General features: G+C 33.6%; 2 protein-coding genes and 1 non-coding gene across 3 annotated transcripts; 2 read left to right on the top strand and 1 right to left on the bottom strand.

The window, feature by feature from the left end:
- The first annotated feature begins 58,383 nt into the window (after positions 1 to 58,383).
- On the top strand, positions 58,384 to 59,168 carry LOC139890818 (protein DMP3-like). Its single transcript, XM_071873733.1, has one exon. It carries the CDS (start codon positions 58,492 to 58,494, stop codon positions 59,143 to 59,145), a length of 654 nt encoding a protein of 217 aa, XP_071729834.1. The 5' UTR covers positions 58,384 to 58,491; the 3' UTR covers positions 59,146 to 59,168.
- Positions 59,169 to 60,174: 1,006 nt separating this feature from the next.
- On the bottom strand, positions 60,175 to 204,329 carry LOC139890817 (uncharacterized). Its single transcript, XM_071873732.1, has 3 exons — positions 204,053 to 204,329; positions 181,957 to 182,081; positions 60,175 to 60,361 (listed from the first exon to the last, which is right to left on the bottom strand). The coding sequence occupies exons 1-3, from the start codon at positions 204,327 to 204,329 to the stop codon at positions 60,194 to 60,196; spliced, it is 570 nt and encodes a 189-aa protein (XP_071729833.1). The 3' UTR covers positions 60,175 to 60,193.
- Positions 144,281 to 144,387, top strand: LOC139894784 (small nucleolar RNA R71). Its single transcript, XR_011775268.1, has one exon. It is a non-coding gene; the product is annotated as a small nucleolar RNA R71 (small nucleolar RNA).
- Positions 204,330 to 288,358: the final 84,029 nt, after the last annotated feature.

The following is a 288,358-nucleotide window of genomic DNA, read 5'->3' as shown; positions in this document are numbered from 1 at the left end:
CCCGATACATTTGACTAAGTCTTTGTATTACTTGATAATGAAATTAAACCGACAAGGACAGACACAACTTGTCATGGGGCAAACTTGAACGTTTAGTCTAAATATCACGCACTGGCATAACTTTTTGATCCTGCGGGAGATCAACCTTACAAATTAAATCTTGTGGTCTAAAACAAACGGTCAAACTTATTTGTTAAACCTATGAACTTCACTCAACCTTTTGGTTGACACTTTAGCATGTTTTGTCTCAGGTGCTGTTTGATTCAAGCTCTTATACTTACTGCTTATGTGATGCTACTTGGACATAGGATCAAGAGATATCGCATTTATTACTTCTGCATGTGAACATTTCCATTATTGTTATTCCTATCATTGTAACTACGTTTCATTTTCCGCTGCGTGCTCAATAAAGTTTGTTTTATCATTTAGTATTGTTCTCGTATATTATAATATGTTGGTTGATTTGATATTAAGTCACATTTCACCCAGGCCCTAACTGGGGGTGTGACAATATGTGTACGGTTACTAAGATTTATGAAAATGGTTTTGTACACGAGATAGGTGTACTGTATTTAAATCTTGTGGTCTATCAAAATGATGAATTTTATTGCTTATGATAAACCTATGAACTCACCAACCTTTTGGTTGACACTTGAAAGCATGTTTATTCTCAGGTATGAAAGAAATCTTCCGCTGTGCATTTTCTCATTTTAGAGATATTACTTGGAGTCATTCATGGCATATTTCAAAAGACGTTGCATTAGAGTCATTGAGTTCAACAAGATTATTATTAAGTCATTGATAGTTTGATATATTATGAAATGGTTTGCATGCCTGTCAACTTTCGATGTAATAAAAGTTTGTCTTTTAAAAACGAATGCAATGTTTGTAAAATGTATCATTTAGAGGTCAAATACCTCGCGATGTAATCATATGTTATTGTATTCGTCCTTATGGATTAGGACGGGTCGTCTCAAATTTATTGATGAGAAAGGTCTAGAAATTACAAGAGTACGAGCCGCGAAACGCAAAGTACACGATATTAAATAGTACGCAAGGACGTTCAAAAATCTGGAACCGAGACATGAACCAACTATCAACGCGCGATGCAATGGACCTAAAATTACGAGTCAACTAGGCACAAGAATATAATATAATATATATATAATTATATATACTATATTATATATTAAATAAACTCAGCAGCCCACATTTTAGTTGACAATGTGAGCTGGTACAGCTGGCCATTAGTGTTAAAGTCATGCGATCGCATGAGGGGCTGTAGCTGGCCAAGTCCTATAAATTGCAACGTTTTCGGTCGAATTATGTACACCTAATTCAATCTTCTCCCTAACTCTCTCAATATATATATATATATATATATATATATATATATATATATATATATATATATATATATATATATATTTATAATTTTAATTTTAATTTAAGATTAATAATAATAAGGTTATGATAGCGAATGTTGTAAGTTTGTAAGTCGAAATTCTGTCCGTGTAACACTACGCGATTAATACTCATTGTAAGTTATGTTCAACCTTTTTAAATTAATGTCTCGTAGCTAAGTTATTATTATGCTTATTTAAGCCGAAGTAATCGTGATGTTGGATTAAATATTAAGACGGGGTAATTGGACTTTGTACCATAATTGGGGTTTGGACAAATGACCGACACTTGTGGAAATTAGACTATGGGCTATTAATGGGCTTTATATTTGTTTAATTGAATAATAGTTCGTTAATTTAATATAGAGATTTACAATTTGACATATCTATAAATAACCACATACACTCAATCGGATACGATGGGTGGGATATTTATAAATACTAATAATCGTTCATTTAACCGGACACGAGAATGGATTAATAGTCAATGGACTCATTAAAACAGAGGTGGATTACATACAAGGACACTTGGTGTAATTGTTAATAAAGTATTAAAACCTTGGATTGCACACAGTTGATAACCTGATGTAATCATTAACAATATATTAAAACCTTATTACAGTTTAAGTCCCTAATTAGTTGGAATATTTGACTTCGGGTATAAGGATAATTTGACGAGGACACTCGCACTTTATATTTATGACTGATGGACTGTTATGGACAAAAACCATATGGACATATCGAATAATCAAAGGACAATTAACCCATGGTAATAAACAAAAATCAACACGTCGAACATCATGATTACGGAAGTTTAAATAAACATAATTCCTTTATTTTATATCTCATCGCACTTTTATTTACTGTCATTTTATTTATTGCACTTTTAATTATCGTACTTTCAATTATCGCATTTTTATTTATCGTCATTTACTTTACACTTTAAATTAAGTCATTTGTATATTTAATATTTTACATTAGGTTTTAATTGCGACTTAAGACATAAAATCGACAAACCGGTCATTAAACGGTAAAAACCCCCCATTTATAATAATAATATTACTTATATATATATTGATTCAAATATAGTTTAAAATAAATATAGCTGTAAACTCAGCTAGCTCCCTGCGGAACGAACCGGACTTACTAAAAACTACACTACTCTACGATTAGGTACACTGCCTATAAGTGTTGTAGCAAGGTTTAGGTATATTCATTCTATAAATAAATAAATAACTTGTGTAAAATTGTATCGTATTTAATAGTATTTCGTAGTAAAATTAATAACTATTTCGTATACACCTCGCAAAACATCAAGTATTTTTAGCGCCGCTGCCGGGGACTCACTTAACACCGAAGCGAAACACTATAAAAAAAGATTTTTAATCTATTTTTTGTAAAAAAATACGTTTAAATATTAAAAACATATAAAATATAGTATATATAATTATTTAAGTGTTTAAGTAAAAAGAAAATATATTTTATAAAAAGTATAAAAGTATTTTTTTAAATATAATTATAAATATTACTTATGTATTATTTTTATAAATTAAAAATCATAAAAAAATTATAAAAGTAATCGGGCCGACAATGTAGCAGCCCAAACATTTGAACTGGATCCGTAGGTCATGCGACCGCATGACAATATAACTAACACTCCATGCGATCGCATGGAGTGACTTGACAAACCTGAAACCTTAGTCTGATCGAATTAGGGTTAGTAATTAATATTAATTATAATTAAGTTTAGGGTTAGATTTTATAATAATTATTATTATTAGGGTTTAATTAAATGATAATTAGTGTTTGTTTTTAGTTATAATTTGTAATATTAAGTTTAATTATTATTATTAAATATATAAATTAACACTTTTATAAAATAAATAATATAAAAATAATATTTTCATAAAAATTGTATTTTTATAACTTTAAGTTTTATATTTTCATATCTTTTAATCGTTTAAATTGTATATTTATCGTTAGTAATTAGTTTTAAGACTAGTATTTTGCCGTAGTTTATTTTTATTTCTAGATTTTTAGGTTTTGCCGTAAAATTCCTTAAGTGCTTTTTCTTTACACTAAGATTTAGGTGCTTTAGAATTTTACGACGTCGCTTATCGCTTAAATATTTAATAGATTTTAGTGCATATTTAAGTTATTACCATTTTGGATATAGAATTCCTTTAAGCTTTAATACCTTTAGACGTAATTTTTAGTTTTTAGTCTTTTAATTTTCGACGCCTTACTTTCTTATTATTATTTTCCGACCTTTTATTTTTCGACATTTTTCGACGCGCTCTTTTTCTTTCTTATTTCTCGACGCTCTAGTTCTTTAGGACATAGAATTTTCTTTATTTTCTTTAAAACTTCGACGAAAAATTATTTTAAGTGGTTAAATTTATAGACATCCAAAATTTTCTGATTTGTAGTAATAGTTGGATTTGTTAGTGGCGAGTTGTGAGCTTCCGATTTAAAGGGTCCTGGCTACCTACTGCATCTTTTGGCTATTCAAAACGTGGGAAAAATCAGAAAAGTCTATTAATTTGATAGCTTATATAATTTTTATCTTTTATAACTAATAGGATATTCAGTGAATGCACCGAGCAAAACGTTCACCACCTTTCATACGTTCACCACCTGTAACTCGATCAAGACATCTAGCCAATATTATCGTCGTTGATTTTTCTTTAGAATCGTCATCTAGTCAACCAAGTACTCCAATTCAAATTTCCGATAATCCATTTTTTGAACCCGACCTCACATTTGAGAACCCGGAGGATATTCAGGGACAATTCAGAGATCCTGAACCACTAATCATTTCTCCTGAACCACAAATCACTCATCCAGAGATTGTCGAGGAAGAAACCATTAAGTCAGAATCCTCTAGTGATTCAGATTCAACAAATTCAATCATGAAAAATCTGGAACCTCTAAGTATGGAAGACCGAATGAGGGCTAAACGCACTGGCCAAGGTCACGCAATTACTCAACCAGACATTAACGCACCAGATTCTGAAATCAAAGGACAAATCCTACACATGGTGACTAATCAATGCCAATTTAGTGGTGCGCCGAAGGAAGATCCAAATGAACACCTTCGAACCTTTAATAGGATTTGTACTCTATTCAAAATCAGAGAAGTTGAGGATGAATAGATCTATCTCATGTTATTTCCCTGGACTTTAAAGGGAGAAGCCAAAGATTGGTTAGAATCGTTACCTGAAGGGGCGATTGATACATGGGATGTCTTAGTTGAAAATTTTCTTAAACAATTCTTTCCAGCATCTAAAGCCGTGAGACTTCAAGGAGAAATTGTTACGTTCACACAAAAGCTAAATGAAACTCTATATGAAGCATGGACAAGATTTGGAAAGTTGTTAAGAGGATGTCCGCAACATGGTTTAGACACTTATCAAATAGTACAAATATTCTACTAAGGATGCGACATCACTACAAGAAAAGACATCGACATAGCAGTTGATGGTTCCATTATGAAGAAAACCGCAACTGAAGCTTACAAAATTATTGATAACACTGCTTCCCACTCACATGAGTGGCATCAAGAAAAAGACATCGTTAGATCATCTAAAGCGGCTAGAGCCAATTCTAGCCATGACTTTGATTCCATTTCCTCAAAGATAGATGCTTTAGAGAGACGAATGGAAAAGATGACTAAATATATTCACGCAATACGAATTAGTTGTGAGCAGTGTGGAGGACCACATTTGACAAAAGATTGTCTCAGTATTGAACAAACAATGGAACAAAGAGAGAATATTTCATACATGAACCAAAGGCCTAGAAATAATTATCAAAATAATTATCAACCGCCAAGACCAAACAACAATCAAAATCAGAATTATAACTGAAATGTTCCATACAACAACCAACAAGGTCCTAGCAATCAACAAGTATCCAACAATACTTACAATCTGCAAAGACCTATTTTTCCAATTAAACCACCACAAACAGATAATAAAAAGCCAAATTTAGAAGACATGATGTCGAAGCTAGTTGAATCTCAAACTCAATTTTTCACATCTCAGAAACAAACCAATGAACAAAATGCTTAAGCATTTAGAAATCAACAAGCTTCAATCCAAAATCTGTAACAAGAAGTAAGTAACCTAGCAAGGTTGATAGGTGAAAGAAAACCGGGAAGTCTACCTAGCGATACAAATGCTAACCCCCGGAATGAAACAGCTAAAGCCATTACCACGAGAAGTGGTATTACACTTAAACCACCTGAAATACCTGTAATTTCTGATGACTCTATTCCTACTACACATGCACCACAACCTGAGCAAGATAAGGAAACAGAACCGGTAGTTGAAAAGGTTAACGAAGATAACACAGTTAAGGCTAAACCTTATATTAAACCATACCAACCACCGCTTCCTTACCCAAGTAAAATGAGAAAGGAAAGACTTGAAGCCGAGCAATCTAAATTCCTGGATATGTTTAAACAAATAAATGTAAATCTTCCTTTCATTGATGTAATTTCAGGAATGCCAAGATATGCTAAATTTCTGAAAGATCTAATCACAAATAGAAAGAAAATGGATGAACTCTCGGCTGTTACTATGAATGCTAATTGTTCAGCAGTGCTGTTGAATAAGATACCAGAAAAATTATCAGATCCAGGAAGTTTCACAATTCCATGTTTTCTGGGAAGTCTTAGTTCAATAGAAGCATTGGCAGACTTAGGTTCTAGTATATATTTAATGTCGTATTCACTATACGCTAAACTAGACCTTGGTGAATTGAAACCAACACGAATAAGCATACAACTAGCCGATTGATCAGTAAAATATCCTAGAGGGATAATGGAGAACATGCTAGTTAAAGTTGGTACTTTAGCATTTCCAGTAGATTTTGTTATTTTGGACATGGAAGAAGATTCTCGAGTTCCTCTCATATTAGGAAGACCATTCTTAAACACGGCTAAAGCAATAATAGACGTGTTCGGTAAGAAACTTGTAGTGACCCGAACTTTTCCATGTTTATATATATTAATTAAGATTGATATTTACATGATTAAATGTTTCCAACATGTTAAGCAATCAAACTTGTTAAGACTTGATTAATTGAAATATGTTTCATATAGACAATTGACCACCCAAGTTGACCGGTGATTCACGAACGTTAAAACTTGTAAAAACTATATGATGACATATATATGGATATATATATAGTTAACATGATACTATGATAAGTAAACATATCATTAAGTATATTAACAATGAACTACATATGTAAAAAAAAGACTACTAACTTAATGATTTTTAAACGAGACATATATGTAACGATTATCATTGTAAAGACATTTAATGTATATGTATCATATTAAGAGATATTCATACATGATAATATCATGATAATATAATAATTTAAAATCTCATTTGATATTATAAACATTGGGTTAACAACATTTAACAAGATCGTTAACCTAAAGGTTTCAAAACAACACTTACATGTAACGACTAACGATGACTTAACAACTCAGTTAAAATGTATATACATGTAGTGTTTTAATATGTATTTATACACTTTTGAAAGACTTCAATACACTTATCAAAATACTTCTACTTAACAAAAATGCTTACAATTACATCCTCGTCCAGTTTCATCAACAATTCTACTCGTATGCACCCGTATTCGTACTCGTACAATACACAGCTTTTAGATGTATGTACTATTGGTATATACACTCCAATGATCAGCTCTTAGCAGCCCATGTGAGTCACCTAACACATGTGGGAACCATCATTTGGCAACTAGCATGAAATATCTCATAAAATTACAAAAATATGAGTAATCATTCATGACTTATTTACATGAAAACAAAATTACATATCCTTTATATCTAATCCATACACCAACGACCAAAAACACCTACAAATACTTTCATTCTTCAATTTTCTTCATCTAATTGATCTCTCTCAAGTTCTATCTTCAAGTTCTAAGTGTTCTTCATAAATTCTACAAGTTCTAGGTACATAAAATCAAGAATACTTTCAAGTTTGCTAGCTCACTTCCAATCTTGTAAGGTGATCATCCAACCTCAAGAAATCTTTGTTTCTTACAGTAGGTTATCATTCTAATACAAGGTAATAATCATATTCAAACTTTGGTTCAATTTCTATAACTATAACAATCTTATTTCAAGTGATGATCTTACTTGAACTTGTTTTCGTGTCATGATTCTGCTTCAAGAACTTCGAGCCATCCAAGGATTCGTTGAAGCTAGATCCATTTTTCCCTTTTCCAGTAGGTTTATCCAAGGAACTTAAGGTAGTAATGATGTTCATAACATCATTCGATTCATACATATAAAGCTATCTTATTTGAAGGTTTAAACTTGTAATCACTAGAACATAGTTTAGTTAATTCTAAACTTGTTCGCAAATAAAAGTTAATCCTTCTAACTTGACTTTTAAAATCAACTAAACACATGTTCTATATCTATATGATATGCTAACTTAATGATTTAAAACCTGAAAACACGAAAAACACCGTAAAACTGGATTTACGCCGTCGTAGTAACACCGCGGGCTGTTTTGGGTTAGTTAATTAAAAACTATGATAAATTTTGATTTAAAAGTCGTTATTCTGAGAAAATGATTTTTATTATGAACATGAAACTATATCCAAAAATTATGGTTAAACTCAAAGTGGAAGTATGTTTTCTAAAATGGTCATCTAGACGTCGTTCTTTCGACTGAAATGACTACCTTTACAAAAACGACTTGTAACTTATTTTTCCAACTATAAACCTATACTTTTTCTGTTTAGATTCATAAAATAGAGTTCAATATGAAACCATATCAATTTGATTCACTCAAAACGGATTTAAAATGAAGAAGTTATGGGTAAAACAAGATTGGATAATTTTTCTCATTTTAGCTACGTGAAAATTGGTAACAAATCTATTCCAACCATAATTTAATCAACTTGTATTGTATATTATGTAATCTTGAGATACCATAGACACGTATACAATGTTTTGACCTATCATGTCGACACATCTATATATATTTCGGAACAACCATAGACACTCTATATGTGAATGTTGGAGTTAGCTATACAGGGTTGAGGTTGATTCCAAAATATATATAGTTTGAGTTGTGATTAATACTGAGATACGTATACACTGGGTCGTGGATTGATTCAAGATAATATTTATCGATTTATTTCTGTACATCTAACTGTGGACAACTAGTTGTAGGTTACTAACGAGGACAGCTGACTTAATAAACTTAAAACATCAAAATATATTAAAAGTGTTATAAATATATTTTGAACATACTTTGATATATATGTATATGTTGTTATAGGTTCGTGAATTAACCAGTGGCCAAGTCTTACTTCCCGACGAAGTAAAAATCTGTGAAAGTGAGTTATAGTCCCACTTTTAAAATCTAATATTTTTGGGATGAGAATACATGCAGGTTTTATAAATAATTTACAAAATAGACACAAGTACGTCAAACTACATTCTATGGTTGAATTATCGAAATTGAATATGCCCCTTTTTATTAAGTCTGGTAATCAAAGAATTAGGGAACAGACACCCTAATTGACGCGAATCCTAAAGATAGATCCATTGGGCCTAACAAACCCCTTCCAAAGTACCGGATGCTTTAGTACTTCGAAATTTATATCATATCCGAAGGGTGTCCTGGAATGATGGGGATATTCTTATATATGCATCTTGTTAATGTCATTTATCAGGTGTTCACCATATGAATGATTTTTATCTCTATGTATGAGATGTGTATTGAAATATGAAATCTTGTGGTCTATTGTTACGATTTGATATATATAGGTTAAACCTATAACTCACCAACATTTTTGTTGACGTTTAAAGCATGTTTATTCTCAGGTGAATACTAAGAGCTTCCGCTGTTGCATACTAAAATAAGGACAAGATTTGGAGTCCATGTTTGTATGATATTGTGTAAAAACTGCATTCAAGAAACTGATTTCGATGTAACATATTTGTATTGTAAACCATTATGTAATGGTCGTGTGTAAACAGGATATTTTAGATTATCATTATTTGATAATCTACGTAAAGCTTTTTAAACCTTTATTTATGAAATAAAGGTTATGGTTTGTTTTAAAAATGAATGCAGTCTTTGAAAAACGTCTCATATAGAGGTCAAAACCTCGCAACGAAATCAATTAATATGGAACGTTTTTAATCAATAAGAACGGGACATTTCAGTTGGTATCCGAGCGTTGGTCTTAGAGAACCAGAAAATTTGCATTAGTGTGTCTTATCGAGTTTGTTAAGATGCATTAGTGAGTCTGGACTTCGACCGTGTTTTCTTTAAAAATGATTGCTTAACATTTTTGTTGGAAACTATATATTATTAACATGTATATATTATGTGATATATTAATCTCTTAACATGTTTGATATTGTGTGATAGATGTCTACCTCTAGCACAAATCCCATTGACTCACCTAATAATAACGAAGAGTCGAATATATATTCGACTGATTCACAAGTTCCCGAAGAAGAACCGGAAGAAGAATCAGAACCGGAAGAAGAATCAGAACCGGAAGAGGAGGAACCGGAGGAGGAAATAGAACCGGTGGGGGAAATAATAAAACGGTTAAGTAAAAGAAAATCCTCAACCAACCGACCAAGGTTAATTATGGTCAATGGTGTTTCCGCCAAGGAAGCAAAATATTGGGAGGATTACCAATTCTCCGATTAATCGGATTCCGACGAGAATTCCTACGATGTTATAGAAATTACCCCAACTGAATTTAAAAAGGCAAAAGAAAATAATAAGGGAAAGGGCATAAAAATAGCGAAATCTAATTCCAACCCCGATGAACTTTATATGTATCGTCAACCCCCGAAGCCCTTAAGTTGTAACAATGACCCGGGAACCTCTAAACCACCAGGTTTTTCTAAACCGTTGTGGAAAACGACAGCTCGTATTAGGGGAACATCATATATCCCTAGAATCTTGGCAAAACGAACCAAAATCGAAGAAGAAGAAACGAGCGAGTCAGAATAAGATAGTTGTATTCGTGTGGTGTAATATATGTAATATAGTGTGCTTATGCTTTATGATATATGTAAAAATTGCTTGTATTAATAAGTAATTTTTTTTTATGAATCTAACTCTTGTCTATTTTACAGTATAAAAACACAAAATGGATAGACAACCCAATATTTTAAGAGACCTACCCGGAGACATGATTGATGAAATCTTGTCTAGAGTCGGTCAGAATTCTTGGCACAACTATTTACGGCGAAATCAGTTTGTAAGACATTCGAAGAACGTTCCAAGAATGTCTTGGTTTATAAGAGACTTTCGTTTGAAAGATGGGGGATATCACATTGGGAAACCCATAAGTTACGATGTGTTTACTTTGACGCATATATTGCGGGGAACCCAAATGCTATTTTACGCAACGGGTTAAGAAATTATTTTGACTCAATGTATCCGAATATAGGACTTCATGATTTAGAAAAAGCGGCTAACATGCAACATAAAGAAGCATGCTATGCTTACGGGTTAGTAATGTTCGCTTCTCATCAAAGTGAGAAAAAGAACATCGGGCTACAACTATTAAACAAAACGTTCCCACAAGTGACGGAGTCGGTAATTGGGGTAAGAAATGAGGTTTTTAGGTTTTTACGAGACTGTTGGTCATTACGTAACCCTCGTCCCTTTGACGACGTTACAACATGCTGTCTTATCAACGGCCATAACGGTTATGTTCCACAAGACCAAGGATGGGAAGTAATCCTAGTAAAACCAGAATGCATGACTTGTTTCTGGACGTATGAATTACATGTCTTTATTGCCTTTGCTGAACGACTTGTGTACTAACTAGAATTATCTTCACAACCATCTTGTATCAAATTTATTATGTGCTATATTTCATGCTATATGTAAAATAAGCGGTATTGTAAGTTTGTAAAATATTGTGTAAAAGTTTGAACGCAAAATATTATTATAATCAGTTTTTCATATAGAATTGTAGTAGTTGAATTGTATATTAGCTACTAAGTATGAACTTAACGGGTAGGTACTACCTTTAAACTTATAAAACGCTAATATGAAGAAAAAGCTTTTATAAATGAGTTCATATTATGCTACAAAATACTATTAACTACTCTTAATATTCTGTATGATTAACTTGTTCCATTTGACTATTTTGAAGGAAATGGCACCGACTACTCGACACACCGTGAATATGAATGATGAGGAATTCCGTACTTTTCTAGCTTCAAACATAGCCGCAGTACAGGCTGCGCTACATACCAACAATAACCTTGGATCTAGCAGTACATGAAATCGTGTAGGATGCACCTACAAAGAATTCACTGCCTGCAAACCTTTGGAATTTAATGGAACCGAAGGACCGATCGGATTGAAACGGTGGACCGAGAAGGTCGAATCGGTGTTTACCATAAGTAAGTGTACTGAAGAGGACAAAGTGAAGTACGCTACGCATACCTTCACAGGTTCTGCGTTAACATGGTGGAATACCTATCTAGAGCAAGTGGGACAAGACGATGCGTACGCACTACCGTGGTCAGCATTCAAGCACTTGATGAACGAGAAGTACCGTCCCAGAACCGAGGTCAATAAGCTCAAGACAGAACTTAGAGGGTTACGAACCCAAGGATTTGATATTACCACGTACACAGAATTGTGCCTATTGTGTCCGGGAGCATTCAAAGATGAGGAAGAGAAGATCGACGCATTTGTGAAAGGATTACCGGAAAGAATCCAAGAAGATATAAGTTCACACGAGCCCGCCTCCATACAACAGGCATGTAGAATGGCTCACAAACTAGTGAACCAGATTGAAGAAAGAATTAAAGAACAGATTGCTGAAGAGGCCAATGTGAAGCAAGTCAAAAGAAAGTGGGAGGAAAACGGTGATAAGAATCACCAATACAACAACAACAACAATTACAACAATAATCGCAACAATTATCCCAACAATCGCAACATCAATCGCAACTACAACAAATGGCCCAACAACAACAACAACAACAACAACAACAACAACAGCAACTACAACAATCATCCCAATAACAATAATAACCGCAACAACAACAACAATCAGAAGCAGCTATGCCAAAGGTGTGAAAAGTATCACTCGGGGTTCTGCACCAAATTTTGCAACAAGTGTAAAAGAAATGGTCATAGCGCGGCGAAGTGTGAGGTCTACGGACCAGGGGTTAATAGAACGAAAGGAACAAATGGCGTCGGAACGAGTAATGGTGGAGCAAGTAGTGTCGGAGCAAGTTATGCCAATGTAGTTTGTTATAAATGTGGAAAACTGGGCCACATTATTAGAAATTGCCCAAACCAGGAGAACACGAATGGACAAGGCCGCGGAAGAGTTTTCAATATTAATGCGGCAGAGGCACAGGAAGACCCGGAGCTTGTTACGGGTACGTTTCTTATTGACAATAAATCTGCTTACGTTTTATTTGTTTCGGGTGCGGATAGAAGCTATATGAGTAGAGATTTTTGTGCTAAATTAAGTTGTCCATTGACGCCTTTGGATAGTAAATTTTTACTCGAATTAGCAAATGGTAAATTAATTTCAGCAGATAATATATGTCGGAATCGAGAAATTAAACTGGTTAGCGAAACATTTAAGATTGATTTGATACCAGTAGAGTTAGGGAGTTTTGATGTGATAATCAGTATGGAATGGTTGAAAGAAGTGAAAGCAGAGATCGTTTGTTACAAAAATGCAATTCGCATTATACGAGAAAAAGGAAAACCCTTAATGGTGTACGGAGAAAAGGGCAACACGAAGCTACATCTTATTAGTAATTTGAAGGTACAAAAACTAATAAGAAAAGGTTGCTATGCTGTTCTAGCACACGTCGAGAAAGTACAAACTGAAGAAAAGAGCATCAATGATGTTCCCATTGTAAAAGAATTTCCCGATGTATTTCCGAAAGAATTACCGGGATTACCCCCACATCGATCCATTGAATTTCAAATAGATCTTGTACCAGGAGCTGCACCAATAGCTCGTGCTCCTTACAGACTCGCACCCAGGGAGATGAAAGAACTGCAAAGCCAATTACAAGAACTTTTAGAGCGTGGTTTCATTTGACCAAGCACATCACCGTGGGGAGCTCCTGTTTTGTTTGTCAAGAAGAAAGATGGTACATTCAGGTTGTGTATCGACTACCGAGAGTTGAACAAACTTACCATCAAGAACCGCTACCCACTACCGAGAATCGACGACTTATTTGATCAACTACAAGGCTCGTCTATTTATTCAAAGATTGACTTACGTTCCGGGTATCATCAAATGTGGGTGAAAGAAGATGATATTCCAAAGACTGCTTTCAGAACACGTTACAGTCATTACGAGTTTATGGTCATGCCGTTTGGTTTAACTAATGCACCAGCTGTGTTCATGGACCTTATGAACCGAGTGTGTGGACCATACCTTGACAAGTTTGTCATTGTTTTCATTGATGACATACTTATTTACTCAAAGAATGACCAAGAACACGGTGAACATTTGAGAAAGGTGTTAGAAGTATTGAGGAAGGAAGAATTGTACGCTAAGTTTTCAAAGTGTGCATTTTGGTTGGAAGAAGTTCAATTCCTCGGTCACATAGTGAACAAAGAAGGTATTAAGGTGGATCCGGCAAAGATAGAAACTGTTGAAAAGTGGGAAACCCCGAAAACTCCGAAACACATATGCCAGGTTTTAGGACTAGCTGGTTACTACAGAAGGTTCATCCAAGACTTTTCCAGAATAGCAAAACCCTTGACTGCATTAACGCATACAGGGAAGAAATTTGAATGGAATGATGAGCAAGAGAAAGCGTTTCAGTTATTGAAGAAAAAGCTAACTACGGCACCTATATTGTCATTGCCTGAAGGGAATGATGATTTTGTGATTTATTGTGACGCATCAAAGCAAGGTCTCGGTTGTGTATTAATGCAACGAACGAAGGTGATTGCTTATGTGTATAGACAATTGAAGATTCACGAACAAAATTATACGACGCATGATTTGGAATTAGGCGCGGTTGTTTTTGCATTAAAGACTTGGAGGCACTACTTATATGGGGTCAAAAGTATTATATATACCGATCACAAAAGTCTTCAACACATATTTAATCAGAAACAACTGAATATGAGGCAGCGTAGGTGGATTGAATTGTTGAATGATTACGACTTTGAGATTCGTTACCACCCGGGGAAGGCAAATGTGGTAGCGGATGCCTTGAGCAGGAAGGACAGAGAACCCATTCGAGTAAAATCTATGAATATAATGATTCATAATAACCTTACTACTCAAATAAAGGAGGCGCAACAAGGAGTTTTAAAAGAGGGAAATTTAAAGGATGAAATACCCAAAGGATCAGAGAAGCATCTTAATATTCGGGAAGACGGAACCCGGTATAGGGCTGAAAGGATTTGGGTACCAAAATTTAGAGATATGAGAGAAATGGTACTTAGAGAAGCTCAAAAAACCAGATACTCAATACATCCTGGAACGGGGAAGATGTACAAGGATCTCAAGAAACATTTTTGGTGGCCGGGTATGAAAGCTGATGTTGCTAAATATGTAGGAGAATGTTTGACGTGTTCTAAGGTCAAAGCTGAGCATCAGAAACCATCAGGTCTACTTCAACAACCCGAAATCCCGGAATGGAAATGGGAAAACATTACCATGGATTTCATCACTAAATTGCCAAGGACTGCAAGTGGTTTTGATACTATTTGGGTAATAGTTGATCGTCTCACCAAATCAGCACACTTCCTGCCAATAAGAGAAGATGACAAGATGGAGAAGTTAGCACGACTGTATTTGAAGGAAGTCGTCTCCAGACATGGAATACCAATCTCTATTATCTCTGATAGGGATGGCAGATTTATTTCAAGATTCTGGCAGACATTACAGCAAGCATTAGGAACTCGTCTAGACATGAGTACTGCCTATCATCCACAAACTGATGGGCAGAGCGAAAGGACGATACAAATGCTTGAAGACATGCTACGAGCATGTGTTATTGATTTCGGAAACAGTTGGGATCGACATCTACCGTTAGTAGAATTTTCCTACAACAACAGCTACCATTCAAGCATTGAGATGGCGCCGTTTGAAGCACTTTATGGTAGAAAGTGCAGGTCTCCGATTTGTTGGAGTGAAGTGGGGGATAGACAGATTACGGGTCTGGAGATTATACAAGAAACTACCGAGAAGATCATCCAAATTCAACAACGGTTGAAAACCGCCCAAAGTCGACAAAAGAGCTACGCTGACTTTAAAAGAAAAGATATAGAATTTGAAATTGGAGAGATGGTCATGCTTAAAGTTGTACCTTGGAAAGGCGTTGTTCGATTTGGTAAACGAGGGAAATTAAATCCAAGGTATATTGGACCATTCAAGATTATTGATCGTGTCGGACCAGTAGCTTACCGACTTGAGTTACCTCAACAACTCGTGGCTGTACATAACACTTTCCACATCTCAAATTTGAAGAAATGTTTTGCTAAATAAGATCTCACTATTCCGTTAGATGAAATCCAAATCAACGAAAAACTTCAATTCATCGAAGAACCCGTCGAAATAATGGATCGTAAGGTTAAAAGACTTAAGCAAAACAAGATACCAATTGTTAAGGTTCGATGGAATGCTCGTAGAGGACCCGAGTTCACCTAGGAGCATGAAGATCAGATGAAGAAGAAATACCCGCATCTATTTCCAGAAGATTCGTCAACACCTTCAACAGCTTAAAATTTCAGGACGAAATTTATTTAACGGGTAGGTACTGTAGTGACCCGAACTTTTCCATGTTTATATATATTAATTGAGATTGATATTTACATGATTAAATGTTTCCAACATGTTAAGCAATCAAACTTGTTAAGACTTGATTAATTGATATATGTTTTATATAGACAATTGACCACCCAAGTTGACCGGTGATTCACGAACGTTAAAACTTGTAAAAACTATATGATGACATATATATGGATATATATATAGTTAATATGATACTATGATAAGTAAACATATCATTAAGTATATTAACAATGAACTACATATGTAAAAACAAGACTACTAACTTAATGATTTTTAAACGAGACATATATGTAACGATTATCGTTGTAAAGACATTTAATGTATATATATCATATTAAGAGATATTCATACATGATAATATCATGATAATATAATAATTTAAAATCTCATTTGATATTATAAACATTGGGTTAACAACATTTAACAAGATCGTTAACCTAAAGGTTTCAAAACAACACTTACATGTAACGACTAACGATGACTTAACGACTCAGTTAAAATATATATATATATGTAGTGTTTTAATATGTATTTATACACTTTTGAAAGACTTCAATACACTTATCAAAATACTTCTACTTAACAAAAATGCTTACAATTACATCCTCGTTCAGTTTCATCAACAATTATACTCGTATGCACCTGTATTCGTACTCGTACAATACACAGCTTTTAGATGTATGTACTATTGGTATATACACTCCAATGATCAGCTCTTAGCAGCCCATGTGAGTCACCTAACACATGTAGGAACCATTATTTGGCAACTAGCATGAAATATCTCATAAAATTACAAAAATATGAGTAATCATTCATGACTTATTTACATGAAAACAAAATTACATATCCTTTATATCTAATCCATACACCAACGACCAAAAACACCTACAAACACTTTCATTCTTCAATTTTCTTCATCTAATTGATCTCTCTCAATTTCTATCTTCAAGTTCTAAGTGTTCTTCATAAATTCTACAAGTTCTAGTTACATAAAATCAAGAATACTTTCAAGTTTGCTAGCTCACTTCCAATCTTGTAAGGTGATCATCCAACCTCAAGAAATCTTTGTTTCTTACAGTAGTTTATCATTCTAATACAAGGTAATAATCATATTCAAACTTTGGTTCAATTTCTATAACTATAACAATCTTATTTCAAGTGATGATCTTACTTGAACTTGTTTTCGTGTCATTATTCTGCTTCAAGAACTTCGAGCCATCCAAGGATCCGTTGAAGCTAGATCCATTTTTCTCTTTTCCAGTAGGTTTATCCAAAGACCTTAAGGTAGTAATGATGTTCATAACATCATTCGATTCATACATATAAAGCTATCTTATTCGAAGGTTTAAACTTGTAATCACTAGAACATAGTTTAGTTAATTCTAAACTTGTTCGCAAACAAAAGTTAATCCTTCTAACTTGACTTTTAAAATCAACTAAACACATGTTCTATATCTATATGATATGCTAACTTAATGATTTAAAACCTGGAAACACGAAAAACACCGTAAAACCGGATTTACGCCGTCGTAATAACACCGCGGGCTGTTTTGGGTTAGTTAATTAAAAACTATGATAAACTTTGATTTAAAAGTTGTTATTCTGAGAAAATGATTTTTATTATGAACATGAAACTATATCAAAAAATTATGGTTAAACTCAAAGTAGAAGTATGTTTTCTAAAATGGTCATCTAGACGTCGTTCTTTCGACTGAAATGACTACCTTTATAAAAACGACTTGTAACTTATTTTTCTGACTATAAACCTATACTTTTTCTGTTTATATTCATAAAATAGAGTTCAATATGAAACCATAGCAATTTGATTCATTCAAAACGGATTTAAAATGAAGAAGTTATGGGTATAACAAGATTGGATAATTTTTCTCATTTTAGCTACGTGAAAATTGGTAACAAATCTATTCCAACCATAACTTAATCAACTTGTATTATATATTATGTAATCTTGAGATACTATAGACACGTATACAATGTTTCGACCTATCATGTCGACACATCTATATATATTTCGGAACAACCATAGACACTCTATATGTGAATGTTGGAGTTAGCTATACAGGGTTGAGGTTGATTCCAAAATATATATAGTTTGAGTTGTGATCAATACTGAGATACGTATACGCTGGGTCATGGATTGATTCAAGATAATATTTATCGATTTATTTCTGTACATCTAACTGTGGACAACTAGTTGTAGGTTACTAACGAGGACAGCTGACTTAATAAACTTAAAACATCAAAATATATTAAAAGTGTTATAAATATATTTTGAACATACTTTGATATATATGTATATATTGTTATAGGTTCGTGAATCAACCAGTGGCCAAGTCTTACTTCCCGACGAAGTAAAAATCTGTGAAAGTGAGTTATAGTCCCACTTTTAAAATCTAATATTTTTGGGATGAGAATACATGCAAGTTTTATAAATAATTTACAAAATAGACACAAGTACGTGAAACTACATTCTATGGTTGAATTATCGAAATCGAATATGCCCCTTTTTATTAAGTCTGGTAATCTAGGAATTAGGGAACAGACACCCTAATTGACGCGAATCCTAAAGATAGATCTATTGGGCTTAACAAACCCCATCCAAAGTACCGGATGCTTTAGTACTTCGAAATTTATATCATATCCGAAGGGTGTCCCGAAATGATGGGGATATTCTTATATATGCATCTTGTTAATGTCGGTTACCAGGTGTTCACCATATGAATGATTTTTATCTCTATGTATGGGATGTGTATTGAAATATGAAATCTTGTGGTCTATTGTTACGATTTGATATATATAGGTTTAACATATAACTCACCAACATTTTTGTTGACGTTTAAAGCATGTTTATTCTCAGGTGAATACTAAGAGCTTCCGCTGTTGCATACTAAAATAAGGACAAGATTTGGAGTCCATGTTTGTATGATATTGTGTAAAAACTGCATTCAAGAAACTGATTTTGTTGTAACATATTTGTATTGTAAACCATTATGTAATGGTCGTGTGTAAACAGGATATTTTAGATTATCATTATTTGATAATCTACGTAAAGCTTTTTAAACCTTTATTTATGAAATAAAGGTTATGGTTTGTTTTAAAAATGAATGCAGTCTTTGAAAAACGTCTCATATAGAGGTCAAAACCTCGCAACGAAATCAATTAATATGGAACATTTTTAATCAATAAGAACGGGACATTTCAAAACTGACCCTAAGTATAGAGGACGAGAGTGTTACCTTTTCTGTTGATAGAGCCATGCAACAACCGCAATCTGCAGATGATACATGTTATTATATTCAAACCATAGATTCACATGCAGAATTATTAGAAGAATTTCCAGAATTACAAGGAACAGGAGAATGTTCTTTAGGAGAAGGAACTGAACCAATTGATGAAGCTGAAAGGTTAGCTACACTCATGGCTAATGAATACGAACCAACAATAGAAGAAATTCAAATGCTAAAAGAAGAAGACATATATCGATATAAATCATCGATAGAAGAACCACCGACATTAGAGTTAAAGCCACTTCCAAACCATTTGGAATACGCTTATTTACATGGTGAATCTGAATTACCTGTAATAATATCGTCTTCTCTTACGGAAAATGAAAAATCTCGACTCATTTCTGTGCTAAAAGCTCATAAACCAGCTATTGCATGGAAGATTCATGACATTAAAGGCATAAGTCCTTCGTATTGTACACATAAAATCCTTATGGAAGAAGGCCATAAAACCTATGTGCAACGCCAACGAAGACTAATTCCTAATATGCAAGATGTTGTTAAGAAAGAAATTATTAAACTGCTAGATGCAGGTTTAATTTATCCAATCTCTGATAGTCCATGGGTAAGCCTAGTTTAATGCGTATCTAAGAAGGGTGGCATGACTGTCATCACAAATGAAAAAAATGAGCTTATTCCTACTAGGACTGTAACAGGATGACGTGTTTGTATTGATTATAGAAAATTAAATGACGTCACCAGAAAAGATCACTTTCCCTTACCTTTCATTGATCAAATGTTGGAAAGGTTAGCCGAGAACAGTTACTATTGTTTTCTTGACGGTTTCTCCAGATATTTTCAAATTCCAATAGCACCCGAGGACCAAGAGAAAACCACGTTCACGTGCCCTTATGGTACTTTTGCGTACAAACGCATGCCATTTGGACTTTGCAATGCCCCTGCAACCTTTCAAAGGTGCATGATGGCGATTTTTCACGACATGATAGAAGAATGCATGGAAGTATTCATGGATGACTTCTCAGTCTTCGGTGATACTTTTGAAACATGTCTAGTTAATCTTGAACGAATGCTTATTAGATGCGAGCAATCAAACCTAGTTCTTAATTGGGAGAAATGCCATTTCATGGTTAAAGAAGGCATCGTTCTTGGTCATAAAATTTCAAAGGAAGGAATTGAAGTGGATAGAGCTAAAGTAGATGTAATTGCTAAACTTCCACATCCCACCAATGTTAGAGGAGTTAGGAGTTTTCTTGGCATGCCGATTTTTACCGACGTTTCATAAAAGATTTTTCTAAAATTGCCACTCCTATGAATAAACTCCTAGAAAAGGATGCTCCATTCATCTTTTTGGATGAATGCATCAAATTTTTTAATATATTCTTAAAGAAAAACTCACTAATGCGCCGATCATGATAACTCCAAATTGGAATCTACCATTTGAACTCATGTGCGATGCAAGTGATTTTGCAATGGGAGCCGTTTTAGGACAAAGGATTGAAAAATAATTTCAACCTATCTATTACGCTAGTAAGACGTTACAAGGAGTACAAAAAAATTACACAACTACTGAAAAAGAACTCCTTGCTATTGTCTTTGCTTTTGACAAATTTCGTTCATATCTCGTTCTAGCAAAAACGGTGGTCTATACTAACCATTCTGCTTTTAGATACCTATTTTCAAAACAAGATGCCAAACCACGATTAATCCGTTGGATCTTACTCTTACAAGAGTTCGATATTGAAATCCGAGACAAAAAGGGAGCAGAAAATCTCGCAGCTGATCATCTTTCTCGTCTTGAAAATCCCGAATTAGAAGTTCTAAATGAATCGGCTATACAAGATAACTTTCCTTATGAATATCTTTTGAAGATCGATTATAATAAAATTCCAAGGTTTGCAGACTATGCAAACTACTTAGTATGTGGATTCCTTGAAAAAAGGGTTGTCGTACCAAAAACGAAAGAAATTCTTTAGTGATATAAAACACTATTTTTGGGAAGATCCACATTTGTTTAAAAGTTGTCCCGATGGAATAATACGCCGATGTGTATTCGGAGATGAAGCTAGTCAAATCTTAAACCATTGTCACACAGGACCAACAGGAGGGCATTATGGGCCTCAACTTACAGTAAGAAAAGTTTACGATGCTGGATTCTATTGGCCTACAATTTTCAAAGACGCGCACCTTCTTTGTAAATCTTGTGATGCTTGTCAAAGGGCCGGAAAAATAAGTCAACGTGATGAAATGCCACAAAATGTCATTCAAGTATGTGAAGTATTTGACGTTTGGGGTATTGACTTTATGGGTCCATTTCCAAAATCTCATAATAATCTCTACATTCTTGTTGCCATTGATTATGTATCTAAATGGACGAAAGCACAAGCTCTCCCAACTAATGATGCACGAGTTGTAGTCAATTTTTTAAAACGTCTTTTTGCTAGGTTTGGAACACCGAAAGCTTTAATAAGTGATCGGGGTACTCATTTTTGTAATAATCAACTTGAGAAAGTTCTCAAAAGATATGGAGTAACTCATAAAATCTCAACCGCTTATCATCCACAAACAAGTGGACAAGTTGAAAATACCAACCGAGCTTTAAAACAAATTCTAGAGAAAACCATAGGATCAAATCCGAAGGAATGGTCCATGAAATTGGAAGATGCACTCTGGGCTTTTAGAACAACCTACAAAACTCCAATTAGAACCACACCTTTTAAACTCATTTACGGAAAAGCATGTCACCTTCCAGTAGAAATTGAGCACAAAGCATTTTGGGCTTTGAAGACATGTAATCTTGATTTGCTTGAAGCCGGACGTCTACGGTTAAGTCAACTAAACGAATTAGAAGAATTGAGACATGAAGCATACGAAAATTCGTTAATCTATAAGGAAATAACGAAGAAATGGCATGATAAAAGAATCAGAAGTTCAAAAGAATTTAAAGAAGGAGACAGAGTTCTTCTTTTCAATTCACGATTCAAGCTATTTCCTGGAAAATTGAAATCAAGATGGTCTGGACCATTTATAGTTAAAAGAGTTTTCCTGTACGAAACAGTAGAATTAATAAATTCAAATGGGGTTGAATTTAAAGTTAATGGTCACAGAGTTAAACATTACATAGATAATCCAATGGAAGTTGAAGATGAAGTTAATCACAATTTCGACACCACAGCTAACTAAGTGTGGGAAGATTCGAATCTTTTAAGGGTAATATGTATTTATGTTAGAGTTAGATTTTCTGTTTTCGTGTAGTTCTCGAAAATGGAATCCGAATGGTCTTTCCCTAGCAGACCCTAAAGAACTAGTCTTCTCCCTCCATTCTGAATTTTTATTTTTTTTAGGTTTTACGAGATGAAGAATTCCTTTGATCTGAACCATGGTCTACTACTACACGCTTTGATTACTAAACGTAATAATAATATCTTCCCGAGTGAACTGATATCATTCATAAGAGGCAAAATGGACGAAATGAGGAAAGAACTCAGGAAAGATCATCATAAAACACATTTTGGTAAAGGAAAATCAAAATTCGCAACAAAAAGAAGAGAATGATACCTTGAAAGATGTCATAAATGCGTAAAATGGTCACACGAAGGTAAATGTTCGAACAATCAAACATATTCAAATACCAAATTTGTTACTCTATGCAGAGAAGGACCGTTCATATGTTTAGAAGAAAAGTTATTGAAGAATCGAGGTTACGCTTATGTAGCTATAGAAAATCAAATCACACGACTCTCCTATGAGTCAACTAAAGCAGGTCTCTGAGAATTCTATCTCACAGGTATGTATGTATAGTTTTATTTTTATTTTATTGCTTTTAACCTTTTGATAATAAACGCTGAATCGTTCGCTATAAAGTATTAAATTGATATTCAATAAAATTAGGTATGCGAAACCGAAATTATTGATATCATACAAAAATTTATTACATCACTGCGAAATTTACCGTTTATTCATAAGGTATAAACATCTTTAATCAATCAATTCAAAATATTTCAAAAATTCGTCAGGAGTAAAACTAGGTAAAATAGCCGAAATTACTTTACCCAAAAGAGGGACGTATATTTTTGATAATATTTGATTGATAAAAGTGGGATAAAAGACCAAAAAGATTTTTAATTTTATTTTTACCATGTTTTTAAAATTAATATTGTAAATTTTTAAAATGAATATATTTAAGTTTGTAAATATTTTTAAAAAAACTACTATCTTTAATATAAGTTTGTAAAATTAAAAATATTAATTATATTTATATGAATTTTTAATTTTATGCATTTTAAATTTAAGTTTGGTGTGAATTTAAAAACAAAAATGTACTTTATTTCATTAAGTTAAAAATGTGATTTCTAAAAATTCGTCGTGAGTTGAAGACTAGGTCGTTGAACCGAAATTGCTTAACCCAAGGGAGGGACGAGAAATTTTGTTATCATTATTTTTAATCTTATTGAATTAAAGTATTCCAAAAACATTAAAAAAACCTAAAAATCTTTGCTTTTAAAACAACTCTTACAAATGACAAATTTTAAAATTTTATCGAGAGACGAACTAGGACAACGATCCGAAACGCCCTCATTCTAAAAGAAAACAAATTTTTAAAATTAATTAATTTTTGTTTCATAAGTATAAGGTTTTTATTAAAAAAAAAAAAAGAAAAAAAGAAATACACCTCATGCGATCGCATGGGGTTTGAACTGTGAAACCATGCGATCGCATGGGACAGAAAAACTGGGCAGAAACAAAAAGGCACGAGCTGGTTCTCTGTCTTCACAATACACACACAAAAACACACGAAAACTCTCATAAAACATCACCTAAAATCATCATTTTTCAACCAAATTACTCGAAATTTCTTGCAATAATCCGCTATAATCATGCCTATATTCAGATGGGGAGGCAGGAAGGTAAAAAATTCACCCCTAAACTCATTAATTCCTACTTTTTGTGATAATTTTAATTAATTGCAATAATTTGATTTTGTTAATTTCTAGTGTAATTAGAGTTAAATTGTTAATATATTATGCATGTATAACCTAGATTGATGCAATTTAACATGATTTGAAGCCAAAAACTTCAAAAATTTTAGAAAATCTAGGGTTTGTGTTCTTGAGCAATTTAGGGCTTTTTGATATAAACAGGTTATGGCCGATTTTTGTTATGAATTAGTGCTAAATTAACTAGTGTAACATGTTTAGGTTGTTAATTGATCCAAACTTTGATCCTAAACATGATTTTTGAGAATTAAAGTGGACTTTTTAAGTCTAAAATTCATGAACTTGATTAATTTGATATAAATGTCATTTGAAACTTGTTTAATTGCTAGTAATGATTATTTTGACATGTTATTTGAGATAAAAGCTTATGAACTTTGTAAACACTTTCATATATAATTATTTGAAAATGTGTAGAATTGATAAAAATATGAAAATGAGTATAAGTTTAATATGGATTAAACATGTTATTGTAATTTTTTTAATTTGTTATTTTGCTAACACTAATGCATATTTGGATGCACAAATTTTGTGTTTAATGTGTTTTGCAGAGAAATACAGATACGGACGGTGCATCATCGTCTAGGCAACCTGATTCAGAACCACAGCCAGAGATGCAATATCACGAACCGGAACAACAACCTGAACAACAACAACATTATGATCAACACTTGCCATACTATGAACCAGAACCACAATTTTTTATTGCCTACGTAGTATTTCCCGTTCACCATATAATAGAACACCCAACAATTCATGAAGAATAGTTGCATCCCAATTTAAGATTTGATAGAAGTTGGAGAGATTTCCCGACGTACCAAAGTAACAAATTTAAGCTTTGGACCAAAAATGTAGAAGTACCAAGGGTAATAGATTGGGAGCCTTTGGAAAGGGTCCACCTAGCTAACCCAGTTAGGCAGCATCTAATCCAAATGTATGGCAGCTCTTCTTTTTCTGATTGGGAACGTTTATTTACCACTCGTAGGCCTGTATATAAAGAGTGGTGTGTTGAGCTAATGAGTACTATAGCTTTTAATAAGGATGTAGATAGGTTAGACGATAAGAGTTTTCTTAGATTTTTACTTGGCCGTAGGATGTACAGGATGTAGTGACCCGAACTTTTCCATGTTTATATATATTAATTGAGATTGATATTTACATGATTAAATGTTTCCAACATGTTAAGCAATCAAACTTGTTAAGACTTGATTAATTGAAATATGTTTCATATAGACAATTGACCACCCAAGTTGACCGGTGATTCACGAACGTTAAAACTTGTAAAAACTATATGATGACATATATATATGGATATATATATATAGTTAACATGATACTATGATAAGTAAACATATCATTAAGTATATTAACAATGAACTACATATGTAAAAACAAGACTACTAACTTAATGATTTTTAAACGAGACATATATGTAACGATTATCGTTGTAAAGACATTTAATGTATATATATATATCATATTAAGAGATATTCATATATGATAATATCATGATAATATAATAATTTAAAATCTCATTTTATATTATAAACATTGGGTTAACAACATTTAACAAGATCGTTAACCTAAAGGTTTCAAAACAACACTTACATGTAACGACTAACGATGACTTAACGACTCAGTTAAAATGTATATACATGTAGTGTTTTAATATGTATTTATACACTTTTGAAAGACTTCAATACACTTATCAAAATACTTATATTTAACAAAAATGCTTACAATTACATCCTCGTTCAGTTTCATCAACAATTCTACTCGTATGCACCCGTATTCGTACTCGTACAATACACAGCTTTTAGATGTATGTACTATTGGTATATACACTCCAATGATCAGCTATTAGCAGCCCATGTGAGTCACCTAACACATGTGAGAACCATCATTTGGCAAATAGCATGAAATATCTCATAAAATTACAAAAATATGAGTAATCATTCATGACTTATTTACATGAAAACAAAATTACATATCCTTTATATCTAATCCATACACCAACGACCAAAAACACCTACAAACACTTTCATTCTTCAATTTTCTTCATCTAATTGATCTCTCTCAAGTTCTATCTTCAAGTTCTAAGTGTTCTTCATATATTCTACAAGTTCTAGTTACATAAAATCAAGAATACTTTCAAGTTTGCTAGCTCACTTCCAATCTTGTAAGGTGATCATCCAACCTAAAGAAATCTTTGTTTCTTACAGTAGGTTATCATTCTAATACAAGGTAATAATCATATTCAAACTTTGGTTCAATTTCTATAACTATAACAATCTTATTTCAAGTGATGATCTTACTTGAACTTGTTTTCGTGTCATGATTCTGCTTCAAGAACTTCGAGCCATCCAAGGATCCATTGAAGCTAGATCCATTTTTATCTTTTCCAGTAGGTTTATTCAAGGAATTTAAGGTAGTAATAATGTTCATAACATCATTCGATTCATACATATAAAGCTATCTTATTCGAAGGTTTAAACTTGTAATCACTAGAACATAGTTTAGTTAATTCTAAACTTGTTCGCAAACAAAAGTTAATCCTTCTAACTTGACTTTTAAAATCAACTAAACACATTTTATATATCTATATGATATGCTAACTTAATGATTTAAAACCTGGAAACACGAAAAACACCGTAAAACCGGATTTACGCCGTCGTAGTAACACCGCGGGCTGTTTTGGGCTAGTTAATTAAAAACTATGATAAACTTTGATTTAAAAGTTGTTATTCTGAGAAAATGATTTTTATTATGAACATGAAACTATATCCAAAAATTATGGTTAAACTCAAAGTGGAAGTATGTTTTCTAAAATGGTCATCTAGACGTCGTTCTTTCGACTGAAATGACTACCTTTACAAAAATGACTTGTAACTTATTTTTTTGACTATAAACCTATACTTTTTATGTTTATATTCATAAAATAGAGTTCAATATGAAACCATAGCAATTTGATTCACTCAAAACGGATTTAAAATGAAGAAGATATGGGTAAAACAAGATTGGATAATTTTTCTCATTTTAGCTACGTGAAAATTGGTAACAAATCTATTCCAACCATAACTTAATCAACTTGTATTGTATATTATGTAATCTTGAGATACCATAGACACGTATACAATGTTTCAACCTATCATGTCGACACATCTATATATATTTCGGAACAACCATAGACACTCTATATGTGAATGTTGGAGTTAGCTATACAGGGTTGAGATTGATTCCAAAATATATATAGTTTAAGTTGTGATCAATACTGAGATATGTATACACTGGGTCGTGGATTGATTCAAGATAATATTTATCGATTTATTTCTGTACATCTAACTGTGGACAACTAGTTGTAGGTTACTAACGAGGACAGCTGACTTAATAAACTTAAAACATCAAAATATATTAAAAGTGTTGTAAATATATTTTGAACATACTTTGATATATATGTATATATTGTTATAGGTTCGTGAATCAACCAGTGGCCAAGTCTTACTTCCCGACGAAGTAAAAATCTGTGAAAGTGAGTTATAGTCCCACTTTTAAAATCTAATATTTTTGGGATGAGAATACATGCAGGTTTTATAAATGATTTACAAAATAGACACAAGTACATGAAACTACATTCTATGGTTGAATTATCGAAATCGAATATGCCCCTTTTTATTAAGTTTGGTAATCTAAGAATTAGGGAACATACACCCTAATTGACGCGAATCCTAAAGATAGATCTATTGGGCCTAACAAACCCCATCCAAAGTACCGGATGCTTTAGTACTTCGAAATTTATATCATATCCGAAGGGTGTCCCGGAATGATGGGGATATTCTTATATATGCATCTTGTTAATGTCGGTTACCAGGTGTTCACCATATGAATGATTTTTATCTCTATGTATGGGATGTGTATTGAAATATGAAATCTTGTGGTCTATTATTATGATTTGATATATAGGTTAAACCTATAACTCACCAACATTTTTGTTGACGTTTTAAGCATGTTTATTCTCAGGTGATTATTAAGAGCTTCCGCTATCGCATACTTAAATAAGGACGAGATTTGGAGTCCATGCTTGTATGATATTGTGTAAAAACTGCATTCAAGAAACTTATTTTGTTGTAACATATTTGTATTGTAAACCATTATGTAATGGTCGTGTGTAAACAGGATATTTTAGATTATCATTATTTGATAATCTACGTAAAGCTTTTTAAACCTTTATTGATGAAATAAAGGTTATGGTTTATTTTAAAATGAATGCAGTCTTTGAAAAACGTCTCATATAGAGGTCAAAACCTCGCAACGAAATCAATTAATATGGAACGTTTTTAATCAATAAGAACGGGACATTTCAGTTGGTATCCGAGCGTTGGTCTTAGAGAACCAGAATTTTACATTAGTGTGTCTTATCGAGTTTGTTAGGATGCATTAGTGAGTCTGGACTTCGACCGTGTTTACTTGAAAAATGATTGCTTAACAAATTTTGTTAGAAACTATATATTTTTAATATGTGAATATTATGTGATATATGTGATAGATGTCTACCTCTAGAACAAGTCCCATTGACTCACCTAATAATAATGAAGAGTCAAATGTAAATTGGAATGATTCGTGGACTGATTCACAAGTTCCCGAAGAGGAACCGGAAGAAGAGTCGGAACCGGAAGAAGAGTTGGAACCGGAAGAAAAGTCGGAACCGGAAGAAGAATCGGAACCGATGGGGGAAATAATAAAACGGTTAAGTAAAAGAAAATTCTCAACCAACCGACCAAGGTTAATTATGGTCAATGGTGTTTCCGCCAAGGAAGCAAAATATTGGGAGGATTACCAATTCTTCGATGAATTGGATTCCGACGAGAATTCCGATGATGTTATAGAAATTACCCCAACTGAATTTAAAAAGGCAAAAGAAAATAATAAGGGAAAGGGCATAAAAATAGAGAAATCTAATTCCAACCCCGATGAACTTTATATGTATCGTCAACCCCCGAAGTCCTTAAGTTGTAACAATGACCCGGGAACCTCTAAACCACCAGGTTTTTCTAAACCAATGTGGAAAACGACGGCTCGTATTAGGGGAATATCATATATCCCTAGAAACTTGGCAAAACGAACCAAAACCGAAGAAGAAGAAGAAACAAGCGAGTCGGAATAAGATAGTTGTATTCGTGTGGTGTAATATATGTAATATAGTGTGCTTATGCTTTATGATATATGTAAAAATTGCTTGTATTAATAAGTATTTTTTTTTATGAATCTAACTCTTGTCTATTTTACAGTATAAAAACACAAAATGGATAGACAACCCAATATTTTAAGAGACTTACCCGGAGACATGATTGATGAAATCTTGTCTAGAGTCGGTCAGAATTCTTCGGCACAACTATTTAAGGCGAGATCAGTTTGTAAGACATTCGAAGAACGTTCCAAGAATGCCTTGGTTTATAAAAGTCTTTCGTTCAAAAGATGGGGGATATCACATTGGGAAATCCATAAGTTACGATGTGTTTACTTTGACGCATATATTGCGGGGAACCCAAATGCTATTTTACGCAATGGGTTAAGAAATTATTTTGACTCAATATATCCGAATATTGGACTTCGTGATTTAGAAAAAGCGGCTAACATGCAACATAAAGAAGCATGTTATGCTTACGGATTAGTAATGTTCGCTTCTCACCAAAGTGAGAACAAGAACATCGGGCTACAACTATTAAACAAAACGTTCCCACAAGTGACGGAGTCAGTAATTGGGGTAAGAAATAAGGTTTTTAGATTATTACGGGACTGTTGGACATTACGTAACCCTCGTCCCTTTGACGACGTTACAACACGATGTCTTATCAACGGCCATAACGGTTATGTTCCACAAGACCAAGGATGGGAAGTAATCCTAGTAAAACCAGAATGCATGACTTGTTTCTGGACGTATGAATTACGTGTCTTTATTGCCTTTGCTGAACGACTTGTGTACTAGCTAGAATTATCTTCACAACCATCTTGTATCAAATTTATTGTGTGCTATATTTCATGCTATATGTAAAATAAGCGGTATTGTAAGTTTGTAAAATATTGTGTAAAAGTTTGAACGCGAAATATTATTATAATCAGTTTTTCATATAGAATTGTAGTAGTTGAATTGTATATTAGCTACTAAGTATGAACTTAACGGGTAGGTACTACCCGAATTTAAACTTATAAAACACTAATATGAAGAAAAAGCTTTTATAAATGAGTTCATATTATGCTACGAAATACTATTAACTACTCTTAATATTCTGTATGATTAACTTATTCCATTTGACTATTTTGAAGGAAATGGCACCGACTACTCGACACACCGTGAATATGAATGAAGAGGAATTCCGTACTTTTCTAGCTTCAAACATAGCCGCAGTACAGGTTGCGCTACATACCAACAATAACCTTGGATCTAGCAGTACAGGAAATCGTGTAGGATGCACCTACAAAGAATTCACTGCCTGCAAACCTTTGGAATTTGATGGAACCGAAGGACCGATCGGATTAAAACGGTGGACCGAGAAGGTCGAATCGGTGTTTGCCATAAGTAAGTGTATTGAAGAGGACAAAGTGAAGTACGCTACGCATACCTTCACAGGTTCTGCGTTAACATGGTGGAATACCTATCTAGAGAAAGTGGGACAAGACAATGCGTACGGACTACCGTGGTCGGCATTCAAGCATTTGATGAACGAGAAGTACCGTCCCAGAACTGAGGTCAATAAGCTCAAGACAGAACTTAGAAGGTTACGAACCCAAGGATTTGATATTACCACGTACAAAAGACGATTCACATAATTGTGCCTATTGTTTCCGGGAGCATTCGAAGATGAGGAAGAGAAGATCGACGCGTTTGTAAAAGGATTACCGGAAAGAATCCAAGAAGATATAAGTTCACACGAGCCCGCCTCCATACAACAGGCATGTAGAATGGCTCACAAACTAGTGAACCAGATTGAAGAAAGAATTAAAGAACAGACTGCTGAAGAGGCCAATGTGAAGCAAGTCAAAAGAAAGTGGGAGGAAAACGGTGATAAGAATCACCAATACAACAACAACAGCAATTACAACAATAATCGCAACAATTATCCCAACAATCGCAACATCATTCGCAACTACAACAAACGGCCCAACAACAACAACAACAACAACAACAGCAACTACAACAATCATCCCAACAACAATAATAACCGCAACAACAACAACAACAATCAGAAGCAGCTATGCCAAAGGTGTGAAAAGTATCACTCGGGGTTCTGAACCAAATTTTGCAACAAGTGTAAAAGAAATGGTCATAGCGCGGCGAAGTGTGAGGTCTACGGACCAGGGGTTAATAGAACGAAAGGAACAAATGGTGTCGAAACGAGTAATGGCGGAGCAAGTAGTGTCGGAGCAAGTTATGCCAATGTAGTTTGTTATAAATGTGGAAAACCGGGCCACATTATTAGAAATTGCCCGAACCAGGAGAACACGAATGGACAAGGCTGCGGAAGAGTTTTCAATATTAATACGGCAGAGGCACAGGAAGACCCGGAGCTTGTTACGGGTACGTTTCTTATTGACAATAAATCTGCTTACGTTTTATTTGATTCGGGTGCGGATAGAAGCTATATGAGTAGAGATTTTTGTGCTAAATTAAGTTGTCCATTGACGCCTTTGGATAGTAAATTTTTACTCGAATTAGCAAATGGTAAATTAATTTCAGCAGATAATATATGTCGGAATCGAAAATTAAACTGATTAGCGAAACATTTAAGATTGATTTGATACCAGTAGAGTTAGGGAGTTTTGATGTGATAATCGGTATGGACTGGTTGAAAGAAGTGAAAGCAGAGATCGTTTGTTACAAAAATGCAATTCGCATTATACGAGAAAAAGGAAAACCCTTAATGGTGTACGGAGAAAAGGGCAACACGAAGCTACATCTTATTAGTAATTTGAAGGCACAAAAACTAATAAGAAAAGGTTTCTATGCTGTTCTAGCACACGTCGAGAAAGTACAAACTGAAGAAAAGAGCATCAATGATATTCCCATTGCAAAAGAATTTCCCGATGTATCTCCAAAAGAATTACCGGGATTACCCCCACATCGATCCGTTGAATTTCAAATAGATCTTGTACCAGGAGCTGCACCAATAGCTCGTGCTCCTTACAGACTCGCACCCAGCGAGATGAAAGAACTGCAAAGCCAATTACAAGAACTTTTAGAGCGTGGTTTCATTCGACCAAGCACATCACCGTGGGGAGCTCCTGTTTTGTTTGTCAAGAAGAAAGATGGTACATTCAGGTTGTGTATCGACTACCGAGAGTTGAACAAACTTACCATCAAGAACCGCTACCCACTACCGAGAATCGACGACTTATTTGATCAACTACAAGGCTCGTCTGTTTATTCAAAGATTGACTTACGTTCCGGGTATCATCAAATGCGGGTGAAAGAAGATGATATTCCAAAGACTGCTTTCAGAACACGTTACGGTCATTACGAGTTTATGGTCATACCGTTTGGTTTAACTAATGCACCAGCTGTGTTCATGGACCTTATGAACCGAGTGTGTGGACCATACCTTGACAAGTTTGTCATTGTTTTCATTGATGACATACTTATTTACTCAAAGAATGACCAAGAACACGGTGAACATTTGAGAAAGGTGTTAGAAGTATTGAGGAAGGAAGAATTGTACGCTAAGTTTTCAAAGTGTGCATTTTGGTTGGAAGAAGTTCAATTCCTCGGTCACATAGTGAACAAAGAAGGTATTAAGGTGGATCCGGCAAAGATAGAAACTGTTGAAAAGTGGGAAATCCCGAAAACTCCGAAACACATACGCCAGTTTTTAGGACTAGCTGGTTACTACAGAAGGTTCATCCAAGACTTTTCCAGAATAGCAAAACCCTTGACTGCATTAACGCATAAAGGGAAGAAATTTGAATGGAATGATGAACAAGAGAAAGCGTTTCAGTTATTGAAGAAAAAGCTAACTACGGCACCTATATTGTCATTGCCTGAAGGGAATGATGATTTTGTGATTTATTGTGACGCATCAAAGCAAGGTCTCGGTTGTGTATTAATGCAACGAACGAAGATGATTGCTTATGCGTCTAGACAATTGAAGATTCACGAACAAAATTATACAATGCATGATTTAGAATTAGGCGCGGTTGTTTTTGCATTAAAGACTTGGAGGCACTACTTATATGGGGTCAAAAGTATTATATATACCGACCACAAAAGTCTTCAACACATATTTAATCAGAAACAACTGAATATGAGGCAGCGTAGGTGGATTGAATTATTGAATGATTACGACTTTGAGATTCGTTACCACCCGGGGAAGGAAAATGTGGTAGCCGATGCCTTGAGCAGGAAGGACAGAGAACCCATTCGAGTAAAATCTATGAATATAATGATTCATAATAACCTTACTACTCAAATAAAGGAGGCGCAACAAGGAGTTTTAAAAGAGGGAAATTTAAAGGATGAAATACCCAAAGGATCGGAGAAGCATCTTAATATTCGGGAAGACGGAACCCGGTATAGGGCTGAAAGGATTTGGGTACCAAAATTTGGAGATATGAGAGAAATGGTACTTAGAGAAGCTCATAAAACCAGATACTCAATACATCCTGGAACGGGGACGATGTACAAGGATCTCAAGAAACATTTTTGGTGGCCGGGCATGAAAGCCGATGTTGCTAAATACGTAGGAGAATGTTTGACGTGTTCTAAGGTCAAAGCTGAGCATCAGAAACCATCAGGTCTACTTCAACAACCCGAAATCCCGGAATGGAAATGGGAAAACATTACCATGGATTTCATCACTAAATTGCCAAGGACTGCAAGTGGTTTTGATACTATTTGGGTAATAGTTGATCGTCTCACCAAATCAGCACACTTCCTGCCAATAAGAGAAGATGACAAGATGGAGAAGTTAGCACGACTGTATTTGAAGGAAGTCGTCTCCAGACATGGAATACCAATCTCTATTATCTCTGATAGGGATGGCAGATTTATTTCAAGATTCTGGCAGACATTACAGCAAGCATTAGGAACTCGTCTAGACATGAGTACTGCCTATCATCCACAAACTGATGGGCAGAGCGAAAGGATGATACAAACGCTTGAAGACATGCTACGAGCATGTGTTATTGATTTCGAAAACAGTTGGGATCGATATCTACAGTTAGCAGAATTTTCCTACAACAACAGCTACCATTCAAGCATTGAGATGGCGCCGTTTGAAGCACTTTATGGTAGAAAGTGCAGGTCTCCGATTTGTTGGAGTGAAGTGGGGGATAGATAGATTACGGGTCCGGAGATTATACAAGAAACTACCGAGAAGATCATCCAAATTCAACAACGGTTGAAAACCGCCCAAAGTCGACAAAAGAGCTACACTGACATTAAAAGAAAAGATATAGAATTTGAAATTGGAGAGATGGTGTGACGATCGCTCCAAATCCATATGAACGAACACGTCATTCATTGATTTCATTGCGAGGTATTTGACCTCTATATGATACATTTTGTAAACATTGCATTCTTTTGAAAAGGCACACCATAAATGAATATTTAAATCAAAGGTTTTCGACATCTGATGATTTCTACATATAGACAATCACCATAAATAATAGTTTACAACAGTATTTTCGTTGACAATGCAGTCAAAATAAGATACATGGTGATGATTTGGTGAATGCAACGTCTTCTTGAAAAATATGTCATGTAAGACTCCATGCACATAGCTTGTTTAACATCTAAGCAAACAGCGGAAGACTTCTAGGAAACCTGAGAATAAACATGCTAACAAGTGTCAACACAAAGGTTGGTGAGTTCATAGTTTTAATGTTGCGCATAATCTGTATATAAAGGTGGATCACAAGATTTCAGTTGTTCAATCCAGAAACGTTTATCAAAATATTCTACAAGATTGAGCACCCTGGTAACTAAACTTTAACGTCTATATAATAAGTACCCTTTGTATAATCATCTTAATAATACACGCAAACCAACGTGTACGCTTCTCAAATAGCATACGTCCGTTAAAAGGCTAGTGCTCTAGCTCGGACGGGGATATCAAGCCCTATGGATCCATATACTACTACTCGCGCCCACCAGTTCTTATAACTGGCAGTTAACAGTTACCAAAGCTAAGGGATTTTCGGTTCAAACTCAGTGTAGAATTTAGTATGTACTTGTATCCATTGCGTTTAAAATAAAGTGCATGTATTCTCAGCCTAAAAATATATATTGCAAAAGCAATTAAAAAGGAATCAATGAAACTCACGCATATAATTATTGTAAAACAGTTAATAAATCATTTGCATGTATTCTCAGCCCAAAAATGTAAAGGGTAAAAGGGATCATATGAAACTCACCTTAGCAGCATATAAAGTCGTTCATCAAAATGTGATCGAAACACGGATTACCAAATAACCGTAGATCTCAACATATCAATATTGTGATTCAATATTGTAGAAAAGTACGTAGACGTAACGAAGATGATAACACTAGGTTTGACTTGCAAATAATACCCATGAATATTACCCATAACCTCCTTGGCAATAACCCATAATTTCCTTAGCTTTATCCCGCTCATAAAACTATTTTGAAAGTGACACGCTCATGACCTCGTCGTAGTATTTTATGTATAATACTAATAATAATACAAATACTAATAATAATAATAAGATTAATAATAATATTAATCTTAATAATAATAATAATAATAATAATAATAATAATAATAATAATAATAATATAATTAATAAATATAATACGGAGTAATTTTTTTAAATTAAAACAGAGGCAGATATCTCGAGCTTTATAGGTGTGGCCTGTCCAGGACTGCCATGCGATCGCATGGCCTCCAATACCATTTCCCATGCGATCGCATGGGATGGATTTCCAGCTCATGATCTTTTAACTTCTAGTTTGTCGACATATTTTTTAATTATTAATATAATATCTTTAATTTATATAATTAATTATATATTATATTAAATTCACATGCATAGTTGACTTGTAATTTTCATTCCGATAAGTCGTACGTCGTCACTCGACTTATGTCCCGGTTCCGGTTTTTCAAACGTCCTATCGTATACTGAGAAAACTTGTACTTTACGTTTCGTGAATCGTACCTTTGTCAAAATATAGTCTTAAATCATCCATAATCTATTCCACTGTAGCAATTCACTGTAGCAATTTTTACTGTAGCAATTCACTGTAGCAAGTCAATTTCACTGTAGCAAATAGTGATTTTCAAAAACACTGTAGCATTTTGGGTACTGTAGAAATTTGAAAATGTTACTATCGTTTACTAAATAACTTGAAATTATATATATGTATATATCTTTTTAATATATATAAATCAGTTTTTAAATACACATTAGAAGTTATTTATAAATAAATTTTAATAATAAATATTTCAACTTATCATATATATTCAAATAGATATTTAAACCAATAAGTTTAATGTACGGTATCAAATAATTAATACATTGTTACCTTTTCAAGTTATAGTATATATGTATCTATTTACATATAATTGTTCGCGAATCGTTGAAAACAATCGAAGGGTATTTAAATATATAAAAGTAGTTCAAAAATTTTGAGATTCAGTTTTACAGACTTTGCTTATCGTGTCGGAAATGTTAATCATACAAAGATTAAGTTTAAATTTGGTCAGAAATTTCCGGGTCATCACAGATGGTCATGCTTAAAGTTGCACCTTGGAAAGACGTTGTTCGATTTGGTAAATGAGGGAAATTAAATCCAAGGTATATTGGACCATTCAAGATTATTGATCGTGTCGGACCAGTAGCTTACCACTTGAGTTACCTCAACAACTCGCAGCTGTACATAACACTTTCCACGTCTCGAATTTGAAGAAATGTTTTGCTAAAAAAGATCTCACTATTCCGTTAGATGAAATCCAAATCAACGAAAAACTTCAATTCATCGAAGAACCCGTCGAAATAATGGATCGTGAGGTTAAAAGACTTAAGCAAAACAAGATACCAATTGTTAAGGTTCGATGGAATGCTCATAGAGGACCCGAGTTCACCTGGGAGTGTGAAGATCAGATGAAGAAGAAATACCCACATCTATTTCCAGAAGATTCGTCAACACCTTCAACAGCTTAAAATTTCGGGACGAAATTTATTTAACGGGTAGGTACTGTAGTGACCCGAACTTTTCCATGTTTATATATATTAATTGAGATTGATATTTACATGATTAATGTTTCCAACATGTTAAGCAATCAAACTTGTTAAGACTTGATTAATTGAAATATGTTTCATATAGACAATTGACCACCCAAGTTGACCGGTGATTCACGAACGTTAAAACTTGTAAAAACTATATGATGACATATATATATGGATATATATATATAGTTAACATGATACTATGATAATTAAACATATCATTAAGTATATTAACAATGAACTACATATGTAAAAACAAGACTACTAACTTAATGATTTTTAAACGAGACATATATGTAACGATTATCGTTGTAAAGACATTTAATGTATATATATCATATTAGGAGATATTCATACATGATAATATCATGATAATATAATAATTTAAAATCTCATTTGATATTATAAACATTGGGTTAACAACATTTAACAAGATCGTTAACCTAAAGGTTTCAAAACAACACTTACATGTAACGACTAACGATGACTTAACGACTCAGTTAAAATGTATATACATGTAGTGTTTTAATATGTATTTATACACTTTTGAAAGACTTCAATACACTTATCAAAATACTTCTACTTAACAAAAATGCTTACAATTACATCCTCGTTCAGTTTCATCAACAATTCTACTCGTATGCACCCGTATTCGTACTCGTACAATACACAGCTTTTAGATGTATGTACTATTGGTATATACACTCCAATGATCAGCTCTTAGCAGCCCTTGTGAGTCATCTAACACATGTGGGAACCATCATTTGGCAACTAGCATGAAATATCTCATAAAATTACAAAAATATGAGTAATCATTCATGACTTATTTACATGAAAACAAAATTACATATCCTTTATATCAAATCCATACACCAATGACCAAAAACACCTACAAACACTTTCATTCTTCAATTTTCTTCATCTAATTGATCTCTCTCAAGTTCTATCTTCAAGTTCTAAGTGTTCTTCATATATTCTACAAGTTCTAGTTACATAAAATCAAGAATACTTTCAAGTTTGCTAGCTCACTTCCAATCTTGTAAGGTGATCATCCAACCTCAAGAAATCTTTGTTTCTTACAGTAGGTTATCATTCTAATATAAGGTAATAATCATATTCAAACTTTGGTTCAATTTCTATAACTATAACAATCTTATTTCAAGTGATGATCTTACTTGAACTTGTTTTCGTGTCATGATTCTGCTTCAAGAACTTCGAGCCATCCAAGGATCCGTTGAAGCTAGATCCATTTTTCTCTTTTCCAGTAGGTTTATCCAAGGAACTTAAGGTAGTAATGATGTTCATAACATCATTCGATTCATACATATAAAGCTATCTTATTCGAAGGTTTAAACTTGTAATCACTAGAACATAGTTTAGTTAATTCTAAACTTGTTCGCAAAAAAAAGTTAATCCTTCTAACTTGACTTTTAAAATCAACTAAACATATGTTCTATATCTATATTATATGATAACTTAATGATTTAAAACCTGGAAACACGAAAAACACCGTAAAACCGGATTTACGCCGTCGTAGTAACACCGCGGGCTGTTTTGGGCTATTTAATTAAAAACTATGATAAACTTTGATTTAAAAGTTGTTATTCTGAGAAAATGATTTTTATTATGAACATGAAACTATATCCAAAAATTATGGTTAAACTCAAAGTGGAAGTATGTTTTCTAAAATGGTCATCTAGACGTCGTTCTTTCGACTGAAATGACTACCTTTACAAAAACGACTTGTAACTTATTTTTCCGACTATAAACCTATATTTTTATGTTTAGATTCATAAAATAGAGTTCAATATGAAACCATAGCAATTTGATTCACTCAAAACGGATTTAAAATGAAGAAGTTATAGGTAAAACAAGATTGGATAATTTTTCTCATTTTAGCTACGTGAAAATTGGTAACAAATCTATTCCAACCATAACTTAATCAACTTGTATTGTATATTATGTAATCTTTAGATACCATAGACACGTATACAATGTTTTGACCTATCATGTCGACACATCTATATATATTTCGGAACAACCATAGACACTCTATATGTGAATGTTGGAGTTAGCTATACAGGGTTGAGGTTGATTCCAAAATATATATAGTTTGAGTTGTGATCAATACTGAGATACGTATACACTGGGTCGTGGATTGATTCAAGATAATATTTATCGATTTATTTCTATACATCTAACTGTGGACAACTAGTTGTAGGTTACTAACGAGGACAGCTGACTTAATAAACTTAAAACATCAAAATATATTAAAAGTGTTGTAAATATATTTTGAACATACTTTGATATATATGTATATATTGTTATAGGTTCGTGAATCAACCAGTGGCCAAGTCTTACTTCCCGACGAAGTAAAAATCTGTGAAAGTGAGTTATAGTCCCACTTTTAAAATCTAATATTTTTGGGATGAGAATACATGCAGGTTTTATAAATGATTTACAAAATAGACACAAGTACGTGAAACTACATTCTATGGTTGAATTATCAAAATCGAATATGCCCCTTTTTATTAAGTCTGGTAATCTAAGAATTAGGGAACATAAACCCTAATTGACGCGAATCCTAAAGATAGATCTATTGGGCCTAACAAACCCCATCCAAAGTACCGGATGCTTTAGTACTTCAAAATTTATATCATATCCGAAGGGTGTCCCGGAATGATGGGGATATTCTTATATATGCATCTTGTTAATGTCGGTTACCAGGTGTTCACCATATGAATGATTTTTATCTCTATGTATGGGATGTGTATTGAAATATGAAATCTTGTGGTCTATTATTATGATTTGATATATAGGTTAAACCTATAACTCACCAACATTTTTGTTGACGTTTTAAGCATGTTTATTCTCAGGTGATTATTAAGAGCTTCCGCTGTCGCATACTTAAATAAGGACGAGATTTGGAGTCCATGCTTGTATGATATTGTGTAAAAACTGCATTCAAGAAACTTATTTTGTTGTAACATATTTGTATTGTAAACCATTATGTAATGGTCGTGTGTAAACAGGATATTTTAGATTATCATTATTTGATAATCTACGTAAAGCTTTTTAAACCTTTATTGATGAAATAAAGGTTATGGTTTGTTTTAAAATGAATGCAGTCTTTGAAAAACGTCTCATATAGAGGTCAAAACCTCGCAACGAAATCAATTAATATGGAACGTTTTTAATCAATAAGAACGGGACATTTCACAGGATGTCCATGCTGGACATGGCCAGGGCTTTACAGATTTACACTCCCGCTGAATTACTATCACCTGATTGTACAAATTTGATTTATCATGGTGAGAGGGTAGATAGAAATTTTGACGCTAACGCCATCTGGAGGCGTATGTCAAATTTTAATGTGTTTACGCGGGGAGGAAGACACTCCTATTTAGATATTAATAAAGCCGAGCTTCGTATAATACATAGATTCTTAGAAAACTCGATTACAAAAAGAGGTAACAACAAGGAGAAAATAACCATACACGATTTATTTTACCTTAAGTGCATTCGAGACACTAGAGGCTTTGTTAATATCCCCTAATGTGTTGGTTTTTATCTGTCCAAAATGGTGGAAGGTATACAGAACGGGGGAATAATAGGAGGAGGTATTTTTGTTACTCTCATTGGAGAGTATTTAGGTGTAGATAGGGAACAAGGGGGTCCAATGATGGTGGTTAGAGAACAGGACGAGACTTTAGGTTTGCAAGTCTATCAAGGTGCAAAGGTATTGACTAGGAGACGCAATCAGGCAATACAATATCAAGGCAACCATCCACAGGTGGAAAGGGGTTCGGATAAGGAGATGGAGGAAGCGGATGACATTAGGGATAGTGCTACTGACGTTTTCCAGCGTATAGATGAGGTAGAAATGACTAACGAGGCTAGACATCGTCAGTATGAGCAGTGGCACGCTGAGAATGTGTACGAGAACTCCAGGCAACGCCAGCATGATAGATGGCACTATCATTAGCATCAGATCATGAGCCAGCTATCATATCAGGTACTGCATAACTACGTCCCGACTCGACCTGCTTATTATCCACCACATCAGCCAGATATGCGACCACCCTTTACCTTGTACAACCCTAACCAAGCCTATCAGGACACCTATCACCAACCATGGAACCCGAGAGATGACATGAACTGGAACCCCTATCCAGATTGATATAGTTCCGTTGGTGATTTCTATATTTTTATTGTTTTTACCTACTTATGTTTAAACATATGATATTGTGATACTTTTATGAAAATGTTCACATTTTTATTATTTTATACTAATATTTCATATTTGATTTAAAAGTGGGATATTAAGTCCCATTTTAAATTATCATGCATGTATATATTTGTATGTTTGTATATTGTCAATTGTACAAAACATGGTAGAACAGCGCATTTTCAAAGACTGGCATTAAGTTCAGTAAAATCTATTAATTTTGACGACAAAATGCAAAATATATGTGAAATAACAACAGACGGAATGAACAAATAAAGTGCACCATTTATCATTCAAAGCATACAACAATATGTTTGGAAACTTTGATAAAATTTTAATCATCTTTTTTACGCTAATCACCCTCAATAAATTAAATTGTTACTGATTTCTTGCAAATGAGGGCATTGCAAGATCTTAAGTGTGAGAAGGGGTTAAATTCTTTCGGATTTTTAAAATTTTAATTAAAACACTTGGTTACCATTAAAAATACTAGTAACGCAGTAGTTGTATTAGAATCTAGTGCTCTCTGATAATAAAGAACAGCCCTAGTCTTATATACTGACTACTAAATTCTAGTAAAAAAATTTCAAAAATTAAAAAAAAAAAAAAATGATTTCAAAATCATGTTTATACATATTTATGAACGATAAAACTAGGTGTTAACACCGAAATTATTGTTACCTCGGAAAGGACATAAATTGAGAAACAACCCAAAATGTTAGAATTCATTTAAAATGGAATAGAGGAGAATAAAAAGGCAAAGAAAGAAAAATAAAAGCCAAGTGTGGGAAAAATTTAGCAAGTTATTTAGAACATATATCACATATTTTTGTACAAATAATTGAAGATACTTTTGTTTTGGACGATATTAATCAGTTTTACCCAGTTTATTGTAATATAAATGGAATTTAAAAGGAAGTAAAGTCTTCCGAGAAAAAGACACGCGTTTCTTGATTTAGGTCAGGAAGTTGTCGTCCAGACCAGTTGTAGAGTCTACGAAAAACCTTGAAAAGTTTTCTCGAAAATCAGCTGGAAATCCACGGACCTCAGCATCAAACAGGGTCGCCAAGTGGTCAGACTTATCCTAACCGTGAGAGGATCTGTCTCGTACAATGGGGGACACCGTGCAAATTAGCTTATAAGACTAATGAATCAGATCTCCAGAAAGGATAATCTCCTTAAAGATCAAAAATCAGCTTTTAAGACTGATATTACTCAATCCTTGAGATTGACTTTTAAAGATTGAGAATTACAAACTCATGAAATTCGATGATATCTAAACTCGAGCTTTGAACGAGAAAATATTTTGATCAAATTACAAACCGATTTGTTTTCTGAAAACCCTATTTTCAATGCGTTCATTACCATTGAATGTAAAATCCTAAGAATTCATCGGAATTCATTAGGTCACCTGAACCAAATCGGGTGTCAACCGTAAGAACGGTAGTTGCATAGCATGATCGAAGACAGGACCTTGTGCCAGACCGAAAAACTATAGAGTGATCTTTACTATTGCTCATACAAAGGATAGTAATTGCATCCGACACGATATAGACCATAATCAAAAGCATGTCACGGGACATGGCCTTAACAGTTGCTTGTTCAACGCTTTCCTTTACAACTGGATGGTAGTTTACCGAAAAGTAATATACGGAGCAAGTAAACTAGACGTGTTGCTTTCCTAATACAAGGTTAGCAAGTGGTTGACACAAAATCGCAAGTTTTGAGCTAAAATTTTAAAATCTGAAACCCACAAAACCCACAAAAACAATTTGCAAACACCGGTGAAGAGTTATTCCGGAAAACTTATCTAGGATAAAAGCTAGATTGAATTTTCAAAAGATCAAAAGTTTTCATAAAGATCCAATTTCCTTAAAGGTTCTAAATTTTCATAGTCATGTGGGACTGTAAACCACAACGTTACTATCATTGTTCATACCGCCGTATAGAAATCACTGATGTACAAAGTGTGAAGAATAAAGAAGTGATTCAAGTATATTTATATTCAAGTTCTATATTGCTTGAGGACAAGCAACGCTCAAGTTTTCATAAAGATCCAACCCAACCCGTATTCCATACGATAAATTTTTTTTTTTTATACAACACATTTACGCGCCAATTAAATGTGTAAACCATTTCACACGTTTCGTTAAAACATACATCAAGTTTAGTGTTTACAAAAGGCACGAAGGCCATTAATAAATGTGATACAAGTTTGACCTACTACAAATGATAGTTTATAATCCAAACGACACATGAGCATGGTTTGGGACTAAACTACCCAAAACATTAGGCCAACTTCCAAGCTTCAACAAAACATCATCAAGGGCCACTTAATGCCCGATAACCCCTTTGCCCTTATCCGTACCTGCGACTAAAAAGATAAACAACGAGAGGGGTAAGCTAACGCTTAGTGAATGCAATAATTATACACGTACATATATAATATACTTACTTGCAAACATTTAAACACATACCGCATACATGCTAGCAACACAATTAGCTTATCATCTCAATTATAAACTATAAACTTCCAATATCACAAGCTAGCAATGAAATAGCATATATACAAACCGTACAATATAATATGCTTACACTACAACACAATAACCATGGTTAACCAATCGTACAAGGGATGGTACTCGAATTTCCCATTGGTGTTCATAACATCCATTAGTGTACTTAGCACCTCGTATCACTAACCCCCGGGTGGCATCTTAACACCTCGATACTTCACCCTCGGGTGGCATCTTAACACCTCGACACTTCACCCTTTAACATGGAGTGGCGTCTTAACACCTCGACACTTCACTCCTAGGTGGCATCTTAACACCTCGATGCTTCACCTCGAGTGGCATCTTAACACCTCGATGCTTCACTCGTCACGTGAAACGTGGTGTCTTAACACCTCAACACTTCACATCTCACGCTACCACAAATAAATATATTATATACCTACGCATATAATTATTCCACTCACCTTAACACTTCGGTGGTGATTTAAATGCTTCCGAAGGCTTCAAAGCAAAGTACCTAATTACATAAGTACACATTCGATTACACAACTAGTGGAATTAACCACATTACACTTACTTGAGCATTTAATGACCCAATTCGCATTAAATGACTCAACCATACCAAAACCGCCCTTAAATGGCCAAGACCCGACTTTAATCACTAAAGCTAGTAAATTAAGTCTACTAACATCAACTAACACAAACTTAGGTTAATTCATACCCATTTCACCCAAACTAGGTCAACTAGCCCATTTTGGATCCATTTAACACTTTCACTACCAAACTTGTCAAACATGACCCAAATAACATCTCTTTCAACTTTAACAAGGGTGTTAGTGACTAAAAACGCCATTTAACATTTATAACCCCAAATCATAAGACCAAACCCTAGGTTATGGCCATTTGGGTTTTCTTTCCTCAACACAACCCAAGTTCGCCCATTTTAACCCCAAATGGGTCACATAAGTTCCAAATGAACAAAACCCTAGCATAAACTAATTAAAACTCAAAACTTAGAGTTAGAACTTACCGAGACTATCAACACGTAGCTAGAGACACAAGGAACAACTTTAATTCTTGCTCCAAAGATCAACCCTAAATCCTTCACTCTCAAATCTTGCTTTTAATTCAATTGGGTTTTAAGTTTTGGGAGAGAAATTGGAAAGAAAAGAGAAAAGAAATAAATGAAATGGATGAGTGGTTGGGATTTAATGCTCCCATCTGATTTATATGCGAAATTACCAATTTGCCCCTTGAAGTCATTCAATTTGAGCTAAAATCGGAGTCAGAACTGCAGAGTTGTCGCGGCGCGGCGCTATATGTCGCGGCGCGACATTACGAAGGAAAAACAACCTCTCTTAACCCACTTTCTGAACCTGGTTCGCTTGAAATGCCGCGGCGCGGACCCCTTTGTCACGGCGCGACACATAAGGGGAAAATCGACCCTTCTTAATCCAATTGCTGATCTGGATTTGTTTTATATGCCGCGGCGCGGCCCAATGTGTCGCGGCGCGGCCCAATGTGTCGCGGCGCGGCATTGGCCGTCACCTGGACACTTCGACAACCTTAAACAAAATTTGATTTTATTTAATTCGTACACTTAAATCTCGCTTCCTATATTCGCCTAACCTTCAACAATAGTCTCATAAGACTTAACGCTAACAAAGCCCATGTATAAACTTGTATTCGCACACATTATCAAGTATATATATATATATATATATCTAGACATTTACGCATAGTCTAGCAAGTTACAAACGTACAATGATTAAGTATGTACCTTTCAATATGTACGGGAAAAACGGGATGTTACAACTCTCCCCCACTTGAATCGGAGCGCGTCCTCGCGATCCAAGCCGCATGACAAGAGGGAAGATAAACCAACACAAATTCTTCGGGCTCCCAAGTAAACTCAGAACCTTTACTACGACGCCATTGAACTTTAAAAGTCCTAACCTCTTTATTTCTCAACCTTTTGACCTTCTCATCGAGTATAGCAATCGGCTTCTCAATATACTCTAACCTATTGTTTAGCTCGATCTCGTCTAAAGGCACCCATGAAGAATCATCCGCAAGACACTTACGGAGATGGGAAACATGAAATGTATTATGGATCCCCGCAAGCTCTTCGGGTAATTCCAAACGATAGGCAACTTCGCCAACACGAGCTAAAATCTTAAAAGGACCGATAAACCGAGGAGCTAACTTTCCTCGTTTTCGAAACCGAATAACACCTTTCCATGGCGAAACCTTAAGCATCACCATGTCACCTTCTTGAAATTCGATCATTCGTCTACGTTTGTCAGCATACGACTTTTGTCTATCTTGAGCCTTTTTCAAATGCTCTCGAATCATATCAATCTTGCTATTCGTTTCTAAGACCAAATCGGTACTCCCGATTTCCCTTGACCCACTTCACCCCAACAAATCGGGGTTCGACACCTTCGCCCATAAAGCATCTCATACGGTGGCATCCCGATACTAGTATGATAACTATTATTGTACGAGAATTCCACCAAAGGTAAGTGCTCGTCCCAACTACCACCAAAATCAATAATACACGCACGTAACATATCCTCCAATGTTTGATTTGTACGTTCGGTTTGACCGTCCGTTTGAGGATGGTACGCCGTGCTCAATTTTAATTGTGTACCCATATCTTCATGAAACTTTTCCCAAAACCGAGATGTAAAACGGGTATCTCGATCCGAAATAATAGATATAGGAACCCCATGTCGAGAGACCACTTCCTTGATAAACAACTTAGCCAAGGTCTCCGACGATATCGCTTCTTTAATGGGAAGAAACAAAGCACTTTTTGTCAATCGGTCAACTATAACCCAAATCGAATCGAATTGGGTTCTCGCCGTTTTAGGTAACTTTGTAATGAAATCCATGGTAATGTGCTCCCATTTCCATTTCGGGATTTCTAACGGTTGTAATTTACCATACGGCTTTTGGTGTTCGGCTTTTACTTGCGAACACGTGACGCATTGCTCAACATACTTCACAACATCACGCTTCATGCCCGGCCACCAATAATCTTTCTTCAAGTCAAGATACATTTTCGTCGCGCCCGGATGAATGGAGTATTTTGACTTATGTGCTTCATCAAGTAGCACTCGTCGGTAATCACCTATCTTAGGCACCCACACCCTTCCTTGGAAGGACAACAAACCACGCGAACCCATAGTAATAAACTCCATTTGGCCCACGATTCGCTCCGTATGCTTGTTGTGAACATAAGCCTCTATTTGAATCTCACCAAGCTTTTCAAGAAAATCGTTGGTAATAATCAAACGTAACGACCCCACTTTTATCGCCGGATGTTGACTCTTTCGACTCAACGCATCCGCGACCACATTCGCCTTACCCGGGTGATAAAGTATCTCACAATCGTAGTCTTTCACCACATCCATCCACCTACGTTGGCGATAATTCAAATCTCGTTGATTAAAGAGATGTTTCAAACTCTTATGATCCGAATAAATCGTACACTTGACACCGTACAAGTAATGGCGCCAAATTTTCAACGCATGCACTACCGCCGCCAACTCAAGATCATGAGTCGGATATCTCATTTCGTGTTCTTTTAATTGTCGAGAGGCATAAGCGATGACTTTACCTCTTTGCATTAGAACACACCCGAGTCCATTTAAAGACGCATCACAATAGACCGTCATGTCTTCTACACCTTCCGGCAACACTAACACCGGAGCTTGACACAACTTCTCTTTTAACAATTGAAAAGAAATTTCTTGCTCGTTCTCCCAATTAAATCTCGTGTTCTTTCTCGTCAACTTCGTCAATGGAGAAGCAATCTTAGAAAAGTCTTGGATAAACCGACGATAATACCCGGCCAATCCGAGAAAACTTCGGATTTCCGTAGGCGTAGTCGGTCGTCCCCAACTCTTTACCGTCTCTATCTTCCCCGGATCTACTTGAATACCGTCCATATTCACAATATGGCCAAGGAATTGAACTTCCCTTAGCCAAAATTCACATTTTGAGAATTTTGCATACAACTTCTCCTTCCGCAACGTCTTTAACACACACCGCAAATGATGTTCATGTTCCTTCATACTCTTCGAATAAACGAGTATGTCGTCAATGAACACAATTACCGACTTGTCCAACATAGGTTAGCACACTCGGTTCATAAGATCCATGAATGCCGCTGGTGCATTCGTAAGACCAAAGGGCATAACTACAAACTCGTAATGCCCGTAACGCGTTCGAAAAGCCGTCTTCTCTATGTCTTCCTCACGGACCCGCATTTGGTGATAGCCGGACCGTAGGTCGATCTTAGAGAAATACGTTGCACCTTGAAGTTGATCAAATAAATCGTCAATTCTAGGTAATGGATAACGATTCTTGATCGTCACTTTATTCAACTCACGGTAATCAATGCACATACGCATACTACCATCTTTCTTCTTCACAAATAACACCGGAGCGCCCCATGGCGAAGCACTCGGTCGAATAAAACCCTTCTCGAGCAACTCTTGGGTTTGATTTAACAACTCTTGCATTTCCGTTGGTGCTAAACGATAAGGAGTTTTAGCAATGGGAGTAGCTCCCGGAACCAACTCAATGCGAAACTCAACCTGTCTTTCCGCCGGAACACCCGGTAACTCATCCGGAAAAACGTCTTCAAATTCATTAACCACAGGGATTTCACGAATGGTTGGTGGCTCATCACGAGTATCAACAACATGGGCAAGAAAAGCCATGCCACCACTAACAAGGAAACGACGTGCCCGTGCAAAAGTGCATATCGGTACAAGTCTCCTTCGCTTATCGCCATGAATAATTAATTCTCCCCCACTTGGGGTCTTCACCCGAATGAATTTATCATGGCATGCAATATCGGCTCTATTAAGATCGAGCCAATCCATACCAATAACAATATCAAAATCACCCAAAGTCATCGGAATAAGATCGATCTTAAACGTTTCGGAACCAAATACAACATTACAATTCTTACACACATCAACCACTAGTGCCGTCTTGCCATCCACTATTTCAACTTCTACCGGATGACTTAACTTAACTAGCGGTTTATTTAACTTAGGCACAAATCGAGGCGACACAAAGGACAAATTAGCCCCACTATCAAAAAGTATCCGTGCCGGATTAGAGTTAACTATGAAAGTACCTGAGACGACTTCATTGGATTGCTTGGCCTCATCATTGGTCATCAAATAGTTGCGACCCCTAGCCGTACCCTCCGCCTTCTCTAGATGCTTAACATTATCGTTGCGCAAATCGGGACACTCCGGCTTCTTATGCCCTTCTTTACCGCAATTAAAACAAGTGAGCTTGTTTCCGGAAGATGGTTTTGGACAATCACGAGCCATATGACCCGCTTGCCCACAATTATAGCACGTAAAAGTAAAACCACCGGAAGCGCCCTTCTTCACGCTATTGACACTTTCGGAACTTTTCTTGTTCTTTTTGTTCGAAAAGTTTGAATAGCTCGAACCTTCACTTTTTCTCTTGCCAAAAGTAAAACCACTCTTTCTTAAGATGAGCGACTCGAAACCTTTGGCCATGTCAAACAACTCATCAAAGCTTTTCACTACGTTCACACTAATCTTATCTTGATAGTTGTCATTCAAGGTTCGATAGAAATCTTCCTTCAACATTTTATCATTCCCGACGTACTCCGGGCAAAATTGGGTCTTGGACAAAAACACGGATTTGAGAGTGTTCAAATCCATCGACCCTTGCCTCAAGGAACGTAACTCGTCCTTAAGCCTAGTAAGATCGGCCGAAGTTCGGTATTCCTTGAAAAATTCGGACTTGAATTCATTCCAAGTGAATTCCATGCATTGCTCTTCACCATAAACTTGGAGCTTTGCGTCCCACCACAACTTGGCATCGCCCCTCAACATACTACACCCGTACCTTGTCCTCTTATCGAGAGGACATTCACAAGTACGGAAGGCCCCCTCCATATCGGAGATCCAACGGGCGCTCTTAAGAGGATCTCTTTCACCATCAAAAGAGGGAGGTTGAGAGTCCTTGAAATTCTTATAGAAAAAGTCCCGTCTTCCCACATTATCTTCGCGAAGAACGGCCTTAACTTGCTCCTTTACCACATTGACTAATTGCTCGTCAATCGTATCTAGGAACATCTTCTTAACGTCCTCGAGAAAAGCCTCATGATGCCTTTTCAAAATGGCCTCAACCTTGGCCGTAAACTCGACTTCTTCACTAGTACCTCCGCCGTTGATATCATGCCCGTTTCTCATCTTCATTCTATAAGACGGAATAGATTAAACAACGAGACGAAAAGGATTTAACACATAAGTATATACATATACACCACACTACCCCATCTTTCTCAACAATCGTCGTACATCGCTTGTTTGACACGATTTGAACCCGTAACAATGGTAGCTAATCATTGTTACGCGAGCACGTCGCATTAACTCGCTAGTACAACGTCTATCTTGCTTGACGATTGCTAACACCACACAAAACAATTAGCGCAAGGTTAGTTCACATAAACCTAAGCACTAATCAACTCCCGGTCCGACCCGTCTCCTACAAGTCCCGCATAACGCGCATACACAATAAAGTCTAAGTCTAGGCGCCTATCTCAAGTCGCCTAAATCCCTTAGACCATGCTCTGATACCACTTGAAACAACCCAACCCGTATTCCATACGATAATTTTTTTTTTATACAACACATTTACGCGCCAATTAAATGTGTAAACCATTTCACACGTTTCGTTAAAACATACATCAAGTTTAGTGTTTACAAAAGGCACGAAGGCCATTAATAAATGTGATACAAGTTTGACCTACTACAAATGATAGTTTATAATCCAAACGACACATGAGCATGGTTTGGGACTAAACTACCCAAAACATTAGGCCAACTTCCAAGCTTCAACAAAACATCATCAAGGGCCACTTAATGCCCGATAACCCCTTTGCCCTTATCCGTACCTGCGACTAAAAAGATAAACAACGAGAGGGGTAAGCTAACGCTTAGTGAATGCAATAATTATACACGTACATATATAATATACTTACTTGCAAACACTTAAACACATACCGCATACATGCTAGCAACACAATTAGCTTATCATCTCAATTATAAACTATAAACTTCCAATATCACAAGCTAGCAATGCAATAGCATATATACAAACCGTACAATATAATATGCTTACACTACAACACAATAACCATGGTTAACCAATCGTACAAGGGATGGTACTCGAATTTCCCATTGGTGTTCATAACATCCATTAGTGTACTTAGCACCTCGTATCACTAACCCCCGGGTGGCATCTTAACACCTCGATACTTCACCCTCGGGTGGCATCTTAACACCTCGAAACTTCACCCTTTAACATGGAGTGGCGTCTTAACACCTCGACACTTCACTCCTAGGTGGCATCTTAACACCTCGATGCTTCACCTCGAGTGGCATCTTAACACCTTGATGCTTCACTCGTCACATGAAACGTGGTGTCTTAACACCTCGACACTTCACATCTCACGCTACCACAAATAAATATATTATATACCTACGCATATAATTATTCCACTCACCTTAACACTTCGGTGGTGATTTAAATGCTTCCGAAGGCTTCAAAGCAAAGTACCTAATTACATAAGTACACATTCGATTACACAACTAGTGGAATTAACCACATTACACTTACTTGAGCATTTAATGACCCAATTCGCATTAAATGACTCAACCATACCAAAACCGCCCTTAAATGGCCAAGACCCGACTTTAATCACTAAAGCTAGTAAATTAAGTCTACTAACATCAACTAACACAAACTTAGGTTAATTCATACCCATTTCACCCAAACTAGGTCAACTAGCCCATTTTGGATCCATTTAACACTTTCACTACCAAACTTGTCAAACATGACCCAAATAACATCTCTTTCAACTTTAACAAGTGTGTTAGTGACTAAAAACGCCATTTAACATTTATAACCCCAAATCATAAGACCAAACCCTAGGTTATGGCCATTTGGGTTTTCTTTCCTCAACACAACCCAAGTTCGCCCATTTTAACCCCAAATGGGTCACATAAGTTCCAAATGAACAAAACCCTAGCATAAACTAATTAAAACTCAAAACTTAGAGTTAGAACTTACCGAGACTATCAACGCGTAGCTAGAGACACAAGGAACAACTTTAATTCTTGCTCCAAAGATCAACCCTCAATCCTTCACTCTCAAATCTTGCTTTTAATTCAATTGGGTTTTAAGTTTTGGGAGAGAAATTGGAAAGAAAAGAGAAAAGAAATAAATGAAATGGATGAGTGGTTGGGATTTAATGCTCCCATCTGATTTATACGCGAAATTACCAATTTGCCCCTTGAAGTCATTCAATTTGAGCTAAAATCGGAGTCAGAACTGCAGAGTTGTCGCGGCGCGGCGCTATATGTCGCGGCGCGACATTACGAAGGAAAAACAACCTCTCTTAACCCACTTTCTGAACCTGGTTCGCTTGAAATGCCGCGGCGCGGACCCCTTTGTCGCGGCGCGACACATAAGGGGAAAATCGACCCTTCTTAATCCAATTGCTGATCTGGATTTGCTTTATATGCCGCGGCGCGGCCCAATGTGTCGCGGCGCGGCATTGGCCGTCACCTGGACACTTCGACAACCTTAAACAAAATTTGATTTTATTTAATTCGTACACTTAAATCTCGCTTCCTATATTCGCCTAACCTTCAACAATAGTCTCATAAGACTTAACGCTAACAAAGCCCATGTATAAACTTGTATTCGCACACATTATCAAGTATATATATATATATATATATATATATATATATATATATATATATATATATATATATATATATATATATATATATATATATATATATATATATATCTAGACATTTACGCATAGTCTAGCAAGTTACAAACGTACAATGATTAAGTATGTACCTTTCAATATGTACGGGAAAAACGGGATGTTACATACGATGGGCAGGATATTTATAAATACTAATAATCGTTCATTTAACCGGACACGGGAATGGATTAATAGTCAATGGACTCATTAAAACAGGGGTGGATTACATACAAGGACACTTGGTGTAATTGTTAGTAAAGTATTAAAACCTTGGATTGCACACAGTCGATAACCTGGTGTAATCATTAACAATGTATTAAAACCTTATTACAGTTTAAGTCCCCAATTAGTTAGAATATTTGACTTCGGGTATAAGGATAATTTGACGAGGACACTCGCACTTTATATTTATGACTGATAGACTGTTATGGACAAAAACCATATGGACATATCGAATAATCCAGGACAAAGGACAATTAACCCATGGTAATAAAATAAAATCAACACGTCGAACATCATGATTACGGAAGTTTAAATAAGCATAATTCCTTTATTTTATATCTCATCGCACTTTTATTTACTGTCATTTTATTTATTGCACTTTTAATTATCGCACTTTCAATTATCACATTTTTATTTATCGTCATTTAATTTACGCTTTAAATTAAGTCATTTGTATATTTAATATTTTACATTAGGTTTTAATTGCGACTTAAGACATAAAATCGACAAACCGGTCATTAAACGGTAAAACCCCTCTTTTATAATAATAATAATATTACTTATATATATATTGATACAAATATAGTTTAAAATAAATATAGCGTTAAACTCAGCTAGCTCCCTGCGGAACGAACCGGACTTACTAAAAACTACACTACTCTACGATTAGGTACATTGCCTATAAGTGTTGTAGCAAGGTTTAGGTATATCCATTCTATAAATAAATAAATAACTTGTTTAAAATTGTATCGTATTTAATAGTATTTCGTAGTAAAATTAATAACTATTTCGTATACACCTCGCAAAACATCATGAATCATGAATTTAATACATATGCTATTGAGATAAGGTATATGATATGCATGTCGTTGGAAAGCTGGCGAAAAATTAATAACTTTTCATTTAGAAAGCGTATGATTTCGATGAACGGATTAAAAGATATAGTCAATTGAATTATCTATAATTTTAAGTATTATTGTTAAAATGATTATTATTATTACTATCGTCATTATTATCGTCAGTATTATTATCTAATTATTATTATTATTATTATTATTATTATTATTATTATTATTATTATTATTATTATTATTATTATTATTATTATTACTATTATTATTATTATTATTATTATTATTATTATTATTATTATTATTATTATTATTATTATTATTATTATTATCATTATCGTTATTAATATAAGGATTATTAGTAAAAATTATTATTGTTATTATTATTATTATTGTTATTATAATTAAGGTTATTATTATTATTATTATTATTATTATTATTATTATTATTATTATTATTATTATTATTATTATTATTATTAGTATTAACATTAATATTATTATAATACTTATTAGATCATTATCATTAAAAACTAATATTAGTATCATCTAATTATTATGATTAATATTATTATCATTATTATGAATGCGATATAAAGAGAACTAAAAGCTATTAAACAAATCAATTAGAAAATAATGGGTATGAGTATCGTGATGAAATTAAAATATTGTAAGATATTGATTTAAGAGAAAAATATCGATTTCATTATTTTTATTATTATTATTATTATTATTATTATTATTAAAAATATCATTTATATTAAAACCATCATTTTTATTAAAATTATCATTTTTAATAGAAAAATCATTGTTATTATAAAATATCATTATTATTACCATTTTAGTATTATTAATAAAATGAGTATTATTATTATTATCGATAGTATTAAAAAGTATCTTTATGATTAAGATTATCGTAATTGTTAGAAAATGTATTCATTAAAATTATCATTTTATGAATATTATTAATATTATTAATAACAACAATATTATTATCACTGTTATTATCAATAACATGATTATACTAATATTATTTATTATTAAAAATTATTATTATCATTAATAAACTTAAATAATGTTATTATTATTATTACTATTATTAAAATATTAATATTATTATTATTACAAAATAATACAACTTTTGTTCATTATTATTATTATCAATATTATTTTATCAAATAAATATGTGATACAAAGATATTTTTACCACACGTAATATAATTATATTAATAATACATACCACTATATTTTTATGATATTAAGTGAACTTTATAAATTTTATTACTTAAAATATATAAAAGTATATTTTTTATCATATATAAATTTTAATTTATTAATAAATGACTTGTATTAATTACTCAAATAAAATCTGATAAATATATTTAAATATATAAAACAACTATATTTAAATTATATAATAAACATGTATAAATTTTGAAAGTCATTTTGGGATAAGTTGACTTTTGTTGACTTTTGCATGATAATCTCGAGCATTAGGATTGTGATACACTATGACCTGACCAAGCTTGTTAGACATTTATTTGACCAACATATACTAATATAGGTTCGTGAATCCGAGGCCAACCTTGCACTTGTGCAGTGCCGTCATATGCATAATTGCTACGAAATACAGTATAGTGAGTTTCATTTGCTCCATTTTTAAATGCTTTTGCAATATATAATTTTGGGACTGAGAATACATGCGCTTCTTTTATAAATGTTTGACGAAATAGACACAAGTACTTAAAACTATATTCTATGATTGAATCATTATACCGGATATCACCCTTTTTAGCTTGGTAGCCTAAGAATTTCGTAACAGACCCCCAAATTGACGCGAATCCTGAAGAAAGATCTATAGGCCTAACAAACCCCATCCAAGTTATGGATGCTTTAGTACTTCGATTTTATATACAGATGAGTGTACTTGTATATTTGGGGATATTCTAGATGCATTTTGTTAATGTCGGTTACCAGGTGTTCATCATATGAATAATTTTTATACAGATGAGTGTTCCTGTATGATAATTTTTGCAGATGAGTGTTCATGCAGTTTATATATAAAAATGAAATCTTGTGGTCTATTAAAATGATGGAAATGATTGATTACGATAAACTAATGAACTCACCAACCTTTTGGTTGACACTTTTAAGCATGTTTATTTTCAGGTATTAAAGAAATCTTCCGCTGTGCATTTGCTCATTTTAAAGATATTAGTTGGAGTCATTCATGGCATATTTCAAAAGACGTTGCATTCGAGTCGTTGAGTTCATCAAGATTAGTAATAAGTCATTCATAGTTTGGATATATTATGAGATGGTATGCATGCCTGTCAAGTTTCGTTGAAATGAAAGTTTGTCTTTTAAAAACGAATGCAATGTTTGTAAAATGTATCATATAGAGGTCAAATACCTCGCAATGTAACCATATGTTATTGTATTCGTCCTTATGGATTAGAACGGGTCGCTTCATTCACTTTAAGCGTTTACGATAATTGGTACAAATACTAACGTTTTGGAATACTTATTGACCAAGAAAAAAAAAACATTGTTGTTTGAACCAAGGATATCGGGTGGATAAATAAAAACATTGTTGTTTAACATTATAAAATCATACGATTTTATAGTTTTATCATACCGTTAATTGATATAACATTTTACGTTTCAATTTAGTTTGATTAGGATAGGAATCCCCTTGCAACGCACGGACTCTTAAATCTAGTAAATATTATACTACATATGAATCATGGTTGTAAGTCTACCTTGTATTTTTTATAAGAAATATCTCAATCTCAATCATAAAAAACTTTACTATTATATTAACACACGCAAGAGGACAACATTTCTTTAGTCTTTACAATGATCACAACCGGTAAGAAACATCATGTTACGAACTAACCTTATAATATAGAGAGTAAGTTATTTGATTATATACCACCATGGAGTACGTTCATTGACCAAAACAAACAAATGACCGTAACAATATTAAGCCTTCTCCGATTTTGAGTTGGCATAGTGAAGGATGTATTGTGATTGTGAGGACTTTTTGTGTAAAGGTTATTACAAGTCGTAGTTTGTTTTAAATAGAAATGTTTCAAGAGATCAATTCGAAAGCGTGAATTTGCGGTCAAGAAAGAATTGCGTATCTACCTCGGGTTCTTTTAAACTCGTGGATCATGATGACGATTTATATTAAAGTACACCATTCAACATTTATTTTTAACGGGTAAGGTTTACAAGAAGCGTGGTTTTGCGGATTCGGGAAATGGTGGTTCTCGTGGTTCCTCGGTTTTGACAAAACTTAATATGATCGGCATGGCTTTCGTGGTTTTTGATAATATGATGACGGGTATGGCCGAGAGTGAACCGGATATGGTTAAGTCTACTGATACCCCGCACCCTTCAGTTAAGATTAAGAATCATCAAAAGCGTAAGGAAAAAGTGGTTCAAGGTGCCGAAATGGCCAAATTCGGCGTATTCATTAAGGACATCTGAGGTACATTTATTGGTTTCACTTTTCTTGTTTGGTTGTATTCTTAGATTTTGTAACTCGTTGTTTCGGTTGCTTTTAATCTTGCTTAGTTTCGGTTATGGTTAGGTGCGGCTCGGTATAAATAGTTTGTAGATATTGCTTTATAGGTACGAGCCTCGTCAGGGTCCTCTTTTGTACTAGTTGGATTCGTTTTCTTTTCGAAAACGTTTTATGTTGCTATAAAGTTGTCGTTATTTTCGGGAAAAAAAATAAAAAATAATATAACACATATTGACAATAAACAAAGACACGTCTCCATGTGAAAATGAAAATAAGTACTGTAGTATTGTCTGAATTATTAAACTAATTATTCACAAATCTTGAAGTCTGTTAAGTTAAAAGTACAAACCTTTTGTCCCATTTGCTACGAAAATACCTAACCCCACGTTATACATATCTATCTCTATATATGACTATATAAAAGTCTTCCTTCCTTATTCTCTTATCATAAAAACATCATTTCAATTTTCAAGTACCAATCAAAAACCATATATTTTCAACTGTTTCTTTCATCGCTTTTGTCGACGATACCCTGTTTTCTGATAGTACTACCACACAAAATGTCTCTTAGAGCTAGACCGGTAACAAACAGATCCTCCTACTCCGATGACGAGGAGGATCACAACGATGCACCCGAAACCCCTAAACCGACCCCACCACCACCCACTCTATCACAATGGGCTATATCACAAACACTAGCAAGTACAGCTCAATTAGCCAACCTTTTACCAACCGGCACCCTTTTAGTCCTTCAAACCGTAACACCAATATTCACAAATCACGGTCAATGTGACACCGTCACACGACCACTCACCGCTATCCTTCTCATCTTCATAACCGCGGCTTGTTTTTTAGCATGTTTTACTGACAGTTTCAAGTCATCGGATGGTCAAGTGTTTTATGGTTTTGCAACGTTTAAAGGCATGTGGGTGTTTGATTCTCAAACTGCAGCTGCTTCATCGTCCGGTTTACCGGATTTGAGAAAGTATAAGTTGACTACAGTTGATTGGATTCATGCGTTTGTGTCGGCTTTTGTGTTGTGGACTTTGGCTATGAGAGATAGGAGTGTGGTTAGTTGTTTTTATCCAAAACCAAGTCATGAAGCTCAAGAGGTTTTGGACATTGTTCCTTTAGGACTTGGTCTGGTTTGTAGTTTGGTGTTTGTGATTTTTCCTTCTAAAAGACATGGCATTGGCTACCCTGTAAGCTATTGATCCAGAAATTATGAATTGTGACACATATTAGCATCATAAGTTCTAAATTTATTAGATAAGTCTTATTTGACTATTTAATGTTGTGGTACAATGTTGTATACATGGTTTTAAGAAATAAGTAAATATATTTATATGACCCCTATATCTTGTTTTTTCTTCTGTATCAAGATTTATAACATGATTTTTTTATCTTTAGATTTTTAAGGGATTTAAATTAAATACATTAAAAGTTTAGATCTAAATAAATTAAATTTTTGTAAGTAATGAAAAAATGAATAGAATAAAGATGGTCAATACTATGATCAAGTTTGATAATGGCTTACTGGCTTAGTTATAACTGGCGGCTTCAATTTTCTAATGGAGTAGGTAACAAAGAAACTATAAAACCCCACCTCATTACGTAATGTGTAATTGTGGGTTTGTTAAAAGAAACCTTTTTTTATTACTTCATATTAGAAGAATTATAAAAAAAGTGATGATAATAATGAAGTGTTGGAAGGATAATTGGAAAATTGTACCGACATGTGTTTTGTATGTTAATTTAGTGCGTGTTTAGATTTTGGGCATGAGGATGGGTATGAAAATGATAAAATTGTTTAAGAATAAATAAATATAAATATATAAATATAAATAACTTTTTAAAATGGAATCAAATTTTGAAATTGAAGGTTTCAAACCCGTCCAATAGGGATGGGTTTAAAGTTTTCCATTCCGTTGGTCATTCAAATCGATATCAATAGTGATACCTACAAATTTGACTTGTCTGGTCTTGATACATTATTAGTACCAGTGAAATACTTGATAGCTGTCTTGAAGTTCGAAACTTGATTAACGACAACAAAAGAGAAATCTTGTGAATAATAACCTGTAAGAATAAGATTATGTGCACAAAAACCTAAAAGTGAAGCGACTGAAGTTTAAAATTCAGCGAAAAACTTAAACATGTGTTCACGTTCTATGTTAACGATGCTAAATCTAGAGGCTAACGATCATTTTGATGCGGTTATTGCAACAAACAGAGGTATATGAAAAGTTGTAACATAAAAAATCAAGTCATGGCCGAATTATTTTTGTTTTCCTCGAGCTGCTGCAACTCAGCTAGTCTTTCGGCCCATGCTCTGTCCCTGGCAACTGCAGCCATCTTTCGTTCGATCCTTTGAATTTTCTTCTTGCGGTTGGCTTCTTGTAACTGAGCTTTATGTTTCTTCTTTTCTGCCTGTGGATCATCGATACCAAATTCATATAAATACACGATTGATGCTGATTAGGGGCGAGAAATGGGTGCGTACCAAGAGGTAAAAAATCTTGGTTTGGTAACTTGTCTTCAGGATATAATAAACACTAAAGGTCGCAATTTAGAATTTATCTATTTATGGTTTAAATTGGGTCGCGTTTGTTGAAATGTAATATAGATGAGTATTATTCTGAATGAGTGACCAGTACATGTAAAAGGCTATATATAGCCAAAAAACCCTAACAATAAATAATGGGCTGAGCCCAACAAACATAATACATGGACTAGAATAATATGGATAAATAATATAGTTTAACATCCCCCCGCAGTTGGAGCGGGAGTACGCCGGACGCTCAAACTGGATCGAAACTCATCAAACAAAGCGAATGGGAGACCTTTAGTGAAGATGTCGGCAAACTGATATCCGGACGGAACATGTAGAACCCGTACCTGTCCTTGAGCAACTAGATCACGAACAAAGTGAATGTTCTCAATATGCTTGGTCCGCAGGTGCTGAACCGGATTATTAGATAGGTAAACCGAGATGACATTGTCACAGTATACCAGAGTGGCTGAGGTGAGAGGACAATGAAGCTCTCAAAGAAGGTTGCGAATCAACAAGTCTCGGCAACCGCATTAGCAACCCCACGATATTCTTCTTCGGCACTGGAGCGAGAGGGCGTGAGTTGCCGTTTGGATGACCATGAGAGAAGGTTGTTACCAAGAAAAACACAATAGCCGGAGGTAGGTCGTCTGGTAGTGGGGCAACCTGCCCAATCAGAGTCAGAGTAGGCAACCAAGGTGGTGGGAGAAGATGCATATAACTGTAAACCAAGCTCAGTGGTTCCTGAATATAGCGAATAATCCGTTTGAGGGCGTGCATGTGCTGCTCCCGAGGATCATGCATGAAGAGACAGATCTGATGCACAACATATGAGATGTCTGGTCGAGTAAACGTGAGATATTGCAATGCTCCTGCAAGGCTCCGATAGAGAGTCGGGTTCTGAACAGGAGGGCCATGACTAGTAAGTTTGGCACCCGGTTCGACCGGGGTCCGGCAGGGATGACAAGTAGGCATACCAGCCCGCTCAATAATCTCGGTAGCATACTGTTTCTGAGAGAGGAACATGCCAGATGCAGTACGAGTTGCGTGAATCCCAAGAAAGTAGTTCAAGGGTCTCAAATCCGTCATAGCAAATTCCTTATGTATGGAAGAAATAATCTGCTGAAGTAAAACTGTAGAAGAAGCAGTTAACACAATATCATCAACATACAAGAGCAGGTAGGCTGTATCGGATCCCTGTCGATAAATAAACAGAGAGGTGTCACAACGGCTTTGGTGGAAACCTATCCGCTGAGCATACCCTGCAAAGCGTTGAAACCAAGCGCGAGGAGCCTGCTTAAGGCCATATAAAGATTTCTGCAATAAGCAGACATGATCTGGATATCTGGGGTCTCGAAACCCTGGTGGCTGGTGCATATAAACAGTCTCTGAAAGATGTCCGTGTAAAAATGTGTGACGACCCGGAAATTTCCGACCAAACTTAAACTTTAACTTTATATCATTCCGACACGATAAGTAAATTTTGTAATGTTGAAATCTCAAAAACTTTGAACTATGTTTATATATATTAAATTAAATTGATATTTACATGATTAAATGTTTCCAACATGTTAAGCAATCAAACTTGTTAAGACTTGATTATTTGAAATGTGCTTCATATAGACAATTGACCACCCAAGTTGACCGGCGATTCACGAACGTTAAAAATTTGTAAAAACTACATGATGATATAGATATGGATATATATATATGGTTAACATGAGATTATGATAAGTAAGTATCTCACTAAGTATATTAACAATGAGTGATATACATAAAAATGAGTTTATTGAATTAAGAAACTCGAAACGATATATATAACGATTATCGTTATAACAACGTCTTACTAAATACATATGAATCATATTAAGATATTGATACACTATGTTTAACATGATAAAATGATAATTAAGTATATCATTAAGTGTGTTAACAATGAACTACATATGTAAAACAAGACTACTAACTTAAGAATTTTGAAACGAGGCATATATGTAACGATTATCGTTGTAACGACATTTTAATGTATATATATATATATATATATCATATTAAGATATATTCATACATCATAATATCATGATAATGTAATAATTTAACATCTCATTTAAATATAATAACAATGGATTAATTACATTTAACAAGATCGTTAACTTAAAGGTCTCAAAACAACACTTACATGTAACGACTAACGGTGACTTAACGACTCAGTTAAAATGTATATACATGTAGTGTATTAAGATGTATTAATACACTTTTGAAAGACTTCATGACACATATCAAAGTACTTCTACTTAACAAAAATGCTTACAATTACATTCTCGTTCATTTTCATCAACAATTTTACTCGTATGCACCCGTATTCGTACTCGTACAATACACAGCTTCTAGATGTATATACTATTGGTATATACACTCAATCATCAGCTCCTTAGCAACCCATGTGAGTCATTAAACATGTAGGAACCATCATTTGGCAACTAGCATGAATGATTACACAAAATTACAAAAATATTATAAATCATTCATGAATTATTTACATGAAAACAAAATTTCACATCCTTTATATCTAATCCATATACCAACGACCAAAAACACCTACAAACATTTTCATTCTTCAATTTTCTTCATCTAATTGATCTCTCTCAAGTTCTATCTTCAAGTTCTAAGCGTTCTTCATAAATTCTACAAGTTCTAGTTTCATAAAATCAAGAATACTTTCAAGTTTACTAGCTCACTTCCAATCTTGTAAAGTGATCATCCAACCTCAAGAAATTCTTGTTGTTTACAGTAAGATATCATTCTAAATCAAGGTAATACTCATACACAAACTTTGATTCAATTCCTATAACTACAACTATCTTAATTCGAGTGATAATCTTACTTGAACTTGTTTTCGTGTCATGATTCTACTTCAAGAACTTTCAAGCCATCCAAGATCCTTTGAAGCTAGATCATTTCTTGTCACTTCCAGTAGGTTTAACTACTAAACTTGAGGTAGTAATGATGTTCATAACATCATTCGATTCATACATATAAAATTTCTTATTCGAAGATTTGAACATGTAATCACTAGAACATAGTTTAGTTAATTCTAAACTTGTTCGCAAACAAAGTTAATCTTTCTAACTTGACTTTTAAAATCAACTAAACACATGTTCTATATCTATATGATATGCTAACTTAATGATTTAAAACCTGGAAACACGAATAACACCGTAAAACCGGACATACGCCGTCGTAGTAACACCAGGGGCTGTTTTGGGTTAGTTAATTAAAAACTATGATAAACTTTGATTTAAAAGTTGTTCTTCTGGGAAAATAATTTTTCTTATGAACATGAAACTATATCCAAAAATCATGGTTAAACTCAAAGTGAAAGTATGTTTTTCAAAATGGTCATCAAGATGTCGTTCTTTCGACGAAAATGACTACCTCTTTAGTAGATGACATGTAACCTGTATTTCTGACTATAAACTTATACTTTTTCTGTTTAGATTCATAAACTTAAGTTCAATATGAAACCATAGCAACTTGATTCACTCAAAACGGATTTAAAACGAAGAAGTTATGGGTAAAACAAGATTGAAAATTTTTACTTGTTGTAGCTACGAAAATTTTATAACAAATCTATATTAATCATATCCTAGCTAACTTACTTTGTATCCTACATGTATTTATACATGTCTTGTTCCTGTACTAATGGAAATACAATTTATACTAGTCGTGATTAAGTTCTACGATAATATATTATAGTCTTAATAAAGATCGTAAGGCACCATATATATATATATGACTTGATCACCGTGGATCCGTATACAGCGTTTTGACATATCATTTTGATTTCTTCTATATATATTATTGGAACGAACTATAAGACACCATTGGCAGTAATTTCGAGTTAGCTGTGGGTCGAAGTGGATTCCAAAATAATATATATACTTTGAGTTGTGATCGAGCCTGAGACATTTATACAATGGGTCGCGGATTGCTTCAGACAATATACATATTATGTGTCTTACTATATTAAGATAATATATTATAGTGTTAGTAAATTCTAACACAATATACGCATTTATATTTATATATATATTTATACTGTTGGACTATCGGACTATTGGACTACGAACGTTGGACTACTAACAATGGACAATTAAAATTATCACAAGTCTCATAAGTATGGAATATTAATTATATATATATATATCTTGACACAAGAATATTATTATTAGGTTCGTGAATTTGTCAAAGGCCAAGTCTTATTACCATCTATTCGAAAATCATCACAAGTGAGTTATAGTCCCATTTTTACTATTTAAATTATTTTGGGATGAGAATACATGCAAATTTATAAATGTTTTACAAAATAAGCACAAGTTCATGAAACTACATTCTACGATTGTTTTGTTATACCAGATATCTGTACTTATTATTATTATGCTTGGTAACCTAAGAATTAGTGAAAAACACTAATTGACGCGAATCCTAAAGGTAGATCTACGGGCACCAACACCCCTATTTTAGAATAGTGGAAATGCTTTAGTAATTCGAAGGGTTCTTGTCATATATTTGAATAGTAGAATGTATGATGCCAGATATCTTAAGCGCTTCATGTTAAGGTCGGTTACCAGGCGACTCATCGTATGAATGATTTTTGCAGTTGTAATGATCCTGCGCATTTAATTAAATGAAATCTTGTGGCTTATTAAATATTATGATTTTTATATAGAAATTAAACCTATGACTCACCAACATTTTTGTTGACGTTTTAAGCATGTTTATTCTCAGGTGAATATTAAAAATGCTTCCGCTGTTGTATGTCAACCCAAGGTCAAGGTTTGGAGTCGGCATAATTGTTTATATTGTTTAAACTTGCATTCGGAGTGTTTGTTGTAATATATTTGATCATATTGTAATGAGTTGTGTAAAAACTTATTTATTTGAGGAGATTGTCTTTGATAGACAATCTAAATTATGTCATTAAGACCTTTATTCAATAATAAAGGTTATGGTTGTTTTTAAAAACGAATGCAAGATTTGAAAAACGTCTCATATAGAGGTCAAAACCTCGCAAAGAAACCAATTAATATGAAATGTTTATAATTAATATGAACGGGGCATTTCAGTTGGTATCAGAGCTGTGGTCTTAGCGAACTAGGTATGCATTAGTGTGTCTAACTGATAGTCGTTAGGATACATTAGTGAGTCTGGACTTCGACCGTGTCTGCATATCAAAAGTTTTGCTTATCATTTTTGTCGGAAACTACCTGCTTATCATTCTTGGTTTAGACACATCTTATCGCATTGATTGCATTAATAGTGTATAGACAAAATTCACATCTTTGCGTATCTACTAAATCATATCTTAGCGTATCTGTTACTGTAAACTTTGCCTGACATATTCCGTAAATTCCTCCGTAATCTACGAAATCTTTTGCTCTATCTATATGGATATTCTATGTAATTAGAATACCACCCGATAGCTAAAAAATCATTTTATATTAAAAAATCCTTTATTCAATCGTACGAAATAGAATTCGTCATTAGTTCAAGTCTCTCGAATTCCGAAATGGAATCCCACTCGAGCTCCGAAAGCAGCGTGACCGGAATGGATCAACCAATCAGTCATCATCTATTCTGGATGAATTGGGGATGGGTTCGTAGCCTCCTCAATCATTGGAGACAAGAAGAAGGTGATCCCTTCCATCCACCACATTGTCCTCTTGGCGAAGAACCTGAAGCACTTACCGGCGAACCTGTCTGAAACACCATTTTCTCTCTCATTTCCAGAGTATCTCGTCACGATTATATACTACATCAAATTCTAGATTTTATTTATCCACTCGTCCGAACCGACAATCACCCTGGTGTAATAGAAGAAGTCAACGAGCTTCGTGCTCGGGTAGTGGCCTTGGAGAATATGGTGCAAAGGTTACAAACACCAGCAGCAGCACCAGCAGCATAACCAGTACCACCACCAGCAACAACAACAAACGATGAAGTATTAATTCATAACTTCATTGAAGAGATATATTGTGATGGCCCCGTCAAAACACTTAACAACAGTACCTTCACCACCACCAACAACAACAAACGATGAAGTATTAATTCATAACTTCATTGAGGAGATATATTGTGATGGCTGATAATGCTAAAAACGAACATATATTTCATAGCATTATTCCTCAAGAAAGACAAGCTTTTAGTTGTAACTGTTCTATTTACAAGTGATATTAGTTTAAATAATAAAAGGTGAAGACAAAAGACAGATTCGACGAATTGAAGACGCAAACGACCAAAAAGCTCAAAAGTACAAAATACAATCAATGAGGTTCCAATTATTGATAAGAAACGTCTCAAAATTACAAGAGTACAAGATTCAAAACGCAAAGTACAAGATATTAAATTGTACGCAAGGACGTTCGAAAATCCGGAACCGGGACCAGAGTCAACTCTCAACGCTCGACGCAACGGACTAAAAATTACAAGTTAACTATGCACATAAATAAAATATAATATTTAAATAATTCTCATAATTATTTATATATAAAATTATTATCTATAAACGTCGGCAAGAAAGAAAACAAATATATGTGACTTCTCCTAGCTGGCCATGCGATCGCATGGCCTGGAGGCACAAAAACCATGCGATCGCATGGCTCTGAAATCCAGCCCAGGTCCTATAAATTCAACGCGTTTTGGCCAAAATAAACACATCTTTCTTCTCTTCATCATACGTAAAGTATATATATATATATATATATATATATATATATATATATATATATATATATATATATATACTTTAATTTTAATTTCAATTTCTAATAATAAGGGTATGTTAGCGAATGTTGTAAGGGTGTAAGTCGAAATTCTGTCCGTGTAACGCTACGCTATTTTTAATCATTGTAAGTTATGTTCAACCTTTTTAATTTAATGTCTCGTAGCTAAGTTATTATTATACTTATTTAATCCGAAGTAATCATGATGTTGGGCTAATTACTAAAATTGGGTAATTGGGCTTTGTACCATAATTGGGGTTTGGACAAAAGAACGACACTTGTGGAAATTATACTATGGGCTATTAATGGGCTTTATATTTGTTTAACTAAATGATAGTTTGTTAATGTTAATATAAAGATTTACAATTGAACGTCCCTATAAATAACCATATACACTCAATCGAACACGATGGGCGGGATATTTATATGTACGAATAATCGTTCATTTAACCGGACACGGGAATGGATTAATAGCCACTAGAATTATTAAAACAGGGGTGAAATTATGTACAAGGACACTTGGCATAATTGATAACACAGTATTAAAACCTTGGGTTACACTCAGTCGACATCCTGGTGTAATTATTAAACAAAGTATTAAAATCTTGTTACAGTTTAAGTCCCCAATTAGTTGGAATATTTAAACTTCGGGTATAAGGATAATTTGACGAGGACACTCGCACTTTATATTTATGACTGATGGACTGTTATGGACAAAAACCAGACGGACATATTAAATAATCCAGGACAAAGGACAATTAACCCATGGGCATAAAACTAAAATCAACACGTCAAACATCATGATTACGGAAGTTTAAATAAGCATAATTCTTTTATTTCATATTTAATTTCCTTTATTTTATATTTAATTGCACTTCTAATTATCGCATTTTTATTTATTGTTATTGTATTTAATTGCACTTTTAATTATCGTACTTTTTAATTATCGCAAGTTTATTTTATCGCATTTTTATTATTCGCAATTTCATTATCGTTATTTACTTTACGCTTTAAATTAAGTCTTTTATTTATTTAATATTTAATATTTTGTTTTAACTGCAACTAAAGTTTTTAAAATCGACAAACCGGTCATTAAACGGTAAAAACCCCCCTTTATAATAATAATATTACTTATATATATATTTGTATTTTTATAAAAGTAAACTAATATAGCGTTAAGATTTGTTTAAAGATTTTCCCTGTGGAACGAACCGGACTTACTAAAAACTACACTACTGTACGATTAGGTACACTGCCTATAAGTGTTGTAGCAAGGTTTAAGTATATCCATCCTATAAATAAATAAATATCTTGTGTAAAATTGTATCGTATTTAATAGTATTTCCTGCTAAAATTTAATAGTATTTTATACCCCTTAGCTTTAACATCAAGTATTTTTGGCGCCGCTGCCGGGGAACGCCGAAGCGAAACGCCACACACATAAAAAAAAAGATTTTTATTTTCAGTACGCTTTTGTAGAAATACGTTTTAAATATTCGAAAATATAAAAAGAAAACAAAAATATAAATATATTTAAGATTTTGTTAAATATATAAGTTTTATAAAGTTTTTTTTTATTTTAGTTTGTAAAAATATAAATTTTATTTAAATATTTTGTAATTATATAAATATTTAAAAAAAAATAAATTAATAAAACTACTCGGCCTAGTACTGTTACAGCCCGTAACCTGGCCCAAAAACTCAGCTCATGCGATCGCATGAGCCCGAAGGCAAAATCTCATGCGATCGCATGAGATCGTCTGACACGTCACAGTTTACCCTAGTACTGCATTAATTACGTAATATTATTTATTATTATACTTTAACCCTAATTAGGGTTATATATTATAATAATTAGTTTAGTTATATTATTTATTTTGTATTTTAAAGTTTAATTAGTTTAATTAAATTGTAAAATTAATAGTTTTATAAAATAAATAATTTAAAAATAATATTTTTATAAAAATTGTAATTTTTACAACTTTTTATATATTTTTATATTTTGTCCCTTTTTAATAGTTTTAGCGTAACTTTTGTATTTTTCGCTCGTATTTAGTTTTAATTCATAGTTTTTGCCATAGTTATTTTTATATCTAGAATTTTAGGCTTTGCCGTAAAATTCCTTAAGTGCTTTTTCTTTAGACTAAGATTTAGGTACTTTAGAATTTTGCGACGCCTTTTTAAGTTTTAGTTTCTTTTTAAGTTATTGCCATTTGGAATATAGTTTTACTTGTAAGCTTTAATATTTTTAGACACCTTTTACCTATGTATCAATGATCATTTCAATTAGTAATTTCAATTTGCGATTATAATTTTAAGTTAGTTGTAGTAATAAGGTTAGGTTAGTCAAGTGTTTTTAAGTTTTATAAGTTTCTTTTATTTTTCCGTCACCTTTTATTTTTCAACCATTTTTCTTTTTCGACCTTTTTCGACGCACTCTTTTTCTTTCTTATTTCTCGCTATTCTAGTTTTTAGGACATAGATTTTTATTCTACTTCTTATCTAAATTTCTTTAAATTACGAAAATTTATTTTAAGTGGTTAAATTGATAGACATCAAAATTTTCTGGTTCGTAGTAATAGTTGAATTTGTACGTGGACCGGGTTATTGGAGCCAAACAGTCCTCAATTATATTGAGACCAAACGAATCCTGCCCCTCTGCTGCATCTTTTGGCTATTCGAAACGTGGGCAAAATCAGAAAAGTCTATTGATTGGATAACTTATTATAATTTTTCTTTCCTTTTAAAAACTAATAGGATATTCAGTGAATGCACCGAGCAAGACGTTCATCACCTTTTGTACGTTCACCACCTGTAACTAGATCAAGACATCTAACTAATATTGTCGCCGTTGATAATCCATTTTTTGAACCCGACCTCACAATTGAGAATCCGGAGAATATTCAGGGACGATTCGTAGATCCTGAACCACTAAACTTTTCTCCGGAACCACCAATCATTCAAACAGAGATTGTTGAGGAACGAACCATTAAATCAGAATCCTCTAGTGATTCCGATTCAACAAATTCAATTATGGAAGTAACAGAACCATTAAGTATGGAAGACCGAATGAGAGCTAAACGCACTGGCCAAGGTCACGCAATTACTCATCCAGACATTAATGCGCCAGATTATGAAATCAAAGGACAAATTCTACACATGGTGACTAATCAATGCCAATTTAGTGGTGCACCGAAGGAAGATCCAAATGAACATCTACGTACCTTTAATAGGATCTGCACACTATTTAAAATCCGAGAAGTAGAGGATGAACAGATATATCTCATGTTATTTCCCTGGACTTTAAAGGGAGAAGCCAAAGATTGGTTGGAATCGTTACCTGAAGGGGCGATTGATACATGGGACGTTTTAGTTGAAAATTTTCTTAAACAATTTTTTCCTGCATCTAAAGCCGTAAGACTTCAAGGAGAAATTGTTACGTTTACACAGAAGCCAAATGAAACTCTATATGAGGCGTGGACTAGATTTGGAAAGTTATTAAGAGGATGTCCGCAACATGGTTTAGATACCTGTCAAATAGTACAAATATTCTACCAAGGATGCGACATCACTACAAGGAAAGACATAGATATAGCAGCTGGTGGTTCTATTATGAAGAAAACCGAAATTGATGCTTACAAAATTATTGATAACACTGCTTCCCACTCACATGAGTGGCACCAAGAAAAAGATATCGTTAGATCATCTAAAGCAGCTAGAGCCGATTCTAGCCATGATTTAGATTCCATTTCCGCAAAGATAGATGCTGTCGAGAGACGAATGGAAAAGATGACTAAGGATATTCACTCAATACGAATTAGTTGTGAGCAGTGTGGAGGACCACATTTGACAAAAGATTGTCTCAGTATTGAATTAACAATGGAACAAAGAGAGAATATTTCATACATAAACCAAAGGCCTGGAAATAATTATCAGAATAATTATCAACCGCCAAGACCGATTTACAATCAAAACCAGAACTATAACCGGAATATTCCATACAACAACCAACAAGGTCCTAGCAATCAACAAGTATCTAACAATACTTACAATCAGCAAAGACCTAATTTTCAAAATAAACCACCACAACAAACCGATGATAAAAAGCCGAATTTAGAAGATATGATGACGAAGCTAGTTGAAACTCAAACGCAGTTTTTCACATCTCAAAAACAAACCAATGAACAAAATGCTCAAGCATTTAGAAATCAACAAGCTTCTATTCAAAACTTGGAACAAGAAGTAAGTAACCTAGCAAGGTTAATAGGTGAAAGAAAACCGGGAAGTCTACATAGTGATACAAATGCTAACCCCCGGAATGAAACAGCTAAAGCCATTACCACAAGAAGTGGTACAACACTTAAACTACCTGAAATACCTGTAACTTCTGATGAAACTATTCCTACTCCACAAGAACCACAACCGGAACAAGATAAGGAAACAGAACCGGTAGTTGAAAAGGTTAATGAAGATAACACAGTTAAGGATAAACCTTATGTTAAACCATACCAACCACCACTTCCTTACCCGAGTAAAATGAAGAAAGAGAAACTTGAAGCTGATCAATCCAAATTCTTGGATATGTTTAAACAGATAAATGTAAATCTTCCTTTCATTGATGTGATTTCAGGAATGCCTAGATATGCTAAATTCTTGAAAGATCTAATCACAAATAGAAAGAAAATGGAAGAACTCTCGGCTATTACTATGAATGCTAATTGTTCAGCAGTGCTGTTGAATAAGATACCAGAAAAACTATCTGATCCAGGAAGTTTCACAATTCCATGTTTTCTAGGTAGTCTTAGTTTAATAGAAGCATTGGCAGACTTAGATGCTAGTATAAATTTAATGACGTATTCACTATACGCTAAACTAGACCTTGGAGAATTGAAACCAACAAGAATAAACATACAACTAGCCGATCGATCAATAAAATATCCTAGAGGGATAATGGAGAACATGCTAGTTAAAGTTGGTACTTTAGTATTTCCAGTAGATTTTGTTGTTCTGGACATGGAAGAAGATTCTCAAGTTCCTCTCATATTAGGAAGACCATTCTTAAACACGGCTAAAGCAATGATAGACGTGTTCGGTAAGAAATTGACCCTAAGTATAGAGAACGAGAGTGTTACCTTTTCAGTTGATAGAGCAATGCAACAACCACAATCTGCAGATGATACATGTTATTATATTCAAACTATAGATTCACATGCAGAATTGTTAGAAGAATTTCCAGAATTACAAGGAACAGGAGAATGTTCTTTAGGAGAAGGTAATGAACCAATTAATGAAGCTGAAATATTAGCTACACTAATAGCTAATGGATATGAACCAACAACAGAAGAAATTCAAATGCTAAAAGAAGAAGACATATATCGATATAAATCATCGATAGAAGAACCTCCGAAATTAGAGTTAAAGCCACTTCCAAACCATTTGGAATACGCTTATTTACATGATGAATCTGAATTACCTGTAATAATATCATCTTCTCTTACTGAAAATGAGAAATCACAACTCATTTCTGTGTTGAAAGCTCATAAACCAGCCATTGCATGGAAGATTCATGATATTAAAGGAATAAGTCCTTCGTATTGCACACATAAAATCCTTATGGAAGAAGGTCATAAAACGTATGTGCAACGCCAACAAAGACTAAATCCTAATATGCAAGATGTAGTTAAGAAAGAAATTATTAAACTGCTAGATGTAGGTTTGATATATCCAATTTCTGATAGTCCATGGGTAAGCCCAGTTCAATGCGTACCTAAGAAGGGTGGCATGACTGTCATTACAAATGAAAAAAATGAGCTTATTCTTACTAGGACTGTAACAGGATGGCGTGTATGTATTGATTATAGAAAATTAAATGACACCACCAGAAAAGATCACTTTCCCTTACCTTTCATTGATCAAATGTTGGAAAGATTAGCCGGAAATAGTTACTATTGTTTTCTAGATGGATTTTCCGGATATTTTCAAATTCCAATAGCACCCGAAGATCAAGAGAAAACCACATTCACGTGCCCTTATGGTACTTTTTCTTACAAACGCATGCCATTTGGACTTTGCAACGCCCCTGTAACCTTTCAAAGGTGCATGATGGCGATTTTTCACGACATGATAGAAGAATGCATGGAAGTTTTCATGGATGACTTTTCAGTCTTCGGTGATACATTTGAATCATGTCTAGTTAATCTTGAAAGAATGCTGATTAGATGCGAACAGTCAAATCTAGTACTTAATTAGGAGAAATGCCATTTCATGGTTAAAGAAGGCATTGTTCTTGGACATAAAATTTCAAAGGAAGGAATTGAAGTGGATAGAGCTAAAGTAGATGTAATTGCTAAACTTTCACATCCAACCAATGTTAGAGGAGTTAGGAGTTTTCTAGGGCATGCCGGTTTTTACCGACGTTTCATAAAAGATTTTTCTAAAATTGCCACTCCTATGAATAAACTCCTAGAAAAGGATGCTCCATTCATCTTTTCAGATGAATGTATCAAATCTTTTAATATTCTTAAAGAGAAACTCACTAATGCGCCGATCATGATAACACCAAATTGGAATCTACCATTTGAACTAATGTGCGATGCAAGTGATTTTGCAATGGGAGCCGTTTTAGGACAAAGGATTGAAAAACGATTTCAACCTATATATTATGCTAGTAAGACGTTACAAGGAGCACAAACGAACTATACAACTACTGAAAAAGAACTCCTTGCTATTGTCTTTGCTTTTGACAAATTTCGATCATATCTCGTTCTAGCAAAAACGGTGGTCTATACCGACCATTCTGCTCTTAGATACCTATTTTCGAAACAAGATGCTAAACCACGATTAATCCATTGGATCTTACTCTTACAAGAGTTCGATATTGAAATCCGAGATAAAAAAGGAGCAGAAAATCTCGCCGCTGATCATCTTTCTCGTCTTGAAAATCCTGAGTTAGAAGTTCTAAATGAATCGGCCATACAAGACAACTTTCCTGATGAATATCTATTGAAGATAGATTATAATGAAATACCATGGTTTGCAGACTATGCAAACTACTTAGTATGTGGATTCCTTGAAAAAGGATTATCGTACCAAAAACGAAAGAAATTCTTCAGTGATATAAAACACTATTTCTGGGAAGATCCACATTTGTTTAAAAGTTGTCCAGATGGAATAATACGCCGATGTGTATTCAGAGATGAAGCCAGTAAAATATTAAACCATTGTCACACAGGACCAACAGGAGGGCATTATGGGCCTCAATTAACAGCAAGAAAAGTTTATGAAGCTGGATTCTATTGGCCTACAATTTACAAAGACGCACACCTTCTTTGCAAATCCTGTGATGCTTGTCAAAGGGCCGGAAAAATAAGTCAACGTGATGAAATACCACAAATGTTATCCAAGTATGTGAAGTATTTGACATTTGGGGTATTGACTTTATGGGTCCATTTCCAAAATCTCATAATAATCTCTATATTCTAGTAGCCATTGATTATGTATCTAAATGGGCGGAAGCACAAGCTCTCCCAACTAACGATGCACGAGTTGTAGTCAACTTTTAAAAACGTCTTTTTGCAAGGTTTGGAACACCGAAAGCTTTAATAAGTGATCGGGGAACTCATTTCTGTAATAATCAACTTGAGAAAGTTCTCAAAAGATATGGAGTAACTCATAAAATCTCCACCGCATATCATCCACAAACAAGTGGACAAGTTGAAAATACCAACCGAGTTTTAAAACGTATTCTAGAGAAAACCGTAGGATCAAATCCGAAGGAATGGTCCATTAAATTGGAGGATGCACTCTGGGCTTTTAGAACAGCCTACAAAACTCCAATTGGAACCACACCTTTTAGACTTGTTTATGGAAAAGCATGTCATCTTCCAGTAGAAATTGAACACAAAGCATTTTGGGCTTTGAAGACATGTAATCTTGATATACATGAAGCTGGACATCTACGATTAAGTCAACTAAATGAATTAGAAGAATTAAGACATGAAACATACAAAAATTCGTTAATCTATAAAGAAAGAACGAAGAAATGGCATGATAAAAGAATCAGAAGTTTAAAAGAATTTAAAGAAGGAGACAAAGTTCTTCTTTTCAATTCACGATTCAAGCTATTTCCTGGAAAATTGAAATCAAGATGGTCTGGACCATTCATAGTCAAAAGAGTTTTCCCATACAGAACGACAGAATTAATAAATTCAAATGGGATTGAATTTAAAGTTAATGGTCACAGAGTTAAACACTACATAGATAGTCCGATGGAATTCGACAATGAAGTTAATCACGATTTCGATACCACAGCTAACTAAGTGTGGGGAAAATCAAGTCTTTAAAGGATAATATGTATTTCTGTTAGAGTTAGATTGTCTGTTTTCGTGTAGTTCTCGAAAATGGAACCCGAATGGTCTTTCTCTAGCAGACCCTAAAGAACTAGTCTTCTCCCCCCATTCTGAATTTTTATTTTTTTAGGAAATGAAGACTGCCTGTGAACTAAATCATGGTCTAATGCTACACGCTTTGATCACTAAACGTAATAATGACACACTACCGAGTGAAATAGTATCAGTAATCAGAGAAAGATTGGACGGAGTAAGAAAAGAATCCAGATGCGAAGATAATAAGTTACAATTTGGTAAAGGAAAATCAAAATCCGCAGCGAAAAGAAGAGCACGACACCTAGAAAGATGTCACAAATGCGGAAAATGGTCACATGGAGGTCAATGTTCAAATAATCAAACCTATTCAAATACCGAATTTGTTACTTTATGCAGAGACGGACCGTTCATATGTTTAGAAGAAAAAACACTAAATGCTCGAGGTTACGCCTATGTAGCCATGGAAAACCAATTAAACCGACTATCTTATGAATGGGATAGATCATATAACTAAGAATACTATCTCACAGGTAAGTCTATACAGTTTTTATTTTTTATTTATTTTTATTTTTAACCTTTTGATAATAAACGCTAATTTGTTCGCTATAAAGTATTAAATTGGTATTGAATAAAATTAGGTTTGGAGACCGAAATTATTGATATCATACAAAAATTTATTACATCACTGCGAAATTTAACGTTTATTCTTAAGGTATAAATATTTTTAATCAATCAACCCAAAATATTTCAAAAATTCGTCATGAGTTAAATTAGGTCTTGGAACCGAAATTACTTTACCGAAAAGAGGGGCGCATATCTTTGATAATATTTGATTGATTAAAGTGGGATAAAAAGCCAAAAAGATTTTTAATTTTATTTTTACCATGTTTTTAAAATTAATATATAAATCTTAAATTAATATTGTAAACTTTGTAAAAACAATATATTTAAAATTATAAATATTTGAAAAATATAATATAAGTTTGGTGTGATTTTATAATATGAATTTTTTTAATTAAGTTTGGTGTGAATTTTTAATTTTTAAAATATGAATTTTTAATCTTATGCATTTCAAATTTTAAGTTTGGTGTGAATTTTTAATATTAATTTTGAATTTTATGTATTTTTTTTAAGTTTGGTGTGAATTTTTAATATTAATTTTGAATTTTATGTATTTTTTTAGTTTGGTGTGAATTTAAAAACAAAAATTTACTTTATCTCATTAAGTTAAAAAAATGATTTTTAAAATTCGTCGTAAGTTGAAGACTAGGTCATTGAACCGAAATTGCTTTACCCGAGGGAGGGACGAGAACTTTTATTATCATTATTTTTAATCTTATTAAATTAAAGTATGCCAAAAACATTAAAAAACCCAAAAATCTTTATTTTTAAAAAAACCGCGCTTTGATTTGACAAATTTTAAAATTTTGTCGAGGGACAGACTAGGATAACGATCCGAAACGCCCTCGCTCCTAAAGGAAAACAAAATTTTTAGAATTTAATTAATTATATGTTTTATAAAGTATAAGGTTGTTTTAAAAAAAAAAAAAAAAACCTGAAATCACTGTAGCCGGCACCCCATGCGATCGCATGGGGTTTGCACTTGGAACCCATGCGATCGCATGGGGACCAAATGCAGGCCTGATACATACAGCAGCTTGTTCTGTTCTTCATCCACAAAACACACACACAAACACGAACCAACCCAAAAATCCTCTCTAAAATTCGCCATTTTTCACCGTAATTCGTCATTTTTCTTGCTCTAATCATGCCTAGATTCTCATTCTTCAGCAAAATGGTAAAAATTACACCCCTAAACTCTATAAATTCCTAGTTTTTGTGATAATTACCAATTTTTTACCTAATGCAATTTTGTTAATTTCTAGTGTAATTAGTGTTAAATTGTTAGTATTTTATGCATGTATAACCTAGATTGATGCTATTTAACATGATTTGAAGCCAAAAACTTCAAAATTTTTAGAAATCTAGGGTTTGTGTTCTTGAGCAATTTAGGGCTTTTTGATATAAACAGGTTATGGCCGATTTTTGTCATGAATTATTGCTAAATTGAGTAGTGTAACATGTTTAGATAGTTAAATGATCCAAACATTGATCCTAAACATGATTTTTGGAGATTAAAGTGGACTTTTTAAGTCCAAAATTCATGAACTTGATTAATTTGATATATTTGCCATTTGAGACTTGTTTAATTATTAGTAATGACTATTTTGACATGTTATTTGAGTTAAATGCTTATGAATTTTGTATACATTTTCATATGTGCTTATTTGAAAAGTGTAGAATTGTGAAAAATTGTGAAAATGTGTATAGGTTTAATTTTGATTTAACATGTTATAGTGATTGTTTTAAGTTGTTATTTTGCTAACACTAATGCATATTTGGATGCACAAATTTTGTGTTTAATGTGTTTTGCAGAAAGCCGATACTGGAGGTTCAGGAGCATCATCATCTAGACGACCAGCACTAGCACCAGAACTAGAACCAGAAATGCAACACGAACAAGAACCACAACAAGAACCATAACAACATCCTGATCAGCACATACCTTATTATGATCCGGTACAGTTTGTTGATGAATTCATAGTATTCCTAATGAGGCCGCCAGTAGAATTCCCAACGATTCCTGAGCACACTCTGCATCCTAATATGAGATTTGATAGGAGATGGAGAGATTACGAGACATATCAAAGGAACAAATTCAAATTGGTAACAAAAAATGTAGAGGTGCCAAGGGTAATCGATTGGGCCCCTTTGAAACGGTCCATCTAGCTGACCGTGTTTGACAGCTTTTAGTTCAAAGGTATGGCAGTTCTTCTTTTACAGATTGGGAACGTCTTTTCACCATTCGTAGACCTGTATATAAGGAATGGTGTGTTGAGTTGATGAGTACTGTATCACTTGATACAAATATAGTTAGAATAGATGATAGAAGATTTCTTAGGTTTATCCTTGGCGGTAGGATGTACAGAATGTCCATGCTGGACATGGCCAGGGCCTTACAGATATATACTCCTGGTGAGTTGCTATTACCCGATTGTACAAATTTGATTCATTATGGTAAAAGGGTAGATAGTAACTTTGACGCTGACGCCATTTGGAGGCGTATGTCACATTTTGATGTTTTTACACGAGCAGGAGGACACTCCTATACACATATTGATAGAGCCGAGCTTCGTATTATTCATAGATTTTTGGCTAACTCGATTACACAGAGAGGTCATAATAAAGAAAAAATTACCTTACATGATTTATTCTACCTAAAGTGTATTCGGGATCCTAGAAGCTTTGTCAATATCCCTTACTGTGTTGCTTTTTATTTATCTAAAATGGTAGAGGGAATGCAGGACGGGAGTATAATAGGAGGAGGTATTTTTGTTACTCTCATTGGAGAGTATTTAGGTGTTGATAGGAACCAAGGGGGTCCATTACAGCTTTGTAGAGAACAGGTTGAGCCCTTAGGATTGAAAGTTTATGTGGGTGCTAAGGTATTGAAAAGTAGATGTAACCAGGCAGTACCCTATGAGGGATCTCATCCTCAGGTAGAGAGAGGCTCAGACGAGGAAATGGAGGAGGTGAAAGACATTAGGGATGTCTTTCGAGATGCTATTCTTGACGTCCACGTTCGTATAGATGAGGAAGCAATGACGAACGCGGCCAGACATAGTATGTATGAGCAGTGGAACTCCGAGCGAGTATACGAGGATTATAAGCGACGCCAACACGATAGCTGGTTAGTTCATCAGCACCAAATCATGAGCCATCTATCATATCAGGTACCAAATAACTATGTACCTACTCGACCTGCTCATTTTCCGCCACATAGCCCCGATATCCGACCACCCTTTAACCGGTATGACTATAACCAAGCCTATCAGAACACCTATAACCAACAATGGAACCCACCTGACGAGATGAACTGGAACCCATATCCAGACTGATTTAGTTCCATTTGATTATTTATATGATTTTTATGTTTTTATCTTTTTGTTTATTCATGTTTAAACTTATGTTATTGAATATACTTATGTAATCTTTATCATTTTTATTATTATTGTGTACTAATATTTCACATTTAGGATTTGAAAGTGGGATATTAAGTCCCATTTCAAATTGCCGTGCATGTTTATATTTGTATGTATGTATATTGTAAATTGTACAAAACAGGGTAAAACAGCGCATTTTCAAAGACTGGCATTAAGTTCAGCAAAAGCTACTAATTTTGACGACAAGGTGACAAATAAATGTGATGTAACAACAGACGAAATGAACAAATGATATGCACATTTATCATTCAGCAACCAAACGCCAATATGTTTGGAAACTTTGGTAAAATTTAATCATTTTTACGCTAATCACCCTCAATAATTTAAATTGTTACTGATTTCTTGCAAATGAGGGCATTGCAAGATCTTAAGTGTGGGAAGGGGTTAAATTCTTTTGAATTTTTTAAAATTTTTATCTTAAACACTTGGTTACCATTAAAAATACTAGTAACGTAGTAGTTGTATTAGAATCTAGTGCTCTCTGATGATAAAGAACAGCCCTAGTCTTATATACTGACTACCCAATTCTAGTAAAATCCATTTTCAAAATTTTCAATTAAATGAACTCAAAATCATGTTTATACATATTTATGAACGATAAAACTAGGTGTTAACACCGAAATTATTGTTACCTCAGAAAGGACATAAATTGAGAAACAAACCAAAATGTTAAAATTCATTTAAAATGGAATAGAGGACAATAAAAAGAAAAATAAAAGCCAAGTGTGGGAAAAATTACCAAGTTATCTTAAACATATGTCACATATTTCTGTAACAAATAACTGAAAATACTTTTGCTTTGGACTAAACTAAACTATTTTACCCGATGAAAGAAAAGAAGAAATGGATCTACACGATGAATCAATTCCATCATTAAAAGGAAGTAAAGTCTTCCGAAAAAGAAACGCGTTTCTTGATTTAGGTCATGAAGTTGTCGTCCAGACCAGCTGTAGGTTGGCGAAAAACCTAGAAAAGTCATCACTAAAATCAGCAGGAAATCCACGGACCTCAGCATCAAACAGGGTCACCAAGTGGTCAGACTTATCCTAACCATGAGAGGATCTGGCTTGTAAAATGGGGAGGGCACCGTGCAAATTAGCTGGATAAGACTAATGAATCAGATCCCCATAAAGGATAATCTCCTTAAAGATTAAAAATCAGCTTTTAAGCCTGATATTACTCAATCCTAGAGATTGACCTTAAAGATTGAGAATTCAAACTCATGGAATTCAATGATATCTAAACTCGAGCTTGAACGAGAAAATATTTTGATCAAATTATAAACCGATTTGTTTTCTGAAAACCCATTTTCAATGCGTTCATTACCATTGAACGTAAAATCCTAGGAATTCACCGGGAATTCATTAGGTCATCTGAACTAAATCGGGTGTCAACCGTAAGAACGGTGGTTGCATAGCATGGTCAAAGACAGGACCTTGTGCCAGACCGACAAATTATAAGGGTGAGCTTTACTATTGCTCCTACAAAGGATAGTAATTGCGTCCGACACGTTATAGACCATAATTAAAAGCATGTCAGGGGACATTGCCTTAACAGTTGCTTGTTCAACGCTTTCCTTTACAACCGGACGGTAGTTTACTGAAAGGTAATATACGGGACAAGTAAACTGGACGTGTTGCTTTCCTAATACAAGGTTAGCAAGTGGGTGACACAAAACTGCAAGTTTTGAGCTAAAATTTTCAAATCTGAAACCCACCAAGCCCACAAAAATATTTTGCAAACACCGGTGAAGGGTTATTCCGGAAAACTTATCTAGGGTAAAAACTAGATTTAATTTTTAAAAGATCAAATATTTTCATAAAGATCCAATTTCCTTAATGGATCTAAATTTTATAGTCATGTGGGATTGTAAACCACATCATTACTACCATTGTTTATACCGCTGTAAAGAAATCACTGATGTACAAAGTGTGAAGAATAAAGAAGTGATTCTTGTATTTCAAGACTATATTGCTTGAGGACAAGTAACGCTCAAGTGTGGGAATATTTGATAATGCTAAAAACGAACATATATTTCATAGCATTATTCCTCAAGAAAGACAAGCTTTTAGTTGCAACTGTTCTATTTACAAGTGATATTCGTTTAAATAATAAAAGGTGAAGACAAAAGACAGATTCGACGAATTGAAGACGCAAACGACCAAAAAGCTCAAAAGTACAAAATACAATCAATGAGGTTCCAATTATTGATAAGAAACGTCTCAAAATTACAAGAGTACAAGATTCAAAACGCAAAGTACAAGATATTAAATTGTACGCAAGGACGTTCAAAAATCCGGAACCGGGTCCAGAGTCAACTCTCAACGCTCGATGCAACGGACTAAAAATTACAAGTTAACTATGCACATAAATAAAATATAATATTTAAATAATTCTTATAATTATTTATATATAATATTATTATTTATAAACGTCGGCAAGAAAGAAAACAAAGATATGTGACTTCTCCCAGCTGGCCATGCGATCGCATGGCCTGGAGGCACAAAAACCATGCGATCGCATGGCTCTGAAATCCAGCCCAGGTCCTATAAATTCAACGCGTTTTGGCCAAAATAAACACATCTTTCTTCTCTTCATCATACGTAAAGTATATATATATATATATATATATATATATATATATATATATATATATATATATATATATATATATTTAATTTTAATTTTAATTTTAATTTCTAATAATAAGGGTATGTTAGCGAATGTTGTAAGGGTGTAAGTCGAAATTCTGTCCGTGTAACGCTACGCTATTTTTAATCATTGTAAGTTATGTTCAAACTTTTTAATTTAATGTCTCGTAGCTAAGTTATTATTATGCTTATTTAATCCGAAGTAATCATGATGTTGGGCTAATTACTAAAATTGGGTAATTGGACTTTGTACCATAATTGAGGTTTGGACAAAAGAATGACACTTGTGGAAATTAGACTATGGGCTATTAATGGGCTTTATATTTGTTTAACTAAATGATAGTTTGTTAATGTTAATATAAAGATTTACAATTGGACGTCCCTATAAATAACCATATACACTCAATCGGACACGATGGGCGGGATATTTATATGTACGAATAATCGTTCATTTAACCGGACACGGGAATGGATTAATAGCCACTAGAATTATTAAAACAGGGGTGAAATTATGTATAAGGACACTTGGTATAATTGATAACAAAGTATTAAAACCTTGTGTTACACTCAGTCGACATCCTGGTGTAATTATTAAACAAAGTATTAAAATCTTGTTACAGTTTAAGTCCCCAATTAGTTGGAATATTTAAACTTCGGGTATAAGGATAATTTGACGAGGACACTCGCACTTTATATTTATGACTGATGGACTGTTAGGGACAAAAGCCAAACGGACATATTAAATAATCCAGGACAAAGGACAATTAACTCATGGGCATAAAACTAAAATCAACACGTCAAACATCATGATTACGGAAGTTTAAATAAGCATAATTCTTTTATTTCATATTTAATTTCCTTTATTTTATATTTAATTGCACTTCTAATTATCGCATTTTTATTTATTGTTATTGTATTTAATTGCACTTTTAATTATCGCACTTTTTAATTATCGCAAGTTTATTTTATCGCACTTTTATTATTCGTAATTTCATTATCGTTATTTACTTTACGCTTTAAATTAAGTCTTTTATTTATTTAATATTTTACATTTTGTTTTAACTGCAACTAAAGTTTTTAAAATTGACAAACCGGTCATTAAACGGTAAAAACCCCCCTTTATAATAATAATATTACTTATATATATTTGTATTTTTATAAAAGTAAACTAATATAGCGTTAAGCTTTGTTTAAAGATTTTCCCTGTGGAACGAACCGGACTTACTAAAAACTACACTACTGTACGATTAGGTACACTGCCTATAAGTGTTGTAGCAAGGTTTAAGTATATCCATCCTATAAATAAATAAATATCTTGTTTAAAATTGTATCGTATTTAATAGTATTTCCTGCTAAAATTTAATAGTATTTTATACCCCTTAGCTTTAACATCAATGGCCTCGTCAAAACACTTAACGGCTCCGTCACTTGGTCCCACAGCTTGATCGAACTTAAATGAATTTAACAAACGACATTGCATTCTTTTATTTCAAAAGTTTCCCAAAAAGGAAAGCATACCAAAATATGTAGTTAAAAGTGACCCAACATATTAATAATCCAAAGTTGACACAAAACATTGTCAACAACCCACAAGTATTAATTATTCAAAAACCGAATGCAAGTCAAAGTTTCATAAATTGTTTCATAAAAATCTGACCAAATGCATGCAGACTCTTCTAAACACAGCGGAAGCATCACATAAACTCAAGTACCTGTGAAAACATGCAAGTAAACTGTCAACACAAAGGTTGAGTGAATTATAGGTTTAAATAATCGAATAAACTTTAGACCACAAGATTTAAAAATGTTAGAAAACATTAAACATTATTCCATTATCAATGAGCCACCTGGTAACCACTTAACCCTTTATTTACCCTTGCCAAACACAATAACAATATACACTGGACAATGTATCTACAACAAAATACTAAGTACTAAACATTCCGATTATAAATTGCTAGCGCGACTAGCTCGAAATGGGGTTGTCAAACCCGATAGATCTATCCGTAGGATTCGCATTCACCGGTAGAAAACAATGATTACAGTTACCAGACTAGGGAATATTTTTGTCCAACTCACAATGAATAATTTAAATTTAATTGTCACTCGTGTCTAAACGTGAAATAAAATGCATGTAATCACATCCCAAAAATATACTTTGAAAAGTATGTAAAAATGGGACTATAACTCACCTTAATAGTAATGAAGTAACCAACACAATTAAGCGAAAAGCAAATGTAGTACAGTGATCAGGAATGATCACAAACGCCGACCTATAAATAAAGCAGGTTGATATAAATAACTAACTTAGGTCAAGTCTTAGTATGATAGCTATTGTACATGTTGCAAGTAGTCATAGAACATTACTCAATATGCATCGGTTTGATCGGAACAGCTTACGGACACACACTTTCTATTTTTAGAAAGTTTCTATTTTTAGCAGGTTTCCATTTTTGGAAAATTTCTATTTTTGGAGAGTTTCTATTTTTGGAAAGTTTCTATTTTTGGAAAGTTTCTATTTTTAGAAAGTTTCCAAATTTAGAAAGTTGCTATTTTAGGAAAGTTTATAAGTTAGGAAAGTTTCCTTAATTAGAAAGTCAACAAAAGTCAACTGAAAGTCAAAGTCAACCGAAAGTCAACTCAAAAGTCAACCTTGATCAAACATGGTCAACGTAAATTTTGAAAGTGTAAGTTATAATAATAATATAAGTTATAACGTTTATTAAAGTTAAATATGTCTAATTATGTCATAACATAAGTTTAATTAAATTAAAATGAATTATTAAAGTTAATATACGTTTAAATAATATAATTAATATAACATAAGTATTTAATTAATTAATTAAATATTAGTCATAATATAAATATTATTAATTAATAATAAATTTTAAATCATATCATAAGTATTATTAATTAATAATGAATTATTAATCATATCATAAGTTTCTAATTATAACTATTAAATCATAAGTATTTAATAATTAAATTATAATTAAATAATAACTAAGCCTTATAATAATTAAATAATTAATTAATCCTTATTATAAGACTTATTATAATAATCTCATAATATAAGTTTAATACTTATCATAAGTATTTTTCCATTAATAATGAAGTATTATTAATCATATGTTTAATTAAAATGTTAATTAAATCATAAATATTAATTAAATGATATAATAAATATATATCATAAGTTGTAAATAATAACAATAATTACTTTTTTTTATCATAAGTAATTAAATGATAATGAAATCCATTATTTATATCATAAGTTTCATAATTAGTCAAATGTTTTAAATCAAAAGTTCATCGGGTCGTATCCTGAGCCCCGGGTGTCGGTTTTCGGCGAGCCTTACATATATCTCTGCCTAAGCAAACCACCCGACACTTTGGTACACTCAAGAACACACCATGAACAGCCCACAAGTCGTGATATACAGCCAATACACTACTTGCAACTTCAATTCAATCAAAAACGTGTTTTAGACGTAACAGGTGATTCGTGGCTCGGATTGAGATGACCCGAACATGAAAGTTCGTCCCACCATCAGTCCTAACACACTAACACACCCTAAAGTCACCAAATATGGTCACAAAGTTGGACCAAACCTGGTTCATACCAAAATCACATTTCAATCTTAACAAAATACCATTTTGATCATAATTAGGGTTCCGGGAATCGAAACGACATGAATCCGGAGTCTAAAATTAATGTCTTGATGAGAGGAAATCATTTATATACTTTATTTTATGATCAAAATCAGTTACAATATCAGAAACGCATGAAAAATCTGCTGTCCCAATTTTATCAAACCGAAAAATATGCAATCGAGCAATTCTACGCATACAATCAACATTACAACAACTAATAATCATCATACTAATAATATAAACATAAAATACAGAAAAATAAATAAAAATTAAAAGTTCTAGGGTTAGGGTTTATACCCTAATTAAGAAACAATTAGTATAATCGCGTAGAGAACGGAACGAGGAATCCGATTGTATGAACGATCTCTAGATCCAAGCTTGAAAAATTGATGAAGATGATGATGTTTGGTGGTGTTGGTCGTCGCCCAAAAAGAGAAGGAAGGGAGGAAGGAGAGCAAAAGTGGTAATTAGGTTTTGATTAAAATTGTGTAATGTGTAAATGAGATGGAAAATAAAAAAAAATGGGGAGTATACTCCCTCCCCTTATGGTCGGCCGAATGGGGGGTCATGGGGTGGGCCCCATGGCCCAATCTTGCTAAAAGTGTAATTGCTTGTGGCCCGAAAGCCCGAACGAATCCCGAAACGCGAAAACGCACTTACGCGATTAAAAATCCGGAAAGATAACAAACGCGCGATGAAAAATAAATATAAATACCCTATATAATAATATGATCTTAAAATATCATATTTAAAATAATTAGTATTTAAATATCCCAAAAACGCGACCGTTGGTTTGAAAACCGAAAAGATTCGCCGGACAGAAATCCGCGATACGTAGAAACGTATAATTTAAAATACGAATACAAATATTCACATAACACTTAATAATTAATATATTATTATTAATATAATAATATAGGCCATAGAAATGACATAGCACGAATACCAATTAACGGTCGTTAAATAATTAACCATAAAAGATAACGGAAAAAGTAGGGTCGTGACAGTACCTTCCCGTTACGGAAATTTCGTCCCGAAATTTAAGCAGGTGCAGGGGTTGACTCAGCATCTGGGAAAAAATGCGGATACTTCTGCTTCATCTGATCTTCACGCTCCCAAGTGAACTCGGGACCACGTCTGGCGTTCCATCTAAACCGAACAATAGGAATTCGGCTCTGCTTAAGAGTCTTAACTTCTCGATCCATAATTTCAATAGGTTCCTCAATAAAGTGTAGTTGCTTATCAACATGAAGTTCTTCCAGAGGAATAGTCTTATCGGCCTCGGCCAAACACTTCTTTAGATTCGATACATGAAAAACATCGTGAACAGCACTGAGTTCTTGTGGCAACTTCAAACGATAAGCCGCCGGTCCAACTCTCTCAACAATCTCAAACGGTCCAACAAAACGAGGACTTAGCTTTCCCCTTTTACCAAAACGGATCACACCCTTCCAAGGTGAAACCGTTAACACAACATGATCACCAACTTGAAATTTCACATCTTTCCTTCCCCTATCGGCATAACTCTTTTGCCGACTTCTAGCGGTTCTCAACCTGTCCTTAATCTGTACAATCTTCTCGGTAGTCTCGTGAATAATTTCTGGACCTGTGAGTTGAGCATCCCCAACCTCATTCCAACAGACAGGAGACCTACACTTCCTACAGAGCTTCAAACGGTGCGGCTTGAATACTTGCGTGATAACTGTTGTTATAAGATGATGTCGTAGGGGGTGTATACAAAATAGTATTATTTTTAGTGCGAAATACTATTAAATATGCTACAATTTTACACAAGATATTTATTTATTTATAGAATGGATATACTTAAACCTTGCTACAACACTTATAGGCAGTGTACCTAATCGTACAGTAGTGTAGTTTTTAGTAAGTCCGGTTCGTTCCACAGGAAATCTTTTTTAAACAAAGCTCAACGCTATATTAGTTTACTTTTATAAAATACAAATATATATATAAGTAATATTATTATTATAAAGGGGGGTTTTTACCGTTTAATGACCGGTTTGTCGATTTTAAAACTTTAGTCGTAGTTAAAACCAAATGTAAAATATTAAAAATAAATACAAGACTTAAATTAAAGCATGAAGTAAATAACGATAAATGAAATTGCGAATAATAAAAGTGCGATAAAATAAACTTGCGATAATTAAAAAGTACGATAATTAAAAGTGCGATTAAATACAATAACAATAAAAATGCGATAATTAGAAGTGCAATTAAATATAAAATAAAGGAAATTAAATATGAAATAAAAGAATTATGCTTATTTAAACTTCCGTAATCATGATGTTTGACGTGTTGATTTTAGTTTTATGCCCATGGGTTAATTGTCCTTTGTCCTGGATTATTTAATATGTCCGTCTGGTTTTTGTCCATAACTGTCCATCAGTCATAAATATAAAGTGCGAGTGTCCTCGTCAAATTATCCTTATACCCGAAGTTAAATATTCCAACTAATTGGGGACTTAAACTGTAACAAGATTTTAATACTTTGTTTAATAATTACACCAGGATGTCGACTGAGTGTAACCCAAGGTTTTAATATTTTGTTATCAATTATACCAAGTGTCCTTTGTACATAATTTCACCCTTGTTTTAATTATTCTAGTGGCTATTAATCCATTCCCGTGTCCGGTTAAATGAACGATTATTCGTACATATAAATACCCCGCCCATCGTGTCCGATTGAGTGTATATGGTAATTTATAGGGACGCCCAATTGTAAATCTTTATATTAACATTAACAAACTATCATTTAGTTAAACAAATATAAAGCCCATTAATAGCCCATAGTCTAATTTCCACAAGTGTCGTTCTTTTGTCCAAACCCCAATTATGGTACAAAGCCCAATTACCTAATTTTAGTAATTAGCCCAACATCATGATTACTTCGTTTTAAACAAGCAAAATAATAACTTAGCTACGAGACATTAATATAAAAAGGTTGAACATAACTTACAATGATTAAAAATAGCGTAGCGTTACACGGACAGAATTTCGACTTACACCCTTACAACATTCGCTAACATATCCTTATTATTAGAATTATAATTAAAATTAAAATATAAATTATAAATATATATATATATTTTACGTATGAGGAGAAGAAGAAAAAGATGATGAAAATGATCAGATTTCGGTTTGCTTTATAGGGAGTTTCAAAACTGGGGGCTCCGCGACTCGCGGCCATTTTGGCCTTCAAACTCCGCGAGTCGCGGAGAATGAAATTACAGCTCAGTCCCTTGGAGTCTTTCTCTGCCGACGGTTTTTATTTATAAATATAATATATATATAATTAATATAATTAATTATATATTATATTATATTTATATACATAGTTAACTTGTAATTTTTAGTCCGTTGCGTCGAGCGTTAAGAGTTGACTCTGGTCCCGGTTCCGGATTTTCGAACGTCCTTGCGTACAATTTAATATCTTGTACTTTGCGTTTTGAATCTTGTACTCTTGTAATTTCGAGACGTTTCTTATCAATAATTGGAACCTTTTTGATTGTCTTTTGTACTTTTGAGCTTTTTGGTCGTTTGCGTCTTCAATTCGTCGAATCTGTCTTTTGTCTTCACCTTTTATTATTTAAACGAATATCACTTGTAAATAGAACAATTGCAACTAAATGCTTGTCTTTCTTGAGGAATAATGCTATGAAATATATGTTCGTTTTTAGCATTATCAAATATTCCCACACTTGAGCGTTGCTTGTCCTCAAGCAATATCGTCTTGAAATACTAGAATCACTTCTTTATTCTTCACACTTTGTACATTAGTGATTTCTATACGGTGATATAAACAATGGTAGTAATGATATGGTTTACAGTCCCACATGACTATAAAAATTTAGATTCATTAAGGAAATTGGATCTTTATGAAAACATTTGATCTTTTGAAATTAAATCTAGTTTTTACCCTAGATAAGTTTTCCGGAATAACCCTTTACCGGTGTTTGCAAAATATTTTTGTGGGTTTGGTGGGTTTCAGATTTGAAAATTTTAGCTCAAAACTTATGGTTTTGTGTCACCCACTTGCTAACCTTATATTTGGAAAGCAACACGTCCAGTTTACTTGTCCCGTATATTACCTTTCGGTAAACTACCGTCCGGTTGTAAAGGAAAGCGTTGAACAAGCAACTGTTAAGGCAATGTCCCCTGACATGCTTTTAATTATGGTCTATAACGTGTCGGACGCAATTACTATCCTTGGTAGGAGCAATAGTAAAGCTCACCCTTATAATTTTTCGGCCTGGCACAAGGTCCTATCTTTGACCACTATGCAACCACCGTTCTTACGGTTGACACCCGTTTTAGTTTAGGTGACCTAATGAATTCCAGGTGAATTCCTAGGATTTTTCGTTCAATGGTAATGAACGCATTGAAAATAGGGTTTTCAGAAAACAAATCGGTTTGTAATTTTGATCAAAATATTTTCTCGTTCAAGCTCGAGTTTAGATATCATTGAATTCCATGAGTTTGAATTCTCAATCTTTAAGGTCAATCTCTAGGATTGAGTAATATCAGTCTTAAAAGCTGATTTTTAATCTTTAAGGAGATTATCCTTTCTGGGGATCTAATTCATTAGTCTTATCCAGCTAATTTGCATGGTGCCCCCCATTGTACAAGATAAATCCTTCTCATGGTTAGGATAAATCTGACCACTTGGCGACCCTGTTTAATGCTGAGGTCCGTGGATTTCCTGCTGATTTTAGTGATGACTTTTCTAGATTTTTCGTCAACCTACAGCTGGTCTGGACGACAACTTCATGACCTAAATCAAGAAGCGCGTTTCTTTTTCGGAAGACTTTACTTCCTTTTAATGATGGAATTGATTCATCGTGTAGATCCATCTCTTCTTTTCTTTCATCGGGTAAAACAGTTTAGTTTAGTCCAAAGCAAAAGTATTTTCAGTTATTTGTTACAGATATATGTGACATATGTTTAAGATAACTTGGTAAATTTTCCCACACTTGGCTTTTATTTTCCTTTTTATCGTCCTCTATTCCATTTTAAATGAATTTTAACATTTTGGTTTGTTTCTCAATTTATGTCCTTTCCGAGGTAACAATAATTTCGGTGTTAAAACCTAGTTTTATCGTTCATAAATATGTATAAACATGATTCATTTAATTGAAAATTTTGAAAAATTTTACTAGAATTGGGTAGTCAGTATATAAGACTAGGGCTGTTCTTTATTATCAGAGAGCACTAGATTCTAATACAACTACTACTTTACTAGTATTTTTAATGGTAACCAAGTGTATAAAGTAAAAAATTTTAAAATCCGAAAGAATTTAACCCCTTCCCACACTTAAGATCTTGCAATGCCCTCATTTGCAAGAAATCAGTAATTATTTAAATTATTGAGGGTGATTTGTGTGAAAATGATTAAATTTTTACCAAAGTTTCCAAATATATTGGCGTTTGTTTACTGAATGATAAATGGTGCACATCATTTGTTCATTCCGTCTTGTTGTTATTTCACATATATTTTGCATCTTGTCGTCAAAATTAGTTGCTTTTGCTGAACTTAATGCCAGTCTTTGAAAATGCGTTGTTTTACCCTGTTGTGTACATAAGATAAACTGCAAACATATATACATATTTTTGAAGTTTGGTATATTACCCCACATTCAAAAATTATTAAAATCTAAGAATAAAAGTTAGATAATTATAAAAATGATTACAATATTAACAAAAGTATTAAACGTATCAATAATTACAAATTACAAAATAAATAAAACTAAGTATACTAGGGATGATACTGGTACCAATAGGGGTTCCAGGCATAACCATAGGTGCTATAGAATGCTTCGGCAGGGTCATACGTAGGATACGGTGGCTGCATCTCTATAGACCAGGGAGGGAAGATGGGTTTCGGTGTAGGAATATAGTTTCTACCTATATGTTGGCAATGAGCTATGATTTGGTTCTGATGAACTTGCCAATCTTCAAATGCTCTCTGTCTAGCATTTTCGTATTCCTGAGAAGCTATAAACCTTTGCATTTCTTGCATCTTATTCCCCCCTCCTACATTACCTTGCTGTTGGTTTCTCTCCACCTGTGGATGTCTACCATGGTATCGTACTGCGGCGTTATTTCGCCTCTTCAAAACTTTCGCACCATGGTATACATTTAAACCTATAGTATCGCGGGGTTCTGGTTCTTCTACTAATAATCCCCCCCGACTTATATCCACACCGAGATATTCACCAATCAAAGTAATAAAAATACCACCTCCTATTATGCTATGCGGTCGCATCCCACGAACCATAGCTGATAAATAATAACCCACACAATACGGTATACTTACAGCGCTTTGTGGGTCTCGAATACACATATGGTAAAACAAATCCTGTTCATTTACTTTTTCCTTGTTCTTACCCCTTTGTGTAATCGAATTAGCTAAAAACCTATGTATCACTCTTAATTCGGCTCTATCTATATCCAAATAAGAGTAATTTCCCCCTTTGAAACGGTGATGGCTTGTAATTTGACTCCACACACCGTGTGTATCAAAATTTTCATCTATCTTTCTACCGTTTAGTATCAACCCTCTACAATCGGCAGATGCTAACTCCTCAGGCGTATATATACGTAAAGCCTGAGCCATGTCCAGTAAAGACATGTGGCGCATCGAACCGCCTAACAAAAATCTAATAAAAGAACGATCGGTTAAACTAGCTACCCGATCATTCAACTCTATACTACATAACAATTCTTCACACCATACTTTATATACAGGTCTACGCATGGTGAATAAACGTACCCAGTCATTAAAAGTAGAATTACCATACTTCTGTAAAAGTAATTCCCTAATTGGCCCGGCCAATTCTACATCTTCTAAGGGTCCCCATTCTATGACCCTCGGTACCTCAACAACCTTGGAATGAAGAGTATGCAAACCCCTTTGATATTTTGGATAATCTATCCAAAGTCTGTCAAATCTCAGGTTCGGGTGCAACTCTTCCAAGTGCATATCAGAAAAGGTCATGACTGGATGAGGTATATCCTGCTTGTAGTAGTTATCCACCTCCTGTTGTTCCGCATTCTCAGCAGGAGCATTGCGGGCTTGGGATGAAGATTCACCCCTTTCAGTCTGCAAAACACATTAAACACAATTTTTGTGCATCCAAATATGCATTAGTGTCAGCAAAATCATCAATCAAAATAATTACAATGACATGATCAATTTATATCAAACTTAAGCTTATTTTCATATTTTCATCAAATCTACACTTTTTCAAATAAGCATATACGAAAATGTTCTCCTAGTTCATAATCATTCAATTCAAATAACATGTCAAAATAATCATTACTAGCAATTAAACAAGTCTCAAATGGCATTATCTTTCAAAAATCAAGTTCATGAATTTTAGACTTGAAAAAGTCCACTTTAATTCTCAAAATCATGTTTAGGCTCAAAGTTTGGATCATTTAACTTCCTAGACATGTTACACTACTCAATTTAGCAACAATTCATGACAAAAATCGGCCATAACCTGTTTATATCAAAAAGCCCCAAATTTGCTCAAGAACACAAACCCTAGATTACTCTAAATTTGAAGTTTAAGGCTTCTAATCATGTTAAATAGCATCAATCTAGGTTATACAAGCATAATACATAAACAATTTAAGCATAATTACACTAAAAAGCATCAAAATCAAATTGGGGAAAAAATTGCTCAAGAACACCAAATTTCGGATTAAATGGTGTTTAGGTGTAGAAATTTACCGTTTTTCTTGAGTAATTCCTAGATAGCATCCTTCTAAACATGATTTTAGTAAAAAATTTGGTGATTAACGGTTAAAAATTGTGATTTTGGGGTGTATTTCTCGGGTTTTTTCGTGCAGAATTCGCTGTGTTTTTGAGTTGTGGAGTGCACTGATCTGTTACAGCTCTTTATTTTTTTTCTGGGTTTTGGTCCCTCCGCGACTCGCGGTGAAATACCCTTCAAACTCCGCGAGTCGCGGAGTTTGCTATTTTTTTTATTTTTATAATCATTAACTTATAAAATAATTAAGTACTTAATTTTTAAAATTTTGTTTCCCTTGTTATTTAGGACGAGGTCGTTTCGGATCGATGTCCTAGTCCGTCCTTCGACAAAATTTTAAAATTTGTCTTTTTGTAGCGATTGTTTTAAAAGCTAAGATTTTTTATTTTTTTTGTTTTTTTAATGTTTTTGGCATACTTTAATTCAATAAGATTAAAAATAATGATAATAAAAGTTCTCGTCCCTCCCTCGGGTAAAGCAATTTCGGTTCAAAGACCTAGTCTTCAACTTACGACGAATTTTTAAAAATCATATTTTTAACTTAATGAGATAAAGTAAATTTTTGTTTTTAAATTCACACAACTTAAATATAAAATTCAAAATTTATATTAAAAATTCACACCAAACTTTAAAATTTGAAATGCATAAAATTAAAAATTCATATTTTAAAAATTAAAAATTCACACCAAACTTAATTTAAAAATTCATATTATATATTCATACCAAACTTATATTAATTTTTCAAATATTTACAATTTTAAAAATATTGTTTTTACAAAGTATACAATATTAATTTAAGATTTAAATATTAATTTTAAAAACATGGTAAAAATAAAATTAAAAATCTTTTTGTCTTTTTATCCCACTTTAATCAATCAAATATTATCAAAAATATGCGCCCCTCTTTTCGGTAAAGTAATTTCGGTTCCAAGACCTAATTTAACTCATGACGAATTTTTGAAATATTTTGTGTTGATTGATTAAAGATATTTATACCTTAAGAATAAACGTTAAATTTCGCAGTGATGTAATAAATTTTTGAATGATATCAATAATTTCGGTCGCCAAACCTAATTTTATTCAATACCAATTTAATACTTTTTAGCGAACAAATTAGCGTTTATTATCAAAAGGTTAAAAATAAAAATAAAAATAAAAACTGTACAGACATACCTGTGAAATAGATTTCTTAGTTATATGATCTATCCCATTCATAAGATAGTCGGTTTAATTGGTTTTCCATGGCTACATAGGCGTAACCTCGAGCATTCAGTGTCTTTTCTTCTAAACATATGAACGGTCCGTCTCTGCATAAAGTAACAAATTCGGTATTTGAATAGGTTTGATTATTTGAACATTTACCTCCATGTGACCATTTTCCGCATTTGTGACATCTTTCTAGGTGTCGTGCTCTTCTTTTCGCTGCGGATTTTGATTTTCCTTTACCAAATTGTAACTTATTATCTTCGCATCTGGATTCTTTTCTAACTCCGTCCATTCTTTCTCTGATTACTGATACTAATTCACTCGGTAGTATGTCATTATTACGTTTAGTGATCAAAGCGTGTAGCATTAGACCATGGTTTAGTTCACAGGCAGTCTTCATTTCGTAAAAACCTAAAAAAAATAAAAATTCAGAATGGGGGGAGAAGACTAGTTCTTTAGGGTCTGCTAGGGAAAGACCATTCGGGTTCCATTTTCGAGAACTACATGAAAACAGACAATCTAACTCTAACAGAAATACATATTATCCTTTAAAGACTTGATTCTCCCCACACTTAGTTAGCTGTGGTGTCGAAATTGTGATTAACTTCGTTGTCGACTTCCATCGGACCATGTATGTAATGTTTAACTCTGCGACCATTAACTTTAAATTCAATCCCATTTGAATTTATTAATTCTATCGTTCCGTATGGGAAAACTCTTTTGACTATGAATGGTCCAGACCATCTTGATTTCAATTTTCCAGGAAATAGCTTGAATCGTGAATTGAAAAGAAGAACTCTGTCTCCTTCTTTAAATTCTTTTGAACTTCTGATTCTTTTATCATGCCATTTCTTCGTTTTTTCCTTATAGATTAACGAATTTTCGTATGCTTCATGTCTTAATTCTTCTAATTCGTTTAGTTGACTTAATCGTAGACGTTCGGCTTCATGTAAATCAAGATTACATGTCTTCAAAGCCCAAAATGCTTTGTGTTCAATTTCTACTGGAAGATGACATGCTTTTCCATAAACAAGTCTAAAAGGTGTGGTTCCAATTGGAGTTTTATAGGCTGTTCTAAAAGCCCAGAGTGCATCCTCCAATTTAATGGACCATTCCTTTGGATTTGATCCTACGGTTTTCTCTAGAATACGTTTTAAGGCTCGGTTGGTATTTTCAACTTGTCCACTTGTTTGTGGATGATATGCGGTGGAGATTTTATGAGTTACTCCATATCTTTTAAGAACTTTCTCAAGTTGATTATTACAGAAATGAGTACCCCGATCACTTTTTAAAGCTTTCGGTGTTCCAAACCTTGCAAAAAGACGTTTTAAAAAGTTGACTACAACTCGTGCATCGTTAGTTGGGAGAGCTTGTGCTTCCGCCCATTTAGATACATAATCAATGGCTACGAGTATATATAGATTATTATGAGATTTTGGAAATGGACCCATAAAGTCAATACCCCAAATGTAAAATACTTCACATACTTGGATGACATTTTGTGGCATTTCATCACGTTGACTTATTTTTCCGGCCCTTTGACATGCATCACAGGATTTGCAAAGAAGGTGTGCGTCTTTGTAAATTGTAGGCCAATAGAATCCAGCTTCATAAACTTTTCTTGCTGTTAGTTGAGGCCCATAATGCCCTCCTGTTGGTCCTGTGTGACAATGGTTTAATATTTTACTAGCTTCATCTCCAAATACACATCGGCGTATTATTCCATCGGGACAACTTTTAAACAGATGTGGATCTTCCCAAAAATAGTGTTTTATATCACTGAAGAATTTCTTTCGTCTTTGGTACGATACTCCTTTTTCAAGGAATCCACAAACTAAATAGTTTGCATAGTCTGCAAACCATGGGATTTCTTTATAATCTATCTTCAATAGATATTCATCAGGAAAGTTGTCTTGTATGGCCGATTCATTTAGAACTTCTAATTCAGGATTTTCAAGACGAGAAAGATGATCAGCGGCGAGATTTTCTGCTCCTCTTTTATCTCGGATTTCAATATCAAACTCTTGTAAGAGTAAGATCCAACGGATTAATCTTGGTTTAGCATCTTGTTTTGAAAATAAGTATCTAAGAGCAGAATGGTCGGTATAGACCACCGTTTTTGCTAGAACGAGATATGATCGAAATTTGTCAAAAGCAAAGACAATAGCAAGGAGTTCTTTTTCAGTAGTTGTATAGTTCGTTTGTGCTCCTTGTAACGTCTTACTAGCATAATATATAGGTTGAAATCGTTTTTCAATCCTTTGTCCTAAAACGGCTCCCATTGCAAAATCACTTGCATCGCACATTAGTTCAAATGGTAGATTCCAATTTGGTGTTATCATGATCGGTGCATTAGTGAGTTTCTCTTTAAGAATATTAAAAGATTTGATACACTCATCTGAAAAGATGAATGGAGCATCCTTTTCTAGGAGTTTATTCATAGGAGTGGCAATTTTAGAAAAATCTTTTATGAAACGTCGGTAAAAACCGGCATGCCCTAGAAAACTCCTAACTCCTCTAACATTGGTGGGATGTGGAAGTTTAGCAATTACATCTACTTTAGCTCTATCCACTTCAATTCCTTCTTTTGAAATTTTATGTCCAAGAACGATGCCTTCTTTAACCATGAAATGGCATTTCTCCCAATTAAGTACTAGATTTGATTGTTCGCATCTAATGAGCATTCGTTCAAGATTAACTAAACATGATTCAAATGTATCACCGAAGACTGAAAAGTCATCCATGAAAACTTCCATGCATTCTTCTATCATGTCATGAAAAATCGCCATCATACACCTTTGAAAGGTTGCAGGGGCGTTGCAAAGTCCAAATGGCATGCGTTTGTAAGCAAAAGTACCATAAGGGCACGTGAATGTGGTTTTCTCGTGATCTTCGGGTGCTATTGGAATTTGAAAATATCCGGAAAATCCATCTAGAAAACAATAGTAACTATTTCCGGCTAATCTTTCCAACATTTGATCAATGAAAGGTAAGGAAAAGTGATCTTTTCTGGTGGCGTCATTTAATTTTCTATAATCAATACATACACGCCATCCTGTTACAGTCCTAGTAGGAATAAGCTCATTTTTCTCATTTGTAATGACAGTCATGCAACCCTTCTTTGGCACGCATTGAACTGGGCTTACCCATGGACTATCAAAATTGGATATATCAAACCTGCATCTAGCAGTTTAATAATCTCTTTCTTAACTACATCTTGCATATTAGGATTTAGTCTTCGTTGGCGTTGCACATACGTTTTATGACCTTCTTCCATAAGGATTTTATGTGTGCAATACGAAGGACTTATTCCTTTAATATCATGAATCTTCCATGCAATGGCTGGTTTATGAGCTTTCAACACAGAAATGAGTTGTGATTTCTCATTTTCAGTAAGAGAAGACGATATTATTACAGGTAATTCAGATTCACCATGTAAATAAGCGTATTCCAAATGGTTTGGAAGTGGCTTTAACTCTAATTTCGGAGGTTCTTCTATCGATGATTTATATCGATATCTGTCTTCTTCTTTTAGCATTTGAATTTCTTCTGTTGTTGGTTCATATCCATTAGCTATAAGTGTAGCTAACATTTCAGCTTCATCAATTGGTTCATTACCTTCTCCTAAAGAGCATTCTCCTGTTCCTTGTAATTCTGGAAATTCTTCTAGTAATTCTGCATGTGCATCTATAGTTTGAATATAATAACATGTATCATCTGCACATTGTGGTTGTTGCATTGCTCTATCAACTGAAAAGGTAACACTCTCATCCTCTATACTTAGGGTCAGTTTCTTACCGAACACGTCTATCATTGCTTTAGCCGTGTTTAAGAATGGTCTTCCTAATATGAGAGGAACTTGAGAATCTTCTTCCATGTTCAGAACAACAAAATCTACTGGAAATACTAAAGTACCAACTTTAACTAGCATGTTCTCCATTATCCCTCTAGGATATTTTATTGATCTATCGGCTAGTTGTATGCTTATTCTGGTTGGTTTCAATTCTCCAAGGTCTAGTTTAGTGTATAGTGAATACGGCATTAGATTTATACTAGCACCTAAGTCTGCCAATGCTTCTATTGAACTAAGACTACCCAGAAAACATGGAATTGTGAAACTTCCTGGATCAGATAGTTTTTCTGGTATCTTATTCAACAGCACTGCTGAACAATTAGCATTCATAGTAACAGCCGAGAGTTCTTCCATTTTCTTTCTATTTGAGATTAGATCTTTCAAGAATTTAGCATATCTAGGCATTCCTGAAATCACATCAATGAAAGGAAGATTTACATTTATCTGTTTAAACATATCCAAGAATTTGGATTGCTCGGCTTCAAGTTTCTCTTTCTTCATTTTACTCGGATAAGGAAGTGGTGGTTGGTATGGTTTAACATAAGGTTTATCCTTAACATTGTTATCTTCATTAACCTTCTCAACTACCGGTTCTTTTTCCTTATCTTGATCAGGTTGTGGTTCTTGTGGAGTAGGAATGGCTTCATCAGAAGTTACAGGTATTTCAGGTGGTTTAAGTGTTGTACCACTTCTTGTGGTAATGGCTTTAGCTGTTTCATTCCGGGGGTTAGCATTTGTATCACTAGGTAGACTTCCCGGTTTTCTTTCACCTATTAATCTTGCTAGGTTACTTACTTCTTGTTCCAGATTTTGAATAGAAGCTTGTTGATTTCTAAATGCTTGAGCATTTTGTTCATTAGTTTGTTTTTGAGATGTGAAAAACTGCGTTTGAGTTTCAACTAGCTTTGTCATCATATCTTCTAAATTCGGCTTTTTATCATCGGTTTGTTGTGGTGGTTTGTTTTGAAAATTTGGTCTTTGCTGATTGTAAGTATTATTGGATACTTGTTGATTGCTAGGACCTTGTTGGTTGTTGTATGGAATATTTCAGTTATAATTCTGGTTTTGATTGTAAATTGGTCGTGGCGGTTGATAATTATTCTGATAATTATTTCCAGGCCTTTGGTTTATGTATGAAATATTCTCTCTTTGTTCCATTGTTAATTCAATACTGAGACAATCTTTTGTCAAATGTGGTCCTCCACACTGCTCACAACTAATTCGTATTGAGTGAATATCCTTAGTCATCTTTTCCATTCGTCTCTCCACAGCATCTATCTTTGCGGAAATGGAATCTAAGTCATGGCTAGAATCGGCTCTAGCTGCTTTAGATTGTCTAATGATATCTTTTTCTTGGTGCCACTCATGTGAGTGGGAAGCAGTGTTATCAATAATTTTGTAAGCATCAGTTTCGGTTTTCTTCATAATAGAACCACCAGCTGCTATATCTATGTCTTTTCTTGTAGTGATGTCGCATCCTTGGTAGAATATTTGTACTATTTGACAGGTGTCTAAACCATGTTGCGGACATCCTCTTAACAACTTTCCATATCTTGTCCATGCCTCATATAGAGTTTCATTCGGTTTCTGTGTAAACGTAACAATTTCTGCTTGAAGTCTTACGGCTTTAGATGCAGGAAAGAATTGTTTAAGAAATTTGTCAACTAAAACATCCCATGTATCAATCGCCCCTTCAGGTAACGATTCCAACCAATCTTTGGCTTCTCCCTTTAAAGTCCAGGGAAATAACATGAGATATATCTGTTCATCCTCCACTTCTCGGATTTTAAATAGTGTGCAGATCCTATTAAAGGTACGTAGATGTTCATTTGGATCTTCCTTCGGCGCACCACTAAATTGGCATTGATTAGTCACCATGTGTAGAATTTGTCCTTTGATTTCATAATCTGGCGCATTAATGTCTGGATGAGTAATTGCGTGACCTTGGCCAGTGCGTTTAGCTCTCATTCGGTCTTCCATACTTAAAGGTTCCAGATTCTCCATAATTGAATTTGTTGAATCGGTATCACTAGATGATTCTGATTTAATGGTTCGTTCCTCAACAATCTCTGTTTGAATGATTGGTGGCTCCGGAGGAAAGTTTAGTGGTTCAGGATCTACGGACCGTTCCTGAATATTCTCCGGATTCTCAATTGTGAGGTCGGGTTCAAAAAATGGATTATCGGAAATTTGCACTGAAGTACTTGGTTGACTGGATGACGATTCTAAAGAAAAATCAACGGCGGTTATATTTGCTAAATGTCTTGATCTAGTTACAGGTGGTGAACGTACAAAAGGTGGTGAACATCTTGCTCGGTGCATTCACTGAATATCCTATTAGTTTTAAAAAGGAAAGAAAAATTATAATAAGTTATCCAACCAATAGACTTTTCTGATTTTGCCCACGTTTCGAATAGCCAAAAGATGCAGCAGAGGGGCAGGATTCGTTTGGTCTCAATATAATTGAGGACTGTTTGGCTCCAATAACCCGGTCCACGTACAAATCCAACTATTACTACGAACCAGAAAATTTTGATGTCTATTAATTTAACCACTTAAAATAAATTTTCGTAATTTTAAGAAATTTAGATAAGAAGTAGAATAAAAATCTATGTCCTAAAACTAGAATAGCGAGAAATAAGAAAGAAAAAGAGTTCGTCGGAAAAGTGTCTAAAAAGAAAAATGGTTGAAAAATAAAAGGTGACGGAAAAATAAAAGAAACTTATAAAACTTAAAAATACTTGACTAACCTAACCTTATTACTACAACTAACTTAAAATTATAATCGCAAATTGAAATTACTAATTGGAATGATAATTGATACATAGGTAAAAGGTGTCTAAAAATATTAAAGCTTACAAGAAAAACTAAATCCCAAATGGAAATAACTTAAAAAGAAACTAAAACTTAAAAAGGCGTCGCAAAATTCTAAAGTACCTAAATCTTAGTCTAAAGAAAAAGCACTTAAGGAATTCTACGGCAAAGCCTAAAAATCTAGGAGTAAAAATAATTATGGCAAAAACTAAGTTTAAAACTAAATATGAGCTAAAAATACAAAAGTTACGCTAAAGCGATTAAAAAGGGACAAAATATAAAAATATACAAAAAGTTGTAAAAATTACAATTTTTATAAAAATATTATTTTTATATTATTTATTTAATAAAACTACTAATTTTACAAGTTAATTAAACTAATTTAACTAAAATATAAATTAAATAAAACGTAAATTAAAAATAAACTTAATTATAATAATAATAATAATTAGGGTTAATAATAATAATAATAATTAATAATCCGTAATAAATGCTGAATTGGAGTTTTGTCGCCTGTCAGAAAATCTCCGCGAGTCGCGGTAATAAATGCAGCAAACCCCGCGAGTCGCGGGGTTCAGAAATTCAGATCTGAAACAGTTTAAAATTTACGCTTTTTTTTTTTCTGTTAAAAAAAATATGTGTATAAAAGCTTATATTTTAAAAACTTAAATAAAATAGAACTACTTTATAATTTTAATAAATAAAATGCTTAAAACTAGATTTATATATATTTTTTTTATGTTTTTAAATAAAAACAAAATACTTAAATAAAACTTATGTTTTTATAAAATAAAAATAAAGAAAATTTATAAAACTTAAATATTTAACAAAATCTTAAAAATATACAAATTTTTGTTTATATTAGCGTTGCGCTTCCGGCTTTTAAGAGACTCCCCGGCAGCGGCGCCAAAAATACTTGATGTCGTAGGGGTTGTATACAAAATAGTATTATTTTTAGTGCGAAATACTATTAAATATGCTACAATTTTACACAAGATATTTATTTATTTATAGAATGGATATACTTAAACCTTGCTACAACACTTATAGGCAGTGTACCTAATCGTACAGTAGTGTAGTTTTTAGTAAGTCCGGTTCGTTCCACAGGGAATCTTTTTTAAACAAAGCTCAACGCTATATTAGTTTACTTTTATAAAATACAAATATATATATAAGTAATATTATTATTATAAAGGGGGGTTTTTACCGTTTAATGACCGGTTTGTCGATTTTAAAACTTTAGTCGCAGTTAAAACCAAATGTAAAATATTAAAAATAAATACAAGACTTAAATTAAAGCATGAAGTAAATAACGATAAATGAAATTGCGAATAATAAAAGTGCGATAAAATAAACTTGCGATAATTAAAAAGTACGATAATTAAAAGTGCGATTAAATACAATAACAATAAAAATGCGATAATTAGAAGTGCAATTAAATATAAAATAAAGGAAATTAAATATGAAATAAAAGAATTATGCTTATTTAAACTTCCGTAATCATGATGTTTGACGTGTTGATTTTAGTTTTATGCCCATGGGTTAATTGTCCTTTGTCCTGGATTATTTAATATGTCCGTCTGGTTTTTGTCCATAACAGTCCATCAGTCATAAATATAAAGTGCGAGTGTCCTCGTCAAATTATCCTTATACCCGAAGTTAAATATTCCAACTAATTGGGGACTTAAACTGTAACAAGATTTTAATACTTTGTTTAATAATTACACCAGGATGTCGACTGAGTGTAACCCAAGGTTTTAATATTTTGTTATCAATTATACCAAGTGTCCTTTGTACATAATTTCACCCATGTTTTAATTATTCTAGTGGCTATTAATCCATTCCCGTGTCCGGTTAAATGAACGATTATTCGTACATATAAATACCCCGCCCATCGTGTCCGATTGAGTGTATATGGTAATTTATAGGGACGCCCAATTGTAAATCTTTATATTAACATTAACAAACTATCATTTAGTTAAACAAATATAAAGCCCATTAATAGCCCATAGTCTAATTTCCACAAGTGTCGTTCTTTTGTCCAAACCCCAATTATGGTACAAAGTCCAATTACCCAATTTTAGTAATTAGCCCAACATCATGATTACTTCGTTTTAAACAAGCATAATAATAACTTAGCTACGAGACATTAATATAAAAAGGTTGAACATAACTTACAATGATTAAAAATAGCGTAGCGTTACACGGACAGAATTTCGACTTACACCCTTACAACATTCGCTAACATATCCTTATTATTAGAATTATAATTAAAATTAAAATATAAATTATAAATATATATATATATTTTACGTATGAGGAGAAGAAGAAAAAGATGATGAAAATGATCAGATTTCGGTTTGCTTTATAGGGAGTTTCAAAACTGGGGGCTCCGCGACTCGCGGCCATTTTGGCCTTCAAACTCCGCGAGTCGCGGAGAATGAAATTACAGCTCAGTCCCTTGGAGTCTTTCTCTGCCGACGGTTTTTATTTATAAATATAATATATATATATATATAATTAATATAATTAATTATATATTATATTATATTTATATACATAGTTAACTTGTAATTTTTAGTCCGTTGCGTCGAGCGTTAAGAGTTGACTCTGGTCCCGGTTCCGGATTTTCGAACGTCCTTGCGTACAATTTAATATCTTGTACTTTGCGTTTTGAATCTTGTACTCTTGTAATTTCGAGACGTTTCTTATCAATAATTGGAACCTTTTTGATTGTCTTTTGTACTTTTGAGCTTTTTGGTCGTTTGCGTCTTCAATTCGTCGAATCTGTCTTTTGTCTTCACCTTTTATTATTTAAACGAATATCACTTGTAAATAGAACAATTGCAACTAAAAGCTTGTCTTTCTTGAGGAATAATGCTATGAAATATATGTTCGTTTTTAGCATTATCATAAGAAAATTCAGCTAGCGGCAAATATTTATCCCACCCATTACCAAAATCAATAACACACGCTCGTAACATATCCTCCAACGTCTGAATGGTCCTTTCACTCTGACCATCCGTTTGAAGATGATAAGCGGTGCTCATATCTAATCTAGTTCCCAAGGCTTCTTTCAAAGATCGCCAAAACCTCGATACAAATCGACTGTCTCGGTCCGAAATAATGGATACAGGAACACCATGCCTAGAAACAATCTCTTTCAAGTACAAACGAGTGAGTTTCTCCATTGAATCTGTTTAAATCGGAAAAAAGTGAGCCGACTTAGTGAGTCGATCTACAATCACCCAAATAGTGTCATAGCTACCCGCAACTCTCGGTAACTTAGTAATAAAATCCATTGTAATTCCTTCCCACTTCCACTCGGGAATCTCAGGTTGCACCAACAGTCCAGATGGTTTTTGATGTTCAGCTTTAACCTTAGCACAGGTCAAACACTTATCCACATACGTAGCCACATCACCTTTCAAATTTGGCCACCAATACAGCCCCTTAAGATCATGATACATCTTTCCAGAACCTGGATGAATAGAGTACCTAGACTTATGAGCCTCATCCGAAACAAGTTGTCGCAGTTCACCAAACTTCGAAACCCAAAGACGTCCTGCAAAGTACCTAGTACCATCTGCTCGAATCTCGAATTTCTTAGCCATACCTCTTACGTTCTCTTTCACAAAATTCTCTTCCTTTAAGGCTTCTTGTCGTGCCTCAAGAATCTGCCTTGCGAGGTTTGTTCTAATTGTCATATTCAAGGCCCTATACCTGCGAGGTTCAGCCCCTTCTTTACAACTCAACGCATCCGCCACAACATTGGCCTTACCCGGATGATACAAAAGCTCACAATCGTAATCATTTAACGTCTCAATCCATCTTCGTTGTCTCATGTTCAACTGTTTCTGATCGAGGATATGTTGAAGACTTTTGTGATCTGTGTACACAGTACTCTTGACCCCATACAAATAATGTCTCCAAATCTTAAGTGCAAAAACAACGGCCCCCAACTCTAAATCATGAGTTGTATAGTTCTGCTCGTGAATCTTTAACTGACGTGATGCGTATGCAATAACTTTCTTTCGTTGCATCAAAACACAACCAAAGCCTTGACGCGAAGCATCACAATAAACAACAAAATCATCATTACCCTCAGGTAGTGACAATATCGGAGCGGTAGTCAACTTTGTAGTGACCCGAACTTTTCCATGTTTATATATATATTAAATGAAATTGTTATTTACATGATTAAGTGTTTCCAACATATTAAGCAATCAAACTTGTTAAGACTTGATTAAATGAAATACGTTTCATATAGACAATTGACCACCCAAGTTGACCGGTGATTCACGAACGTTAAAACTTGTAAAAACTATATGATGACATATATATGGTTATATATATAGTTAACATGATATTATGATAAGTAAAAATATCATTAAGTATATTAATAATAAACTACATATGTAAAAACAAGACTACTAACTTAATGATTTTGAAACGAGACATATATGTAACGATTATCGTTGTAACGACATTTAATGTATATATATCATATTAAGAGATATTCGTACATAATAATATCCTGATAATATAATAATTTAAAATCTCATTTGATATTATAAACATTGGGATAACAACATTTAACAAAATCGTTAACCTAAAGGTTTCAAAACAACACTTACATGTAACGACTAACGATGACTTAACGACTCAGTTAAAATGTATATACATGTAGTGTTTTAATATGTATTCATACACTTTTGAAAGACTTCAAGACACTTATCAAAATACTTCTACTTAACAAAAATGCTTACAATTACATCCTCGTTCAGTTTCATCAACAATTCTACTAGTATGCACCCGTATTCGTACACGTACAATACACAGCTTTTAGATGTATGTACTATTGGTATATACACTCCAATGATCAGCTCTTAGCAGCCCATGTGAGTCACCTAACACATGTGGAAACCATCATTTGGCAACTAGCATGAAATATCTCATAAAATTACAAAAATATGAGTAATCATTCATGACTTATTTACATGAAAACAAAATTACATATCCTTTATATCTAATCCATACACCAACGACCAAAAACACCTACAAACACTTTCATTCTTCAATTTTCTTCATCTAATTGATCTCTCTCAAGTTCTATCTTCAAGTTCTAAGTGTTCTTCATAAATTCTACAAGTTCTAGTTTCATAAAATCAAGAATACTTCCAAGTTTGCTAGCTTACTTCCAATCTTGTAGAGTGATCATCCAAACTCAAGAAATCTTTATTATTTACAGTAAGATATCTTTCTAATACAAGGTAATACTCATATTCAAACTTTGATTCAATTTCTATAACTATAACAATCTTATTTCGAGTGAAAATCTTACTTGAACTGTTTTCGTGTCATGATTATGCTTCAAGAACTTTCAAGCCATCCAAGGATCCTTTGAAGCTAGATCCATTTTTCTCATTTTCAGTAGCTTTATTCAGAAAACTTGAGGTAGTAATGATGTTCATAACATCATTCGATTCATACATATAAAGCTATCTTATTCGAAGGTTTAAACTTGTAATCACTAGGACATAGTTTAGTTAATTCTAAACTTGTTCGCAAACAAAAGTTAATCCTTCTAACTTGACTTTTAAAATCAACTAAACACATGTTCTATATCTATATTATATGCTAACTTAATGATTTAAAACCTGGAAACACGAAAAACACCGTAAAACCGGATTTACGCCGTCGTAGTAACACCGCGGGCTGTTTTGGGTTAGTTAATTAAAAACTATGATAAACTTTGATTTAAAAGTTGTTCTTCTGGGAAAATGATTTTTCTTATGAACATGAAACTATATCCAAAAATCATAGTTAAACTCAAAGTGGAAGTATGTTTTTTAAAATGGTCATTTAGACGTCGTTCTTTCGACTGAAATGACTACCTTTACAAAAATGACTTGTAACTTATATTTACGACTATAAATCTATACTTTTTCTGTTTAGATTCATAAAATAGAGTTCAATATGAAACCATAGCAATTTGATTCACTCAAAACGGATTTAAAATGAAGAAGTTATGGGTAAAACAAGATTGGATAATTTTTCTTGTTGTAGCAACGTGAAAATTGGTGACAAATCTATATTAATCATATCCTAGCTAACTTATATTGTATTATACATGTATTCTAATATATTATGTAATCTTGGGATACCATAGACACGTATGCAAATGTTTTGACATATCATATCGACCCATGTGTATATATTATTTGGAACAACCATAGACACTCTATATGCAGTAATGTGGGAGTTAGCTATACAGGGTTGAGGTTGATTCCAAAAATATATATACTTTGAGTTGTGATCTAGCCTGAGACGTGTATACACTGGGTCATGGATTGATTCAAGATAATATATATATCAATTTTTTTCTGTACATCTAACGTTGGACAACTAGTTGTAGGTTACTAACGAGGACAGCTGACTTAATAAACTTAAAACATCAAAATGTATTAAAAGTGTTCTAAATATATTTTGAATATACTTTGATATATATGTACATATTTGTTATAGGTTCGTGAATCGACCAGTGGCCAAGTCTTACTTCCCGACGAAGTAAAAATCTGTGAAAGTGAGTTATAGTCCCACTTTTAAAATCTAATATTTTTGGGATGAGAATAAATGCAGGTTTTATAAATGATTTACAAAATAGACACAAGTACGTGAAACTACATTCTATGGTTGAATTATCGAAATCGAATATGCCCCTTTTTATTAAGTCTGGTAATCTAAGAATTAGGGAACAGACACCCTAATTAACGCGAATTCTAAAGATAGATCTATTGGGCGTAACAAACCCCATCCAAAGTACCGGATGCTTTAGTACTTCAAAATTTATATCATATCCGAAGGGTGTCCCGGAATGATGGGGATATTCTTATATATGCATCTTGTTAATGTCGGTTACCAGGTGTTCACCATATGAATGATTTTTATCTCTATGTATGGGATGTATATTGAAATATGAAATCTTGTGGTCTATTGTTACGATTTGATATATATAGGTTAAACCTATAACTCACCAACATTTTTGTTGACGTTTAAAGCATGTTTATTCTCAGGTGAATATTAAGAGCTTCCGCTGTTGTATACTAAAATAAGGACAAGATTTGGAGTCCATGTTTGTATGATATTATGTAAAAACTGCATTCAAGAAACATATGTCGATGTAATATATTTCTATTGTAAACCATTATGTAATGGTCATGTGTAAACAGTATATTTTAGATTATCATTATTTGATAATCTACGTAATGCTTTTGAAACCTTTATTGATAAAATAAAGGTTATGGTTGTTTTAAAAATGAATGCAGTCTTTGAAAAACGTCTCATATAGAGGTCAAAACCTCGCAACAAAATCAATTAATATGGAACGTTTATAATTAATATGAACAGGACATTTCAAACTTCTTCTTTAAAATCTAAAAAGCAGTCTCTTGTTCATCCTTCCACTCGTACTTCTTCCCTTTATGCATTAAAGCAGTCAGAGGTTTCGCGATACGAGAGATATCTTGTATGAACCTTCGATAGTAACCTGCCAATCCTAGGAACTGACGAATTTGGGTAGGAGTTTTCGGAGTTTCCCACCTTTCAATCGCCTCAATCTTAGCAGGATCAACTTGTATCCCTTGTTTACTAACAATGTGTCCAAGGAATTGAACTTCTCGTAACCAATGCACACTTAGAGAACTTAGCGTATAACTCTTCTTTTCTCAACAGATCAAGCACTAACCTCAAATGTTCCTCGTGCTCTTCATCACTCTTCGAATACATAAGGATGTCGTCGATGAACACAATAACGAACTTGTCCAGATAGGGTCTACACACACGGTTCATGAGGTCCATGAACATAACAGGTGCATTTGTCAATCCGAACGGCATAACAAGAAACTCAAAATGACCGTAACGGGTGCGAAAAGCAGTTTTCGAAACATCAGATTCCTTAACACACAACTGATGATAGCCGGAATGAAGATCGATTTTTGAATAAACAGATGAACCCTGAAGCTGATCGAACAGATCATCAATTCTCGGAAGGGGATAACGGTTTTTAATAGTAAGCTTGTTCAACTCACGATAATCAATGCACAAACGAAATGAACCATCCTTCTTCTTAACAAATAGAACCGGAGCTCCCCATGGGGACGAACTAGGATGAATAAAACCTTTGTCTAACAACTCACGGAGTTGACTTGACAATTCTTGAAGTTCAGAAGGCGCAAGACGATAAGGAGCACGTGCTACAGGAGCAGCACCGGGAACAAGATCAATTTGAAATTCTACCGCGCGTTGCGGCGGAAGGCCAGGTAAATCTTCGGGAAATACCTCAGGAAAATCTCTAACAATATGAACATCTCCAACACTCTTCGTTTCTTTATCGGAATCAACAACATGGGCTAGAATAGCATGACAGCCCTTACGAAGATGTTTAAGAACTTTCAAACAGCTAATAAGATTTAACTGTCGGCATTTCTTATCTCCAAGAACCATCAGCGGCTCTCCAACCACATTAGTAATACAAATAGCTTTATCATAACACACAATCTCAGCACGATTCGCAGATAACCAATCCATCCCAATAACAATATCAAAACTACCAAGTTCAATCGGTACCAAATCTATCTCAAAATCTCTACCAGCTAAACTAATGTTACACTTACGATGCACAGTCTTACCAGTGAGTACCTTACCATTAGCTATTTCAACAACATACGTATTGTCTAAAGGAGTTAACGGTGTTTTGATTTTTGGACTTAATTTACTCGACACAAAACTCAAATCAGCCCCTGAATCAAATAGTACATAAACTGATAAATCGTTGACCGAGAACGTACCAGTAACAAGTTTAGGATCTTCCTCAGCATCCCTGGCGTTAATGTTGAACGCTCTACCACGCGCAGTCTCTGCAGTCTTCTTTTTGGGACAGGCATCACGGAAATGCCCCGGCTTCCCACACTCGTAACAAACCCTCGGATTACCACCATTATTCGACTTTCCATTACCATTACCATTACCATTACCACCTCTATAACCAGAATTATTACCATTATTACCACCTGCAGCAGGAGCATTAGAACCCGACAGAAGCACCGTACAATCCTTAGCAATGTGTCCCTGTTTAGAACACCTCTTGCAAGTCACGGTACAGAAACCATCATGAGCCTTGTAACAACGTGGACACACACGCTGACTGCGGTTATTCGAACCAGAAGTATCCTGCTTTTTCTGCTGATTCTGGTTTTGATTGCGGTTATTATCCCACTTTCTCTTCCCATTATCAGCTTTCTTAACAGCCTCTTCACTGGGTTTGGTTACAGCAGCTTTGCTTCTTCTCAAGATCTTATCATTCAACTTATGAGCCCTCAACATTACGGCCTCAATAGTCTGGGGCTCACTAGATTCAACTCCATGTTCAATTTTCTCGGACAACCCATCAATGTAAGCTTCAATCTTAAGATTCTCATCGGCATAAACATTAGGGCACAACAAAGTCAACTCAAAGAATCTCTGCTCGTAGGCATCTAATTCGGTGTCCTTCATTTTTAAGTTTTTAAGTTCAACCTCTAACTTCTTAAGCTCAGCCCTAGGTCGGTAGCGGGTGATCATTCTTTCCTTGAAATTATTCCAAGTTAAACCATAAGCCACATCATTTCCCAAACTGTTAACCAAGTTATTACACCAGGTCAATGCACTATCCTTCAAAGTTAATGTGCGTAGAGGCGTATATGAAATAGTGTATATTTTACTAGGAAAAACTATTAAATACGATACAATTTTACACAAGATATTTATTTATTTATAGAATGGATATACTTAAACCTTGCTACAACACTTATAGGCAGTGTACCTAATCGTACAGTAGTGTAGTTTTTAGTAAGTCCGGTTCGTTCCACAGGGAAATCTTTTAAACAAAGCTTAACGCTATATTAGTTTTATCTTATAAAAATACAAATATATATAAGTAATATTATTATTATAAAAGGGGGTTTTTACCGTTTAATGACCGGTTTGTCGATTTTTAAAACTTTAGTCGCAGTTAAAACCTAATGTAAAATATTAAATAAATACAACTTAATTTAAAACGTAAAGTAAATAACGACAATGAAATTGCGATAAAATAAAATTGCGATAATTAAAAAGTACAATAATTAGAAGTGCAATTAAATACAATGATAATAAATAAAAGTGCAATAATTAAAAGTGCAATTAAAAATGAAAATAAAAGAATTATGCTTATTTAAACTTCCATAATCATGATGTTTGACATGTTGATTTTAGTTTATTTCCATGGGTTAATTGTTCTTTGTCCTGGATTATTTAATATGTCCATACGGATTTGTCCATAATAGTCCATTAGTCATAAATATAAAGTGCGAAAGTCTTCGTCAAATTATTCTTATTCCCGAAGTCAAATATTCCAACTAATTGGGGATTCAAATTGTAACAAGGTCTTAATACTTTGTTTAATGAATACACCAGGTTATCGAATGCGTGTAAACCAAGGTTTTATTACTTTGTTAACAATTACACCAATTACCCTTGAATGTAATCCACCCCTGTTTCAACAAGTCTATTAACTATTAATCCAATTTCGTGTCCGGTAAAATGAACAATTATTGGTATTTATAGATATCCCGCCCACCGTACCCAGTCAAGCGTATGTGGTTATATATAAATACGTCAAATTATAAGTCTATATATTAAATTAATGAGGTATCGTTTAGTTAATATAAAAACCCATTAATAGCCCATAGTCTAATTTCCACAAGTGTCGTTCTTTTGTCCAAACCCCAATTATGGTACAAAGCCCAATTACCCAATTTTAATATTTTTAGCCCAACATCATGATTACTTCGGAATTAAATAAGCATAATAATAACTTAGCTACGAGACATTAATTTAAAAAGGTTGAACATAACTTACAATGATTAAAAATAGCGTAGCGTTACACGGACAGAATTTCGACTTACACCCTTACAACATTCGCTAACATACCCTTATTATTGGAAATTAAAATTAAAATTAAAATTATAATATAAATATATATATATATATATATATATATATATATATATATATATATATATATATATATATATATATATATATATATATATATATATATACGTTGAGAGAGTTGGATGGATGGATATATATATTTTACACTGAACCAAACACGTGAATTTATAGGGCTGTGGCCAAAAAAAGGGCCTCATGCGATCGCATGAGCTTTGCCCTTCAAGGCCATGCGATCGCTTGGCCAGCTGGGAGAGCACAAAAGTCTTTAAAAATGTGGGCTGCTTATTTATTTATTATATAATATAATATATATAATTAAATATAATTATATATATATTATATTATATTCTTGTACTCCGTTGACTTGTAATTTTTAGTCCGTTGCGTCGAGCGTTGAGAGTTGACTTTGGTCCCGGTTCCGGATTTTTGAACGTCCTTGCGTATAATTTAATATCTTGTATTTTGCGTTTTGCTTCTTGTACTCTTGTAATTTTGAGACGTTTCTTATCAATAATTGGAACCACTTTGATTGTACTTTGTACTTTTGAGCTTTTTGGTCATTCGCGTCTTCAATTCGTCGAATCTGTCTTTTGTCTTCACCTTTTATTATTTAAACGAATATCACTTGTAAATAGGACAATTGCAACTAAAAGCTTGTCTTTCTTGAGGGATAATGCTATGAAATATATGTTCGTTTTTAGCATTATCAAATATTTCCACATTTGAGCGTTGCTTGTCCTCAAGCAATATAGTCTTGAAATACTAGAATCACTTCTTTATTCTTCACACTTTGTACATCAGTGATTTCTATACGGCGGTATAAACAATGGTAGTAACGATGTGGTTTACAGTCCCACATGACTATAAAATTTAGATCCATTAGGGAAATTGGATCTTTATGAAAACATTTGATCTTTTGAAAATTAAATCTAGCTTTTACCCTAGATAAGTTTTCCGGAATAACTCTTCACCGGTGTTTGCAAATTATTTTTGTGGGTTTGGTGGGTTTCAGATTTGAAAATTTTAGTTTATAGTTTAAAACTTGCGGTTTTGTGTCACCCACTTGCTAACCTTGTATTGAGAAAGCAACACGTCCAGTATACTTGCTCCGTATATTACCTTTTGGTAAACTACCGTCCGGTTGTAAGGAAAAGCGTTGAACAAGCAAATGTTAAGGCAATGTCCCCTGACATACTTTTTATTATGGTCTATAACGTATCAGATGCAATTACTATCCTTGGTAGGAGCAATAGTAAAGCTCACCCTTATAATTTTCTGGTCTGGCACAAGGTCCTGTCTTTGACCATGCTATGCAACCCCCGTTCTTACGGTTGACACCCGAATTGGTTCAGGTGACCTAATGAATTCCAGGTGAATTCCTAGGATTTTACGTTCAATGGTAATGAACGCATTAAAAATGGGTTTTCAGAAAACAAATCGGTTTTAATTTTGATCAAAATATTTTCTCGTTCAAGCTCGAGTTTAGATATCATCGAATTCCATGAGTTTGTAATTCTCAATCTTTAAGGTCAACCTCTAGGATTGAGTAATATCAGTCTTAAAAGCTGATTTTTGATCTTTTAAGGAGATTATCCTTTCCGGGGGTCTGATTCATTAGTCTTATCCATCTAATTTGCACGGCGTCCTCCCCATTTTACAAGACAGATCCTCTCATGGTTAGGATAAGTCTGACCACTTGGTGACCCTGTTTGATTCCGAGGTCCGTGAATTTCCTGCTGATTTTAGAGATGACTTTTCTAGATTTTTCGTCAATTCTACAGCTGGTGTGGACGACAACTTCATGACCTAAATCAAGAAGCGCGTTTCTTTTTCGGAAGACTTTACTTCCTTTTAATGATGGAATTGATTCATCATGTAGATCCATCTTTCTTACAGTAAATCGGGTAAAACTGTTTAGTTTAGTCCAAGGCAAAAGTATCTTCAATTATTTGTTACAGAAATATGTGACATATGTTTAAAATAACTTGATAAATTTTTCCACACTTGGCTTTTATTTTCTTTTATTTGCCTTTTTATTGTCCTCTATTTCATTTTAAATGAATTCTAACATTTTAGTTTGTTTCTCAATTTATGTCCTTTCCAAGGTAACAATAATTTCGGTGTTTAACACCTAGTTTTATCGTTCATAAATATGTATAAACATGATTTTGAGTTCATTTAATTGAAAATTTTGAAATTTTTTACTAGAATTGGGTAGTCAGTATATAAGACTAGGGCTGTTCTTTATTATCAGAGAGCACTAGATTCTAATACAACTACTGCGTTACTAGTATTTTTAATGGTAACCAAGTGTTTAAGTTAAAAATTTTAAAATCCGAAAGAATTTAACCCCTTCCCACACTTAAGATCTTGCAATGCCCTCATTTACAAGAAATCAGTAACAATTTAAATTATTGAGGGTGATTAGCGTAGAAAAATGATTAAATTTTACCAAAGGTTCCAAACATATTGGCGTTTGTTTGCTGAATGATAAATGGTGCACATCATTTGTTCATTCCGTCTTGTTGTTACATCACATTTATTTTTCATCTTGTCATCAAAATTACTAGCTTTTGCTGAACTTAATGCCAGTCTTTGAAAATTGCGCTGTTTTACCTAGGGATGAGCAGAAGTACCAATTTCCCGATCCCGTACCGGTACCGTCCCGGTACCGGTACCGTTTTACCGGACCGAATGGTAAACGGGACCGGTTCCGGTTCCAGTTTTTTTGGCTTTTCGGTATCGGTACAAAAGATGCGGTACATGTACGGTACCGGGAAATTCCCGAATTAGTACCGATTTCATTACCCATATTTTAAAAGGCCGCAAGTTTCATGGAATATGAAAAGGTCGGTTGTTTACTTGATACACAGAGTCACACGGTATAATCAAAAAAAAAAAAAAAAAAACCATCGCCACTTTTCAAAAACCCTAATCATCAATCATCATGGACTCTCCTCCTTCATCACTTCCATCATCATCAATCCCTTCCATGAACACACCTTATCAAGTAAGTTATTTAATTTTTTAAAAAAATTGTATCAGATTGTTTCAGATTTTATAACAGATTTTAAAAAAAATTGTATCCGTATCGTATTTGTATGTATAACAGATCATATTTGTATGTATAACAGATCGTATTTGTATGTATAACAGATTGTATTTGTATGTATATCAGTATCGTATATAATATCTTGTATCACTATGTATCAGTATATAATATCTTGTATATCAGTATGTAATTATCTTGTAATTATCTTGTATATCAGTATGTAATTATCTTGTATATCAGCACGTAATTATCTTGTATCACTATGTATCAGTATATATCGCATGTAATTATGTATCACATGTAGCCACTATGTATATCACTATGTATATCAGTATGTATCACTAATTATACTTGTATAACTTGTATCAGTATATCTTATCAGATTGTATAACTTGTATGACTTGTATCAGATTGTATAACTTGTATGACTTGTATATATAATCTCTTACTGATAATGCTTATTTTTTAGGGTGATGAGACGTTTGTGGATGAAACCAATCATGTGGACATTAACGAATATTTGAATGATGACGTTGTGCAAACTCAATCAACAAGCTCAAAAAGAAAACGTGCAAAAGGAGATAATCCAACTGAAGATACTCAACCTACAAAAAAAGGAAGAGAGCGGGCTGAATGTTGGAATTCTTTTTCAATAGAGTACGTTACAGAAAGTGATGGTCGTTTAATAAAGTACGGGAAGTGCAAACATTGTGGTAAAATGATCAAAGCGGATACTACAACGAACGGTACATCCGGACTTAATAAACATTCTTCTAGATGCAAAAAACACCCTCAATTCATTGCTAAACAAAAGCAACAACAATTATCATTTCAACCAAGTGGTAAAGTTGGTGCCTGGAAACACGATGATAATGAGATTAAAAAGGCTTTGCTTGACTATTTTATTTGTGCTGAATTACCATTCAAGCTAGTTGAACATTGGGCATTTCGTAGGTTGATGTATGTTACCAACGAAAATATTAAGCTTCCATCACGCCATAAACTATCTAAGGATATTGTCCAATATTACTTAGATGAAAGACTTAAATTGCATGCTTTCTTGAGTAACCCGAATAATACCGTTCACTTGACAACTGATACTTGGACATCATCTTGTCAACGTGAGAACTACATGGTAGTAACCGGTCATTTTATAGACGAAAATTGGGTAATGCATAAGAGAATTATTAACTTCAAACCCATTGTTAGTCATAAGAGTGATGCCATTGGTAGTGAATTGATTGAGTGTATTCGAGGTTGGGGTATAAAGAATGTAATGACTATGACCCTTGATAATGCATCGAGCAATGACAAGGCCATAGCATATGTTTTGTCTAAGTTGAAGAATAAATATGAAGATGGTAAACATGCTCACATTAGGTGTATGGCACATATTATTAACCTAATAGTGAAAGAGGGCTTAGATGAAGCAAACTTGCATATTCAGTGTTTTCAAAAAGCAGTTAAGTACACCAGGCAATCATCTCAACGGATAAAAAAATTTAAAGAATGCATGAAAGACGAAACAATTGATTCAAAGAAGTTTCTATGTGGAGATTGTCCAACTAGGTGGAATTCCACCTATGAACTTTTGAAAAGGGCCGTGGATTTGAAAGATATATTTACAAAATATGAAGGTGTGGATAAAAGTTTCGAGCGTGATTTAGATAAGGTTCCCGGTGATGTTTGAAATGTCCCGTTCTTATTGATTAAAAACGTTCCATATTAATTGATTTCGTTGCGAGGTTTTGACCTCTATATGAGACGTTTTTCAAAGACTGCATTCATTTTAAAACAAACCATAACCTTTATTTCATCAATAAAGGTTTAAAAAGCTTTACGTAGATTATCAAATAATGATAATCTAAAATATCCTGTTTACACACGACCATTACATAATGGTTTACAATACAAATATGTTACAACAAAATAAGTTTCTTGAATGCAGTTTTTACACAATATCATACAAGCATGGACTCCAAATCTCGTCCTTATTTAAGTATGCGACAGCGGAAGCTCTTAATAATCACCTGAGAATAAACATGCTTAAAACGTCAACAAAAATGTTGGTGAGTTATAGGTTTAACCTATATATATCAAATCATAATAATAGACCACAAGATTTCATATTTCAATACACATCCCATACATAGAGATAAAAATCATTCATATGGTGAACACCTGGTAACCGACATTAACAAGATGCATATATAAGAATATCCCCATCATTCCGGGACACCCTTCGGATATGATATAAATTTCGAAGTACTAAAGCATCCGGTACTTTGGATGGGGTTTGTTAAGCCCAATAGATCTATCTTTAGGATTCGCGTCAATTAGGGTGTCTGTTCCCTAATTCTTAGATTACCAGACTTAATAAAAAGGGGCATATTCGATTTTGATAATTCAACCATAGAATGTAGTTTCACTTACTTGTGTCTATTTTGTAAATCATTTATAAAACCTGCATGTATTCTCATCCCAAAAATATTAGATTTTAAAAGTGGGACTATAACTCACTTTCACAGATTTTTACTTCGTCGGGAAGTAAGACTTGGCCACTGGTTGATTCACGAACCTATAACAACATATACATATATATCAAAGTATGTTCAAAATATATTTACAACACTTTTAATATATTTTGATGTTTTAAGTTTATTAAGTCAGCTGTCCTCGTTAGTAACCTACAACTAGTTGTCCACAGTTAGATGTACAGAAATAAATCGATAAATATTATCTTGAATCAATCCACGACCCAGTGTATACGTATCTCAGTATTGATCACAACTCAAACTATATATATTTTGGAATCAACCTCAACCCTGTATAGCTAACTCCAACATTCACATATAGAGTGTCTATGGTTGTTCCGAAATATATATAGATGTGTCGAAATGATAGGTCGAAACATTGTATACGTGTCTATGGTATCTCAAGATTACATAATATACAATACAAGTTGATTAAGTTATGGTTGGAATAGATTTGTTACCAATTTTCACGTAGCTAAAATGAGAAAAATTATCCAATCTTGTTTTACCCATAACTTCTTCATTTTAAATCCGTTTTGAGTGAATCAAATTGCTATGGTTTTATATTGAACTCTATTTTATGAATCTAAACAGAAAAAGTATAGGTTTATAGTCGGAAAAATAAGTTACAAGTCGTTTTTGTAAAGGTAGTCATTTCAGTCGAAAGAACGACGTCTAGATGACCATTTTAGAAAACATACTTCCACTTTGAGTTTAACCATAATTTTTGGATATAGTTTCATGTTCATAATAAAAATCATTTTCTCAGAATAACAACTTTTAAATCAAAGTTTATCATAGTTTTTAATTAACTAACCCAAAACAGCCCGCGGTGTTACTACGACGGCGTAAATCCGGTTTTACGGTGTTTTTCGTGTTTCCAGGTTTTAAATCATTAAGTTAGCATATCATATAGATATAGAACATGTGTTTAGTTGATTTTAAAAGTCAAGTTAGAAGGATTAACTTTTGTTTGCGAACAAGTTTAGAATTAACTAAACTATGTTCTAGTGATTACAAGTTTAAACCTTCGAATAAGATAGCTTTACATGTATGAATCGAATGATGTTATGAACATCATTACTACCTTAAGTTCCTTGGATAAACCTACTGGAAAAGAGAAAAATGGATCTAGCTTCAATGGATCCTTGGATGGCTCGAAGTTCTTGAAGCAGAATCATGACACGAAAACAAGTTCAAGTAAGATCATCACTTGAAATAAGATTGTTATAGTTATAGAAATTGAACCAAAGTTTGAATATGATTATTACCTTGTATTAGAATGATAACCTACTGTAAGAAACAAAGATTTCTTGAGGTTGGATGATCACCTTACAAGATTGGAAGTGAGCTAGCAAACTTGAAAGTATTCTTGATTTTATGTAACTAGAACTTGTAGAATATATGAAGGACACTTAGAACTTGAAGATAGAACTTGAGAGAGATCAATTAGATGAAGAAAATTGAAGAATGAAAGTGTTTGTAGGTGTTTTTGGTCGTTGGTGTATGGATTAGATATAAAGGATATGTAATTTTGTTTTCATGTAAATAAGTCATGAATGATTACTCATATTTTTGTAATTTTATGAGATATTTCATGCTAGTTGCCAAATGATGGTTCCCACATGTGTTAGGTGACTCACATGGGCTGCTAAGAGCTGATCATTGGAGTGTATATACCAATAGTACATACATCTAAAAGCTGTGTATTGTACGAGTACGAATACGGGTGCATACGAGTAGAATTGTTGATGAAACTGAACGAGGATGTAATTGTAAGCATTTTTGTTAAGTAGAAGTATTTTGATAAGTGTCTTGAAGTCTTTCAAAAGTGTATGAATACATATTAAAACACTACATGTATATACATTTTAACTGAGTCGTTAAGTCATCGTTAGTCGTTACATGTAAATGTTGTTTTGAAACCTTTAGGTTAACGATCTTGTTGAATGTTGTTAACCCATTGTTTATTATAACAAATGAGATGTTAAATTGTTATATTATCATGATATTATGATATATAATATATCTTAGTATGATGTATATACTGTTAAATGTCGTTACAACGATAATCGTTACATATATGTCTCGTTTCGAAATCATTAAGTTAGTAGTCTTATTTTTACATATGTAATTCATTGTTAATACACTTAATAATATATTTACTTATCATTTAACATAATTAACCAAGTGTATCAATATCTTAATATGATTCATATGTACCTAGTAAGACGTTGTTATAACGATAATCGTTATATATATCATTTTCGAGTTTCTTAAATTAATAGTCTCATTTTTATGTATATAACTCATTGTTAAAATACCTAATGAGATACATACTTATAATAAAATCATGTTAACTATATATATAACCATATATATGTCATCGTATAGTTTTTACATGTTTTAACGTTCGTGAATCACCGGTCAACTTGGGTGGTCAATTGTCTATATGAAACATATTTCAATTAATCAAGTCTTAACAAGTTTAATTGCTTAACATGTTGGAAACATTTAATCATGTAAATATCAATCTCAATTAATATATATAAACATGGAAAAGTTCGGGTCACTACAGTACCTACCCGTTAAATAAATTTCGTCCCGAAATTTTAAGCTGTTGAAGGTGTTGACGAATCTTCTGGAAATAGATGCGGGTATTTCTTCTTCATCTGATCTTCACACTCCCAGGTGAACTCGGGTCCTCTACGAGCATTCCATCGAACCTTAACAATTGGTATCTTGTTTTGCTTAAGTCTTTTAACCTCACGATCCATTATTTCGACGGGTTCTTCGATGAATTGAAGTTTTTCGTTGATTTGGATTTCATCTAACGGAATAGTGAGATCTTCTTTAGCAAAACATTTCTTCAAATTCGAGACGTGGAAAGTGTTATGTACAGCCGCGAGTTGTTGAGGTAACTCTAGTCGGTAAGCTACTGGTCCGACACGATCAATAATCTTGAATGGTCCAATATACCTTGGATTTAATTTCCCTCGTTTACCAAATCGAACAACGCCTTTCCAAGGTGCAACTTTAAGCATGACCATCTCTCCAATTTCAAATTCTATATCTTTTCTTTTAATGTCAGCGTAGCTCTTTTGTCGACTTTGGGCGGTTTTCAACCGTTGTTGAATTTGGATGATCTTCTCGGTAGTTTCTTGTATAATCTCCGGACCCGTAATCTGTCTATCCCCCACTTCACTCCAACAAATCGGAGACCTGCACTTTCTACCATAAAGTGCTTCAAACGGCGCCATCTCAATGCTTGAATGGTAGCTGTTGTTGTAGGAAAATTCTGCTAACGGTAGATGTCGATCCCAACTGTTTCCGAAATCAATAACACATGCTCGTAGCATGTCTTCAAGCGTTTGTATCGTCCTTTCGCTCTGCCCATCAGTTTGTGGATGATAGGCAGTACTCATGTCTAGACGAGTTCCTAATGCTTGCTGTAATGTCTGCCAGAATCTTGAAATAAATCTGCCATCCCTATCAGAGATAATAGAGATTGGTATTCCATGTCTGGAGACGACTTCCTTCAAATACAGTCGTGCTAACTTCTCCATCTTGTCATCTTCTCTTATTGGCAGGAAGTGTGCTGATTTGGTGAGACGATCAACTATTACCCAAATAGTATCAAAACCACTTGCAGTCCTTGGCAATTTAGTGATGAAATCCATGGTAATGTTTTCCCATTTCCATTCTGGGATTTCGGGTTGTTGAAGTAGACCTGATGGTTTCTGATGCTCAGCTTTGACCTTAGAACATGTCAAACATTCTCCTACGTATTTAGCAACATCGGCTTTCATACCCGGCCACCAAAAATGTTTCTTGAGATCCTTGTACATCTTTCCCGTTCCAGGATGTATTGAGTATCTGGTTTTATGAGCTTCTCTAAGTACCATTTCTCTCATATCTCCAAATTTTGGTACCCAAATCCTTTCAGCCCTATACCGGGTTCCGTCTTCCCGAATATTAAGATGCTTCTCCGATCCTTTGGGTATTTCATCCTTTAAATTTCCCTCTTTTAAAACTCCTTGTTGCGCCTCCTTTATTTGAGTAGTAAGGTTATTATGAATCATTATATTCATAGATTTTACTCGAATGGGTTCTCTGTCCTTCCTGCTCAAGGCATCGGCTACCACATTTGCCTTCCCCGGGTGGTAACGAATCTCAAAGTCGTAATCATTCAACAATTCAATCCACCTACGCTGCCTCATATTCAGTTGTTTCTGATTAAATATGTGTTGAAGACTTTTGTGGTCGGTATATATAATACTTTTGACCCCATATAAGTAGTGCCTCCAAGTCTTTAATGCAAAAACAACCGCGCCTAATTCCAAATCATGCGTCGTATAATTTTGCTCGTGAATCTTCAATTGTCTAGACGCATAAGCAATCACCTTCGTTCGTTGCATTAATACACAACCGAGACCTTGCTTTGATGCGTCACAATAAATCACAAAATCATCATTCCCTTCAGGCAATGACAATATAGGTGCCGTAGTTAGCTTTTTCTTCAATAACTGAAACGCTTTCTCTTGTTCATCCTTCCATTCAAATTTCTTCCCTTTATGCGTTAATGCAGTCAAGAGTTTTGCTATTCTGGAAAAGTCTTGGATGAACCTTCTGTAGTAACCAGCTAGTCCTAAAAACTGGCGTATGTGTTTCGGAGTTTTCGGGGTTTCCCACTTTTCAACAGTTTCTATCTTTGCCGGATCCACCTTAATACCTTCTTTGTTCACTATGTGACCGAGGAATTGAACTTCTTCCAACCAAAATGCACACTTTGAAAACTTAGCGTACAATTCTTCCTTCCTCAATACTTCTAACACCTTTCTCAAATGTTCACCGTGTTCTTGGTCATTCTTTGAGTAAATAAGTATGTCATCAATGAAAACAATGACAAACTTGTCAAGGTATGGTCCACACACTCAGTTCATAAGGTCCATGAACACAGCTGGTGCATTAGTTAAACCAAATGGCATGACCATAAACTCGTAATGACCGTAACGTGTTCTGAAAGCAGTCTTTGGAATATCATCTTCTTTCACCCGCATTTGATGATACCCGGAACGTAAGTCAATCTTTGAATAAACAGACGAGCCTTGTAGTTGATCAAATAAGTCGTCGATTCTCGGTAGTGGGTAGCGGTTCTTGATGGTAAGTTTGTTCAACTCTCGGTAGTCGATACACAACCTGAATGTACCATCTTTCTTCTTGACAAACAAAACAGGAGCTCCCCACGGTGATGTGCTTGGTCGAATGAAACCACGCTCTAAAAGTTCTTGTAATTGGCTTTGCAGTTCTTTCATCTCGCTGGGTGCGAGTTTGTAAGGAGCACGAGCTATTGGTGCAGCTCCTGGTACAAGATCTATTTAAAATTCAACGGATCGATGTGGGGGTAATCCCGGTAATTCTTTCGGAAATACATCGGGAAATTCTTTTGCGACGGGAACATCATTGATGCTCTTTTCTTCAGTTTGTACTTTCTCGACGTGTGCTAGAACAGCATAGCAACCTTTTCTTATTAGTTTTTGTGCCTTCAAATTACTAATAAGATGTAGCTTCGTGTTGCCCTTTTCTCCGTACACCATTAAGGGTTTTCCTTTTTCTCGTATAATGCGAATTGCATTTTTGTAACAAACGATCTCTGCTTTCACTTCTTTCAACCAGTCCATACCGATTATCACATCAAAACTCCCTAACTCTACTGGTATCAAATCAATCTTAAATGTTTCGCTAACCAGTTTAATTTCTCGATTCCGACATATATTATCTGCTGAAATTAATTTACCATTTGCTAATTCGAGTAAAAATTTACTATCCAAAGGCGTCAATGGACAACTTAATTTAGCACAAAAATCTCTACTCATATAGCTTCTATCCGCACCCGAATCAAATAAAACGTAAGCAGATTTATTGTCAATAAGAAACGTACCCGTAACAAGCTCCGGGTCTTCTTGTGCCTCTGCCGCATTAATATTGAAAACTCTTCCGCGGCCTTGTCCATTCGTGTTCTCCTGGTTCGGGCAATTTCTAATAATGTGGCCCGGTTTTCCACATTTATAACAAACTACATTGGCATAACTTGCTCCGACACTACTTGCTCCGCCATTACTCGTTCCGACACCATTTGTTCCTTTCGTTCTATTAACCCCTGGTCCGTAGACCTCACACTTCGCCGCGCTATGACCATTTCTTTTACACTTGTTGCAAAATTTGGTGCAGAACCCCGAGTGATACTTTTCACACCTTTGGCATAGCTGCTTCTGATTGTTGTTGTTGTTGCAGTTATTATTGTTGTTTGGATGATTGTTGTAGTTGCTATTGTTGTTGTTGTTGTTGTTGGGCCGTTTGTTGTAGTTGCGATTGATGTTGCGATTGTTGGGATAATTGTTGCGATTATTGTTGTTGTTGTATTGGTGATTCTTATCACCGTTTTCCTCCCACTTTCTTTTGACTTGCTTCACATTGGCCTCTTCAGCAGTCTGTTCTTTAATTCTTTCTTCAATCTGGTTCACTAGTTTGTGAGCCATTCTACATGCCTGTTGTATGGAGGCGGGCTCGTGTGAACTTATATCTTCTTGGATTCTTTCCGGTAATCCTTTCACAAACGCGTCGATCTTCTCTTCCTCATCTTCGAATGCTCCCGGACACAATAGGCACAATTCTGTGAATCGTCTTTCGTACGTGGTAATATCAAATCCTTGGGTTCGTAACCCTCTAAGTTCTGTCTTGAGCTTATTGACCTCGGTTCTGGGACGGTACTTCTCGTTCATCAAGTGCTTGAATGCTGACCACGGTAGTGCGTACGCATCGTCTTGTCCCACTTGCTCTAGATAGGTATTCCACCATGTTAATGCAGAACCTGTGAAGGTATGCGTAGCGTACTTCACTTTGTCCTCTTCAGTACACTTACTTATGGCAAACACCGATTCGACCTTCTCGGTCCACCGTTTCAATCCGATCGGTCCTTCGGTTCCATCAAATTCCAAAGGTTTGCAGGCAGTGAATTCTTTGTAGGTGCATCCTACACGATTTCCTGTACTGCTAGATCCAATGTTATTGTTGGTATGTAGCGCAGCCTGTACTGCGGCTATGTTTGAAGCTAGAAAAGTACGGAATTCCTCTTCATTCATATTCACGGTGTGTCGAGTAGTCGGTGCCATTTCCTTCAAAATAGTCAAATGGAACAAGTTAATCATACAGAATATTAAGAGTAGTTAATAGTATTTCGTAGCATAATATGAACTCATTTATAAAAGCTTTTTCTTCATATTAGCATTTTATAAGTTTAAATTCGGGTAGTACCTACCCGTTAAGTTCATACTTAGTAGCTAATATACAATTCAACTACTACAATTCTATATGAAAAACTGATTATAATAATATTTCGCGTTCAAACTTTTATACAATATTTTACAAACTTACAATACCGCTTATTTTACATAAAGCATGAAATATAGCACACAATAACTTTGATACAAGATAGTTGTGAAGATAATTCTAGCTAGTACACAAGTCGTTCAGCAAAGGTAATAAAGACACGTAATTCATACGTCCAGAAACAAGTCAAGCATTCTGGTTTTACTAGGACTACTTCCCATCCTTGGTCTTGTGGAACATAACCGTTATGGCCGTTGATAAGACAGCGTATTGTAACGTCGTTAAAGGGACGAGGGTTACGTAATGTCCAACAGTCCCGTAACAATCTAAAAACCTCATTTCTTACCCCAATTACCGACTCCGTCACTTGTAGGAACATTTTGTTTAATAGTTGTAGGCCGATGTTCTTGTTCTCACTTTGGTGAGAAGCGAACATTACTAATCCGTAAGCATAACATGCTTCTTTATGTTGCATGTTAGCCGCTTTTTCTAAATCACGAAGTCTAATATTCGGATATATTGAGTCAAAATAATTTCTTAACCCATTGCGTAAAATAGCATTTGGGTTCCCCGCAATATATGCGTCAAGGTAAACACATCGTAACTTATGGATTTCCCAATGTGATATCCCCCATCTTTCGAACGAAAGCCTTTTATAAACCAAGGCATTCTTGGAACGTTCTTCGAATGTCTTACAAACTGATCTCGCCTTAAATAGTTGTGCCGAAGAATTCTGACCGACTCTAGACAAGATTTCATCAACCATGTCTCCGGGTAGGTCTCTTAAAATATTGGGTTGTCTATCCATTTTGTGTTTTTATACTGTAAAATAGACAAGAGTTAGATTCATAAAAAAAATACTTATTAATACAAGCAATTTTTACATATATCATAAAGCATAAGCACACTATATTACATATATTACACCACACGAATACAACTATCTTATTCCGACTCGCTTGTTCCTTCTTCTTCGGTTTTGGTTCGTTTTGCCAAGTTTCTAGGGATATATGATGTTCCCCTAATACGAGCCGTCGTGATCCACATTGGTTTAGAAAAACCTGGTGGTTTAGAGGTTCCCGGGTCATTGTTACAACTTAAGGACTTCGGGGGTTGACGATACATATAAAGTTCATCGGGGTTGGAATTATATTTCTCTATTTTTATGCCCTTTCCCTTATTATTTTCTTTTGCCTTTTTAAATTCAGTTGGGGTAATTTCTATAACATCATCGGAATTCTCGTCGGAATCCGATTCATCGGAGAATTGGTAATCCTCCCAATATTTTGCTTCCTTGGCGGAAACACCATTGACCATAATTAACCTTGGTCGGTTGGTTGAGGATTTTCTTTTACTTAACCGTTTTATTATTTCCCCCACCGGTTCTATTTCTTCATCCGGTTCCGATTCTTCTTCCGGTTTCGATTCTTCTTCCGGTTCCGACTCTTCTTCCGGTTCCTCTTCGGGAACTTGTGAATCAGTCCACGAATCATTCCAATTTACATTTGACTCTTCATTATTATTAGGTGAGTCAATGGGACTTGTTCTAGAGGTAGACATCTATCACATAATATCAAACGCGTTAAGAGATTAATATATCACATAATATTCACATGTTAAAAATATATAGTTTCCAACAAAATTTGTTAAGCAATCATTTTTCAAGTAAACACGGTCGAAGTCCAGACTCACTAATGCATCCTAACAAACTCGATAAGACACACTAATGCAAAATTCTGGTTCTCTAAGACCAACGCTCGGATACCAACTGAAATGTCCCGTTCTTATTGATTAAAAACGTTCCATATTAATTGATTTCGTTGCGAGGTTTTGACCTCTATATGAGACGTTTTTCAAAGACTGCATTCATTTTAAAACAAACCATAACCTTTATTTCATCAATAAAGGTTTAAAAAGCTTTACGTAGATTATCAAATAATGATAATCTAAAATATCCTGTTTACACACGACCATTACATAATGGTTTACAATACAAATATGTTACAACAAAATAAGTTTCTTGAATGCAGTTTTTACACAATATCATACAAGCATGGACTCCAAATCTCGTCCTTATTTAAGTATGCGACAGCGGAAGCTCTTAATAATCACCTGAGAATAAACATGCTTAAAACGTCAACAAAAATGTTGGTGAGTTATAGGTTTAACCTATATATATCAAATCATAATAATAGACCACAAGATTTCATATTTCAATACACATCCCATACATAGAGATAAAAATCATTCATATGGTGAACACCTGGTAACCGACATTAACAAGATGCATATATAAGAATATCCCCATCATTCCGGGACGCCCTTCGGATATGATATAAATTTCGAAGTACTAAAGCATCCAGTACTTTGGATGGGGTTTGTTAAGCCCAATAGATCTATCTTTAGGATTCGCATCAATTAGGGTGTCTGTTCCCTAATTCTTAGATTACCAGACTTAATAAAAAGGGGCATATTCGATTTTGATAATTCAACCATAGAATGTAGTTTCACTTACTTGTGTCTATTTTGTAAATCATTTATAAAACCTGCATGTATTCTCATCCCAAAAATATTAGATTTTAAAAGTGGGACTATAACTCACTTTCACAGATTTTTACTTCGTCGGGAAGTAAGACTTGGCCACTGGTTGATTCACGAACCTATAACAACATATACATATATATCAAAGTATGTTCAAAATATATTTACAACACTTTTAATATATTTTGATGTTTTAAGTTTATTAAGTCAGCTGTCCTCGTTAGTAACCTACAACTAGTTGTCCACAGTTAGATGTACATAAATAAATCGATAAATATTATCTTGAATCAATCCACGACCCAGTGTATACGTATCTCAGTATTGATCACAACTCAAACTATATATATTTTGAAATCAACCTCAACCCTGTATAGCTAACTCCAACATTCACATATAGAGTGTCTATGGTTGTTCCGAAATATATATAGATGTGTCGAAATGATAGGTCGAAACATTGTATACGTGTCTATGGTATCTCAAGATTACATAATATACAATACAAGTTGATTAAGTTATGGTTGGAATAGATTTGTTACCAATTTTCACGTAGCTAAAATGAGAAAAATTATCCAATCTTGTTTTACCCATAACTTCTTCATTTTAAATCCGTTTTGAGTGAATCAAATTGCTATGGTTTTATATTGAACTCTATTTTATGAATCTAAACAGAAAAAGTATAGGTTTATAGTCGGAAAAATAAGTTACAAGTCGTTTTTGTAAAGGTAGTCATTTCAGTCGAAAGAACGACGTCTAGATGACCATTTTAGAAAACATACTTCCACTTTGAGTTTAACCATAATTTTTGGATATAGTTTCATGTTCATAATAAAAATCATTTTCTCAGAATAACAACTTTTAAATCAAAGTTTATCATAGTTTTTAATTAACTAACCCAAAACAGCCCGCGGTGTTACTACGACGGCGTAAATCCGGTTTTACGGTGTTTTTCGTGTTTCCAGGTTTTAAATCATTAAGTTAGCATATCATATAGATATAGAACATGTGTTTAGTTGATTTTAAAAGTCAAGTTAGAAGGATTAACTTTTGTTTGCGAACAAGTTTAGAATTAACTAAACTATGTTCTAGTGATTACAAGTTTAAACCTTCGAATAAGATAGCTTTACATGTATGAATCGAATGATGTTATGAACATCATTACTACCTTAAGTTCCTTGGATAAACCTACTGGAAAAGAGAAAAATGGATCTAGCTTCAATGGATCCTTGGATGGCTCGAAGTTCTTGAAGCAGAATCATGACACGAAAACAAGTTCAAGTAAGATCATCACTTGAAATAAGATTGTTATAGTTATAGAAATTGAACCAAAGTTTGAATATGATTATTACCTTGTATTAGAATGATAACCTACTGTAAGAAACAAAGATTTCTTGAGGTTGGATGATCACCTTACAAGATTGGAAGTGAGCTAGCAAACTTGAAAGTATTCTTGATTTTATGAAACTAGAACTTTTGGAATTTATGAAGAACACTTAGAACTTGAAGATAGAACTTGAGAGAGATCAATTAGATGAAGAAAATTGAAGAATGAAAGTGTTTGTAGGTGTTTTTGGTCGTTGGTGTATGGATTAGATATAAAGGATATGTAATTTTGTTTTCATGTAAATAAGTCATGAATGATTACTCATATTTTTGTAATTTTATGAGATATTTCATGCTAGTTGCCAAATGATGGTTCCCACATGTGTTAGGTGACTCACATGGGCTGCTAAGAGCTGATCATTGGAGTGTATATACCAATAGTACATACATCTAAAAGCTGTGTATTGTACGAGTACGAATACGGGTGCATACGAGTAGAATTGTTGATGAAACTGAACGAGGATGTAATTGTAAGCATTTTTGTTAAGTAGAAGTATTTTGATAAGTGTCTTGAAGTCTTTCAAAAGTGTATGAATACATATTAAAACACTACATGTATATACATTTTAACTGAGTCGTTAAGTCATCGTTAGTCGTTACATGTAAATGTTGTTTTGAAACCTTTAGGTTAACGATCTTGTTGAATGTTGTTAACCCATTGTTTATTATAACAAATGAGATGTTAAATTGTTATATTATCATGATATTATGATATATAATATATCTTAGTATGATGTATATACTGTTAAATGTCGTTACAACGATAATCGTTACATATATGTCTCGTTTCGAAATCATTAAGTTAGTAGTCTTATTTTTACATATGTAATTCATTGTTAATACACTTAATAATATATTTACTTATCATTTAACATAATTAACCAAGTGTATCAATATCTTAATATGATTCATATGTACCTAGTAAGACGTTGTTATAACGATAATAGTTATATATATCATTTTCGAGTTTCTTAAATTAATAGTCTCATTTTTATGTATATAACTCATTGTTAAAATACCTAATGAGATACATACTTATAATAAAATCATGTTAACTATATATATAACCATATATATGTCATCGTATAGTTTTTACATGTTTTAACGTTCGTGAATCACCGGTCAACTTGGGTGGTCAATTGTCTATATGAAACATATTTCAATTAATCAAGTCTTAACAAGTTTAATTGCTTAACATGTTGGAAACATTTAATCATGTAAATATCAATCTCAATTAATATATATAAACATGGAAAAGTTCGGGTCACTACAATGTTGACTTTGATGTTGCAAAGAAATTCGTTAAGTTTCTAGAAAAATTCAAGGAATCGACAGTAGCGGTTTCAGCATCTACAAAACCTCTTGCTCATACCTTTTTTAGTGTACTATTAGATATTGATGGTCACTTACGTGAGTGGTCGGCCGATCTTGATTTTTGTTTGATGGTTAATCCGATGAGATTAAAATTTGAAAAGTATTGGGGCAAGTTAGATAAACTAAATGACTTCATGTACTTTGCTGTACTATTGGATCCAACGATGAAAAAAGTATTTATGAAACATTGTTTTAGAATCGTCGTTATGAATAGCATGAACATGGATAATACATTGTCAAAAGTTGAAGTTGAGAAGAAGGTCGGTGAAACGATGGTTGATGTTGAAACAAGGATGGAAGGTTTGTTTAGAACTTATGTACAAAAGTTTGAAAAAAGTAGTCATAATTCGGGAACTCAAGAATCACAAACTCAAGAGAATGTTGTTACGGGTCAAGGGATTAATAGCTTCCTTTCCAAGTGGAGAAGCGTTGAAGAAAATAGTAGTTCATTTGAGGTTGAAACGGAATTATCAAGGTACCTAAATGAGCCAAAGTTGAATTGGTTTCCCACTTTTGACATACTAAAGTGGTGGAAGCAAAACGAGGAGCGTTTTCCAATTGTAGCACGGATGGCTCGAGGTAAATTACTTACTTTTTTTTTATTGTATTTGAATTATAATTTGTTACATTAGTATGACTTTTTTGATCATTTAAAATTGTTAGATATATTGGCGATACAAATATCTAGTGTGGCATCGGAGTCGGCATTTAGTGTGGGTGGTCGTGTACTTGACCCGTATAGAACAAGGTTATCGCCCCAAATAGTTGAAGCTTTGATTTGCACCCAAGATTGGGTAAACAAATCAACTAAGCCTATATTTGAAGATGAAGTAATTGATCTATTAAATGACGATGACATTGCTATTGGTAATCTTATTTGTAAAAAGTTTATGTATACGTTAGTGTCCTACAAAATGAGTAATTAACTAAATTTGTGTATTCAATTATATAGAGATGGAAGAGGCGATCAAAGAACAAAACAAAAAAGGAAAAGAGAAAGTGTCCCCGTAAGGTTAGAAGGATTTGGTGCTATTTTTGCTGTTTTGGTGCTTTTTTGATGCGTAAAAAGCTGTTTTGGTGCTGTTTTTGTGGTCTTGGTGCTGATTTGGTGTTGTTTTTGCTGTCTTGGTGCTGTTTTGGTGCTGTTTAGGTGCTGTTTTTGCTGATTTGGTGCTGTTTGGAAGCTTAAAAGGCTGTTTTTTGCTACTGAATTGCTGTTAAATTGTTGCTGTTTGCTGTTTTTGTTGTTAAAATGTTGCTGAATTTTGTTAAAATGTTGCTGAATTTAGTTAAAATGTTGCTGTTTTTGCTGAATTTTGTTTAAATGTTGCTGTTTTTGCTGTTTTAATGATCCTCTTGATGCTGTTTTTTTTATGAATTATGTTGATTGAAGTCCATATTTTTTGCAGTAAAAATTCGGTACTAACAGGTAAAATACCGAAAATTACCAGTACCGAACCGGTACCGGTATTGGAAAAACGGTACGGTATCGGTATTCGAAATTGGGTAAATTCGGTACCGGTACTTTTCGGTTCTGGTACGGTTCGGTACCGGTTCCGTACCGTGCTCATCCCTAGTTTTACCCTGTTTTGTACAATTGACAATATACATACAATACAAATATAAACATGTATGGCAATTTGAAATGGGACTTAAAATCCCACTTTCAAATCCTAAATGTTAAATATTAGTACACAATATTAATAAAAATGAAAAAAAATTACACAAATATATCCAATAACATAAGGTTAAACATGAATAAGTAAAAAGATAAAAACATAAAAATCATAAAAATAACCAATGGAACTAAATCAGCCTGGATAGGGGTTCCAGTTCATCTCTTCAAGTGGGTTCCATTGTTGGTTATAGGTGTCCTGATAGGCTTGGTTATAGTCATACCGGTTAAAGGGTGGTCGGATGTCGGGGTTGTGTGGCGGAAAATGAGCAGGTCGAGTAGGCACGTAATTATTTGGTACCTGATATGATAGCTGGCTCATGATTTGGTGCTGATGAACTAACCAGCTATCGTGTTGGCGTCGCCTATAATTCTCGTATACTCGCTCGGAGTTCCACTGCTCATACATACTATGTCTGGCCGCGCTCGTCATTGCTTCCTCATCTATACGAACGTGGACGTCAAGAATATCATCTCGAAAGACATCCCTAATGTCTTCCGCTTCCTCCATTTCCTCGTCTAAGCCTCTCTCTACCTGAGGATGATTACCTTCATAGGGCAATGCCTGGTTGCGTCTACTCTTCAATACCTTAGCACCCACATAAATCCGCAATCCTATGGTCTCATCCTGTTCTCTACAAATCTGTAATGGACCCCCTTGGTTCCTATCAACACCTAAATACTCTCCAATGAGAGTAACAAAAATACCTCCTCCTATTATACTCCCGTCCTGCATTCCTTCTACCATTTTAGATAAATAAAAACCAACACAGTAAGGGATATTAGCAAAGCTTCTCGGGTCTCGAATACACTTTAGGTAAAATAAATCATGTAAGGTCATTTTCTCCTTATTGTGACCTCTCTGTGTAATCGAGTTAGCCAAAAATCTATGAATTACACGAAGCTCGGCTTTGTTAATATGTAAGTAGGAGTGTTTTCCTCCCAGTGTAAAAACATTATAGTTTGACATACGCCTCCAAACGGCGTTCGCGTCAAAGTTCCTATCTACCCTTTCACCACGATAAATCAAACTCATACAATCGGGTAGTAGCAATTCACTAGGAGTGTAAACCTGTAATGCCCTGGCCATGTCCATCATGGATATCCTGTACATCCTACCGCCAAGGATAAATCTAAGAAAACTTCTATCTTCTAACATATCTACATCTACATTTAACGCTATAGTACTCATCAGCTCAACACACCATTCCTTATATACAGGTCTACGAATGGTGAAAAGACTTTCCCAATCTGTAAAAGAAGAACTGCCATACCTTTGAATCAAATGCTGTCTAACACGGTCAGCTAGATGGACCGTTTCCAAAGGATTCCAATCAATTACTCTCGGCACCTCTACCTCTTTTGTTACCAATTTAAATTTATTACTTTGATATGCCGGGTAATCTCTCCAACGTCTATCGAATCTCAGATTAGGATGCAATGTGTGTTTCGGAATTGTTGGGTATTTGTGACACAGCTATTTTTTTTTATACGTGGCGGAAGCATAATATTAATTAATTACTATATCAACATTTGTACAAACCGATGTCACGTGTCATTAAAACAATTTACATATTAATAGGAAGAGACGTAAATACATTCTGTTTTCAAAGGTACACGGTTCATATTCTAAAAGACCACATCAGAGTTAACCCTGTCAAACATAACATCATCATGCCCGTCTTCTCCCAAAAGCACTATCTACAAAAGCTAACAACCTGCAGGGAGGAGATGGAGGGGAATTAGCACGAAGCTAAGTGAGTACGACTAACTACAGGCCATAGTATACATAAGTGTTATACTAATCATGTCACTTAGTCTAACACACAAACATCACCCAAGTGCCATCTACAGAGACTCTGGCGGCTCGGCCAAACCATTAACCACCAGCTGATCGGACTGGGGCTTACCAGAAGTTCCTCCACCACCGTATGTATATACATAATCCACACGGGCACGGACGCGTCATTCACATATATATACACCACGGCTGTCTAGGCCACCACATGAGGAACCCAACCCGCAGGTTGATCTCTCCTACCGAGGCCACCACACAATAGGGACGCACTGGGCTCCAGCAGACAAGCATCAACCAACATGCAGTCATCACAATGTACCAACTATCCACAAAAATAAGTATTTCTAACAAGCATGGCAGTCATAATATAACATGCTTCTATATACTATATACTCCAGTTGGTCCCACTCACCGATTACCAGCAAACGAGAAGGTGTTCAGCTATCTAATCACTGAACCTTTTCTTTCTCCTTTTCTCCTAAGAAATACATATACACGAGTTAGTTTATGTCCATAAACACCAAATAACACAATACAAACGGGCAGCATAACGGCTAAAAATCAACACTTGGGTAAAATATTCTGCCCTGGATACTCAGTCGGTCGACTGACACTGACAGTCGGTCGACTGTCTACACAGTCGGTCGACTGACCCTCTCAGTCGGTCGACTGACACTGACAGTCGGTCGACTGTCTACACAGTCGGTCGACTGACCCTCTCAGTCGGTCGTCTCACTTGGTATATCATCAATCGGCCGAAGGTAAATCCCAGTCGATCGGTTGTCATCGTCAATCGGTCGGTTCACCCTCGGTTGGTCGACTGTCGACCGACAGTCGGCCGACTGTGTTCATCTTCTTCAGAAGCTGAACACAAGTTACGAACTTCAAGCTAAAATCGCCAAAACTCGATCTAGAGCTCATTTTCGACACCAAAACTTACCACAACTCAATCACTACATGTTATAGACTATAAACCCACAAAGTTTGGACTATAACAATCATCAAATTCATGGGTTTTGACACAAAATCAAGCTTTTTACAAAACTTACACAAAACTATGAATTTAACCACGAATTGAACACAAAAACACATGTTTCTTACCTTGTTAGAATCAGTAGACAACAAAGAACACGATTCCAAGAACAATTTGAGCTCAAGAACTAGTTTTAGCAATTAGGGTTTCAAAGGGGAAGAATTTAGGTACGGGGTAATATTTGGGAAGGGTCTGGAAAGTGCAAGAAATGCACTGCATAAGGCATCAAAAGTGGGTTAAAATCCCACACTGTGTGGCACACGGGTATTTATCAGTTATCTGATATCTTTCGTACATCATTTGGCAACCCAAACGAAGTCCAAATCAAATAAACAAACCTGTTCTGTGACCCTTGTCACAAACTGGTCCTAACCTCATCATTAAATAATACCAAACATTAAATAAAAATAAAAGCATATAATAACATTACACTAACTTAAGGGCATTCTAGTAATCTTACATCTAGGCCCACTTGAGGATGTTACAGTATTCTACAGGCGGATGCGGGAGAAATACTATGAATTCATTAGGTAACTGTAGCGGATCATAATAAGGTACGTGCTGATCAGGCTGTTGTTGTGGTTCCTGTTGTGGTACTTGTTCAGGTTCTGGCTCGTATTGTATTTCTGGTTCTGGTTCTGGAGCTGGAGCAGGCCGTCTAGATGATGATGATCCCGAACCTCCAGTATCGGCTTTCTGCAAAACACATTAAACACAAAATTTGTGCATCCAAATATGCATTAGTGTTAGCAAAATAACAATTTAAAACAATCACAATAACATGTTAAATCAAAATTAAACTTATACACATTTTCACATTTTTTTACAATTCTATACTTTTTCAAATAAGCACATATGAAAATGTATACAAAGTTCATAAGCATTTAACTCAAATAACATGTCAAAATAGTCATTACTAACAATTAAACAAGTCTCAATTGGCAATTATATCAAATTAATCAAGTTCATGAATTTTCGCCAAAAAAAGTCCATTTTAATCTTTAAAAATCATGTTTAGAGTCAATGTTTGGATCATTTAACTACCTAAACATGTTACACTACTCAATTAAGCAATAATTCATGACAAAAATCGGCCATAACTTGTTTATATCAAAAAGCCCCAAATTGCTCAAGAACACAAACCCTAGATTTCTAAAATTTTTGAAGTTTTTGGCTTCAAATCATGTTAAATAGCATAAATCTAGGTTATACATGCATAAAATACTAACAATTTATCACTAATTACACTAGAAATCAATAAAATTGCATTAGGTAAAATATTGGTAATTATCACAAAAACTAGGAATTTATAGAGTTTAGGGGTATAATTTTTACCTTTCTTGATAAACTCCTGAACAATTTCATGATTAGAGCGAAAAATTTGATGAATTACGGTAAATTTTGGTGAAATTTGGTGAATATTTGGGAGTATTTCCGGGTATGTGTGTGTGTTGTGGTGTAGAAGCAGACTCGCTGGTTCTTTTCTATCTGGCCTGTTTTTCAGCCTCATGCGATCGCATGAGGTTGAAGTGTAAACCCCATGCGATCGCATGAGGTGCCGGCTACAGTGTTTTCAGCTTTTTTTTTTTTTAAATAAAAACCTTATACTTTATAAATCATATAATTAATAAAATTTTAAAAATTTGTTTCTTTTTAGGATGAGGATTTTTCGGAACGATGTCCTAGTCCGTCCCTCGACAAAAATTTTAAAATTTGTCACTTTTAAGCGCGGTTTTAAAAGCAAAGATTTTTGGATTTTTTAAATATTTTTGTCATACTTTAATTCAATAAGATTAAAAATAATGATAATAAAAGTTCTCGTCCCTCCCTCGGGTAAAGCAATTTCGGTTCAAAGACCTAGTCTTCAACTTACGACGAATTTTAAAAATCATATTTTTAACTTACGAAATAAAGTAAATTTTTGTTTTTAAATTCACACCAAACTTAAATTTAAAATACATAAAATTAAAAATTCATATTAAAAATTCACACCAAACTTAAATTATATTTTTGTTTCCATACATACAAACTTATATTAAAAATATTAATTTTTCAAATATTTACAATTTTAAATATATATTAATTTTAACAAGTTTACAATATTATTTTAATATTAATATATTAATTTTAAAAACATGGTAAAAATAAAATTAAAAATATTTTTGGCTTTTATCCCACTTTAATCAATCAAATATTATCAAAAATATACGCCCCTCTTTTCGGTAAAGTAATTTCGGTTTCATAACCTAATTTAACTCATGACGAATTTTTGAAATATTTTGGTTGATTGATTAAAGATATTTATACCTTAAGAATAAACGGTAAATTTCGCAGTGATGTAATAAATTTTTGTATGATATCAATAATTTCGGTCGCAAGACCTAATTTTATCGAATACCAATTTAATACTTTATAGCGAACAAATTAGCGTTTATTATCAAAAGGTTAAAAATAAAAATAAAAATAAAAACTGTACAAACTTACCTGTGAAATATATTTCTTAGTGATATGCTCTAGTCCACTCATAAGATAGTCGGACTAATTGGTTTTCCATAGCTACATAGGCGTAACCTCGAGCATTCAACGTTTTTTCTTCTAAACATATGAACGGTCCATCTCTGCATAAAGTAACGAACTCGGTGTTGGAATATGTCTGATTCGTCGAGCATTTTCCTTCGTGTGACCATTTTCCGCATTTGTGACATCTTTCAAGGTGTCGTGCTCTTCTTTTCGCTGCGGATTTTGATTTTCCTTTACCAAATTGTAACTTATTATTTTTGCATCTGGATTCTTTTCTTACTCCGTCCAATTTACCTCTGATTAATGATACTGTTTCACTTGGAAGGGTGTCATTATTACGTTTAGTGATCAAAGCGTGTAGCATTAGACCATGGTTTAATTCACAGGAAGTCTTCATCTCGCAAAACCTAAAAAAATAAAAATTCAGAGTGGGGGGAGAAGACTAGTTCTTTAGGGTCTGCTAGGGAAAGACCATTCGGGTTTCATTCTCGAGAACTACACGAAAACAGAAAATCTAACTCTAACAGAAATATATAAACCTCCCTACACTTAGTTGACATTGTGATTAACATTATTTTCAATTGGATCATCAACAACTTGTATATCTTTGACTTTTACTTCAATCCATTTGTTGATTTCCTCCGTAGCTTTCACAAATTCAACTAACATCGCCTTTTCTTTTGGCGATAAATTGGATACTAATCGGTTACATAACTTAAAGTTTCCCTTAATCTTAGCGTCGTGAATCCGTTTATAAAGTTTCTTCGTTGAACTGTTAAAAATGGGTTCATTTAATTTTGTATCATCAACGGGATTCTTTGTGATTGGATCATCATTAAGTGTTTCTTCATCTTCCCCACACTTATACGTTTTTATTGGTTTAACAGTTTTGGTTGGTGGAGATCTAAACTTTCGGTTCACAAAGGTGATCTATGTATCACCATCCCTAAGTGTCATTCTACCTTCTCTTACATCAATGAATGCCTCGGTGGTTGCTAAAAATGGGCAACCTAGAATTAGAGGAATATCAAGGTTTTCCTCCATATTAATCACTATGAAGTTTGTAACAAAGGTCAAACTTCCCACGTTAACAAGTAAATTATTTGCTATTCCAACCGGGTGTTTAATGGTTTGGTCAAATGATTGAACACCTATTTTGGTTGGTTTTAATTTACCCATGCCTAATCTTTTGTATAAGGAAAAAGGCATAATATTTGCACTTGCTCCTAAATCTGCGAGTCCATTATATACAGCACCATCATTAAGCAAGCAAGAAATGATAAATTCACCCGGGTCTCCTGCTTTAGTAAGTCGAGTTAGTTTGTAAACCTTTTTCGGGTGTTCTTTTCTTAGTTCTTTCACTTCTATTTGAACTTCTTGTTCACATTTTTCTTCATTTCTTGGAATGGGAGGTTTATATAAGAATTCTTCTTCATCACTCAAATTTGAATCCTCCCTATTTTCCAATTTTGATTTTTCATATGTTGTTGATAACATATTTATGTTTTCATTTTGAAGGTTTTCTTGGATGGTGAAATTATGATTGACTTCATTGTCAACTTCCATCTGACCATGTATGCAATGTTTAACTCTGTGACTATTAACTTTAAATTCAATCCCATTTGAATTTATTAACTCTACTGTTCCGTATGGGAAAACTCTTTTGACTATAAATGGTCCAGACCATCTTGATTTCAATTTTTCAGGAAATAGCTTGAATCGTGAATTGAAAAGAAGAACTCTGTCTCCTTCTTTAAATTCTTTTGAACTTCTGATTCTTTTATCATGCCATTTCTTTGTTCTTTCTTTATAGATTAACGAATTTTCGTATGCTTCATGTCTTAATTCATCTAATTCGTTTAGCTGACTTAATCGTAGACGTCCGGCTTCATGTAAATCAAGATTACATGTCTTCAAAGCCCAAAATGCTTTGTGTTCAATTTCTACTGGAAGATGACATGCTTTGTAGGCTGTTCTAAAAGCCCAGAGTGCATCCTCCAATTTTATGGACCATTCCTTCAAATTTGATCCTACGGTTTTCTCTAGAATACGTTTTAATGATCGGTTGGTATTTTCAACTTGTCCACTTGTTTGTGGATGATATGCGGTGGAGATTTTATGAGTTACTCCATATCTTTTAAGAACTTTCTCAAGTTGATTGTTACAAAAATGAGTACCCCGATCACTTATTAAAGCTTTCGGTGTCCCAAACCTTGCAAAAAGACGTTTTAAAAAGTTGACTACAACTCGTGCATCGTTAGTTGGGAGAGCTTGTGCTTCCGCCCATTTAGATACATAATCAATGGCTACGATAATGTAGAGATTATTATGAGATTTTGGAAATGGACCCATAAAGTCAATACCCCAAATGTCAAATACTTCACATACTTGAATGACATTTTGTGGCATTTCATCACGTTGACTTATTTTTTCAGCCCTTTGACATGCATCACAGGATTTGCAAAGAAGGTGTGCGTCTTTGTAAATTGAAGGCCAATAGAATCCAGCATCATAAACTTTTCTTGCTGTGAGTTGAGGCCCATAATGCCCTCCTGTTGGTCCTGTCTGACAATGGTTTAAGATTTTACTAGCTTCATCTCCGAAAACACATCGGCGTATTATTCCATGGGGACAACTTTTAAACAAATGTGGATCTTTCCAGAAATAGTGTTTTATATCACTAAAGAATTTCTTTCGTTTTTGGTATGACAATCCTTTTTCAAGGAATCCACATACTAAATAGTTTGCATAGTCTGCAAACCATGGAATTTCATTATAATCTATCTTCAATAGATATTCATCAGGAAAGTTGTCTTGTATGGCCGATTCATTTAGAATTTCTAATTCAGGATTTTCAAGACGAGAAAGATGATCAGCGGCGAGATTTTCTGCTCCTCTTTTATCTCGGATTTCAATATCAAACTCTTGTAAGAGTAAGATCCAACGGATTAATCTTGGTTTGGCATCTTGTTTCGAAAATAGGTATCTAAGAGCAGAATGGTCGGTATAGACCACTGTTTTAGCTAGAACGAGATATGAACGAAATTTGTCAAAAGCAAAGACAATAGCAAGGAGTTCTTTTTCAGTAGTTGTGTAATTTGTTTGTGCTCCTTGTAACGTCTTACTAGCATAATATATAGGTTGAAATCATTTTTCAATCCTTTGTCCTAAAACGGCTCCCATTGCAAAATTACTTGCATCGCACATAAGTTCAAACGGTAGATTCTAATTTGGAGTTATCATGATTGGCGCATTAGTGAGTTTTTCTTTAAGTATATTAAAAGATTTGATGCATTCATCTGAAAAGATGAATGGAGCATCCTTTTCTAGGAGTTTATTCATAGGAGTGGCAATTTTAGAAAAATCTTTTATGAAACGTCGGTAAAAACCAGCATGCCCTAGAAAACTCCTAACTCCTCTAACATTGGTGGGATGTGAAAGTTTAGCAATTACATCTACTTTAGCTCTATCCACTTCAATTCCTTCTTTTGAGATTTTATGACCAAGAACGATGCCTTCTTTAACCATGAAATGGCATTTTTCCCAATTAAGAACTAGATTTGATTGTTCGCATCTAATAAGCATTCGTACCAGATTAACTAGACATGTTTCAAAAGTATCACCAAAGACTGAAAAGTCATCCATGAAAACTTCCATGCATTCTTCTATCATGTCGTGAAAAATCGCCATCATACACCTTTGAAAGGTTGCAGGGGCGTTGCAAAGTCCAAATGGCATGCGTTTGTAAGCAAAAGTACCATAAGGGCACGTGAATGTGGTTTTCTCTTGGTCTTCGGGTGCTATTGGAATCTGAAAGTATCCGGAAAAACCATCAAGAAAACAATAGTAACTATTTCCGGCTAATCTTTCCAACATTTGATCAATGAAAGGTAAGGGAAAGTGATCTTTTCTGGTGGCGTCATTTAATTTTCTATAATCAATACAAACACGCCATCCTGTTAGAGTCCTAGTAGGAATAAGCTCATTTTTCTCATTTGTGATGACAGTCATGCCACCCTTCTTAGGTATGCATTGAACTGGGCTTACCCATGGACTATCAGAGATTGGATAAATTAAACCTGCATCAAGCAGTTTAATAATTTCTTTCTTAACAACATCTTGCATACTAGGATTTAGTCTTCGTTGGCGTTGCACATACATTTTACGACCTTCTTCCATAAGGATTTTATGTGTGCAATACGAAGGACTTATGCCTTTAATATCATGAATCTTCTATGCAATGGCTGGTTTATGAGCTTTTAGCACAGAAATGAGGCGAGATTTTTCATTTTCAGTAAGAGAAGACGATATTATTACTGGTAATTCAGATTCACCATGTAAATAAGCGTATTCCAAATGGTTTGGAAGTGGCTTTAACTCTAATGTCGGAGGTTCTTTATCGATGATTTATATCGATATCTGTCTTTTTCTTTTAGAATTTGAATTTCTTCTGTTGTTGGTTCATATCCATTAGCCATAAGTGTAGCTAACATTTCAGTTTCATCAATTGGTTCAGTTCTTTCTCCTAAAGAACATTCTCCTGTTCCTTGTAATTCTGGAAATTCTTCTAACAATTCTGCATGTGAATCTATAGTTTGAATATAATAACATGTATCATCTGCAGATTGCGGTTGTTGCATTGCTCTATCAACTGAAAAGGTAACACTCTCATCCTCTATACTTAGGGTCAGTTTCTTACCAAACATATCTATTATTGCTTTAGCCGCGTTTAAGAATGGTCTTCCTAATATGAGAGGAACTCGAGAATCTTCTTCCATAACCAGAATAACAAAATCTACTGGAAATACTAAAGTACCAACTTTAACTAGCATGTTCTCCATTATCCCTCTAGGATATGTTACTGATCTATCAGCTAGTTGTATACTTATTCGTGTTGGTTTCAATTCTCCAAGGTCTAGTTTAGCGTATAGTGAATACGGCATTAAATTTATACTAGCACCTAAGTCTGCCAATGCTTCTATTGAACTAAGACTACCCAGAAAACATGGAATTGTGAAACTTCCTGGATCAGATAATTTTTCTGGCAACTTATTCAACAGCACTGCAGAACAATTAGCATTCATAGTAACAGCCGAGAGTTCTTCCATTTTCTTTCTATTCGAGATTAGATCTTTCAGAAATTTAGCATATCTAGGCATTCCTGAAATCACATCAATGAAAGGAAGATTTACATTTATCTATTTAAACATATCCAAGAATTTGGATTGCTCGGCTTCAAGTCTCTCTTTTCTCATTTTACTCGGGTAAGGAAGTGGTGGTTGGTATGGTTTAACATAAAGTTTAGCCTTAACTGTGTTATCTTCATTAACCTTTTCCACTACCGGTTCTTTTTCCTTATTTTGTTTAGGTTGTGGTTCTTGTGGAGTAGGAATAGCTTCATCGGAAATTATAGGTATTTCAGGTGGTTTAAGTGTAATACCACTTCTTGTGGTAATGGCTTTAGCTGTTTCATTCCGGGGGTTAGCATTTGTATCACTAGGTAGACTTCCGGGTTTTCTTTCACCTATCAACCTTGCTAGGTTTCTTACTTCTTGTTCCAGATTTTGAATAGAAGCTTGTTGATTTCTAAATGCTTGAGCATTTTGTTCATTGGTTTGCTTCTGAGATGTGAAAAACTGTGTTTGAGATTCAACTAGCTTCGTCATCATATCTTCTAAATTTGGCTATTTATCATCGATTTGTGGTGGTTTGTTTTGAAAATTAGGCCTTTGCTGATTGTAAGTATTATTAGATACTTGTTGATTGCTAGGACCTTGTTGGTTGTTGTATGGAACATTTCGATTATAATTCTGGTTTTGATTGTAAATTGGTCTTGGCGGTTGTTAATTATTCTGATAATTATTTCCAGGCCTTTGGTTTATGTATGAAACATTCTCTCTTTGTTCCATTGTTAATTCAATACTGAGACAATCTTTTGTTAAATGTGGTCCTCCACACTGCTCACAACTAATTCGTATTGAGTGGATATCTTTAGTCATCTTTTCCATTCGTCTCTCGACAGCATCTATCTTTGCGGAAATGGAATCTAAGTCATGGCTAGAATCGGCTCTAGCTGCTTTAGATGATCTAACGATATCTTTTTCTTGGTGCCACTCATGTGAGTGGGAAGCAGTGTTATCAATAATTTTATAAGCATCAGTTTCTGTTTTCTTCATAATGGAACCACCAGCTGCTATGTCTATGTCTTTCCTTGTAGTGATGTCGCATCCTTGGTAGAATATTTGTACTATTTGACAGGTGTCTAAACCATGTTGCGGACATCCTCTTAATAACTTTCCAAATCTTTTCCATGCCTCATATAGAGTTTCATTTGGCTTCTGTGTGAATGTAACAATTTCTCCTTGAAGTCTTACGGCTTTTGATGCCGGAAAGAATTGTTTAAGAAATTTTTCAACTAAAACGTCCCATGTATCAATCGCCCCTTCAGGTAACGAGTCCAACCAATCTTTGGCTTCTTCCTTTAAAGTCCAGGGAAATAACATGAGATATATCTGTTCATCCTCTACTTCTCTTATTTTAAATAGAGTGCAGATCCTATTAAAGGTACGAAGATGTTCATTTGGATCTTCCTTCGACGCACCACTAAATTGGCATTGATTAGTTACCATGTGTAGAATTTGTCCTTTGATTTCATAATCTGGCGCATTAATTTCTGGATGAGTAATTGCGTGACCTTGGCCAGTGTGTTTAGCTCGCATTCGGTCTTCCATACTTAAAGGTTCCAGATTTTCCATGATTGAATTTGTTGAATCTGAATCACTAGAGGATTCTGATTTAATGGTTCGTTCCTCAACAATCTCTGTTTGAATGATAGGTGGTTCCGGAGGAAAGATTAGTGGTTCAGGATCTATGAATTGTCCCTGAATATTCTCCGGATTATCAATTGTGAGGTCGGGTTCAAAAAATGGATTATCAGAAATTTGAATTGGAGTACTTGGTCGACTGGATGACGATTCTAAAAAAAAATCAACGGCGACAATATTTGCTAAATGTCTTGATCGAGTTACAGGTGGTGAACGTACAAAAGGTGGTGAACGTTTTGCTCGGTGCATTCACTGAATATCCTATTAGTTTTTTTTAAAAAGAAAGAAAAATTATATATGTTATCCAATTAATAGACTTTTCTGATTTTGCCCACGTTTCGAATAGCCAAAAGATGCAGCAGAGGGGCAGGATTCGTTTGGTCTCAATATAATTGAGTACTGTTTGGCTCCAATAACCCGGTCCACGTACAAATCCAACTATTACTACGAACCAGAAAATTTTGATGTCTATCAATTTAACCACTTAAAATAATTTTTCGTAATTTAAAGAAATATTAGATAAGAAATAGAGAAAATTCTAAGTCCTAAAAACTAGAATGGCGAGAAATAAGAAAGAAAAAGAGCGCGTCGAAAAAAGTCGAAAAAGAAAAGGATGAAAAATAATAGGCGTCGCAAAATAAAAATAAGAAAGTAGCGTGTCGAAACTTAAAAAGGAACTAAAAACTAAGAATTAAAAGTTGCGTCTTAAAATATTAAAGCTAAAAAGAAATACTATATCCCAAATGACAATAACTTAAAAAGATACTAAAACTTAAAAAGGCGTCGCAAAATTCTAAAGCACCTAGATCTTAGTATAAAGAAAAAGCACTTAAGGAATTTTACGGCAAATCTTAAAAATCTAGAAATAAAAATAACTATGGCAAAAACTATGTCTTAAAACTAAATATAAGCGAAAAATACAAATATTACGCTAAATAATTAAAAAGAGTACAAAATATAAAAATATACTAAAAGTTGTAAAAAGAACAATTTTTATAAAAATATTATTTTTAGATTAATTATTTTATAAAACTATTAAATTTGTAATTTATTTAAACTAATTAAACTTAATAATACAAATACAAATAATAAATAAACTAAACTAAATAATATAAAAATATAACCCTAATTAGGGTTAAAGTAATAATAAAAAAATACCCCGTAATTAATGCTGAATTAGGTTAAAACAGGCGTGTCTGACACTCTCATGCGATCGCATGAGAAATTGCCTTCGGGCTCATGCGATCGCATGAGCTAGGTTTTTGGGCCACGGTCTGGACTGCTACAGTACCAGGCCGAGAGTATTTATAATTTTTTTTTTAAATTTCTGTTATATATTTATACAAAATATTTAAATAAAACTTATATTTTTATAAAACAAAGATAAAGAAATTTTATAGAACTTATATATTTAACAAATTCTTAAAAATATTTATATTTTTGTTTTTTTTCTTTCTATTTTCGAATATTTAAAACGTATTTTTACAAAAACTTATTTTTATAAAAGTAAACTAAATTTTTTTTTTAATAGTGTTGCACTTCCGGCGTTTTAGCTAGTCCCCGGCAGCGGCACCAAAAATACTTGATGTGCGTAGAGGTGTATATGAAATAGTGTACATTTTACTAGGAAAAACTATTAAATATGATACAATTTTACACAAGATATTTATTTATTTATAGAATGGATATACTTAAACCTTGCTACAACACTTATAGGCAGTGTACCTAATCATACAGTAGTGTAGTTTTTAGTAAGTTCGGTTCGTTCCACAGGGAAATCTTTTAAACAAAGCTTAACGCTATGTTAGTTTTATCTTATAAAAATACAAATATATATAAGTAATATTATTATTATAAAAGGGGGTTTTTACCGTTTAATGACCGGTTTGTCGATTTTTAAAACTTTAGTCGCAGTTAAAACCTAATGTAAAATATTAAATAAATACAACTTAATTTAAAACGTAAAGTAAATAATGATAATGAAATTGCGATAAAATAAAATTGCGATAATTAAAAAGTACAATAATTAGAAGTACAATTAAATACAATGACAATAAATAAAAGTGCGATAATTAAAAGTACAATTAAAAATGAAAATAAAAGAATTATGCTTATTTAAACTTCCATAATCATGATGTTTGACATGTTGATTTTTAGTTTATTCCCATGGGTTAATTGTTCTTTGTCCTGGATTATTTAATATGTCCATACGGATTTGTCCATAATAGTCCATCAGTCATAAATATAAAGTGCGAAAGTCTTCGTCAAATTATTCTTATTCCCGAAGTTAAATATTCCAACTAATTGGGGATTCGAATTGTAACAAGGTCTTAATACTTTGTTTAATGAATACACCAGGTTATCGACTGCGTGTAAACCAAGGTTTTATTACTTTGTTAACAATTACAGCAATTACCCTTGAATGTAATCCACCCCTGTTTCAACAAGTCTATTAACTATTAATCCAGTTCCGTGTCCGGTAAAATGAACAATTATTGGTATTTATAGATATCCCGCCCACCGTACCCAGTCAAGCGTATGTGGTTATATATAAATACGTCAAATTATAAGTCTATATATTAAATTAACGAGGTATCGTTTAGTTAATATAAAAACCCATTAATAGCCCATAGTCTAATTTCCACAAGTGTCGTTCTTTTGTCCAAACCCCAATTATGGTACAAAGCCCAATTACCTAATTTTAATATTTTTAGCCCAACATCATGATTACTTCGGTATTAAATAAGCATAATAATAACTTAGCTACGAGACATTAATTTAAAAAGGTTGAACATAACTTACAATGATTAAAAATAGCGTAGCGTTACACGGACAGAATTTCGACTTACACCCTTACAACATTCGCTAACATACCCTTATTATTGGAAATTATAATTATAATTATAATTATAATATATATATATATATATATATATATATATATATATATATATATATATATATATATATATATATATATATATATATATATATATATATATATATATATATACGTTGAGAGAGTTGGATGGATGGATATATATTTTACACTGAACCAAACACGTGAATTTATAGGGCTGTGGCCAGAAAAAGGGCCTCATGCGATCGCATGAGCTTTGCCCTTCAAGGCCATGCGATCGCATGGCCAGCTGGGAGAGCTCAAAAGTCTTTAAAAACGTGGGCTGCTTATTTATTTATTATATAATATAATATATATAATTAAATATAATTATATATATATTATATTATATTCTTGTACTCCGTTGACTTGTAATTTTTAGTCCGTTGCGTCGAGCGTTGAGAGTTGACTTTGGTCCCGGTTCCGGATTTTCGAACGTCCTTGCGTATAATTTAATATCTTGTATTTTGCGTTTTGCTTCTTGTACTCTTGTAATTTTGAGACGTTTCTTATCAATAATTGGAACCACTTTGATTGTACTTTGTACTTTTGAGCTTTTTGGTCGTTTGCGTCTTCAATTCGTCGAATCTGTCTTTTGTCTTCACCTTTTATTATTTAAACGAATATCACTTGTAAATAGGACAATTGCAACTAAAAGTTTGCTTTCTTGAGGGATAATGCTATGAAATATATGTTCGTTTTTAGCATTATCAAAAGTGTAGCTAGCAAAACTAACCTTGTCTTCCTCTCGGACTCGACTAACCCTGAAAATAGACTCGATTTTCTCGAACCAACAGGTAAGTCCTATGGGTCCTTCTGTACCACTGAATTCCTGTGGGCGACTTGCCATAAACGTTTTGTGGGAGCATCTCACCTGATTGTTGTTCGCATTAGCATTTGCATTAGCATTCGCTGCCATAGCAGCAGCTATTCCTTCGGTAACAAGACGTTGGATACGGGCTTCGTTGGGCTCTCTAGGAGGCATGATCTTCAAAACAGAATAACACAATGCGTCCTGAAACCACAAGCAATGCGTTTAGTACTAACGGTTGTGTTATAAAGGAATAGATCGAACATGAAAAGATTAACCATTAAAATAATAGTCAGTAACCACTATGTGTAATAACATGACAGTTATGATTGTTATAGAAATAACCACCACATGCATACATATTTTATGATAACATCATACAACATACATAGCACCTAACATACATGATCTACATTACGCATAATATAACATGCCAAGAGTCACAACATCAGAAATAAAATGTGATAATGATAATAGATGTCATAAAAATAACCATCCATACATAATGAAAAACATCCCATAACAAAACCTTAATAAAATCCTCGGCAAAACGCCGTACATAATCCAAAAATGAATGTATGAAAGGACATTAAGTTTTATGAAATAAGTAATCAATCATGAATCATCATATCACATCTGCTTAGAGCGGGTGTGATAAGCTGGGCCAGCATGAGTCTCAGCAGAAGGCTCATACTTCCGCAACTTTCCTTTCACTTCTTCCAACTCTTCCTTCAAACCACGAACTGTGCTCTCTAGAGCCTCGAACCTAGCATCAACTTCGCGGTTACGCTTACGAGTCTCGAACCCAACATTGTTCTTGAAGCTAACAAACGAATCCATACTAGCTCGAATCTAGTCCATCATCTCGTAGTGTGGCAAAGTACGCATACAATCACTAAGAGCATTAATACGCGTCACTTCATTGTAAGCCCTGTTCATATGAGTATGGGTGGAAAAGTAGTAGTGAACAGGATCATTGATCTCTGGTTGACCAGCATGGCGTCTGGCAGCAGCCGGAGAAGCAGGAGCAGCAACGGAGTTATCGCTCGAAGTCGACATCTGCAAACAGTAAAACCGCAAACCACATACCAAAATATAAAAATGCTAATGATATAACTCATACGAAATGAAATGCATAATAATGCTATAGCAAAAGGGTCGGGCTGTAGACTAGACTCTAATGCACCCTAAGAGCCACGGGTTGACCACATTAAGACCGCCTAGTTCCCTACAACCAGAGCTCTGATACCAACTGTGATGGCCCCGTCAAAACACTTAACGGCTCTGTCACTTGGTCCCACAACTTGATCGAACTTAAATGAATTTAACAAACAACATTGCATTCTTTTATTTTAAAAGTTTCCCAAAAAGGAAAGCATACCAAAATATGTAGTTAAAAGTGACCCAACATATTAATAATCCAAAGTTGACACAAAACATTGTTAACAACCCACAAGTATTAATTATTCAAAAACCGAATGCAAGCTAAAGTTTCATAAATTGTTTCATAAAAATCTGCCCAAATGCATGCAGACTCTTCTAAACACAGCGGAAGCATCACATAAACTCAAGTACCTGTGAAAACATGCAAGTAAACTATCAACACAAAGGTTGAGTGAATTATAGGTTTAAATAATCGAATTAACTTTAGACCACAAGATTTAAAAATGTTAGAAAACATTAAACATTATTCCATTATCAATGAGCCACCTGGTAACCACTTAACCCTTTATTTACCCTTGCCAAACACAATAACAATATACACTGGACGGTGTATCTACAACAAAATACGAAGTACTAAACATTCCGATTATAAATTGCTAGCGCGACTAGCTCGAAATGGGGTTGTCAAACCCGATAGATCTATCCGTAGGATTCGCGTTCACTGGTAGAAACCAATGATTACAGTTACCAGACTAGGAAATATTTTTTTCCAACTCACAATGAATAATTTAAATTTAATTGTCACTTGTGTCTAAACGTGAAATAAAATGCATGTAATCACATCCCAAAAATATACTTTGAAAAGTATGTAAAAACGAGACTATAACTCACCTTAATAGTAATGAAGTAACCAACACAATTAAGCGAACATCAAATGTAGTACAGTGATCAGGAATGATCACAACGCCGACCTATAAATAAAGCAGGTCGATATAAATAACTAAGTTAGGTCAAGTCTTAGTATGATAGCTATTGTACATGTTGCAAGTAGTCATAGAACATTACTCAATATGCATCGGTTTGATCGGAACAGCTTACGGACACACAATTTTTATTTTTAGAAAGTTTCTATTTTTAGCAGGTTCCCATTTTTGGAAAGTTTCTATTTTTGGAAAGTTTCTATTTTTAGAAAGTTTCTATTTTTGGAAAGTTTCTATTTTTGGAAAGTTTCTATTTTTAGAAAGTTTCCAAATTTAGAAAGTTGCTATTTTAGGAAAGTTTATAAGTTAGGAAAGTTTCCTTAATTAGAAAGTCAACAAAAGTCAACTGAAAGTCAAAGTCAACTAAAAGTCAACTCAAAAGTCAACTTTGGTCAAACATGGTCAACGTAAATTTTGAAAGTGTAAGTTATAATAATAATATAAGTTATAACGTTTATTAAAGTTAAATATGTCTAATTATGTCATAACATAAGTTTAATTAAATTAAAATGAATTATTAAAGTTAATATACGTTTAAATAATATAATTAATATAACATAAGTATTTAATTAATTAATTAAATATTAGTCATAATATAAATATTATTAATTAATAATAAATTTTAAATCATATCATAAGTATTATTAATTAATAATGAATTATTAATCATATCATAAGTTTCTAATTATAACTATTAAATCATAAGTATTTAATAATTAAATTATAATTAAATAATAACTAAGCCTTATAATAATTAAATAATTAATTAATCCTTATTATAAGTCTTATTATAATAATCTCATAATATAAGTTTAATACTTATCATAAGTATTTTTCCATTAATAATGAAGTATTATTAATCATATGTTTAATTAAAATGTTAATTAAATCATAAACATTAATTAAATGATATAATAAATATATATCATAAGTTGTAAATAATAATAATAATTACTTTTTTTATCATAAGTAATTAAATGATAATGAAATCCATTATTTATATCATAAGTTTCATAATTAGTCAAAAGTTTTAAATCAAAAGTTCATCGGGTCGTATCCTGAGCCCCGGGTGTCGGTTTTCGGCGAGCCTTACATATATCTCTGCCTAAGCAAACCACCCGACACTTTGGTACACTCAAGAACACACCATGAACAGCCCACAAGTCATGATATACAGCCAATACACTACTTGCAACTTCAATTCAATCAAAAACGTGTTTTAGACGTAACAGGTGATTCGTGGCTCGGATTGAGATGACCCGAACATGAAAGTTCGTCCCACCATCAGTCCTAACACACTAACACACCCTAAAGTCACCAAATATGGTCACAAAGTCGGACCAAACCTGGTTCATACCAAAATCACATTTCAATCTTAACAAAATACCATTTTGATCATAATTAGGGTTCCGGGAATCGAAACGACATGAATCCGGAGTCTAAAATTAATGTCTTGATGAGAGGAAATCATTTATATACTTTATTTTATGATCAACATCAGTTACAATATCAGAAACGCACGAAAAATCTGCTGTCCCAATTTTATCAAACCGAAAAATATGCAATCTAGCAATTCTACGCATACAATCAACATTACAACAACTAATAATCATCATACTAATAATATAAACATAAAATACAGAAAAATAAATAAAAATTAAAAGTTCTAGGGTTAGGGTTTATACCCTAATCAAGAAACAATTAGTATAATCGCGTAGAGAACGGAACGAGGAATCCGATTGTATGAACGATCTCTAGATCCAAGCTTGAAAAATTGATGAAGATGATGATGTTTGGTGGTGTTGGTCGTCGCCCAAAAAGAGAAGGAAGGGAGGAAGGAGAGCAAAAGTGGTAATTAGGTTTTGATTAAAATTGTGTAATGTGTAAATGAGATGGAAAATAAAAAAAAATGGGGAGTATACTCCCTCCCCTTATGGTCGGCCGAATGGGGGGTCATGGATGGGACCCATGGCCCAATCTTGCTAAAAGTGTAATTGCTTGTGGCCCGAAAGCCCGAAAGAAATCCCGAAACGCGAAAACGCACTTACGCGATTAAAAATCCGAAAAGATAACAAACGCGCGACGAAAAATAAATATAAATACCCTATATAATAATATGATCTTAAAATATCATATTTAAAATAATTAGTATTTAAATATCCCAAAAACGCGACCGTTGGTTTGAAAACCGAAAAAATTCGCCGGACAGAAATCCGCGATACGTAGAAACGTATAATTTAAAATACGAATACAAATATTCACATAACACTTAATAATTAATATATTATTATTAATATAATAATATAGGCCATAGAAATGACATAGCACGAATACCAGTTAACGGTCGTTAAATAATTAACGATAAAAGATAACGGAAAAAGTAGGGTCGTGACATATATTTGCGGCAATTATGTAATCTCCAAAATCATAGAGATTATTAATCAGATGAGTGAACGGAGACGGTAGAGTAGAAACCTTGATTGGAAATGGTGCACGATTTACAAGCTAGACTTGTTTTACCAACAGCATCAACAGTACCGTCAGCATCGTCAGAATCAGTAGCACCTCTAACATCGCAAGCTCCGCCAGTTCAATAATCACCGTGGACATCATTACGAATCAATAACGCGTATATTATATCAACGAGTTATGAAGTATTAACTCATTCCCTCTGAAGAAATTATATGTATATTTTATATATATATAAATTTTGAGATCAAAATAAAACTTTCCGTACTAAGCTATTATGTGTGAATCTTAACTACTTGGTTAATTCATATTACTAATATGCAATGAGGTACGTCCTCCGTCCGCAACTTAACCATCGTTAACTACAATTTCCGTTCCAATTCAATAAATTCTAACTCATAATAAACCAAGCGTATTATTCAAATATATGTTTAATTTTACACCTTCATCTTCGATATACTCAAAACTCTCTAAGAAATATCATTCGTACCTTGTGAAGCTCACAAGAATTTCACAAAAACTAACATCATGCTTCAACAAATAACAAAGTATTGATTCATAATTTCAATATCATTAAAGAAATACTTATGTGATTTCTAAAGTTTTAGGGATTACTCAATTCTAGTTTCAACCGTAAATCAAAAGAGTTTAATTTAATATTAACTCATTAAATCTATGTTACGTCTGAAGAAAATATACATACATATTTTCATAAAGACTGTAATAAAATTCTTTTGTACAAAATATTAATTGTGAATTTTTTTTAACGGGTAGGTAATACCCGAGAGATATATAAATTCACAATTAATATGTTACATTCTTCGAATCTGATTAAGCAAATTATCAACTATACTTCCTACTTTTACAACAATATACATTCTTTCATAAAAATCAAAACAACCATAATCATTCAAATTCAATTACATATTCTGATTTTGAAATCGCAAAATTTAATTCAAGATATAACCAGTATCATCACTCTGAGATTCTTACATCTTTCAAAGCTATACTTTGACTTCAAAACTGTGTTATAACATCATACGTATATTAACGATTACAAACTGTGTTCAAACTCTCTGAAGTTTCTGAAGACACTTCAAACAATGAACAATCGAGATGATGATCCAACCACATATTACCCACAGTTATGTACCTGAAAAGCTCTCGAAGCTAAAGTCATAGTTCGGCGCGTATCCGTGTCAGACCCTTTGGCATTTATTAGCTAAAATGACTTTTCAATTCCTTTTCAAAGTAGCCAGTTTTGTCACAGCTCCAGCAAGTCAACTTCGACTTTTCAGTCGGACTAGTCTTATTATAACCTCGATAGATATGTTGCCCTTTCGTCATCGTTACTGGAGAACCTTTCATATTCCACCACATTAGCAGTAAAGTTACCAACAACTTTATTACACAATGGTTTAAGTCTCTCCGAAAAACCATTATATTTGTTCATTAAAACCTGACCTTATACTCACCCGCATCTTGTAACAAAAACTGACGTACCAATTATCGAGAATTAGCAATCAGTATTTTGAATTTCGTAGCGTTTCTACGCCAACAGGTATAAATATATATATAACGTCTACCTCCAAGACTTACATACTTCGAATGTGAAGTTTCTGAAAAACACCCCAATCTACGATTTAGTTCTCTGAAGTCTTGGAAAAGCTGAATGAAGCAGCAGAAACTGTAGACAACCGTAATAGTCAAAAGTTTGATGATAAAGAATAGTGTATTGGCAAAGCTCAGAAAAAGGGAAGTTTTGGAACTGGAAAACGGATTGAGCAAAGTATGAAGGAGGCTGTGGACAAATCACAAGGACAAAATCTACCTTCAAAGAATCGAAATGATTCCGTGTCTACTGAAGTCATTATCGAATATCTTGCTCCTGACTCTAAACCCTTACGGACAATATTCTTCATCATCCTCTGATATTAGAAATTCTAAGATATCATCGTATCTTTCATTATAAATATCCTCCATATTTCTGAAGATATTTCCATAATTATTCTTATCTGAAATCATTTACCTCTTCGCGCTGTCTGTATTACATCATAAAAGAAACTATTTTAATTTCTAAATTCTGAAATTTTCGAATTTAAAATAGGAACATTTTTGAAGTAGTGTTGGGAACTGAAGCATGAATTAGTATAATATAATGACACTTGATCAATGTGATTATATTACAGTAAGTCATGCTGAGTTTCTAAATGGAACATGATGATTCACAGATCATAACGTCATCATGTGCTATGTTACACGACTCTTGTATTCTCTTTAACCTCTAAAATATCAAGAAAATATTTCTTGATGATTCGGCCTTTTCCGAGGTATTCTAGTAATTTGAAAAGTTAAGATCGTGCCATTACAATTTCCTTCTTAGAACATTAACAATGTTCATTCCGAAATTCATATCTGCGAATTATGAACCATTACAAGCGGTGCTTAATTGCAAGAAGAAGAAACGAAAAGATAAAACTCCGAAATAGAAATTGGGGTATAAATCGCAGCAAATAAAAGATAGCATTAACTGGGGATGACAATGATTATAGAAGACGGAAGCAGGGACATCGAAATATAAGGGAAGATATAAACCCCAACAACAACCCAGAAACTATAAACCGTATATATCGATGCATATAGCAATATAAAGACACGGGAGAACTAAAAACACTATAAAACCAAGAGTATAGTAGAAGTAAATAGATTCTTCCGAAGGTAGATGAAAAAGAAGAACGACAGATATGAAAGTGAGGAGTATATCGAGGATAAGCACTGGATGAAGCATATTGACGAATAATTTTAAAGTAAGAATTGAGGGAGAAAGAATAGAAGGTGTGAATTAAAAGGAAATGAAGGAGGTGGATTTATAGTGAAATATCCGACAGAAAAATCGAGATGAATCATCGCATTAAATCGAAGAGGATCATAATTTCCTTAATCACCGAAGAATCAAATCCTATATAGATTACAAAGATTTTCTTTAATCCGGAGATCAACCATGATGACGTCAAAAGATAAGGCAAATCTCTATTTTCTCATTTCACTCTTTTACAATAGCTTCACTCATACGCTTCGAGTAATCGAGGTATTTTATCCATATTACTCAATAATGATACAACTTTATTTATCAACTCATATCTGTCATGAAAACATACTTATTGTCAGCCATGACCATCCCAATCAAATTTCGGGAGGAAATTTCTTTAACGGGTAGGTACTGTGACGACCCGGAAATTTCCGACCAAATTTAAACTTTAACTTTATATCATTCCGACACGATAAGTAAATTTTGTAATGTTGAAATCTCAAAAACTTTGAACTATGTTTATATATATTAAATTAAATTGATATTTACATAATTAAATGTTTCCAACATGTTAAGCAACCAAACTTGTTAAGACTTGATTATTTGAAATGTGCTTCATATAGACAATTGACCACCCAAGTTGACCGGCGATTCACGAACGTTAAAAATTTGTAAAAACTACATGATGATATAGATATGGATATATATATATATGGTTAACATGAGATTATGATAAGTAAGTATCTCACTAAGTATATTAACAATGAGTGATATACATAAAAATGAGTTTATTGAATTAAGAAACTCGAAATGATATATATAACGATTATCGTTATAACAACGTCTTACTAAATACATATGAATCATATTAAGATATTGATACACTATGTTTAACATGATAAAATGATAATTAAGTATATCATTAAGTGTGTTAACAATGAACTACATATGTAAAACAAGACTACTAACTTTAGAATTTTGAAACGAGGCATATATGTAACGATTATCGTTGTAACGACATTTTAATATATATATATATATATATATATATATATATTAAGATATATTCATACATCATAATATTATGATAATGTAATAATTTAACATCTCATTTAAATATAATAACAATGGATTAATTACATTTAACAAGATCGTTAACTTAAAGGTCTCAAAACAACACTTACATGTAACGACTAACGGTGACTTAACGACTCAGTTAAAATGTATATACATGTAGTGTATTAAAATGTATTAATACACTTTTAAAAGACTTCATGACACATATCAAAGTACTTCTACTTAACAAAAATGCTTACAATTACATTCTCGTTCATTTTCATCAACAATTTTACTCGTATGCACCCGTATTCGTACTCGTACAATACACAGCTTCTAGATGTATATACTATTGGTATATACACTCAATCATCAGCTCCTTAGCAGCCCATGTGAGTCATTAAACATGTGGGAACCATCATTTGACAACTAGCATGAATGATTACACAAAATTACAAAAATATTATAAATCATTCATGAATTATTTACATGAAAACAAAATTTCACATCCTTTATATCTAATCCATATACCAACGACCAAAAACACCTACAAACACTTTCATTCTTCAATTTTCTTCATCTAATTGATCTCTCTCAAGTTCTATCTTCAAGTTCTAAGTGTTCTTCATAAATTCTACAAGTTCTAGTTTCATAAAATCAAGAATACTTCCAAGTTTACTAGCTCACTTCCAATCTTGTAAAGTGATCATTCAACCTCAAGAAATCCTTGTTGTTTATAGTAAGATATCATTCTAAATCAAGGTAATACTCATACATAAACTTTGATTCAATTCCTATAACTATAACTATCTTAATTCGAGTGATAATCTTACTTGAACTTGTTTTCGTGTCATGATTCTACTTCAAGAACTTTCAAGCCATCCAAGATCCTTTGAAGCTAGATAATTTCTTGTCACTTCCAGTAGGTTTACCTACTAAACTTGAGGTAGTAATGATGTTCATAACATCATTCGATTCATACATATAAAACTTTCTTATTCGAAGATTTGAACATGTAATCACTAGAACATAGTTTAGTTAATTCTAAACTTGTTCGCAAACAAAGTTAATCCTTCTAACTTGACTTTTAAAATCAACTAAACACATATTCTATATCTATATGATATGCTAACTTAATGATTTAAAACCTGGAAACACGAAGAACACCGTAAAACCAGACATACGCCGTCGTAGTAACACCACGGGCTGTTTTGGGTTAGTTAATTAAAAACTATGATAACTTTGATTTAAAAGTTGTTCTTCTGGGAAAATAATTTTTCTTATGAACATGAAACTATATCCAAAAATCATGGTTAAACTCAAAGTGAAAGTATGTTTTTCAAAATGGTCATCAAGATGTCGTTCTTTCGACGGAAATGACTACCTCTTTAGTAGATGACATGTAACCTGTATTTATGACTATAAACTTATACTTTTTCTGTTTATATTCATAAACTTAAGTTCAATATGAAACCATAGCAACTTGATTCACTCAAAACGGATTTAAAACGAAGAAGTTATAGGTAAAACAAGATTGAAAAATTTTACTTGTTGTAGCTACGAAAATTTTATAACAAATCTATATTAATCATATCCTAGCTAACTTACTTTGTATCCTACATGTATTTATACATGTATTGTTCCTGTACTAATGGAAATACAATTTATACTAGTCGTGATTAAGTTCTACGACAATATATTATAGTCTTAATAAAGATCGTAAGGCACCATATATATATATGACTTGATCACCGTGGATCCGTATACAACGTTTTGACATATCATTTTGATTTCTTCTATATATATTATTGGAAAAAACTATAAGACACAATTGGCAGTAATTTCGAGTTAGCTGTGGGTCGAAGTGGATTCCAAAATAATATATATACTTTGAGTTGTGATCGAGCCTGAGACATTTATACAATGGGTCGCGGATTGCTTCAGACAATATACATATTATGTGTCTTACTATATTAAGACAATATATTATAGTGTTAGTAAATTCTAACACAATATACGCATTTATATTTATATATATATTTATACTGTTGGACTATCGGACTATTGGACTACGAACGTTGGACTACTAACAATGGACAATTAAAATTATCACAAGTCTCATAAGTATGGAATATTAATTATATATATATCTTGACACAAGAATATTATTATTAGGTTCGTGAATTTATCAAATGCCAAGTCTTATTACCATCTATTCGGAAATCATCACAAGTGAGTTATAGTCCTATTTTTACTATTTAAATTATTTTGGGATGAGAATACATACAAATTTATAAATGTTTTACAAAATAAGTACAAGTTCATGAAACTACATTCTACGATTGTTTTGTTATACCGGATATCTGTACTTATTATTATTATGCTTGGTAACCTAAGAATTAGTGAAAAACACTAATTGACGCGAATCCTAAAGGTAGATCTACGGGCACCAACACCCCCATTTTCGAATAGTGAAAATGCTTTAGTAATTCAAAGGGTTCTTGTCATACATTTGAATAGTGGAATGTATGATGCCAGATATCTTAAGCGCTTCATGTTAAGGTCGGTTACCAGGCGACTCATCGTATGAATGATTTTTGCAGTTGTAATGATCCTGCGCATTTAATTAAATGAATTCTTGTGGCTTATTAAATATTATGATTTTTATATAGAAATTAAACCTGTGACTCACCAACATTTTTGTTGACGTTTTAAGCATGTTTATTCTCAGGTGAATATTAAAAACGCTTCCGCTGTTGTATGTCAACCCAAGGTCAAGGTTTGGAGTCCGCATAATTGTTTATATTGTTTAAACTTGCATTCGGAGTGTTTGTTGTAATATATTTGATCATATTGTAATGGGTTGTGTAAAAACTTATTTATTTGAGGAGATTGTCTTTGATAGACAATCTAAATTATGTCATTAAGACCTTTATTCAATAATAAAGGTTATGGTTGTTTTTAAAAACGAACGCAAGATTTGAAAAACGTCTCATATAGAGGTCAAAACCTCGCAAAGAAACCAATTAATATGAAACGTTTATAATAAATATGAACGGGGCATTTCAAAATGCGTTCTTGACGTCTAGCTGGTGGACAGGCCATTGTCTAGAAACCGCTAAACTAAGAACCGTACGTATGGATGCCGGTTTAACAACCGGACTAAAAGTCTCATCACAATCAATGCCAACCTACTGGCTTCGACCGTTAGCAACGAGCTGAGCCTTATACCTGCTCAAATTACCGTCTGCATTATGCTTGTGCTTAAATAGCCACATGGAGCGAACGATGTTCGTGTCCGATGGGCGAGGCACAAGTTTCCAAGTATTGTTGTTAATTAAAGCATTATATTCATCAGTCATAGCTTTTTTCCAGTTAGGGTCGTTAAGAGCTTCAGAGTAAGTACGGGGAATGGGAGATATGGCGGTTGTGTGAAGGTTGAGACGTTGAACCGGCTTGGTGGTACCAAGGCTGGTTCGAGTGATCATGGGGTGAGTGGAGAGAGAGGTAGTGTGACGACCCGAAAATTTTTGACCAAATTTAAACTTAATTTTTATATGATTTCGACACGATAAGCAAAGTCTGTAATGTTGAGTCTCAAAAATTTTGAACTGTTTTCATACATTCATTTAACTTCGACTGTCCCCGACAATTCACGAACAATTATTTGTAAATAAACATATATAAATATATGGATATACATATGTACAATAAGTTGGAATATTAATTGTTAGGAATTAAATATATGAATAACTAGCAATGGTGACTCATATCTTGGCATTTAACTTAAATAATTGTCACTACAAAACCAAGCATGTTGAAAATAAATTTACTACCTTAAATTTTTAAGATAGTTAACTATACATGGTTACATTAAATTAGTACGTAGTGCTAAAAGATTAAATTGGTACTAAATGATTATAAGATAGCTAACTATATATGAATAGATTAAATTAGTACTAAACGATTTATGTTATAACTTATATATAATTAATTAATATATTATATGAATAGATAATAGTGTATCTTATGCAAATAAGTCAGGTCGAGATTGGGATGGTCAAACATTATATTTAAGTTGTTGATATGCTCTAAACTTTACCGCTCACAATTCTAACTTTAGCCTTCAAATTCATCAATCATATTAATAGTCTTATATATTATGCTTTCTCTTTATATATAATTAATATGATATGTGACTCATAAATAATGACAAAGAGTTAAAAAAAAATACAATAGATCACTAAAAGATTGAGGCGATACTTGAAATCCCGTTGGCAAACTTGTCTGTTTGTTTCAAGTGACCAAAAGTAATTATTTTAAGAGTGAATATGTTTATTAGATAGTAACACTTGTTCTTCCTTTCAATTATATTGAACGAATTTAATAACAAACATATATTTTTCAAGGGTTATAGGACGGGTGTTAGTAAATAAAATTATGTAAACTTTAAGTTCATAAAAGAAGTATATTTTTATTTCAAACTAGAAATTTTATATATTACATTTTGGGTGATCAGTTTTTCTTAAAACAAACGTATAAAGTATTTTAAACATGGGTACACTCTTTACGACTCATTTCTTAGATGTCATAACAAAAATAAATATTTTAACATTATTCTAAATTATGGAATTTTTATATTCCTTTTTAGCATTAATTATTAGTACGAGCATAAAATAGCGATCCGTGACATACACAGGATCTAAATAAATACAAAAGTTCATGTTGGCAAGATGAAACCAAAAATATATCACGGGTCCTGGCTCGAGGTCAAATATCACATGAGTTGCAAGTTTTTTTTTCTTTGTTGTTTATTATTTTTTTAACGTGACATGTATGCATATATACTCCAATTTGTTTCACAACTTGCACTCGACTTTTTCCTTCTTTTTGTAAAACACGATTACAATATTACTCCATATCATTTTTATATTATTTTCAAGAAGCTAGGAGTTATATATTATAGGTAGGCAAGTAAGTAGGTAAAGCTAGTTTCACGGGTCTTAAATTTTGGTTTTCATAGCACGTGATTGTGATGACCCGAAAATTCCTGACCAAATTTAAACTTAATCTATGTATGAGTAACATTTTCGACACGATAAACAAAGTCTGTAAAACTGAATCTCAAAATTTTTGAACTATTTTCATATATTCAAATACCTTTCGGTTGTTCTCGACGATTCGCGAACAATTATATGTATATAGATACATATATATATACTATAACTTGAAAACGTAACAATGTATTAATTTTTTTGATACCGTACATTAAACTTATTGGTTTAAATATTTATTTGAATATATATGATAAGTTGGAATATTAATTGTATGAATAACTTACGACGTATATTTAAAACGTGTTTATGAATGTTGAAAATATATATTAACTTGGTCATAAAACGATTTGTTATTATATATATATATATATATATATATATATATATATATATATATATATATATATATATATATATATATATATATTAACAAATAGCGAGACAATGATTTATAGAAGTAAATGACCAAAACACTCGAAAGTTTAAGATACACTTTGAATGATATAGTTTATTGATAATTTAAGACTATATTTTGACAAAAGTACGAGTCACAAAACGTAAATTGCGAGTTTTCTAAGCATACGAAAATGCGTTCGAGAAACCGGAACCGGGACATAAGTTGAGTGACAACGTACGAGTCATCGGAACGAAAATTACAAGTCAACTATGCACATGAATTTAATATAATATATAATTAATTATTTAAATTATATATATTATATATATTATATTTAATTATGTCGACAAACAAGAAAATAAAAAATATATGAGCTGGATCTGACGGTCATGCGATCGCATGAGAAATAGGCATAAAACCCATGCGATCGCATGGGCATCAGAATCAGGAATTATGGCTATAAATACCAGGTTTCTTGCGCATATTTTTTTACACATATTACTCCTAAGTATTTATTATTATTATTATTATTATTATTATTATTATTATTATTATTATTATATTATTAAGATTATTATTATTATTAATCTTAATATTTTTAGTAATATTATACATAAAATATTACGACGAGGTCATGAGCGTGTCACTTTCAAAACAAGCTTCAAACGGGATAGAACTAAGAAAATTATGGGTTATAGCTATGGAGGTTATGGGTAATGTTCATGGGTATTGTTCGCAAGTCAAACCTAGTATTTATCATCTCTGTTGCGTTTACGTACTTTCCTGCAATATTGAATCTCAATATTGATACGTGAGCATTCATATCTTATCTTTTATATATTAATTGTGTATCCATGTCTAGTACTCGAGTATATATATTTATGCATGCTTGTATGCTAAATTTTGCCGTTAAACAGTTTATAATGAATCACGAATTAAATACATATATTACTGGAAAAAGATATATGATATGCATGTTTTTGGAAAGCTAACGAAAAATCAATAACTTTTCATTTAGATATCGAATAGTTTCGATGAACGAATTAAAAAATATGATCAACTGAATTATGATTGACATTAATTGGAATTGCTTTTGAATCTGCAATTAATATTTAAACAACTTGTTTACGAGATTGATAAAATGGATTTTTGAATATTACCAACCGAGTAAATGAATCCTTATATAAGGTACATCACGTTTTGTGAACTATTGTCAAAATTGACTTTTTGAAACGACGTTGGATAACTTTTGTATGTCGATCTCGAGCATTAGGATTATGATACACTACGACCAGACCTAGCTTGATAGACATTTATTGACCAACATATGCTCTCTAGGTTGAGATCTACGGTTATTTGGAATTTCGAGTTTCGATCACATTTCGGTGAACAACTTTATGTGCTGCTAAGGTGAGTTTCATTTGCTCCCTTTTTAATTGCTTTTGCAATCTATATTTTTGGGCTGAGAATACATGCACTTTATTTTATACGCAATGGATACAAGTACATACTAAATTCTACACCGAGTTTGAACCGAAAATCCCTTAGCTTTGGTAACTAGTAACTGTCGGTTATAAGAACTGGTGGGCGCGAGTAATAGTATATGGATCCATAGGGCTTGATATCCCCGTCTGAGCTAGAGCACTAGCCTTTTAACGGACGTATGCTATTTGAGAAGCGTACACGTTGATTTGCGTTTATTATTAAGATGATTATACAAAGGGTATAAATTATATATACGTTAAGTTTAGTTACCAGGGTGCTCAATTTCGTAGAATATTTTGATAAACGTTTTGGATGAAACAACTGAAATCTTGTGATCCACCTTTATATACAGATTATGCGAAACACTAAAACTATGAACTCACCAACCTTTGTATTGACATTTGTTAGCATGTTTATTCTCAGGTTCCCTAGAAGTCTTCCGCTGTTTGCTTATATGTTAGACAAGCTATGTGCATGGAGTCTTACATGGCATATTTATCAAGGAAACGTTGCATTCACCAAATCATCACCATGTATCTTATTTTGATTGCATTGTCAACAGAATTACTATTGTAAACTATTATTTACGGTGATTGTCTATATGTAGAAATCATCAGATGTCGAAAACCTTTGATTTAAATATTCATTTATGGTGTGCCTTTTTAAAAGAATGCAATGTTTACAAAATGTATCATATAGAGGTCAAATACCTCGCAATGAAATCGATGAATGACGTGTTCGTCCATATGGATTTGGAGCGATCATCACAGTTGGTATCAGAGTGTTGGTCCTAGTGAACCAGGTCTTGCATAAGTGTGTCTAACTGATAGTTATTAGGATGCATTAGTAAGTCTGGACTTCGACTGTGTCTGCATGTCAAAAGTTTTGCTTATCATTTCTTGTCAGAAATTACATGTCTATCATCTTAAGTCTAAACGCATCTTATTGCATTGATTGCATAGATAGTGTATAGACAAAATTCATATCTTAGCGTATCTGTTACTGTAAACTTTTCCTGACATCTTCCGAAAATTTCTCCGTGATTTATGGAATTTGGTATTATATATACATATGTAAATTATGTATTGAAGAATACCAAACTAAATTCTATAATCTAATTCATATCAAAAATCATCTCCCTAATTATGCAAGATGGATCCCGTATCTAGTTCAAATTCCTTAAATTCCGACAGCTATTCCGATATGGATATTCACCTGAACTCTGAAGAAAGTGTAACCGGAATGGATCAACCAATCAGTCATCACCTATTCAGGATGAATTGGGGATGGGTTCGTAGCCTACTTAATCATTGGAGACAAGAAGAAGGTGATCCCTTCCATCCACCACATTCACCTCTTGGCGAAGAACCTGAAGCACTTACCGGCGAACCTATTCGTAATACTATTTTCTCTCTCATTTCCAGAGTATCTCATCATAATTATATACTATCCCATATTATAAATCTTATTTATCTTATCGTCCGAACCACCGATCATCCCGGTATAATAGAAGAAGTCAACGAGCTTCGTGCTCGGGTAGTGGCTTTGGAGAATATAGTGCAAGGGTTACGAACACCAGCAGCAGCACCCGCAGCATAACCGGTACCACCATCATCCACACCAACAGGATCATTACCACCACTAACAACCACATCCGCATCACACGCCTCAACATCACAATTTGTACCTCGAATATCAACATCATACACACCATAGGTACCAAGAAGTACCAGCAACAACAAACGATGAAGTATGGATTCATAACTTCATCGGAGAAACATTCTACGACGATTATGTAATTTCTAAAGTTTAGAGATTATCTATTCTAGCCTTAACCCTAAATCAGATAGAGTAGAAACCCTTATCCGAATGGTGTAAGATACAAGCTAGACTTGTTTTACCAACAGCATCAACAGTACCCTTAGCCTCACAGCACAGTCAGTGCTGTCAACATCGTCAGAATCAGCAGCACCTCTAACATCACAAGCTCCGTCAGTTCAAGAAAGCACCGTGGACATCATTACGAGTCAACAACGAGTATATTGTATCAATGAGTTATGAAGTAATAACTCAATTCATCTAAAGAATTTATATGTATATCTTATATATGTAAATTTTAAAACCATCATGAATCTTTTCGTACTAAGTTATTACGTGTGAATTTTAAGGGGTAGATACTACTCGGTTAATTCATATTACTAATATGCTATGATGTACATCCTTCGTTAACAACTTAACCATCGTTAACTACAAATATCTGTTTCAACTCAATGAATTCCATTTCATAATGAACTTAGTGTATTAATCAATTACATGTTTGATTTTACACTTTTATCTTCGATGTACTCGAAACTTTCTAGAAAACATCATTTATATCTTATGAAGTTCATAAGAATTCCACGAGCATCAACATCCTTCACCGAGGAATAAGAATAAATAATGAAGTATTGATTTCATTAGTGAAATACTCCGTGAAGATTATGTAATCCTTAATGTTTTAGAATTATTCATTCAATTCAAAAATCAAATGAGCTTAATATGATATTAACTCATCAAATCTGTATTACATCTGAAGAAAATATACATACATATATTTTCATAAAGACGGTAATAAAAAAATTCTTTTGTACAAAGTATTAATTGTGAAATCTTTAACGGGTAGGTAATACTCGGAAAATATATAAGTTCATAATTAATATGTTATACTGTACATTCTTCAACTTTGATTCAAAAATTATTAACTATGCTCACAGCGATATACAATCGTTTCCATACAAATTCAATTACATATTCTGATTTTGAAAAATCAGAATCCAAGCCAAGATTTAACAGAAAATATCACTCTTAGATTCTTACATCTTTCAAATGCTATACTTTGACTTCAAAACTGTGCTAGAACATCACTTCTATTTATAAACCCAGAAAAAAAAAGAAAAAAAAAATTTGTATCGTTCAAAATTCTAGAACATCATATGTATCTTGACAATTACAAAATGCAAACCCTTCAAACTTTTGAAAACACCTCGGATTGATAACCAACGATTCGGTTATAATAACTTTGAATGCTGATGAAGCAGCATAAACTGTAAACGACCTTAACAGCCAAAAGTTTGATGATAAAGAATAGTGTGTTGGCAAAGCTCAGAAAAAGAGAAGGTTTGGAACTGGAAAACGGATTGAGCAAAGTATGAAGGAGGCTATGGATAAATCACAAAGACTAAACCTGCCTTCAAATAATCCAAATTATTCAGTATCTGCTGAAGCCATTAACGAATACCTTGCTTCCGAATCTAAACCCTTGCGGACAATATTCTTCATCATCCTTCGATATTAGAAATTCTAAGATATTATCATATCTTTCATTATAAATATCTTCGATATTTCTGAAGATATCTTCATAACTATTATCATCCGAAATTATTTATCTCTTCACGCTATCTGTGTTACATCATAAAAGAAACTATTTTAGTTTCTAATTTCTGAAAATTTCGAAAAATGGATGTTTTTGAAGTAGTGTTGGGAATTGAAGCATGAGTTAGTATAATATAATGACACTTGATCAATGTGATTATATTACAGTAAGTCATGATGAGTTTCTAATGGAATGTGATAAAGGTTCACAGATCATACCCTCATCATGAACCATGTTACATAACTCTTTCATTCTATTTAACCACTAAACATATCAAGAAAATATTTTCTTAATGATTCGGTCTTTTTTGAGGTATTCTGGTAATTTGACAAGTCAGATTGTGCTATTACCATTTTTTTTAAAACATTAATTATGTTCATTCCGAAATTCATACCTACGAATTCTGGACCATTATTCGCTTGATTTAAAGTCGGGAAGATAAAACAAAAGCATGAAGCTTCAAAATATCAATGAGAGTATATATAAATCACAGTAAATTGGAGAGAGTATTAACTGTGGATGTCAATGATTATGGAAAGACAGAAGCAGAGACATCGAAATATAAGGGAAGATATAAAACCCAACAACCACCCAGAAATTACAAACCGTGTATATCAATGCGTATAGCAATATAAAGACACGGGAGAATGAAAAATACTATAACCCCAAGGTAATGGTAGAAGAAAATAACTTCCTCTGGTGGTAGATGAAAAAGAAGAATGACAGATATGAAAGTTAGGAGTATATCAAGAATCAGAACTTGATGAAGCATTTTTACAATCTTTTGAAAATAGGAAATGAGGAAGAAGATGTAAGAGTGATGAAAATAATGAAACGGAAGAGGTCAATTTATAGCGAAATATCAAACATAGCAATCGAGGCAAATTACGCATTTAATCAAAAGAAATCGTAATTTCCTTAAATTTCGAAGAATCAAATCTTATTTAGATTATGAAGATTTTATATTCAATTAATTACGGAAGTCAATCGTTAATACGTCAAGAGTTAAGACGAATCTCTATTCTCCATTTCACTCTTTTACGATAACTTCTCTCATACGCTTCGAATAATCGGATTGTTTTATCCATATTATTCAACGGTGATAAAACTCTATTTATCAACACATATACGGCATGAAAACATTTTTATTGTTAGTCATGATGACCTCACTCAAATTTCGAGACGAAATTTCTTTAACGGGTAGGTACTGTGATGACCCGAAAATTCCTGACCAAATTTAAACTTAGTCTTTGTATGAGTAACATTTTTGACACGATAAACAAAGTCTGTAAAACTGAATCTCAAAATTTTTGAACTATTTTCATATATTCAAATACCTTTCGGTTGTTCTCGACGATTCGCGAACAATTATATGTAAATAGATACATATATATATATATATATATATATATATATATATATATATATATATATATATATATATATATATATATATATATATATATATATATATATATATATATATATTATATATATATACTATAACTTGAAAACGTAACAATGTATTAATTTTTTTGATACCGTACATTAAACTTATTGGTTTAAATATTTATTTGAATATATATGATAAGTTGGAATATTAATTGTATGAATAACTTACGACGTATTTTTAAAACGTGTTTATGAATGTTGAAAATATATATTAACCTGGTCATAAAACGATTTGTTATTATATATATATATATATATATATATATATATATATATATATATATATATATATATATATATATATAACAAATAGCGAGACAATGATTTATAGAAGTAAATGACCAAAACACTCTAAAGTTTAAGATACACTTTGAATGATATAGTTTATTGATAATTTAAGACTATATTTTGACAAAAGTACGAGTCACAAAACGTAAATTGCGAGTTTTCTAAGCGTACGAAAATGCGTTCGAGAAACCGGAACCGGGACATAAGTCGAGTGACAACGTACGAGTCATCGGAACGAAAATTACAAGTCAACTATGCACATGAATTTAATATAATATATAATTAATTATTTAAATTATATATATTATATATATTATATTTAATTATATCGACAAACAAGAAAACAAAAAATATATGAGCTGGATCTGACGGTCATGCGATCGCATGAGAAATAGGCATAAAACCCATGCGATCGCATGGGCATCAGAATCAGGAATTATGGCTATAAATACCAGGTTTCTTGCGCATATTTTTTTACACATATTACTCCTAAGTATTTATTATTATTATTATTATTATTATTATTATTATTATTATTATTATTATTATTATTATTATTATTATTATTATTATTATTATTATTATTATTATTATTATTATTATTATTATTATTAAGATTATTAAGATTATTATTATTATTAATCTTAATATTTTTAGTAATATTATACATAAAATATTACGACGAGGTCATGAGCGTGTCACTTTCAAAACAAGCTTCAAACGGGATAGAACTAAGAAAATTATGGGTTATAGCTATGGAGGTTATGGGTAATGTTCATGGGTATTGTTCGCAAGTCAAACCTAGTATTTATCATCTCTGTTGCGTTTACGTACTTTCCTGCAATATTGAATCTCAATATTGATACGTGAGCATTCATATCTTATCTTTTATATATTAATTGTGTATCCATGTCTAGTGCTCGAGTATATATATTTATGCATTCTTGTATGCTAAATTTTGCCGTTAAACAGTTTATAATGAATCACGAATTAAATACATATATTACTGGAAAAAGATATATGATATGCATGTTTTTGGAAAGCTAACGAAAAATCAACAACTTTTCATTTAGATATCGAATAGTTTCGATGAACGGATTAAAAAATATGATCAACTGAATTATGATTGACGTTAATTGGAATTGCTTTTGAATCTGCAATTAATATTTAAACAACTTTTTTACGAGATTGATAAAATGGATTTTTGAATATTACCAACCGAGTAAATGAATCCTTATATAAGGTACATCACGTTTTGTGAACTATTGTCAAAATTGACTTTTTGAAACGACTTTGGATAACTTTTGTATGTCGATCTCGAGCATTAGGATTATGATACACTACGATCAGACCTAGCTTGATAGACATTTATTGACCAACATATGCTCTCTAGGTTGAGATCTACGGTTATTTGGTATTTTGAGTTTCGATCACATTTCGGTGAACAACTTTATGTGCTGCTAAGGTGAGTTTCATTTGCTCCCTTTTTAATTGCTTTTGCAATCTATATTTTTGGGCTGAGAATACATGCACTTTATTTTATACGCAATGGATACAAGTACATACTAAATTCTACACCGAGTTTGAACCGAAAATCCCTTAGCTTTGGTAACTAGTAACTGCCGGTTATAAGAACTGGTGGGCGCGAGTAGTAGTATATGGATCCATAGGGCTTGATATCCCCGTCTGAGCTAGAGCACTAGCCTTTTAACGGACGTATGCTATTTGAGAAGCGTACACGTTGATTTGCGTGTATTATTAAGATGATTATACAAAGGGTATAAATTATATATACATTAAGTTTAGTTACCAGGGTGCTCAATTTCGTAGAATATTTTGATAAACGTTTCGGATGAAACAACTGAAATCTTGTGATCCACCTTTATATACAGATTATGCGAAACACTAAAACTATGAACTCACCAACCTTTATGTTGACACTTGTTAGCATGTTTATTCTCAGGTTCCCTAGAAGTCTTCCGCTGTTTGCTTATATGTTAGACAAGCTATGTGCATGGAGTCTTACATGGCATATTTATCAAGGAAACGTTGCATTCACCAAATCATCACCATGTATCTTATTTTGACTACATTGTCAACGGAATTACTATTGTAAACTATTATTTACGGTGATTGTCTATATGTAGAAATCATCAGATGTCGAAAACCTTTGATTTAAATATTCATTTATGGTGTGCCTTTTCAAAAGAATGTAATGTTTACAAAACGTATCATATAGAGGTCAAATACCTCGCAATGAAATCGATGAATGACGTGTTTGTCCATATGGATTTGGAGCGCTCGTCACAGTGATTTTTTTTGTACGTATTAGTTTGTTGACACTTGATAGAGGGAGATAGAAATTTGTTTCCTCTATAAAACACGCATAAATGTATGCATATATATACCCTGTACTATTTTTTTTTCTTCCACAAATCACTCTCAAATCAAAATATGTTTGATAAATCAGTGTTGGTTTCATTTTGAATAAGAATTTGCTTGTTTTTCATGTCTCCACACATATATTATAATTATAAGCTAGTATTATAAAAATATTTTAATCATGTGAATATTAAAGCTTTGACTATAAACAATACAAAGTTTATGTCTTTCAGTTTTATTTATTTATTTTTATTTTTTTATTTTATACTATATCTTACGGAAGGGCGTTCCATGTAATTTTTGGACAGAAAGATTGATGGGTTAAGATGAGAGTTTTTAAAATGAAACTATGAAAGTCAATTTTGAGAAAGAAATGAGGTTGTGGTTGTTACGTAAATCAAATTTTTTTATTAGTATTATTATTTTATAATACATAAAATACTACATCGAGGTTATGCATGAGTGTTTACAAGTCAGGTTTTAAATGGGTTTTAACTAAGGATATTATGGGTATTGTTCGTGAATCAAAGGCCAACTCTACAATGATCATTTAAGTTACGTCAGCATACTTTTCCTGTAATATTGAACCACAATATTGATATGTGAGTTTATAGATTCCTTTTTTTTAATGCTTTAAATATTTTTGGGCTGAGAATACATGCAATTTTTATTTTAAAAACAATGGACACAAGTACATACTTATTCTATACTGAGTTAAACCGAAAATCCCTTAGCTTTGGTAACTAGTAGCTGCCAGTACATAGGATGTGGACTGGTGGGCGCGAATAATTGTATATGGATCCATAGGGCTTGACATCCCCGTCCGAGCTAGAGCGCTAGCCTTTTAACGGACGTATGTTATTTGAGTTTATGACATGTTGGTTTGCGTGTATTAAAACGAATAGGGTAATTATCATCATAGCATTAAGTTTAGTTACCAGTGTGCTTTGTTACGTAGAATCTATTGATAAACTTTTGATGAAATCTTGTGATCCACCTTTATATACAGATTATGCGCAATATTAAAACTATGAACTCACCAACCTTTGTGTTGACACTTTTAAGCATGTTTATTCTCAGGTTCTTAGAAGTCTTCCACTGTTTGCTTATATGTCATACAAGCTATGTGCATGGAGTCATACATGCTTTATTTGAGAAAACTTTGCATTCACCAAATCATCACCATGTATCTTATTTTGACTGTATTATCAACGGATGTATTGTTAAAAACTATTATTTACGGTGATTGTCTATACGTAGAAATAATCAAGATGTCGAAAACCTTGGATATATATATTCAATTGATGGTGTACCTTTTCAAAAGAATGCAATGTTTACTAAACGTATCATATAGAGGTCAAAACCTCAGTATGAAATTGATGAATGATGCATTCGTCCAAATGGATTTGGACGGGTCATCATATAGCATTTTGAGCCTTAAGTTATCAATTTTTACTGTAGCAATTCACTGTAGCAAAGTCAATTTCACTGTAGCAATTCACCGTAGCAAAGTCAATTTCACTGTAGCAAATAGTGATTTTCGAAAACACTGTAGCATTTTGAGTAATGTGGCAAATTGGAAAACACTGTAGCAAATTAGTGTTTTACTGGTTCATCTTAAACGCTTTATTTAACTTATCTAAATATCAATCGAATCAATAAACGAATGTTACTATCGTTTATTATATATATGTATATATCTTTTTAATATACATAAATCAATTTTTAAATACACATTGGAAGTTATTTATAAATAAATTTTAATAATAAATATCTCAACTTATCATATATATTCAAATAGATATTTAAACCAATAAGTTTAATGTACGGTATCAAACAATTAATACATTGTTACCTTTTCATGTTATAGTATATATGTATCTGTTTACATATAATTGTTCGCGAATCGTCGAAAACAACCGAAGGTATTTCAAAAATTTTGAGATTCAGTTTTACAGACTTTGCTTATCGTGTCAGAAATGTTAATCATACAAAGATTAAGTTTAAATTTAGTCAAAATTTCCGGGTCATCACACATACCGTCATCATGTGCCATGTTACACGACTCTTGTATTCTATTTAATCTCTAAAAATATCAAGAAAATATTTTCTTGATGATTCGGTCTTTTCTGGGATATTCTGGTAATTTGACAAATCAAGATCGTGCCATCACAATTTCTTTCTTAAAACATTAACTATGTTCATTCCGAAATTCATATCTACGAATTCTGGACCATTACATACGGTGCGTAATCGTAAGAAGAAGAAAACAAAAGCACGAAGCTCCAAAATAGAAATGGGAGTATAAATCGCAGCAAATAGGAGAGAGCATTAAATGTGGATGTCGATGATTATAGAAAGACAGAAGCAGAAACATCGAAATATAAGAGAAGATATAAAACCCAACAACAACCCAGAAATTACAAACCGTATATATCGATGCATATAGCAATATAAAGACAGGGGAGAACTAAAAACACTATAAAACCAAGAGTATAGTAGAAGTAAATAGATTCTTCCAGCGGGAGATGAAAAAGAAGAATGACAGATATGAAAGTTAGGAGTATATCAAGAAGCAGAACTGGAAGAAGCATATTGACGAATGCTTTAAAATATGAATTGAGGAAGAAAGAATAGAAGGTATGAGCTGTGGAAATAATGAAACGAAGGGAGTGGATTTATAGTGAAATATCCGACAGAGCAATCAAAACAGATTATTGCATTTAACCAAAGAAGATCCTAATTTCCTTAATTACCGAAGAACCAAATCTTATTACGAAGATTTTCTCTAAATCCCTTGAAATCCGGAAATCCACCGTGACTACGTCAAAAGTTAAATCTCTATCTCAACCTTTTGTGACAGCTTCACTCGTACGCTTCACATAATCGAATCGTTTTATCAATATTAGTCAATAATGATGAAACTCTATTTATCAACTCATATTCATCATGAAAACATTTTTATTGTCAGCCATGACGATCTCTATCAAATTTCGGGACAAAATTTCTTTAACGGGTAGGTACTGTGACGACCCAAAAATTTTCGACCAAATTTAAACTTAATTTTTATATGATTTCGACACGATAAACAAAGTCTGTAATGTTGAGTCTCAAAAATTTTGAACTGTTTTCATACATTCATTTAACTTCGACTGTCCCCGACAATTCACGAACAATTATTTGTAAATAAACGTATATAAATATATGGATATACATATGTACAATAAGTTGGAATATTAATTGTTAGGAATTAAATATATGAATAACTAGCAATGGTGACTCATATCTTGGCATTTAACTTAAATAATTGTCGCTACAAAACCAAGCATGTTGAAAATAAATTTACTACCTTAAATTTTTAAGATAGTTAACTATACATGGATACATTAAATTAGTACGTAGTTCTAAAAGATTAAATTGGTACTAAATGATTATAAGATAGCTAACTATATATGAATAGATTAAATTAGTACTAAACGATTTATGTTATAACTTATATATAATTAATTAATATATTATATGAAAAGATAATAGTGTATCTTATGCAAATAAGTCAGGTCGAGATTGGGATGGTCAAACATTATATTTAAGTTGTAGATATGCTCTAAACTTTACAGCTCACAATTCTAACTTTAGCCTTCAAATTCATCAATCATATTAATAGTCTTATATATTATGCTTTCTCTTTATATATAACTAATATGATATGTGACTCATAAATAATGACAAAGAGTAAAAAAAAAAAAAACAATAGATCACTAAAAGATTGAGGCGATACTTGAAATCCCGTTGGCAAACTTATCTCTTTGTTTCAAGTGACCAAAAGTAATTATTTTAAGAGTGAATATGTTTATTAGATAGTAACACTCGTTCTTCCTTTCAATTATATTGAACGAATTTAATAACAAACATATATTTTTCAAGGGTTATAGGACGGGTGTTAGTAAATAAAATTATGTAAACTTTAAGTTCATAAAAGAAGTATATTTTTATTTCAAACTAGAAATTTTATATATTACATTTTGGGTGATCAGTTTTTCTTAAAACAAACGTATAAAGTATTTTAAACATGGGTACACTCGTTACGACTCATTTCTTAGATGTCATAACAAAAATAAATATTTTAACATTATTCTAAATTATGGAATTTTTATATTCCTTTTTAGCATTAATTATTAGTACGAGCATAAAATAGCGATCCGTGACATACACAGGATCCAAATAAATACAAAAGTTCATGTTGGCAAGATGAAACTAGGGATGAGCACGGGACGGAACCGGTACCGAACCGTACCGGAACCGAAAAGTACCGGTACCGAATTTACCCAATTTCGAATACCGATACCGTACCGTTTTTCCAATACCGGTACCGGTAATTTTTGGTATTTTCCCTGTTAGTACCGAATTTTGACTGCAAAAAATATGGACTTCAAACAACATCATTCATACAAAAAATAGCATCAAGAAGATCACTAAAACAGCAAAAACAGCAACATTTAAACAAAATTCAGCAACATTTTAACAAAATTTTAACTAAATTCAGCAACATTTTAACAAAATTCAGCAATATTTTAACAGCAAAAACAGCAAACAGCAACAATTTAACAGCATTCAGCAGTAAAAACAGCAACATTAACAGCATGCAGCAGCAGTAAAACAGCAATTTAAGCTTCCAAACAGCACCAAAACAGCACAAAATCAGCAAAAACAGCACCAAAACAGCAAAAACAGCACCAAAACAGCAAAAACAGCACCAAAACAGCACCAAATCCTTCTAACCTTACGAGGACACTTTCCTTTTTTGATATATCTGTAGTTTCTGTACGTGTTAAACTATTTTCAACTTTCAAGGGACCAAGGCAAGCGGCCTTTTCATATTCCAGTATTCCAGCTATTTAAAATATGGGGAATGAAATCGGTACTAATACGGGAATTTCCCGGTACCGTACCGGTACCGCATCTTTTGTACCGATACCGAAAAGCCAAAAAAAATGGAACCGGAACCGGTCCCGTTTACCATTCGGTACAGTAAAACGGTACCGGTACCGGGTCGGTACCGGTACGGGATCGGGAAATTGGTACTTCTGCTCATCCCTAGATGAAACCAAAAATATATCACGGGTCCTGTCTCGAGGTCAAATATCACATGAGTTGCAAGTTTTTTTTTTCTTTGTTGTTTATTATTTTTTTAACGTGACATGTATGCATATATACTCCAATTTGTTTCACAACTCGCACTCGACTTTTTCCTTCTTTTTGTAAAACACGATTACAATATCACTCCATATCATTTTTATATTATTTTCAAGAAGCTAGGAGTTATATATTATAAGTAGGCAAGTAAGCAGGTAAAGCTAGTTTCACGGGTCTTAAATTTTGGTTTTCATAGCACGTGATTTTTTTTTGTACGTATTAGATTGTTGACACTTGATAGAGGGAGATAGAAATTTGTTTCCTCTATAAAACACGAATAAATGTATGCATATAGATACCCTGTACTATTTTTTTTCTTCCACAAATCACTCTCAAATCAAAATATGTTTGATCAATCTGTGTTGGTTTCATTTTGAACAAGAATTTGCTTGTTTTTCATGTCTCCACACATATATTATAATTATAAGCTAGTATTATAAAAATATTTTAATCATGTGAATATTAAAGCTTTGACTATAAACAATACAAAGTTTATGTCTTTCAGTTTTATTTATTTTTTTTTATTTTTTTATTTTATACCATATCATACGGAAGGGCGTTCCATGTAATTTTTGGACAGAAAGATTGATGGGTTAAGATGAGAGTTTTTAAAATGAAACTATGAAAGTCAATTTTGAGAAAGAAATGAGGTTGTGGTTGTTACGTAAATCAAATTTTTTTATTAGTATTATTATTTTATAATACATAAAATACTACATCTAGGTTATGCATGAGTGTTTACAAGTCAGGTTTTAAATGGGTTTTAACTAAGGATATTATGGGTATTGTTCGTGAATCAAAGGCCAACTCTACAATGATCATTTAAGTTACGTCAGCATACTTTTCCTGCAATATTGAACCACAATATTGATATGTGAGTTTATGGATTTCTTTTTTTAATGCTTTAAATATTTTTGGGCTGAGAATACTTGCAATTTATTTTAAAAACAATGGACACAAGTACATACTTATTCTATACTGAGTTAAACCAAAAATCCCTTAGCTTTGGTAACTAGTAGCTACCAGTACATAGGATATGGACTGGTGGGCGCGAATAATTGTATATGGATCCATAGGGCTTGACATCTCCGTCCGAGCTAGAGCGCTAGCCTTTTAATGGACGTATGTAATTTGAGTTTATGACACATTGGTTTGCGTGTATTAAAACGAATAGGGTAATTATCATTATAGCATTAAGTTTAGTTACCAGGGTGCTCTGTTACATAGAATCTATTGATAAACTTTTGATGAAATCTTGTGATCCACCTTTATATACAGATTATGCGCAATATTAAAACTATGAACTCACCAACCTTTGTGTTGACACTTTTAAGCATGTTTATTCTCAGGTTCTTAGAAGTCTTCCGCTGTTTGCTTATATGTCATACAAGCTATGTGCATGGAGTCATACATGCTTTATTCGAGAAAACTTTGCATTCACCAAATCATCACCATGTATCTTATTTTGACTGTATTATCAACGGATGTATTGTGAAAAACTATTATTTATGGTAATTGTCTATACGTAGAAATAATCAAGATGTCAAAAACCTTGGATATATATATATATATATATTCAATTGATGGTGTACCTTTTCAAAAGAATGCAATGTTTACTAAACGTATCATATAGAGGTCAAAACCTCACTATGAAATCGATGAATGATGCATTCGTCCAAATGGATTTGGACGGGTCATCACAGGTAGAGGAAGATGTAGCCTCAGTAGAAGGAGGCTATGGCTCCGGAAAAGTACGAGGTGGAGGTATAGGGTCAGTAGCCTCAATAGGAGGGGGCTGTGGCTCTGGAATAATAGGAGGTAGAAGTGTGGTGTCGGTAGCCTCAGTTGGAGGAGGCTGTGTCTCCGGTGGTAGATGAAATGTCCGAGAAAAGAGATTTGGAGGAGGGTCCAGAAAGTCATAAGATGGTGGTTGAGTGGGTGTCATGGAACCGAATGGGAAGCATGTCTCATCGAAGGTAACATGTCGAGAGAGGATGATTTTGTTGGTGGTAAGATCTAGACAGCGGTAACCCCGATGATTGGAGGGGTACCCAAGAAAAATGCATGGAGTGGAGCGAGGATTAAGTTTGTGGGTGGTGAGAAGGTGAGGGTAGCAGAGGCATCCGAAGACTCGAAGAGTAGTGTAGTTAGGTTTTTGTTTGTAGAGACAGAAGTGCGGGATGTCATGATTTATAGCCGAAGAGGGAAGAATGTTAAGTACGTAGGCTGCCATGTGGAGAGCTTCCGCCCAGTAAGTTGGCGGGAGATGAGCTTGAAAGAGAAGGGTTCGAATTAGATTGTTAATTGTGCGGAGCATGCGTTCAGACTTTCCATTTTGCTGAGAGGTGTGAGGGCAGAAGAATCAGAATTGAATGCCATTAGTTTGAAGAAGTTGACGAAAAGCAGTGTTATCGAATTCACCCCATTATCACATTGAAAAGCTTTGATTTATTTGTTAAATTGAGTGCGAACAAATGTACGAAATTTTATGAATGTGGTAAGTGCGTCAGATTTATTACGTAACGGAAAAACCCATACATAATGTGAAAAGTGATCCAAAAATATAATACAATATTTTAAACCACTAAGACTAGGAAAAGGAGATGTCCATAAATCTGAATGAATAATATCAAAAGTAGCATTAACATTAGAACTTGAAACAGAAAAAGGGAGTCGCACATGTTTGCCAAGCTGACAGGCATGGCAAAGAACAGGGGACGACGTTTTATTACAAATAATATCTTTATTAGAAAGAAGTCTTCGGAAAACATCATGCCCGGGATGTCCGAGACGCTGATGCCATGTAACCCCACTGGTGAGAAGACCCTGCTGAGAAGAGTGGGAGGTGGGTGATGTAAGTGGGTAGAGATCCCCGGTGCTATCACAACGGAGAAGCAAGTGACGTGTAAGATAATCTTTCACAGAAAAACCAAAAGGATCAAATTCAACAGATACTAAATTATCACGGGTAAATTGACGAACAGATATGAGGTTTTTAACGATGTTAGGGGTTACAAGTACATTATTTAAATGTAACGGACGGTGAACATTGGGTAACAAACTATGGCCGGTGTTAGTAACGGGAATGGTGTTCCCGTTACCAACGGCTACTGATGAATATTTGCAATTATTAAAAACAGTACTAAGATTATTAATACAGGAGGTAAGATGTGAAGACGCACCTGTGTCCATGTGCCACCCGGCAGCATCGTAATCCTGAAGAGTCATTGCACTGAATGCATTAGAAGGAATAGTCTTCTGAGTTGTGTAGAAATGTTGGGCCTGCTGTTGGGCTTGCTGTTGAGCTTGTTGATGGGCCTGATGTTGGACACTTGACTGAATTACCTGAACATAATTGCTGGCCATTTTATTTTGAGCCAAAGTTTGGGCTTGACAATTAATAATATTTATCAATTCGGCATATGTTGACGATGTAGCGTTTTGACTTTTTCTGCCGTTTGGTATTCGTCGATCAAGTAAAATGTTGTCATCAGCCTTGGTAACAATTGAAAAAAGAAAAAAAAGATATTAAAACACAAGTGAGGTAGGTTGTTGTCTGCCACCCATTTACCACATGATGATTTGATTTTTTTTTCTCTCAATATAAATAGATAAATAGATCCAATCTGTTGAGTGCTTGAACAATTCCCAACTCAATATTATTATCCTATTGAGTAGATGAACAATTGACACCGTAGACGAAATATGTATCCCAATAATCAATTAATTTATTAATTGATTTCAACAACTAGTATTATTATTATTTTAATAAGAAGGGTATACACCTTTTGAAGCCACCAAATATGAGTGTAAGCAGCAAAACAGCCACGTGTATATTGCAAAGGAATTAAATAGATAGTGGGATAGAAATATGAGGTGCAAGAGACATGCGGCGGTGATGATTTTGATAATGGATAAGGAAGAAAAGAAAGCAGCGAGTGTGGTATTATTGATTGAATCGCCGGCAAGGAAAAAAAAAAGGAAGAAAAAATAACCTAAATAATTGGGCTCGATACCATGTTGAAATGTAATATAGATGAGTATTATTCTGAATGAGTGACCAATACATGTAAAAGGCTATATATATCCAAAAACCCTAACACTAAATAATGTGTTGAGCCCAACAAACATAATACATGGACTAGAATAATATGGATAAATAATATAGTCTAACAGCGTTTTCATCTATGGCTGATCACACATGTTAAGCTCAGAGTTTCAGACTCGGAATTACTCGGCGAGTACTCGGGCCCCGTTTGGCTCACGGAATCCAATGAGATTCCGGCGGAATTGGAATAGAAATTAGACACGCATCGTGTCTAAATTCAATACCAATTCCGTCAGAATCCCATTGGATTCCGTGAGTCAAACGGGGCCTCAGTTTTGCCAACACTCGGGATTACTCGGTCAAAAATCGGGATTACTTGGCCAAAACTCGGGATTACTCGGTCAAAAATCGGGATTAATTGAAAATCGGTCGAAGTCAAACTTGGTCAGCATCCGAGTACTCTCCCGAGTTGCCGAGTACTCCCTAAAAAATCCCGACCGAGTACTTGCCGAGTAGCAGTTTTGCAACCCTGGATAACATAGTTGATTAAAAAGTATAAGGATCAAAATGGATCAAACGGATCGAAAATCATCCTAAGTGCCTAAATGTTTTCAAACGCATATATAATTCAAAATCAATTCACTTTATCAGTAAATTTATTTAATTATCATATTTAGAAAAAACAAAAGTTTTTGCAGGCCATCAGAATCTGATACATGAACTAGGAGGCTTTAAATATGAATATAAATAATAATGTTAATAATATTATAATATAATGTATCCAATTTCTTCTATGGATTATATAAAAGAATTTAAGAGGCTCCACGCATTAAAAATACAAATTTCAAAGACCTTTAGCCTGATCAGCATGTTCCGCTTTTAACTAAATCATTTGACTTGACCCATTTGATCTGTTAGGGACATTTTGTAGATTCTGTTAGGTCTAGCATTTTTACTTTGTAATAGTTGTGTAGTTTATGTAAGACGCTACTTGTAAGGGTAGTATGACAAGGGCTATAAATACCACCCTAGGGCTTTTTATTCTACTCCATTTTAGCATTATCTCACAGGATTTTTTAGGGCTTTTTATTCTACTCCATTTTAGCATTATCTCACAGGATTTTTTAAACATGGTGTATGAGGTTATGAAAATGTGTAATGCATAAAGACTACATAGTTATGAGATGAACAAGAACAATGTGACAGAATCGTACCAGTATGAAGGCACGCCGCAATCTTATCCCTTTTTTTTTTTCGTTTCTATGTTTGATACTTCCTTCGTTGGGTTGACTTGCAGGTATTGGTTCACCAGGAACATGCTTAACCCAAGCATAAGGACCTAAATTCACCAAATCAATCAAATTTCCTATACCCTCATGATCTTACAAGCCCAATACAGTAAATGCACACGAGACTTTCATGATATAAAAGGTGACTATATTCGCTCTTCTGAATTTCTAGATTGAAATAATGGGGTGTTTGGACGTGCTTTTTCACAATGATTATAAGGATGAAATAAAGACTTTTTTGGCACCGGTTGTCCCTCGTTTATACATCAGATTGCATGTCGCGTCCCTGTCATTTCTTTTAGCTCCAGTGATCCTTGATTTTACAGATGTTGCTTGGTGGTCTCTTTGTCTAATTTTCGTTAAGTGCCATCACGTGATTAACAAGTGATGTCGTTTAATAACGTTTAATTTATCTTAAACGGCATCATGTGATGGCACTTAACGGACTTTTTAACGAAAAATAGACGGAGGGACCACCAGGAAACATTTGTAAAATCGAAGGATCACCGGAGGCTAAAAAAATTACAAGGACGTGACATGCAATTTGATGTATAAACGAGATATCACCGGCGCAAAAGTCTGAAATAAACATCATGTAATTAGTTGCAGCATAGAAGTTATGGACGGTTGTGTTATTCAACATTTTCAAAAACATTTAACATAGGATTATAGACCTTAGATAATCACAAACTCGTAATAGTCCAATTTGTTGCATTGCAAAACAAATTATTGCAAAAGATGGTTTTCATAACCCGTCCTAATCCATCTGGACGAATACATTACATTTGGTTACATCGCGAGGTACTTGACCTCTAAATGATACATTTTACAAACATTGCATTCGTTTTGAAAAGACAAACTTTCATCACATCGAAAGTTGACGGCATGCATACCATTTCATAATATATCCAACTATAATTGACTTGATAAAAATCTTGAAAAACTCAATGACTCGAATGCAACGTCTTTTGAAATATGTCATGAATGACTCCAAGTAATATCTCTAAAATGAGCAAATGCACAGCGGAAGATTTCTTTCATACATGAGAATAAACATGCTTTAAAGTGTCAACCAAAAGGTTGGTGAGTTCATTAGTTTATCATAATCAATCATTTCCAATAATATAATAGACCACAAGATTTTTATTTCTATTCTTCATAAACATAATCTCATAGCAGGCATTTCGCACGGCATAGAGATAAAAATCATTCATATGGATTGAACACCTGGTAACCGACGTTAATTTTAACGCATATAATATCCCCAAACAGAACCTCTCGTCTGTATAATATTAATCTTGAAGTACTAAAGCCATCCATAACCTGAATTGGGGGTTGTTAGGCCCAATAGATCTATCTTTAGGATTTGCGTCAATTAGGGGTCATTTCCCTAATTCTTAGGTTACCAGACTTGAATGGCGATATTCGGTTTAATAATCCAACCATATAATGTAGTTTTCGATTACTTGTGTCTATTTCGTAAAACATTTATAAAAGCAGTGCATGTATTCTCAGTCCCAAAATATATATTGCAGAAGCATTTAAAAATGGAGCAAATGAAACTCACGATACTGTATTTTGTAGTAAAAAAACATATGACGACATTGAATAATGTAGGGTTGACCTCGGATTCACGAACCTATATCATTTGGATATTTATTAATACACATAATTGTAATCGAATAAGTTTATATTTTATATCTTAAATTATATATTATATCTTAAATTATATATTATATATATTTAGTTTGTGTATATATTCAAGATGTTTAATATTTATATAGTTATATTAATATATATTTGATTAGTATTTTTATAACAATACCTAGCTTGTTATATATAAATATTTATATAATTATTGTTAATATAATTAAAATATACTTATAACTTTAATAATATCTTCAAAACTTTTACTTTCATAAACGTAATTATTTATAATAATAATGGTATAGGTAATACTGATAATAACAATAATGACAGTTTTTAATGAAAAACAAAATAATAATTTTAGTAATAATCCTAATGATAATAATAATAACACTATTAATAATGATAATCTTAGTAATGATAATAACGATAATAATAACAGTGTTAGTAATAATAACTATTTTGAATTTCTAACTTATAACTATAGTTCCTATAACTTAATTTCATAGTCATATTCATAACTGCATCTGTATTCATAAAATTTCATAACTATTTTCTAGAATTTTACCACAACAGCTTTTTATTATTATCTTTATAATATAGACGTTATTAACATATTCGTAATCATACTAATAATAGTAACGGTAATACTACTATAATAATAATACTAATAATAATAATATTAATAATGTTAATACTAATAATTTTTAAATGATAATACTAGTACTAATGCTAATAATAATATTAACAATGATATTAATATTTATATAATCATATTAATATGATAATAATACTTGTATTATGATAGTAATAATAATGATATTCTTAATAATAATAACATTAACTAATAATAACCATAATAATAATAATAATTATAATAATAATAATAATAATAATAATAATAATGATGATGATGATAATAATAATAATAATAATAATAATAATAATAATAATAATAATAATAATAATAATAATAATAATAATAATAATAATAATAATAATAATAATAATAATAATAATTTTGATATGAAAAACTACCTCAAAAGATGCCTTAAAAAGAAAACTACCGCGAACGAGACTCGAACCCGAGACCTCTCGCTCACACAACCAACACACAAACCACTCATCCATTGTTACTTTTCTGACTATAAACCCATCCAAATTTTAATTAACCCGAAATAATCTATTTCCATTTTTCTTTCTTCAATCTTCATAACTCGTACGTCCCCCAGCAAAACATCTCGGTCCAACTACTTATACGGCCCAACAGCAATAATCCAAGCCTGGTTACAAATGGAAGCCCAAATAGCAGCCCAGCACGCTAATGTTTCAACAACAAAAAAATATGCCCTGGCCTAGAATCGAACCCCAGACCTCTCGGTTCTCAACACACCTCCTTACCACTCAGCTGTTACTTCGTTACTGATTTAATCTCCAAATTAAAATACATAACTTGTATCTATCTGTCATTTTTTCTTCTTCGTCATCTAAAATCAAACGTCATCACTTATCATCGCTTTCTCACTTCATTCTTTACATTCACGAATCATCATCATCTCTTAATCATCACCTCATCATCTTCAAATCATAATCATCATCTTCTTTGTTATCCTATCATCACCTTTACTCGCAACCCATTATCACCATCATCATCTTTATATATCGTTTATCGTCATCAATTTTCATCATCATCTTCGTCATCACAAATATCATTTTTATTTAAGGTTACCTCACAGAAAAATATTGTACAGCAGCTACAGTTCTGGGTTTCTAAAAACAATATATCAGCATTAGCCTTCGATCTATATCATGTAGGTTGCAAGCGTGTAGCAGTAGCATTAATCAGAAACAGCAAACGGTTGTAGATTTAGAGCTTGAAAGAAAAGAAAAAAAAAATAAATAAATACGAGTAGCTGCTGTAGGTTGTAGATTTGCGTGGTGGTTTACAACCGTGATTGTGGCGGTTGTTTGAAAATAACAGAAGAAGAACAGATGGCGTAGCAGTTCACATGATGGTGATTTGTGGTAGTCCATGACTGAAAATAGGAATCCAAAATAAATAAATCGTGTGATGGTGGTGATTGGGGTGGCAGTCTATGGTAGTTGAAGTGGTGAAAAGTTAATCGATGGTATAAGGTTTTCATGGTGGTGGATCTTGGTGGTGACTTCATGGTGTTCGTTGGTAACCATGGAGAGGAGAGAAAAATGGTTGATCACGGTGGTGGTAATAATATGGTGCTCGATGTGTCATGGTGGTTGTAGAATATCGATGGTTGAAGGTGGGTATTCTTGAACGGGTTTCGAATGATGGCGAAAGATGGTGGTGGTTCGAAGGCTTGATGAAGGTGATGATGGTTAAATGGGTTTAGAAGAAAGAAGGAATTTGAAATTACAAGTGTTGTAGTATGTGCGTGTGAATCGGGGAAAAAAAATTAAGTAATACATTATGTATGTATGGTGATATGCCTATGTATATATAAAACATCAAAAATCAATCAAGAACGGTAGCATGTGTGCTCCACAATTTAAAAGAAACAAATTGTATCACCAGTAACATGTTCTCAATAATTAACATTTAGAATCAATCGTGTATATTAATAGGTATGTGTATGTTAGTGTGTATATATATATATATATATATATATATATATATATGAAGTTAGATAAATTATCAATCATAAACAGTGAGTCTTACTAAATAATTCAAATTCACAGGACTATGATTCATAATAGTGAACAAAGAAGGTATTAAGGTGGATCCGGCAAAGATAGAAACTGTTGAAAAGTGGGAAACCCCGAAAACTCCGAAACATATACGCCAGTTTTTAGGACTAGCTGGTTACTACAGAAGGTTCATCCAAGACTTTTCCAGAATAGCAAAACCCTTGACTGCATTAACGCATAAAGGGAAGAAATTTGAATGGAAGGATGAACAAGAGAAAGCGTTTCAGTTATTGAAGAAAAAGTTAACTACGGCACCTATATTATCATTACCTGAAGGGAATGATGATTTTGTGATATATTGTGACGCCTCAAAGCAAGGTCTCGGTTGTGTATTAATGCAACGAACGAAAGTAATTGCTTATGCGTCTAGATAATTGAAGATTCACGAACAAAATTATATGACGCATGATTTGAAATTAGGCGCGGTTGTTTTTGCATTAAAGACTTGGAGGCACTACTTATATGGGGTCAAAAGTATTATATATAACGACCACAAAAGTCTTCAACACATATTTAATCAGAAACAACTGAATATGAGGCAGCGTAGGTGGATTGAATTGTTGAATGATTACGACTTTGAGATTCGTTACCACCCGGGGAAGGCAAATGTGGTAGCCGACGCCTTGAGCAGGAAGGACAGAGAACCCATTCGAGTAAAATCTATGAATATAATGATTCACAATAACCTTACTACTCAAATAAAGGAGGCGCAACAAGGAGTTTTAAAAGAGGGAAATTTAAAGGATGAAATACCCAAAGGATAGGAGAAGCATCTTAATATTCAGGAAGACGGAACCTGGTATAGGGCTGAAAGGATTTGGGTACCAAAATTTGGAGATATGAGAGAAATGGTACTTAGAGAAGCTCATAAAACCAGATACTCAATACATCCTGGAACGGGGAAGATGTACAAGGATCTCAAGAAACATTTTTGGTGGCCGGGTATGAAAGTCGATGTTGCTAAATATGTAGGAGAATGTTTGACGTGTTCTAAGGTCAAAGCTGAGCATCAGAAACCATTAGGTCTACTTCAACAACCCGAAATCCCAGAATGAAAATGGGAAAATATTACCATGGATTTCATCACTAAATTGCCAAGGACTGCAAGTGGTTTTGATACTATTTGGGTAATAGTTGATCGTCTCACCAAATCAGCACACTTCCTGCCAATAAGAGAAGATGACAAGATGGAGAAGTTAGCACGACTGTATTTGAAGGAAGTCATCTCCAGACATGGAATACCAATCTCTATTATCTCTGATAGGGATGGCAGATTTATTTCAAGATTCTGACAGACATTACAGCAAGCATTAGGAACTCATCTAGACATGAGTACTGCCTATCATCTACAAACTAATGGGCAGAGTGAAAGGACGATACAAACGCTTGAATACATGCTACGAGCATGTGTTATTAATTTCGAAAACAGTTGGGATCGACATCTACCGTTAGCAGAATTTTCCTACAACAACAGCTACCATTCAAGCATTGAGATGGCGCCGTTTGAAGCACTTTATGGTAAAAAGTGCAGGTCTCTGATTTGTTGGAGTGAAGTGGGGGATAGACAGATTACGGGTCCGGAGATAATACAAGAAACTACCGAGAAGATCATCCAAATTCAACAACGGTTGAAAACCGCCCAAAGTCGACAAAAGAGCTATGCTGACATTAAAAGAAAAGATATAGAATTTGAAATTGGAGAGATGGTCATGCTTAAAGTTGCACCTTGGAAAGGCGTTGTTCGATTTGGTAAACGAGAGAAATTAAATCCAAGGTATATTGGACCATTCAAGATTATTGATCGTGTCGGACCAGTAGCTTACCGACTTGAGTTACCTCAACAACTCGCAGCTGTACATAACACTTTCCACGTCTTGAAATTGAAGAAATGTTTTGCTAAAGAAGATCTCACTATTCCGTTAGATGAAATCCAAATCAACGAAAAACTTCAATTCATCGAAGAACCCGTCGAAATAATGGATCGTGAGGTTAAAAGACTTAAGCAAAACAAGATACCAATTGTTAAGGTTCGATGGAATGCTCGTAGAGGACCCGAGTTCACCTGGGAATGAGAAGATCAGATGAAGAAGAAATACCCGCATTTATTTCCAGAAGATACGTCAACACCTCCAACTGCTTAAAATTTCGGGACGAAATTTATTTAACGGGTAGGTACTGTAGTGACCCGAACTTTTCCATGTTTATATATATATTAAATGAAATTTTTATTTACATGATTAAGTGTTTCCAACATGTTAAGCACTCAAACTTGTTAAGACTTGATTAATTGAAATAAGTTTCATATAGACAATTGACCACCCAAGTTGACCGGTGATTCACGAACGTTAAAACTTGTAAAAACTATATGATGACATATATATGGATATATATATAGTTAACATAATATTATGATAAGTAAACATATCATTAAGTATATTAACAATGAACTACATATGTAAAAGCAAGACTACTAACTTAATGATTTTGAAACGAGACATATATGTAATGATTATCGTTGTAACGACATTTAATGTATATATATCATATTAAGAGATATTAATAAATCATATTATCATGATAATATAATAATTTAAAATCTCATTTGATATTATAAACATTGGGTTAACAACATTTAACAAGATCGTTAACCTAAAGGTTTCAAAACAACACTTACATGTAACGACTAACGATGACTTAACGACTCAGTTAAAATGTATATACATGTAGTGTTTTAATATGTATTCATACACTTTTGAAAGACTTCAAAACACTTATCAAAATACTTCTACTTAACAAAAATGCTTACAATTACATCCTCGTTCAGTTTCATCAACAATTCTACTCGTATGCACCCGTATTCGTACTCGTACAATACACAGCTTTTAGATGTATGTATTATTGGTATATACACTCCAATGATCAGATCTTAGCAGCCCATGTGAGTCACCTAACACATGTGAGAACCATCATTTGGCAACTAGCATGAAATATCTCATAAAATTACAAAAATATGAGTAATCATTCATGACTAATTTACATGAAAACAAAATTACATATCGTTTATATCTAATCCATACACCAACGACCAAAAACATCTATAAACACTTTCATTCTTCAATTTTATTCATCTAATTGATCTCTCTCAAGTTCTATCTTCAAGTTCTAAGTGTTCTTCATAAATTCTACAAATTCTAGTTTCATAAAATCAAGAATACTTCCAAGTTTGCTAGCTTACTTTCAATCTTGTAGAGTGATCATCCAACCTCAAGAAATCTTTCTTATTTACAGTAAGATATCTTTTTAATATAAGGTAATACTCATATTCAAACTTTTATTCAATTTCTATAACTATAACAACCTTATTTCGAGTGGAAATCTTACTTGAACTTGTTTTCGTGTCATGATTCTACTTCAAGAACTTTCAAGCCATCCAAGATCCTTTGAAGCTAGATCCATTTGTCTCTTTTCCAGTAGATTTATCCACAAAACTTGAGGTAGTAATGATGTTCATAACATCATTCGATTCATACATATAAAGCTATCTTATTCGAAGGTTTAAACTTGAAATCACTAGAACATAGTTTAGTTAATTCTAAACTTGTTCGCAAACAAAAGTTAATCCTTCTAACTTGACTTTTAAAATCAACTAAACACATGTTCTATATCTATATGATATGCTAACTTAATGATTTAAAGCCTGGAAACACAAAAAACACCGTAAAACTGGACATACGCCGTCGTAGTAACACCGCGGGCTGTTTTGGGTTTGATAATTAAAAACTATGATAAACTTTGATTTAAAAGTTGTTCTTCTGGGAAAATAATTTTTCTTATGAACATGAAACTATATCCAAAAATCATGGTTAAACTCAAAGTGGAAGTATGTTTTTCAAAATGGTCATCAAGACGTCGTTCTTTCGACTGAAATGACTACCTCTTACAAAAATGACTTGTAACTTATATTTATGACTATAAACCTATACTTTTTCTGTTTATATTCATAAAATAGAGTTCAATATGAAACCATAGCAATTTTATTCACTCAAAACGGATTTAAAATGAAGAAGTTATGGGTAAAACAAGATTGGATATTTTTTGATTTTTGTAGCTACGGGAAATATTAACAATTCTATACAAATCATATCCTAGCTAACTTATATTGTATTATACATGTATTCTAATATATTATGTAATCTTGAGATACCATAGACACGTATGCAAATATTTTGACATATCATATCGACCCATGTATATATATTATTTGGAACAACCATAGACACTCTATATGCAGTAATGTTGGAGTCAGCTATACAGGGTTGAGGTTGATTCCAAAAATATATATACTTTGAGTTGTGATATAGCCTGAGACGTGTATACACTGGGTCATGGATTGATTCAAGATAATATATATCGATTTATTTCTGTACATCTAACTGTGGACAACTAGTTGTAGGTTACTAACGAGGACATCTGACTTAATAAACTTAAAACATCAAAATGTATTAAAAGTGTTGTAAATATATTTTGAACATACTTTGATATATATGTACATATTTGTTATAGGTTCGTGAATCGACCAGTGGCCAAGTCTTACTTCCCGACGAAGTAAAAATCTGTGAAAGTGAGTTATAGTCCCACTTTTAAAATCTAATATTTTGGGATGAGAATACATGCAGTTTTATAAATGTTTTACGAAATAGACACAAGTAAATGAAACTACATTATATGGGTGAATGATCGAAGCCGAATATGCCCCTTTTGCTTGGTAGCCTAAGAATTAGTAAACCAATCTACTAATTGACGCGAATCCTAAAGATAGATCTATTGGGCCTAACGAACCCCATCCAAAGTACCGGATGCTTTAGTACTTCGAATTCGTTTTTATCATGTCCGAAGGATTTCCCAGAATGATAGGGGATATTCTTATATGCATCTTGTTAATGTCGGTTACCAGGTGTTCACCATATGAATGAATTTTATCTCTATGTATGGGATGTATATTGAAATATGAAATCTTGTGGTCTATTATTATGATTTGATAATATATAGGTTAAACCTATAACTCGCCAATATTTTTGTTGACGTTTTATGCATGTTTATTCTCAGGTGATTATTAAGAGCTTCCGCTGTCGCATACTTAAATAAGGACGAGATTTGGAGTCCATGCTTGTATGATATTGTGTAAAAACTGCATTCAAGAAACTTATTTCGTTGTAACATATTTGTATTGTAAACCATTATGTAATGGTCGTATGTAAACAGGATATTTTAGATTATCATTATTTGATAATCTACGTAAAGCTTTTTAAACCTTTATTGATGAAATAAAGGTTATGATTTATTTTAAAATGAATGCAGTCTTTGAAAAACGTCTCATATAGAGGTCAAAACCTCGCAACAAAATCAATTAATATGGAACGTTTTTAATCAATAAGAACGGGACATTTCAGCATGCATACCATTTCATAATATATCCAACTATAATTGACTTGATAAAAATCTTGGAAAACTCAATGACTCGAATGCAACGTCTTTTGAAATATGTCATGAATGACTCCAAGTAATATCTCTAAAATGAGCAAATGCACAGCGAAAGATTTCTTTCATACCTGAGAATAAACATGCTTTAAAGTGTCAACCAAAAGGTTGGTGAGTTCATTAGTTTATCATAATCAATCATTTCCAATAATATAATAGACCACAAGATTTTTATTTCCATTCTTCATAAACATAATTTCATAGCAGGCATTTCGCACAGCATAGAGATAAAATCATTCTTATGGATTGAACACCTGGTAACCGACGTTAACTTTAACGCATAGAATATCCCCAAACAGAACCTCTCGTCTGTATAATATTAATCTCGAAGTACTAAAGCCATCCATAACCTGAATGGGGGTAGTTAGGCCCAATAGATCTATCTTTAGGATTCGCGTCAATTAGGGGCCATTTCCCTAATTCTTAGGTTACCAGACTTGAAGGGAGATATTCGGTTTAATAATCCAACCATATAATGTAGTTTTCAATTACTTATGTCTATTTCGTAAAACATTTATAAAAGCAGTGCATGTATTCTCAGTCCCAAAATATATATTGCAAAAGCTGCTAAAAAGGGAGCAAATGAAACTCACGATACTGTATTTTGTAGTAAAAATACATATGACGACATTGAATAATGCAGGGTTGACCTCGGATTCACGAACCTATATCATTTGGATATTTATTAATACACATAATTGTAATCGAATAAGTTTATATTTTATATCTTAAATTATATATTATATATATTTAGTTTGTGTATATATTCAAGATGTTTAATATTTATATAGTTATATTAATATATATTTGATTAATATTTTTATAACAATACCTAGCTTGTTATATATAAATATTTATATAATTATTGTTAATATAATTAAAATATACTTATAACTTTAATAATATCTTCAAAACTTTTACTTTCATAAACGTAATTATTTATAATAAGAATGGTATAGGTAATACTGATAATGACAATAATGATAGTTTTTAATGAAAAACAAAATAATAATTTTAGTAATAATCCTAATAATAATAATAATAACACTATTAATAATGATAATCTTAGTAATGATAATAACGATAATAATAACAGTGTTAGTAATAATAATCAGATTTATCATAAACATCATTTTTGAATTTCTAACTTATAACTATAGTTCCTATAACTTAATTTCATAGTCATATTCATAACTGCATCTGTATTCATAAAATTTCATAACTATTTTCTAGAATTTTACCACAACAGCTTTTTATTAGTATCTTTATAATATAGACGTTATTAACATATTCGTAATCATACTAATAATAGTAACGGTAATACTACTATAATAATAATACTAATAATAATAATATTAATAATGTTAATACTAATAATTTTTAAATGATAATACTAGTACTAATGCTAATAATAATATTAGCAATGATATTAATATTTATATAATGGTATTAATATGATAATAATACTTGAATTATGATAGTAATAATAATGATATTCTTAATAATAATAACATTAACTAATAACAACCATAATAATAATAATGATAATAATAATAATAATAATAATAATAATAATAATAATAATAATAATAATAATAATAATAATAATAATAATAATAACAATAACAATAATAATAATAATAATAATAATAATAATAATAATAATAATAATAATAATAATAATAATAATAATAATAATAATAATTTTGATATGAAAAACTACTTCAAAAGATGCTTTAAAAAGAAAACTGCCGCGAACGGGACTCGAACCCGAGACCTCTCGCTCACACAACCAACACACAAACCACTCGTCCATTGTTACTTTTCTGAATATAAACCCATCCAAATTTTAATTAACCCGAAATAATCTGTTTCCATTTTTCTTTCTTCAATCTTCATAACTCGTACGTCCCCCAGCAAAACATCTCGGCCCAACTACTTATACGGCCCAACAACAATAATTCAAGCCTGATTATAAATGGAAGCCCAAATAGCAGCCCAGCACGCTAATGTTTTTAAAAAAAATATATGCCCCGGCCTAGAATCGAACCCCAGACCTCTCGGTTCTCAACACACCTCCTTACCACTCAGCTGTTACTTCGTTACTGATTTAATCTCCGAATTAAAATACATAACTTGTATCTATCTGTCAGTTTTTCTTCTTCATCATCTAAAATCAAACGTTATCACTTATCATCGCTTTCTCACTTCATTCTTGCCATTCACGAATCATCATCATCTCTTAATCATCACCTCATCATCTTCAAATCATAATCATTATCTTCTTTGTTATCCTATCATCACCTTAACTCGCAAACCATTATCACCATCATCATCTTTATATACGTTTATCATCATCAATTTGCATCATCATCTTCGTCATTCTAAATATCATTTTTATTTAAGGTTACCTCACAGAAAAATATTGTACAGCAGCTACAGTTCTGGGTTTCTAAAAAAAAAATATAGCAGCATTAGCCTTCGATCTATATCGTGCAGGTTGCAAGCGTGTAGCAGTAGCATTAATCAGAAACAGCAAACGGTTGTAGGTTTAGAGCTTGAAAGAAAAGAAAAAAAAGATAATAAATAAATACGAGTAGCTGCTGTAGGTTGTAGATTTGCGTGGTGGTTTACAACCGTGATTGTGGCGGTTGTTTGAAAATCCATCGTTATATGATCCCATTTCTACTGAGGAATTTCTAACTGTCGTAGAGATCCGTATGGTTTCTGATGTTCTGCCTTAACTTGCGCACAAATATGACATTTCTCAACGAAACCTGCAACATCTGTCTTCATTGTCGGCCACCAATACAATGTTTTCAAGTCTCTATACATCTTAGTAATACCTGGATGCACTGATAATCTCGATTTATGCACTTCAATAAGGATTAAATCCCTCAAATCTCCAAGCATAGGCACCCAAATTTGATCTTTATAGGTCTTTAATCCTCTAGAATCATTGCATAGGTCAAATTTTCTTTTGGTCATTTGTTCAGTCTTTAGGTTTTCGTCATTCAAAGCTACTAACTGTACGGTTTTCAATCGATCAATCAAGTCTGAAACTATCTCAATTCTCATAAATTTGGCATTTTCGACTGTTTTCTTACAACTCAGAGCATCTGCGACCACATTTGCTTTACCCGGATGGTACTTAATCTCACAATCGTAGTCTTTAATCAGTTCTAAACATCGACGTTGACGCATATTTAATTCTTTCTGCGAAAAGATATATTGAAGACTCTTATGATCTGTATATATTTCACAATGTGTACCATACAAATAATGTCTCCAAAGCTTCAAAGCAAACACAACTGCAGTTAACTCTAAATCGTGAGTAGGGTAGTTTCGTTCATGATTCTTCAACTGTCGTGAAGCATACGCTATAACCTTATTTCTCTGCATCAAAAAGCAACCCAGACCTGCTCGTGACGCATCACAGTAAACTACAAAGTCTTATGTTCCCTCTGGTAAAGCTAAAATCGGCGCTTGACATAACAACTGTTTGAGAGTCTGAAAAGCCTTTTCTTGTTCATCAGTCCATCGAAAGGCTACATCTTTTCTAGTTAACTTATTCAACAGACCTGCTATTTTAGAGAAGTCTTTGATAAATCGGCGGTAATAACCTGCTAAACCCAGAAAACTCTTAATTTCTGTCGACATTTTCGGTGAGTTCCAATTCATTACGGCCTCTATCTTAGACTGATCTACTTTAATACCCTGTTCACAAATCACATGACCCAGAAACTGTACTTCCCGCAACCAAAATTCACACTTAGATAACTTAGCGTACAACTGTTCCTGTTTCAGAAGTTCTAATACCAATCTCAAATGTGTAGCATGATCTTTCTCAGTTTTCGAATATATCAAGATATCATCTATGAAGACAATCACAAACTTGTCAAGATACTGTCGACACACCCTGTTCATGAGATCCATAAACACTACTGGCGCGTTTGTTAACCCAAATGGCATAACTAAAAATTCATAATGACCATATCTAGTTCTGAACGCTGTTTTCGGTATATCACCCTCTGCAACACGTACCTGATGTTACCCTGAACGTAAATCAATCTTTGAAAAGTAGGAAGCACCCTGTAACTGATCAAATAAGTCATCTATTCTTGGTAACAGATACTTATTCTTGATTGTTCTCTTATTCAAATTGCGGTAATCTATACACATACGAAGCGACCCATCTTTCTTTTTCACAAACAAAACAGGAGCACCCCACGGTGAAGAACTTGGTCGGATAAACCCCTTATCTAACAGTTCCTGAATCTGAGACATCATTTCTCGGATTTCTGACGGAGTTAATCTGTAAGGAGCTTTTGCAACTGGCGTAGCACCTGGAACCAAATCAATTTTATACTCTACTTCACGTACTGGAGGTAACCCTAGTAAATCATCTGGAAATACTTCTGGAAATTCAGACACAATGGAAATATCGGTCACCTGCTTCTTCTCTTTCTTAACATCAATCACGTAGGCTAAGAATGAATCACACCCTTTCGTTATTGCCTTCTGAGCTTTCATTAGGGAAACCATAGGGAAGTTAAGTCCACTGCGCTCTCCCCTAGCTATCACTCGGGATCCGTCGGCCAAACGGAAAGAAATCATCTTCTTATCACACTTAATATTAGCCCTATTAGCTCTTAACCAGTTCATACCTATGACTACATCAAAGCTAGGTATAGGCATCAACAAACAGGTTAAAGGGAAGGAATGGCCGTCGATTTCGATGGTAATTCCAGACACAGATGATGTGCATGGAACCATTTTACCATCAGCTACTTCTATTCCCAAAGGCTCATCTAACATCCTAACAGGCAACTTCAACTTATTACAGAAGCCTAAGGACATAAAAGAACGATTTGCTCCAGAATCAAATAACACACGAGCTGGCAAGGAATTAACCAAGAACATACCGGTAATGACGTCATCGGTAGCGGTTGTAGCGTCTACCGTCATCTAAAACGCCCTTGCCTCTGCTGTTGGAGGATTCGTTCTCTTCTGCCTGGCAGTAGAAGCAGAAGATCCCCCAGAAGTAACTGACCTTGCTCCTGACCCTGCCCCAGAACCGGATCTTGACACAGATGGACAATTTGCTGATCTATGCCCCTCTTGATGGCAAATCCAACAAACATTAGACTTAAAAGAACAAGCGGTTAATTCATGACCTAACACTCCACATTTCAAACACCTTCTGGTCATTGGAGAACACGGGCCGGTATGGGTTGACTTACAAACATTACACCACCCAGACTGACTTGAACTTGATCCACTAATACCAGACTTACTTTTCTGTTTAAACCCGCCTGACTTTTTACCACGAAAATCGGATTGCTTACTCGACTTCTGATTTGACTGTACACCCGATTGACCTTCTGATTTACCCCCAAAAGATCCACTTCTCGAACTTTCTCTTTTTGCTGCCATTATATCACCTTCAGTAATCTTCGCCATCTCATGAGCCTGTGCCAACGTGGTTGCAAATCTCGCAACTGTTCTATATTCTGGCTTAATCACCCGCATAAAATGCTGAATCTTATCTTTCTCAGTTGGTACCCACTGTTGAACGAACCTTAACTTAGATGTAAAATCTCTGAAAACCTCATCAATCGTCATACTTTCAGTCATCTTCATACTTAGAAACTCAGTTTTCAATCTTTCCATCTCATACTGTGACGATGGCTCCAAATCCATATGGACGAACACGTCATTCATCGATTTCATTGCGAGGTATTTGACCTCTATATGATACGTTTTATAAACATTGCATTCTTTTGAAAAGGCAAACCAAATATGAATATTTAAATCAAAGGTTTTCGACATCTGATGATTTCTACATATAGACAATCACTGTAAATAATAGTTTACAACAGTACTTCCGTTGACAATGCAGTCAAAATAAGATACATGGTGATGATTTGGTGAATGCAACGTTTCTTGAAAAATATGCCATGTAAGACTCCATGCACATAGCTTGTCTATCATATAAGCAAACAGCGAAATACTTCTAGGAAACCTGAGAATAAACATGCTAACAAGTGTCAACACAAAGGTTGGTGAGTTCATAGTTTGTATGTTTCGCATAATCTGTATATAAAGGTGGATCACAAGATTTCAGTTGTTTCATCCAGAAACGTTTATCAAAAGTTTGTCAATAGATTCTACGTAACAGAGCACCCTGGTAACTAAGCTTTAATGTTATAATGATAAATACCCCATTCGTTTTAATACACGCAAACCAACGTGTCCTAAACTCAAATAACACACGTCCATTAAAAGGCTAGCGCTCTAGCTCGGACGGGGATGTCAAGCCCTATGGATCCATATACTGTTATTCGCGCCCACCAGTCCATATCCTATGTATTGGCAGCTACTAGTTACCAAAGCTAAGGGATTTTCGGTTCAAACTCAGTGTAGAATTAAGTATGTACTTGTATCCATTGCGTTTAAAATAAATTGCATGTATTCTCAGCCCAAAAATATATATTGCAAAAGCAATTAAAAAGGGAGCAATGAAACTCACACTTTATAATTATTGTAAAACAGTTATTAAAGCATTTGCATGTATTCTCAGCCCAAAAATGTAAAGGGTAAAAGGGATCATATGAAACTCACCTTAGCAGCATATAAAGTCGTTCACCAAAATGTGATCGAAACTCGGATTACCAAATAACCGTAGATCTCAACGTATCAATATTGAGATTCAATATTGTAGAAAAGTACGTAGACACAACGGAGATGATAAAACTATGTTTGATTCATAAATATACCCCCGAACATTACCCATAACCTCCTTGGCAATAACCCATAATTTCCTTAGCTCTATCCCGCTCGAAAACCATTTTGAAAGTGACACGCTCATAACCTCGTCATAATATTTTATGTATAATATTACTAAAAATATTAAGATTAATAATAATAATAATAATAATAATAATAATATTAATAATAATAATATAATAATAATAATAATAATAATAATAATAATACAGAGATAAATATAAAAGAAAATGAAGAACTGAAACAAAATCGGGCGAATTTATAGATTTGAGCCACCATCACCCACCATGCGATCGCATGGTTTCATAGGCATACGGCCATGCGATCGCATGGCCAACTGTCACCAGCCTGGTTCGTTTGTTTTTATCTTTGTCGACATAATATTATATTTATATATAATTTATATAATTAATTATATATTATATTAAATTCACGTGCATAGTTGACTTGTAATTTTCGTTCCAATAAGTCGTACGTCATCACTCGACTTATGTCCCGGTTTCGATTTTTCGAACGTCCTTTCGTATACTGAGAAAACTTGTACTTTACGTTTCGTGAATCGTACCTTTATCAAAATATAGTCTTAAATCATCCATAAACTATACCACTCGAGGTATAACTTATACATTTGAGTGTTTTGGTCATTTACTTTTATAAATCATCGTCTCGCTATTTGTTAATATATATATTACATACATTTACATTTTGAAATAGTGTTTTACTGTAGCAATTCACTGTAGCAAATAGTGATTTTCGAAAACACTGTAGCATTTTGGGTACTGTAGCAATTTGAAAATACTGTAGCAAATTAGTGTTTTACTGGTTCATCTTAAATGCTTTAGTTAACTTATCTAAATATCAAACGAATTAATAAACGAATGTTACTATCGTTTACTAAATAACTTGAAATTATATATATGTATATATCTTTTTAATATACATAAATGAGTTTTTAAATACACATTGGAAGTTATTTATAAATAAATTTTAATAATAAATATTTCAACTTATCATATATATTCAAATAGATATTTAAACCAATAAGTTTAATGTACGGTATCAAACAATTAATACATTGTTACCTTTTCAAGTTATAGTATATATGTATCTATTTACATATAATTGTTCGCGAATCATCGAAAACAACTGAAAGGTATTTGAATATATGAAAGTAGTTCAAAATTTTTTAGATTCAGTTTTACAGACTTTGCTTATCGCGTCAGAAATGTTAATCATACAAAGATTAAGTTTAAATTTGATCAGAAATTTTCGGGTCATCACACATACTCAGAACAATACTGCTCACGAACCTTAGCAGCGAACTGTTCCCAAGTTATCTGACTGATCTGTTCTTTGGGTAAATATGCAGTAATAGAATCCCACCACTCCATTGCTTCACCTTTGAGAAGCCTACTAGCAAACAGTACCATAGATTCGGGCTCACAAAAACATGCTTCCAATGCTCTCTCTACTTCTCTTAGCCAATTAAGGGTCATTGTAAGGTTTGTGTGACCACTGTACTCAGGAGGTTTGCAGTCCATAAACTGTTTATAGGTACACTTCTTTCTTGTCTCAGGGACTTGAAATGGGTACATCATTTGATTAGGAAAAGTCTGGTTAAACGGGAATGGCATTGCGAGGTTTTGATAGGTGGTTTGAGGAAACTGTGACTGAAAACTGCCACCAGCTTGAGTATAAAAGTTAGGAGGAAAGGTTGTGTTCAACGCAGTGGTATTAGGGTTCCATTGCGCCCGTTCTTGTTCTAATTCTTTGATTTTCTCTTGAGCTTCTAATAACCGACTTTGAAGTTCTATTACTTCTTGAGAAGTTTCTTCTTCTGAAGACACATGTCCATCTTCGTCAGGGGCTCTAAAAGTACCAGTTCCAGGGACAGTAGGGCCAGTAGCGGTTGCTTGATTATCTGCCATTACTGCATTACCACAACACTCCAACTCACACCAAAGCTTAGTATAAATTCTGTTAGTACGAACAACTAACACATATCCTGTCCTAATACTCACTTAACCCATCTCCAGCATATTATGTTTGACATGACTCTTCTAAGTTTGGGAACATGACATTTAGATCACAATGCGCATGCTGCCAAACTAAGCTCTGATACCAACTTGTGACACCGCTGATTTTTTTTTTATACGTGGCGGAAGCATAATATTAATTAAATACGATATCGACATTTGTACAAACCGATGTCACGTGTCATTAAAACAATTTACATATTAACAGGAAGAGACGTAAATACATTCTGTTATCAAAAGTACATGGTTCATATTCTAAAAGACCACATCAGAGTTAACCCTGTCAAACATAACATCATCATGCCCGTCTTCTCCCAAAAGCACTATCTACAAAAGCTAACAATCTGCAGGGAGGAGATGGAGGGGAATTAGCACGAAGCTAAGTGAGTACGACTAACTACAGACCATAGCATACATAAGTGTTATACTAATCATGTCACAATAGTCTAACACACAAACATCACCCAAGTGCCATCTACAGAGACTCTGGCGGCTCGGCCAAACCATTAACCACCAGCTGATCGGACTGGGGCTTACCAGAAGTTCCTCCACCACCGTGTGTATATATATAATCCACACGCGACGAACGCGTCATTCACATATATATACACCTCGATTGTCTAGGCTACCACATGAGGAACCCAACCCGCAGGTTGATCTCTCCTACCGAGGCTACCACACAATAAGGACGCACCGGGCTCCAGCAGACAAGCATCAACTAACATGCAGTCATCACAAGTAGTAACTAACCATAACAATAAGTATATCTAACAAGCATGGCAATCATAATATAACATGTTTCTATATACTATAAACTCCAGTTAGTCCCACTCACCAATTACCAGCAACCAGCTCAGATAATCTACTACTGAGCGGCTTCCTTATCTTTTTCACCTGAACATAAGGCAAACCAAGTTAGTTATTGTCCATTAACACCAAATAACACAATATTAAAAATTTTTGTCAGAAAAAGTATCCGCTAATTTTTTTTTGCTTAACACTTAATAATATTTTCACTGTCTAAGACCATCGGTCGATGGTCCCATCCATCGGCCGATCGTCGACACACCATCGGTCGATGGTCTCCCCCAATCGGTCGATTGTCAAAATTACATCCGCTGGTCAGAAGTCATACACCATCGGTCGATGGTCTTGTCCACCGACCGATCGTCCCTCACCATCGGTCGATGGTCAACAACCATCGGCCGAAGGTAGTTCATCAGCTGCAACAGCAGCAAAGTGATGGGTATCACCCAAAATCGACCAATTCTTGCTCTAGAGCTCGATTATGACCTCAAAACTGACCAAATCAAAGACACTATACATTAAGAAACATAAACCCACAAGATTTGGACTCAAACAACATCAAATCTAACCACTTTGACCCAAAATACACACTTTATAAAAACTAACACAAAAACCCCATTTTCCTGAAGATTAAAGCATGAAAACTTGTGATTCTTACCTTGAAAGAATCAGTGAATCACAAGGAACACAAAGATGTAAATGATTCGAGCTCTAAAACAAGGATTAGAAATTAGGGTTTGATTGTAGGTGAAAGGAAGGTACGAGAGTGTTTTGGGAAATTTCTGGAAAATGCAAGATGGGGATAGACATCAGTCTATTATTTGGGATTAAATCCCATACTGTGTAACTCACGGGTATTTATCAGTTATCTGATATCTTTCGTACATCATTTGGCAACCCAAACGAAGTCCAAATTAAATAAACAAACATGTTCTGTGACCTTTGTCACAAACTGGTCCTAATCACATTATTAAATAATAATAATAATAATAATTAAATAAAATAAAAGCATATAATATCACAACACCAACTTAAGGACAATTTAGTAATCTTACATCTAGGCCCGATTGAGGATGTTACAGTTGGTAACCATGGAGAGGAGAGAAAAGTGGTTGATCAAGGTGGTGGTAATAATATGGTGCTCGATGTGTCATGGTGGTTGTAGAATATCGATGGTTGAAAGTGGATGTTCTTGAACTGGTTTCGAATGATGGCGAAATATGGTGGTGGTTCGAAGGCTTGATGAAGGTGATGATGGTTAAATGGGTTTAGAAGAAAGAAGGAATTTAAAATTACAAGTGTTGTAGTATGTGCGCGTGAATCGGAAAAAAAAATTAAGTAATACATTATGTATGTATGGTGATATGCCTATGTATATATAAAACATCAAAAATCAATCAAGAACAGTAGCATGTGTGCTCCACAATTTAAAAGAAACAAATTGTATCACCAGTAACATGTTCTCAATAATTAACATTTAGAATCAATCGTACATATTAATAGGTATGTGTATGTTAGTATATATATATATATATATATATATATATATATATATATATATATATATATATATATATGAAGTTAGATAAATTATCAATCATAAACAGTGAGTCTTACTAAATAATTCAAATTCACAGGAATATGATTCATAATGCAGATTATCACGGATAGTTAACTATTACTTGCAGACACTTTTAACTCGGGTAATATATCGTGCTCCGTTGTTAATCAGTAGCGGATAAGAGTCTTCAGAAAAATCCCATATTTTTAAATTAACTATATTTATTTATTTTGGTCATTATGGTATAAAATTCGATCCTTAATTTGTTAAATAAAAATTACATCAATTGTCCCTCTCATTTATGGGTGAAATATAAAATGTGTTAAAACTTAACAAATAGTTTCTAAATACATTTTTAATAAGTCTAAAATTTATAGAACTCATTTTCGTATTATCGTTTATTTTAAAATTACATAAGTTTGAATTTAACTTGCTTAATATCAATCGAAACATCAAACGAGTATTACAATCATTTAGTATTTATTTTTAATATACTTTATTTATATATAGAGATATATTTTAAATAATAATTATTATAATATCCTATTTTTATTTTATTAATTTTTAATAACAACAACATATAATACTTCAAATTATATTTCGAATTATTATTTATATATACATACACACATATCTATTTACAATTAATTGTTCTTGAATCGTCGAGAGCAGTCGAAGGTCAAATAAATATATGAACATCGTTTCAAAATTTTCTAGACTCAACATTACATACTTTGCTTATTGTATCGAAATCATATAAAGATTAAGTTTAAATTTAGTCAGAAATTTTTGGGTCGTCACACAAGTCTGAATAATCAAGTTCACTAAACACTCAACAAACCCGAAAATGATCAATGGCATCTTTAGAAAGTCCAACTAAATGAAGAAAAAGTCAATCATATGGGAAATAAGGACTAACCTTTAGGCTTCAAGCTAGCCCTTTTCCTACGAGGCTTATCAACGGGCCTTCTCTTAGGTAAGCGGGTATCTGTTAGGCTTTGTATTGACCTTACTGATGTAGGTATCCAACACGAGTGGCTCTGGTGAATTGAGCCAAAAAGTGGACGTAACTCGTTGTTGCAGGTAGCAGAAAACAACGGCTTAGAGAAATAGGAAGAGGTTGTTGTAATAGACCGAGAAACACATATAGTTCTTGATACGGGTCGGATTATGGATCTTAATGCGCTAAAAAGCATGATTGATCACTGATCAACTGTGTCAAATATATATATATATATATATATATATATATATATATATATATATATATATATATATATATATATATATATATATATATATATATATATATATATATATATATATATATATAGGGGCAGGATCAATGGGGAAGTAACCAATCGGGGGGAAGCGGGGGGAAGAAAAAAAAAATTTCGTTTTTTTGGATTTTTTTTTCCGGCATCAAAATCACACGAAAATATGAACATTTAGAAGAGACACTTCGTAATGAATGTTATTATTTAGGCGGGAAAACGATCGACAAAAATAACATTCAAGATAATATTGTTCGTGAAGAATATGAACGTTTTTTTTTTCATGTTTTGTAAAGTAAAATTTAACCTGATTTAGAATTTAGGGTTTAGGGTTTTGGGTTTATTCCATAAACCCAAAACACCAAACCCTAAACCCTAAACTCTAAACTGTTCGTGTTAAAAACTCAATCTAAATCCTAAATCTAAACCCTAAACCCTAAATTTCTAAACCCTAATATCTAAACCCTATAAACCCTAATATCTAAACCTTAATATCTAAACCCCAATAGCTAAAACCTCAACATACGCTCGAAAAACACGATAATTGTTATATATTACTTCTTCAAGCGTTTTCCCTCCAAAATAAAAACATTTATCACAAAGTGTCTCTACTAAATGTTCATATTTTCATCCCATCTATAATGTTCGTGAACAAAGTTTTTTCAAAAAACGAAAAGAAAAAAAAAAGTTTTTGCTTCCCCCCGCTTCCCCCCGATTGGTTACTTCCCTCTTGATCCTACCACTATATATATATATATATATATATATATATATATATATATATATATATATATATATATATATATATATATATATAGTTTCTATTAAAATTCTATAATGATGATGTCATTATTAGGCTATTTCCTTTGTTAACAAAAAATCAAAAATAAAAAGAAAAAAATCTAAGCAATCTTGATGATGTCATTAACATTAATTAAATATTTTATTATTTATTTAAGGTTTTTATCATATATACCCTTCTTAACTTTAATAATAACATATTTACCCTCTTAAATATGATTATATCATATGAGTACATTTTAAACATATAAACTCATCATATTTACTTATTTATTCAACCTTAATGTGATACGTCTTTATGCCCTAATTTTTTAGCGACAATTATTCATGCTTGCTTTTTCTTCTTCTCCGAGCTATGTACTATGATATTAACTACCATAATAAATACATGCTAATCATCTAATCATCAACGGTATAAAGCTATTATAAGGTGAGAATACATAATGTGATCACTATTAGTTATCTTCATATATTTTTAGCTGACTGAATTTTTTTTTATTGTTGTTAATTTCTCTTAATTGATAGGCTACGGATACTATAAATCACGTTTCGTCAATATGTTTGTAAAAACAATGACAAGTTTCTTAGTCGGAATATGGGTCATTATACTAAATAACTTTAGCATTTACGTTCACTTAATACATAAAATATATCGTTACACTGTTTTATTTAAACAAACCCGTGATTCAACGGGTCATTTCACTAGTATGTATATGTGTATATATATATATATATATATATATATATATATATATATATATATATATATATATATATATATATATATATATATATATATATATATATATAAACACTTTTTTAGGTGAATCCATTCACAACACACTGCTTCAGTAAATCTCTTAAGGAATTTTGTATGAAATAATAAAATTGACTAAACATGAAATCATACATTTAAACAAACAATACAATTTACCTTCTACCCATAAATTCAACACGAATCTAAATTAGCCCAAAAGGTTGAGATAAATATCGAATTCTGAAGTATACATACACTAGCAAGCAATAAACAAAACAACATTAATACCTGAAAAGGCAACTAAATTTCACATTTTATTGATATATTGTTTAAGATGATTTCTGATATACAAAAACACATATTATCTATCCATTTCCACTCACATTTATAAAATGGACCTTAAGATGATTTTAAGATTATTCTTCCATTTTATTGAATACCCAAAACAACAAATCACCAAAATGATCAAACTGCTTGTTCCTGAACCCTTACCCTCGTTTTAGAATAACCCAAAAATAAGAAAGTAATGAAAAGTGAAATATACAAATATGATAGAGGTTTAAAAAAGCACAATCAAAATAGAAAACAGAAACAAAGATAAAAACAAACCTAATTCGATAAGGGGTTGGATCAATTAAGGGAGGCTGAGGCTAGAATCAGATTAGTAGCAGAAAGCAGTACGACAATGAAAAAGTTATTCTAATAGTTTAGATATTTAGGGACCAGTCTTATAAAACCGAATACTTATAGGGTTAAAATGTAATTTCCTAATTAATAGACAAAATTGCATGGGGGGTCCCTGTGGTTTGTTCGAAATAACAAGCGGAGTCCAAAAGAATTTTTTCACCTTGGGGGGTCACTGTGGTTTGCAATAGTTTCATGGGGGTCCAATTGCCTAACACCGTTATCTTTTTCTGTTAACTTTCATCATGTGCATAGCATGTGAGAGTATAAACGTCATATTTCTTCACCTTGTCCTTTTATAATTCTTTTGGACCCCGGTTGCTGTACCGAACAAACCACAGGGACCCTCGTGCAATTTTGTCTTAATTAAATAATTTATTTTTTTTTTCCTCTTCAATCACCCACTCCTGCTATTCTCGATTTCATTACTTCTTCACTTGCACATATCAAAATTAAAACCCCATTATTAGATATACTTTAATACCCCATTATTCATTCATAATCACAAATACAAAAGTTTGGATCTCGAAAACTAGATCTGAAAAAAAAACACCCATAATTAATGATGAAGATGAAGCGATGATGATGAATCGATGAAGATGAAGCGATGATGATGAATCGATGAAGCGATGATGATGAATCGATAATGGTGACGATAGTGAACGCCATTATCGAGAAACAGATATTCCGGCGTTCACTATCGTCACCATTATCGATTCATCATCATCGCTTCATCTTCATCGATTCATCATCATCGCTTCATCTTCATCATTGATTATGGGTGTTTTTTTTTTCAGATCTAGTTTTCGAGATTCAAACTTTTGTATTTGTGATTTTGAATGAATAATTGGGTATTAAAGTAGATCTAATAATGGGGTTTTAATTTTGATATGTGCAAGTGAAGAAGTAATGAAATCGAGAATATCAGGAGTGGGTGATTTGAAGAGAAAAAAAAAAGAAAAGAAAAGAAAAATTAAATTATTTAATTAAGACAAAATTGCACGGGGGGTTCCTGTGGTTTGTTCGATACAACAACCGGGGTCCAAAAGAATTATAAAAGGACAATGTGAACAAATATGACGTTTATACCCTCACATGCTATGAACATGATGAAAGTTAACAGAAAAAGATAACGGTGTTAGGCAATTGGACCCCCCATGAAACTATTGCAAACCACAGTGACCCCCAAGGTGAAAAAATTCTTTTGGACTCCGCTTGTTATTTTGAACAAACCACAGGGACCCCTCGTGCAATTTTATCTAATTAATAATTAAATAATAAGTTACAACTTCTGCCCCTTCAGTTTGGTCATTTATATATTTTTTCTCTAGTACTTTATTTTATTATACTATCTTTCTCATAATTTATATTCTTTCCAACTTAACATCATTTTCCAATCTTTAACAATTTAGCCAACCAATTACTTCATTACAATGTTATGAAATTAATACTCCTAAATTATTTAAGGTTTTTTTTTGGTAACGAAAACTTTTAGAGTTGTTGTTAACGTCCTATATATTATTGTACACTTTAATAATCATAAATTAGAATGTGACTGGTAACCACCATGATCATATAATACATGTTAGCGACAATCCTAAAGGTAGCCGTCGTTAGCAAAATCGTTTTTTAGATGTTAAAATTTATAATTAGTACACACATAAAATACAAATATTAAATAAGTTAATTATAATAATATTAAAAAGAAATGTTAATAATACAAAAAAAAAAAAAAATTGAACAATGCTAAACGTAATTCTTAGGAATACGTTTAAGCATACCAAATTTAAGTTTGAAAACTCCAGTTAATTAATTACAAACATAAATATTTCTTTATATAACTTTAACATTAATGTTATTAATGGCAAGAGTTGAGTTTTATATAAATGAAATTAAAATATATTTTTAGAATGACTAAACATAGCCCAAAGGACTACGCATAGCATTTTTTTCTAAAAAGGTTATTGAAATGAACCTTTATTAGATTAAATTTATATTCATAATTAATACTCAGTATAAATATAAATAAATTTAAATTACGGAGTATTATATTCATAAATAATGTACGATTTAAATGCGTGATTAATAATTCAGTATAATTTGGCTTTTTTAGTGGAAAAGCAAAAGGCAAATTCCCTTGGAATTTTGTAAAGCTAGAATTTTGTAAAGCTATAGCACCACTGCATTTGATCACTTGTTTTCTCCTTGCACGTACAGTAAGGTACTCTCAATTCTGCCCAATTTCTACTCTTTATACTTTTGATTTTTGTTTCTCCTTTTTCATTATTTCATGATCTATATATATCTTCATGTTCTGTGAGTTATTTTGCGGAAACATGTTAAGCTATGTTTTGGTTTGGCCATTGATGTTTACTGTTCTGATTAGGGTTTTTTTTTTTTTAATTTGATCTTGTGGTTTTATTCAAAGAATTGAACCTGCAATCTTTTTAAACTTGCAAAACGAATTTCAGTTACCTACAGCGATAAATTTTGGAATTTCCCTTACCATTTTCTTGTATTTCTCTTATTAAAATAATAGTTTAATTTGAATTTGATTGATGGATGTAGAGGGTTTAGCACTCAATTTTTTAATTATATATAAGTTTGGGAAAAATGATAATTCGATAATAGAGTGATTTTTTTTTTTTTTTGAAAAGCAAGCCGAAATATAAAACTATCAAACAAGAGTGATTAGCCAAGGGGTATATAACAGAAAGAAAAACGAGTAGCAGGCAAGGGGTATCGAACTATATAGAGTGATTAGCCACGTCTTATATAAGTTTGTTCTCTACATCAGTTTATATAACAGATAGTCATGATATGATTCATTAGCTGCAATGTTTGTGCGACAAAGATTTTAATTTGTTAATCTTTTTTTTTGTAGTGGCAACGGTAATTATGGTTTCGTCAAATAAAGATTTCATCGAAGTAATTATGGGGGAGTACTCAGCAAAAACCTTCAGTCTTAAAATACTGGTGGCGAAAGAAGAAAATAAAGTAATAATGGCAGAGTCAGATAAAGATTTCATCGAATTACTTTTTAGTTTTATGTTGATGCCGATTGTAAGTGTTGTTAGACACACCCGTAAATGGTTACCAGGAGATATTGGTTGTTTGAATAACCTATATATATATATATATATATATATATATATATAGGGGGAGGGATCCACTGAGAACTATTCTACTTTCTACTGTGAGAACCTGAGAACCGATATTCGAGCAAAAAATCAACGCGGCCGAACAATCTTGAATGAAGTCGAACAAAAAATAAAAAACACAAAATCAATTTTCGTTCTACATTTCTGTTCTACATATCATGTTCTACATATTTTTGTTCTACTTTCCTAATTTTTGTTCGAATTCCTCCATGTTCTACAAAAATGTAGAACCTAAAATTGTTCGAATTTCCCGTTTTTGTTCGGTTCTACAATTATTTTGTTCGGTTCTACAAAATTGTAGAACGAAAATTAGTTCCAATTGAAGCATTTTATAATTATTTGGAATTGGAATAAGCTCAAAATACGGAGAGAGAGAATATGAGAGAGAGGGAGAGCACTAGAGAGAGAGGGGGTCTGGCAGGTTGCGACATCTACAGGAGTACGGAGGCGGTGTATGACGGCTACGATGGTAACGGCTACCGGAAACAACAATCAAGGGTAAACAACAAACGAATCACTTCTTTCTTGTTTTTCAATTATCCAACCTCTTGGAAGGTGACGGATCTATGGCGATTATTCAAACGTCATGGAAATGCTTCTGAGATCTACATGGCCAAGAGATGTCTCCCCAGTGGACAAAAGTTTGGATTTGTCAGGTACGTTGACGTCCATAATCCGGACAAATTCGCAGACGAGATGAGAAAAATCAAAATCGGGGATCTCTACTTAAGATTCTATCAATCAAAGAATGAAAAAACTGCTCCTCCTACCATGAAAAAACAAGAAAACTCAAGTTATCATCGAGAGGAATTCCAAAAGACCGTTTCGAAGGGTGATAATTTTAGGGATGATCGATCCTTCAACGATGTTGCCAAAGAACCATGGAAACCTTACCCAAACCATAAACTTAATCAAACAAATAATCACCAACACCCTCACCATTCATTCCACTATTCAGATTCAAACTTTCCAACCCTCCCTACACGTCACTTTCAGTCCTACCCAAAACCCATTACTGTACCACCTCCTCACACCTGTAACCACCATCATAAACCGCCCCTAAACAAACACAAATCGCCAACTCTTTTCCAACCTAAACACTACCCAAAAACACACAATCAAAACCGAAGTAACTACTCTCCACCTCCAACTTATAAACCGAAAACAAACATTCCATCTACGAATATACCACCTTCCAAACAACCCCCTAACCCACTTGACGACTTCATAACCAATACAAACATGAGCAGAGGAATAGAACTTGATGATAAGGAAAACTATTCTGAGGTCTTTAAAAGAACTTTGGTAGGTGAAACCTCCAATTTAGAGATCTTAGAACAACTAACAGATCTTTGTAATGAGGAGGGTCTTTCAAACTTTGTAATCAAATACATAGGAGGGTTTGAAATCTTGATTATCTTTGAATCCGAATCAACAGCTGAAAACATATTAGCCAATGAACATCACAATATCAAGAGATGGATTCATAACATTAGACGTTGGAATGACAATCATACATATCCAGGACGACTAACTTGGGTTAGTGTTTATGGGGTACCAATCTCACACTAGAAAGAAGAGACATTCAGGAAGATTGCTTCATGGTGGGGTCCAATAATTGAGACAAAAAATTGTAGCATTACGGAAAAAACGCAAAATCTTATTGCTGGCAAAATACTGGTTAAAGTTAAATGTTATAATCCAATTCAAGAGATAATCAGGCTCAAAACCAAATCAACAATTCATTATGTTAGAGCTTTAGAGGAATTCAGGGATATCGTTGAATTAGATACGGATGATGAAGGGTCCTGTTGGTTGTCAGATAATGAGTCTTTAGTGGATTTCAGTTCAGACGATGAATCAGTGCCGGAAACTGAAATTCCGGCAAGAAAGGAAGACAAAGAGGTGGGAGATGGATCATCTAAATGCATGGGAACTAATGAAAATTTTTTCCCCCGCAATAGTGCCAACACAGTCCCCAATGAAGGCACAGTCCCCAATGAAGGCGTGGAACAGAATAATAATTGTAAAGGCACCGAAAAAAAAAGCAGAGAATTTGAAATGCTCCAAACTGGGTCCCACATCCACACTAATCCAGGTAAAATTGTCGATGATAATAATTCTTATACATCCCCTATTCCTAACGACTGCAATTCAAATAAGCCTAATCCAATAGTCAAAGAAAACACGCATGTTAATCCAAGAATCTCTTCAACTAAAGCCCAGTCCCCTTCTAAACATTCTCGGCCCATTAACGACTCCCCAAACCCACTTACTATACAAAATAAAAAACCTATTAATCAGCAGACCCAATCTTCCATCTCTAAGTCCACTAAACAACAGAATCTTTCTATTCCTACTTCACCAACCAATTCAGATCCTAAAAACAATTCTATTAATGAATCAAGCCAACCAAGTCCTATTCGAGTAACCAACCTTTTCGATAACCATGTCCCAAGCTCCCATAAGAGTCCACAAAATAAATCCAACTCGTTTCAAAAACCTGTGAACATTTCACCAAGATATCCTACACAACACACCTCTACTAATACCCAAAACAGAAAAAAGAAAGGAAAACTTAGCCACACATCCTCATCTAAACCTTCTTCCACCCCTACCAACTGCTCTCGAAAACTACAGTCGAGTAAATCTATTGGCATACAAAAAATGTCATCTAGATTTCTTCAATTAAAAAATCAGGCCCGTCATGTCCACAAATCAACCAATACCTCCAACGTGTCCTCAAAATCTAGAAAAAGTAAAAAATCAAAAAGCTCCTCCCTGGATTCAACAGCTAGTATAGGTCTAAATGAATATGGGAAGAAACTTGGACTTCATTGGGAGGAAAAATCCCAGTGACCAGTTTTTTCCTACACCTTCGTCTATTAATGTTTTTTAATGAAGTTAATGTCTTTCAATATTCGTGGTTTTTGTGGAGAAGACGGGAAAGATAGCAAAGTCGGATGGTTTAGGCAGATGCGTTTAAAGGAATCCATTGATATCGTGGCAATTCAAGAGAGTAAGTGTAACGAAGTAAATGACAAATGGGTAGAGAATATATGGGGCTCACCAAACTTCCAGTATGTGCAAAAACCAAAAATGGGCAAGTCTGGTGGAATGTTGCTTATTTGGGATCCTAATGTTTTTATTATCGATGATGCTGTCGAAAAAAAATACTTCTTGGCAATCAAAGGTTCGTGGAAAGGAAAAACCACTCAAACGGTTATCATCAACGTATATGGACCACACAAAGATAAGGATAAAAAACTCTTCTGGGATAGTCTTGAAGACATTATGTCTCTACCTGATGTCGAATGGATAATAGGAGGAGATTTCAACGAAGTTAGATCGGAAGACGAGCGTCAAAACTGTGAGTTCATCAAAAGAAGGGCAAAATTTTTCAACGATTTTATTGATAGTAGTCGTTTAATCGACATCCCACTGATCGGTAAGAGGTTCACAAGAGTTAGTGATGACGGAAAAAAGTTCAGTAAACTAGATCGATTTCTTGTATCCGAGAATTTTCTACTTTCACGAGATGATATTTCGGTCACCTGCTTGGATAGAAATACCTCTGACCACTGTCCGATTATTCTACAAGACAACAATGTTGATTTTGGTCCCAAACCGTTTCGGATTTTTGATGTATGGTTAGAGAATAAAGATGTTGAACCTATCGTTGTTGAAGCTTGGAATAAAAAGGTTGTTGGCTCTAAACTTGATTGTGTTTTTAGAAACAAGCTGAAAAATGTTAAAGATGCACTACGAACATGGAGCAGACACAAATATGGATCCATTGACAAGGAAATTGAATCATGTATGGCTACCGTTATGGATTTTGAAAAAAAGGCTGATTTGGGTACTCTACCTGAAGCTGATCGAAATGAATGGATTAATACTAGAGCGAAATGGGTTCAAAAAGAACGGGAGAAGATGTGTATGCTTAAACAAAAAGTGAGATTAAAGTGGGCAGCGGAGGGAGATGATAATACCTCGTTCTTTCATTCAACCTTGAGAAGAAACTATAATCGAACCAATATTAGAGGGTTGCATATTAATGGAGTATGGGAAGATAATCCTTCTAAAATAAAAGATGAAATTCATGGCTATTTTAAAAAAATATTTGAAATCCCCCTTTCTGCCAACCCAGATTTTAATTGCCTGAGATCATTGGCTTTTTCAAAAATCAGTACAGAAGATGTTCTTTCACTAGAAGCTCCTTTCCTTGAAACCGAAATATGGAATACGATTAAAGATTTTGATCCAAGTAAAGCCCCGGGTCCCGATGGGTTCAATATGAATTTCTTTAAAAAAAATTATTGGTTGATCAAAGATGACTTAAAGAATGCTATCGATTGGTTTTGGTCTCATGGTCACATCTCCAATGGTTGCAATGCATCATTCTTTACACTTGTCCCCAAAAAGAAAGATCCTCTTCAATTAGGTGACTATCGGCCTATAAGTCTTATTGGAAGCTTCTATAAAATAGTCTCAAAATTGCTAGCTAATCGACTTCAAAAAGTGATTCAAAAAATTATTGGGACGGAACAAAGTGCTTTCATAAAAGGACGGTTTATTCTTGATGGTATCCTAGTAACTAATGAGATTGTTGAAAATTTGAAATTTCAAAAACATAAGGGACTCATCTTCAAAGCCGATTTCGAGAAGGCTTTCGATAGCCTTAATTGGAATTACTTGTTCACGATTCTTGAATGTATGGGCTTTGGTGCAAAGTGGATTTCGTGGATTTCTTCTTGTCTTAAATCCGCTTCTATTTCGGTGCTTGTAAACGGTTCACCAACTAATGAATTCACACTCCATCGAGGGGTAAGACAAGGCGATCCACTATCGCCTTACCTTTTCATAATGGCGGTTGAAGGACTAAACTTACTCATGAAACACGCGATGGAGGTTAACCTTTTCAAAGGACTTGAAATCGGGTCGGATAAAATTCTTGTCTCGCATCTTCAATATGCCGACGATACGATTTTTTTCGGGCAATGGAACAAAAAGAATGCTCGTAGCCTCTTCAATCTTCTCAAATGTTTTGAAATATTCTCGGGGTTAAAAGTTAATTTCTCAAAAAGTTGTTTATATGGGATCGGTGTTTCAAAGGTGACAATCGAAAATATGGCTAATTTTATAGGATGTCGGGTTGGCTCTTTTCCATTCACATACCTCGGTGTGCCTATTGGTCAAAAAATGAAACATATTCGGGATTGGGAAAAAGTCATTGAAAAATTTCATTCAAGGTTGGCGGATTGGAAAACAAAGACGTTGTCTTTCGGGGGTCGTCTTACTCTTATCAAATCGGTGTTAAGTAGCCTACCATTGTATGCCTTCTCCCTATTCCGTGCTCCCTCAAGTGTCCTCAATTTGCTAGAAGGTTTGCGTCGTAAGTTTTTTTGGGGCGGGTCGGGAGAAAATTCAAAAATCTCTTGGGTAAAATGGGAGAAAATTCTATTACCATACGAGGGCGGGGGGTTAAACATAGGGACACTAAAAGCTAAAAATCTTTCCTTACTTGGTAAATGGTGGTGGCGCTTTCACAACGAAACAAACTCCATTTGGGTCAAAATAATTCAAAGTCTTTACGGGCGGGACGGGGGGTTAAATTCTCATGAATTCCATGTAATACGCAGCAGGCACTCAACTTGGAATGGCATTAGGGCAGTAGGTTTCCACATCGATAGTTTGGGCGTTTCTTTCTCCAATTCATTCGTAAAGGTTGTTAATCGAGGTAATAACACAAGATTTTGGTTGGATTCATGGCTAAGAAGCACTCCTTTATGCGAAACATTTGCTAGATTGTTCCACCTTGAAAACTCAAAAGATGTGTTAGTAATGGATCGGTTAATTAAAAATAGTGAAAACGAAAATTGGTGTGCATTTTGGCAATGGTCCAGGATTCCTTCAGGAAGAACAAACGATGAACTAGTAGCACTTGAAGCAGCCGTTCGAGATTTCAGGTTCTCTGATTACCCTAGCGACGTGTGGAATTGGAACCTAAACAACAACGGACGCTTCATTACTTCGGTTCTAAATAAATTGATCGATACCAAGATACTGCCAGGGACTAATGGATCCTTAGCAACCATGCGCAACAATCTAGTTCCACAAAAACTTGGCATCTTCATTTGGCGTTCCAAGCTTAATAGGTTACCGGTTCTTAGTGAGTTAGACAAACGAGGAGTGGACCTAGATTCGGTGCTTTGTTCAATTTGCAGCAGTCACATTGAAACCTCAGAACACATACTGTTTCAATGCACTTTCGCGGTCGATATTTGGTCTCGTGTTTCAAGATGGTGGTCCTCTACTCCTTCTACTTCGAATTACAGTGCCTTGTTTTCGGGTACCGCTAGCTCGTCAAATCCAAACATCTACTCCAAACTTTGGCAAGCAATCGAGTGGATCACCGGCTACCTATTATGGAAAAATAGAAACGACATGGTCTTTAAAAAGAAAAAAGGTAACGGTCCCTTGTTGCTAAGTGAAATTCAAACCAAATCTTTCGAATGGATCTCAAATCGTTCTAGAAAACTTTCGTTAACTTGGCTGCAATGGTTGACAAATCCGAGCTCATTCAACGATATAGGATAAATGTTCAGTCTTTAGTTTGCATGTTTCTATCGTTTTCTAGTTTTTTATGCATCTGTTTCTCTTTGTAAATGGCATTATCTAATATGCCAAGTTGTATCCCTTTCTATTTTATTAAAATTTCTATTGGTCTTTCCAAAAAAAAAAATTGAAGCATTTTTGTTCGAATCATACATTTTTTGTTCGAACTTTCACCTTTTTGTTCGAATTTCACCTGTTTTTTTTTTTTCAAAATCAACTTTTTTTTTATTTAGCCCGATTTAGAGTTTAGGGTTTAGGGTTTAGGGTTTTCGGGTTTACTCCGTAAACCCTCAACCCTAAACCCTAAACTCTAAACCGTTCGTGTAAAAAACTCATTCTAAACCCTAAATCTAAACCCTAAACCCTAAACCCTAAAATCTAAACCCTAAAACCCTAAATCTAAACCCTAACTTAATTTGATAAAAATTGATGTAGAACAAGTGTAGAACATCATGTTCTACATGCTGTTCTACATCATGTTCTACATAAAATGTAGAACCAAGCAAACAATGCATCTAAAAGACAAAAAATCAAAATTGTTCGACTAGAACAATTTTTGTTCGGCCACGTCCAAATTTTTGCTCGACTACCTTAGTTCTCAGAGTTCTCATTCTAAAAATGGTTCTCATTTGATCCCTCTATATATATATATATATATATATATATATATATATATATATATATATATATATATATATATATATATATATATATATATTTTCAAGACAAAATGTTCCAAAACATGCTGCTTCGTCCTCGAAGTGCAGCTGATATTTACTGTCAGAACCTTAAACTGAATCTAATTGGAAGCGGTTCTTATTACGCGTGTGAGAACGTGAATTGTAGAGTAATAAGTTATTATAACATTGGCACTTGTCAATGTGGTTTTGACTTAAAGAACAAGCTGAATATCTCACCCCATGAAAGGTTATTTCCTGAAGAGGAAGGTAGTTTTCTGAAATCAACTGCACGATTCATAATTACGGATGAATTCAAAGTGATGGCTCAGGCTGTTGCTGACATGGCAGATCTAGCCATTCTTACCGAGCTTTCAAAATATGGGAAAATAGAAGAGCGGGTCAAAAGAATAGGAGAAATTGAGGTGAATAAATAGTTTATACTCATTAATGGAAGCAAGTTATTTTGCTTATATCCGATTACTACATTTTCTTTTTCTTTCTGATTTTTTTCTTTCATTTTATAGGTTTTGAAATTGCTCAAACGTTCGTTAAGATCAAGAACACCTTTATCGGATACGTTACTAGAACCATTTATTAACAGCAATTGCATGAAATATGGTCTGGAAGGCATGAATCCTTCTCTAAATGTTAAGGACTTTGGGATCAGGATATGGAGCAACATCCATATTAAACTCATTTTCGACAAAGTCAATAATGTAGCCTTATATGCAGTTGTTAAGGAGGATTTTGTTAACTTTTTATGCGGTATCCTCACAATTCCACTCGGTTACATTTTCAATCGGTTTCCTTTTTTATCATTTAACGGGTGTTTAGGAAACCTGCATAAAAGCATTCAGGGGACTGACATAAGTTTATTTTCTAGTAAAAAGAGGAAGGACATATTAGTTAACCCGAAGTTGGCTCCAGGGCTTCCTTACAACAATAACTTAATTGCCATTGAAGAAGCAAACATTGCGTCAGAATGCTCAAACCTGAGATCATCTCTTAATTTAAAAAATAGGTATGCTCGCTCAACGTCTCATCAAAGAAATTCAAGGCATTTTGATGGTTATTTGAAGGAACCAGCTAACTTTTTGGTTATGGACAACTTGGAAGTAAAACCTCTATCTCCTATCTCTGTTAAACTTTTTTTTAGATAAAATGATGGTCCCACTAAGCGATATTAGTGAGAAAGAAATGATCTTGGATGGTGATAAGGTAAAACAAGCTCTGCTTAGAATGATCTTAATATGAATGAACACAATTTTCAATAAATTTTGTAAGTTCATTTGTTAAAAATACATATAAATTTCACAGGCTACGCGCCTGTTGGCAGCTTCTTTGGCATCGGAACATGCTCTGACTACTACATTCCTAAACAAGAACGAACATGTGAATTGTGATTGGTAAGTAAGATGCTACTCGTTATCCGTGTTCAGTGGCGATTCTAGTGCACAAAGTTTGGTGTCCCGTGACACCACTAACTATGGGAAAAAAGTACTTATAGTATTTATGGTATATGATACCACCAAATATAATTTTAGGACCCATATGTTTTTAGGATTTATGATTTTATAGTATGAGTCACTGTGTTGTATTTTAAAATAAATGTTCGCGATTGATGTATTATGTGTTTTTTTATTCTTGGATTTACAGTCATTTCATTTTCAAATTTCAGCTTGGATTTTCTTCAACTCATATGGGGAGGAAATAGGACCGGTTTGAAGGGCTGTTAATTGGTGTACAACTGAAGTGAAGACTATGTTTGAAGTATTATTATTCAGTTTTTTTTTTTTTTTTAAGGCAGTAATTAGATTATATTAATAAAACCTAGCAAGATGCTAGGAAATACACAAATAACACATATAATGACACTCTGTCGAACCTTCTACACCTCGACTACACACGAATCTAAACATGAGTATAACGAACAACTATCCCACGATTCAAAAACTCGTACACTCGAACATAAGAAAGATACCACACATGGAAGATCAATCATCAAAGGAAACCACCTCAATAACCAAAACATATCACAAGATCACTTCAGGGCAAGCACTCGAATGAAAGCGTGAAGACGGAGCATACATAACACGAATACGACCCGAAAACCACGCCAAGAAAATCCACGATTATAAACCATCAAATCCGATCACACAATCAAATCGAGTGGTGATAATGTAATATGTCAATACGGTTAACAAATGAATATTCCACGATAGAATGACAACCCACGAGATGAACCAGATTCTCACGATAACGAAAAGTCTGCACCCACTTGAACCGTCAAACAAGGACCTCGAATCACTTGTAACCACAAAAACCTTCACCATGAACCACAAAAACGAACCACGAACATCGAAAATACAAACAAAACCTGCTGCAACCAAGAACCTACAACTAACCAACCACCACAAAACCAACACAACCCACAACCACGAAATCCACAATCACGAACCTAAACCACGAAACCCACAGCCACGAACTAAAACCACGAAACCCACAGCCACAAACTTAAACCACGAAAATCTGTGAGTTACTGGGAGCTGGAATGTAGATGCTTCATATCGGCAATTGGTGGATGGCTAAAGTCCCTCCGAATTTACACACCTGTGTCATGCATGATTTGGCCGTGTTTTTCCTTTAATTTGCACATCGGAGCAGTCACCAACAAACAAGAAAACGACAACCACGAAACGAACAAAATCCAAAACCACAAACACGACTACCACGAACCTAAACTACGGAATCGAATCGAGAGCTTACCTCAAACCACATACCACGACATCTCTGCTGGAACCCAAGCGAAACCCATCAAAGTAAAAAAAAAATGACCAAGTTGGAAATAAGCACAAACGGAGGAAGATATAACGCAGCAGCCAGCAGCCTTGAATGTAAGATTCAATCGAGAAGGACACCGACGCGCCAGGGGAGACAATAAGTCAGTCAAACAGATACGTAGAAGGAAGGTTAGGGCTAAATCGAAGCACCCAAACGGAGGCAGAGCGCCCGCGAACACGTACGACGAATGAAGGTAAGACAAGCCGGACCACCGGCGTAAAAGCCGGTGGCCGGAAAGGAGAGCAACGGTGGCGGCGGCTTCTGTTTAGATCTAGGGTTTTATTTGAATTGCAGAGAGAGAGAGAGAGAGAGAGAGAGAGAGAGAGAGAGAGAGAGAGAGAGGGGCATTATTATTATTCAGTTTACATCTTATGTTTTATGAATGCTCTGTATTTTTTTCTTTCTAAAACATATATTTTGAACCTCTTATTATTATTTGAGCCTTTTTACTATGGCATCAAGTTCTTGTATTTTATTTACACAGAATAACATTATTATAATTTTTAAAAACAAACTCCCACACCCAATATGAATTTTACATGGTTACACATGTGGATTTGAACCATAACCTAGGGATGAGAAAAATACCGAAAAACCGACACCGTACTGATACCAAACCGGTACCAAAATATCGTACCGATGATATTCGGTATCGGTTCCTAGTTTATACAAAAAGTGGTTTTGGTACTATGTGGTTTGGTACCGCCATTTTGATGGTTATTTGAAGGAACCAGCTAACTTTTTCGTAACGACCTTGGATTTTCCAACGTTTATTTATTAATAATTGTTATTATTAATACTTGTGATTTAACGAATGTATGTTATTACATTTACTTGTTACCATGATTGCCCGTACTTGACTTTAAATGCCCGAAACGTCTTTGTGACACACGAAACTTTCACGAATAATATTTTTAGAGTATTATTTACATTCATGATTAATTTTATTAATCATTTTAAATTAACTAAGGTTATTGGTTAATTACTTGGGCTTTAATTGGATTAATTTGTTAACTACTAGAACTTGGGCTTTCATTAGTGTTAATGGGCTTATAAGCCCACCCTACTTATATTAATGGATTAACTAGGAGCCTTTTGTTACAACAAGTCCATTAAGGGTTAAGAACTAGCTTAGTTAGCAAAGGAAAGACTTTTTATATGATACTTACACCTTATCCCCATGAACACACCCTTATTAACCAACTTTTGTAACCTTTACATGCATGAGACTAGTAGGCAACTCCCTCCTCCTCATTTGCTTGTTGACCGTCGGCCAAGGAGGGCAATAAGGGGAGTTTTATTTTTTTTTTCACTACTTCATTCATACTTCTCTCATTCAAAACACACACTTCAACTTGCTTTCATTTTTTTCTCTTTTCTCTCAAGCATTTCTCTACATTCTTGTAAGCAATTTGAGCTTTTTCTTCTTTTTTTTCTTTGCTAAAAACTGTGGCCTAGCCACAATAACATCATCATCATTCACTTGTTAAAGTTACTTGTTGGTTTGTTGTTACTTGTTTTGATTATTGTTTACTTACTAGTAGTTGTTGTTCTTTACTAGTTTCAAGAATCAAACTTACTAGTTTCATTATTCTTTTATCTTGTATTACAAGAACACTCAAGAACATAAACTCACTAGTTTATGATTCTACCTTTATTGTTTCAAAGATTGTAAGTTCATGGTTGTATATCATACTTGAAGTTCATGAAGTAAACTTTAAAGTTTACTTTCTAAAGATCAAGACTTAGGCTTGAATCTTTAAAGTATGCAACCCATGAACTTATTTACTTGTTTACTTAGTTTATTTCTTCATATTATGCACTTTAATTTCATGTTTGTTGGTTGTTATTGGTCAAGTGCTACTAGTTAACCTTGATCTCATTAATCTTGAACTAAAAGTTAACTTTGAAAGTTCAAGAACATGTAAGTAAGCTTTCTTTATTTATAACTTGGTACACTTATGTTAGATCTAGACTTTTGGGTCTAGGATCTTCAAGATCTAACTAAGAACTATGTTCTACAACTTAAGATCTTGATTTCATAAGTTCACTTTTAAGTTTGTAACTTATTATTAGTTTTAAAATTCATGTATGTGTTAGATCTAAGACCTTGATGTAACTTTGGTTCATCAAACTTCATACAACTCTTAAGTGAGTTGTGCTACATGTCTTAGACTCACACTTGTGTCATAATAGTTAAAACTTGGTTAATATTACTTTTATAGTTCATGTATGTGCTAAATCTAAGACTTTGATGTAACTTTGGTTCATCAAAACACTTGCAACACTTAAATGAGTTGTGCTACATGTCTTGGACTTACACAAGTGTTATGATGGTGAAACCTTGGTGAAAATGATGCAAACACATCAACGTGTTGTACACTTGAAGCTATATGCATCAAGGATGAGAATCATGATAAGCATCGAGCACCAAGAACCACCGGAACCTACTGACCCTACTGTTTTACTGTTTCTGTGTCTGACCCGTACTCACTGGGCTACTGTAATTATGATTTTCAGATAGCTCTGTTCGATTAGATAACTTTTCATATAGGACTCATCTTAATCCGAGTTACGGTTTAGGATTTATGGCCCTCCGATCGTCCCTATGTCCTTTTAACGTTGTGCTGAAAATTCTGACCTACTCGAACTTTGACAGTCGCCACGGTCAAATGAAGATGAGTTTGCTTCTGGGATTTTTACCACACTTAAAGGACTCATAGACGGAGCCATGGCCACTAGTCTCACCTTATTTCAGTAGGTATTGAGGCCGTGGTGACTGACCGAAGTCAGCCCTTGTTTTAAACTCTTTTCATGAACGAAACTTACTTTACACCTTTTGTTTAATGATGAATGATGATGACCTTTAAGACCTTATTTACATACTTTTAAACCTATTTGGACGATTTACTGACTTAGTACTATTTGACTTAGGTTGAGGACTTTCCGGACCTACACACTTGCTTATTTCCCGAGTCATACTTTACCGCTACTTTATCATTGTGAGTTATAGCATTCCCTTTTTACTTTAACTTATTTTGGGAACTGAGAATACATGCGGATTTTATGTTTTACATACTAGGCACGAGTACTTAAACTTATATATGTGTGGGTTATACAACGGCATAAACATTCCCTTTAGCTCGGTAACGTTTAGTCATTGGTTTTTGAACCGGTGAACGCGGATCTTAGATATGGATCCATAGGGTTTGACATCCCCACTCGGGCTAGTAGCGCTAGCATTTAACGAGTGTTTAATACTTCGTAAACATACGCACTTTCCAAGTGTACTTTCAGGGGGTATAAACGTTAAGTTAGTTACCAAGTGCCCACGGTTAACATATACTTTATCATACTATTTTGAAACGCTCTTTGTAGCACTGAAATCTCGTGGCCTACCTTACATACTGTTATACTTAAACTATAGCTCACCAACCTTTGTGTTGAAGTTTTTAAGCATGTTTTTCTCAGGTGCTTAAGGTTATTTGCTTCCGCTGTCGTGCTAGTCTTGCTGTAGACACCCGCTGCTCTAGAGTCATCACCGCATGAACTGTTTATCTTGCATTCAAACTTTAATACATTTGAAACTATGTTTTGTAACGACCTAAGGGTCACATACATTTATTCATGCTTGCTATTCGTAGAAGCATACTGTTGGTGTAAAACACTTGACGTTCGTTATGACGTCACCTTTTATCGTGAATGCAAACGTATTTTGAAATAGCATATAGTGTTTGACCTTATAATGATCCTGTTGTTGATGATTCGTACACGATGGTTTTGTACGGGGCATCACATTTGGTATCAGAGCATTGGTTGTAGGGAATTAGGTTGCATTAGTGAGTCAAGACCCGACCTGAGTAGGATTCACTAATAGGACTAATCTACAACTTGCTAGTTTACTTGTTTCCGCTGAACTTACTGCATGCTGCTGCTTACTTTTACTGCTACATGCCGTATGCTACTACATGATTTCACTACTGTATGATATTACTTGTTTTCAATTGCATGCTACTTCTGTACGATTCGTTATTATTGCCATGCTACTTATTGTTATACATGATTTAAACTGTTGGCCTAATACGTGCTTGCTTTATGACTTACTGACATGGAAAAATTTATTTTTCCTTGTTCAGATGTCGGATACTCCACCTGCTATCATTTTAGGTAGTTCAGACTCGTCAGCCACCCCACTTGCTGCTGCTGCCGACACACCGATCCCGCTACCCACGAGTGACCCCGGCGCTTCATCTTCCGGGACTAGCAGCCAGGCGCCTGCCCCAGTGGTTACTTCTAGCGGAGCCCAGGACCCTTCGGAGATTCCAGCTCCATCTACCCCCGGACCCTCAGGATCACAGCCCCGCTCCGGTGAGATTGTGATTCCCGCGGAATTCGGGGAAGGTCCTTTCCGTAACCGGTATCGCCATTGGTGCCGACGCGCCCCTGATGGACGTCTCATTCCGATCGGACCCGCTAGGTACAGACAGATGATGGCCGCTCAAGGACGGCCAGTTCAGCCACTCGTACGACACCTCCTCAGACGACTCCAGTGATGATGAGGACCCTGCTGATGTACCTATACAGGCACCCTCCACCCCGCTGAAGAAGCTGTACCGTTTTGATGGCACCGTCATTCCAGGGTTGAATGGAGGTCGTGCTTTCACTGACGCATTTGGTCGGCGTCGTAGGGTTACTGCTTGTAAGCGGCTTGTGCCGTACCCTGCCGACCCACAAGTGCGTAAGGCACCCCATTGTGTACTGACTATTTCTGGAGCCGGAACATCTGCACCCCGTTATGTAATGTCTGCACCACCGGCACCACCTACACCGCCAGCACCGCCTGCCCCACCATTTCCCACTGTCGAGGAATTGACAAGGGAGGTGGAGACCCTTCGAGCTCGAGTTGCTGAGCTAGAGGACCAGATGTCCCATGTTATGGACGTCCTTCACCCACCTTCACCGTAGGGCTTTTGTATTTAGATTTCATTGTGTAATCTAGTTGTAGTTTTATGTTTCACTTATGTATTGTACGGACTTATTCAGATGTATGAAACTTATTATTATTAATGAATGGAACTTTGCGTTATTTAATTCTTGCACGATGTTCTATTTACATTACTGTACGATGATTATGTGGTAATTGTACCTAGATGCGTTATTTAATAACATGTGATGTGCTGATTCCGTGTTGGTTACATATATTGTATTATTACTATTTGAATGCTGGATTTTGACTTGAGTCAAAATTTTTGTTTAGAACACCATGGCCAACGGACGATCAACATCGACACCTACCGCTGCTCAGATCGAAGAGATGATTGCCGAAAGGGTAGCCGCAGCCATTCCAGAAATGCAACCCCAAGCTCCACCGCCACCGCCACCACCACCGGTTATTCAACCCATTCGAAATGGGTGTACTTACAAGGAATTCCAGAGCTGTAAACCACATAACTTCAGTGGCACTGAGGGACCGGTTGGTCTCACTAGATGGTTCGAAAATCTAGAATCAGTATTCCGAGTTAGCAACTGTTCGGAGGACAGCAAAACCAAATTTGCTTCTTGCACGCTATCTGACGGCGCGCTCACGTGGTGGAACACAATGGCATAGGCACAAGGCATTGATGAGGCGTATGCTACGCCATGGGAAGAATTTAAGTGTGCCATGATTGAGGAGTATTGTTCGAGAACCGAGATACAAAAGATGGAAATGGAATTCATGCAGTTAAAGGCCGTTGGGAACGACCTTGATGGTTACAACAGGAGATTTTTGGAATTAGCCCTGATGTATCCGACAATGGTCATCCCAGAATTCAAGCGAATGGAAAGGTACTTCTGGGGACTCCCTAAGTCCATCAAGGGAAATGTCACCTCGTCCAAGCCACCGAATGTTCCCGAAGCGATGCGCATGGCGCATACTTTAATGAATCAAATAACCATCGATGAACCGGAGAAAACTAAGTCTGAAGCGGGTACTAGTGAGAAGCGCAAATGGGATAACAACAGGGGACGGACCTATGAACAGAACTCGGCAAAACGGCATGAGGGTTTTAGGGGAAATAACAACGGTGGAAATCCCAATCCAAACACCAACACGAACCCGAACTACAAAGGAACATTACCACAATGCAAGCGGTGCTACAAGCACCATACTAGATATTGTAATATTGTTTGTGAAAAGTGCCAACGAACTGGGCATATCGGGAAAGACTGCAAGGTCACCACTTTGAATGGGAAGCCGAATACCAATGGACCTAAAAAGTGCTACGAATGCGAACAAACGGGCCATTTCAGAAATGCGTGTCCCAATAAAAGAAAGGATGTCGGACCGCCCCGTGGACGAGCTTTTAATGTTAATGCAAGGGATGCATGCGATAACCCCGACTTGGTGACAGGTATATTCACAATCAACAATCTTTTAGCTTCTGTCTTGTTTGATACTGGTGTCGATAGAAGTTATGTATGTAGACACTTTTGCGATAAGATTAATTGGTCATTAGTCCCGTTAAAAGAGAGTATGCTTGTCGAGGTCGCCAATGGAAAACTTGAGAAGGTTGACCATATTAGTCGAGGAACTATTATCAACATAGCTGGTGCAGATTTCGAAATTGATTTGATACCAATCAAATTGGGAAGTTTTGACGTGATCATCGGTATGGATTGGTTGACCAGATTAAGGGCCGACATTATCTGTGGAGATAAAGCACTTCGTATACCACGCGAAGATGGTGAGCCACTGATCATCTACGGAGAGAGATGTACCTCGAAGTTGAACCTCATTAGTTGCGTGAAAGCGCAAAAGATTATGAAGAAGGGACGTCTTGCTGTCCTAGCGCATGTGAAAACGGTAGAAACTGAAGTGAAGAGCGTGAACGATGTTCGAATTGTGAACGAATTTTCCGATGTCTTCCCTGAAGAATTGCCTGGATTACCACCGCCGAGAGCCGTAGAGTTTCAGATCGACTTAGTGCCAGGAGCTGCACTTGTAGCTCGCGCACCTTATAGACTCGCACCTTCCGAGATGCAAGAATTACAGAGTCAACTACAAGAACTACTTGACCGTGGATTTATCCAACCAAGTTTCTCGCCTTTGGGCGCACCTGTTTTATTTGTGAAGAAGAAGGATGGATCCTTCCGTATGTGTATCGACTACCGTGAACTCAACAAATTGACGATCAAGAATCGGTATCCTCTTCCCCACATTGACGATCTTTTTGATCAACTACAAGGATCGAGCGTTTACTCAAAGATCGATTTGCGATCCGGTTATCACCAGTTGAGGGTGAAGGAAAGTGATGTGATGAAAACTGCATTCAGGACCCGTTATGGTCATTATGAGTTTCTCTTGATGCCATTCGGTTTAACCAATGCACCTACCGTGTTCATGGATCTTATGAATCGTGTCTGCAAGCCGTACCTGGATAAGTTTGTTATCGTCTTCATAGATGATATCCTCATCTACTCTAAGAGCGAAGAAGAGCATGAGCAACATCTCCGACTAGTACTTGAACTCTTGAGGCAAGAGCAACTGTATGCGAAATTTTCCAAGTGTGAATTTTGGTTGAAGGAAGTCCAGTTCCTGGGTCATGTTGTGAGCGACCAGGGTATCAAAGTTGATCCCGCCAAGATTGAAGCTATCAGCAAGTGGGAAACCCCCACTACTCCGACTCATATTTGCCAATTCCTAGGTCTCGCCGGTTACTACCGGAGGTTCATTGAAGGATTTTCTCTGATTGCACGTCCTTTGACCGCGCTGACTCACAAGGGCAAGAAGTTCATTTGGGAACCCGCACACGAATCAGCATTTCAAACTTTGAAGAAGAAGTTAACCACCGCACCTATCCTATCACTTCCTGAGGGCAGTGACGACTTTGTTCTTTATTGTGATGCATCGAAGAGTGGTTTTGGTTGTGTACTGATGCAACGATCAAAAGTTATTGCCTATGCCTCCCGCCAATTGAAGATTCACGAGCAGAACTACACTACTCACGATCTCAAACTTGGAGCCGTTGTCTTTGCACTCAAATTGTGGAGACACTATCTTTATGGAACTAAGAGCACTATCTTCACCGATCACAAGAGTCTCCAGCACATCTTTGATCAGAAACAACTGAATATGAGACAGCGTCGATGGATCGAGACGCTCAACGACTACGATTGTGAACTTCGCTATCATCCTGGCAAGGCCAATGTTGTAGCTGACGCGTTAAGCCGAAAGGAGGGGACGACACCTCTTCGTGTTAGGGCTCTGAACATCACCATCCATTCGAACCTCAACAGCCAGATCAGAGTAGCCCAAGATGAGGCTCTCAAGGAGGAGAATATATCTCATGAACATTTGAACATACTTGTCTCTCGATTCGAGGTTAGGGAGTCTGGACTCCGATGTTATGCCGGAAGAATTTGGGTACCTTGTTATGGAGATCTACGGAACCTTATACTTGATGAAGCACACAAATCGAGATATTCGATTCATCCTGGAGCGGGCAAAATGTACCACGACCTTAAAGAACAGTATTGGTGGCCGAATCTTAAGAAGGACATTGCGACTTATGTTGGTAAGTGTTTGACTTGCTCGAAGGTTAAAGCCGAGCATCAGAGACCTTCTGGTTTACTCCAATAACTGGAAATCCCACAATGGGAGTGGGAAAGGATCACAATGGATTTCATCACCAAGCTGCCGAAGACGGTGGGCGGATACGATACCATTTGGGTTATTGTTGACCGTCTTACCAAATCTGCACACTTTTTAGCCATGAAGGAAACGGATACAATGGAGAGACTTGCTCAATTATACATCAAAGAGGTTGTATCTCGTCATGGTGTACCTTTATCGATCATCTCCGATCGCGATCCCCGTTTTGCTTCTAGATTTTGGCGTTCTTTGCAAGAAGCCATGGGAACTCGTCTTGACATGAGTACTGCTTATCACCCTCAGACTGACGGGCAAAGTGAACGAACAATTCAGACCTTGGAAGACATGTTGCGTGCATGTGTCATTGATTTTGGAAAGGCCTGGGAAAGGCATTTGCCACTCGCCGAATTTTCTTACAACAACAGTTATCACTCGAGCATTAATGCCGCACCTTTTGAAGCATTGTATGGCCGCAAGTGCCGATCTCCTATTTGTTGGGCCGAAGTAGGCGAAAAGAAAATCACCGGACCCGAGGTAGTCCATGAAACAACGGAGAAGATTACTCAGATTCAAGCGAGACTTAAGACTGCCCGCGATCGTCAAAAGAGTTATGCCGATCTTAAACGTAAAGACTTTGAATTCAACGTGGGCGACCGTGTAATGTTGAAAGTTGCACCTTGGAAAGGTGTGATTCGTTTTGGAAAATGTGGAAAGTTGATCCCACGATACATTGGTCCTTTCGAAATCTTGGAACGTGTTGGACCCGTTGCTTACCGTTTGGATCTTCCAGCTCAATTGAGCTCAGTTCATTCTACCTTCCACGTGTCAAACTTGAAGAAGTGTCTTGCTACACCTGAACTTATCATACCACTTGAGGAACTTACGATTGATGACAAACTCCACTTTATGGAAGAACCAGTTGAGATTATGGATCGTGAGATCAAAACCTTGAAACGCAACAAAATTCCGATCGTCCGAGTACGATGGAATGCCAAACGAGGACCTGAGTTTACTTGGGAGCGAGAGGATCAAATGATTCAGAAGTATCCTCACCTTTTCCCGACTCCTCCATCTACCTCAGCTTAAATTTCGGGACGAAATTTTCTTTAACAGGTGGGTATTGTAACGACCTTGGATTTTCCAACGTTTATTTATTAATAATTGTTATTATTAATACTTGTGATTTAACGAATGTATGTTATTACATTTACTTGTTACCATGATTGCCCGTACTTGACTTTAAATGCCCGAAACGTCTTTGTGACACACGAAACTTTCACGAATAATATTTTTAGAGTATTATTTACATTCATGATTAATTTTATTAATCATTTTAAATTAACTAAGGTTATTGGTTAATTACTTGGGCTTTAATTGGATTAATTTGTTAACTACTAGAACTTGGGCTTTCATTAGCGTTAATGGGCTTATAAGCCCACCCTACTTATATTAATGGATTAACTAGGAGCCTTTTGTTACAACAAGTCCATTAAGGGTTAAGAACTAGCTTAGTTAGCAAAGGAAAGACTTGTTACATGATACTTACACCTTATCCCTATGAACACACCCTTATTAACCAACTTTTGTAACCTTTACATGCATGAGACTAGTAGGCAACTCCCTCCTCCTCATTTGCTTGTTGACCATCGGCCAAGGAGGGCAATAAGGGGAGTTTTATTTTTTTTTTCACTACTTCATTCATACTTCTCTCATTCAAAACACACACTTCAACTTGCTTTCATTTTTCTCTCTTTTCTCTCAAGCATTTCTCTACATTCTTGTAAGCAATTTGAGCTTTTTCTTCTTTTTTTTCTTTGCTAAAAACCGTGGCCTAGCCACAATAACATCATCATCATTCACTTGTTAAAGTGTAACGACCCGGATTTTTCCGATCGTTTTATACTTATGAGATTAATATTTACATAAAATAAACCTTACCAACATGATAAGCAATCCAAACTGGTGAGACTTATGTTTTTGAAAAGAGTTTCACACAACGTTTGACCGTCCAATTTGACCGATGATATCACGAACTATATAACACACGATAATTATACGATTATGTATATGTACATATCTATACATATTTAACATGATTTAAGGATGGTTTAACATTTCATTATGAACTAACAACAATGAGTTATAAGTATACTTTGAGACCACTAACTTAAGTTTTCAAAACGATAACTATATGTAACGTTCTTTGACATATATACTTACAATCTATAATGTGTTGGTGATCTATGTCACCAATATGATTTAAGTGTAATGGGATTAATTTGTAACCAAAATAATCTTGATAAATATCGAACAAGTTTGGGGAAGTGTGGAGTGCACACTTGTTTTATTTTGGCCCGGTTTGACCCAAAAATAAAAGCCCAGTTTTGAGCCTCTTTTACAGTTATAAACCCGTCCATATTTGAATTCTCGTTTCGATTCCTCAAAATTTCTACAAGTATATCTAGGGTATATGTAACCGTATCATACCCAGCTTCTATACGTATTTACTATTGGTATATACCAACAATAAACTTCAATGATCAGCCACTAGACATGATGTTACATGTGAGAACCAGCCATTTAACCTCATGTGTGACTTTTGTGCAAGAAAACAAACTAAATCTCCTATATATCCATCCCATAATCATGCTATTTTGCATACACACACATACAATTCCATTTCCAATTTTCTTTCAAGTTAATTCACTCCCTAATCTCTCTTCATTTACCTACTCAAGAACGTATCAATATAGTCATCCGTTTTCAAGGAGATTACTTCCAATCTTTCAATCCCACTCCACCACTCTTTTGATTCCAAGATTTTTCTTACCTTTTCCAGTAGCTTTGTCCAAGTAACTTGAGGTAGTAACCTTATTCATAACCTTATTCGATTCATATTTATATAGCTATCTTATTTTGTGTTGTAAAATTTTAACAACAAGAACATAGTTTGAGTGATTTCAAACTTGTTCGCAAACTAAATAGATCCTTCTAATTTGATTTTAAAAACACTTCAAGACCTGTAATATATCATATTATGACAAAATCGGATTAATCATATCTTGGCTAATTAACATAATATTTAATATATATTTACTTATGATTTGATTTTATATATTTCAGGACCACCCGTAAACAACACGAGAAGATTAATCATAAGACCTCATGATTGTACGCAACACGTCATTTGACAACACGGTACTTTATGTACGCAACACGTCACTTGACAACATGGTACCATGGGTCGAGATTAATTCTGATCAATACGAATACGATGGGGTCTTTATTTATTTTATTTAAGCAACTAATTGTGGACCACTAACATCGGACTGCTAACTACGGACTAAGAAAATATTAAAAGTATTAAAAGTATATATATATATATATATATATATATATATATATATATAACGATTACTTAAAAAGAAAATATGTTGATATATTATATATATGGTTAGGTTCGTGATATCTATCGGAGACCAAGTCGAGTTAAATACCTTCAAGACAAAGGCGAGTATATAGTCCCACTTTTAAACTCTAAATATTTCGGGATGAGAATACATGCATTTTATGATTTACGTTATGGACACAAGTGATTAAAAATATATATTCTACGTTGAGTTGTACCACTGGCATACTTCCCTGTAACTTGGTAACTACTATTTACATGAGGTATTGTAAACGCGAATCCTGTTGATAGATCTATCGGGCCTGACAACCCTAACCGGACTGGACGACCAGTATTCAACGGTTGCACAGTACTTCCGCTGTCGTGCTAGTCTTGCTGTAGACACCCGCTGCTCTAGAATCATCACCGCATGAACTGTTTATCTTGCATTCAAACTTTAATACATTTGAAACTATGTTTTGTAACGACCTAAGGGTCACATACATTTATTCATGCTTGCTATTCGTAGAAGCATACTGTTGGTGTAAAACACTTGACGTTCGTTATGACGTCACCTTTTATCGTGAATGCAAACGTATTTTGAAATAGCATATAGTGTTTGACCTTGTAATGATCCTGTTGTTGATGATTCGTACACGATGATTTTGTACGGGGCATCACATTTTTGGTTATGGATAACTTGGAAGTAAAATCTCTATCTCCTATCTATCTCTGTTAGACTTCTTTTAGATAAAACTAGTGTACGAACCCTTGTTTCGTGCCGGGGGTCAATGTATTTTATTGTGTTTAGTTTGTAAAATTATTTCGTGGCTAACGATGATGTCGTTGAAGAGCAACCCGAGTCGAACTAAAAGGTATAGCCCGTGAAAGATTTAAATGTTACTTTAAATTAATAATATATGTGCATCTCCGCGTTTCGCTATGAAATTGTCGACTTTTAAAAATTTAACGCAAAATCAACGTGTATGAAAAGTACCCCAAATATTTAGCATTTTTTAAAAAGCATCTGTTTTGCGTATAGCTAGTGACATTGTGTTCCTAAAATTATTTCGAGTTTAACGATGGTGTCGGAAAAATTTGACTCGTTGCGAGCGAGAAGATATGACCCGTTGAATATTTGGGTGGAGTTTATTTAAGATTTTTTATGAAAATGGTAATTTGACACTTTAACCCCTGTATGACAGTATGAGGGGTCGATTTGATTTTTTAGAGAAGTGTGGAGGGTTTTGTTGTGCAAATGAAATTTAGTTAAGTTAAAAAAAAAAGAAATGGAAAAGTCAAAAATGCCCTTGGGTACTATTCATTACCCCTCTCTCTTTTAGATATAGGTATAATATAATATAATGATGGTCCCGCTGAGCGATATCAGCGAAAAGAAATGATCTTAGATGGTGATAAGGTAAAACAATCTCTACTAACTTACACACTCTTTATCATTTTTTATAGGTTCCTTAGAGTGTTTCCGAAACTTTCCTCATTTTTAGATTAAGCTAATTTGTTCTACAAATATAAATCAATCAAAAGTCAATAGAAGTCAAAAGCAAGTTATAAATATGAAATTTAAACAAATTAAACAAGAATTCAAGTGTTCATACAGATCAGAAAATTTCGAATCGAAATATTGCTACCCAGACTAAACGAGATCCGGATCTGAAAACGATGAAATAATTGTAGGGACGAAACCAGCTTTTCGTACAAACCACAGAGACTATTTCAGCAATTTTGGGACAAACCACACGGACCATTTCAGCAATTTGTCAATAAAGGAAAGAAATAGAGGATAATACGCTCACATGTCTGGCACATGATTGAAGTTAACGGAATTTTTTGACAACCGTCAGAAATAGAGACGAAATCGGCAACATTGACAAACCACTGGGACCAAATCCGTTGAAAAAAAATACAGGGACGAAACCAGCATTTTGGTACCTTATTATCTTTTACAGGAAGTATGGAAACCAATTTTTAGAGCAAAAGGGTCTATTTTGCTAAAGAAAACTAACCGGTTTCCAACTTAAAATCGGTTTCTCAACTCTCCCATAGAAACCGGTAATAAAACCCCTCTCAAAAACCCTAAAAACTAAAAATATGCCCCTGTTCCTTTATTTTTTGTAGTAGTGGATTCTGGCTATTTATCAGACACGAAACTGACTGTACGAGGTAAATTTTCACGATAAATTCAGAGATGTGAGATGCTTATCTTGTAATTGTGAGTACAACTACTGCTACAGTAGTGAAGCTGGTAATTGTAGAAAATGTTATGAGAAAGCAAGTAAGACCGAAAAAGAATTGAAGTGTAAAAACGAAGAATTGACACGTGAAAACGAAGAATTGAAAAGTGAAACCGAAGAATTGAAATCTAAAGTTAATTTTCTCAAGTTTTGGGACCCAATTGACTCTCCACCCCACCATGATCACTTATCTACTTACGGTTACTTCACCGACGTCGTTTTGGTTGTTGTTGATTTCGATTCAGGTAAACCCGTTGCTAATACGGTTCCTGTTCCTGCTAATAAGGCCCTTTTGGTTAGTAATTGCTCCCTTCTTTTACTGGTTATACTTTTTGTTTTATTTATATTATATTGTGTTGAATTTCAATATTTATTGTATGTTTATTAGTAGTATATATTATATATTTATATGTGAAGTATATATTGTAGACATTGTGGTTTGGCGCAATATGAATAGAGGTCTCACTAGTTTGTGAACTTCGGTAATTTGTCTATATATGTTTGTTTGATTATGTTTGTTTCTATGTATATATAGTTGTTCAATTATTGTAGGTTGTTTATGTTAACGGATATTAGACGTAGACAATATCTTATGTAATATCTAGCATTAAATGTAAGCATATATATGCATATCTTATATTAAATGTAGGATCCTTAAAATCAAGGGATATGAGATCAAATCATGTATTATATATTTGACTTGTGTGATCAATAACAATTCATGGGTGAATTATAACATTCTAACATGGTATCAGAGGGTTTGATCCAAAACCTAGTCGGCCGAATGTGTGCCGCTTCTGCTCTACCACCCATCAAATCTTCCTAACCCCATCAATACCGAAGCTCTACTTCGGTCTTCTATTTATCTTTCTTTTGTTTTTGGAATCTGCCTCTTCTAATTTGATTTGTGATTTGGGTTTTATTGGCTGTCTGAAAAAAACGAAAGATCGTGTGAGGGGTGACGAAGACAAAAGTCTACTACTTCAATTTGGTCACAATTCTCCCATTAAATAAACCAACTTACTATTTCACTTTAGATAAAGCAACATGATGATAATTGTCATAATTGTCCTTTACCGGAGCTTTGAGAGCAAATACAAACAATATGTCTACTTTAATAAAGCATTCATGTTGATTAGGTGATTTTTATTTATTTTTTTCATAATCGGCTAGAGGATGAGCCGCCTAGCTAGACTAGGTTCCAAACCTCGAGAAAAAAAAATTAATAATAATAAGAATAATAATCTCTTCCGATAAAGACTGGTTATCGTCGATAAAGTTCAATGCCCAAGTCCTGCTCAATCCTTAGGCAAAGCAAGCCACGACGAAAAAAAAACGTTACGAAAAAGGAAACGCAGTCAAGCAATACGCAACCACATCAACGAATATTAGTCTGCTCGGAAAGAAGAATGTTATTTCGTTTTAGTGTTTTAATCCAGTTTGACCGTTCATTCCTCTCCCGCTGAAACTGCGGGGGGATATTAACGGATATTAGACGTAGACAATACAACAACAACAACAACAACAACAACAACAACAATACCCAATTCCACTAAAGTGGAGTATGGGGGAGGTTAGATGTAGACAGTCTTTCCTCTACCCTAGAGTAAAAGGGAAGTCATTCCTCCCCCCACAGATACCTATCGGTCCGCGGGTAGAGGAAGTCGTCCCTCCCTATACTATAGGGCAGAGAGGCTGCTTCCCAAGGACCTCCGGCCAGAAGAACCATGAAATCCGTTAAGTGAAGTAACTAAAAAGCAAGTAAAGTAGATAAAAAAGAAACCTTAGCATGGAAAATGTAAAGATAAATATGGCATGTAACAAAGTAAAGTAAAAGAACATATAAGTGAAAAATGTAAGTGTCAAATATGCAAGTATAACAAGTCGTGTAAGTATAATATGTGTATGTAAGCATGTAGGTATAAAGCATGTAGTTATAATATGCAGTATAAAACATATAAGTAAACTATGTAAGCATAAAGACATGTAGCATGTAAATACGTGTAATTTAATGCGATATAAAGTAATGCAACATGTAACGGTATAGTGCAATAACACATGTAAATAAGTATAATGTAATGCACACAACAAATTGCGAAATGCTACAATAAGTATAAGTATAGTATGTGAAAAAAAAAAAAAAAAAAACATGGAAATATCTTAGACGTAGACAATATCTTATGTAATATATAGCATTAAATGTAGGCATATATATGCATATATCATATTAAATGTAGGATCCCTAAAATCAAGGGATATGAGATCAAATCATGTATTATATATTTAACCTGTGTGATCAATAACAATTCATGGGTGAATTATAACATTCTAACAGTTTAAACTCATGTATGCTTATATGTTATTTGGTATTTAAGTATGAATATGAATATTTCTTTTATCCTTGTAGTCATTCAACTCCGAACATCTTAATTGGTTTCATGTATCTAATCTGTTATCCTTTTTGTATGTACATACATATGTACGCGTTCAATGTTTTGCTTAGCATATCAACGAACTAGTATTATCAAATATAATCAATCTAAGTTTTTTATAGAACTCGGTTGCTTGTCATGACCTGTTCATTAGTGCAACCAAAGTAAAACGAAGAAGTCTTTTGTGTGTTGGCTCAGTTTGTTTACAGGCCTAGTGAAAAGATTTATTGTGAACCGGTAAATGAGTAAACAAATAAGGTTTTCTATGTTCTGGCCATTTGGGCTATTTGTGAACGGTGAGTATTTTTACTCAGATATACACAACTAACAGGTTTATTCCATGTATGTTTTCAACACTTTCCGTGGCCACCCGAAGATTTGTTGATTGTGAGGTTTCAACCCGAGACTTCTGCATCTCTTTGAGGCCTGTTTACTTTACACCTACAATATTTAATTCAATAAGTAAAATGGTTATTCTTTGTCACTTAATCTGAAAATTGATCTGTTTTTAAGAGACATAGAATCGGACACCCCTTCCCATTAAGAGGCGAATGGAAACAGGACTTAATATAGAAAAAAATAAACAACCATTATGATATGATTGGGTATTTTGCAGAAACCCACTGTGCGAGTTTTAGACTCACTGTGCAAGTTTTAGACTAATCGCATCAGTTTTGGGTGGCAGGGTATTAGTGTCCGACTAGGTTTCTAATTTGTTAGCTTCTATATATTAAAACCTAACATTTTTGTAAACCTTGTAACTACAATAATAATGAAAGGGATTGTTGCATGGTTTTGTTTTTCTTCTTGTTTATTTATCTTGTTGCATAATTGAATGTGTTTTCTGCAATTATATTTCAAATGTAAGCTTGTTTCGGCTCTAACCTATCTCTATTTGAATGAACAGGCAAGCCGTTCACCTGTGTTTAAAGCCATGCTTGAAACCGAAATGGAAGAAAGCCGTAGTGGCACTATCAAGCTCAGTGATGTTTCACATGGCGCCCTACGTGCTTTTGTCGACTTCCTCTACACAGCTGAAGCACCTCTTGATGATGACATGGCATGTGATCTTTTAGTTTTAGGCAACAAATACGAAGTAAATCATCTAAAAAGCTATTGCGAGAAATTCTTGATATCGAAACTTAACTGGGAAAGTTCACTTAAGAGCTACTCATTTGCTCATCAGCATAATGCAAAAACCTTGCTTGATGCTGCATTATCATTAATTTTGGACAATATGGATAACCTAAGAGAGTGTGAAGAGTATTTAGAGCTTGTAGAGAAAGATCCTCGGCTTGTTGTGAATATTTACGAAGCTTACTATTCTAAAACAGGTAAATGTTGCCGTTGCCACCAGTCATGATGATAAGATGATGATAAGGTAATGTAACACGTAGATATTGTGCTTTAGTTCCATACTATTTTTAAGTATCTTTAGCCGTGTTTTTGCAAATGGTAGCTACATTATTAATGTGTTTGCAACTTTTGCATCTACTTTAACCGTTTGAAGATTGAATCTAAATTTGATTTACCCGGGTGTTTATTGTGATCTCTTTTAGTTATAATCGTGTGTAATTAGAATCAAGAACATAAATCTTATACGGAGTAAAAACATTTCACATAAACAAAGTAATTCATGCATGTGTGAAATATACTCGTATCTGTAATCAACTTGACTTGCAACTTTTTCCCTAACCAATTCTAAAGCATCAAGTCTGTATCTCCATGTTGTGAGCCATCATCTCCAAATGGTTTTAAGCATGACTCTACGTGCGTCTCGAAGGATGAGGATTTGGCAAAATATAGGCCAATTAATATTGTTGATGTATGTAATGGACCGAAGCATCAAACAATTCGAGACAGAGGCGAAGCCAGGATTTTAGATCAGTGGTGTCACAAAATAACATTGAAAATTTACCGAGTCACTAATTTTGAACTATGGTTTGGTACCAACATAAAAGAACCATGTTAACTTGTATACTAATATCACTTATTGTTATATAAATTATAAGTACTTCACACTCACATTATTTTTCTACTCGATCTCAAAATAATTAGTGATATGAACCTTTGTAGTGGGCCAATAAACCATTATAATATTATGATGAATGAGTGATATGAAATACGGTGGTGTCATGGTTAAAATTGAATGGTGTCACTCATTTAAAGGCCTAAAAAGTATACATAACAAACTCAAATTCAGTGGTGTCACTTGCACCCCCTTATTTGCATGTGGCTCCGCCACTGATTCGAGAGCATTTAACGATGTTAATATAAGTCCTCAAAAGTCCTTTTCTCCGTGTAAGAAAAAAGGTATAGTAATATTTAAACACTACTTATTTAATTACATTATAGACAAAAACCGAAAGAAGAGAAAAAAGTGTGGTGATCAATGTAATGTAGACGGTTTGTATTAAATATAGAAGATATGATAAGATTTACAATATGCTTCTATATTTAATAGTTTGAGCAGGATATAATTAAAAGGGTGATCTCGGGTTTGGAAGATGCTGACAATGACGTTCTTAGGTTTCGTGGCTCATAGGTTTTATTTCACTTTTAAGGCATGAATGTAGGCTTGTAGGTTTCGTTTTGTTTCGTAGATCGGCGTGTTGGTTTGTTGTTGTTGTTGTTGTTGTCATCGTAGTCATGTGTTATTGTTTCGGGTTAGTTTATCGTGTGTGTTGTTAGTGTTGGTTTCATGTCGTGTAGGTTGTCCGGTTTTGTTAGGTCGGTTTTTTTGAGTTGTGTTCGTGTTTTGTCTAGCTTCTCGCTAGTTTTTTTTTTATATAAAATACTAGCCTTTCAAAAAAAAAAAAAAAAAAAAATTCTAAAGCACCTAAACTAATCGCATAAAAGCATATTAGGCGGATGTTTTAAGCATAAGAAATTAACGGAAACAATAGTTTTGATTTATGATTTTGTTAAAACCACCTTTGGCCTAGATTCAGATACATTTTGATCTGTTTTCACCCTTTTTTCCTTTTTAATCATAAAATAGAAGATTTTCACAATCAAAATAGACGAATCAGAAGGGTCAGGTAACAAGTTTAAATAGGTTCGAATCAAAATGGTAATTTCTTAGAACAGATCAACCATGCCCGGTTGAGTTGGACCAACCCAAAAACAGAACTGATATGCAAAACACACGCACACATATACACGATACGGTACGGGATTGCAGATTCAAAGAAACAAAAATCTCAATACAAATGCGGAATAATAGAAGTTGTTAAAGAACTGTGTGACCTTTAACTTTAAATTGGCACTTTAGAATATCTAAACCTGTATTAAGTTAAGATTTAAGTTAATATATGAAAACACAAGAGCAGCTAAACCTATATAACCTCTTATAAAATAAGTCTGTTTGATGATCCTTTCATATATTGTGTTCTCGGGTTTTCTCACCGACCACATAGCGATTTTCAGATACATTTAGGCTAGACGAATGAAGCTGTTTACGTTTTTTTTTTTTTTTTTTTTTTTTTTAACTATATGTCGTGCAGTTTTCTGTCCTCCTTTGCCTACAAAAAAATCATGCTAATAAAAGTGTCACAATCAAAGCAGATGAATTATAAGGGCACTTCTTACCTTCCTTAGTTAAGTGGTTTGGCACAAAGCCAACACTTAACTACTGTAAGTAAATTATGTTTTGATTGATTTCAATTGAGAACAATACAGCCGAATATATACAGCTACAATGCATATCTTTGCCTAATCAACACTCCTACAACTAAGGACATAATATATTTTCTATACATATCTTGGTTGACTTGATCTTAATTCTATATATAAGACATGTTAATTATGGAGAATATATATACAAAATAAGTATATCGGCTAATACAGCCCCTCAGTTTGAGCGGGAGAGAGCGCGGACGTTCAAACTGTCCCTGAATTCTTCAAAAAGAACACGAGGTAAACCCTTAGTAAAAATATCAGCGATCTGAAACCGAGTCGGAATATGAAGCACACGAATTTGTCCCCGTGCGACCTTTTCTCGAACAAAGTGGATATCCATTTCGATGTGTTTTGTTCGTTGATGTTGAACAGGATTGCCCGAAAGAAATATTGCACTAACGTTATCACAAAAAACAATGGTTGCCTTGGATAGAGGACAACGAAGTTCCAAGAGGATATTACGAAGCCAACACGATTCAGAAACAACATTAGCAACACCACGATATTCAGCTTCAGCACTCGAGCGGGAAACTGTAGGTTGCCGTTTAGCGGACCACGAGACAAGATTACCTCCCAAAAATACACAATAACCTGATGTGGAGCGTTGTGTATCGGGGCAACCACCCCAATCAGCGTCGGTGTATGAAACCAAAGATGAAAGCGAGCTCTTTGTCAAGTGTAACCCATGAGAAATGGTTCCACGAAGATAACGGATAATACGACGCAGAGCATGCATATGGCATTCTTTCGGATCGTGCATGTGTAAACAAATTTGTTGAACGGCATATGATATGTCGGGCCGCGTGAAAGTTAAGTACTGAAGTGCCCCGGCCAAGCTACGAAATTCAGTAGCATTCGAATAAGAGGGACCATTAGTGGAGCTCATTTTACCATTTGTGTCAACCGGAGTTTTAACAGATTTGCAGTTTGTCATACCAGCACGACTAATTATGTCTTCTGCATATTTTTCCTGACTTAAGAAGAGACCATTTTCAGTTCGTGTAACTGAAATCCCAAGAAAGTAGCTAAGAGAACCCAAGTCCTTCATTGCAAATTCATTTGCAAATAGAGACAACAAAGTAGTGCGTAGCAAATTCGAAGACGTAACAAGAATAATGTCGTCGACATACAATAATAAATAAGCAGTGTCGTGTCCACGGTTGTACACAAATAGAGAATGATCCGACTGACTGTGATGGAAGCCAATAGAAGAGGCAAAATTAGCAAACCGTTGGTACCATGCACGAGGCGCCTGCTTTAACCCATATAACGAACGCTTTAACAAACAAACGTGATCCGGTTTTGTGTAGTCTCGAAAACCATACGGTTGATACATGTAAACTGTTTCATTTAGAGAGCCATGAAGAAACGCATTCTTTACATCTAATTGATTTATATTCCATGATTTAGATAATGCAATGGATAACACAAGTCTAATAGTAGCCGGTTTAACAACCGGACTAAATGTCTCATTACAATCGATACCAACCGTTTGTGAACGCCCATCACCAACTAAACGAGCTTTGTACCTCTCAAGTGATCCATCAGATTTCATCTTGTGCCTGAAAATCCACATACTACGAATAACATGCATGTTAGGGGTCCGCGGGACAAGTACCAAGTATTATTATCCATTAAGGCTTTGTATTCATCGACCATGGCCATGTTCCAATGAGGGTCGGATAAGGCTTCTTTAGGGGATCGGGGAATAGGAGATATAGTGGTGAGAGAAGAGAGATTGAATTGGACTTTAGGTTTATAAATACCGGTCATGCTACGGGTTGTAATAGTACGAGTAGGACGTGGCGTGTTTGAAGTAGAATTACTAGAATCAGAAGTATAGAGAGGAGCAGTAGGTTGGTGATTGTGAGAGGACGAGTCAGAGGAGTGTGCATGGGGAGGAGAATTAGGCGAATTTGGAAGTGAAGATGGAGATGTGGAGGGTGATTGGCTACTAGTAGTGGGGCTGTCAGGAGGTGAAAGGGACCCAATGGGTTGTGGAGCAGGGCTTGTAGATATTATTGTGGGTGTAGTTGAGTGGTTCGTGGGTGAATTTGTTGAGCCACGTGTTGGTGAAGGAGAGAGTGGACTGGTCGTTTGTGAATTAGAAAGTTGTATGAGTTGGTGTGGGGTGAAAAAGGAAGGGTGAATGGTGTCGGTTATGAGATGATAATTGGAAGGTTTAGAATCTTGTAGGGTGGCAAAGGGAAAGGTTGTCTCATCGAAAACAACATGGCGAGATATAATGAACTTTTTGGTGGAAAGATCGTAGCATTTGTATCCACGGTGATTAGGTGGATATCCTAGAAACACACAAGGAGTAGAACGTGGTTGTAGTTTATTTAGGTTGTGTGATGGTAGTAAAGGAAAGCATAAGCAACCGAATGTTCGTAAGTGGGAGTAAGATGGAATACGACGATAAAGACATTGGGTTGGTGTTTGAAAATTTAGTGTTTTGGTTGGCAATATGTTTAGAAGGTATGTGTCCATTTGTAGAGCATGAGGCCAAAAAGATAATGGTAGAGAAGCATGGGAGAGGATAGTTCTCATAATATTGTTGATAGCCCGAATTTTTCTTTCTGATTTTCCATTTTGTGGTGAAGAATATGGACAAGAGAAACGGAATTGCATGCCATTGTCATTACAAAATTGGTGAAAGTTTTTATTATTGTATTCGGTTCCATTGTCGCATTGAAAGGTTTTTATAGGTTTTTCAAATTGTGTTTTAACATATGCACTAAATTTGAGAAAAGTGGAGAAAACGTCAGACTTATTAAGAAGGGGATATGTCCACAAGAAATTGGAGTGGTTATCTAAGAATAGTATGTAATAACGATATTCGTGAGTGCTAGGAACCGGAGATGTCCACAAATCACTATGTATAATATCAAAAGGCGATAAAGTAGTAGATTGTGAAGAAACAAATGGCAATTTTACTTGTTTTCCAAACACGCAAGATTGACAAACAGAATTCAATGATTGTTTATTACAAGAAATAAACTTTTTATTACTAAGTGAACGTATGATTTCATCGCCTGGATGTCCAAGACGGTGATGCCATATGTTGGAAGATAAAGCAGCAAAAGTAGAAGGTTGGGATAGGTGTTGCAGCAATGAGTTGGTAAGAGGGTAAAGATCGCCCGTACTGTTAAATCTCAGAACCGGTGTGCCCTGCGGAAAATCCTTCACAGTAAAACCAAATGGATCAAATTCTAAGGAAATATTATTATCGGTGGTTAAACGACGAACAGAAATAAGGTTTTTAATTATATTGGGTGAGTGAAGGATATTTTGTAAGTAAAGTGGACGAGAGGTATTAGAGATTACAGAATTACCAAAACCTTGAATTGGGATGCCATGGCCATTACCGACAATTATATTTCTATGTTGCCTTAAGGGATAATAAGACTCAAAATTACCTGAGTTCGCGAAAATGTGAGAGGTAGCGCCGGTATCCATGTACCATGTGTCATTCGTAGGATTAAGTGTCATTGTATGCAAGGCGCTATCGATATCGGTTGGACAGTAACCTGAAGAAATAGAACCATTGCTGTAATTTGCTTGAGAGGGTCTTGGGCCTAATAAACCTGCCTGGCTAGAATTGATGTTGTTGCTGTTGGGCCGAGCCCACTGATTAGTGGGATAAGGGCATGGTGGGGTAGCCCACTGAGTATTAGAAGCCCACGGTGGTGAGGGGTACATCCATTGAGAGTACCCGTTCCAATTTTGACCAGACAAATTGGGAGAAAAACCATGACCTGCACGATTGAAATTGCCACGACCACGGGAGTTCCTTCCTCGATAATTGTTGCCACGTCCACGGCCTCGATTGTTGTTGTACCTGTAAGCCTGAGTATTGGGCGAATTATATGTCCGATCAGTAGTCGAAGAAGGAGATTGGGTAGCCACGGAGATTGGGTAGCCGCGGTCTGGTGATTATTAGTGGTGATGAGAGCGGCATCTGCAAGGTTAGAATTGTTATTAATTTCTTGTTTCTTTTTGCGGGGTTCTTCCAATAGTAGCTTCGATCTTGCTTCATAGAAAGACGGGAGATACGTTAATTGGGTGAAGTATGTCCCAACCGTGTCAAATTTATCGTTTAATCCGGCTATCAATTGGAGCACCATACGATTATCTGAGACCTTATCACCAACGTTACGTAGTTGGTCAGCGATAACTTTGATCTCTTGACAATAAGCGGAACAATCAGGAAAATCATCAAGGCGAATCGTGTTGAATTGCCTTTGGAGATATAGGGCTCGAGAATTCTTGTTGTCCTGAAAAGTGTTTTGCAAACGGGTCCACCCACCTGCTGCAGTGGTTTCGTCTTCGAGTATGTTATTTAAGAGATCATTAGAAATTGTGCCATAGATCCATTGAAGGACTATGGCGTCTAAACGATACCAAAGAGCATCTTTGGTGGTGGTGTTCGTGGTGTTTGTTGAATCAGACGAGCTAGAATCAGTAGTAGCAGCTTGAGGAATAATATGATCCAGTACATCATAAGCAGTGCAATGGATTTTGAAAAGATGAGCCCAAGAGTTATATTGTGCATCTTTGATGTTAAGAGTGATAGGAATGAGATTCTTGATGTTGGAGATTGAAAGAGCAGGGTGATATAGTTTTTCTGCCATTTGAAGATTAGTGATTGAAGGAGAGGATTGGGTCGGCTGGTAGGGTTTACAGAAGAAAAGAAAAAGAGGTCGGCCTAGCTGATACCATGTAAGTAAATTATGTTTTGATTGATTTCAATTGAGAACAATACAGATATACAGCTACAATGCATATCTTTGCCTAATCAACACTCCTACAACTAAGGACATAATATATTTTCTATACATATCTTGGTTGACTTGATCTTAATTCTATATATAAGACATGTTAATTATGGAGAATATATATACAAAATAAGTATATCGGCTAATAACTACGCTAGGTAGTGCAAAGTCGAAGCAAACATCAGGCGTAGCTTGACACTGAGTTTGTGGGACCAAATGTATTTTTGGTTGTACTTCGTGTTTAATAGATTGTACATATTTTATTTTAGGGGTATAATTGTGGATAATATTCAGTGAAAGATATGGAGGGTCAAGTTAAAAGAATGTTAACGTGGTTGGTGCTGATGTGACGCTATTGTGGAGGAAAGAAATTCAGTTAAAGGAAGCTAGAATAGAGAATGACCTAAGTGTGACGATCGTTAAGGATTTCCATGCTTCCCCAATTTCAAAGTAAAACTTTGGCATTTTTGTGCAAAGTTTGGCTCTCAAGCGTTAATGCGGTAGCAGCTTCCCACTTTCATGCACTATTGTAGCTACCTAGTAGCTGTCGCTGATTGCTGCTGGCTAGTCAGTAGCCGGCGACTACTATAAGATTTTTTTTAATGGGTATTGCACTAGCAATCAACTAGAGTGACAATGAGGAAAAAAGAAACCGACGACAAACACTCCCTTAACTTCAGTCATATCAAGACTTCACAACATTACAACCTCAAAGACTACGACATGAAAGAAGAAAGACTTTTTTGTTCCGTTAGTCCCTTGGTTTTATCTCGTTTTGCAATTAGCATCCCTCAAGTTTTATTCATTTTACAAATATTGAAATTAGCATCCCTCCGTCTAAATTTCGTTAAAAAAATCTGATAACCCTTGACATGTGCATTGCATGTGAGGGTAAATTCATCTTTTTACTCTTCTTCTTCAGTTTCTTCAATAAAAACGAGGGACTACCAAAGCAAATTCATCCTTTTTCCCCTCTTTTTATTTGATTCATCTTTTCCTTGTCTTTAACTTCATCTTCTACTTTACCCCTTGTACTTATCAAATTATCTACTCTATTTAAATATACATTTGTAACCCTTTATTTTAATTTATTTAATATTTTCATTAAATATATACTCTTTATATCGAAAACAGGACAAAAATGATTCAAAAAATTCCCAATCTTGATTTGCTTAAATTAGATCACTTTGGGTCACATATATTTTTTTTTTTTTAACAAGTAGGCTATGAGAAATACTCACTTCCACCTCATTATTTTCTATAAATCAAGCCCATTAATTGTGCTAAAGCCTACAGTCTCAACACCTTGGACCGACAAAGTAGTGTAGGAGTATCATCTCCCATATTAATTCTATTACAATATTCACTTTGATATGGGCCAATATGGATATGGGCTAGACATCTTTATATGGACTATAATTTGATCAGCCCATGCACCATCCTCAATACTCCCCTTCAAGTTGGATTGTGAAGATCTCGAACACCTAACTTGCCACACAAAATTGAAATTGATAAGTGTCAAGTGATATAGTAAGAATATCAGTTGTTCTTAACTTTTGTACCAATTTTGCAAGGTTTAATTTCACCATTGTTCACTCGTTCTTGGACAATAGCAATCCATGTTCACATGTTTAGTTCGTTCATGATAAACTGGGTTTTCAGCTATGTGCTTTGCAACTTCATTATCGCGTATCAAGGGAGTTGCACTTAACTGTTCGGCATCAAATTCTTCTAAAAGCCACCGTAACCAAAGGACTTCACATACGGTAGTTTCCATAGCACGATATTCAGCTTATGAACGTGATACCACAATTTGTTTCTTTGTTCTCCATGAAATTGGAGATCCACCGAGATTGATATAATATCATGTATTGGATCTTTTCGTCGATGGACAACTGAGCCAACTAGCTTCAAAGTAGGCTAAGACATTCAAATTCTCCGTTGAAGGATAAAACAATCCTTACCCTGGGGTTAATTTTAGGTAGCGTAACCCACGCATGGCAGCATCCATATGACTTTGACGAGGGCAACTCAGAAACGGACTAAGTTGATTAACGGAGTACGTTATGTCATGCCTGGTAACAGTGACATAAAGTAGCCGACCAACAAGACGTCTATAGTGTGCAGTATCAGTTTCTGCACTTGAATAGTCTTTCTGCAACCGAATGTTTTGTTCCATTGGGAATTTACTTGGACACGCTTGACGCTTGAACTCCTCTATCTTTTAATATATCAAGTCGTTATATATGAAACATTAGGAGTACAGATTTAGGTAGCCTAGATAATTATAATTTATTTTAGCATTTTCCAGTTGTGAAAATCTAGAACATTTGTTTGAACTTTAGAACATTCAAGTTAGATTTCATTAACCTCGCATTCAAAAGACATACTTCAAAGCAAAGTTGATTTCATGCATGAATAAGAACATCTCATCTAGACGATGCCATTCGAGACATTCGGTTAGGTTCAGCTTGGGTTGACAGCAGTTTCACTACATATATCATAAAGTAAAGCATCTCAGTGAAGAGCATTGGCAACCATAGACATGATCCATCATAAAAAGATTTGTTTCTATTAACCATTTAATTTAAACTTTGACATAGGAAGTCATAGCCCATTACACATACCAGAACAAGTAACCAAAAGGAGTTTAATCACCAGGGAGCAGTATATCAAAACTTGATACTGTATTTTTTTCATACTACCTGACCAAAAAAATCACAAAAGGCAATCGAGTTTCAAAAGAAGCGTAAAAGATTCATTAACATCCTACAATCTACACAAACCCAACAACAGATGCCTATGTTGAAGGCTTGTCTTTTGGCATGTCTGTATTCAGAGTCAGATTTCTCGTAAGGTTGATCAGAGACGAAGCTGGATCCAAAGAGCCTTTTGTGCTCATACATCCTTCTCCTCATTTTGAATTCTTCTGCAAATACAAAGTCACCAGTAAAATGAAGACATGAATAGAAGCAACAGGTCAAATAGGTGAAGTAAAAAATAACTATAAAGAAATGTCCATATTAGGGGACCAAAATGAATATTTAATAAATAAAACCTCCTAAGCATTTTAAAGTAAAGGATATAATTTTTCTTAGGACGAGATTCAACTTGACTTGAACTTCGTGGTTCCTCTTGTGCTTGCTGGAGTTTCTTGCTCAGTTACTATTGATGATTTGATACTGTAATTGACTTCTTCTGATGAAGGAAATATTTCCAGCCAGCTCACAGTGTCATTATATTCTTTCTCCCCCTCACTTGTGTGTTGGGTGTTGTAGAAGTATTAAGTTTCCACAAAGTCACAATCCATGGTTGTGAATACCTGATTTCTTTTAAAACTATAACATCTATACCCTTTTTGGTTGACCCCATACCCAACTGTGATGACCCGGAAATTTCCAACCAAATTTAAACTCAATCTTTATACGATTTCGACACGAAAAGCAAAGTCTGTAATATTAAGTCTCAAGAATTTTGGAACTATATTCATATAATCAATTACCCTTTGACTGTGCCCGACGATTCACGAATAATTGGTTATAAATAAATAAATATGTATATATATATATATACATATATATATATATATATATATATATATATATATATATATATATATATATATATATATATATATATATATATATATATATATATATATATATATATATGAGTATATATAATAATGAGATATAATGAAATGCCAATTTATCAGTCAAATCGGATATGTAAAATAATATATAATATAATAAGGTTGTTAATAAAATAAATCTATAAGATATGATTTTTATACATAAATATTATTATATGTATATTATAATATATAAACTCTCTAAATAATAAATATTCAATAAAAATTTCTATATATGTAATTTCAAGATAAAGTATAAATGTTATAGTAATAATATGATCATTACTTTCAGTATTATCAATAATAGTAACATTATTATTATTAATAATATTATATCTAATACAAACTACATATATGTATATAAAATTTTATATATAAATGATGATATTATTATTAATACTACTATTATCATTAATAATAATATTATTATTATAACTAATGAGATTATTACTATCATTTATATTATTATCATTACTAGTAACTAAAATAGTTAAAATTATCATTTATTGTTAACATTAACATTATCATATAAACATTAACATTATCATATTATTATTTTTCAATTATTATTATTAGCCTTTATTAAGAATATTATTATTAATAATAATATTAGTATTAGTATTATTAATATTAATAGTATTAATATAATTATATTAGTTAATTATCAAAAAATAAGAATTAGATTATTATAAATATAAATATATAATCATTATATATATATATATATATATATATATATATATATATATATATATATATACACAGCTATATATAAATACATATGCATAATACTGTTTTACATATATATACATACATTATACAGATATATACTCCGTATATGTACATTATACAGATTCATACTATTATACAGAAATATATGCGTACAAATACAAACACAGAAAAATGTATTCAGTTGCATATCGTTTTCAAGCTTTTGTGAGGTGATTTTATATTCTCAATTTCGTACCAATCCAGAGTTAAATCATCAGAATGAATCCAAAAACCGTTAGCCATCTATTTCACTTTTATTTTTTTTATTTAATTCTGTCCTGAAGAATAATCTCCTGTTGACTTAATTTAGTTATATAATCAGTCGAGGTACACTCTTATATTGTGGAGGTACTCATTATACATCTACTTTGTCATTTAAAAACCCTTCACAGCTTTTAATTCTGTTTAAATTAGATGAAGAACCCAAGAACTGCTCTGTTCTTCCATTCTTTAGCCAAGTCTCAAAATCAAATCGATTTTAAAAAAAACTAACAATGCAGTTCTGTTTAAAATCCTTCATTCAATCTTTCTGAAAGATTTCAAATCCCAATTTTTACTATCGAACAAGAATTTTTGAGTCAAAGTTTTTAAATAAAAAAGTCAACATTCGTTCTTTGATCAAATTCAAGTTTTATGTTATGTTTTAAGTATAATTGACAACCCAGAAAGTTTCTAAGAGGTGTTTACAACTTAATTTGTGTTGTAATCATGAGCTAAAACATTTTTAAACCTGAGATGTGAATCTGAGTTTATACGCGTGTTCTTATAGCAGACTTTTTAATTATTTTTATTTTATGTTATGTTTAATCAAAACCACTAATACAGATCAATTAAGTTTCATTTACAAGTTATAATTAAAATCTTTAAATCACTGGAAATAGGTGTTATTTGATTTGGCCAATTAAGTTTGAGAAGAAGGAAGAAGATGAATAATAGTAAACGGGTTATATCTATTTGGGCATATTATAAGTCAGAAAAGCAGAAACGGAGTATTGGTTAGGAGTGTTTCGGTTTATTGAGAGGTCTCGAGTTCGAGTCCCACTTGGGGCATTTTTTTTAAGAGAAGTCTCTAAGGTAGTTTTTATTATTATTATTATTATTATTATTATTATTATTATTATTATTATTATTATTATTATTATTATTATTATTATTATTATTATTATTATTATTATTATTATTATTATTATTATTGTTAGTATTATTATTATTATTGTTGTTGTTATTATTACTATTATTATTAATTATTGTTATCTTTACAAGTATTAGAATTGTTATTATTATTATTATTATCATAATTATAAGTATTATATCTATTATTATTATTATTATTATTATTATTATTATTATTATTATTATTATTATTATTATTATTATTATTATTATTATTATTATTATTATAAGTATTAATTATAATATTACTATTAAACCTAAAACTTTAATATTATTATCATGAACATGTTTATTATTATTATTATTATTATTATTATTATTATTATTATTATGAAAGTAATATAAATCATTATCATTTTTGTAAATATTAGTATTAATATCTTTTAATAAATAATAGAATTATTAATATTGACATAAGTAATATTATTATCACGAGTATTATTATTATGTAATTACTAAAATCAGTATCATGACTATCATTAACAATAAAATCAATATTGTTACTAACATCACTATTGTTATTACTATGATTTTCATTATAATTATAAGTAATATTATTATTAAAACTAATATTATGATTATCATCAATATCATTATTATTATCACTAATAGAATTATTAATGTTATTACTTTTCTTAGAAATCTTAAGTATTATAATTATCATACTTAATATTATTTTTACGATCTTCAGTAACAAACAAATGATATATATATATATATATATATATATATATATATATATATATATATATATATATATATATATATATATATATATATATATATATATATATATATATATATATATATATAATATATATTTAGTACATATAACATGACAAAAATTAATATTTTTATATATACAAAATGAATATATGAAACATATATATATTACTAATATGGATATGATATAACTAATAAATGCACATATAAATAATTGTTTGATAGTAAATATGTGTATTAATATATATACAAATGATATAGGTTCGTGAATCCGAGGCCAACCATGCATTGTTCAGTTTTGTCATATGTATTTTTATTACAAAATACAGTATGGTGAGTTTCATTTGCTCCCTTTTTATATATATTTTTGGGCTGAGAATACATGGGCTGTTTTATAACTGTTTTACGAAATGGACACAAATACTAAAAACATATTCTACGTTGAGTTGTACCACCTTGCATATCCTCCCTAATAGCTTGGTAACTAATATTTACATGTTGGAAGAACATGTAAGCGCGAATCCTATTGATAGATCTATCGGGTTTGACCACCCCAACCGGGCTAGTCACTCTAGTATCGTAAACGGTTGCATAGTACTTCATTTTTACTACACTTGGTACAGTGTAGGGAGATTTCATAATAAAGGGAATATGGCACATTAATTTTTAAGTATGGTTACCGAAGCGTTCAACAACTTATAGAATACTTTTATACACTTGCGAGTGTACATATATTTATAAATGGAAATCTTGTGGTCTATTGATATATTGAAATGATTGTTATGATAAACCTATGAACTCACCAACCTTTTAGTTGACACTTTTAAGCATGTTTATTCTCAGGTATGAAAGAAATCTCCCACTTTGCGTTTACTCATTTTAAAGATATTATTTGGAGTCATTCATGGCATATTTAGGTCAGTACCTCGCTATGGGACCAGATGTTGATGACTTCGTCCAGGTGGATTAGGACGGGTCATCACACCAACGAAATTTTTCGGCATAAGGATCCAATTTGGTGCGGTCAGTTTTTGGTATATGCACAAATACAGAACATCCAAATATTCGAGGTTTTAAGGTAAGATAAGAAGGGAGTTCATGAAATTTGGATAATTCTTGAAGGGAGTTTTGAAAATCAAGAACTCTAGCCGGAAGTCTATTTATAAGATAAGTTGTTGTGGCAAGGGCTTCCGGCCAAAAAGATCTTGGAACATTAGATTCAATCAATAAGGATCGAGTTATTTCAAGAAGTATACGCTTTTTTCGTTTAACTACCCCATTTTGTTGTGGGGTATGAGCACACGATGTCTGGTGAATTATCCCCTTTTCTTGACAAAATTGTTTCATAGAGTTGTTTACAAATTCTCCCCCATTATCCGATCTTAAAATTTGTATGTTATTTTTAAATTGAGTCTGAATCATAGTATAAAGTATAGAGAATTAGTCAAAAACTTCTGACTTATTTGTTAAAAAATAGGTAAAAGTCATACGTGTGCAGTCATCGATAAACAACAAAAAATATCGAAAACCTTACCCCCCGTTAATTCGTGATGGTCCCCATACATCCGAATGAATGATTGAAAAGGGAGTATCCTTTCTAATGTTACTTTTCTAACAATGACTACCGTTTAGAGTAATTTGTGAGATACGTTTATTGAGATCGTCTAACTCTGTTGCCGTTCGACCACGAGGTGGTGTGATCCATTGCCAACATCCAGGGTAGTTTGAGTCCGTACAGGATATACGGTCAGAAACAGTTGCCATTTTACAGGTTTCAAGGTTGTCCAAGTGACTATGTGAGTCCTTAAGCAAACTGCCATCTAGCCATAAGTCGTGTCAAAATAGTGTGTTTCTTCCATTACCTACATTTTTACAACAAGAACAAGTAAAGTCAAGCCCTAGGTCATCGACTAGTTTTCCATATTTTAATATATATTTTCAAGTAGTATTCTAATGACCCGTCCTAATCCATCTGGACGAATACATTACAATTGATTACATCGCGAGGTACTTGAACTCTATATGATACATTTTACAAACATAGCATTCGTTTTTAAAAGACAAACTTTCATTTCATCGAAAGTTGATGGCATGCATACCATTTCATAATATATCCAACTATAAATGACTCGATAATAATCTTGATGAACTCAATGACTCGAATGCAACGTCTTTTGAAATATGTCATGAATGACTCCAAGTAATATCTCTAAAATGAGCAAACGCACAGCGGAAGATTTCTTTCATACCTGAGAATAAACATGCTTTAAATTGTCAACCAAAAGGTTGGTGAGTTCATTAGTTTATCATCAATATTCATTTCATCATTTTTAATAGACCACGAGATTTTCATTTTTATTTCTAATAAACATAATTTCATATCAGGCATTTCGCACGGCATAGAGATAAAAATCATTCATATGGATTGAACACATGGTAATCGACGTTAACTTAATGCATAGAATATCCCCAAACAGAACCTCTCGTCTGTATAATAATCTCGAAGTACTAAAGCCATCCATAACCTGAATGGTGTGATGACCCGGGAATTTCCGACCAAATTTAAACTTTAATCTTTATATGTTTTCGACACGATAAGCAAAGTCTGTAATGTTGAGTCTCGAAAAGTTTGAAACTATATTCATGTAATCAATTACCCTTTGACTAATCTCGACGATTCACGAACAAATTATTTGTAAATAAAAATGTACCGGTGTATACATACATAAATGTAAATAAATATAATAATTGGAAATAATAATATTTAATCAATTGAATTAAGAATTTTTATTATTTATGATTAGTATTATATATATCATATAAATAATAACATGTAATGTTAATATCTGATATAGTAAATTTAATTATAAATTAAACTATAATTGTAATCGTAATAATATCATTACTTTCAATATTTACATCTACAATAGTATCATTAATATTATTATGAAAATGGATATAAATATAAATTGTTATACTATTATTACTAATATTATTGTAATTAGTATTATTATTAGTATTATCATTAATAACAATATTTTTGTATACATTTTATAGTGGTTATTATCATTAGTAATATTATTATTACTACTATATTAATATAAATTTGCATTATTATTGTTATTAAGAGTATTGTTATTATAGTATTAAAATTAATTATAACTTATGACTAAATGTATATAATTATAAAAGATATACAAACACAGATATAAATAGATATATATATATATATATATATATATATATATATATATATATATATATATATATATATATATATACATATATATGAATGCCTTTATATACAGATACATGTTAGGAAATCAGTACTAATATTATCAAGATAATTATTGATAGTATTATTATTATTTACTAACACAAATTATTAATATTATTATTATTAATTAATATTACTATGATTGTTATTATTAATAATTATTATTAGTATTATTATTATTATTTATTATTGTTATCAAAATAATTATTATTATTAATACATTTAATTATTAGTTATTAATAATTATCATTTAAACCATTAAAATTAAGGAAAAGAGGATAAATACATTTTCTATATCTATTTAATCGCTTCATAATCGATTCTTGTCTCTAGTTGAATACAGAACGAATCCAAATCAATAGAGTAATTCCAAAATCAGTTGGACATCCCTATCACTCTTATCTTATTTAATTTTATATCTGTCCTTGATAAACAAATGCTGTCGACCATTTTAATTAGTACAAAATTGGATCAAATGCAGTGTAAAGGGTACCAGTCGGTTTACGTTGTCAATTATCAACCACAAAAACTTTCCACAGCCTTTAAATGAATTGAATTATATCTGTCCTATTTGACTATATTGGATTATATATTATTCTTTTATTGATATACCGCCTAGTTGTAATTTATATTATAGTATAACTTACATTTATATATCCTTTTTTAGTTCTAAATATTATAATTTACAATTTATACGAATTTATCTTATTCATATTGTTTAGCTTGTACTTGGTCATCTTTTTAGTGCACAAAGTAATATAGATCCTTCGCATAGTTATGGTCACTTGAGGTCATGTTCTCCTGTTTTAGGGGCGGGTAGGCCTAGAGGGGTTAGAGGAGGTTGTAGGGTAGCCACCGTTGGTAGGATTAGAGTGGGTAGTTGGAATATAGGAACCTTGACTGGTAAGAGGATTGAGCTCGTTGATACCTTTCTTAAGAGTAAGGTAGACATAGTGTGTGTTCAAGAGACTAGATGGAAGGGTGAAGAGGCGATAGAGATTCAGGACTATAAGTTGTGGTACTCGGGTTCTAGGATAGCACGGAACGGGATAGGTATCTTTTTAGGAAAACTACATAAAGATAACGTTGTTGACGTGGGCAGGTTTAGCGATAGTCATAACCCATTACACATACCATCACAAGTAACCAAAAGGAGTTTAATTACCAGGGAGCAGTATACCAAAACCTGATACTGTACCTTTTTTTTTCATACTATCTGACCAAAAAAATCACAAAAGGCAATCGAGTTTTAAAAGAAGCGTAACAAATTCATTAAGATCCTACAATCTACACAAACCAAACAACATGATATGCCTATGTTGAAGGCTTGTCTTTTGGCATGTCTGTATTCAGAGTCAGATTTCTCGTAAGGTTGATCAGAGACGAAGCTGGATCCAAAGAGCCTTTTGTGCTCATACATCCTTCTCCTCATTTTGAATTCTTCTGCAAATACAAAGTCACCAGTAAAATGAAGACATGAATAGAAGCAACAGGTCAAATAGGTGAAGTAAAAAATAACTATAAAGAAATGTCCATATTAGGGGACCAAAATGAATATTTAATAAATAAAACCTCCTAAGCATTTTAAAGTAAAGGATATAATTTTTCTTAGGACGAGATTCAACTTGACTTGAACTTCGTGGTTCCTCTTGTGCTTGCTGGAGTTTCTTGCTCAGTTACTATTGATGATTTGATACTGTAATTGACTTCTTCTGATGAAGGAAATATTTCCAGCCAGCTCACAGTGTCATTATATTCTTTCTCCCCCTCACTTGTGTGTTGGGTGTTGTAGAAGTATTAAGTTTCCACAAAGTCACAATCCATGGTTGTGAATACCTGATTTCTTTTAAAACTATAACATCTATACCCTTTTTGGTTGACCCCATACCCAACTGTGATGACCCGGAAATTTCCAACCAAATTTAAACTCAATCTTTATACGATTTCGACACGAAAAGCAAAGTCTGTAATATTAAGTCTCAAGAATTTTGGAACTATATTCATATAATCAATTACCCTTTGACTGTGCCCGACGATTCACGAATAATTGGTTATAAATAAATAAATATGTATATATATATATATATATATATATATATATATATATATATATATATATATATATATATATATATATATATATATATATATATATATATATATATATATATATATATATATATATATATGAGTATATATAATAATGAGATATAATGAAATGCCAATTTATCAGTCAAATCGGATATGTAAAATAATATATAATATAATAAGGTTGTTAATAAAATAAATCTATAAGATATGATTTTTATACATAAATATTATTATATGTATATTATAATATATAAACTCTCTAAATAATAAATATTCAATAAAAATTTCTATATATGTAATTTCAAGATAAAGTATAAATGTTATAGTAATAATATGATCATTACTTTCAGTATTATCAATAATAGTAACATTATTATTATTAATAATATTATATCTAATACAAACTACATATATGTATATAAAATTTTATATATAAATGATGATATTATTATTAATACTACTATTATCATTAATAATAATATTATTATTATAACTAATGAGATTATTACTATCATTTATATTATTATCATTACTAGTAACTAAAATAGTTAAAATTATCATTTATTGTTAACATTAACATTATCATATAAACATTAACATTATCATATTATTATTTTTCAATTATTATTATTAGCCTTTATTAAGAATATTATTATTAATAATAATATTAGTATTAGTATTATTAATATTAATAGTATTAATATAATTATATTAGTTAATTATCAAAAAATAAGAATTAGATTATTATAAATATAAATATATAATCATTATATATATATATATATATATATATATATATATATATATATATATATATATATATATATATATATATATATATATATATATATATATATATATATATATATATATATATATATATACACAGCTATATATAAATACATATGCATAATACTGTTTTACATATATATACATACATTATACAGATATATACTCCGTATATGTACATTATACAGATTCATACTATTATACAGAAATATATGCGTACAAATACAAACACAGAAAAATGTATTCAGTTGCATATCGTTTTCAAGCTTTTGTGAGGTGATTTTATATTCTCAATTTCGTACCAATCCAGAGTTAAATCATCAGAATGAATCCAAAAACCGTTAGCCATCTATTTCACTTTTATTTTTTTTATTTAATTCTGTCCTGAAGAATAATCTCCTGTTGACTTAATTTAGTTATATAATCAGTCGAGGTACACTCTTATATTGTGGAGGTACTCATTATACATCTACTTTGTCATTTAAAAACCCTTCACAGCTTTTAATTCTGTTTAAATTAGATGAAGAACCCAAGAACTGCTCTGTTCTTCCATTCTTTAGCCAAGTCTCAAAATCAAATCGATTTTAAAAAAAACTAACAATGCAGTTCTGTTTAAAATCCTTCATTCAATCTTTCTGAAAGATTTCAAATCCCAATTTTTACTATCGAACAAGAATTTTTGAGTCAAAGTTTTTAAATAAAAAAGTCAACATTCGTTCTTTGATCAAATTCAAGTTTTATGTTATGTTTTAAGTATAATTGACAACCCAGAAAGTTTCTAAGAGGTGTTTACAACTTAATTTGTGTTGTAATCATGAGCTAAAACATTTTTAAACCTGAGATGTGAATCTGAGTTTATACGCGTGTTCTTATAGCAGACTTTTTAATTATTTTTATTTTATGTTATGTTTAATCAAAACCACTAATACAGATCAATTAAGTTTCATTTACAAGTTATAATTAAAATCTTTAAATCACTGGAAATAGGTGTTATTTGATTTGGCCAATTAAGTTTGAGAAGAAGGAAGAAGATGAATAATAGTAAACGGGTTATATCTATTTGGGCATATTATAAGTCAGAAAAGCAGAAACGGAGTATTGGTTAGGAGTGTTTCGGTTTATTGAGAGGTCTCGAGTTCGAGTCCCACTTGGGGCATTTTTTTTAAGAGAAGTCTCTAAGGTAGTTTTTATTATTATTATTATTATTATTATTATTATTATTATTATTATTATTATTATTATTATTATTATTATTATTATTATTATTATTATTATTATTATTATTATTATTATTATTGTTAGTATTATTATTATTATTGTTGTTGTTATTATTACTATTATTATTAATTATTGTTATCTTTACAAGTATTAGAATTGTTATTATTATTATTATCATAATTATAAGTATTATATCTATTATTATTATTATTATTATTATTATTATTATTATTATTATTATTATTATTATTATTATTATTATTATTATTATTATTATAAGTATTAATTATAATATTACTATTAAACCTAAAACTTTAATATTATTATCATGAACATGTTTATTATTATTATTATTATTATTATTATTATTATTATTATTATTATGAAAGTAATATAAATCATTATCATTTTTGTAAATATTAGTATTAATATCTTTTAATAAATAATAGAATTATTAATATTGACATAAGTAATATTATTATCACGAGTATTATTATTATGTAATTACTAAAATCAGTATCATGACTATCATTAACAATAAAATCAATATTGTTACTAACATCACTATTGTTATTACTATGATTTTCATTATAATTATAAGTAATATTATTATTAAAACTAATATTATGATTATCATCAATATCATTATTATTATCACTAATAGAATTATTAATGTTATTACTTTTCTTAGAAATCTTAAGTATTATAATTATCATACTTAATATTATTTTTACGATCTTCAGTAACAAACAAATGATATATATATATATATATATATATATATATATATATATATATATATATATATATATATATATATATATATATATATATATATATATATATATATATATATATATATATAATATATATTTAGTACATATAACATGACAAAAATTAATATTTTTATATATACAAAATGAATATATGAAACATATATATATTACTAATATGGATATGATATAACTAATAAATGCACATATAAATAATTGTTTGATAGTAAATATGTGTATTAATATATATACAAATGATATAGGTTCGTGAATCCGAGGCCAACCATGCATTGTTCAGTTTTGTCATATGTATTTTTATTACAAAATACAGTATGGTGAGTTTCATTTGCTCCCTTTTTATATATATTTTTGGGCTGAGAATACATGGGCTGTTTTATAACTGTTTTACGAAATGGACACAAATACTAAAAACATATTCTACGTTGAGTTGTACCACCTTGCATATCCTCCCTAATAGCTTGGTAACTAATATTTACATGTTGGAAGAACATGTAAGCGCGAATCCTATTGATAGATCTATCGGGTTTGACCACCCCAACCGGGCTAGTCACTCTAGTATCGTAAACGGTTGCATAGTACTTCATTTTTACTACACTTGGTACAGTGTAGGGAGATTTCATAATAAAGGGAATATGGCACATTAATTTTTAAGTATGGTTACCGAAGCGTTCAACAACTTATAGAATACTTTTATACACTTGCGAGTGTACATATATTTATAAATGGAAATCTTGTGGTCTATTGATATATTGAAATGATTGTTATGATAAACCTATGAACTCACCAACCTTTTGGTTGACACTTTTAAGCATGTTTATTCTCAGGTATGAAAGAAATCTCCCACTTTGCGTTTACTCATTTTAAAGATATTATTTGGAGTCATTCATGGCATATTTAGGTCAGTACCTCGCTATGGGACCAGATGTTGATGACTTCGTCCAGGTGGATTAGGACGGGTCATCACACCAACGAAATTTTTCGGCATAAGGATCCAATTTGGTGCGGTCAGTTTTTGGTATATGCACAAATACAGAACATCCAAATATTCGAGGTTTTAAGGTAAGATAAGAAGGGAGTTCATGAAATTTGGATAATTCTTGAAGGGAGTTTTGAAAATCAAGAACTCTAGCCGGAAGTCTATTTATAAGATAAGTTGTTGTGGCAAGGGCTTCCGGCCAAAAAGATCTTGGAACATTAGATTCAATCAATAAGGATCGAGTTATTTCAAGAAGTATACGCTTTTTTCGTTTAACTACCCCATTTTGTTGTGGGGTATGAGCACACGATGTCTGGTGAATTATCCCCTTTTCTTGACAAAATTGTTTCATAGAGTTGTTTACAAATTCTCCCCCATTATCCGATCTTAAAATTTGTATGTTATTTTTAAATTGAGTCTGAATCATAGTATAAAGTATAGAGAATTAGTCAAAAACTTCTGACTTATTTGTTAAAAAATAGGTAAAAGTCATACGTGTGCAGTCATCGATAAACAACAAAAAATATCGAAAACCTTACCCCCCGTTAATTCGTGATGGTCCCCATACATCCGAATGAATGATTGAAAAGGGAGTATCCTTTCTAATGTTACTTTTCTAACAATGATTACCGTTTAGAGTAATTTGTGAGATACGTTTATTGAGATCGTCTAACTCTGTTGCCGTTCGACCACGAGGTGGTGTGATCCATTGCCAACATCCAGGGTAGTTTGAGTCCGTACAGGATATACGGTCAGAAACAGTTGCCATTTTACAGGTTTCAAGGTTGTCCAAGTGACTATGTGAGTCCTTAAGCAAACTGCCATCTAGCCATAAGTCGTGTCAAAATAGTGTGTTTCTTCCATTACCTACATTTTTACAACAAGAACAAGTAAAGTCAAGCCCTAGGTCATCGACTAGTTTTCCATATTTTAATATATATTTTCAAGTAGTATTCTAATGACCCGTCCTAATCCATCTGGACGAATACATTACAATTGATTACATCGCGAGGTACTTGAACTCTATATGATACATTTTACAAACATAGCATTCGTTTTTAAAAGACAAACTTTCATTTCATCGAAAGTTGATGGCATGCATACCATTTCATAATATATCCAACTATAAATGACTCGATAATAATCTTGATGAACTCAATGACTCGAATGCAACGTCTTTTGAAATATGTCATGAATGACTCCAAGTAATATCTCTAAAATGAGCAAACGCACAGCGGAAGATTTCTTTCATACCTGAGAATAAACATGCTTTAAATTGTCAACCAAAAGGTTGGTGAGTTCATTAGTTTATCATCAATATTCATTTCATCATTTTTAATAGACCACGAGATTTTCATTTTTATTTCTAATAAACATAATTTCATATCAGGCATTTCGCACGGCATAGAGATAAAAATCATTCATATGGATTGAACACATGGTAATCGACGTTAACTTAATGCATAGAATATCCCCAAACAGAACCTCTCGTCTGTATAATAATCTCGAAGTACTAAAGCCATCCATAACCTGAATGGTGTGATGACCCGGGAATTTCCGACCAAATTTAAACTTTAATCTTTATATGTTTTCGACACGATAAGCAAAGTCTGTAATGTTGAGTCTCGAAAAGTTTGAAACTATATTCATGTAATCAATTACCCTTTGACTAATCTCGACGATTCACGAACAAATTATTTGTAAATAAAAATGTACCGGTGTATACATACATAAATGTAAATAAATATAATAATTGGAAATAATAATATTTAATCAATTGAATTAAGAATTTTTATTATTTATGATTAGTATTATATATATCATATAAATAATAACATGTAATGTTAATATCTGATATAGTAAATTTAATTATAAATTAAACTATAATTGTAATCGTAATAATATCATTACTTTCAATATTTACATCTACAATAGTATCATTAATATTATTATGAAAATGGATATAAATATAAATTGTTATACTATTATTACTAATATTATTGTAATTAGTATTATTATTAGTATTATCATTAATAACAATATTTTTGTATACATTTTATAGTGGTTATTATCATTAGTAATATTATTATTACTACTATATTAATATAAATTTGCATTATTATTGTTATTAAGAGTATTGTTATTATAGTATTAAAATTAATTATAACTTATGACTAAATGTATATAATTATAAAAGATATACAAACACAGATATAAATAGATATATATATATATATATATATATATATATATATATATATATATATATATATATATATATATATATATACATATATATGAATGCCTTTATATACAGATACATGTTAGGAAATCAGTACTAATATTATCAAGATAATTATTGATAGTATTATTATTATTTACTAACACAAATTATTAATATTATTATTATTAATTAATATTACTATGATTGTTATTATTAATAATTATTATTAGTATTATTATTATTATTTATTATTGTTATCAAAATAATTATTATTATTAATACATTTAATTATTAGTTATTAATAATTATCATTTAAACCATTAAAATTAAGGAAAAGAGGATAAATACATTTTCTATATCTATTTAATCGCTTCATAATCGATTCTTGTCTCTAGTTGAATACAGAACGAATCCAAATCAATAGAGTAATTCCAAAATCAGTTGGACATCCCTATCACTCTTATCTTATTTAATTTTATATCTGTCCTTGATAAACAAATGCTGTCGACCATTTTAATTAGTACAAAATTGGATCAAATGCAGTGTAAAGGGTACCAGTCGGTTTACGTTGTCAATTATCAACCACAAAAACTTTCCACAGCCTTTAAATGAATTGAATTATATCTGTCCTATTTGACTATATTGGATTATATATTATTCTTTTATTGATATACCGCCTAGTTGTAATTTATATTATAGTATAACTTACATTTATATATCCTTTTTTAGTTCTAAATATTATAATTTACAATTTATACGAATTTATCTTATTCATATTGTTTAGCTTGTACTTGGTCATCTTTTTAGTGCACAAAGTAATATAGATCCTTCGCATAGTTATGGTCACTTGAGGTCATGTTCTCCTGTTTTAGGGGCGGGTAGGCCTAGAGGGGTTAGAGGAGGTTGTAGGGTAGCCACCGTTGGTAGGATTAGAGTGGGTAGTTGGAATATAGGAACCTTGACTGGTAAGAGGATTGAGCTCGTTGATACCTTTCTTAAGAGTAAGGTAGACATAGTGTGTGTTCAAGAGACTAGATGGAAGGGTGAAGAGGCGATAGAGATTCAGGACTATAAGTTGTGGTACTCGGGTTCTAGGATAGCACGGAACGGGATAGGTATCTTTTTAGGAAAACTACATAAAGATAACGTTGTTGACGTGGGCAGGTTTAGCGATAGGATTATGTCGGTTAGCTTAATTATTAAGGAGGAGACTTTCACGGTCATTAGTGCATACGCACCTCATGCGGGTTTAGGTGATGCGGAAAAGAAGAGCTTTTGGGAATCGTTAGATGAGGTGGTGAGGGGGTGCCCAGCTGACCATCGACTGATTATAGGTGGTGATCTGAATGGACATATAGGAGTGGAGGCAGAAGGTTATGAGGGAGCCCATGGTGGCTTTGGGTTTGGTCCTAGAAATGAAGAGGGGCGCTCAATTCTTGAGTTTGCCATTGCCCACGAGTTGGTGGTAGCAAACTCTTTCTTCAAGAAGAGGGATGCTCAGTTAGCCACATTCCATAGCGGGGGTCGCAGCACCCAGATTGACTTTTTGCTTCTTCGTAAAGGGGAACTTAGGACATGTAGGGATTGTAAGGTCCTTCCAGCTTTGACGTGCTCCTCCCAGCACAGATTGCTGGTCATGGACCTAGTCACTAGGGGAAGAGTTGGCAGGAGGGCTAGGGCTGTACAACCTAGAATCCTTTGGAAGAACCTCTATGGAGCGAATGCGGAGACTTTTAGAGCGATTGTTGTTAATAGATTGAGTGTAGAAGAGGATTACGTTGCCCCTACGGACGCAGACCAGATATGGAATCGCATGGCGTCCACTATCAGAGATGTGGCAAAAGAGACCTTAGGAGTGGCTATAGGGACATCGAGAGCCCATAAGAGTAGAAGAGAGTCGTGGTGGCTTAGTGATGATGTCCAATCGAAAGTCGCGTTAAAGCAGACGAGGTTTAGGGAGCTCATTACTCTTGGAGAAGGGACACCTGAAGAGAGAACTAGGGTAGAAGAAAGATATAAAGAAGCTAAAAGAGAAGCTAAGAAGGCCGTAGCAATTGCAAAAGACAAAGCATATAAAGACTTATATAGAAAACTAGACTCTAAAGAGGGATATAGGATAGCCAAAGCTAGGGAACGAGGAAGGAGGGACTTAGGTAACATCAAATATATCAAGGATGTAGCAGGGCAAAGTATAGTGAGAGAAGACCTTATTAGGAAAAGATGGGAAGAATATTTTGCATCCCTTTTCGGTAGGGGAAGACCAGAGCGGAACGGTGAACCCCACGAGGTTCAGGAGTTTCAAAATAACTGTTTCTGCACGAGGATTAATCAGGAGGAAATTAGATTGGCCCTACGAAAGATGGGGAGAAACAAAGCAGTAGGACCAGACCAAATTCCGATTGAGGCGTGGAAGTGCCTAGGAGGTGACGGGGTTAGATGGTTGACAAACCTTTTCAACACGACGTTTAGAAGCGCAAATATGCCTATGGAATGGAGACTCAGTGAGGTTATTCCCATTTACAAGAACAAGGGAGATGCGCAATTATGTAGTAACTATAGAGGCATAAAGTTACTCAGTCATACTATGAAGCTTTGGGAAAGAGTGATCGAGACGAGGCTCAGACGCGAGACAAAGGTTTCAGAATACCAATTCGGCTTCATGCCAGGACGCTCGTCGATGGAAGCGATTCACGTAGTTAGAAGCCTTATGGAGAAGGATAGGGAAAAGCAAAAGAACCTACACATGGCGTTCTTAGACTTGGAAAAAGCTTATGACTGTGTCCCGCGTGAGCTGATTTGGAAGACTCTTAATGCTAGGAGAGTCCCAAGTAGATATATAAGATCTATTAGAGATATGTACGAGGGGGCGAAGACTCGTGTACGTACGACGGTAGGAAACACAGAGTTTCTCCCGGTAGAGGTTGGTTTACATCAGGGATCTGCCCTTAGCCCTTATCTTTTCGCTTTGATCCTAGACGAGTTGACTCATAGGATACAAGAAAACATCCCATGGTGCCTGATTTTCGCCGACGATATTGTATTAGTTTCGGATTCTCAGGATGAGCTTAACAGGAGGCTAGAGCAATGGAGGATCGCCTTAGAATCAAATGGCCTACGAATTAGCAGACTTAAATCGGAGTACCTTAGATGTGATTTCAGGGGGGCGAAGAGGAACACGACGATATAGTGGATATCAGAATTGGGGATCAGATTCTACCCCCGTAAGAGTCCTTTAGATATTTAGGCTCGATGCTTCACATTTCGGGAAGGATAGATTGAAATGTCCCGTTCTTATTGATTAAAAACGTTCCATATTAATTGATTTCGTTGCGAGGTTTTGACCTCTATATGAGACGTTTTTCAAAGACTGCATTCATTTTTAAAACAAACCATAACCTTTATTTCATAAATAAAGGTTTAAAAAGCTTTACGTAGATTATCAAATAATGATAATCTAAAATATCCTGTTTACACACGACCATTACATAATGGTTTACAATACAAATATGTTACATCGAAATCAGTTTCTTGAATGCAGTTTTTACACAATATCATACAAACATGGACTCCAAATCTTGTCCTTATTTTAGTATGCAACAGCGGAAGCTCTTGGTATTCACCTGAGAATAAACATGCTTTAAACGTCAACAAAAATGTTGGTGAGTTATAGGTTTAACCTATATATATCAAATCGTAACAATAGACCACAAGATTTCATATTTCAATACACATCCCATACATAGAGATAAAAATCATTCATATGGTGAACACCTGGTAACCGACATTAACAAGATGCATATATATAAGAATATCCCCATCATTTCGGGACACCCTTCGGATATGATATAAATTTCGAAGTACTAAAGCATCCGGTACTTTGGATGTGGTTTGTTAGGCCCAATAGATCTATCTTTAGAATTCGCTTCAATTAGGGTGTCTGTTCCCTAATTCTTAGATTACCAGACTTAATAAAAAGGGGCATATTCGATTTCGATAATTCAACCATAGAATGTAGTTTCACGTACTTGTGTCTATTTTGTAAATCATTTATAAAACCTGCATGTATTCTCATCCCAAAAATATTAGATTTTAAAAGTGGGACTATAACTCACTTTCACAGATTTTTTACTTCGTCGGGAAGTAAGACTTGGCCACTGGTTGATTCACGAACCTATAACAATATATACATATATATCAAAGTATGTTTAAAATATATTTACAACACTTTTAATATATTTTGATGTTTTAAGTTTATTAAGTCAGCTGTCCTCGTTAGTAACCTACAACTAGTTGTCCACAGTTAGATGTACAGAAATAAATCGATAAATATTATCTTGAATCAATCCACGACCCAGTGTATACGTATCTCAGTATTGATCACAACTCAAACTATATATATTTTGGAATCAACCTCAACCCTGTATAGCTAACTCCAACATTCACATATAGAGTGTCTATGGTTGTTCCGAAATATATATAGATGTGTCGACATGATAGGTCGAAACATTGTATACGTGTCTATGGTATCTCAAGATTACATAATATATAATACAAGTTGATTAAGTTATGGTTGGAATAGATTTGTTACCAATTTTCACGTAGCTAAAATGAGAAAAATTATCCAATCTTGTTTTACCCATAACTTCTTCATTTTAAATCCGTTTTGAGTGAATCAAATTGCTATGGTTTCATATTGAACTATATTTTATGAATCTAAACAGAAAAGTATAGGTTTATAGTCGGAAAAATAAGTGACAAGGTGTTTTTGTAAAGGTAGTCATTTCAGTCGAAAGAACGACGTCTAGATGACCATTTTAGAAAACATACTTCCTCTTTGAGTTTAACCATAATTTTTGGATATAGTTTCATGTTCATAATAAAAATCATTTTCTCAGAATAACAACTTTTAAATCAAAGTTTATCATAGTTTTTAATTAACTAACCCAAAACAGCCCGCGGTGTTACTACGACGGCGTAAATCCGGTTTTACGGTGTTTTTCGTGTTTCCAGGTTTTAAATCATTAAGTTAGCATATCATATAGATATAGAACATGTGTGTAGTTAATTTTAAAAATCAAGTTAGAAGGATTAACTTTTGTTTGCGAACAAGTTTAGAATTAACTAAACTATGTTCTAGTGATTACGAGTTTAAACCTTCGAATAAGATAGTTTTATATATATGAATCGAATGATGTTATGAACATCATTACTACCTCAAGTTTAGTAGGTAAACCTACTAGGAGTGACAAGAAATGATCTAGCTTCAAAGGATCTTGGATGGCTTGAAAGTTCTTGAAGTAGGATCATGACACAAAAACAAGTTCAAGTAAGATTTTTACTCGAATTAAGATAGTTTATAGTTATAGAAATTGAATCAAAGTTTGAATATGAAAATTACCTTGAATAAGAAAGATAACCTACTGTATATAACAAAGGTTTCTTGATCTTAGATGATTACTTGGAATGGATTAGAAAGCTTGGAAGTAAATTAGTAAACTTGAAGGGATTTTTGAAGTGTTCTTGAAGTGTTCTTCCTATGATGATTATAGCTTGATTCTTGAAGTGATTTTTGATGAAGATGATGATTAACTACTGGAAAAATACGTTCATAATAGTGTGTGTGTGTTGAGAGAGAATTAGAAAGAGAATTGGAAGTGAAATGGAGTGAATAATGAGTGGTAATTGGTGATTGGTGAGTGGGGTTAAAAGGAGTTCTAGTTTGTTGACGAGCTCATGGTAGAAGTTAAAATTGATTATTCATACATGACATAATCAAGAGTGGAATCCCATGCTAGTTCCTATTGGTATATACTCATAGTAAGTACGTTTTGAAGCTGTGTATAATACGGATAAGGATACGACTAGAATTCTTGATGAAAGAAAAGAATGGAAAAGTAACTGTAACCATTTTTGTTAAGTATGAGTGTTTTGATATATGTCTTGAAGTCTTCCAAAAGTATTTTAATACATCTAAATACACTACATGTATATACATTTTAACTGAGTTGTTAAGTCATCGTTAGTCGTTACATGTAAGTGTTGTTTTGAAACCTTTAAGTTAACGATCTCAATTAATGTTGTTAACCCATTGTTTATTATATCTAATGAGATGTTAAATTATTATATTATCATGATATTATGATATATTAATATATCTTAATATGATATATATACATTTAAATGTCGTTACAACGATAATCGTTACATATATGTCTCGTTTCGAAATCCTTAAGTTAGTAGTCTTGTTTATATGTATATAACTCATTGTTAATATACTTATGGAGATACTTACTTATCATAATCTCATTTTAACCATATGTATATCCATATATATATCGTCATGTCGTTTTTACAAGTTTTAACGTTCGTGAATCGCCGGTCAACTTGGGTGGTCAATTGTCTATATGAAACATATTTCAATTAATCGAGTCTTAACAAGTTTGATTGTTTAACATGTTGGAAACATTTAATCATGTAAATATCAATCTTAATTAATATATATAAACATGGAAAAGTTCGGGTCACTACAGTACCTACCCATTAAATAAATTTCGTCCCGAAATTTTAAGCTGTTGAAGGTGTTGATGAATCTTCTGGAAATAGATGCGGGTATTTCTTCTTCATCTGATCTTCACGCTCCCAGGTGAACTCGGGTCCTCTACGAGCATTCCATCGAACCTTAACAATTGGTATCTTGTTTTGCTTAAGTCTTTTAACCTCACGATCCATTATTTCGACGGGTTCTTCGATGAATTGGAGTTTTTCGTTGATTTGGATTTCATCTAACAGAATAGTGAGATCTTCTTTAGCAAAACATTTCTTCAAATTCGAGACGTGGAAAGTGTTATGTACAGCCTCGAGTTGTTGAGGTAACTCAAGTCGGTAAGCTACTGGTCCGACACGATCAATAATCTTGAATGGTCCAATATACCTTGGATTTAATTTCCCTCGTTTACCAAATCGAACAACGCCTTTCCAAGGTGCAACTTTAAGCATGACCATCTCTCCAATTTCAAATTCTATATCTTTTCTTTTAATGTCAGCGTAGCTCTTTTGTCGACTTTGGGCGGTTTTCAACCGTTGTTGAATTTGGATGATCTTCTCGGTAGTTTCTTGTATAATCTCCGGACCCGTAATCTTCTATCCCCCACTTCACTCCAACAAATTGGAGACCTGCACTTTCTACCATAAAGTGTCTCAAACGGCACCATCTCAATGCTTGAATGGTAGCTGTTGTTGTAGGAAAATTCTGCTAATGGTAGATGTCGATCCCAACTGTTTCCGAAATCAATAACACATGCTCGTAGCATGTCTTCAAGCGTTTGTATCGTCCTTTCGCTCTGTCCATCAGTTTGTGGATGATAGGCAGTACTCATGTCTAGACGAGTTCCTAATGCTTGCTGTAATGTCTGCCAGAATCTTGAAATAAATCTGCCATCCCTATCAGAGATAATAGAGATTGGTATTCCATATCTGGAGACGACTTCCTTCAAATACAGTCGTGCTAACTTCTCCATCTTGTCATCTTCTCTTATTGGCAGGAAATGTGCTGATTTGGTAAAACGATCAACTATTACCCAAATAGTATCAAAACCACTTGCAGTCCTTGGCAATTTAGTGATGAAATCCATGGTAATGTTTTCCCATTTCCATTCCGAGATTTCGGGTTGTTGAAGTAGACCTGATGGTTTCTGATGCTCAGCTTTGACCTTAGAACACGTCAAACATTCTCCTACGTATTTAGCAACATCGGCTTTCATACCCGGCCACCAAAAATATTTCCTGAGATCCTTGTACATCTTCCCCGTTCCAGGATGTATTGAGTATCTGGTTTTATGAGCTTCTCTAAGTACCATTTCTCTCATATCTCCAAATTTTGGTACCCAAATCCTTTCAGCCCTATACCGGGTTCCGTCTTCCCGAATATTAAGATGTTTCTCCGATCCTTTGGGTATTTCATCCTTTAAATTTCCCTCTTTTAAAACTCCTTGTTGCGCCTCCTTTATTTGAGTAGTAAGGTTATTATGAATCATTATTTTCATAGATTTTACTCGAATGGGTTCTCTGTCCTTTCTGCTCAAGGCATCGGCTACCACATTTGCCTTCCCCGGGTGGTAACGAATCTCAAAGTCGTAATCATTCAATAATTCAATCCACCTACGCTGCCTCATATTCAGTTGTTTCTGATTAAATATGTGTTGAAGACTTTTGTGGTCGGTATATATAATACTTTTGACCCCATATAAGTAGTGCCTCCAAGTCTTTAATGCAAAAACAACCGCGCCTAATTCCAAATCATGCGTCGTATAATTTTGTTCGTGAATCTTCAATTGTCTAGACGCATAAGCAATCACCTTCGTTCGTTGCATTAATACACAACCGAGACCTTGCTTTAATGCGTCACAATAAATCACAAAATCATCATTCCCTTCAGGCAATGACAATATAGGTGCCGTAGTTAGCTTTTTCTTCAATAACTGAAACGCTTTCTCTTGTTCATCATTCCATTCAAATTTCTTCCCTTTATGCGTTAATGCAGTCAAGGGTTTTGCTATTCTAGAAAAGTCTTGGATGAACCTTCTGTAGTAACCAGCTAGTCCTAAAAACTGGCGTATGTGTTTCGGAGTTTTCGGGGTTTCCCACTTTTCAACAGTTTCTATCTTTGCCGGATCCACCTTAATACCTTCTTTGTTCACTATGTGTCCGAGGAATTGAACTTCTTCCAACCAAAATGCACACTTTGAAAACTTAGCGTACAATTCTTCCTTCCTCAATACTTCTAACACCTTTCTCAAATGTTCACCGTGTTCTTGGTCATTCTTTGAGTAAATAAGTATGTCATCAATGAAAACAATGACAAACTTGTCAAGGTATGGTCCACACACTCGGTTCATAAGGTCCATGAACACAGCTGGTGCATTAGTTAAACCAAACGGCATGACCATAAACTCGTAATGACCGTAATGTTTTCTGAAAGCAGTCTTTGGAATAACATCTTCTTTCACCCGCATTTGATGATACCCGGAACGTAAGTCAATCTTTGAATAAACAGACGAGCCTTGTAGTTGATCAAATAAGTCGTCGATTCTCGGTAGTGGGTAGCGGTTCTTGATGGTAAGTTTGTTCAACTCTCGGTAGTCGATACACAACCTGAATGTACCATCTTTCTTCTTGACAAACAAAACAGGAGCTCCCCACGGTGATGTGCTTGGTCGAATGAAACCACGCTCTAAAAGTTCTTGTAATTGGCTTTGCAGTTCTTTCATCTCGCTGGGTGTGAGTCTGTAAGGAGCACGAGCTATTGGTGCAGCTCCTGGTACAAGATCTATTTGAAATTCAACGGATCGCTGTGGGGGTAATCCCGGTAATTCTTTCGGAAGTACATCGGGAAATTCTTTTGCAATGGGAACATCATTGATGCTCTTTTCTTCAGTTTGTACTTTCTCGACGTGTGCTAGAATAGCATAGCAACCTTTTCTTATTAGTTTTTGTGCCTTCAAATTACTAATAATATGTAGCTTCGTGTTGCCCTTTTCTCCGTACACCATTAAGGGTTTTCCTTTTTCTCGTATAATGCGAATTGCATTTTTGTAACAAATGATCTCTGCTTTCACTTCTTTCAACCATTCCAAACCGATTATCACATCAAAACTCCCTAACTCTACTGGTATCAAATCAATCTTAAATGTTTCGCTAACCAGTTTAATTTCTCGATTCCGACATATATTATCTGCTGAAATTAATTTACCATTTGCTAATTCGAGTAAAAATTTACTATCCAAAGGCGTCAATGGACAACTTAATTTAGCACAAAAATCTCTACTCATATAGCTTCTATCCGCACCCGAATCAAATAAAACGTAAGCAGATTTATTGTCAATAAGAAACGTACCCGTAACAAGCTCCGGGTCTTCCTGTGCCTCTGCCGCATTAATATTGAAAACTCTTCCGCGGCCTTGTCCATTCGTGTTCTCCTGGTTCGGGCAATTTCTAATAATGTGGCCCGGTTTTCCACATTTATAACAAACTACATTGGCATAACTTGCTCCGACACTACTTGCTCTGCCATTACTCGTTCCGACACCATTTGTTCCTTTCGTTCTATTAACCCCTGGTCCGTAGACCTCACACTTCGCCGCGCTATGACCATTTCTTTTACACTTGTTGCAAAATTTGGTGCAGAACCCCGAGTGATACTTTTCACACCTTTGGCATAGCTGCTTCTGATTGTTGTTGTTGTTGCGGTTATTATTGTTGTTGGGATGATTGTTGTAGTTGCTGTTGTTGTTGTTGTTGTTGTTGGGCCGTTTGTTGTAGTTGCGATTGATGTTGCGATTGTTGGGATAATTGTTGCGATTATTGTTGTAATTGCTGTTGTTGTTGTATTGGTGATTCTTATCACCGTTTTCCTCCCACTTTCTTTTGACTTGCTTCACATTGGCCTCTTCAGCAGTCTGTTCTTTAATTCTTTCTTCAATCTGGTTCACTAGTTTGTGAGCCATTCTACATGCCTGTTGTATGGAGGCGGGCTCGTGTGAACTTATATCTTCTTGGATTCTTTCCGGTAATCCTTTCACAAACGCGTCGATCTTCTCTTCCTCATCTTCGAATGCTCCCGGACACAATAGGCACAATTATGTGAATCGTCTTTCGTACGTGGTAATATCAAATCCTTGGGTTCGTAACCCTCTAAGTTTTGTCTTGAGCTTATTGACCTCGGTTCTGGGACGGTACTTCTCGTTCATCAAGTGCTTGAATGCTGACCACGGTAGTGCGTACGCATCATCTTGTCCCACTTGCTCTAGATAGGTATTCCACCATGTTAACGCAGAACCTGTGAAGGTATGCGTAGCGTACTTCACTTTGTCCTCTTCAGTACACTTACTTATGGCAAACACCGATTCGACCTTCTCGGTCCACCGTTTCAATCCGATCGGTCCTTCCATTCCATCAAATTCCAAAGGTTTGCAGGCAGTGAATTCTTTGTAGGTGCATCCTACACGATTTCCTGTACTGCCAGATCCAAGGTTATTGTTGGTATGTAGCGCAGCCTGTACTGCGGCTATGTTTGAAGCTAGAAAAGTACGGAATTCCTCTTCATTCATATTCACGGTGTGTCGAGTAGTCGGTGCCATTTCCTTCAAAATAGTCAAATGGAACAAGTTAATCATACAGAGTATTAAGAGTAGTTAATAGTATTTCGTAGCATAATATGAACTCATTTATAAAAGCTTTTTCTTCATATTAGCGTTTTATAAGTTTAAATTCGGGTAGTACCTACCCGTTAAGTTCATACTTAGTAGCTAATATACAATTCAACTACTACAATTCTATATGAAAAACTGATTGTAATAATATTTCGCGTTCAAACTTTTATACAATATTTTACAAACTTACAATACCGCTTATTTTACATAAAGCATGAAATATAGCACACAATAACTTTGATACAAGATAGTTGTGAAGATAATTCTAGCTAGTACACAAGTCGTTCAGCAAAGGCAATAAAGACACGTAATTCATACGTCCAGAAACAAGTCATGCATTCTGGTTTTACTAGGACTACTTCCCATCCTTGGTCTTGTGGAACATAACCGTTATGGCCGTTGATAAGACAGCGTGTTCTAACGTCGTCAAAGGGACGAGGGTTACGTAATGACCAACAGTCTCGTAATAACCTAAAAACCTCATTTCTTACCCCAATTACCGACTCCGTCACTTGTGGGAACGTTTTGTTTAATAGTTGTAGCCCGATGTTCTTGTTCTCACTTTGGTGAGAAGCGAACATTACTAACCCGTAAGCATAACATGCTTCTTTATGTTGCATGTTAGCCGCTTTTTCTAAATCACGAAGTCCTATATTCGGATATACTGAGTCAAAATAATTTCTTAACCCGTTGCGTAAAATAGCATTTGGGTTCCCCGCAATATATGCGTCAAAGTAAACACATCGTAACTTATGGATTTCCCAATGTGATATCCCCCATCTTTCGAACGAAAGCCTTTTATAAACCAAGGCATTCTTGGAACGTTCTTCGAATGTCTTACAAACTGATCTCGCCTTAAATAGTTGTGCCGAGGAATTCTGACCGACTCTAGACAAGATTTCATCAATCATGTCTCCGGGTAGGTCTCTTAAAATATTGGGTTGTCTATCCATTTTGTGTTTTTATAGTGTAAAATAGACAAGAGTTAGATTCATAAAAAAAATACTTATTAATACAAGCAATTTTTACATATATCATAAAGCATAAGCACACTATATTACATATATTACACCACACGAATACAACTATCTTATTCCGACTCGCTCGTTTCTTCTTGTTCGGTTTTGGTTCGTTTTGTCAAGTTTCTAGGGATATATGATGTTCCCCTAATACGAGCCGTCGTTGTCCACATTGGTTTAGAAAAACCTGGTGGTTTAGAGGTTCCCGGGTCATTGTTACAACTTAAGGACTTCGGGGGTTGACGATACATATAAAGTTCATCGGGATTGGAATTAGATTTCTCTATTTTTATGCCCTTTCCCTTATTATTTTCTTTTGCCTTTTTAAATTCAGTTGGGGTAATTTCTATAACATCATCGGAATTCTCGTCGGAATCCGATTCATCGGAGAATTGGTAATCCTCCCAATATTTTGCTTCCTTGGCGGAAACACCATTGACCATAATTAACCTTGGTCGGTTGGTTGAGGATTCTCTTTTACTTAACCATTTTATTATATCCCCCACCGGTTCTATTTCTTCTTCCGGTTCCGATTCTTCTTCCGGTTCTGATTCTTCTTTTGGTTCCGACTCTTCTTCCGGTTCCTCTTCGGGAACTTGTGAATCAGTCCACGAATCATTCCAATTTACATTTGACTCTTCATTATTATTAGGTGAGTCAATGGGACTTGTTCTAGAGGTAGACATCTATCACATAATATCAAACACGTTAAGAGATTAATATATCACATAATATTCATATGTTAAATATATATAATTTCCAACAAAAATGTTAAGCAATCATTTTTAAAGAAAACACGGTCGAAGTCCAGACTCACTAATGCATCCTAACAAACTCGATAAGACACACTAATGCAAATTTTCTGGTTCTAAGACCAACGCTCTGATACCAACTGAAATGTCCCGTTCTTATTGATTAAAAACATTCCATATTAATTGATTTCGTTGCGAGGTTTTGACCTCTATATGAGACGTTTTTCAAAGACTGCATTCATTTTTAAAACAAACCATAACCTTTATTTCATAAATAAAGGTTTAAAAAGCTTTACATAGGTTATCAAATAATGATAATCTAAAATATCCTGTTTACACACGACCATTACATAATGGTTTACAATACAAATATGTTACATCGAAATCAGTTTCTTGAATGCAGTTTTTACACAATATCATACAAACATGGACTCCAAATCTTGTCCTTATTTTAGTATGCAACAGCGGAAGCTCTTAGTATTCACCTGAGAATAAACATGCTTTAAACGTCAACAAAAATGTTGGTGAGTTATAGGTTTAACCTATATATATCAAATCGTAACAATAGACCACAAGATTTCATATTTCAATACACATCCCATACATAGAGATAAAAATCATTCATATGGTGAACACCTGGTAACCGACATTAACAAGATGCATATATATAAGAATATCCCCATCATTCCGGGACACCCTTCGGATATGATATAAATTTCGAAGTACTAAATCATCCGGTACTTTGGATGGGGTTTGTTAGGCCCAATAGATCTATCTTTAGAATTCGCGTCAATTAGGGTGTCTGTTCCCTAATTCTTAGATTACCAGACTTAATAAAAAGGAGCATATTCGATTTCGATAATTCAACCATAGAATGTAGTTTCACGTACTTGTGTCTATTTTGTAAATCATTTATAAAACCTGCATGTATTCTCATCCCAAAAATATTAGATTTTAAAAGTGGGACTATAACTCACTTTCACAAATTTTTTACTTCGTCGGGAAGTAAGACTTGGCCACTGGTTGATTCACGAACCTATAACAATATATACATATATATCAAAGTATGTTTAAAATATATTTACAACACTTTTAATATATTTTGATGTTTTAAGTTTATTAAGTCAGCTGTCCTCGTTAGTAACCTACAACTAGTTGTCCACAGTTAGATGTACAGAAATAAATCGATAAATATTATCTTGAATCAATCCACGACCCAGTGTATACGTATCTCAGTATTGATCACAAATCAAACTATATATATTTTGGAATCAACCTCAACCCTGTATAGCTAACTCCAACATTCACATATAGAGTGTCTATGGTTGTTCCGAAATATATATAGATGTGTCGACATGATAGGTCGAAACATTGTATACGTGTCTATGGTATCTCAAGATTACATAATATACAATACAAGTTGATTAAGTTATGGTTGGAATAGATTTGTTACCAATTTTCACGTAGCTAAAATGAGAAAAATTATCCAATCTTGTTTTACTCATAACTTCTTCATTTTAAATCCGTTTTGAGTGAATCAAATTGCTATGGTTTCATATTGAACTCTATTTTATGAATCTAAACAGAAAAGTATAGGTTTATAGTCGGAAAAATAAGTTACAAGTCGTTTTTGTAAAGGTAGTCATTTCAGTCGAAAGAACGACGTCTAGATGACCATTTTAGAAAACATACTTCCACTTTGAGTTTAACCATAATTTTTGGATATAGTTTCATGTTCATAATAAAAATCATTTTCTCAGAATAACAACTTTTAAATCAAAGTTTATCATAGTTTTTAATTAACTAACCCAAAACAGCCCGCGGTGTTACTACAACGGCGTAAATCCGGTTTTACGGTGTTTTTCGTATTTCCAGGTTTTAAATCATTAAGTTAGCATATCATATAGATATAGAACATGTGTGTAGTTAATTTTAAAAGTCAAGTTAGAAGGATTAACTTTTGTTTGCGAACAAGTTTAGAATTAACTAAACTATGTTCTAGTGATTACGAGTTTAAACCTTCGAATAAGATAGTTTTATATATATGAATCGAATGATGTAATGAACATCATTACTACCTCAAGTTTAGTTGGTAAACCTACTGGGAGTGACAAGAAATGATATAGCTTCAAAGGATCTTGGATGGCTTGAAAGTTCTTGAAGTATGATCATGACACAAAAACAAGTTCAAGTAAGATTTTTACTCGAATTAAGATAGTTTATAGTTATAGAAATTGAATCAAAGTTTGAATATGAAAATTACCTTGAATAAGAAAGATAAGCTACTGTATATAACAAAGGTTTCTTGATCTTAGATGATTACTTGGAATGGATTAGAAAGCTTGGAAGTAAATTAGTAAACTTGAAGGGATTTTTGAAGTGTTCTTGAAGTGTTCTTCCTATGATGATTATAGCTTGATTTTTGAAGTGATTTTTGATGAAGATGATGATTAACTACTGGAAAAATACGTTCATAATAGTGTGTGTGTGTGTTGAGAGAGAATTACAAAGAGAATTGGAAGTGAAATGGAGTGAATGATGAGTGGTAATTGGTGAGTGGTGAGTGGGGTTAAAAGGAGTTCTAGTTAGTTGACTAGCTCATGGTAGAAGTTAAAATTAATTATTCATACATGAAATAATCAAGAGTGGAATCCCATGCTAGTTCCTATTAGTATATACTCATAGTAAGTACGTTTTAAAGCTGTGTATAATACGGATAAGGATACGACTAGAATTCTTGATGAAAGAAAAGAATGGAAAAGTAACTGTAACCATTTTCGTTAAGTATGAGTGTTTTGATATATGTCTTGAAGTCTTCCAAAAGTATTTTAATACATCTAAATACACTACACGTATATACATTTTAACTGAGTCGTTAAGTCATCGTTAGTCGTTACATGTAAGTGTTGCTTTGAAACCTTTAAGTTAACGATCTCAATTAATGTTGTTAACCCATTGTTTATTATATCTAATGAGATGTTAAATTATTATATTATCATGATATTATGATATATTAATATATCTTAATATGATATATATACATTTAAATGTCGTTACAACGATAATCGTTACATATATGTCTCGTTTCGAAATCCTTAAGTTAGTAGTCTTGTTTATATGTATATAACTCATTGTTAATATACTTATGGAGATACTTACTTATCATAATCTCATGTTAACCATATGTATATCCATATATATATCGTCATGTCATTTTTACAAGTTTTAACGTTCGTGAATCGCCGGTCAACTTGGGTGGTCAATTGTCTATATGAAACATATTTTAATTAATCAAGTCTTAACAAGTTTGATTGCTTAACATGTTGGAAACATTTAATCATGTAAATATCAATCTTAATTAATATATATAAACATGGAAAAGTTCGGGTCACTACATAGATGAGGATGTGACGCATCGTATACGAGTAGGATGGTTGAAGTGGAGGGCTGCGAAAGGGGTGTTGTGCGACAAGAAGGTCCCACTTAAACTGAAAGGTAAATTCTTTAAGGTGGCAATTAGACCAGCCATGTTGTACGAATCAGAGTGTTGGCCAATGACGAAGGCCCAAGAGAGGAGGATGGAGGTGGCAGAAATGAGGATGCTTAGATGGACATGTGGTAAGACCATGCTAGATATGATACCAAATGGAGTTTTTAGGGAGAAATTGGAAGTTGGGAACATCATCAACAAACTTAGGGAAGGACGACTTAGATGGTTTGGGCATGTTAGGAGGCGCCCACTTTTAGCCCCAGTTAGGAGAGTCGAGACCCTCGCCGTTGGCGGCGTAAGGAGAAGGGGTAGACCTAGACGTAGGATGGAGGATAGATTGAAGCTTGACATGAAAGAGCTCCTACTGATGGAGGACATGACTTCTGATAGGAGCCTGTGGAGGAGTAGAATTAGAATTATTGAGTAGGTTTTTTTTTTTTTTTTTTTCATTGTGTTAGTTACTTTTATTATACAACTACATATATAACTATAACCAGATATTCAATAACCACACTATTTATACCCCTCTACATTGTTTATATGCCTTTGTATCTATGTATATGTTTTTAGGCTATATATATGTACCGATGTATATGTTTGTATCTATATATGTATCTATGTATCTAAGTGCATGTATTGGTGTATGTATGTTTGTATGTCTTGTATCTGTACCTAGGTATATATATCTACGAATGTATCTATATGTATTTATGTTTAGGCACGAGTTTTTTTTTTTCATGCTTTCGTGTGGTATATATATATCGATGTGTGTGTCTGTGTGGGTGGGTATATATATATATGTGTATATATATATATATATATATATATATATATATATATATATATATATATATATATATATATATATATATATATATATATATATATGTATATGTATATGTATATGTATATATTTTGTTTGTCTGTATGTCTACCTGAAATTAAATGGTTATGTGCACTATTTTATTCATGCTCTTTGCCCTACTGTTGTGCATTACTGCTATATGTGTCCCCTTTATGGTTACTGTGTATGGTTTCTTCTTGCTAGGCGCTCATTACTCGTACAGGTACGTATCATTTGCCCTCTCGATTTCGTTCTTATGAGCTCTTCGGGCCGGAGGTCCTTTAGGAAGCAATCTCTTTTGCGCTAGAGTAGAGGGAGGGACGACCTTATCTAGGCGCGGGTTCTATACCCGCGGGTGGAGTAGTGACTTCCTTCTAATCTAGGGTACGAGGAATGATTGTCTACACTCACCTCCCCCATACCCCACTTTCGTTGGATTGGGTATTGTTGTTGTTGTTGCTCTAATTCTAATTTTGTTGCAAAATGTATAATTGTAGAAGTGCTAGGAATCTTTCATTTAATCTTTCTGTAAAGCGTCAAGTTCCAATTCATCTTATTGATCGATAATTTTCGAGTCAAAGTTTAAACGTTAAAAAGTCAACAAATGTTCTTCATTAAAATTCGAAATTATTTTGATATCTCCAGGTAAATTGTCAATTGAGAAAGCTTATAAATGTGATTTTAAATCTTTTTGGTGTTGCAAGTTTTGGCTAAAACATTTTCAAACTCCCAATCAATAATTTAGTTTTTTTTTCTTTATTCCTTCGCTAAACAGCGTGCTGCAGTAGCAGCTATTTTGGCTTCCTTTTATATATATTTTTTAATTAACATAAACATTTGATTTTTAATAATTAGTATTAATTTGAAGTATCAACAATTATTGTTTTAACGAATTAATTTCGATTTGGTCGAGAACTTTTTTTGAAGAAGATGAAGATATAGTGTAACAGAATCGAAGTGTTAAATAAATTTGACTGTGGGTTTAATCAGAAAGACAGTGAACGGAGTAATGGTATAGGGTGTTTGTCGGGAGCAAGGGGTCTTGGGTTCGAGTCCCTGCAAGGACTGTTATTTTTTTTCTTCTCTAAGAGGTAGTTATTTTCATTTTTATTATTATTATTATTATTTTTATTATTATTATCATTATTGTTAATATTATTGTTATTATTTGCTATTGTTATTATTACTAGTATGTTAAGTATTGCTATTAATATTTTTACTAATAAAAGTCGTAGTTATCCTTTTAGTATTATTATCATAATTACAAGTAGAATTATTATAATTATTACTAATATTATTAATTTTATTATCCTTACAAAGTGTTATTATTTAGTATTATTGTTATTATCACTAATAATTATTATTATAATAATAATTATTAGTACTAATATTATCACTAATATTATTATTATTAGGATTACGAATTGATGTTATAGCAGCTTTAGATATTAGTTTAGAAATTAAACATGAAAATTATGATTACGGTTAACATAAGTAATGTTATTAATATTGCTTATTATTAAGTATTATGTACTAATATAAAAGTTATTATTTTCATTAACATTACTAATAAACTTTTCATTTTATTAAAAATTATTGTATTTATCATTATTATAAGATTTATTATTAAATCTCACATTAATATTATTATTAATATAATCACTAACACTATTATCATTATTATTAATACTAGTATTATCATTATTGTTATTTTAATCACTACTAATATTATTTGGTAATATTATAATTACTATTTTAACAAACAAAAGAAATATATATGTATAAGATATTTAATACACATAACATAACAAAATTTATATTTAATATATAAAAATGGATATATAATAATAGTGAAATATATAAGTTATTAATATAAAAGTTGTATTATCAATAATAATATATACATAATTGTTCGATTACAAAAATATGTTTTAATATAAATACGAATGATATAGGTTCGTGAATCCGAGGCCAACCCTGCATTGTTCAGTTGTTCAATATAGTCATATGTATTTTTACTACAAAATACATTAGGTGAGTTCCATTATTCCCTTTTTAAATGCTTTTGCAATATATATTTTTGGGACTGAGAATACATGCGCTGTTTTATAACTGTTTTACGAAATAGACACAAGTAATTGAAACTACATTATATGGTTGAATGATCGAAATCGAATATGCCCCTTTTAGTCTGGTAATCTAAGAATTAGGGAACAGACACCCTAATTGACGCGAACTCTAAAGATAGATCTATCGGGCCCAACAAGCCCCATCCAAAGTACCGGATGCTTTAGTACTTCGAAATTTATATCATGTCCGAAGGAGGATCCCGGAATGATGGGGATATTCTTATATGCATATTGTGAATGTCGGTTACCAGGTGTTCAATCCATATGAATGATATTTTGTCTCTATGCATGGGACGTATGTTTACGAGAAATGGAAATATGAAATCTTGTGGTCTATTAAAATGATGAAAATGTTTATTTATGTTAAACTAACGAACTCACCAACCTTTTGGTTGACACTTGAAAGCATGTTTATTCTCAGGTATGAAAGAAATCTTCCGATGTGCATTTGCTCATCTTAGAGATATTACTTGGAGTCATTCATGACATATTTCAAAAGACGTTGCATTCGAGTCATTGAGTTCGTCAAGAATAATATCAAGTCATTTATAGTTTAGATATATTATGAAATGGTTTGCATGCCGTCAACTTTCGATGTAAAGAAAGATTGTCTTTTAAAACGAATGCAATGTTTGTAAAATGTATCATATAGAGGTCAAGTACCTCGTGATGTAATCAACTGTTGTGAATCGTTTATAATCGATATGGACGTTGTCCGGATGGATTAGGACGGGTCTTCACAGTTGGTATCAGAGCGGTGGTCGTAGCGAACCAGGTCTTGCATTAGTGTGTCTAACTAGTAGTCGTTAGGATGCATTAGTGAGTCTGGACTTCGACCTGGTCTGCATGTCAAAAAGTTTTGCTTATCATTTTGTGTCGAAAATTATCTGCTTATCATTCTTAGTCTAAACACGTCTTGCTGCATTGATTGCTTGAATAGTGTATAGACAAGATTCATATCTTAGCGTATCTGTTACTGTAAACCTTACCTGGCGTATCCCGTAAATTCCTCCGTAATCTACGAAACCTTTTGTTCTATATATATGGATATTCTATGTAATTAAGAATACCATCCGTTAGCCAGAAAATCATTTCATATCTAAAAATTCTTTATTCAATCGTACGAAATGGAATTCGTCATTAGTTCAAGTCACTCGGATTCCGAAATGGAATCCCACTCAAGCTCCGAAAGCAGTGTGACCGGAATGGATCAAACAATCAGTCATCATCTACTCTGGATGAATTGGGGATGGGTTCGTAGCCTCCTTAATCATTGGAGACAAGAAGAAGGTGATCCTTTCCATCCGCCACATTGCCCTATTGGCGAAGAACCTGAAGCACTTACCGGTGAACCTGTTCGAAACACCATCTTTTCTCTCATTTCCAGAGTATCTCACCACGATTATATACTATACTAAATTCTAGATTATATTTATCCGCTAGTCCGAACCAAAAATCACCCCGGTGTAATAGAAGAAGTCAACGAGCTTCGCGCTCGGGTAGTGGCTTTAGAGAATATGGTGCGAAGGTTACAAACACCAGCAGCAGCACCAGCAGCATAACCAGTACTACCACCAATGTCAACAGTACCATCACCACCACCAACATCAACATCCGCATCCCACACCTCAACATCTTAATCTATACCTCGAACATCAACGTCATACGCACCATGGATACCAAGGAGTACCAACAACAACAACAACATCATCACACGTCTCAACCTCACAATCTATAACTCAAGCATAATCATCGTTCTACGAATCGTTTTACGAATCGTTCTACATAAACTATCTTCGTCCTTCATGGTGATTATGTAATCTCTAATATTTTAGAGATTATGTACTCTAGTTCTAGCCGTAAATCTGATAAGTTTAATATCACATTGACTAATTAAATCCATAATTACGTCTGAAGAAAATAAATATGTATATATGTTTTCATAAAGATTGTAATTAAAATTTTTATTGTACAAACTGTTAATGGTGAAAATATTTTAACGGGTAGGTAATATCCGAAGAATATTTAGATTTTGCATTAATAAGTTACACTGTACATTCTTCGAATCTGATTCAACAGTCATTTACTATCCTACTTGCAACCACAGCTATATGAATCCGTTCATCACAGAATAACCATTTTCATTCAATTTCATATTTGGATTTTGACCTATCAGAATCCGACAAGTGGCATAATGAAGAAAACATTGGACAAAATAAAATTTGTTAGAAACAAACAAATTAACTATGAGAAATTTTGTTAAGAATCCACGCTAACAAAATCCTAGCTAACTGTTCCTAGCTAACTGATTACATTTTATTTATCGCAATTTATTTTATCGCAATTTAATTCTCGCAATTTTATTTATCGTCATTTAATTTATATTATTTACTTTACGCACTTTATTTATCGTTATTTAATTTCTGTTATTTATTTTACGCACATTAAATATCGGGACACGTATACAAGGTTTTGACATATCATATCGACGCATTTATATATATTATTTGGAATAACCATAGACACTATATATGCAGTAATGAACGAGTTCTCTATACAGGGTTAAGGTTGATTCTACAATAATATATATATAGTTTGAGTTGTGATCGAGTCTGAGACGTATACGGGTCACGACACGTATTAATTAATTCGAATATTATATATTAAACTATATATGAATTATTGGACTGTCAACTGTGGACTATCGACTGTGGACTAATAACATTGGACAGTTAAAATGAATTAAAATATTGATTATAACATATGAAACTAAATAATTCTTCAAGTTGCCACTTGATTTCGTCTTAAACATCATTTGTATCTTCACGATTACATTCTGCGTTCAAACCTTTCATGATTCTTGAAAACACCTCAATCGAGAGGATAAACCGATCGCACTTCATTTACGGGAGAAAAGATTGATGCATATAGTTATCCACCTGAAAACACTCGGAACCTGAATAAACGTTTAACACGTAGCTGTGCTAATTCCTTTAGCGTTATTATTACCGAAAATAACTTTGCATCTGCTGTTCGAGATAGCCAGTTTTGTCACAGCTCCAACAAGACAACTTTGACTTTTCGTACGAAACAACCTTATTATAACGTTGATATATACGCTTGCTCTTTTATTGTTACCAGGGAACCTTTCATATTCCACCATATTACCATCAGCGTTTAATCATCTAAAAACACAATTTTCCTAAAACCGCCTCAGATTAATAACCGAAGATTCAGATATCATAGCATTAGATGCAGAGGAAACAAAAAAATGGTAGATGGTCTAAACGACCAAAAGTTTGATGATAAAGAAAGGAGTGTTAGGAACGTTCGATAGAAAATTGGGTATTGAAAAACAGATTGAGCTACCCATGAAGGAGACCAAGGACAAATACAAGGACCAAACCCTATATTTAAAGGATTCAGGTAATTCTGGATCCGTTGAAATCTTTAGAGAATATCTTGCTCCGAAGTCATGTTAAAATCTTGCGGAAAATCTTTCTCCATCAACCATCGAACTTAGAAATTCCAAAATATCATCATCAATATCTTCGCTATTTCTGAGGATATTTTCATAAATATTCTCGTCCGAAATTATTTACCTCCTCGTACTTCCTGTGTATCATTATATTGGAAACATTCAATAGAAAATTTAGTACCGAAAAGCAGATTATGCGAAACTAGGAAGAAAGCCATGGACAAATCACAAAGAATAAGTTTGACTTCAAAGAATTCAAATGATTCAATGTCTGCTAAAGTCTTTAGTGAATATCTTGCTCCTTACTCTAAACCCTTACAGATAATAGTTTCTATCATCATCTGATCTTAGATATTCCGAGATATTATCGTATCTTTCATTATATATATCCTCCATATTTCTGGAGATATTTTTATAACTATTCTTATCCGAAATCATTAATCTCTTCGTGCTATCAGTATTACATCATATAGAAACTGTTAGTTTCTATATTCTGTAAACTTTCGAGCTTAAAATATGAATGTTATTAAAGTAATGTTGGGAACTGATGCATGAGTTAGTATAATATAATGACACTTGATCAACGTGATTATATTACAGTAATTCATGCTGAGTTTCTAATGAAACGTGATGATTCTCAGTACCATCATCATGTGCCATTTACATGACTCTTACATTCTATCTAATCTCTAAACATATCAAGAAAATATTTTCTTGATGATTCGGTCTTTTTCGAATATTCTAGTAATTTGACAAATCAAGATCGTGCCATTACGACTCCCTTCTTAGAATATTAAATATGTTCATTTCAAAATCCATACTTACAAATACGGGACCATTATTCGCTTGACTTAGAGTCGAGAAGAGAATAAAAAGGCAAAGAGCTTCGAAATATAAGGGAGGATATAAAGCCCAATGACAACACATAAATTACAAACCGTGCATATCAATACGTATTGCCACATAAAGGCACGAGAGAATTAAAAAAAAAACACTATAACCCCAAGGTAATAGTAGAAGTGAATAGATTCTTCCGGAGGCAGATGAAAGAGAAGAATGACAGATACGAAGGTTAGAAGTATATCAGGGATCAGAACGGGATGGAGCATATTGACAAATGTTTTAAAGTATGAGTTGAGGGAGGAAGAATAGAAGGTGTGAGTTGTAAGGAAAAGAAGGGGGTGGATTTATAGTGAAAAATCCGACAGAGAAATCGAAACAGATTATAGCATTTAATCAAAGGAGATCCTGATTTCATTAATCGCCAAAGAACTAAATTTTATTACGAAGATTTTCTTTAAATCCCTTAAATTCTGGAAATCAATCGTGACTACGTCACCAGTTAAGATAAACCTGTATTTACTCATTTCAATCTTTTATGATAGCTTCACTCGTACTCTTCGAGAAATCGAATTATTTTATCTATATTACTCAATGATGATAAAACTCTATATTCGTCATGAAAACATTTTTATGGTTAGCCATGACGACCTCACTCAAATTTCGGGACGAAATTTCTTTAACGGGTAGGTACTGTGATGACCCGGGAATTTCTGACCTAATTTAAACTTTAATCTTTATATGTTTCCGACACGATAAGCAAAGTCTATAATGTTGAGTCTCGAAAAGTTTGAAACTATATTCATGTAATCAATTACCCTTTGACTAATCTCGACGATTCACGAACAAATTATTTGTAAATAAAAATGTACTGGTGTATACATACATAAATGTAAATAAATATAATAATTGGAAATAATAATATTTAATCAATTGAATTAAGAATTTTTATTATTTATGATTAGTATTATATATTTCATATAAATAATAACATGTAATGTTAATATCTGATATAGTAAATTTAATTATAAATTAAACTATAATTGTAATAGTAATAATATCATTACTTTCAATATTTACATCTACAATAGTATCATTAATATTATTATGAAAATGGATGTAAATATAAATTGTTATACTATTATTACTAATATTATTGTAATTAGTATTATTATTAGTATTATCATTAATAACAATATTTTTGTATACATTTTATAGTGGTTATTATCATTAGTAATATTATTATTACTACTATATTATTATAAATTTACATTATTATTGTTATTAAGAGTATTGTTATTATAGTATTAAAATTAATTATAACTTATGACAAATGTTTTAAATTTGCATTATTATCTTGATAATATTAGTACTGATTTCCTAACATGTATCTGTATATAAAGGCATTCATATATATGTATATATATATATATATATATATAAATATACATATATATGAATGCCTTTATATACAGATACATGTTAGGAAATCAGTACTAATATTATCAAGATAATTATTGATAGTATTATTATTATTTACTAACACAAATTATTAATATTATTATTATTAATTAATATTACTATGATTGTTATTATTAATAATTATTATTAGTATTATTATTATTATTTATTATTGTTATCAAAATAATTATTATAATTAATACATTTAATTATTAATTATTAATAATTATCATTTAAACCATTAAAATTAAGGAAAAGAGGATAAATACGTTTTCTATATCTATTTAATCGCTTCATAATCGATTCTTGTCTCTAGTTGAATACAGAACGAATCCAAATCAATAGAGTAATTCCAAAAT

The sequence above is a fragment of the Rutidosis leptorrhynchoides genome, chromosome 2 (assembly GCF_046630445.1).
Source record: "Rutidosis leptorrhynchoides isolate AG116_Rl617_1_P2 chromosome 2, CSIRO_AGI_Rlap_v1, whole genome shotgun sequence".
NCBI classification, from domain to species: Eukaryota; Viridiplantae; Streptophyta; class Magnoliopsida; order Asterales; family Asteraceae; genus Rutidosis; species Rutidosis leptorrhynchoides.
Note: the sequence above shows the minus strand (reverse complement) of the source record. Positions and strands in the feature narration are given on the sequence as shown.

Excerpts from the sequence above, each read along its gene's own strand:
- LOC139890818 (XM_071873733.1), top strand. The coding sequence starts at position 58,492 with ATGTCTCTTAGAGCTAGACCGGTAACAAACAGATCCTCCTACTCCGAT.
- LOC139890817 (XM_071873732.1), bottom strand. The coding sequence starts at position 204,329 with ATGCTTTTTAGCGCATTAAGATCCATAATCCGACCCGTATCAAGAACT. Across the intron at positions 182,082-204,052 it reads GGCTAGCTTGAAGCCTAAAG|GTCCTTATGCTTGGGTTAAG; the intron begins GTTAGTCCTTAT and ends TGGTGAATTTAG. Across the intron at positions 60,362-181,956 it reads TGCGGCGTGCCTTCATACTG|GCAGAAAAGAAGAAACATAA; the intron begins GTACGATTCTGT and ends GATGATCCACAG.